Genomic DNA, 288,358 nt, shown 5'->3' with positions numbered 1-288,358 from the left:
ACACCACTTTACAAAAAAGGAAGGAGAGAAAAAATAGGTAATTATAGACCGGTCAGCCTGACATTGGTAGTGGGTAAAATGATGGAATCAATTATTAAGGATGTCATAGCTGCGCATTTGGAAAGAGGTGACATGATAGGTCTAAGTCAGCATGAATTTGTGAAAGGGAAATCATGCTTGACAAATCTTCTGGAATTTTTTGAGGATGTTTCCAGTTGAGTGTGTTAGTGTGAATGTTTTGAAGAATCACTCAACACTCAGAGTCTGTCCCAACGCCAATGCGGGCTTTATTTTTGCTAGCGGGGAGGAAGCCTCGGGACTGGATCCAGGCACTTCTCTCCGATGAACAACGAAACTCATCGATATTTATATGTTTTACAATAGTTCTTTACAGTTACTCAGCCCACTTCAGCTGGACACAAGCCAATCATAACGATTATAGATTACGTTTAGGTTTCTTTAACCCAATCGAATTCTCCTGATATCTCAGGGGCTGTATGTTAGGTTTTTGTCAGCTCGGGCTGATTAATGATCTCGTTATGTGAGGCAGGTTCCCCCCTTATCTCTGTTCCTCGGGGCTCGGCTGTGTGAAGTCACTGATTATACCAGTGTACTATAAAGGTTCGTTATAATTATCTTGTATCCAAGGCATTCCTGGTAGTGGGCCTCACTAGGTCATTGCTCGGTCAGCCTTAGTCAGTAGTTCATTACTTGACTAACTGAGTACCCATCATGCTTGGGCAGCCATTTTATATGTGGCCACTTTAAACTTATAGGAGTTTAGATACATCCAGCAAGTGTCTAATGCCGAGTGTTTTGATATATTCAGCAGGTGCCTAATGCCTACAACAAGTGGACAAGGGAGAACCAGTTCATGTGGTGTATTTGGACTTTCATAAGGCTTTCGACAAGGTCCCACACAAGAGATTAATGTACAAAGTTAAAGCACATGGGATTGTGGGTAGTGTGCTGACGTGGATTGAGAACTGTTTGGCAGACAGGACGCAAAGAGTAGGAGTAAATGGGGACTTTTCAGAATGGCAGGCAGTGACTAGTGGTGTACCGCAAGGTTCTGTGCTGGGGCCCCAGCTGTTTACATTGTACATTAATGATTTAAACGAGGGGGTTAAATGTAGTATCTCCAAATTTGCGGATGAGACTAAGTTGGGTGGCAGTGTGAGCTGCGAGGAGGATGCTATGAGGCTGCAGAGTGACTTGGATAGGTTAGGTGAGTGGGCAAATGCATGGCAGATGAAGTATAATGTGGATAAATGTGAGGTTATTCATTTTGGTGGTAAAAACAGAGAGACAGACTATTATGTGAATGGTAACAGATTAGGAAAAGGGGAAGTGCAACGAGATGGGTGTCATGCTACATCAGTCATTGAAGGTTGGCATGCAGGTGCAGCAGGCAGTTAAGAAAGCAAATGGCATGTTGGCCTTCATAGTGAGGGGATTTGAGTACAGGGGCAGGGAGGTGTTACTACAGTTGTACAGGGCCTTGGTGAGGCCACACCTGGAGTATTGTGTACAGTTTTGGTCTCCTAACTTGAGGAAGGACAATCTTGCTATTGAGCGAGTGCAGCGAAGGTTCACCAGACTGATTCCTGGGATGGTGGGACTGACATGTCAAGAAAGACTGGATCAACTGGGCTTGTATTCACTGGAGTTCAGAAGAATGAGAGGGGATCTCATAGAAACGTTTAAAATTCTGATGTGTTTAGACAGGTTAGATGCAGGAAGAATGTTCCCAATGTTGGGGAAGTCCAGAACCAGGGGTCACAGTCTAAGAATAAGAAGTAAGCCATTTCGGACCGAGATGAGGAGAGACATCTTCATCCAGAGAGTGGTGAACCTGTGGAATTCTCTACCACAGAAAGTTGTTGAGGCCAATTCACAAAATATATTCAAAAAGGAGTTAGATGAAATCCTTACTACTCGGGGGATCAAGGGGTATGGCGAGAAATCAGGAATGGGGTATGAAGTTGCATGTTCAGCCATGAACTCATTGAATGGTGGTGCAGGCTCGAAGGGCCGAATGGCCTCCTCCTGCACCTATTTTCTATGTTTTCTATGTTTCTATGTGAGATTTGAAATCCGTTACTTTCTGTATCAGTTAACCCGGTTTTGGAACCGATTGAATTTAACAAACTCATCCACACATTTTACACGTGATAGCCTGTGAAATATCGTGATATTTGTAATTGTTATTGCCACAAACTCCGTTCCCTAGTCACTGATTCCATCCCTCTTCCCAACTTCTGCCTGACGCCGAACCAGTCTGTTCACAACCTTGGTGTCATACTTAACCCTGAAATAAGTTTTTGACCACATATCCACATCATAACTAAGATTGCCTATTTCCACTTCTGTAACATCGCCCGTCTCTGCTCTTGCCTCAGCTCATCCACTGCTGAAGCCGTCATCCATGTCTTTGTTACTTCTGGTCTTGACAATTCCAATGCACTCCTCCCACATTCTACCCTACATAAACTAGAGTTGATCCAAAACAAGGCACTCAGACCAGCCCTGAGCCCCATCCACACGAAACTGAGAATGTACACCAAAGAGCTTGTCATTGTCCTGGGCTGCGCCATGGTCAAGGTCACCTACGAGGGCACGGTGCATGAATTGTCACTCTGGATTGTCCCGGGTGATGGCCCCACACTGCTTGGAAGGCATTGGAAACTTTTCTGGGGAGAAGGTGCGGATCCAATTGGCATGACCCATTCACCACAAGGCGCGAGCGGTACCTCACATGATGAGTGAGAGAGTGGAAATCGAGCTGGACAGGCTGCAATGCGAGGGCATCATCGCCCCAGTGGAATTCAGCGAGTGGGCCAGCCCGATTGTTCCAGGACTCAAAAGTGATGGCACGGTCAGGATTTGCGGCGATTATAAAGTAACTATTAATCATTTCTTGCTACAGGACCAATACCCACTACCTAAGGCAGACAACCTATTTGCGACGCTGGCAGGAGGCAAGACGTTCACCAAGCTCGACCTGACTTCGGCCGACACGACGCAGGAGCTGGAGGAGTCTTCGAGGGGCCTCACCTGCATCAACATGCACAAGTGACTGTTCATCTACAACAGATACCCGTTTGGAATTCGGTCGGCTGCAGCGATCTTCCAGAGAAACATGGAGAGCCTACTCAAGTCGATACCGCGCACGGTGGTTTTTCAGAACAACATATTGGTCATGGGTCGGGACACTGTCGAGCACCTACAAAACCTGGAGGAGGTCCTCCAGCGATTGGATCGCATAGGGCTGCAGCTGAAGAGGTCGAAGTGCGTCTCCATGGCAACAGAAGTGGAGTTTTTGGGGAGAAAGATCCCGGCGGATGGCATTCGGCCCACAGATGCCAAGATAGAGGCTATCAGGAATGCTCCCAGGCCACAGAACGTCATGGAGCCTCAATCGTTCCTGGGACTCCTCAACTATTTTGGTAACTTCCTACCAGGATTAAGCATCCTCTTAGAGCCCCTACATGTGTTATTGCATAAAGGTGAGAACTGTGTATGGGGAAAAAAATAAGTAATTGCTTATGAGAAAGCCAGAAACATTTTATGCTCCAACAAGTTGCTTTTATTGTATAACCCATGTAAAAGACTTGTGCTAGCATGTGATGCGTCGTCGTACGGAGTCGAGCATGTATTACAACAAGCTAACATTGCGGGGAAGTGCAACCTGTTGCCTATGCCTCCAGGAACTTGTCTAAGGCCGAGAGAGCCTACAGCATGATTGAGAAAGAGGCATTAGTGTGTGTGTTCGTGGTAAAGAAAATGCATCAATATCTGTTTGGCCTCAAATTTGAGCTGGAAACCGATCACAAGCCCCTCATATCCCTGTTCACTGAAAACAAGGGGATAAATACTAATGTCTCAGCCCGCATACAAAGGTGGGTACTCGCGCTATCAGCATATAACTATACCATCTGCCACAGGCCAGGTACCGAGAACTGTGCAGATGCTCTCAGTCGGCTACCATTGCCCACGACGGGGGTGGAAATGGCGCAGCCTGCAAAATTGTTGATGGTGGCGCAGCCCGCAGACTTGTTGATGGTCATAAAAGCATTAAAAATAGTAAATCACCTGTCACAGCCTGCCAGATTAGGACTTGGACCAGCCAAGATCCTCTGCTGTCCCTAGTAAAAAAACTGTGTACTGCATGGGAGCTGGGCCAGCATCCCCGTTGAAATGCAAAAGCTAATCAAGCCGTTCCAGTGGTGAAAGGACGAGCTGTCCATTCAGGCAGACTGCCTGTTGTGGGGTAACCGCATAGTGCTACCCAAAAAGGGCAGGGAGACGTTCATCTCGGATCTCCACAGCACACACCCGGGTATAGTAATGATGAAAGCAATAGCCAGATCCCACGTGTGGTGGCCCAGTATCGACTCTGACTTAGAGTCCTGTGTACGGCAATGCTGCGTGTGTGCTCAGTTGAGGCACCACTAAGTTTGTGGTCCTGGCCCTCCAGACCATGGTCAAGAATCCATGTCGACTATGTGGGCCCGTTTCTCGGTAAAATGTTCCTGGTGGTGGTGGATGCTTTTCCAAAATGGATTAAATGTGAAATAATGTTGGGAAGCACCGCCACTGCCACCATTGAAAGCCTGAGGCCCATGTTTGCCACCCACGGCCTGCCTGACATACTAGTCAGTGACAACGGGCCATGTTTCACCAGTGCCGAATTTAAAGAATTCATGACCCGCAATGGGATCAAACATGTCACCTCGGCCCCGTTTAAACCAGCCTCCAATGAGCAGGCAGAGTGGGCAGTACAAACAATCAAACAGAGCCTTAAACGAGTCTCAGAAGGCTCACTCCAAACCTGCCTGTCCAGAGTACTGCTCAGCTACCGCACGAGACCCCTCTCGCTCACAGGTGTGACCCCAGCTGAGCTACTCATGAAAAGGACACTTAAAACCACAGTCTCGCTGGTTCACTATGATCAGGTCGAGAGCAGGCGGCAGCAACAAAATGTAAACGATAGTCGTGCCACTGTGTCATGGGAAATTGATCTGAATGACCCTCTGTATGTGCTAAACTATGGACATGGTCCCAAGTGGATCGCGGGCACGGTGATAGCTAAAGAAGGGAGTAGGGTGTTTGTAGTCAAACTAGACAATGGACAAATTTGCAGAAAGCACCTGGACCAAACGAGGCTGTAGTTCACAGACTGCCCTGAACAAACCACAGCAGACACCACCTTTTTCGAGCCCACAACACACACCCAAAGGATCAATGACACCAACCCGGACCAGGAAATCGAACCCATCATGCCCAACAGCCCAGCAAGGCCAGGCTCACCCAGCAGCCCTGCAGGGCCAACAACACGCCAGCCCAGCGAGGGCACAGCCAACACACCAGTATAGCCATTTGTACCAAGACGGTCCACATTGGAAAGAAAGGCTCCCGACCGCCTCTCCTTGTAAATAGATTTTACTTTGACTTTGGGGGGGGGAGTGATGTTGTGTACCTGTAAAACATGCACTCCCATGTTCCGCCACCAGGGAGTGCATCCCCTGACATCCCAATGGATCCCAGCATCTCTTGGGAGCATTGTATATAAGCCGGCCCCTAAGGCCTGTTCCTCACTCTGGAGTGTCTTAATAAAGACTGAGGTCACTGTTACTTTAACCTCCCTGTGTGCAGTCTCATCTGTGTTGGAACACAATAGCGATGAGATAATGAAGAATCACGCGAAAATGCAGAGAACTGTTGGTATCCTGGAGAAATTCTCAGAAAGGGACAATTGGGAGGCCTTCATGGAGCGACTCGACCAATACTTCATCGTCAACAAGCTGGAAGGTGATGAGAACACTGCCAAATGAAGGCCGATCCTCCTCACTGTCTGCGGGGCAACAACCTATGGCCTCATGAAGAATCTTCTCGCTCTGGTGAAACCAACAAGCAAATCCTATGAAGAACTGTGCACGCTGTTCCGAAAGCACCTAAATCCGAAGGAAAGCGTTCTGATGGCAGGGTATCGATTCCATACATGTGAGCGGTCTGAAGGCCAGGAAGTGGAGAGCTACATCGCCGAACTAAGGTGCCTTGCAGGACATGAACTGTAAGGAGGACGCTAAAAGGCTGCGGGGTGATTTGGACAGGTTAGGTGAATGGGCAAATGCGTGGCAGATGCAGTATAATGTGGATAAATGTGAGCTTATCCACTTTGGGGCCAAAAACACGAAGGCAGAATATTATCTGAATGGCGGCAGATTAGGAAAAGGGGAGGTGCAGCGAGACCTGGGTGTCATGGTACATCAGTCATTGAAAGTTGGCATGCAGGTGCAACAGGCGGTGAAGAAGGTAAATGGTATGTTGGCCTTCATAACCAGGGGATTTGAGTATCGGAGCAGGGAGGTTTTACTGCAGTTGTACAGGGCCTTAGTGAGGCCTCACCTGGAATATTGTGTTCAGTTTTGGTTTCCTAATCTGAGGAAGGACGTTCTTGCTATTGAGGGAGTGCAGCGAAGGTTCACTAGACTGATTCTCGGGATGGCAGGACTGACATATGAGGAGAGATTGGATCGACTGGGCCTGTATTCACTGGAGTTTAGAAGGATGAGGGGGGATCTCATAGAAACATATAAAATTCTGACAGGACTGGACAGGTTAGATGCAGGAAGAATGTTCCCGATGTTGGGGAAGTCCAGAACCAGGGGACATAGTCTAAGGATAAGGGGTAAACCATTTAGGACTGAGATGAGGAGAAATTTCTTCACTCAGACACTTGTTAACCTGTCGAATTCCCTACCGCAGAAAGTTGTTGATGCCAATTCATTGGATATATTCAAGAGGGAGTTAGATATGGCCCTTACAGCTAAAGGGATCAAGAGGTTTGGAGAGACAGCAAGAAAGGGGTACTGAGGTGAATGATCAGCCATGATCTTACTGAATGGTGAAGGGCCGAATGGCCTACTCCTACACCTATTTTCTATGTTTCTATATTTCTATTGCAAATTTGATGGATTCCTTGAGCAAATGCTTGGCATTGGACATGAGGTTATCTTTCGCAAACTATTGACTGTTGAAACACCGAATCTGAGCAAAGCCATAACAATAGCCCAGGCATTTAAGTCCACCAGCGATAACACCAAACAAATTTCGCAGCATAATGAGGTTTCGGCAAGTACTGTACACAAAGTAATGTCGTTTTTAGGCAGAAATGCATATGGCAGAACGTACACGCTGGCAGCTGCAAGACCTCAGATGACCCAGAATCCATCATTAATCATTAATGCGATGCAGTTAACAGCTTGTTGGAGCTGTGGAAGTGATCATCAAGCCCATCAATGCCCTTTCAAACACTATCTGTGCAAAGGGTGGGAAACAATGAGACACCTGCAGCGAATGTGCAGACGAGCTGCAAACCCTGCAAACCACCACGTTGCAGAGGAGAACAGATCCATGGCGGAGCAGGCTGAACTAGAGACTCGAACCAAGGAGGCAGAAGTGTATGGGGTACAGGCCTTCTCCACGAAATGCCCACCGATCATGCTAAAAGTCGAACTAGATGGAATTCCAGTATCCATGGAACTGGACACGGGTGAGAGTCAGTCTATCATGAGCAAAAAGGCCTTTGGCAGGCTGTGGTGCAACAAGGCACACAGGCCCAAGCTTAGCTCCATTCATACCAAGCTAAGAACTTACACTAAAGAGCTGATCCCTGTAATTGGCAGCGCAGCAGTAAAAGTCTCCTATGATGGAGCAGTGCACGAACTCCCACTATGGATTGTACGAGGAGATAGCCCCAAACTGATTGGCAGAAGCTGGCTAAGAAAATTTCCCTGGAACTGGGTCGGCATCCGAGCACTCCCATCCATTGACGATGCCTCATGTGCCCAGGTTCTGAGCAAGTTCCTGTCATTGTTTGAACCAGGCATCGGAAGTTTCTCAGGGTAAAAGGTACAAATCCACTTGGTTCCCGGTACGACCCATCCACCACAAGGCACGGGCAGTACCATATATGATGCGAGAGAAAGTGGAAATTGAGCTGGACAGGCTGCAGCAAGAAGGCATCATCGCGTCAGTGGAGTTCAATGAGTGGACCAGTCCTATTGTTCTGGTTCTCAAAGACGACAGCATGGTCAGAATTTGTGGGGACTATAAAGTAATGATTAACCGTTTTTTTGCTACAGTTCCAGTACCCGCTACCCAAGGCAGATGACCTATTTGCGACTCTGGCTGGAGGAAAGTTATTCACTAAGTTGGACCTGACCTTGGCCTACATGACTCAGGAGCTGGCGGAATCTTCGAAAGGCCTCACCTGCATCAGCATGCACAAAGCTCTGTTCATCTACAATAGGTGCCCGTTTGGGATTCGATCAGCTGCGGCAATTTTTCAAAGGAATGTGGAGAGTCTGCTAAGTTCCGCGCACCATGGTTTTCCAGGATGACATACTGGTCACAGGTTGGGAGACCATCGAACACTTGAAGAACCTGGAAGAGGTTCTAATTCAGCTGGATCGCATGGGACTCAGGTTGAAATGCTCGAAGTGTATTTTCCTGGCACCAGAGGTCGAGATCTTAGGGAGAAGAATTGCTGCAGATGGCATCAGACCCACTGACGCCAAGACAGAGACCATCAAGAACGTGCCGAGACCACAGAACATGACGGAGCTGCGGTCGTTCCGGAGGCTCCTCAACTAGTTTGGTAATTTCCTACCTGGGTTAAGCACCTTGCTAGAACCCCTACATATGCTGCTACGCAAGGGAGATGACTGGGTATGGGGGAAATCAAAAGAGGCTGCTTTTGAGAAAGCCAGAAATCTGTTATGTTCCAACAAACTGCTTGTTCTGTATAACCCATGTAAATGTTTAGTGCTAGCTTGCGATGCGCTTTCATACGGGGTCGGGTGTGTGATACAGCAAGCTAATGAATCGGGAACATTGCAACCGGTCGCCTATGCTTCAAGGAGTTTGAATCTGCCACAGACCAGCCACAGAGAACTGCGCTGATGCTCTAAGTCGGCTACCATTGCCCGCCATCGGGCTGGAAATGGCACAGCCTGCAGACTTGCTCTTGGTGATGAATGAATTCGAAAATGAAAAGTCACCCGTTACGACCTGCCAGATCAGGACCTGGACCAGCCAGGATCCTTTACTGTCCCTTGTAAAAAAAACTGTGTCCTCCATGGGAGCTGGTCCAGCGTCCCAGCAGAGATGCATGAAGAGATCAAGTCGTTCCAGCGGTGCAAAGATGAAATGTCCATACAGGCGGACTGTCTTTTGTGAGGTAATCGCGTGGTTTTGCCTAAGAAAGGCAGGGAAATGTTCATACGTGACCTACACAATACCCACCCAGGCATAGTAATGAAGAAAGCTATAGCCAGAGCCCATGTGTGGTGGCTCGGCATCGCAGACTTAGAGTCGTGCATGCACCAATGCAACAGTTGCTCTCAACTGAGCAATGCACCCAGAGAGGCACCGCTAAGTTTGTGGTCATGGCCCTCCAAACTGTGGCCGAGCATCCACGTTGACTTTGCGGGCCCGATCCGAGGCAAAATGTTTTTGGTTGTTGTGGATGCTTATTCAAAATGGATTGAATGTGTAATAATGTCTGTAAGCACATCCATCGAAAGCCTACAAGTCATGTTTGCCATGCACGGCCTGCCCGATTTCCTTGTCAGTGACAATTGGCCATACTTCACCAGTGCTGAATTCAAGGAATTCATGACCTGCAATGGGATCAAGCATGTCACATCTGTCCCTTCAAGCCCACACCCAACGGTCAGGCAGAACGGGCAGTTCAGACCATCAAGCAAAGCTTGAAATGTGTGTCGGAAGGCTCCCTGCAGACCGGCCTGTCCCAAGTCATGCTCAGCTACCGCACCAGATCCCATTCGCTCACCGGGGTTCCCCCAGCCAAGCTGCTCATGAAAAGGGCGCTCAAAACAAGGCTCTCTCTTGTCCACCCTGATCTCCATGATCACGTCGAGGATAGGTGGCATCAACAAAACATGTACCATGATCGTGCAAATGTGTCACGTGATATTAAAGTCAATGACCCTGTATTTGTACTCAATTATGGACATAGTCCCAAATGGTTTGCTGGCACTGTCATAGCCAAAGAAAGGAGTAGGGTGTTTCAGGTCAAACTTGCCAATGGACTAATGTGCAGAAAGCATTTGGACCAAACCCAACTGCGATTCACAAACAGCCACGAGCAAACTGATGAGGACACCACCAACTTCGACCCTCCAACATACACACAAGTGGCAACCGACCTCACGGTTGACCACGAAAGTGAACGCACCATCCCCAGCAGCCCAGCAAGGCCAGCTGTCCAGCAGCCCAGCGAAGAACCAACCAATTCACCCACACCTGCATTTGTACTGAGACGATCGACAAGGGAGTGAAAAGCCCCATATCGTCTCACCCTGTAAATAAGAGTACTATTGACTTTGGGAGGGAGTGATATCATGTTTGCAACTCCAGGCAACCTGTACAATACTGCCATCAGAGGGCTTACCTGATGGATCCCAGCATCCCTTGGGAGCACTGTGTATAAGCAGGCCTCCCACGCTGGAGTCTGAATAAAGGAGCTGACGTCACACTTACTCATTGTCTACAGTACTCAGTTGTATTACTTTATTATGAGCATAACACCACCGATCTCTGAGCTCTCTTCCTGTTGGTTCCCAGGGCAATCAATCACCACTCGCCAACATTATGCTGCCAGATTAAGTTGAGGGGCTCAGAGGAAGTAGTAAATTGAGGCCATGAATCTGAGTTAAGAAATAAAATTAGAGAAGCATGAATAAATGAATGAGGAGCGGCAAGATAAACTAAAGGGTACAATCCTAAAGGGGCTGCATGAACAGTGAGAACTGTGGGTTTATGCGCACAAATCACTGAAGGTGGCAGGACAGGTTGAGAAACCAGTTAAAAAACTTACAGGATCCTGGGTATCACAGAGGCGTGGTGTACAAATGCAAGGAGGTTATGATGAACCTTTGTAAAACACTGGTTCAGCCTCAACTGGAGCATTGTGTCCAATTCTGGGCACTGCACATTAGGATGTGAAGGCCTTAGAGAGGGTGCAGAAAAGATTTACAACAATGACTCACGAGATGAGGGAATTCAGTAACATGGATAGACTGGAGAAGCTGGGGTTGTTCTCCTTTGAGCAGAGAAGGTTGAGAGCAGAATTGATAGGTGTTCAAAATCATGAAGGACCCAGAAAGATCAGAGAGAGAGATACTGTTCCAACTGGCTAAAGGGTTGAGAACCAGAGGAGACAGATTTATGGTGATTGGCAGAAGATCATCATCATAGGCAGTCCCTCGAATCGCGGATGATTTGCTTCCACGTTAAAAAGTTCACAGGTGTTTCAATGAAGGACCTAAAATTCCAGGTCCGAACTAAATCTTGAAGGGTGGAAGATGCCTGAGCGTGGAATTTTTAACGTGTGGTGACCGTTGCATGCCAGCCACCACTCGAGCTTGACAGAGGTCTTGGTCCAGTAGCAAGGATTAACCAAGATGACTGGAGACCAGCTCTGCTGCATACGGACCTAGTGCACACACATATCGCAGTGTGGGCTGGCCTGTGCTGCACCCGGGCCCTCGCCTCTTGTGGACCCTGAACTCGTGCCTCTCCTGGACCCCGATCACGTCCCTCTACAATCTCTCGCTGCTCCTTCGCTCCAACCTCGCCGCTCCTGCTGTACCTGTCCATGCTCCAATCACTGACCTGGACCATGGCGACGTCCCTTTTCACTGCAGTTGCTCTCCTGCTGCAGCACGTGCTGCTCCCTGGAGTGGTATGCCACCACACTGCTCCTTCCGCTCCCTGGCCTGTTTCAATGGGGCACGCAGGCTGGGGGCCGCTCAGACTGCTGGTCTTGGCCACCACGCTGCTGCGTCCGCTCGCTGGCCTGCTCCGATGGTGCTTGCAGGCCGGGGGCCGCTCAGTCTGCTGAGCTAGGCCGCCATGCTTCTCTTTCTGCTCCCTGGCCTGCTCCGATGGTGCTCGCAGGCCAGGGGCCGTGCAGACTGTTGCGCCAGGCCACTATGCTGCTCCCTGGCCTGCTCTGATGGTGCACTCTTTGGTGGACTGCGGGTAAGGCACACAAAGAAACTACACACAGGACAGTTGAACGGCCTCTCCCCAGTGTGAATTCGCTCGTATACCAGCAAGTGGGATGAACGAGACACACACACACGAGTGAGAGTGTTCCAGTGCACTGCCTGTGAAAAGAGCTTTAACGAGTTACACAGCCTGAAAAAACATCACACCATTCACAGTGGGGAGAAACCGTACACATGTTCTGTGTGTGGATCAGTCTTCAACTGATCGTCCAACCTGGAGAGACACAAGGATATCCACACCATGGAGAAACCGTGGAAATGTGGGGATTGTGGGAAGGGATTCAATTGCCCCTCTGCACTGGAAACTCATCGATGCCGTGACAATGGAGAGAGGCCATTCAACTGCCCTGTGTGTGGGAAGGGATTCATTCATTCATCCAACCTGCTGGTACATGAGCGAATTGGCAGAAGAACCAAAGGTGATGTAATTAAAATCTATTTTATGCAGCAAGTGGTTACGATTTGGAATGCACGGCCTGAAAAAGGTGGTGGAGGCAGACTCAATCACGGCTTTCAAAAGGGAGTTGTATAATTATCTGAAAGAAAACATTTGCAGGGCCAGAGGAAAGGGCGGGGCAGTGTGACTAGCTGGGAGCCAGCAAGGGTTCAATGGGCTGAATGGCCTTCCGTGCTGTAACCATTCTGATTGTGTGAGCAGAACAACTCTGCTCCCTGACTCAACCTAAAGCCTTCCTGATTGTGAGCACCTCTGTTAAATCTGCCCTGCACCTTCACTAATCCAAGGAGAACCACCCCAGATGCTGCAGCCATCACCTTATTGAATGGCGGCAAATGGCCGACGCATCTCCTATTTCTGATGTTCTCACGTATTCATGTCACTGGTCCCATCCTGCACCTGATGGCCTCCCTGCAGTAAGATGGCCGCCGCGCATACTCCCTGCCCTGCAGAGGGACAATGGCAACATTGTGATGTCGAGGAAGCCCCGCCCCTGTCGCTCCCTGCGGCGGGCGGTCCCGCGCTGCCCAAAATGGCAGCCGAATTCCTCTCATTCCCCGACAGTAACCAGGCCCGTCCCCGCCTGAAGGTGCCCTGCAGCCGCCACCCAAATCTCGCTGCCCGCGCGTGTCCATGAGTATGTGAGTCCGCAGGGAGGCCGGGTGCGCTGCTCGGGCCGCTGCACCATCCTCCGCGGTGGCGAAACATCGTCCGTCCGTCCGCGGCCAACAGGCTGGCCCGCGCCTGCGCACAACTCCGCCGCGCCTCACCCGGGCCCCGAGTTCAAAGGCCGCGAGCGGAGCCCGCCAACAAACCGCCAACCGCCCGCCCACGCGCAGCACTCAGCCTGCAGCCAATGGCGAGGCGGCGGGGGGCACCAGCCCACTCAGCGCGCGCTGCTCCGCGCCAATCAGCGGCGGGGGGGGGGGGGGGCGGGGCCGCGGCACCAATCAATCAATCGGCGAACAATCCAGGGCGCGCGGTGCTGAAGGGAAAGTGTCTCTGGCGACACAAACAGAAGATGCTGGAAGTGTCCGCGGCTCAGGCAGCATCTGTGGGCAGCGTCAAAGGGGGCGGGGCCGCGGCCCTCCGTCACAACTGGAGAGTGCTGGGAAAGAATAGATCCTGAAGGAGCACTGAAAGGGGGAGGGGGAGAAAGGACAACAGGGAAGGTCTGTGATGGGGGGGAAGGCAGGAGAGATTAGAGAGACAAAAGGGAGGATGGGCCGAATTTAAATGGTACTGGCAGGATTTAGAACAACATTAGTCAGGATAGGGTGTGAATGGTGGGATAATGATCAGTGGCCATTAGAGACAAGAAAAAAAAACAGGCTCGGTGGGTGGAGACCATGAGAAATAGGAACAGGAGTGGGCCACCCGGACCCCGAGCCTGCTTCCCATTCAATAAGATCATGGCTGGTCTGATCATAGAGTCAGTTCCACTTTCCTGTTTGCTCCCTAGAACACTTTACTCACTTATCACTCAAAAATCTGTCTATCTCCACCTTAAATATATTCAATGACCCAGCCTCCACAGCTCTCTGGGGCAGAAAAATCACAGATTTACAACCCTCTGAGAGAAGAAGTTCCTCCACATCTCAGTTTTATATGGGCGGCCATTTTTTTGGAGACTATGTCCACTAGATACAGAGAAAAGCTTGCTACACACGATCCCATCAAAAACTGCCAGGGCAGGTACAGCACGGGTTAGACAGGAAGGTTTAAGCTGGGCATTCCAGAACTTGGGGCCTGGGCAACAGAAGGCACAGCCAACAAAACCACCAGTGGTTGAACAATTATAATCAGGGATGCTCAGGAAGGCAGCTATCTTTTTGGCCGGGGTGTGAGGGTGGGGGGAGCAGATGTGGGGCTGGAGGAGTTTATAGAGCTAGGGAGGGGCGAGGCCATGGAGGAATTTGAAAATAAATATTAGAATTTTGAACTCAAGGCATTGCTTAACAAAAGCTAGTGTAGGTCAGCGAGCAGAGGGGTGATAGGTGAGCAGGACCTGGTGTGAGTTAGGACACGGGCAGCCGAGTTTTGGATCAACTCTAGTTTATGTAGGGTAGAATGTGGGAGGAGTGCGTTGGAATTGTCAAGACCAGAAGTAACAAAGGCATGGATAGAAACATATAAAATAGGTGCAGGAGTTGGCCCTTCGGCCCTTCTACCCTGCACCGCCATTCAATGAGTTCATGGCTGAACATGCAACTTCAGTACCCCATTCCTGCTTTCTCACCATAGCCCTTGATTCCCCGAGTAGTAAGGACTTCATGTAACTCCTTTTTGAATATATTTAGTGAATTGGCCTCAACAACTTTCTGTGGTAGAGAATTCCACAGGTTCACCACTCTCTGGGTGAAGAAATTCCTCCTCATCTCGGTCCTAAATGGCTTCCCCCTTATCCTTAGACTGTGTCTCCTGGTTCTGGACTTCCCCAACATTGGGAACATTCTTCCTGCATCTAACCTGTCTAACCCTGTCAGAATTTTCAACGTTTCTATGAGGTCCCCTCTCATTCTTCTGAACTCCAGTGAATACAAGCCCAGTTGATCCAGTCTTTCTTGATAGGTCAGTCCCGCCATCCCGGGAATCAGTCTGGTGAACCTTCGCTGCACTCCCTCAATAGCAAGAATGTCCTTCCTCAGGTTAGGAGACCAAAACTGTACACAATACTCCAGGTGTGGCCTCACCAAGGCCCTGTACAATTGTAGCAACACCTCCCTGCCCCTGTACTCAAATCCCCTCGCTATGAAGGCCAACATGCCATTTGCTTTCTTAACCGCCTGCTGTACCTGCATGCCAACCTTCAATGACTGATGTACCATGACACCCAGGTTTCTTTGCACCTCCCCTTTTCCTAATCTGTCACCATTCAGATAATAGTCTGTCTCTCTGTTTTTACCACCAAAGTGGATAACCTCACACTTCAGCAGTGGATGAGCTGAGGCAAGAGCAGAGACGGGCGATGTTACAGAAGTGGAAATAGGCAATCTTAGTTATGATGTGGATATGTGGTCAAAAACTTACTTCAGGCTTAAGTATGACACCAAGGTTGCGAACAGACTGGTTCAGCGTCAGACAGAAGTTGGGGAGAGAGATGGAATCAGTGACTAGGGAACGGAGTTTGATGGCAATAACAATTACAAATATCACGATATTTCACAGTCGATCATGTGTAAAATGTATGGATGAGTTTGTTAAATTCAATCGGTTCCAAAACCGGGTTAACTGATACAGAAAGTAACGGATTTCAAATCTTACATAGAAACATAGAAAACATAGAAAATAGGTGCAGGAGTAGGCCATTCGGCCCTTCGAGCCTGCACCACCATTCAATGAGTTCATGGCTGAACATGCAACTTCAGTACCCCATTCATGCTTTCTCGCCATACCCCTTGATCCCCCTAGTAGTAAGAACTTCATCTAACTCCTTTTTGAATATATTTAGTGAATTGGCCTCAACAACTTTCTGTGGTAGAGAATTGCACAGGTTCACCACTCTCTGAGTGAAGAAGTTTCTCCTCATCACGGTCTTAAATGGCTTACTTCTTATCCTTAGACTGTGACCCCTGGTTGTCGACTTCCCCAACATTGGGAACATTCTTCCTGCATCTAACCTGTCTCAACCCGTCAAAATTGTAAACGTTTCTCTGAGATTCCCTCTCATTCTTCTGAACTCCAGTGAATACAAGCCCACTTGATCCAGTCTTTCTTGACATGTCAGTCCCACCATCCCAGGAATCAGTCTAGTGAACCTTCGCTGCACTCGCTCAATAGCAAGATTGTCCTTCCTCAAGTTAGGAGACCAAAACTGTACACAATACTCCAGGTGTGGCCTCACCAACGCCCTGTACAACTGTAGTAACACCTCCCTGCCCCTGTACTCAAATCCCCTCACTATGAAGACCAACATGCCATTTGCTTTCTTAACCGCCTGCTGTACCTGCATGCCAACCTTCAATGACTGATGTAGCATGACACCCAGCTCTCGTTGCACCTCCCCTTTTCCTAATCTGTCACCATTCAAATAATAGTCTGTCTCTCTGTTTTTACCACCAAAATGGATAACCTCACATTTATCCACATCTGCCATGCATTTGCTCACTCACCTAACCTATCCAAGTCACTCTGCAGCCTCATAGCATCCTCCTCGCAGCTCACACTGCCACCCAACTTAGTGTCATCCGCAAATTTGGAGATACTACATTTAATCCCCTCGTCTAAATCATGAATGTACAATGTAAACAGCTGGGGCCCCAGCACAGAACCTTGCGGTACCCCTCTAGTCACTGCCTGCCATTCTGAAAAGTACCCATTTACTCCTACTCTTTGCTTCCTGTCTGCCAACCAGTTCTCAATCCACGTCAGCACACTACCCGCAATCTCATGTGCTTTGCTTTAACTTTGCACATTAATCTCTTGTGTGGGACCTTGTCGAAAGCCTTATGAAAGTCCAAATACACCACATGAACTGGTTCTCCCTTGTCCACTTGTTGTAGGCATTAGGCATCTGCTGAATATATCTAAACTCATATAAGTTTAAAGTGGCCACATATAAAATGGCTGCCCAAGCATGATGGGTACTCAGTTAGTCAAGTAATGAACTACTGACTGAGGCTGACCGAGCAATGACCTAGTGAGGCCCATTACCAGGAATGCCTTGGATACAAAATAATTATAACGAACCTTTATAGTACACTGGTATAATCAGTGACTTCACACAGCCGAGCCCCGAGGAACAGAGATAAGGGGGGAACCTGCCTCACATAACGAGGTCATTAATCAGCCCGAGCTGACAAAAACCTAACATACAACCCCTGAGATATCAGGAGAATTCTATTGGGTTAAAAAAAACCTATACGTAATCTATAATCATTATGATTGGATTGTGTCCAGCCGAAGTGGGCTGAGTAACTGGAAAGAACTCTTGTAAAACATATAAATATCGATGAGTTTCTTTGTTCATCAGAGAGAAGTGCCTGGATCCATTACTGAGGCTTCCTCTCCGCTAGAGAAAATAAAGGCCGCATTGGCTCTGAGTGTTGAGTGATTCTTCAAAACATTCACACTAACACACTCAACTGGAAACATCCTCAAAAAATTCCAGAAGATTTGTCAAGCATGATTTCCCTTTCACAAATCCATGCTGACTTGGACCCATCATGTCACCTCTTTCCAAATGCGCAGCTATGACATCCTTAATAATTGATTCCATCATTTTACCCACTACCGATGTCAGGCTGACCGGTCTATAATTACCTGTTTTTTCTCTCCCTCCTTTTTTGTAAAGTGGTGTTACATTAGCTACCCTCCACTTCATAGGAACTGATCCAGAGTCTATGGAATGTTGGAAAATGACTGTCAATGCATCCGCTATTTCCAAGGTCACCTCCTTAAGTACTCTGCAATGCAGTCCATCAGGCCCTGGGGATTTATTGGCCTTCAATCCTATCAATTTGCCCAACACAATTTCCTGACCAATAAGGATTTCCCTCAGTTCCTCCTTCTTACTAGACCCTCTGACCCCTTTTATATCTGGAAGGTTGTTGGTGTCCTCCTTAGTGAATACCGAACCAAAGTACTTGTTCAAGTGGTCTGCCATTTCTTTGTTCCCCGTTATGACATCCCCTGATTCTGACTGCAGGGGACCTACGTTTGTCTTTATTAACCCTTTTCTCTTTACATATCTATCGAAACTTTTGCAGTCTGTCTTAATGTTCCCTGCAAGCTTCATCTCGTACTTTATTTTCCCTGCCCTAATCAAACGCTTTGTCCTCCTCTGCTGAGTTCTAAATTTCTCCCAGTCCCCGGGTTCGCTGCTATTTCTGGCCAATTTGTATGCCACTTCCTTGGCTTTAATACTATCCCTGTTTCCCTTGATAGCCACAGTTGAGCCACCTTCCATTTTTTATTTTTACGCCAGACAGGGATGTACAGTTGATGTAGTTCATCCATGCGGTCTCTAAATGTCTGCCATTGCCCATCCACAGTCAACCCCGTAAATATCATTTGTCAATCTATCCTAGCCAATTCACGCCTCATATTTTCAAAGTTACCCTTCTTTAAGTTCTGGACCACGGTCTCTGAATTAACTGTTTCATTCTCCATCCTAATGTAGAATTCCACCATATTTTGGTCACTCTTCTCCAAGGGGCCTCGCACAACGAGATTGCAAATTAATCCTCTCTCATTACACAACACCCAGTCTAAGATGGCCTCCCCCCAGTTGGTTCCTCGACATATTGGTCTAGAAAACCATCCGTTATGCACTCCAGGAAATCCTCCTCCACCATCTTGCTTCCAGTTTGGTTAGCCCAATCTATATCCATATTAAAGTCACCCATGATAAATCTTATGCAAGACAGTTCAATAAAGGGGTGGTTCAAAGGATTTCAGCTGAATTTAAAGTAAGACACTGCATTTAAGTCTACTACAACCACAACTCATGTACTCAAACATAGAAACATAGCAACATAGAAAATAAGTGCAGGAGTAGGGCATTCGGCCTTTCAAGCCTGCACCACCATTCAATAAGATCATGGCTGATCATTCCCTCAGTACCTCTTTCCTGCTTTCTCTCCATACCGCTTGATCCCTTCAGCCATAAGGGCCATATCTAACTCCCTCTTGAATATATCCAATGAACTGGCATCAACAACTCACTGCGGTAGGGAATTCCACAAGTTAACAACTCTGAGTGAAGAAGTTTCTCCTTATCTCAGTTCTAAATGGCTTACCCTTTATCCTTAGATAAGGTCCCCTGGTTCCGGACTTCCCCAGCATTGCGAACATTCTTCCTCCATCTAACCTGTCCAGTCCCGTCAGAATTTTATGTTTCCATGAGATCCCCTCTCATCCTTCTAAACTCCAGTGAATAAAGGCCCAGCCTTCATGCTTTTTCCACCAAAGTGGATTCGCTCACATTTATCCACATTATACTGCATCTGGCATGAGTTTGCCCACTCACCTAACCTGTCCAAGTAGCACTGCAGCCTCTTAGCGTCCTCCTCACAGCTCACACCGCCACTTAGCTTAGTGTCATCTGCAAACTTGGAGATATGACACTCAATTCCTTCATCTAAATCATTAATTTATCTTGTAAATAGCTGGCATCCCAGCATTGAGTCCTGCGGCATCCCACTAGTGACTGCCTGCCATTCTGAAAAGGAGTCCTTTATCCCAACTCTCTCCTTCCTGTCTGCCAACCAGTTCTCTATCCATGTCAGTACATTACCCCCAATACCAGGTGCTTTGATTTTGCGCACCAATCTCTTATGTGGGACCTTGTCAAAAGACTTTTGAAAGTCCAAATACACCACATCCACTGATTCTCCCTTGCCCACTTTACTAGTTACATCCTCAAAAAATTCTAGAGGATTTGTCAAGCATGATTTCCCTTTCATAAATCCATGCTGACTTGAACTGACCCTTTCACTGCTTTCCAAATGCGCTGTTATGCCATCTTTAATAATGAATTCCAACATTTTTCCCACTACTGATGTCAGGCTAACTGGTCTATAATTACCCGTTTTCTCTCTCCCGCCTTTTTTAAAAAGTGGTGTTACATTAGCAACCCTCCAGCCCATAGGAACTGATCCAGAGTTGATAGACGGTTGGAAAATGATAACCAATACATCCACTATTTCTAGGGCCACTTCCTTAAGTACTCTGGGATGCAGACTATCAGGCCCTGGGGATTTATCTGCCTTCAATCCCATCAATTTCCCTCACACAATTGCCCGTCTAATAAGGATTTCCTTCAGCTCCTCCTTCTCACTAGACCCTCGGTCCGCTAGTATTTCCGGAAGGTTATTGGTGTCTTTCTTCATGAAGACAGAACCAAAGTATTTGTTCAACTGGTCCGCCATTTCTTTGTTCCCCATTATAATTTCACCTGAATCTGACTGCAAGGGACCTACGTTTGTCTTCACTAATCTTTTTCTCTTCACATATCTATAGAATCTTTTGCAGACAGTTTTTATGTTCCCAGCAAGCTTCCTCTCAAACTCTATTTTCCGCCTCCAAATTAAACCATTTGTCCTCCTCTGCTGAATTATAAAATTCTCTCAGTCCTCAGATTTGCTGCTTTATCTGACCAGTTGATATGCCTCCTCCTTGTATTGAACACTCTATTTAATTTCCCTTGTTAGCCACAGTTGAGCCACCTTCCCCGTTTTATTTTTAGTCCAGACAGCTATGTACAATTGTTGAAATTCATCAATGTGACCTTTAAATGTTTGCCATTGCCAAGCCACCGACAACCTTTAAGTATCATTCACCAGTCTATTCTAGCCAATTCATGTCTCATACCATCGAAGTTACCTTTCCTAAATTCAGGACCCTAGTCTCTGCATTAACAGTGTCACTCTCCATCTTAATAAAGAATTCTACCATATTATGGTCACTCTTTCCTAAGGGGCCTCGTAAACAAGAATGCTAATTAGTCCTTTCTTATTACACATCACCCAGCCTAGGATGGCCAACCCTCTAGTTGGTTCCTCGGCATATTGGTCTAGAGAACCATCCGTAAAAGACTCCAGGAAATCCGCCTCCACTGCATTGCTACCGGGTTGGTTAGCCCAATCAATATGCAGATTAAAGTCGCCCATGATAACTGCTGTACCTTTATTGCACGCATCCCTAATTTCTTATTTGATGCTGCCCCCAACCTCACTACTACTGTTTGGTGGTGTGTACATGACTCCCACTAGCGTTTTCTGCCCTTTTGTATTCTGTAGCTCCACCCATACTGATTCCACATCATCCAAGCTAATGTCCTTCCTTACTATTGCGTTAATTTCCTTTTTAACCAGCAACGCCATCCCACCTTCTTTTCCATTCTATCTATCCTTCCTGAATGTTGAATACCCCTGAATATTGAGTTCCCAGCCTTGGTCACCCTGGAGCCATATCTCCGTGATGCCAATTACATCATATCTGTTAACAGCTATCTGTGCAGTTAATTCGTCCACTTTATTATGAATACTCCTCGCATTGAGGCACAGAGCCTTCAGGCTTGTCTTTCCAACACACTTTGCCCCTTAAGAATTTTGCTGTAATGTGGCCCTTTTTGCTTTTTGTCTTGGGTTTCTCTGCCCTCCACTTTTACTTTTCTTCTTTCTGCTCTTGAATCCTACTCCATTCATCTACACTCTCTGATTCCTGATATTGTTGTTGATGTAAAAAAATTCTAAATTAATGACACTGCCCTCTGAACAGCACTTAAATACAATTGTTGACGTTTACAATGGATTTGCTTCTGCCCGCATTCTACTTCCCTCTGTCTCCCTGCATAGGTTCCCATCCCCCAACCATATTAGTCTAACCCCTCCCCAACAGAACTAGCAAACATTCCCCTGAGGACATTGGTTCTGGTCCTTCCCAGGTGTAGATCAATTGTACTGGTCCCACCTCCCCCAGAACCGGTTCCAATATTCCAGGAATTTGAATCCCTCTCTTCTCCACCACTCCTCGATAATGTATTCAACATTTATACAAGGTATCAATTTCCAGCTCAGGTATAAGGGTTATTAAGATCATCAGAAATGAACAAGAGCTGCCCGAATGAACATGTTTCAGTGTCCAATGCAATCACAGTAAATCCTGTTCTATTCACAAATGCAGCCTTTCTCCTCAGCCCGTTTAAAACTGAGATGAGGAGGAATTTCTTTTCTCAGAGGGTTGTAAATCTGTGGAATTCTCTGCCCTAGAGAGCAGTGGAGGCTGGTTCATTGAATATATTTAAGGCGGAGATGGACAAACTTTTGAGCGATAAGTGAGTAAAGAGCTCTGGGGAGCGGGCAGGGATGTGGAGTTGACTCTATGATCAGATCAGCTATGATCTTATTGAATGGGGAGCAGGCCCGGGGGTCCGGGTGGCCCATTCCGACTCCCAGTTTTCATGGTCTTATGGACCCAGCATGTCCCGCGGGGAAAAATGTGCCGCCCCCAGACTACAGGAGCTCAGTGCGCAGGCGCGGGTCCTGGGGGGGGGAGGGGCTTTAGAGCATGTGCGGTGCGGTTAATGGCGGAGGCAGTACGTTTTGGGCTTCTCCTCAGAAGTGTCCTTTTCATCGGTGCTGAGCGGAGTAATGAACCAGCGGGGAGCCGGCGAGGCTTCATAAACAACCGGTGACCGCCGCAAGCCCGAAATAATAACCGGAATATCGGCGGTTGCAGCTTCGGAGCTTTCTCCCCATCACAGGCCCAGGCTAACGACGGACATTTTGGTGTAGGAAGTCAGGTTCAACGGTCTGCCATCTATATTCAGTGAGTAGCAAAGCGCATGCGCGGCCATGTTGGTGCAGGAACAAAGTGAATGATGTCAGTGTCTGGAACTGAACCCAGCCAGAGTCAGCACCTTCAGGGGAGGGGAACCAGTGAGTGTAGAACTGAACCCAGCCAGAGTCAGCACCTTCAGGAGAGGGGAACCAGTGAGTGTGGAACTGAACCCAGACAGAGTCAGCACCTTATAAGAACATAAGAAATAGGAGCAGGAGTAGGCCATACAGCTGCTTGAGCCTGCTCCGCCATTCAATAAGATCATGGCTGATCTGATCTTGGACTCGGCTCCACTTCCCTGCCCGATTCCCATAACCTCTTATCCCCCCTTATCGTTTAAGAAACTGTCTATTTCTGGCTTAAATTTATTCAATGTCCCAGCTTCTACAGCTCTCTGAGGCAGTGAATTCCACAGATTTACAACCGTCTGATAGTAGAAATTTCTCCTCATCTCTTTTAAATTGACGGCCTCTTATTCTAAGATCATGCCTTCCAATTCTAGTCTCCCCCATCAGTGGAAACATCCTCTCTGCATCCACCTTTACAAGCCCCCTTATATCTAATACATTTTGATTAGATCTCCTCTCATTCTTTTGAATTCCAATGAGTAGAGGCCCAACCTACTCAACCTTACTCCCTCATCCATGGAATCAACCTAGTGAACCTTCTGTGAACTGTCTCCAAAGCAAGTATATCCTTTCATAAATATGGAAACCAAAACTGCACGCAGTATTCCAGGTGTGGCCTCACCAATACGTTGTACAACTGTAGCAAGACTTCCCTGCTTTTATACTCCATTCCATTGGCCTTCCTGATCACTTGCTGTACCTGCATACTATCCTTTTGTGTTTCATGCACAAGTACCCCCAGGTCCCACTGTACTGCGGCACTTTGCAATCTGTCTCCATTTAAATAATAACTTGCTCTTTGATTTTTTTTCTGCCAAAGTACATGACCTCACACTTTCTAACATTATACTCCATCTGCCAAATTTTTGCCTACTCACTGAGCCTGTCTGTGTCCTTTTGCAGATTTTACTTGTCCTCCCATCTTTGTATCGTCGGCAAACTTGGCTACATTACACTCAGTCCCTTCTTCCAAGTCGTTAATATAGAATGTAAATAGTTGGGGTCCCAGCACTGATCCCTGTGGCACCCCACTAGTTACTGGTTGCCATCCAGAGAATGAACCATTTATCCTGATTCTCTGTTCTCTGTTAGTTAGCCAATCCTCTATCCATGCTAATATATTACCCCCATCCCCGTGGACTTTTATCTTGTGCAGTAACCTTTTATGTGGCACCTTGTCAAATGTCTTGTGGAAGTCCAAATACACCACATCCACTGGTTCCCCCTTATTCACCCGGTTCATTACATCCCCAAAGAATTCCAGCAAATTTGTCAAACATGACTTCCCCTTCATAAATCCATGCTGACTCTGCATGACTGAATTTTGCTTTTGCAAATGTCCTGCTACTGCTTCCTTAATAATGGATCCAACATTTTCCCAATCACAGATGTTAGGCTAACTGGTCTATAGTTTCCTGCTTTTTGTCTGCCTCCTTTTTGAAATAGTGGCATTACATTTGCAGTTTTCCAATCTGCTGGGACCTCCCCAGAATCCAGGGAATTTTGGTAAATTACAACCAATGCATCCACAATCCCTGCTGCTACTTCTCTTAAGACCCTAGGATACAAGCCATCAAGTCCAGGGGTTTTATCTGCCTTTAATCCCATTATCTTACTGAGTACCACCTCCTTAGTGATTGTGTTAAGTTCCTCCCACCCCCGTATCCCCTTGACTATCCACTGTTGGAATATTAGTGTCCTCTACCGTAAAGACGGATACAAAATATTTGTTCAGAGTTTCTGCCATCTCCCTGTTCCCCGTTACTAATTCCCCGGTCTCATCCTCTAAAGGACCAACAATTACTTTAGCCATTCTTTTCCTTTTTATATACCTATAGAAACTCTTGCTATCTGTTTTTATATTTTGTGCTAGTTTACTTTCACAGTCTATCTTCCCTTTCTTACTCATTTTTTAGTTATTCTTTGCTGGTTTTTAAAAGCTTCCCAGTTTTCTGTTGTCCCACTAGATTTGGTCACTTTGTATGCCCTTGTTTTTAATGGATAACGGCCTTTATTTCTTTAGTTAGCCATGGATGGCTCTATTTTCTCTTGCACCTTTTCCTCCTCACTGGAATAGATTTTTCTGAGAGTTGTGAAATATCTCCTTAAATGTACACCATTGTTCATCAACCGTCCTGCACTTTAATCTATTTTCCCAGTCCAAGTTACCCAACTCTGCCCTCATACCTTCATAGTCTCCTTTATTTAAGCTTAGTACGCTGGTTAGAGATCCAACTTTCTCACCCTGCATCTGAATTTGAAATTCAGTCATGCTCTGATCACTCATTCCGAGGAGATCCTTTACTAGGAGATTGTTTATTAATCCTGTCTCATTACACAGGACCAGATCTAAGATAGCCTGCCCCCTGGTTGGTTCCATTACATACTGCTCAAGGAACCTGTCCCTTATGCACTCCATGAACTCCTCCTCAAGGCTGCCCTGACCAATTTGATTTATCCAATCAATATGGAGATTAAAATCACCCATGTTTATTGTTGTTCCCTTTTTACAAGCCCCCACTATTTCCTGGTTTACGCTCCGACCAACAGAGATGCTACTGTTCGGGGGCCTATAGACTATGCCCACCAGTGACTTTTTCCCCTTATTGTTCCTTATCTCCACCCAAACTGTTTCAACATCCTTATCATTTGAGACAATATCGTTTCTTACTATTGCAGTGATTCCATCCTTTATCAATAGAGCTACCCCACCTCCTTTTCCTTCTGTCTGTCCTTCCGGATTGTCAAGTACCCCTGAATATTTAATTCCCAGTCCTGGTCACCTTGTAACCACGTCTCTGTAAGGCTATCAGATCATACCCATTTGTCTCAATTTGTTCCGTCAACATATCTATTTTGTTACAAATGCTACGTGCATTGAGACAAAGTGCCTTTAAGTTTGTTTTTTTACCCTTTTTTCCTGCTTGTTTCCTCTCTCCTTCAAACTCACTTTCTTTATTTTTGCTTTCTAATTCCAGCTTTGCTCCCCTCCCTGCTGAATCTATTGTCAGGTTCCCATCCTCCTGCCAAGCTAGTTTAAACGCTCCCCAACAACACTAGCAAACCCCCCCCCCACCCTCCCACAAGGATATTGGTCCCGGCTCTGTTGAGGTGCAACCCATTCGGTTTGTACAGGTCCCACCTCCCCTGGAAGTGGTCCCAATGTGTCAGGAAGCTAAAGCCTTCCCTCTTGCACCATCTCTCCAGTCACGCATTCATCTGCTCTATCCTCCTATTTCTGTACTCGCTAGCTCGTGGCACTGGGAATAATGCGGAGATTACTACCTTTTGAGATCCTGCTTTTTAATCTCCCTGCTAGCTCCCTAAACTCTGCCTGCTGGAGAGGGGAGGAAGGGGAAACAGTGACTGTGGAATTGAACACAGCCAGAGTTAGCGCCTTAAGGGAAGGGGCGGATGGGAGGGAGGGGAACATGCGAGTATACAACTGAACTCAGCCAGAGTCAGCACCTTCAGGGGAGGGGAACCAGTGAGTCTCAAACTGAACCCAGCCAGAGTCAGCACCTTCAGGGAAGAGAGAGAGGGGAACCAGTGAATGTAGAACTGAACCCAGCATAATCTTAGAATAAGGGGCCGCCCATTTAAAATTGAGATGAAGAGAAATTTCTTCTCTGAGGGTTGTAAATCTGTGGAATTTGCTGCCTCAGAGAGCTGTGGAAGCTGGGACATTTGTATCAATTTAAGACAGAAATAGTCAGTTTGTTAAACGATAAGGGTTATGGGGATCGGGCGGGGAAGTGGACCTGAGTCCATGATCAGATCACGAATAATCGTATTAAATGGCGGAGCAGGCTCGAGGGGCTGTATGGCCTACTTCTGCTCCTATTTCTTATGTTAACCAGTGAGTGCAGAACTAAAACCAGCCAGAGTCAGCATCTTCAGGGGAGGGGAGGGGAACCAGTGAGTGCAGAACTGAACCCAGCCAGAGTCAGCCCCTTCAGGGGAGGGAGGGGAACCAGTGAGTGCAGAACTGAACCCAGCCAAAGTTAGCATCTTAAGGGGAGGAGAGAGGCAGCAGTTCAGAGAAGGTTCACGAGGTTGATTTCAGAGATGAGTGTGTGAACTTATGGGGAAATATTGAGGAGGTTGGGAGCAATATATTCGCATGGATAGACGATTGGTTAACTAACAGAAAACAGAGAGTCGAGATAAATGGTTCGTTCTTGGGTTGGTAACTAGTAACTAGAGGGGTGCCGCAGGGATCAGTATTGGGACCCCAACTATTTACAATCTATATTAACGACTTGGAAGAAGGGACTGATTGTAACGTAGCGAAATTTGCTGATGATACAAAGATGAGAGGAAAAGCAATGTGTGAGGAGGACACACAAAATCTGCAAAATGACATAGACAGGCTAAGTGCGTGAGCGAAAATTTGGCAGCTGGAGTATAATGTGGAAAGTGTGAGGTCATGCACTTTGACAGAAAAAAATGAAAGAGCAAGTTATTATTTAAATGGAGAAAGATTGCAAAGTGCCGCAGTACAGCAGGACCTGGGGGTACTTGTGCATGAAATGCAGATACAGCAAGTGACCAGGAAGACCAATGGTATCTTGGCCTTTATTGCAAAGGGGATGGAGTATAAAAGCTGGGAAGTCTTGCTACAGCTATATTAGGTATTGGTGAGGCCACACCTAGAATACTGCGTGCAGTTTTGATTTCCAATTTTACGAAAGGATATACTTGCTTTGGGGGCAGTTCAGAGAAGGTTCACAAGGTTGATGAGGGGGTTGACTTATGAGGAAAGGTTGAGTAGGTTGGGCCTCTACTCATTGGAATTCAGAAGAATGAGAGGTGACCTTATCGAAACATATAAGATTTATGAGGGGGCTTGACAAGGTGAATGCAGAGAGGATGTTTCGACTGATGGGGGAGACTAGAACTAGAGGGCATAATCTTAGAATAAGGGGCCGCCCATTTAAAACTGACGAGGAGAAATTTCTTCTCTCAGAGGGTTGTAAATCTGTGGAATTTGCTGTCTCAGAGAGCTATGGAAGCCAGGCCATTGAATAAATTTAAGACAGAAATAGACAGTATCTTAACCGATAAGGGGTTATGGGGAGCGGGCGGGTAAGTAGAGCTGAGTCCATGCTCGAATCAGCCATGATCTTATTGAATGGCAGAGTAGGCTCGTGGGGCCGTATGGCCTACTCCTGTTCCTATTTCTTATGTTCTTATGTTCTCTGCCCACTCCTCATAACCCCTTATCCGCTTATCGTTTAGAAACTGAGTAATTGGGAGGAGGGTCCAGTGACCCTGCTGGAAAATGCACGTGTGAGGCCTCAGGTGAGGACAGTGGAATAGCCTGTCGACACTCACTGTTGAGGTTCACACAGGGAGATTGGGCACATAGGTCACTACTGGAGAGAAACTGGTGAGTGTAGAACTGAACCCAGCCAGAGTCAGCACCTTCAGGGGAGGAGAGGGAGGGGAACCAGTGAGTGTAGAACTGAACCCAGCCAGTATTGCTGGTGAAAACTAGGAGTGGAGGAGAAACAGTCTAGAAATGTGCGATGGTTTTGGACTTCAGCACAGCAGGAGGGACAATGTGTGGGACAGGGATTTACAGCTTTGTAAGAACAAGAGAGGAAAGAATGTTCCATGGAAACTCGGGGGCCAAGTTTCGACCGACCCGTAGAATGGCGCACCTCCGAGAGGTCCGTCGACTTTCGAGAAGGAAAAGTGCACCTAATACTTACCTCGGGATTCTCCACGATGATCAGGCCTGCTTTGGACTGGGTGCAGCGCAGCAGAAGCAGTGGGGGGCGGAGCTATAGCCCTTCACCGAAAAAAGTGCCGGCAGCTGCGCCCATGCGCAGTGGAGTCTGTGCACATGCGCAGTCGTTCCTGGCCCTCCCAGCGCATCGTGGCTCCGGGTGACCCTATCCCTGGCCAAGTGGCCTGCCTGTCTCACTGCCCTTCGCCTCGCTGCTGCCTCAACCCGGGCCTCGCCTCACCGTCCCTCGCCTCACCATCCCTCTTCCCGCCGCTGCCCAACCTCGCGCCTCGCCTCACCACCCCTCGCCGCTGCCCAACCTTGGGCCTCACCTCGCCACCACTGCTCTTACCTCAAGGCCTCCTCGCCGACCTGCCTAAATACCTCCTCCACGATGGGGCCGCCCGACCACCTCCTCGACGGCGGGGCACATCCGAGCTCTTCCCCTTGAAAATGTAATCAGGCAGGCAGGCAGGGCTGAGTGTGGGCCGTGTGCTGCTGGAGGGCTCCCGGTGCTCCCCAATGCATCGGTGCTGCAGTAGGTGAGGTTGGAACTTATAATTTTTTATTTATTGATTTTTTAATTTTTTTTATTTTTTGATTGATTTATTGATCATTTATTATTGATGATGGTTCTTTATTTTTAAAAGTGAAATGTTTAATGCTTTGGAAAATCCTCTAACTTCACTTCCCTCTCCCCTTAACTCTGGCTACCTGCACCTGATTGCTAAAGTGTCCGCAAGGTTTTTCTGAGCATATCAAAGTGGACATTGACTCAGGCCTAAGTTAGTTTGGAGTAACTTTGCGCTGTCTAAACTTACTTAAATGGCCAAAACAGGCGTAAGTGGCTGGTAACGCCCTCTTTTGGAAAAAAAAACTGAACCAAAAAGAAACTGAACTAAAAAAAAACTGAACTCACCGACTGAAACTGGAACAAACTAAATGGGGAGAATTGCGATTTCTAGGATACTCAAAAAAAACGAGTTGTTCCAAAAAAATAGGAGCAACTCCTGTCGAAACTTGGTCCCTAGATTGTCTATTCTGAATTTCTGTCTTGTACTGACAGTGATGAGTTTTATTATCTCCTTTTACAGAATATTGGAAGGGGAGATTTTCAGACAGGAAGCACAAACCAAACATCACATCAAGATCTGACGGAGTCAATCGATTCTTCAGGACCTGAATATCATTGGCCTTTGAAAGTGGAAGGAGAAATGTTTGTCTGTTCTGCCTGTGGGAAAAGATTTCAAACATCAGTGTGACTGGAAAGGCACCGAGACACACACACACCCGAGTGAATGTTCCACTGCCTATGGAAAGAGCTTTAACCAGTTACACAGCCTGAAAAAACATAGCACCATTCACCGCGCGAAGAAACGGTAAATGTGTTTTGTACGTGGACGAGGCTTCAACCCATCGTCCAACCATGGAGAGTCACAAGGACACCCGCACCATGGAGAAACGGTGGAAATGTGGTGACTGTGGGAAGGTATTCAGATCACCATCAGAGCTGGAAATTCATCGACGCAATCACACTGGGGAGAGGCCGTTGACCTGCCCCGTGTGTAGGAAGGGATTCACTCAGTCATCTGACCTGCTGACACACCAGCGAGTTCACACCGGGGAGAGGCCGTTCACCTGCTCTGAGTGTGGGAAGGGATTCACTCAGTCATCCGACCTGCTGAGACACCAGCGAGTTCACACTGGGGAGAGGCCGTTCACCTGCTCTGAGTGTGGGAAGGGATTCACTCAGTCATCCGACCTTGTAGTTCACCAGCGAGTTCACACTGGGAAGAGGCCATTCACCTGCTCCATGTGTGGGCAGGGATTCACACGGTCATCCAAACTTGTAGCTCACCAGCGAGTTCACACTGGGGAGAGGCCATTCACCTGCTCTGAGTGTGGGAAGGGATTCACTCAGTCATCCAACCTGCTGATACACCAGCGAGTTCACACTGGGGAGAGGCCGTTCACCTGCTCTGAGTGTGGAAAGAGAGTCACTCAGTCATCCCACCTTGTAGCTCACCAACGAGTTCACACTGGGGAGAGGCCATTCACCTGCTCTGAATGTGGGAAGGGATTCACTACATCATCCACCCTGCTGAGACACCAGCGAGTTCACACCGGGGAGAGGCCATTCACCTGCTCTGAGTGTGGGAAGCGATTCACTCGGTCATCCCACCTGCTGAGACACCAGCGAGTTCACACTGGGGAGAGGCCGTTCACCTGCTCTGAGTGTGGGAAGGGATTCAATCAGTCATCCAACCTGCTGATACACCAGCGAGTTCACATTAGGGAGAGGCCGTTCACCTGCTCTGAGTGTGGGAAGGGATTCACTCGGTCATCCACCCTGCTGAAACACCAGCGAGTTCACACTGGGGAGAGGCCATTCACATGCTCTGAGTGTGGGAAGCGATTCACTCGGTCATCCACCCTGCTGACACACCAGCGAGTTCACAAGTGACAGCAGGAGTTGGAATCTGCTGTTATTGCTGCTGTTAATCACATCCCGACTGAACCATGTTCATTCTGACAGTTGGTGTTTATTTCTGCTGATAATAACCCTATAACTGGGCTGGACTTTAATATTCTGGATATATTGCTGATTGTGTTCTCGGGGCTGCAGTGTCCATTTAAGAAATGCTGTGTTATCTTTCCCCTTAATTCAGCGACTCTCAACAGAAATTCAGTTTGCAATAAAATTATGAACTTTTACTTTAATCCTAAACTGATCTTTGGTATAAAATCTACAATAGTGTGTGAAAGTTTCCACTGAATAAAATCTCCAATTAGAAAGAGCTTGCTGACAATTCTTACTGACTTGCACATTACACACAGTGGCCCCTCCATTATCCACCAGAAAGAAGGGGAATGGGAATTGTTGGGGAATCCGTGTCCCCAAATGTTGCCCCTCCCGTCTGGTGTAGCAATCCCCTTGGCACGGGAATGGAAACAAGTCCAGACCAAAACTGTGCGCAGTACTCCAGGTGTGGTCTTACCAACGCCCTGTACAATTGTAGCAGGACTTCCCTACTTTTATACTCCATCCCCCTTGAAATAAAGGCCAGCATTCCATTTGCCTTCTGATTACTTGCTTTACCTGCATGCTAATCTTGAGTTTCATGTACAAGAACCCCTCGATCCCTCTGCACGACAGCATTTTGTAATTGTATCCATTTAAATAATAATTTGCTTTTTTATTTTTCCTACCAAAGGGGATAACCTGACATTTTACCACATTATAGTCCATCTGCCAGATTTTTGCCCGCTCATTGAGCCTATCTATATCCCTTTGTAGATTCTTTGCGTCCTCATCACAACAACCTATCTTTGTATCATCAGAAAATTTGGCTATGTTACACTCGGTCCCTTCATCCAAGTCATTAATATAAATTGTAAGTTGTTGAAGCCCCAGCACTGATCCCTGCGGCACCCCACTAGTTACAGTTTGCCAACCGAAAAATGACCCATTTATGCTGACTCTGTTTTCTGTTAGGTAGCCAATCCTCTATCCATTCTGATATATTGCCCCCAACCCCTTGAGCTCTTACCTTGTACAGTAACCTTTTGTGTGACACCTTCTCGAATGTTTTCTGGAAATGCAAATATACAACATCAACTGGTTCTCCTTTATCCACTCTGCTTGTTACATCTTCAAACAACTCCAGCAAATTTGTCAAAACATGATTTCCCTTTCATAAATCCATGCTGACTGCCTGACTGCAGTATGATTTTCTAAATGTCCTGCTACTACTTCCTTAATGCTGGGCTCCAGTATTTTCCCACTGAGATGGTAGGCTAACTGGTCTATGGTTTCCTGCTCTGTGCCTCCCTCCTTACTTGAATAGGGGTGTTACATTTGCAGTTTTCCAGTCCGCTGGGACCTCTCCAGAATTCAGGGAATTTTGGTAGATTACAACCACTATCCACTATCTCTGCAGCCACTTCTTTTAAGACCTTAGGATGCATGCTATCAGGTCTAGGGGACTTGTTCACCTTTAGTCCCATTTGTTTGCTGAGTACTTTATCTCTAGTGATAGTGACTGTTTTAAGTCCCCCCTCCCCCCACTCCTCACCACCACAATAGCTCCTTGATTATCAACTGTTGGGATGTTTTTAGTGTCCTCTACCGTGAAGAACAATAAAAAATATTTGTTCAAAATCTCTGCCATTTCCGTGTTTCCCGTTATTAATTCTCCAGTCTCATCCTCTAAGGGACCGACATTTACTTTAGCCGCTTGTTTCCATTTTATATACCTGTAGAAGCTCTTACTGTCTTTTTATATTTCTTGCTAGTTTGCTCTCATATGCTATCTTCTCTGTCTTTATCATTTTTTTAGTCGTCCTTTGCTGGTTTCTAAAAATTTCCCAATCTTCTGGCCGCCTATTGTGCTTCGCAATATTATATCAGACAGGAGGGGATTGGTGACATGGAATCATAGCAGTTTACAACACAGAACGAGGCCATTCGGCCCATCATGTCTGTGCGGCCGAAAAAGAGCTATCCAGCCTAATCCCATTTTCCAGCTCTTGGTCCGTAGCCCTGTTGGTTAATGCACTTCCAGTGCATATCCAAGTACTTTTGTAAATGCGATGAGGGTTTCTGCCTCTGCTGCTCTTTCGGGCAGTAAGTTCCAGACTCCCACCTCCCTCTGGAGGTTATGCTAGAACTGTGTAAAACACTAGTTAGGACACAGCTGGAGTACTCACACAGTTCTGGTCATTACATCACCCTATTGGGCCAGTCCGGGCTCACCCTATTGGGCCAGCACAGAAGGCCCAGTATCCAGCAGAGAAAATGAGCAGTTCATTGATTTTATTCTCATCTGCGTACAGTGGGTGCAGAACTGAACCCAACCTTATAAACTGGAAATGCATCATCGCAGTCACACCGGGGACAGGCCATTCACCTGCTCTGTATGTGGGAAGGGATTCACTCGGTCATCCCACCTGCTGAGATACCAACGAGTTCACAAGTGACTGCAGGAGTTGGATTCTACTGTAATTGCTGTTAATCGCATCCTGACTGAATCGTGTTCATTCTGTCAGTTGGGGGTTGTTTCTGCTGATGTTAAAAACCCCTATAACTAAGCTGGAGTTTAATAGTTTGGTATTTCAAATAACAAAGTGTGTCAATATTTGATGTCTCCACTATAAGAGGAGACTGATTTATGTTCTGTTACCAACTGCACCATTTTGGGCCTTTTCTTTTTAACTCGAGGTTATTTCAGTTCTCATATCTTCGGTTACTCTCTGGGACAAGTCCCAGTTCCCCATACCTTCCAGAGTGCCTCTCCTAGCCTTGGTATCCAGGGAAGTTGTTGGTAACACGCCCAGGATCACGAAACATAAAACCCAGTCTGTTAATCACCTTCAGACACTGGACTTAGCTTATGCCTCACAGCATCTCTCTCTCCTTTGATGTGCAAATGGAGCATCACGCCTGCAAACCTGGTTTCAATTTGTATTTGAATCCACTCGGCAAATGTATTTTAAAAATATGTTCATATAAACTGATCACATCAAATAATTGGCGATGGTTTAGAGTCAACAAGATGAATAAGTAAACACATCACAGCCCAATAAACCAGCTCTATATTCACAGGAGAAAGTCTGTTATCTAATTACTCAAATGTCAGTTGGTGAGATGAGCGACTGAATCACTTTCCATGTACAACACCATCCATTCCCACTGTCCCCACATTTACAGTGTTGAGTCAGGTGGGTACACGAGTCTCACAGGCTGAACGATTGGTTGAAGGTGTATCCACACACACAACATGTGTCCTGTTTCTCCCCGCTGTGATTGGTGTTTTTACAAAGGCTGATGAGAAGGTGATCCTGATCAATCCGGGAATCTGTCAAATCTTGAGGCGATGTTTGGATTGAGTTTCCCAGCTGCAGATCCTCCCCTTCTAATACCCTGCAAATAAATGGTGGTTACAAACGTTGTTACTTTAAGTACAGGATAGAAACTCAGAACAGACAATTCTAGATTCTACAGAACATTCTGTCCCCTCCTGTCCCTCCTTATTCTAGACACTCTCCCTCCATCTTCACAGTCTAAAAATCAACATTCCTTTCATCATCTGAGATTTTTTATCTCCAGAAAGTGCTGAATCTGGCTGTGTGCAATTCCACAGACATTATTTAACCTCTAGTGCCTCACCGTCAGTCGACTCAGTGAGTGCCAGCAGGATTTCCACTGTGGTAGGCATCACAGCCTCAAATCCTGTCCTCAAATAATGCAGAAGATAGAGGTACGCGGAGTCAGAGGAAATGTATTAGCATGGATAGAGAATTGGCTGATGAACAGAAAGCAGAGAGTCGGGATAAATGGGTCCTTTTCGGGTTGAAAATCGGTGGTTAGTGGTGTGCCACAGGGATCGGTGCTGGGACCACAACTGTTTACAATATACATAGATGTCCAGGAAGAGGGGACAGAGTGTGGTGTAACAAAATTTGCAGATGACATTAAGATTAGTGGGAAAGTGGGTTGTGTAGAGGACACAGAGAGGCTGCAAAGAGATTTAGATAGGTTAAGTGAATGGGCTAAGGTTTGGCAGATGGAATACAATGTCGGAAAGTATGAGGTCATCCACCTTGGGAAAAAAAAAAACAGTAAAAGGGAATATTATTTGAATGGGGAGAAATTACAACATGCTGAGTGCAGAGGGACCTGGGGGTCCTTGTGCATGAAACTCTTTTGAGTTTGAAACTCTTTTGAGTCCTTGTGCATGAATCCCAAAAAGTTAGTTTGCAGGTGCAGCAGGTAATCAGGAAGGCGAATGGAATGTTGGCCTTCATTTCGAGAGGGATGGAGTACAAAAGCAGGGAGGTCCTGCTGCAACTGTATAGGGTATTGGTAAGGCCGCACCTGGAGTACTGCGTGCAGTTTTGGTCACCTTACTTAAGGAAGGATATACTGGCTTTGGAGGGGGTACAGAGACGATTCACTAGGCTGATTCCGGAGATGAGGGGGTTACCTTATGATGATAGATTGAGTAGACTGGGTCTTTACTCGTTGGAGTTCAAAAGGATGAGCGGTGATCCTATAGACACATTTAAAATAATGAAAGGGATAGACAAGATAGAGGCGGAGAGGTTGTTTCCACTGGTAGGGGAGACTAGAACTAGGGGGCACAGCCTCAAAATACGGGGGAGACAGTTTAAAACCGAGTTGAGAAGGAATTTCTTCTCCCAGAGGGTTGTGAATCTGTGGAATTCTCTGCCCAAGGAAGCAGTTGAGGCTCGCTCATTGAATGTATTCAAGTCACAGATAGATAGATTTTTAACCAATAAGGGAATTAAGGGTTATGGGGAGCGGGCGGGTAAGTGGAGCTGAGTCCACGGCCAGATCAGCCATGATCTTATTGAATGGCGGAGCAGGCTCAAGGGGCTAGATGGCCTACTCCTGTTCCTAATTCTTATGTTCTTAAGTCTTATGTTCTTATCCACACACTTCCCAGTTAGGTCACTGGATCGGTATGAAGAGCAGGGACACTGGCTGATTTTTACTCATATTTAGCCCAGAGGTACTGAGGACAATTATAACCCTTGAACTGCTGCCTTGGCTGAGATCAACTAACAGCCCAGATCAAGGAACGAACTTGGGAACTTCCCAGTCAGTACTGCAGAGTGTTCTAAAATTTGGGGGGTTGAGGGAGGGCAAGAACAGAATATTTTGAAACAAATTTTACTCCACCTTTAACCGAAACCTTCGTCACTGGAACATCAAAAACAGTGAGACATTTTAGAAAGGCTCAAGTCACTGAAATAGACAGCTTTACAATCACTGCACAGTACAGAAGGGAGCGACTGTTAATGGGAGCTCTGTTAGTGAAGTCCTCCGACACCCCAAGATAAACTGGACTGTCCCTTTAACTATAAATAGGCAGAGAAAGGGGAGTCGCTGCCCCTTAAAATATCTGCCCCATTCCCCCAGGCAGTGGGAGGAGGAACAGCGCGCAGTCTCTTTCGATCCTGACCCAGCAAGCACCGCCGGATAGGCTGCCGCAGGGTCCAAAAGTCCACAGAAAGTTCACCATCAGGTGCAGCAGAAAACAGAAAAGCGCACACACAGAGCCTTTGATATATATATATATATATATATATGTAGATATATGTAGATATATGTAGATATATGTTTGTGTGTGTGTGTAAACAAAACACATCATTCTTCAAGTTTGCTAGTCAATACCACAGATAAATTATTATCTTCAGCAATTATTTTCCAGCATTTTATTTCCATTTTCTTCACAATGTAATTGCAGAGTATTTAATACCTTTACCATTTACTGATAACCCATTGTCTTGTGTGCTCTTGTTTAAAAAGTAATGTCACACTGACCATTCTGTTACCAAGGTGACCATTTCTGTCCGCAGTATTCAATGGGAAAGGGGATTAAATCACACTGAGGATAATGAGCAGCTCCCCACCAGTCTCTGAGCTTTATTGTCCAGTGATCACCTCACCATCACACAGAAGCTCCTGAGATTTACCCCCAGTGTGTGATAATTGGTGCCAGTGATGGCAACAGTGAAACTGTACCTATACCTGCCGTGAGGTTAATAAATATCTAATTCTCTCACTGGTTATGTCCTTCGTTTGGAAAGGAATGAAACACTTGCAACTTTCCAGCGAAATTTGCTCTGTTTCTGTCTCCAGTCTTCTGTTTTCTGACTGTTACTTTCACTGTTTCCTCCCCAACCACTTCCAATATTTGTGGATGTTGTTTAGTGCTGCAATAACTAAGACATGGTCGAGGTTCAATAAACTGAGACAGGGTCTAGTGTAATATAAACAGAGACAGGGTCTAGTGTAATATAAACAGAGACAAGGTCTAGTGTAATATAAACACAGACAGGGTCTAGTGTAATATAAACAGAGACAAGGTCTAGTGTAATATAAACACAGACAGGGTATAGTGTAATATAAACAGAGACAGGGTATAGTGCATTAATAACTGAAACAAGGCCTTGTTTTACATTCGAAACAAGTCTTTAAGAATCTAAAGTTTTTTTGCAATAATAACTGAAAGAGGTGATAGTGTCACACTAACAGAAGCCGGGTCTACTTTAACAATATCAGAAACATACTCCACTGAATGCAACAGAGACAAGATCTATAGTTATAATAATAGAGGCGTGCACTAGAACTGGAATAACAGGGACAGGTTATTTTCCAATCATAGCAGAGGCCGGGTCTAGTGTAACAATTCCAGAGACAGGGGACCATACAATAAGAGTGGAGACAGGGTCCAGAGTAATAACAGCAAATGCATGGCTCACGGTGAGAGTAACAAAGACAGTGTTTGATCCAATAATAACAGAGGCAGACTCAAGTGTAATACTGAACACAATGCTGGATCGAGTGTGATGGTCACACAGCCAGTATCTAGTGCAACAAAACAAAGATTGGGTCTCATCTAATAGTGTGTGCAAGTCAGGAACTATTCCTATAACCTTATTCACCCATCACCCCTGTGCTCACTGACCTGCACTGGCTCCCAGTTAAGCAACGCCTCAATTTAAAAATTCTCATCCTTGGTTTCAAAATTCTCCATGGCCTCGCCCCCCCCTATCTCTGTAATCTCCTCCAGTCCCACAACCCTCTGAGTTCCCTGCGCTCCTCCAAATCTGTCCTCTTGACCATCCCCGATTTTAATTGCTCCACCATTGGCGGCCATGCCTTCAGCTGCCGAGGCTCCAAGTTTTGGAATTCCCCAAAACCTCCACCTCCTCATTCAAGGTTCTTTTTAAAATATACCTCTTCGATCAACCTTTTGGAAATCTGTCCTGATATCGTTCACTGTGGCTCTGTGTCAAAAATGTTTATTTTATTGATATCGATCTTGTTAAGCACCGTGAGAAGTTTCACTGAGTTAAAGGCGCTATATTAATGTAAGTTCTGGTTGTTTTATTGTTATAGCAAATGCTTTGCCGAATGTCTAATAACAGAGTTCGGGCCCACTGTAGTATGAATGGGTGGGGTTAGTGTAATAACACAGGCACGGTCTAGTGTAATGGGAACAGGGGACAGACCATGTCAGCCTTGACTCAGTGGTAGCACTCTTGGCCCCGAGTCAGGGGGTCGGGGTTCAATTCCCAATCCAGAGACCTGAGCACATAATCTAGGCTGAGACTCCAGGTGCAGTACAGAGGGAGTGCAGCACATCAGAGATACTGTCTTTCAGATGAGACATCAAACCGATGTCACCCGAGTCCATAAGTTGGACATAAAAGATCCCATGGCCACGATTCTGAGGAAGAACAGGTGGAGTTCTCCACGGTGTCCTGCACAATGTGTATCCCTCAACTAACATTTCTGAGAATGGATAATCTTCTCATCATTACATTGCTGTTTGTGGGATCTGGCTGTGCACAACTTGGCTGCTGCATTTCCTCCATTACAACTCCTCTCCATCCACCTTCACCCTAACTCCTCTTCCAACCCCTCCTCATCTTCCATTCACTTCAATTGAAAAGAAATAGACAGGTTGTACCAGTGAGGATTTGAAACATATTTACAACAGATTCTAGATATTCTTAGGGTTCCGATCTTTCTCTATCACTCGAGGAGTTAGATAACAGACTTTCTCCTGTGAATACAGAGCTGATTTATTGGGCCTTGGTGTGACTACATCTTCATCTTGTTGACTCTAAACCGTTGCCAATTATTTGATGTGATCTGTATACTTGTATGTATTTTTTTAAATACACGGAGTGGATTCAAATTTAAATTGAACCCAGGTTTGCAGGCGTGATGCTCCAATCACACATCGAAGGTGAGAGAGATGCTGTGGGGCACACACCAAGTCCAGTAACTGAAAGTGATTAACAGACTGGGTTTTGTGTTTAGTGATCCCGGGTGTGTTACCGATACCTTCCCTGGATACCAAGGCTAGGAGAGGCACTCTGGAAGGTATGGGGAGCTCGGATTTGTCCCTGAATAACCAAAGGTATGAGAACTGAACTAATCTAGAGTCAGAAAGGAGAAAAGGCTCAAAAATGGTGGTATAGTATTAGGCCGTCCCTCGTATCGAGGATGTCCCACTTCCACACCAAAAATGGATGAATTCACAGGTGTTTCAATGAGTGACCTGACATTCGAGGTCCCAAACTACACACTGAAGGGTGGAAGATGCCTGTGCATGGATTCTTTTAACGTGGGGTGGCCGCTGCACACCAGCCACCACACGGGCTTGACAGAGCTAGGTGTTGATCCAGTGGCAAGGGTGAACCAAGATGACTGGAGACCAAGTCCTGCTGCATGGACCTAGTGCACATGCATGCTCCTACTATCCATGGATCGCAGTGTGGGCTGGCCCATGCTGTTTCTGGGCCTTCGTCTCTCCTGGGCCCCAAAACCTCGTTCCTGGGCCCCGATCTCTCACTGCTCCTGCGCCCCGATCAGAAACAGGACATCAATTAGTCTCCTCTTATCTTGGAGACATCAAATATCAACACTGTTAATTGAAGTATCAAAATACTAAACTCCAGCCTAGTTGAAGGGTTATTAACATCAGCAGAAACAAACGCCAGCTAACAGATTGAACACAGTTCATTAGGATGTGAACAACAGCAGCGGAATCCAAACCCTGCAATCATTTGTGAACTCGCTGGTGTCTCAGCAGGTTGGATGACCGAGTGAATCCCTTCCCACACACTGAGCAGATGAACAACCTCTCCCCATTGTGAACTCGCTGGTGTGTCAGCAGGTTGGATGACTGAGTGAATCCCTTTCCACAAACTGAGCAGGTGAATGGCCTCTCCCCAGTGTGAACTTGCTGGTGTCTTAGTAGGGTGGGAGACTGAGTGAATCCCTTCCCACACACTGAGCAGGTGAATGGTCTCTCCCCAGTGTGAACTCGCTGGTGTACCAGCAGGTTGGGTGACCGAGTGAATCCATTCCCACACACAGGGCAGGTGAATGGCCTCTCCCCGGTGTGACTGCGTCGATGAGTTTCCAGCTCAGATGGGTAATTGAATCCCTTCCCACAGTCTCCACATTCCCACGGTTTCTCCATGGTGCGGGTGTCCTTGTGTCTATGGAGGTTGGACGATCAGTTGAAGCCTCGACCACACACAGAGCACATGTACAGTTTCTCCCCACTGTGAATGGTGCGATGTTTTTCAGGCTGTGTAACTGGTTAAAGCTCTTTACACAGTCATTGCACTGGAACACTGTCACTCGGGTGTGTGTGTGTGTCTCGGTGCTTTTCCAGTCACACTGATGTTGGAAATCTATTCCCACAGACAGAACAGATAAACATTTCTCCTACTTTGAAAGGCCGCAGATAGTCAGGTCCTGATGAATCGCGTGACTCTGTCAGATCTTGATGTGATGTTTGGTTCACGTTTCCCGTCTGTAAATCCTGCCCTTCTAATACCCTGTAAAAGGAGTTTACAAAGATAAGCACAGGATAGAAATTGACAGGCAATCCTAGTTTCTATGGCATATTCTTTCCTCTCTTGTTCCCCCAAAGCTGTAAATCCCTGTCCCACTCACTCTCCCTCCCTGCTCGTGCTGAAATCCAAACCCAATCATAACATCTCCATCATTTCATTCCTCCATCCCCAGTTTTCTCCCTCCCTTTGCTCTGGTTGGGTTCAGTTCTACACCCGCTGCGTGCAGAGTGAGAATAAAATCAATGAGGCAATGATTTTCTCTCCTGGTCACTGGGACCCTGAAGCCCCGCCCACCCTCCGCTCCTGTACGAAGATGGCCGCGCATGCACTGTAGCCTGGGTCTGTCTCCGGGGAGAAAGTCACTAGCAAGATGGCCACGCAGGAGCCCTGATACCTCCCTGTCCAACATGGCGGCCAGTTACCTGGAGCGATGGAGCCGATCACTACGTTGCAAACTCGGGACCATTGAGCTCTTATTCGGGGCCTGTGGGCTTTTATTCAGGAACTGAGGCCTTTACGGAGAGTTTATGAAGCTGCTCAGCCCACCCAGGGGTCCAATTACTCCCCTGCACCCACAAGCTCCTACCGCTTCGGGGAACCATCTCTTCCGCCCGAGACCATCTCCACCACTGGCACTGCACATGCTCAGAGTACAGCCGAGTGCTGCGCCTGCGCACTAGGCTCCCATTGTCATTGATAGGGCACGTTATGCCGTGCGGGGGACTCTAGGTAATCATTCCGCCATTGAAAACACTAATTGCTGAGCCAGTCTGGGGAGGGCCAATCAGCCCAAGCATTAAACCACCTCATGGGCAAGGGCCACATAGTTCTGAGCATTCATCCACCCCAGGGTCCCGTAGACCCGAGTATTAACCCACCCCTGCCATACAGATATAGAATTTACAGCATAGCAACAGGTCATTCAGCCCAACTGGTCTGTGCCAGTGTTTATACTCCATACGAACCTCTTCTCACTCTCATGATCTTATCCCATCCTGTCCCCATATCCCTATATTCCCTTCTCCCGCATGGATACATCAAGCCTCCCCTTAAATGCTATCTGCTTCAACCACTCCTTGTGGCAACAAGTTCCACATTCTCACCACCCTCTGAGTAAATAAATTGCTCCTAATTCTTTATTTGATCTGTCAGTGACTATCTTATGTTTCTATCTCCTTGTTCTGACTCAGCCATAAGTGGAAACAGTTTATCCACATCTACCCTATCAAACTCCTTCATATCTTTCTGGTCTTTTCTTAGTCTCCCCTTTTCCAGAGAAAGCCCAAGCCCCAGCCCGCTCAATCTTGCCTGAGAGTTGCATCCTCTCAATTCTGGTAACATCTTGTAAATCTTTTCAGCATTTTCTCCAGTGCATCAATATCCTTTTATAGTGTGAAGCCCAGAACTACTCGCAGTGCTTCAACTGTGTCTAACCAACGTTCAATTTAGAGTAAATGTTACCTCTCTGCTTTTGTATTTGTATTCTGTTCTAGAAATGAGCCCAGTATTTTCTTTGCACTGTTTATGGCCTGTCCAAATTGTGTTGCTAATTTTTTGTGTCTTTTTTCCCAGGTCTTTTTATACCTCTCGTTCATTTAATTTCTTCCTTTCTGAGGAATAAGTGGTCTCCTTATTCCTTCTACCAAAATGAACCAGCTCACATTTCACAATGTTGAATTGCATCCCCCATTCCTCTGCCCACTTTGCAAGCCTGTTTATGTCTTCCTGTATTTTGGTGCATCCCCCACACTATTAGTTACACCATCCAATTTGGTGTCGTCTTCAAATTCTGACACCATACTCGAAGTTCTGAGTCTAAACCATGGTAAACAGCACTGGTCCCAGCAGCACAGATCCCTGTGGGACACCACTTCTCACTTTCCACCAGTCTGAGAAACGTCCTTAAACTTCTACACTCTTATTTCTGTTTTGTAGCAATCTTTCCATCCATTCTGCTACGTGAATATGTACTATATATACTATCGGACTGCTTGACCAACATCCAGCACTGGATGGGTAGAAATTTCCTCCAATTAAATATCGGGAAGACTGAAGCCATTGTCTTTGGTTCATGCCACAACCTCCAGTCCCTTTCCACTGATTCGATTTATCTTGCTGGCAACTGTCTGAGGCTGACCAAGTCTGTTCACAACCTTGGTGTGATATTTGATCACAAATTGTGCTTCCCATCTCATATCCATTCTATCACTAATACCACCCTTCATAATATCGCCCGTCTCTGCCCTAACTCAACTTATCTGCTGCCGAAAGCCTCATCCATCAGCTCTCGTCTTGACTATTCCGATGCACTCCTGGCTGGCCTACCTAGTTCTACCCATTATAAAGTTGAGGCCATTCAAAATTCGGTTGCCCGTGGTCCTAACTCTCACCAAGTCCCGTTCTCCCATCACTTCTGTGCTTTCTGACCTACATTGGCTCTCAGTTAAGCAACACATCAATTTCAAACTTCTCATCCTTGTTTTCAAATCCCTCCATGGGCTTGCTTCTCCAAAGCTTTGGAATCTCCTCCTGCCAGATAATCCCCCAGATTTCAATACTCCACCTATTCTGGCCTTTTGACCATCACCGATTTTAATTGCTCCACCATTGACGATCGCGCCTTCAGCTGCCTCAGTCCTAAGCTCTGGAATTCCCTACTTAAATCGTTTCACCTCTCCATTTAACTTCACTTTCCACCTTTTAAGTGTTCTTTAAAACCTACCTAACATGAAGGCACAGCAAGCAATTAGAAAAGCAAATGATATGTTGGCCTTTAATACAAGAGGATTTGAGTACAAGAGTAAAGCCATCCAAATGCAATTATATAGGGCCCTGGGTAAGACCGCACCTGGTGTATTGTGTACAATTTTGGTCTCCTTACCTAAGGAAGGATACACTTGCCATAGAGGGAATATAATGAAGCATAGAAACATAGAAACTAGGAATGCACCACCATTCAATAAGATCATGGCTGATCATTCACCTCAGTACCCCTTTCCTGCTTTCTGTCCATATCCCTTGATCCCTTTAGCCATCAGGGCCATATCTAACTTCCTCTTGAATATATCTAACGAACTGGCATCAACAACTCTCTGCAGTAGAGAATTCCAGAGGTTAACACTCTGAGTGAAGAAGTTTCTCCTCATCTCGTTCCTAAATGGCTTACCCCTTATCCTTAGACTGTGTCCCCTGGTTCTGGACTTCCCAACATCGGAAACATTCTTCCTGCATCTAACCTGTCCAGTCCCGTCAGAATTTTATATGTTTCTGTGCGATCCCCTCTCATTCTTCTAAACTCCAGTGAAAGCAGGCCCAGTCGATCCAGTCTCTCCTCATATGTCAGTCCCGCCATCCCAGGAATCAAGTTGGTGAACCTTCGCTGCACTCCCTCAATAGCAAGAACGTCCTTGCTCAGATTAGGAGAACAAAAAACTGAACACAATATTCCAGGTGAGGCATCACCAAGACCCTGTACAACTGTATTAAGACATACCCTGCTCCTATACTCAAATACCCTAGCTATGAAGGCCAATATGTCATTTGCCTTCGTCTCCACCTGCTGTACCTGCATGACAACTTTCAATGACTAATGTACCATGACACCCAGGTCTCGATGTACCTCCCCTTTTCCTAATCTGCCGCCATTCAGATAATATTCTGCCTTCATGTTTTTGCCACCAAAGTGGATAACCTCATATTTATCCACATAATACTGCATCTGCCATGCATTTGCCCACTCACCTAACCTGTCCAAGTTAACCTGCAGCCTCGTACCATCCTCCTCACAGCTCACATCGCCACCCAGCTTAGTGTCGTCTGCAAACTTGGAGATATTACACTCAATTCCTTCACCTAAATCATTCATGTATATTGTAAATAGCTGGGGTCCCAGCACTGAGCCCTGTGGCACCCCACTAGTCACTGCCTGCCATTCTGAGAAGGACCCATTTATCCCTACTCTCTGCTTCCTGTCTGCCAACCAGTTCTCGATCCACGTCAATACATTACCCCCAATACCATGTGCTTTAATTTTGCACACTAATCTCTTGTGTGGGACCTTGTCAAAAGCCTTTTGAAAGTCCAAATATACCACATCCACTGGTTCTCCCTTGTCCACTCTCGTAGTTACATCCTCAAAAAATTCTAGAAGATTTGTCAAGCATGATTTCCCTTTCATAAATCCATGCTGACTTGGACCAATCCTGTCAATGCTTTCCAAATGCACTGCTATTTCATCTTTGATAATTGATTCCAACATTTTCCCCACTACTGATGTCAGGCTAACCGCTGTATAATTCCCAGTTTTCACTCTCCCTCCTTTTTTAAAAAGTAGTCTTACATTAGCTACCCTCCAGTCCATAGGAACTGATACAGAGTCGATAGACTGTTGGAAAATGATCACCAATGCATCCGCTATTTCTAGGGACACTTCCTTAAGTACTCTGGGATGCAGACTATCAGGCTCTGGGGATTTATCAGCCTTCAATCCCATCAATTTCCCTAACACAATCTCCTGACTAATAAGGATTTCCTTCAGTTCTTCCTTCTCACTAGACCCTCGGTTCCCTAGTGTTTCCGGAAGGTTATATGCTTATATGTGTCTTCTTTCGTGAAACAGGACCAAAATATTTGTTCAATTGGTCTGCCATTTCCTTGTTCCCCATTATAAATTTACCTGAAGGCTCGCCAGACTGATTCCTGGGATAGGGGGATTTACCTATGAGGAAAGATTGAGTAGACTCGGCCTATATTCTTACAGGGCTTGATAGGGTAGATGTTTCCCCTGGCTGGGGAGTCTAGAACCAGGGGTCACAGTCTCAGAATAAAGGGTCAGCCATTTAGGACTGAGATGAGGAGAAATTTCTTCACTCAGAGGGTGTTGAATCTTTGGAATTCTCTACCCCAGAGAGCTTTGGAACCTCAGTTGTTGAGTATATTGAAGACAGAGATCAATAGATTTTTGGATATTAAGTGAATCAATGGATATGGGGATAGTGGAGGAAAGTGGAGTTGAGGTAGAAGACCAGCCATGATCTTACTGAAAGGCAGAGCAGGCTCGAGGGGCCAAATGGCCTCTCCTGCTCCAATTTCTTATGTTCTCCTCACCCAATCTCATGTGCCCTGACATTTCTTGGGCTTCAGGATCCCAGTGACTAGCAGAGAAACAACAAATTAGAACCATAGAATGGTTACAGCACAAAGAAGGCCATTCAGCCCATCGAGCCTATGCCGACTCTCAATTAGTCCCTCTTCCCCACCTGTAAATTATTTTCCATCAGATATTTATCCAACTCCCTTTTGAAAAGTAAGATTGAGTCTGCCTCCACCACCCTTTCAGGCTCTGCATTCCCGATCTGAACCACTCGCTGCATAAAAAAAGTTTCTTCTTAGGTCACCTTTGGTTCTTTTGTTAATCACCTTACTCTATATGTCTTCTGGTTCACGACCCTTCTGCCAATGGGAACAGTTTCCCTCTAGCTACATGTCCAGAGCCCTCATCATTTTGAAAACCTCGATCAAATCTCCTCTCCATCGTGTCTGCTTCAATGAGAACAATCCCCGATTCACCAGTCTATCAACGTAACTGAAGGCTCTCATTCCTGGAATCATTCTCATAAATCTTTTCTGCACCTTGTCTAAGGCCTTCACAGCCTTCCAAAAGTGTGGTGCCCAGAATTGGACACAAAACTCCAGTTGGGGGCCGAACCAGTGTTTGATACAGGTTCATCATAATTTCCACACTCATGTTCAAGATCTTGTAAGCTTTTTTAATTGCTTTCTCAACCTGCCTGCCACCATCAACGATTTATGCACATATACCCGCAGGTCTCTCTTTTTGTGCACCCTTTTCAGGACTGTACCATTTAGTTTAGATGTCCTCTCCTCATTCTTTTTACCTCATCCATTACACTACTTGGTGTATTCTATAGAACACCAGATAGTGGGAAAGATATGGGCTACAGGGAAAGGGCAGGGGAGTGGGCTGAGCTGAGAGTAGACACGGGCTCGACGGGCTGAATGACCTTCTTCTGTGCTGTAACGATTCTATGATTCTAAAGGGCCATTAATGGCCTTTAAACATCGATTGAGACAGTCAAACTTGCATTTATATAGCCATTTCATGATCATTGGATGGTCCAAAGTGCTTGCACCCAATTTTCAAGTGCAGTCACTGATGTAAAGTGGGAAATGCGGCAGCCAATATCTACAATATAATAATGACCAGATAATCTGTTTTAATGATGTTGATTGAGCGATGAATATTGGCCAGTGAACCAGGGATAACTCCCCTGCTCATCTTCAAAATTGTGTCATGGAATCTTTTACGTCCACCTGAGAGAGCAGAAAGGACCTCAGTTTAACGTCTCATCCAAAAGACGGCACCTCCGACACAGCAGCACTCCCTTAGCACTGTACTGGAGTGTCAGCCTAGATTTTGTGTTCAAGTCTCTGGAGTGTGACTTCAACCCACAACCTTCTGACTCAGATGTGAGTGTGCTACCCACTGAGCCACGGCTGGCTCGAACACACACAGGAGGGGAGCAAAGAGGAAAAGACCAACACATGTTCCTATATTTGAACCAAAGTTAGCCTGTGGGACCCACCAACGGAATCATGTCGATATCCTCTCAGTTGGTGAATAGTGTGTTGGGACAAAGAGATGCCAAGAAACTAGAGAGCTTTCTTGACTGTTTCTATCCTCCCACTCAATATAATGTTGTTTTCTCAAAAGTTGCTCTATTTTTATTTTAAAAAAGAAATTTTTTTTGGGGGGCGGGGTTGGGGGGAGGGGGGTGGAAATGCCGAAACAACCCATCAGCAGAAACTTTAAAAACGTTGTCTCTTGTCGCCCTTTCCCAGCACTGGGGTCGTGAAGCTGATTTTCAGGCCCAGCTGCCACACGTTGGTTGAAATGACGAATAGTAATGGTGGCTACGGTACCCACAAATCCCCGCGCTACAGCCCCCGCGCTGAGTTATGGCTTACACCGCGCAAGCACCCCCTGCACCCCCGACAACGGCACAAACACCCGAGGGCCCGGTTCACCGGCGGAAAGTGAGTTTTATGGGGGTTTTTTAAATAAATAACTGAGTGAAGCGCGGGCGGTGAAATAAATAAAATACAAACCGCAGAGTCCGAGCGCCCCCCGGCACCGAGCGGAGCGGATTGAGCGGCCGCAGCACGGGGTCGTCTTTAGGGTGCCACGTGATCAACTCTACGGCCGTGACTGACATGAGCTCCCACCAATAGGGAGAGAGCAGGAGGGGCTTGGAGGGCTGAAGTGACAGCGGGCCCTCCAGGCAATCGGGGGGTCCGAGGGGCGGGACTTCCACTGCACAGACAAGAATAATGCAGCAGAGGGCGCTCTTATGAGTTTAGGCGTGAACGCCTGCGTGCAATGGATACATGTAAGGGAAAACTTCTGAGGAAAACACACGAGGGAAGAAAGGAATAGAAGCTTGTGAGACAAGTGGAATAGCTTTTTAAATTTTGTTTATGGGATACGGGAATCCCTGGCGTTTATTGCACTCGAGAAGGTGATGAGCATGAAATTATATTTAAATAAGCTTGTGTGGTGAAGCTCTGGCCCTTCGAAAGGTTGCTCACTGTGGCCCCTCTCCCAGATTCCAGCCCCAGCTGTGCTCACTGTGGCCGCTCTCCCAGATTCCAGACCCAGCTCTGTGCTCACTGTGGCCCCTCTCCCAGATTCCAGCCCCAGCTGTGCTCACTGTGGCCCCTCTCCCAGATTCCAGCCCCAGCTCTGTGCTCACTGTGGCCCCTCTCCCAGATTCCTGTCGCAGCTCTGTGCTCACTGTGGCCCCATTCCCAGATTCCAGTTCTGGGCTCACTGTGGCCCCTCTCCCAGATTCCAGCCCCAGCTCTGTGCTCACTGTGGCTCCTCTCCCAGATTCCAGCCCCAGCTCTGGGCTTACTGTGGCCCCTCTCCCAGATTCCAGCTCTGTGCTCACTGTGGCCCCTCTCCCAGATTCCAGCTCTGTGCTCACTTTGGCACCTCTCCCAGATTCCAGCCCCAGCTCTGGGCTCACTGTGGCCCCTCTCCCAGATTCCAGCTCTGTGCTCACTGTGGCCCCTCTCCCAGATTCCAGCCCCAGCTCTGTGCTCACTGTGGCCCCTCTCCCAGATTCCAGCCCCAGCTCTGTGCTCACTGTGGCCCCTCTCCCAGATTCCAGCCCCAGCTCTGTGCTCACTGTGGCCCCTCTCCCAGATTCCAGCTCTGTGCTCACTGTGGCCCTTCTCCCAGATTCCAGCCCCAGCTCTGTGCTCACTCTGGCCTCTCTCCCAGATTCCTGCCCCAGCTCTGTGCTCACTGTGGTCCCTCTTCCAGATTCCAGCTCTGTGCTCACTATGGCCTCTCTCCCAGATTCCAGCTCTGTGCTCACACTGTGGTCCCTCTTCCAGATTCAAGCTCTGTGCTCTCTCAGCTGCTCTCACCCGTGGCCAGCGCCACACAATCGTCCCCAGCACAGCTGAGCTGGACACCAAGCCCTGCCCCTTAGTTGCACCACCACTAATTGGAGGACCCGTCGCCAGTTCGCTCCTCCCACCTCCACCGGGCTCTTCCCATTGATCAATGCTCCCGTCAGTCAGGCCGGGCCCTGGTGTCACGTGCTCCAGTTCACTCCGCCCCCTCACAACACCAGGTGACAGGCGGCTGAATCCGCTCCATTCGGTGTCCGGGGAGCTCTCGACCGACTCTCGGGTTTGGATGTCACTATATTCCCTCTCCCCGCACCCACCTGGAGTTAAATCGGTTCAGAAAACTCATTTTCTGTCGGTGATTCGGCCTCAACGGCCGACCTTTCCCAAGACACTAATAAAGTAAATTACTGCAGATGCTGGAAATCTCAGCGTCTGTGGAGAGAGAAACAGAGTTAACGTTTCAGGTCGATGACCCTTCGTCAAATCTGGCGAATGTTTGAAATGACACCGAGCCCGGTGCGCAGGCGCAGGAGAGGCCGGTTTGTGGGACTCCTGAGCATGCGCGGTGCTGAGCAGGTGAGCTGGACATTTAAAGGGACCCTGTCTCTGTCTGTGTTGTGGTTAATTCCAGGAACACTCTTCCAGAGTAATTCTAGAATGCAAAGATAACCCTCGGCTTCTATTCTCCACTGCCAACAATCTTCTTAAACACCTCTCCCCTAGCTCTTCCACGTTTAATCCGAGATCTCAGGGAACAAGAGGGGCAGATTCTAGAAACAATGGAGAAAAACCTTCGAGAAATTCAAGAGAATTTAAATTCTATTCAGGAGGAGCTCTCAGTGTTGCAGAAACAGATGGAGCAAAAAGACGGACTGATATCTCTGAAGGTGAGGATTATATTGTGGGTCAGTTCAGTGAAACTTTCCACAGTCAGAAAATAACCGACGATAACTGAAATAAATGCAGCATTTGCTGAACATTTCTAAACTGATTTAAACCCATTGTTTTATCTATTCGTGGGTGGTTCTGCTATCGACATGGAATGATCCCACTCCCACACTGTCTGTAGAATCATGGGAATGAATTGTCGTGATCGTAGTACTTTGCTTATAATTATTTCTGTGCTGCCCCATTTAATATCTGTTGGAACTCACATTGCAATCCAGTTACAGTTCCATGTTGTGAGTGTGTGGGTGTGTCTGGTACGATGGGTGTGACAGTCACTGTGTGTGTGAGTGGCACTGATGTATAGTTCCAGTATCTGACACACGAATCGGAATGTTCAACTACTTACAATCATAGAATCCTACAGCACAAATGGCCCATCGTGTCTGTGCAGCTCTTTGAAAAAACAATCCAATTAGTCCCACTCCTCTTTCCCCATAGTCCTGCATTTATTTCCTTTTCAAGTGTATTTCCAATTCCCTTTTTAAAATTATTATGGAATCTGCTTCCTCCACGCTGTCATTCAGTGCATTCCTGATCATCACAAGTCATTGTGGATCATCATCAACATTGGCAGTCCCTCGGAATCGAGGAAGACTTGCTTCCACTCTTAGAATGAGTCCTTAGGTGGCTGAACAGTCCAATACGAGAACCACAGTCCCTGTCACAAGTGGGCCAGACAGTCGTTGAGGGTAATGGAGGGTGGGACTGGTTTGCCACATGTTCTTTCCGCTGCCTGCGCTTGTCTTCTGCATGCAATCGGCGATGAGACTCGAGGCACTCCGTGCCCTCCCAGATGCACTTCCTCCACTTAGGGCGGTCTTTGGCCAGGGACTCCCAGATGTCAGTGGGGATATTGCACTTTATCAGGGAGGCTTTGAGGGTGTCCTTGTAACGTTTCCTCTGCCCACCTTTGGCTCGTTTGCCATGAAGGAGTTCTGAGTAGAGCGCTTGCTTTCGGAGTCTTGTGTCTGGCATGCAGACAATGTGGCCTGCCAAGCGGAGCTGATCAAGTGTGGTCAGTGCTTCACTGCTGGGGATTGCCTGGACGAAGACACTGATGATGGTGGATTTGCAGGATCTTGCTGAGGCATCGTTGGTGGTATTTCTCCAGCGACTTGAGGTGTCGACTGTACATAGTCCACATTTCTGAGCCAACAGAGACCCAACAGAGCGACCTTGGAGTACATGTCCACAGATCCCCGAAGGTAGGACAGGTAGATAAGGTTGTTAAGAAGGCATACGGAATATTTGCCTTCATTCACCGAGGCATTGAATACAAGAACAGGGAGATTATGCTTGAACTGTTTAAAACACGAGTTAGGCTGCAGCTGGAGTACTGCATACAGTTCTGGTCAGCACATTACAGGAAATATGTGATTGCACTAGAGAGGGTGCAGAAGAGATTTACGAGGATGTTGCCTGGATTGGAGAATTTTAACTATGACGAAAGATTCGATAGGGTGGGGGTTGTTTACTTTGGAACAGAGGAGGCTGAGGGGAGACCATATTGAGGTGTATCTAATTATGAGGGGTCTAGATCGAGTGGATAGGAAAGGCCTATTTCCCTTAGAGGGGTCAACAATCAGGAGGCGTAGATTTAAAGCAATCCGTAGCAGGTTTAGAGGGGATTTGAGGGGGAAATGTTTCACCCAGAGGGTGATGGGGATCTGGAACTCACTGCCTGAAACGGTGGTAGAGGCAGAAACCCTCACCACATTTAAAAATACTTGAATATATACTTAGAGGCGTAACCTTTAAACCTACGTACCAAGGGCTGGAGCGTAGGATTAGGCTGGATAGCGCACTGTCGGCCGGCACGGACACAATGGGCTGAATGGCCTCCTGTCGTGCTGTACATTTCTATGATTCTATGATTCTATGATTCTATGATTCACTTAAAACCAATCCCCACAAACCTTTGAGATTTGTGTATGTGACCCCCAGGTCTCTGTTCCTGCACCCCATTTAAAATTGTACCATTTAGTTTATATTACCTCTTCTCATTCTTTCTTTCAAAATGCATCACTTCACACGTCTCTGTTTTAAATTTTATCCATCCTGTATCTGCTCATTTCACCAGCCTGTCGATGGCCTCCTGAAGTCTTTTACTAACCTCCTCACTGTTTGTGTTTTATTTATTTCAGGAGGAAGCTTGGCGGAAGAGGAGGTAGGACATGTTCTTTACTGAAACTCTGCAGTTTGGGAAAGTGTTTATGGTCAATTTATAACATCAACTGTGTAATATTTACAGGATTAGTGAGGACTATCTCAAGCTGTCAGTAGCAGATGGCCCTTTACAATACACAATGTGGAGAGACATGATAGATGACATTAACCTGGGTAAATCTCCAATATTCCTTTTTCTGATTTATATCACAGGCGGTCCATTGAACGAGGATGATGTGCTTCCACGAGTTCACAGGTATTTCAATAAAGGACCCGATGTTCCAGTCCTGAACTACAATTGAGTGGGTGCAAGATGCCTGTGCCTGGATTTTTATTAAGGTGTGGTGACCGTTGCACATCAGCCACCACACGGGCACGACAGTGGCAAGGGTTATCCAGTGGCAAGGGTTAACCAGGACGACTGGAGACCTGCTCTGCTGCACGGACCCAGTGCGCACATATCGCAATGTGGGCTGACCCGTGCTACCCCTGGCCCTCGGCTCTTCTGGGCCCTGTACCCTCATCTGTCGCATCTCCGCCACGATCTCTCGCCGCTCCTCCACCATAAACATTCACCGCATCTCGCCACAAACATTCACTACTCATCCGCCCCGACCTTCCCACTCCTCTATACCTGGGCCCTGCCGATGTTCCTGCCCTCGTGCCAAAATGGCGACCAGTGTTTTGATGACATCACCTAGTCGCCCATCTCAAAATCATTGCATACTTGGAGCAGCTCGCGCTGGAGGTTGGAGTGGTCCAGCTCTTATACTTGCCGACCTGCGGAGCTGTTCTCTCACAGGTTGGGGTGGTGGGGGGGGGGGGAAAGAGGGGGCCACGATGTCCCAGGCCCGCCATTCCAGCGCTTATACTTGCCGACCTGCGGAACTGTTCTCTCGCATTTCTCAATCCAGATGAGAAAGGCCTAAACCAGCTTCCAGACCCTGGATTAAAAGATCGCTGATGTCCGTGTCTAGTCTGGAAGTCAGGAGTCTTTGCACTGGATAAGGGAGGGCTTGGGGTCATCTTACTGAAGTATTCAAGATCCTTAGCCAGAGAGAGAAGATAAACATCCAGAGGTTTAACACAGTCAGAGTCGACAACAAAGTAGCGATAGTCTCGAACTCAGAGAATGGCGGGAAAATATAGCGGGGTAGGGGGAAGGAGATAGGATGGTGTGGGTTGTGGAGCAGAAGGGCAAAGTCGAGGAACAGCCAGCAGTGGGCAGGACAATTCCTGCACCTCCCGGCCACAGAGAAACTGTGACACACAGAATAAATAGAAAGAACCTGTTTTTATATCCGACCTTTCACGACCTCAGGATGTCGCGAAGCTCTTTACAGACAATGAAGAGTTTTTAAAGTGTAGTCACTGTTGCAATTTGTGCACAGCCAGCTCCCACAAGCAGCAAAGTGATAATGACCAGATAACCAGTTCTCATGATGTTGATTGATGGATAAATATTGTCCAGGACACCGGAGGGAACTAATTCCTTGCATCATTCCCTCTGGGGGCTTCCAGCAGTCCCTTTAAGGACCACAGGTTGGGCCATTCTACAGACTGTTCCACTGGGCAGGACTTGCACAGCTCACGCACCGACCAATGGAAGACCAAGATTGCACGGGGTCCCATGTACATCAACCAATGAGGCCTCCCCCATGTTTAGTGCGGGAACGCTGGATTCCTATTTTGCGGCTGTGGCATAATTTCCCGGCGGCCCTTAGTGGGAACCACTGCGGGTGATTTTTGTCTCGTTACTGCTCTGTTTACGGTATAAATCCGGACAATAGTGAGACGTAAATCACTCCCAACTACTTTATGCAGAGGGTATGGGAAGTAATACATTGTGGTAAGTGGTTTGAAATATTTGTCAGGAACATTGGAAATGTAAGTTTCTCCTTCAGATGTAATTGCAGTGTGTTTATTTCCATCGCATTCCTTATACTGGACGCTGTCTTACCTGTGAAATATTTTATTCACAACACTACATTCCTTGTGGCCTTTGGAAATAGCTGCCCCCACCCCTCTCCCCCCGCTCTCCCTCCCCTCCCCCTGCTCCTCAACCCCCCCCCACCTGCTCTTTCTCCCCGCTCTTCACTCTCTCCACCCCCCCCCACTTTCTCGCCCCCCCCCCGCGCTCTCTTCCCCTCCCCTCCGCTCTCTGTCCCCCACTTTTCCTCCCCCCGCTCTCTCTCCCCCTCCCCCCACGCGAAGGCAGAATATTATCTGAATGGTGACAGATTAGGAAAAGGGGAGGTGCAACGAGACCTGGGTGTCATGGTACATCAGTCATTGAAAGTTGGCATACAGGTACAGCAGGCGGTGAAGAAGGCCTTCCTAGTTAGGGGATTTGAGTATGGGAGCAGGGAGGTCTTACTGCAGTTGTACAGGACTTTAGTGAGGCCTCACCTGGAATATTGTGTTCAGTTTTGGTTTCCTAATCTGAGGAAAGACGTTCTTGCTATTGAGGGAGTGCAGCGAAGGTTCACCAGATTGATTCCCGGGATGGCAGGACTGACAAATGAGGAGAGACTGGATCAACTGGACCTCGATTCACTGGAGTTTAGAAGGATGAGAGGGGATCTCATAAAAATATATAAAATTCTGACGGGACTGGACAGGTTAGATGCAGGAAGAATGTTCCCAATGCTGTGGAAGTCCAGAACCAGGGAACACAGTCCAAGGATAAGGGATAAGCCATTTAGGACTGAGATGAGGAGAAACTTCTTCACTCAGAGTTGTTAACCTGTGAAATTCCCTGCCGCAGAGAGTTGTTGATGCCAGTTCATTGGATATATTCAAGAGGGAGTTAGTTATGGCCCTTACGGCTAAAGGGATCAAGGGGTATGGAGAGAAAGCAGGAAAGGGGTACTGAGGTGAATGATCAGCCATAATCTTATTGAATGGTGGTGCAGGCTCGAAGGGCCGAATGGCCTACTCCTGCACCCAATTTCTATGTTTCTATCCTGCTCTGTCCAGTGGTTTTCGGGTCTTTATCACCGGGCACTGATTCGGGCTCGAAATCGACGTAAATCGCCCCCCAGGGCGTAAACCCTGGAGCAGTAGCTGATTCTATGATCACAACCCAGAGCCCGAGTGGGCACTTTAAACAGGAAAGTGTTTGAATAAATCACAGCAAGAAACTGAATCACTGACTGTTGTATTTTAACTTTCCCCAAGCTCCAGCCTCAATGACTCTAGATCCGAACACAGTGAATCCCCGGCTCATCCTGTCTGAGGACCGGACCCGTGTGAGACATGGAGATAAACGGCAGCCGTTCCCTGACACCCTGGAGAGGTTTGATCCCTGGGGCTGTGTCCTGGGATCAGAGGTGGAGGTGTGGAACAAGGTGGGGTCTGGGAGTGGTCAGAGAGTCTGCCGGGAGAAAAGGGCTATTCACCCCGAGCACAGAGACCGGATACTGGATTGTGGGGCTGGATCCCGGAAGAGGCTATTTTGCCGGCACCTCCCCCTCACTAACCCACCTCACCCAGAGTGTGAAGCCCCTGATGATCAGGGTGTACCTGGACTATGAGGGTGGACAGGTGTCATTTTACAATGCAGACAACTTGTCCCATCGTGTCCCATCTCCACACTTTCACTGAGAGAACCTTTCCCTACTTCTCCCCGGGGCTGAATGATGGCGGGAAAAACTCCGCACCACTGACAATCTGTGGGGTTAAAGGTCACCAACAGGCCCATCCCAAAATTTCAACCTGCCACCTGCTGGCCGTTAGTCCCAGTCACAGGTGGTGCAGGGAGGGAGCTGGGGAGCGAGGGAGAGAAAGTGCGTGCGCAGAGGGGGGTGGGGAAGAGAGAAGAAACAAATCGATGGTGAATTGTAGACGGGGAGTTACTGGGTGGAATGAGCTGTGCAACACAAGAATCCGGTGATCTTGCTGCCTGTAATGTTGCTCCACAGGCAGAAGGTGACACTACATGGCGGTGTTTGAAATGAATTAGTGCAACACCTCTTCTGGCAAGCCTGTTATTAAACTACACAACAGAAGCAACATTGATTTTTTTTAAAGCGAATTGGGGGCTTAACTACATCCCAGAGTCATGTACTCAACTTTTTTATTTTAAATTTGCACCTTACCCATCCCTGGAATTTAGAAGTTTAAGACGTGATTTGATCGAAGTTTTCAAGATATTAAGAACCAAAAGTAAGCCTTTCCGCAGGGCATCAAACAGCAAATTAGGTCCCCTGCAGTCAGAATCAGGGGAAGTCATAACAGGGAACAAAGAAATGGCAGACCAATTGAACCAGTACTTTGGTTCAGTATTCACTAAGGAGGACACAAACAACCTTCCGGATATAAAAGGGGCCAGAGGGTCTAGTAAGAAGGAGGAACTGAGGGAAATCCTTATTAGTCGGGAAATTGTGTTGGGGAAATTGATGGGATTGAAGGCCGATAAATCCCCAGGGCCTGATGGACTGCATCCCAGAGTACTTAAGGAGGTGGCCTTGGAAATAGCGGATGCATTGACAGTCATTTTCCAACATTCCACAGACTCTGGATCAGTTCCTATGGAGTCGAGAGTAGCCAATGTAATCCCACTTTTTAAAAAAGGAGGGAGAGAGAAAACAGGAAATTATAGATCGGTCAGCCTGACATCGGTAGTGGGTAAAATGATGGAATCAATTATTAAGGATGTCATAGCAGCGCATTTGGAAAGAGGTGACATGATAGGTCCAAGTCAGCATGGATTTGTGAAAGGGAAATCATGCTTGACAAATCTTCTGGAATTTTTTGAGGATGTTTCCAGTAGAGTGGACAAGGGGGGACCAGTTGATTTGGTGTATTTGGACTTTCAGAAGGCTTTCGACAAGGTCCCACACAAGAGATTAGTGTGAAAAGTTAAAGCACATGGGATTGGGGGTAGTGTGCTGACGTGGATTGAGAACTGGTTGGCAGACAGGAAGCAAAGAGTAGGAGTAAATGGGTACTTTTCAGAATGGCAGGCAGTGACTAGTGGGGTACCGCAAGTTTCTGTGCTGGGGCCCCAGCTGTTTACACTGTACATTAATGATTTAGACGAGGGGATTAAATGTAGTATCTCCAAATTTGCGGATGACACTAAGTTGGGTGGCAGTGTGAGCTGCGAGGAGTTATGCTATGAGGCTGCAAAGTGATTTGGATAGGTTCCGTGAGTGGGCAAATGCATGGCAGATGAAGTATAATGTGGATAAATGTGAGGTTGTCCACTTTGGTTGTAAAACAGAGAGACAGACTATTATCTGAATGGTGACAGATTAGGAAAAGGGGAGGTGCAACGAGACCTGGGTGTCATGGTACATCAGTCATTGAAGGTTGGCATGCAGGTACAGCAGGTGGTTAAGAAAGCAAATGGCATGTTGGCCTTCATAGCGAGGGGATTTGAGTACAGGGGCAGGAAGGTATTACTACAGTTGTACAGGGCCTTGGTGAGGCCACACCTGGAGTATTGTGTACAGTTTTTGTCTCCTAACTTGAGGAAGGACATTCTTGCTTTTGAGGGAGTGCTGCGAAGGTTCACCAGACTGACTCCCGGGATGGCAGGACTGACATATCAAGAACGACTGGATCAACTGGGCTTATATTCACTGGAGTTCAGAAGAATGAGAGGAGATCTCATAGAAACGTTTAAAATTCTGACGGGTTTAGACAGGTTAGATGCAGGAAGAATGTTCCCAATGTTGGGGAAGTCCAGAACCAGGGTTCACAGTCTAAGGATAGGGGGTAAGCCATTTAGGACCGAGATGAGGAGAAACTTCTTCACCCAGAGAGTGGTGAACCTGTGGAATTCTCTACCACAGAAAGTTGTTGAGGCCAATTCACTAAATATATTCAAAAAGGAGTTAGATGTAGTCCTTACTACTAGGGGGATCAAGGGGTATGGCGAGAAAGCAGGAATGGGATACTGTAGTTGCATTTTCAGCCATGAACTCATTGAATGGCGGTGCAGGCTCGAAGGGCGGAATGGCCTACTCCTGCACCTTTTTTCTATGTTTCTATGTTTGGGCCTTTGAGAGGAGCAGATGGGAACTAATGGAAGGAAACGGTTGGAAAGCTAATAAGCAAAGACCAGTGGATAGTATTGGACAAATTGAGTCAGTTTAGTGAAGTGCATGGGCTGGTACTCAATATTGAGGGCGAGTCACAGGGGAGCTGGGACAGGGATTTTTGCATCAGGTACAGGGGCAGCAAGAAACAGAAATAACCGCTGGGGGAAACTGAGCACATAAGATAATAGAGGATGCACTTACGGCAGGAAAAATGTTTATAAAGACACTGAGAAAGTCACAACAATGTGTAGATATAGGAACAGAGGAACAGGAGTAGGCCATTCAGCCCTTCGAGACTGTTCCACCATGTAATTAGATCAAGCACTAACTCCGAATGCAGAAGACCAAGTAACGGAGGAACAAGTAGTTCAGAAGCCAGAGAACATAGTTAGGACAAAGATGCAGTTCACAGAATCATAGAAATTTACAGCAGGGCAGGAGGCCATTTCGGCCCATTGTGTCCGTGCCGGCCGACGAAGAGTTATCCGGCCTAATCCCACTTTCCAGCTCTCGGTCCTAGCCCTGTAAGTTATGGCACTTCAAGTGTACATTCAAGTACGTTTTAGTAGGGGTGAGGTTTTCTGCCTCTACCAACCTTTCAGTAAGTGAGTTCCATACCCCAACCACCCTCTGGGTGAAAACATTTCCCCTCAAATACCCGCTAAACCTCCTACCAATTACTTTAAATCTATGCCCCCTGCTTGTTGACCCCACTGCTAAGGTATATAGGTCCTTCCTATTCACTCAGGTCTCTCCTCAGCCTCCTCTTTGCCAAAGAATAAACAATCTCAGCCTATCCCCGTCTTTCCTCAAAGCTAAAATTCTCCAGTCCAGGCAATCCCATCTGCTACTGTAAAGCCCATGTGTGTCTCAGTGTCATCTCATGTACATGTACAATACACAGCGGGTAAAGGAATAATTCACTCCCGGCTGCTTCTGTAAAGTCCGTGTGTGTCTCAGTGTCAGCTCCTGTACACAGCGGGTAAAGAGGAATATTCACTCCACTCTGCTATTGTATAGCCCATGTGTGTCTCAGTGTCAGCTCATGTACATGTACAGTACACAGTGGGTAAAGGGGAACGATTCACTCCCGTCTGGTACTGTATGGCCCATGTGCCTCTCAGTGCCAGCTCCTGTACATGTATAGTACACAGCGGGTAAAGGGGAACGATTCACTCCCCTCTGCTACTGTACAGCCCGCGAGTGTCTCAGTGTCAGGTCCTATACACTGCACAGTGTCCCACCATTTAATGTGTATTCCCTTGCCTTGTTAGCCCTCCCCAAATGCATGACCTCACACTTCTGCGGATTGAATTCTATTTGCCACTGTTCTGCCCACGTGACCAGTTCACGGATATCTTCCTGCAGTCTGTTAATGTGCAGGGAGATTCTGGCTGTAGGGAGGTGGGTGGTGATGAGTGCGGTAATGATGATGAGTTGGTTACCTAGCGATAGGTCTGTGCACATTGAAGATACATGACAAAAGGTACTGGAGGAGCAGGGGGGGCTAAATGACAATGTATGAAATCCTGTAAGGGTACCCTCCCATGCAAGGATGGCCGAGAAAATCAAGGCAATTCCCTGTGTTATACTTCCTGTTTTTGGTGACAAAGATGTTTGCAAAGAAAATCGCAAATTATGTCAATCTGCTGTGAAAATAATACTGGGTCGTTGAAACATAAATGGTGCTGTTCCTGTGACAAAAAATGGGAGAGAGATGACCAAATAAAAACCATGGAACTGGTCAGGAATGTTGAAGTAACTGCAAGAAGCATTTACATTGGAGGAGGGAGAAGGCCAGGAGGAAAGGTGATCCACATGACATTGATTACAGAGTGGAATCTAGACAGCAGGTGGGTGATATACAAGAACCAGGTAACATTAACAAGGGTAAACTAGGGGCCAAAAGATGGAACATCTACAGTAAGCTGTATAGACGTGAACGCTGAATGCATTCGGGATCAGCAATTCCAAAACACGAGGCTACTGCAGCACTCGGGAACTCCAGTGTTGTGGGAATATTATAAACATGGCTGACTGCAGAGGATGGTGCACAGGGACAGGAGGAGCCTGTTCCACCATTCAATTAGATCTATACCTCAACTGTATTTACCCACTTCTGCTCCATATCCTTTGATGCCCTTAACCAACAACAATCTACCCATCTCAGTCTGGAAAATGTTAAATTGTTTGATCTGAGCATTCAGTCTTTTGAGGGAGAGAGTTCCAGATTTCCACAACTCTGAATGAATTTTAAAAAAAGTATTCAGGCACAGTAGAGTAGACAGCAAGGATGTGATGTGGGCCTGGATGTCAAAGACACCGAGGAGATTAAAGCTGTTGATCCTGTGAAAGAGCTGTCCAATTTATTCCCACACCCAATCCTTTCCCCATAACCCTGAAAATTAGTTCTCTCCAGCTACATGTCCCATTGCCCTTTGAACGTCCCGATGGAATCTGCTCCCACCACCCTTTCAGGTTCCAAATCTGAAAACATATCTCCACATTTCCCCTCTAGTTCTTTTGCCAATTATTTTAGATCTGTGACCTCGGGCTACCGATCCGGTTACCAGAAGAAACAGTTTCTCCCGTTTGCTCAATCAAAACCCCCAGAGAATTTTGATTACCTCCATTAGGTGTCCCCTTGACCTTTGCTGCTCCAAGGAGAACAATCCCAGCTTATGCTATCTCTCCACTTTATTGAAGTCCCTCATTCCTACTCTCATCCTAATAAACCTCCTCCTTACTCTCTCCAAGACCTTGACATCCTTCCTCAAGTGTGGTTCCCGGAATTCTACACAATACTCCAGCTGCAGCCTAACCAGTGATTTGTAAAGGTTCAGCATGACTTTCTTGTATTGAATTCAATGCCCCCGTTTACAAAGCCAAGTATCCCACAAGCTTTCTTCACTGTCTTATCAACTTGCCCTGCCACCTTCAAAGATTTGTGAACATTTACCCCAGTTCATTCTGTTCTTGCACAACTCTCAAAATAGCACCATTTAGATTGTTAGCGTTAGTGTTTTCTCTGAAGAATCACTCAACACTCAGAGTCGGTTCCAATGCCTGGCGGCCTTTAATAACGCTCAGCGGGGAGGAAACACACAGGACCGTATCCAGGTTTCTCTCCACAGAACAAAGGGTTACATGTACCTTTATATGTTTCACAACAGTTACAAAACAGTTTACTACAGTTACACAGCCCATCACGGCTGGACACAAGCCAATCACAACGATTATAGATTACATATAGGTTCTTTTAACCCAATAGAATTCTCCTAGTATCCAGGGAACCATATGTTCGGTTATTGTCAGCTTGGGCTGATCGATGACTTTATAGGTTCTCTCCCTAGTTCTTTCATCTGGGAGAAATAATTGGTTTATAGCCTTGTTTACAGCAAATGGTTTCCCTCTTATCTTTCTTCCTGGGGAATTAATTGGTTTATGACCTTGTTCACAGGAGATGGTTTCCTTCTTATCTCTGTCTTCCCAGGCATTCCTACAGTGGGCCTCACAGGGTTATTGCTCGGTCAGTGAACGTTCAACAGTTCACAGCTTGACTACCTGATTTCCCATCATGCCTGGGCAGCCATTTTATGTGTGTGTCCATTTAAGCTTATGTGAGTTTTAAATATCCAGCAGGTACCTAATGCCTAAGTCTATATATATATTTCTACTCTCTACAACAAGATTATACTACCTCTCCATATTGTTCTTCCCAAAGTGCATCACCTCACACTCGGCCACGTTAAACTGTACCTGCCATGTGTCTGCCCATTTCTCCAGTCGGTCTTTGTCCTCCTGAAGTCTGCTTCTATCCTGCTCACTATTCACTACGTTGCCAAGTTTTGACTCGTCTGCAAACTTCAAAATTGTACTTTCTATCCCGAGGTTCAGGTTATTTATCTACAGCAAGGAAAACTTATCGTGAATTGTCTCAGATTTCTCACAGATTTGTCTCCATTCTGAATAAAATATCATCCTTTTCCTCATTCAGTTCTTTGACCAAATTCTGTTCCTTTTCATCCAAAATATTGCGCAATGTAGAAAATTCAGAGTCGATGAGGTTCTGCAATTGATTCGAATGTTCCTGTGAAGACAAAGTTTGTTAAAGAAGGAAACAAAACTATCGCAGGTCACCAGCACATTGCTCACAATGCTTAATAACTGCCAAGCCACGCTGCTGAAAATGCACATGGAAAGAGTTCTGTTAGCCAGGCATGGGGTGCATAACACGCTCCCCGTACAGGCATAGCCCACATCGGCCTACTGAGAATTCACCATCATTTTGGAGATGCTCTCTTTCTGCTCAAACTCAAAATCATGAGATTTCCTTCTGCCTCAGAGAATGTAGGATTGAGTTCATTTTCACCTGCAATTTAAATTAAATGAGGTCTGAAGTTAGTTGGCAAAAAATCCAGGGAGGAAATGAGGGGAAACATTTTTACACAGCGAGTTATGGTGATCTGGAGTGCACTGCCTGAAGCAGATTCAATAGTAACTTTCAAATGGGAATTGGATGAATAGTTGACTAGGAGACATTCACAGGGCTCTGGGGAAAGAGCAGGGGAGTGAGACTAATGGGACAGCTCTTTCAAAGAGCCAACACAGGCACGATGGGCCGAATGGCCTCCAGTGCTGTGTGTTTCTATGATTCTAGGTGCTGACAGTCGAGTCAGGGCTCTGCTACAATTAGGATTAAATGTGAATTTTAAAATAAATTCTTAGCTGGACCAACTGTTTTAACTTCACTTCATAATGGTTGCAGCTGGTGCAAAGCTGAAGTGGAGTCAAACTCTCTCCTGGCCCACGGTCAATGGAAACTATTGATCTTCAGAGTTACTCTGCACATCTCCCCTCGCCATCAATCTCAAACTGCTTTGCATCAACACAGAGTATGTGGCATGACTGTCCCAATCACACTGAGCCGGGACATACTGAGTTAAGACATGCAGAATCAGCTGAACTATGCACAGAAGTACTGAGCTTTCTATACTTCAACAACATTAGATCCACAGTAAGATTCCTGCCCTCCTCCAGCTCACAAAATATCCTGAAGTTTAAATAAGATGCAAAGTCAGGCAACACCATGTTTCCTATTGGGAAGGAGAGCAGGGGAGTTCACCTCAGTGTCCTGGGTCAATATTTATCTTCAACCAACAGCACTAAAACAGATGAGCTGGTCATTGTCACATTGCTGTGCGTGGGATCTTGCTGTGCGCAAATTGGCTGCTGCGTTTCCTACTTTACAACACTGACTACGCTTCAAAAGCACTTCATTGGCTGTAACGCACTTTGGGATGTCCTGAGCTTGTGAAAAACGCGATTATAGTCTTTCTTTCTACGGGATTAACACACACCATTATTGCAGCATGACATGTCCTCTGCTAGAAACTGTCAGACACAATTCAACGACTGTGTGACTGAGATAGTCCTGATACAGCATCATTTCCTGTCGTTGCTGACTCTATCATTTCTTACCCATACTCCAGCTATGAGCAGATTCTTCACACTACAAGTCTAATTTAAGCTCACACATCTTACAATAGATGACAGCCACCCCCCCTCATAAAAACAAGATCCCATGCACAGATTGCCTTTAACCCATGACTAAGATTACCCACCATTGTATTATGGGGATTATTTGCATTCCCCCTCCTCATCCCATCCCCCTTCCTCTCCCCCTCCTCATCCCATCCCCCTTCCTCTCCCCCTTCCTCTCCCATCCCCCTTCCTCTCCCCCTCCTCATCCCATCCCCCTTCCTCTCCCCCTCCTCATCCCATCCCCCTTCCTCTCCCCCTCCTCATCCCGTCCCCCTTCCTCTCCCCCTCCTCATCCCGTCCCCCTTCCTCTCCCCCTCCTCATCCCGTCCCCCTTCCTCTCCCCCTCCTCATCCCGTCCCCCTTCCTCTCCCCCTCCTCATCCCGTCCCCCTTCCTCTCCCCCTCCTCATCCCGTCCCCTTCCTCTCCCCCTCCTCATCCCGTCCCCTTCCTCTCCCCCTCCTCATCCCGTCCCCCTTCCTCTCCCCTTCCTCTCCCCATCCCCCTTCCTCTCCCCATCCCCCTTCCTCTCCCCATCCCCCTTCCTCTCCCCATCCCCCTTCCTCTCCCCATCCTCATCCCATCCCCCCCTCCCCCTTCCTCTCCCTCTCCCTCTCCTCATCCCATCCCTCTTCCTCTCCCCCTCCCTCCCCATCCTCATCCCACTCCCTCTCCCCATCCTCATCCCATTCCCCCTCCCCCCCCTCCCCTCCCCTCCCTCCCCTCTCCCCTCCCCCCCCTCTCCCCTCCCCCCCTCCCCTCCCCTCCCCCCCTCCCCTCCCCTCGCCTCTCCCCTCCCCTCGCCTCTCTCCCCCCCCCTCCCCTCTCTCCCCTCTCCCCTCCCCTCTCCCCCCCCTCCCCTCTCCCCTCTCCCCCCCCTCCCCCTCCCCTCTCCCCCCCCTCCCCCTCCCCTCTCCCCCTCCCCTCTCCCCCCCCTCCCCTCCCCCCTCCTCCCCCCCCTCCCCTCTCCCCCCCCCCCCTCTCCCCCCCCCCCCCCTCTCCCCTCCTCCCCTCCTCCCCCCCCCCTCTCCCCTCTCTCCCCCCCCCCTCTCCCCTCTCCCCCCCCCCTCCTCTCCCCTCCCCCCTCCCCTCCCCTCCCCTCCCCTCCCCCCTCCCCCCTCTCCCCTCCCCCCCCCCCCCCCCCCTCCCCTCCTCCCCCCCCCCCCCCCCTCCCCTCCTCCCCTCCTCCCCTCCTCCCCTCCCCCCTCCCCCCTTCCCCTCCCCCCTCCCCTCCCCCCCTCCTCCCCTCCCCCCTCCCCCATGCACATTGGGCCCATAATCTCTGGAGTCAAGAAGAAAGAGAGGTGTTCTCATTGAAACACAAGATTCTGAGGGGGACTGACAGGGTGGATGCTGAGAGGTTGGTTCCCCTGTCTGGAGAGTCGAGAACTAGGGAACATAGTCTCAGGATAAGAGGTCGGCCATTTAAGACCGAGATGAGGAGGAATTTCTTCACTGAGGGATGTGAATCTTTGGAATTCTGTAACCCAAAAGGCTATGGATGCTGAGTCCCTGAATATATTTAAGGCTGAGATCGATAGATTTTTGGACTCTGGGGGAATCAAGGGATATGGGGATTGGGCGGGAAAGTAGAGTTAAGGTCAAAGATTAACCATGATCTTATTGAACGGGGGAGCAGACTCGAATGGTAAAGGTGGGGGTGGGGGTGGGGGTGGGGGTGGGGCATGGGGACGCTGATAATAAAGGATGACAAAGAATAATAAAGAACCTAGTTTCCCCTTAATTGCATCTGTGCTATTCTCCTCAACAACTCCATGCAGCAGCAAATTCCACATTCTCAACACTCTCTGGGTAAAGAAGTCATCCTCTTAAAACTGTGCCTTCATATAGTGTGACAGGAGGGAGATAATTGCACCAAGACCTGCCCCCAACTCCTCCTGTCTATTTTTCTGTATTACCAATTTGTTTTTTTTAAGACTCAGAAGGTTATGGGTTTAAGTCCTGCTCCAGAACCTTGAGCACAAAATCTAGGCTGATACACCAATGCAGTGCTGAGGGAGCGCTGCATTGTCGGAGGTGCCGTCTTTTGGATGAAATCTTAAACCGAGCCCCCGTCTACCCCCTCAGGTGGATGTAAAAGATCTCACGGCACTATTTTGAAGAGCAGGGGAAGTTATCCACAATGTCCCTGGCCAATATTTATCCCTCAACCAACATCAACAAAAACATATTATTTGGTCGCTAACACATTGCTGCTTGTGGGAGCTTGCCGTGTGCAGATTGACGGCCACGTTTCCGACATTACAACCACAAGTACACTTCAAAAGTAGTTCCAGATCACAACAACTCGCTGTGTTTATAAAAACAAAGTTTCATTTCACCCCGCTTCTTAAATCGGTGTCAACACTGAGCCACGTGAGGAGATATTAAGACAGGTGACCAAAAGCTGGTAAAAGAGGCAGGTTTTAAGGAGCGCTTTAAAGGAGAGGGGTAGAGAGGCGGAGAGGTTTAGGGAGAGAATCCAGAGCTCAGGGCCCAGGCAGCTGAAGGCACGGCTGCGGTTTGTGAATTTAAAAATGATCCGCTATATGGTGCCCACTCCAAATAACAGACTTGGCAGGTCCGGAATTAGGTGCATTACCTTCCAATAGATGAAACATTTGATCTGTGCCCTCTGCAGCACATCCTGTACCCAGCAGCCAGGCCTGTGGCTCACTCACTGGGCAGCAGACCCTGTCATTGCAAACACTATTTCAATGTGTTTCCCCTCTGTAACAATCCACAACAACATTCAACACATTATATATAGTACAGACTGGAGCAAACACATCCCCCTCCTCCTCAATCCCCCTCCCCTCATCCCAGCCCTCACCCCCCGGGTATAAAACCAGGCGGCCGCCCTCAGCCGCTCCAACTCATCGACACAAAGGCCCAGCGCCGCGTCACTGGCGCCCGGCCCAAACACACTGCCCGAGCTCCGAGTCCCACTGAGGCCCGGGCCCACCTCCCTCACTCTGAGTGACAGACGCTCCGGCCAATCCGCTTCCCCCGGGAGAGCCCCGCCCCGGAAACCCGCCTCCCTCACTCTGAGTGACAGGCGCTCCGGCCAATCGACTTCCCCCGGGAGCTCGAGGCCGCCCCTGGCCAATCAGTGCCGCCGGGAGGCGGGGTTTGCGGCCATGATTTGGGTTGAGCGAGGCTCGCGCTCGGAGCTTGGCGGTTGGGTTGAAATATTTGAATGTTTAACGGGCGGTGACCTTTGCCCCTGTGTTCCACTCCAGGACATTGTGACGTATTTACTGAGGCGGCCGAGAGCTCGGGCCTTACACTAAACATCCGTCAGACAAAGGTCCTCCAGCAGCCTGTCCCCGCCGCACAGCACTGCCCCCCAGTCAGCAAGGTCCACGGCACGGCCCTGGACACCGGGGACCATTCCCCAAACCTCGGGAGTCTCTTATCAACAAGGGCAGGCATTGACCACCAGATCCAACACCGCCTCCAGTGCAGCCTTCGGCCGCCTGAGGAAAAGAGTGTTTGAAGACCAGGCCCTCAAACCTACCACCAAGCTCATGGTCTACAGGGCTGTAGTAATAGCTGCCCTCCTGTATGGCTCAGAGACATGGACCATGTACAGCAGACAGCTCAAGTCGCTGGAGAAATACCACCATAGATGTCTCCGCAAGATCCTGCAAATCCCCTGGGAGGACAGACGCACCAACGTTAGCGTCCTCGACCAGACCAACATCTCCAGCATTGAAGCACTGACCACACTCGACCAGCTCCGCTGGGCAGGCCACATTGTCCGCATGCCAGACACGGGACTCCCAAAGCAAGCGCTCTACGCGGAGCTCCGTCACGGCAAACGAGCCAAAGGTGGGCAGAGGAAACGTTACAAGGACACCCTCAAAGCCTCCCTGATGAAGTGCAACATCCCCACTGACACCTGGGAGACCCTGGCCAAAGACCGCCCTAAGTGGAGGAAGTGCATCGGGAGGTTGTTGAGCACTTCGAATCTCAACACCGCGAGCGTGAAGTGGTCAGGCACAGGCAGCGGAAGGAACGTGTGATAATTCAGTGCCACCTACCACTTCCTCCGACGAATATCTGTTCCACATGTGACAGGGTCTGTGGCTCTCATATTGGACTGTTCAACCACCAAAGATCTCATATTTTAGGAGTGGAAGCAAGCCTTCCTCAATTCCGAGGGACTGCCTATGAAAAAAAAGAGGGATTGGCGGGACAACAACAACAACAACTTGTCTTTATATAGCGCCTTTAACGCAGTAAAACGTCCTCTGGCGCTTCACAGGAGGGTCACAGATTGTTTTGTCTATTCCGGGGCAGATCTGCGATTGTCACCGAACTAATCTGCCTCCCACAATATCTACAGAATCCCGGGAATACCCGCAACCTCCCCGAGAATAGTCTTCATCATCATCGGCGGTCCCTGGAACCAGGATGACTTGCTTCCACATGGGTTCGCAGATGTTTCAATGAAGGAGCCGATATTCCAGTCCTGAACTCCAATTGAAGGGTGGAAGATGCCTGTGCCTGGATTGTTTTAACGTGTGGTGACCGTCTCACACCAGCCACCACACAGGATTGACAGAGCTCGGCCTTTATCCAGTGGCAAGGGTTAACCAGGACGGCAGGAGATCTGCTTTGCTGCAAGGACCTAGTGTGCACACATATTGCAGTGTGGGCAGGTCCGTGCTGCCCCTGGGCTCTCGGCTCTTCTGGACCCCGTACCCTCATTCATCACACCTCCGCCACGATTTTTCACCGTTCCTCCGCCATGATCTCTCACTGTTCCTCCGCCATGATCTCTCACCGTTCCTCCACCACGATCTCTCACCGCACCTCCGCCACGATCTCTCACCGTTCCACCGCCACGATCTCTCACCGTTCCACCGCCACGATCTCTCACCGTTCCTCCACCACGATCTCTCACCGCACCTCCGCCACGGTCTCTCACCGTACCTCCGCCACGATCTCTCACCGTACCTCCGCCACGATCTCTCACCGTTCCTCCGCCACGTTCTCTCACCGTTCCTCCGCCCCGACCTTCCCGCTCCTCCGCCACAATCTCTCGCCGTTCCTCCGCCACGATCTCTCACCGTACCTCCGCCACGATCTCTCACCGTTCCTCCGCCACGATCTCTCACCGTTCCTCCGCCCCGACCTTCCCGCTCCTCCGCCACGATCTCTCACCGTTCCTCCGCCACGATCTCTCACCGTACCTCCGCCACGATCTCTCACCGTACCTCCGCCACGATCTCTCACCGTTCCTCCGCCCCGACCTTCCCGCTCCTCCGCCACGATCTCTCACCGTACCTCCGCCCCGACCTTCCCGCTCCTCCGCCACGATCTCTCACCGTACCTCCGCCACGATCTCTCACCGTTCCTCCGCCACGATCTCTCACCGTTCCTCCGCCCCGACCTTCCCGCTCCTCCGCCATGATCTCTCACCGGTCCTCCGCCCCGACCTTCCTGCTCCTCCGCCACGATCTCTCACCGTACCTCCGCCACGATCTCTCACCGTTCCTCCGCCATGATCTCTCACCGTTCCTCCGCCCCGACCTTCCCGCTCCTCCGCCATGATCTCTCACCGGTCCTCCGCCACGATCTCTCACCATTCCTCCGCCACGATCTCTCACCGTACCTCCGCCACGATCTCTCACCGTACCTTCGCCACGATCTCTCGCCGTTCCTCCGCCACGATCTCTCACCGTACCTCTGCCACGATCTCTCACCGTTCCTCCGCCCCGACCTTCCCGCTCCTCCGCCACGATCTCCCACCGTTCCTCCACCACGATCTCTCACCGTTCCTCTGCCCCGACCTTCCCGCTCCTCCGCCACGATCTCTCACCGTTCCTCCGCCACGATCTCTCACCGTTCCTCCGCCCCGACCTTCCCGCTCCTCCGCCACGATCTCTCACCGCTCCTCCGCCACGATCTCTCACCGTTCCTCCGCCCCGACCTTCCCGCTCCTCCGCCACGATCTCTCACCGTACCTCCGCCACGATCTCTCACCGTTCCTCCGCCACGATCTCTCACCATTCCTCCGCCACGATCTCTCACCATTCCTCCGCCACGATCTCTCACCATTCCTCCGCCACGATCTCTCACCGTACCTCCGCCATGATCTCTCACCGTACCTCCGCCACGATCTCTCACCGTTCCTCCGCCCCGACCTTCCCGCTCCTCCGCCACGATCTCTCACCATTCCTCCGCCACGATCTCTCACCATTCCTCCGCCACGATCTCTCACCATTCCTCCGCCACGATCTCTCACCGTACCTCCGCCACGATCTCTCACCATTCCTCCGCCACGATCTCTCACCGCTCCTCCGCCACGATCTCTCACCGTTCCTCTGCCACGATCTCTCACCGTTCCTCCGCCACGATCTCTCACCGTTCCTCCGCCACGATCTCTCACCGTACCTCCGCCACGATCTCTCACCGTTCCTCCGCCACGATCTCTCACCGCTCCTCCGCCACGATCTCTCGCCGCTCCTCCGCCACGATCCCTCGCCGCTCCTCCGTCCCGATCTCTCGCCGCTCCTCTGTCCCGATCCCGCACCGTTCCTCCGCCACGATCTCTCACCATTCCTCCGCCACGATCTCTCACCGTACCTCCGCCACGATCTCTCACCGTTCCTCCGCCACGATCTCTCACCGTTCCTCCGCCACGATCTCTCACCGCTCCTCCGCCACGATCTCTCGCCGCTCATCCGTCCCGACCTTCCCGCTCCTCCGCTGTACCTGGACCCCGCCGATGTTCCTGCCCACGCTCCAAACTGTGACCTGGGTTTTGATGATGTCATCCAGTCGCCCACCTCGAAGCCGTCGCACACTTGTAGCAGCTCACTCTGGAAGCTGCAGTGGTATGCTCTTTTATCCTCCTGACCCACGATAGTCTTTTTTTTCCTTCAAAAATATACTTTATTTATATAAAATTTTCACAGTACATTGGAAAATAGTTCAGTACCTTGCGGTCAGCAATTCCATACAATTCGTTTGGATGCTGACAGCAGTTCCATACGATGCACCAGCGTGCATTTCATTTCAAGGTACAGTTTAGTACAATCCGTAAATCACGTTACATGTACGACTGTGCAAATAAGGGTATTACATGGAGAAGATAATAACAGGTTTACATTACATTCCGGGATACATTTCAATACCGATCACGAATCACGTTACATGTAGCACTATGCAGATGAAAGCAGTAGACGGAACGGATGAGAATATGTCCTCTCGCAGGTCAGGGTGACCCACGATGTCCCAGGACCCATGCTGCTCTTTTATCCTCCCGACCTGCGTGGTGTCCTCTCGCAGGTCGGGGTGGCCCGCGATGAATGAATGCCCCGGGAATAAGTTGCCCTGATATTGACGCTCAGATTGTAATTATTTCTCTGGTGCCCAACTTTAATATTCTCCTGAAAGTCCCACTGCAATCCAGTTCCAGTTCCATTGAGGGTGTAAAAGAAAAGATAGCCATCCGTGGCTAACTAAAGAAATAAAGGACGGTATCCAATTAAAAACAAAGGCATACAAAGTGGCCAAAACTAGTGAGTGAACAGAAGATTGGGAAGCTTTTAAAAGTCAGCAAAGAATGACTAAAAAAATCATTAAGAAAGGGAAGATAGACTATGAAAGTAAACTAGCACAAAATATAAAAACAGATAGCAAGAGTTTCTATAGGTATATAAAAAGGAAAAGAGTGGCTAAAGTAAATGTTGGTCCCTCAGAGGACGAGAACGGGAATTAGTGATGGGGAACAAAGAGATAGCAGAAACTCTAAACAAATATTTTGTATCAGTCTTTAAGGTAAAGGACACAAGCAATATTCCAACAGTGGATAGTCAAGGGGTTTTCGGGGGGGTGGGGGAAAGAACTTATCACAATCACTAAAAAGTAAGATAATGGGACTAAAGGCGGATACATTCCCTGGACCTGATGACTTGCATCCTACGGTCTTAAGAGAAGTAACGGCAGGGATAGTGGATGCATTGGTTACAATTTACCAAAATTCCCTGGACTCTGGGAGGTCTCAGCAGATTGGAAAACTACAAATGTAACGCCCCTATTTAAAAAAGGAGGCAGACAAAAAGCAGGAAACTAGGCCAGTTAGCCTAACATCTGTGGTTGGGAAAATGTTGGAGTACATTATTAAAGAAACAGTCGCAGGATATTTGGAAAAGCATAATTCGGTCAGGCAGAGTCAGCGTGGATTTATGAAGGGGAAGTCATGTTTGACAAATTTGCTGGAATTCTTTGAGGATGTAACAAACATGGTGGATAAAGGGGAACCAGTGGATGTATATTTGGACCTCCAGAAGGCATTTGACAAGGTGCCACATAAAAGGTTACTGCGCAAGATAAAAGTTCACGGGGTTGGGGGTAATAGATTAGCATGGATAGAGGATTGGCTAACAGAAAACAGAGAGTCGGGATAAATGGTTCATTCTCGGATTGGCAATCAGTAACTAGTGGGGTGCCGCTGGGACCCCAACTATTTACAATCTATATTAACAACTTGGAAGAAAGGACCGAGTGTAACGTAGCCAAGTTTGCTGACGATGCAAAGATGGGATAAAAAGCAATGTGTGAGGAGGACACAAAATACCTGCAAAACGACATAGACAGGCTAATGAGTGGGCAAAAATTTGGCATAATGTTGGAAAGTGTGAGGTCATGCACTTTGGCAAAAAAAAAATCAAAGAGCAAGTTATTATTTAAATGGAGAAAAATTGCAAAGTGCTGCAGTTCAATGGGACCTGGGGATATTTGTGCATGAAACACAAAAGGTTAGTATTCAGGTACAGCAAGTGATCAGGATCTTGGCCTTTACTGCAAAGGGGATGGAGTATAAAAGCAGGGAAGTCTTCCTACAATTACAGGGTATTGGTGAGGCCACACCTGGAATACTGCCTTGGTTTCCATATTTAAGAAAGGATGTACTTGCTTTGGAGGCAGTTCAGAGAAGGTTCACTAGGTTGATTCCGGAGATGAGGGGATTGACTTACAAGGAAAGGTTGAGTAGAATGGGCCTCTACTCATTGGAATTCAGAAGAATGAGAGGTGATCTTATCGAAACGTATAAGATTATGAGGGGGCTTGACAAGGTGGATGCAGAGAGGATGTTTCCACTGATAGGGGAGACTGGAACTAGGGGGCATAACCTTAGAATAAGGGGCCGCCCATTTAAAACTGAGATGAGGAGAAATTTCTTCTTTCAGAGGGTTGTAAATCTGTGGAATTCGCTGCCTCAGAGAGCTGTGGAAGCTGAGACATTAAATAAATTTAAGACAGCGGTAGACAGTTTCTTAACCGATAAGGGATTAATTGGTTATGGGGAGCGGGCAGGAAAGTGGACCTGAGTCTATAATCAGATCAGCCATGATTGTATTAAATGGCGGAGCAGGCTCCAGGGGCCTTACGGCCTACTCCTGCTCCTATTTCTTATGTTCTTATGTAAAAGGCCGATGATAATCAGCCCTTGATGAATCGACTGACTGTGGCAGATCGGGATGTGATCTTTGGGTTTGAGCTTCCCGTGTGCTAATCTTCTCCTTCTAACACCCTGTAAAAGGAGTTTACAAAAGTCATCACTGTAAGTACAGGATAGAACTTCAGAACATTCTCTCCTTCTTGTTCCTGTCCCGTGGGTCATGCAGCGCCGATACACCTGGGTAATCTGGGCCTGTCACTGATGGTAAAACCCGCAGCTCCCGCCCCGCTGGACACACACATGACAACCAATGGGCCAATGGTTTTCCTGCTGCCCTCCACGCACTTGGTGCCAGGCTCAATACATGGCAATTCTGTGGTGTTGGTGCACTCCCCGCGTCCGCCACCCCCCACCACTGTTGCCAGGCTCAATACTCAGCCATTCTGTGGGATTTGTGCCCTTCCCTGGTGCCAGGCTAGATACACGGCCATCCTGTGGGGTCGGTGCCCTCCCCTGGTGCCAGGCTCGGTATACGCCCATCCTGTGGGGTCGGTGCCCTCCCCTTGTGCTAGGCTCGGTATATGGCCATCTTGTAGGGTTTGTGCCCTCCCCTAGTGCCAGGCTACCGCGGTATACACCCATCCTGTGGGGTCGGTGCCCTCCCTTGGTTCCAGGCTCGGTATATGCCATCCTGTGGGGTGGGTGCCCTCCCCTGGTGCCAGGCTCGGTATACACCATCCTGTGGGGTCGGTGCCCTCCCGTGGTGTCAGGCTCGGTATACGCCCATCCTGTGGGGTGGGTGCCCTCCCCGACATGACATCATAGAGACTGCGTTGCCAGGTTACTGTGTCACACAGCTCGCGTTGCTGGGGTTTGACGTCACACACCCCTTCTTGCCAAGTTGTGACGTCACGCGGCTCATGCTACCGAATTGGTGACGTCATTGGCGCTGAGTGAGTGGCGGCGCGGGTTCGAATCGCAGCCACGCAGCAAGCCACCTCCGACTGTGGGAGTGGGCGGGGTAAATGGCAGAAACAGGGTCGCGATTGGTGGGCGGCCTGTCAATCCGGTCAATCAGCCAATTGCAGGGGCGGACAACGCCTCCCTGAGCGCGCTGTGAGGCTGCACTGCGCATGTGCGGGATCCCCGCAGGCTGGCCTTTGGTGAAGGTAAACAAAATGGCTGAAAGTGAGCGGAGCTGAGCGGAACCGGGGGGGGCCGAGGGAGAGTGTCCCGGGGGGGAGGGTGAGTGTACCAGGCGGGTGGGGAGGAGGGCAAAAGAGACACGGGCGCACAGACTGACACAGGAGGCACACCCCCAGAATGACTGGGGAGGGAGGAGACAGACCGGGTGTGAGAGTGGTGGGGGTTCCTGGGAAAGCTGACAGACTCCTGTAATTGTCCCCCACTCCTCTCCCCCTCCCATCCCCTTTCCTCCCCCTCCCCTCGGCTTCTCGTCACCGGGGCCCAGTGAGATCAGACAGTGTGTAACCCGGGGGCCCAGTGAGATCAGACAGTGTGTAACCCGGGGGCCCAGTGAGATCAGACAGTGTGTAACCCGGGGGCCCAGTGAGATCAGACAGAGTGTAACCCGGGGACCCAGTGAGATCAGACGGTGTTTAACCCGGGGGCCCAGTGAGATCAGACAGCGTGTAACCCGGGGGCCCAGTGAGATCAGACGGTGTTTAACCCGGGGGCCCAGTGAGATCAGACAGTGTTTAACCCGGGGGCCCAGTGAGATCAGACAGTGTGTAACCCGGGGGCCCAGTGAGATCAGACAGTGTAACCCGGGGGCCCAGTGAGATCAGACAGTGTGTAACCCGGGGCCCAGTGAGATCAGACAGTGTGTAACCCGGGGGCCCAGTGAGATCAGACCGTGTGTAACCCGGGGTACCAGTGAGATCAGACAGTGTGTAACCCGGGGAGAATTCTGGTGATTTTCTCTAAGTCCAGACGGGCGGGACAGAGATCTGAGGAAAAGGATAAAATCAAACAGAAATACTGGACATATACTTTTCTGAAACTTTGGAAAAACACTTTACATTACATTCCACTTCACAACATTAATCTTCTAATTTTATGCCCTGTGATAATTAGATCCCGGTGAATCACGGAGTGATTGAGAAAGTTCCACAGCTGGAAGGAAACAGGGATTGTGGACTGAGGAACAACAGCAGGTGAACCAGCACAGGATTGTGAGAGCACCAACCAGTGAGCCCCTTCCGATTGAAAGCGCTTCAATAGATCGACTGGGGAGAAAGGTAAGAGAAAGTGCCATTTACTCAGATACACACCGGTCCTGTAGACAGTACACACAGGTTACAAGGTAAGACAGGAAATGAGACCGGGGGAGACTAACCACCGAGTACAATTATCCAGCATGAGGCCGTGCAATGGGATGTGCAGTGAGATCAGTTTCTGTCTCTAAACACAGTCACAGTGAATCTTGTGTGTGTTTTAGAGTAAAGGGCTTTGATCTAAGAGGTGACTCCAGTTTGAGGCAGAGCCCAGCAGATGGACCGGTCTCTGTACATTAGGTGCGGCTGAACTCTCACCGACACCATCAGATCTCAATGTTCAAATATTTCCCATCTGGTGAGAAAGCCAATGGAAAGATTGAACCGGAAGCACATCGTCAATTCACTGATCACGGTGCACAGACCCATCTGAAAGACCAGCACGGCCTATCGCCCACAGAATCAATTATTCATTCATGAACATTTAGAATGATAAGAAAATATATTGATAATGACTTTATATTGATAATTACTAATATTGAAGCATTGATCACTAGAGATACATAGTATTCTAATATACTGAAACACAGATATGGGGAGTTGCAATTTATTGATTGGCATCGTACTTGACCCCGAGATGAACTTCCGAACCCATATTCCCTCAATCACCAAGTCCGCTTACTTCCAGCTCCATAACATCGCCGGTCTCTGCCCCTTCCTCAGTTCATCTGCTCAAACCCTCATCCAAGCCTCTGATCGGTCTAATACCTCACACTCTCCGTAAACTTAAGCTTAAACTTTGGGGGCATAGTTTTAAGGTGGTTGGTGGAAGGCTTAGAGGGGATTTGAGTGGGGGTGGGCTTCTTTATGCAGAGGGTTTTGGGGATCTGGAACTCGCTGCCTGGAAGAGTGGTGGATACAGAAACCCTCACCACTTTTAAGAGATGGTTGGATGGGCACTTAAAGTGCCGTAACCTGCAGGGTTACAGACCGAGAGCTGGTAATTGGGATTAGACTAGATCACTTCTTGTTGGCTGGCACAGATATAATGGTAACTGCTGCAGGGAATCGAATATGGCCAGGGTGATCTGGACTAGTTTCGATCACCTGGATGGGTGGGAGAGAAATTTTCCCACATTTTCTTTCCCTAAATTGGCCTTGGTTTTTACCTGTTTTTTTGCCTCTCCCAGGACATCACATGGTTCTGGTTGGGGTGGAGTGTAGAATGTTTCGGTGCAAGGGGTGTCGCAGTTCTATGAGGCGGGCTGGTTGGGCTGGGTGCTATTTACCTTTCCACCATTGTTCATTCTTCATAGGTTTATCTGTAACCTTCAGGGCTGTTGACCGAGGGCCGTGCGGCTCTTTGTCGGCCGGCGCGGACACGATGGTCTGAAATGGCCTCCTTCTGTGCTGTAAATTTCTATGTTTCTTCAACACTTCTGCCCGTATCCTTACTCAAGAACACAAGAAGTAGCAGCAGGTGTTGGCCATACGGCCCCTCCCATCTACTCCGCCATTCAGTAAGATCTCTATTCGATAGAGAATTTTAAAGATTCACAACTCTGAGTGAAGAAATAGCTCCTCCACATAGTCTTAAATGACCGATCTCTTATCCTAATACATAGGAACCCTAACTCTAGACGATCAAGCCCTTGTCAATTCCTCTCAGAATTTTATATGTTTCAATGATATCACCTTCCGTTCTTCTGAACTCCAGAGAATATAGGCCTATTCTACTCAATCTGTCCTCAGCCCTCTCATCCCAACTTGTACCAATTTCCGTTCACCCATCACCCCTGTGCTCGCTGAACTACATTGGCTCCTGGTCCATCAGTGCCTCACTTTCAAAATTCTCATCCTTGTTTTGAAATCCGTCCAGGACCTTGCCCCTCCCTATTGCTGTAACCTCCTCCAGCGTGACAATCCTCAGATCTTTGCATTCCTCCAATTCTGGCCTCTTGAGCAGCCCCAGTTTCAGCAATATTGGTGGCCGTACCTTCAGCTGCTGAGGCCAAAAGCTCTGGAATTCCTCCCTAAACCTCTCCACCTTTAAAATGCTCCTTAATACCTAGCCTTTTGGACCAGCTTTCAGTCACCTGTGCTAATATTTCCTTACGTGACTGGGTGTCAAATTTTGTTTGCTAACAGTCCTGTGAAGTGCCTTGGAACATTTTACTGCATTTAAGGCACGATATAAATGCAATTTGTTGCTGATAACTGAAGATATTTCGAATTGTAATATAACGAAATTACATGCATGGGGAATTGCAATAGATTGATAACTGCAGAGGAAGAGGATTTTTATGTATTGCTAATAGCGTGCATTCTTTTAATGTGAGGTGGCCCTTGCATATTAGCTACCACACGGGCTTGGCAGAGCAAGGTCTTAGTCCAATGGCAAGGGATCGAAGATGACTGGAGACCAGGCTCTGCTGCATGTTTCCTCTGGCACTGACTCTCACTGGGATACAGTTTCCTCTGGCACTGACTCTCACTAGGATACAGTTTCCTCTGGCACAGTCTCTCACTGGGGTACAGTTTCCTCTGGCACTGACTCTCACTGGAGTACAGTTTCCTGTGTCACCGATTCTCTCTGGAATACAGTTTCCTGTAGCACTGATTCTCACTGGAATACAGTTTCCTCTGGCACTGACACTCAACTGGGGTACAGTTTCCTGTAGCACTGATTCTCACTGGGGTACAGTTTCCTCTGGCACTGACTCTCACTGGAATACAGTTTCCTCTGGCACGGACTCTCACTGGGGTACAGTTTCCTCTGGCACGGCCTCTCACTGGGGTACAGTTTCCCCTGGAACGGACTCTCACTGGGGTGCAGTTTCCTCTGGCCCTGACTCTCACTGGGGTACAGTTTCCTCTGGCACTGACTCTCTCTGGGGTACAGTTTCCTCTGACACAGATTTACTGTGTACCTAATTTGTGCTGTCCCTTCCCTGAGAGTGCATGATGGGACAGTTCAGAGGGAGCTTTAACCTGAAACTGATCAGGAGCTGCGGGTGGAAAGTTTTCAGTGCAGTGGCAGATCGTACTGCTGCTGAATTTTAATTGATAAGCTGCCAGCAGTGCGGTCGGGACGGACACCGAAGTGTGCCCTGCGGCAGGGTAGGGGGAATTTTACTCTGTATCTAACCCATACGCCCCCTAGTCTGTGGGAATTTAGTGTGAATTTGAAAGCAACTGCTAGGGTAGATAGAGAGAAATTTATTCTGCTGCTTGGGGTGTCTAGGACGAGGGGACATAAACTTAAAATCTGAGCCAGGCCATTCAGGAGAGATGTTAGGATACACTTCTTCACTCAATGGATGGTTGAAGTGTGGAACTTCCCACAATAAGCAATCGATGCTCGCCCATTGAATAATTCTGGGCCGGTTGTGATGTCTGCCCAATGACCCGTTGCTTGTTCCCTTGGATTGGATCTTTATTTATTCCCTTTGGTTTGTTTTCAGCTTCACTGCTGGACCCACCACTCAAAGCACTTTGTCTGATCTGCCCCTGGGAATGAGCAGACTCCTCCCTCCTCTCCCACACTGCACCGTCTCTCCTCCTCTTTCCCCCTTGGTTGTGTTCCACACTCTGGGCCTTGGGCCTTCCCCCGGGATTCTCAGTATGAACAGGGGGATGTGTGTTGAGACAGGCTGTCCCAGCTCTCCACCTTTGAAGGGACATGGAGAGGACCCACTGGGCTGAATGGCCCTGCTTTATGATAACACTGCAGTGCCTAGCAACCAACCTCTCTGAGCCCTGCTCATTATGGGCTAGCAGTTTCTGATGGGACAGTGAAGAGGGAGAAAGACTTGGATTTATTTGGCGCCTTTCACGACCAAAGGACCCCTCAAAGCACTTTACAGCCAATGAAGTACTTTTGGATTGTAGTCACTGTTGTAGTAAGGGAGAGTTACCCTGTATCTAACCCGTGCTGTACCTGCCCTGGGATTGTTTGCTGGGACAGTGCATAGGGAGCTTTACTCTGTATCTAACCCATGTTGTACATGTCCCGGGACTGTTTGATGGGATAGTATAGAGAGAGTTTTACTCTGAATCAAACCCTGTGCTGTACCTGCCCTGGGAGTTTTTGACAGGATAATGTAAAGGGAGCTTTGCGCTGTATCTAACCCATGTTGTACCTGATCTGGCAGAGTTTGACGGGACAGTTTAGAGGAAGCTTTTCTCTCTATCTAACCCATACTGTAACTGCCTTGGGAGTATTTGATGGGACAGTGTGGTGGGAGCTTTTCTCTGAATCTAACCCATACTGTACCTGCCCTGGGAGTGTTTGATGGGACAGTGTAGATGGAGATTTACTGTGTGCCAAACCTGTGCTAACCTAGCAAGTTGTGAAGAGGACATAACCCTTATCCCCTTATCGTTTAAGAAACTGTCTATTTCTGTCTTAAATTTATTCAATGTCACAGCTTCTACAGCTTTCTGAGGCAGCGAATTCCATAGATTTCGAACCCTGTGAGAGAAGAAATTTCTCCTCATCTCTGTTTTAAATGGGCGGCCCCTTATTCTAAGATCATGCCCTCTAGTTCTCGTCTCCCCCATCAGTGGAAACATCCTCTCTGTATCCACCTTGTCGAGCCCCCTCATAAATTTAGATGTTTCGATAAGATCGCCTCTCATTCTTCTGAACTCCAGTGAGTAGAGGCCCAACCTACTCAACCTTTCCTCATAAGTCAACCCTCTCATCCCCAGAATCAACCGAGTGAACCTTCTCTGAACTGCCTCCAAAGCAACTATATCCTTTCGCAAATATGGAAACCAAAATTGCACGCAGTATTCCAGGTGTGGCCTCACCAACACTATGTATAGCTGCAGCAAGACTTCCCTGCTTTTATACTCCAACCCCTTTGCAATAAAGGCCAAGATACCATTAGCCTTCCTGATCACTTGCTGTATCTGTATACTATCCTTTTGTGTTTCATGCACAAGTACCCCCAGGTCCCGCTGTACTGTGGCGCTTTGCAATCTTTCTCCATTTAAATAATAACTTGCTCTTTGATTTTTTTTCTGCCAAAGTGCATGACCTCACACTTTCCAACATTATACTCCAACTGCCAAATTTTTGCCCACTCACTGAGCCTGTCTATGTCCTTCTGCAGATTTGTTGTGTCCTGCTCACACATTGCTTTTCCTCCCATCTTTGTATTGTCAGCAAACTTGGCTACGTTACATTCAGTCCCTTCTTCCAAGTCGTTAATATAGATTGTAAATAGTTGGGGACCCAGCACTGATCTCTGCGGCACCCTACTAGTTACTGGTTGCCAACCAGAGAATGAACCATTTATCCCGACTCTCTGTTCTCTATTAGTTAGCCAATCCTCTATCCATGCTAAATATATTACCCCCAACTCTGTGAACTTTTATCTTGTGCAGCAACCTTTTATGTGGCACCTTGTCAAATGCATTCTGGAAGTCCAAATACACCATATCCACTGGTTCCACTTTATCCACCCTGTTCGTTACATCCTCAAAGAACTCCAGTAAGTTTGTCAAACATGACTTCCCCTTCATAAATCCATGCTGACTCTCCTGACCGAATTTTGCTTATCCAAATGTCCTGCTACTGCTTCTTTAATAATGGACTCTGGCAACATTTTCCCAACCACAGATGTTAGGCTAACTGGTCTATAGTTTCCTGTTTTTTGTCTGCCTCCTTTTTTAAATAGGGACGTTACATTTGCAGTTTTCCAATCTGCTGGGACCTCTCCAGAATCCAGGGAATTTTGGTAAATTACAACCAATGCATATACAATCCCTGCCGCTACTTCTCTTAAGACCCTAGGATGCAAGCCATCAGGTTCAGGGGATATATCTGCCTTTAGTCCCATTATCTTACTGAGTACCACCTCCTTAGTGATTGTGATTGTGTTAAGTTCCTCCCCCCCCCCCCCCCCCCCCCGCCCGCCCCATAGCCCCTTGTCTATCCACTGTTGGAATATTGTTCGTGTCCTCTAACGTAAAGACTGATACAAAATATTTGTTCAGAGTTTCTGCCATCTCCATGTTCCCCATTACTAATTCCCTGGTCTCGTTATCCAAGGGACCAACATTTTCTTTAGCCACTCTTTTCCTTTTTATATACCTATAGAAACTCTTGCTATCTGTTTTTATATTTTGTGCTAGTTTACTTTCATAGTCTATCTTCCCTTCATCATTTTTTTTAGTCATTCTTTGCTGACTTTTAAAAGCTTCCAAGTCTTCTGTCCTCCCACTAGTTTTGGTCACTTTGTATGCCCTTGTTTTTAGTTAGATACCGTCCTTTATTTCTTTAGTTAGCCATCGATGGCTATCTTTTCTCTTGCACCCTTTCCTCATCACTGGAATGTATTTTTCTTGAGAGTTGTGAAATATCTCCTTCAATGTACACCACAGTTCATCAACCGTCTTACACTTTAATCTATTTTCCCAGTCCACTTTATCCAACTCTGCCCTCATACCTTCATAGTCTCCTTTATTTAAGCTTACTACGCTGGTTTGAGATCCAACTTGCTCACCCTCCATCTGAATTTGAAATTCAATCATGTTATGATCACTCATTCCGAGGTGATCCTTTACTAGGAGACTGTTTATTAATCCTGTCTCATTACACAGGATCAGATCTAAGATAGCCTGCCTCCTGGTTGGTTCTGTTACATACTGCTCGAGGAACCCGTCCCTTATGCACTCCATGAACAACTCCTCAAGGCTGCCCTGACCAATTTGATTTGTCCAATCAATATGGAAGTTAATATCACCTATGATTATTGCTGTTCTCTTTTTACAAGCCCCCACTATTTCCTGGTTTATACTCCGGCCAACAGAGCTTCTACTGTTCGGGGGCCTATAGACTATGCACACCAGTGACTTTTTCCCCTTATTATTCCTTATCTCCACCCAAACTGTCTCCACACCCTTATCATTTGAGCCAACATCATCTCTCACTTTTGCAGTGATTCCATCCTTTATCAATAGAACTACCCCACCTCCTTTTCCTTTCTGTCTGTCCTTCCGGATTGTCAAGTACCCCTGAATATTTAATTCCCAGTCCTGGTCACCTTGCAACCACATCTCTCTAATGGCTGTCAGATCATATCCATTTGTCTCAATTTGTGCCGTCAACTTATCTATTTTGTTACAAATGTTACGTGCATTTAGACACAGTGCCTTTAAGTTTGTTTTTTTTTACCTTTTTTTCCTGCTTGTATCCTCTCTCCTTCAAATTCACTTTCTTTATTTTTGCTTTCTAATTCCAGCTTTACTCCTCTCCCTATTGAATCTTTTTCAGGTTCCCATCCCCCTGCCAAGCTAGTTTAAACCCTCCCCAACAGCACTAGCAAACCCACCCGCAAGGATATTGGTCCTTGCTATGTTGAGGTGCAACCCGTCCGGCTTGTACAGGTCCCGCCTCCCCCAGAAGCAGTCCCAATGCCTCAGGAAGCTAAAGCCCTCCCGCCTGCACCATCTCTCCAGCCATCTGTACTCACTAGCTCGTGGCACCGGGAATAATCCAGAGATTACTACCTTTTGAGGTCCTGCTTTTTAATTTCTCTCCTCACTCCCTAAACTCTGCCTGCAGGACCTGATCCCTCTTCCTACCCATGCCATTGGTACCGATGTGAACCATAACCTCTGGCTGTTCAACTCTCCCCCCAGAGTGTAGAGAGAGCTTTACTCTCCACATAACCCGTGCTGTACCTGTCTTGTGAGTGATTGATGGGACACTTCAGAGGGAGCTTTGCTCTGTATCTAACCCATGCTCTACCTGCCCTGTGAGCTTTGATGGGTTGGTGTAGGGGAAGCTTTCCTCTATATCTAACCCATACTCTACCTGCCCTCGTTGTGTCTGATAGGACAGTGTAGAGGGAGGCTTACTCTGTATCTAATCCAAGCTGTACCTGTCCTGGGAGTGTTTGATGGGACAGTGTAGAGGGAGGTTTACTCTGTATCTAATCCATGCTGTAGCTGCCCTGGGAGTGTTTGATGGGACAGTGTAGAGGGAGGTTTACTCTATCCAATCTATGCTGAAACTGCCCTGCAAGTGTTTGATGGGACAGTGTAGACGGAGCTTTATTCTGTTTCTGACCCGTGCTGTACCTGCTATAGCAGTGTTTGAGGGGACAGTTAGAGGGAGCTTTAATCGGTACCTAACCCATGCTGTACCTGCCCTGAGAGTATTTGATGGGACAATGTAGAGGGAGCTTTACTTTGTATCTAACCCGTGTTGTACCTGCTCTGCGAGTGTTTGATGGATAATGTAGATGGAGATTTACTCTGTATCTAACCTGTGCTAACTTAACAAGTTGTGAGGAGGACGCAAAGAATCTACAAAGGGATATAGAGAGGCTAAGTGAGTGGGCAAAATCTTGGTAGATGGAGTATAATGTGGGAAAATGTGTGGTTATCCACTTTGGTCGGAGAAATAAAACAGCAAATTATTATTTAAATGGGGAGAGATTACAAAATGCAATAGTACAGAGGGATCTGGGGGTGCTTGTACATTAAACACAAAAAGTTAGTGTGCAGTTACAGCAATTAATTAGGAACACAAATGGAATGTTGTCCTTTATTGCAAGGGGGATGGAGTATAAAAGTAAGAAAGTCCTTCTGCAACTGTACAGGGCATTGGTGAGACTACACCTGGAGTACTGCATACAGTTTGGTCTCCTTATTTAAGGAGGGGTATACTTGCACTGGAAGCAGTTCAGAGAAGGTTCCCGAGGTTGATGACTGAGATGAAGGAGTTGTCATAAGAAGAAAGGTAAAGCAGGTGGGGCCTGTACTCTTTGGAGTTTAGAGGACTTAGAGGTGATCTTATTGAAACATATAAGATTCTGAGGGGGCTTGACAGGGTTGATACAGAGAGGATGTTTCCCCTCGTGGAGGAATCTAGAACTAGGGAGCATAGTTTCAGAATAAGAGGTAGCTCATTTAAAACTGAAATGGAGGAATTTCTTATCTGAGGGACGTGAATCTTTGTAATTCTCTACCTCAGAGAGCTGTGGAGGCTGGGTCATTGAATGTATTTAAGGTGGAGATAGACAGATTTTTGAATGATAAGGGAGTCCAGGGTTATGGGAGCGGGTGGGGAAGTGGAGTTGAGGCCAGGATCAGATCAACCATGATCTTATTGAATGTCGGAGCAGGCTCGAGGGGCCAAATGGCTAACTCCTGCATCTATTTCTTATGTTCTATACCTACCCTTGGAGTGTTTGATGGGACAATGAAAAGGGAGCTTTCCTCTATATTTAATCCAGGCTGTACCTGTCCTGGGAGTGTTTGATGGAACAGTGTAGAAGGAGATTTACTCTGTATCTAACCAGTACTGTACCTGTCCTGGGAGTGTCTGATGGGACAGTATAGAGAGAGGTTTACGCTATCTAATCCGTGTTGTACCTGCCCTGGTGGGATAGTGTACACAGGGCTTTACTCTGTATCTGACCCATGCTGTACCTGCTCTGGGAGTGTTTGGGGTAGTGTAGGGGTAGGTTTACTCTGTATCTAACCTGTGCTGTACCTGTCCTGGGAGTGTTTGATGGGACAGTGTAGAAGGAGCCTTGCTCTTATCTAGCATATGCTATGCCTGCCCTGGCATTGTTTGATCGGGGAGTATAGAGGGAGCTTCACCCTCTGCCTAACCCATGCTATACCTGCCCTTGGAGTGTCTGTTGGCCGGTGTAGAGGAAACTTTACTCTGTATCTAACCTGTACTGTACCTCCCCTGGGAGTGTTTGATGGGACAGTATAGAGGAAACTTTACTCTGTATCTAACCTGTACTGTACCTCCCCTGGGAGTGTTTGATGGGACAGTATAGAGGAAACTTTACTCTGTATCTAACCTGTACTGTACCTCCCCTGGGAGTGTTTGATGGGACAGTATAGAGGGAGCTTTACTTTGTATCTAACCCGTGCTGTGTGGGCCCTTGGAGTATTTGATGGGACAGTGAAGTGGGACCATTACTGTGTATTAAGACCCAAGGTTGCAAGCCATCACGTCCAGGGGACTTTTCCATCTTTCGTCCCATTATTTTACTGAGCCCTTTTTTTGTGATAGTGATTGCTTTAAGTTCCTCCCTCGCTTTCGCCCCTTGATTATCTATTATTGGGATGTTTGTAGTATCTTCTACCGTGAAGCCTGACACAAATTATTTGTTCAAAGTCTCTGCCATTTCCCTGTTCTCCATTATTAATTCCCCAGTCTCATTCTCCAAGGGACCAACGTTTACTTTAGTTACCCTATCCTTTTTACATACCTGTAGAAGCTCATACTATCTTTTTTATATTGCTTGCAGGTTTACTCTCATAATCTATCTTCCCTCTCTATTATTTCTTTAGTCATCATTTGCTGTTTTTAAAATATTTGCCAATGCTCCGGCCTCCCACTGATCTTGGCCACTTTGTATGACATTGTTTTCAAATTGATACCATCCTTTACTTCCTTCGTTAGCCACGGGTGATTCTCCCTTCGCTTAAAGTCTTTCCTTCTCACTGAAATATATTTTTGTTGAGTTATGAAATATCTCCTTTATTGTCTGTCACTGCTTCTCAACTGTCTTACACTTTAATCTATTTTCCCAGTTGACTTAAGCCAACTTTTTTTTTTAATACGTTCATGGGATGTGGGCGTCGCTGGCAAGGCCAGCATTTATTGCCCATCCCTAATTGCCCTTGAGAAGATGGTGGTAAGCCACCTTCCTGAACTGCTGCAGTCCATGTGGTGATGGTAGTGCCACAGTGCTGTTAGGGAGGGAGTTCCAGGAATTTGACCTCGCGACGATGAAGGAATGGCGATATGCTTTCAAGTCAGGATGGTGTATGACTTGGTGGGGAATGTGGAGGTGGTGGTGTTCCCATGCGCTTGCTGCCCTTGTCCTTCTCGATGTTGGAGGTCGCGGGTTTGGGAGGTGATGCTGAAGAAGCCTTGGCGAGTTGCTGCAGTGCATCTTGTAGATGGTACACACTGCAGCCACGGTACGCCGGTGGTGGAGGGAGTGGATGTTTAAGGTGGTGGATGGGGTGCCAATCAAGCGGGCTGCTTTGTCCTGGATTGTGTCGAGCTTCTTGAGTGTTGTTGGAGCTGTACTCATCCAGGCAAGTGGAGAGTATCCCATCACACTCCTGGCTTGTGCCTTGTAGATGATGGAAAGGCTTTGGGGAGTCAGGAGATGACACACTCACCGCAGAATACCCAGCCTCTGACCTGCTCGTGTTGCCACAGTATTTATTTGGCAGGTCCAGTTAAGTTTCTGGTCAATGGTGACCCCAGGATGTTGATGGTAGGGGATTCGGCGATGGTAATGCCATTGAATGTTAAGGGGCGGTGGTTAGACTCTCACTTGTTGGATATAGTCATTGTCAGGCACTTGAGTGGCGCGAATGTCACTTGCCCAAGTCTGAATGTTGTCCAGGTCTTGCTGCAAGCGGGCATGGACTGCTCCATTATCTGAGGAGTTGCAAATGGAACTGAATACTGTGCAGTTATCAGCGAACATCCCCAGTTCTGCTTTCATACCTTATAGTCGCCTTTATTTAGAATCAGGTTTGAGGTCTGACTTTCTCACCCTCCAACTGAATTTGAAATTCAACCATGTTATGTTCACTTTTTCTGAGAGGATCTTTTACTATGAGATAATTTATTAATCTTGTCTCATTACACGGTACCAGATCTAAGATAGCCTGCTCCCTGATTGGTTTCTTTAACTTGCTCTTCAAGGAAACCATCCCGGATACACTCTTATAAACTCTTCCTCAAGTCGACCTTGGCCAACTTGATTTGTCTAATCAACATGAAGATTAAAGTCGCTCATGATTATTGCCGTACCTTTCTTACAAGCCTCCATTATTTCTTGATTTATACTCCGTCCAACAGTGTAGCTACTGTTAGGGGGCCTATGGACTACGCCCACCAGTGACTTCTTCCCCTTATTATTTCTTATCTCCACTCAAACTGATTCTACATCTTGATCTTCTGAGCCAATATCATTTCTCACTACTGCACTGATCTCATCCTTTATTGACAGAACTACCTCACCTTTTCCTTTCTGTCTATCCTTCTGAATTGTTAAATACCCCTGAATATTCAGTTCCCAGCCTTGGTCACCTTGCAACCACGTTTCTGTAATGGCTGTCAGATCATACCCACTTGTATCTATTTGTCTTGTCAACTCATCTATCTTGTTACAAATGTTTCGTGCATTCAGATAAAGAGCTTTTAATTTTGTCTTTTTACCATTTTCCCCTGCTTTGACCCTACTTTCTGTTACACTCTTATTTTATACATTCTGTCCCTTCCTGTCACAGTCTGGTTATCATTTCCCCCACTGCTACCCTGCTCTATTGCCTTCTCCTTGCTCTTTGACTTTTCAAATTTCTGCTAGCCTGAACCCTCTTTCCCCCCCACCCCCCCCAGTACTGGTGCCAGTGCCCCATGAACCGAAACCCATTTCTCCCACACCAGTCTTTGAGCTACGTGTCCATCTCTCTGATCTTATTTACCCTATGCAAATTTGCTTGTGGCACGGGTAGTAATCCAGAGATTATTGCCTTTGTGGTTCTGCTTTTTAATTTAGCCCCTAGCTGCTCAAAATCCCTCAGCAGAACCTCTTTCTTTGTTCTGTCTACGTCATTGGTCCCTACGTGGACCACGACAACTGGATCTCCCCCCTCCCACTCTCCAGCCCGGAGGAGATGTCCTTAACCTTGGCACCGGGCAGACAACACAACCTTCGGGACTCCCGCTCTCGGCTGCAGAGAACAGTATCTATCCCCCTAACTATACTCTTTCCTACCACTACAGCATTTATTTTTACTCCCCCCATTGAATGGCCTCCTGTACCACGGCGCTGTGGTCAGGTTTGCTCATCCTCCCTGCAGTCCCAGCCCTCGTCCAAACAGGGAACAAGAATCTCGTACCTGTTGGACAATTGCAAGGGCTGAGGCTCCTCCATCACTACCTCCTGGGTCCCCACAGCTGCCTCGCTCATAGTCACACCCTCCTGTCCCTGACCACGGACCAAATTTGAATTAATTAATCTAAGGGGTGTGACAGCCTCCTGGAACACAGTGTCCAGGTAAGTCTCCCCCTCCCTGATGTGTCGCAGTGTCTGCAACTCGGACTCCAGCTCATCAACGCGGAGCCGAAGTTCCTCGAGCAGCCAACACTTACTGCAGATGTGGTCGCCGTGGACCTCAATGGGGTCAACCAGCTCCCACATGTAGCAGCAGTAACACATCGCCTGCCCTGCCATCTCGAATGGATTTAATTAAGTTTTCACGTTTTGAAAGTTTAGATTTTTAATCCCAGCTCTTAATTTAAACCAATGCCCAAGAAAAGAGAGAAAAACTGACCAACCAATCACTTCCCTGCTTTCCTGTGATATCACACTTTGAATCTTTTTACTTCTTACCCTCCCAGGTCACTTGGTGCTGTTTCGGCTGTCTGCTCGGCTGACTCACGCCCTTTGTAGGCTTACCGCTGCTCCCACTCTGTGCCCTTTCCGAAGTCCCGCTGCTCGGCTGACTCACACCCTTTGTAGGCTTACCGCTGCTCCCACTCTCGGGCCCTTTCCGAAGTCCCGCTGCTCGGCTGACTCACGCCCTTTGTAGGCTTACCGCTGCTCCCACTCTCGGGCCCTTTCCGAAGGGATGGACGCAAGTAGGTTTTCCCCCTCGTGTTGGTTCTCTCACCACCTGCTGCAGGCCCGGTCTGGCAGCTATGTCCTTCAGGACTCGGTCAGTAATGGTGCTGCCGAGCCAGTCTTGATGGACGTTGAAGTCCCCCACCCAGAGTACATTCTGTGCACCTTGCTACTCTCAGTGCTTCTTCCAAGTGGTGTTCAACATGGAGGAGTACTGATTCATCAGCTGAGGGAGGGCGGTGGGTGGTAATCAGCAGGAGGTTTCCTTGCCCATGCTTGACCTCGAGCCACGAGACTTCATGGGGTCCGGAGTCAATGTTGAGGACTCCCAGGGCCACACCCTCCCGACTGTATACTACTGTGCTGCCACCCCTGGTGGGTCTGTCCTGACGGTGGGACAGGACATACCCAGGGATGGTGATGGAGGAGTCTGGGACATTGGCTGAAAGGTATGATTCTGTGAGTATGACGATGTCAGGCTGTTGCTTGACTAGTCTGGGACATCTCTCCCAATTTTGGCACAGGTCCCCAGATGTTGGTGGGAAAGACTGGGCTGGGTGCGCCGTTGTTGTGTCCGTAACCGGGGCGGAGGTTGATGCCGGGTGGTCCGTCCGGTTTTATCCTTATTATTGATTTTCGTAGCGGTGGATCAATTGATGAATCAGTATGGTCTTGAATGGCAGAGCAGGGTCGAGGAGACAAATGGCCTACTCCTGCTTCTAATTCTTATGTGTTTATACCTTAGCCCAGATCATTTCTCTATATTAAGAGCAATGGTCCCAACACTGACCCTGGGGACACCACTGTTTACATCCCTCCAGTCTGAAGAACATCCATTAACCACTACTCTCTGTTTTCTGGCCTTTACCCAACTTCCTCTCCACACAGCCCCACTCCCTTTAATACCGTGAGCCTTAATTTGATCAATAAGCCTCCTGTCCGGCACCTTATCAAACACCTTTTGACAATCCATCTACACAACATCCCCTGCATTTCCTTTCTCACTGCACTGTGTTATTTCCTGCAATAATCCCTGCTGTCTGTCCTGAATCAACCCATTTCACTACCAAATGTTGCAACGTTTACTTCTGTAGCCAGAATCCCCCGCGCAGGGGTAAAGTGCTCTATCAATGACAACAGGAGCCCAGACGCGGGACCGGGCTGTGCTCTGAGCAGGTGCAGTGCCAGTGGCGGAGGTGGTCAGAGGCGGAAGAGACGTTCTGCGAGTCGGTAGGAGCTTGTGGGCTCAGCGGAGGAATTGGACCCCTGGGTGGGCTGGGCAGCTTCATAAATACCTGGTGTAGGCCTCAGGCCCCGAATACGAGCCCGCAGGCCCCATGTTTGACCCGCGGTGATAGACCCGACTGCTTGGGGTAACTAGCCAAATTCTTGGACAGGATCAGGGTGCCTGCGCGGCTATCTTGCTACAGGAGCAGAGGGTGGGCGGGGCTTTAGAGTCCCAGTGACCAGGAGAGAAAATCATTCCTCATTTATTCTCAGTCTGCACACTAGGAATGTAGAACTGAACTCAACCAGAGAAGAGGGAGTGAGAAAACAGCAGATGGAAGAAAGAAATGATGGAGATGGTGCGATGACTTTGGATTTCAGCAGCAGGAGGAGGGAGAGTGTGTGGGACGGGAATTTACAGCTTTGGGGGAACAAGAGAGGAAAGAATGTTCCGTAGAAACTAGGATTGTCTGTCCTCCATTTCTATCCTGCACTTCCAGTGCTGACTTTTGTAAACTCCTTTTACAGGATATTAGAAAAGGAGGATTTGCAGACGGGAAACTCCAACCAATCATATCGAGATCTGACAGAGTCACTCGATTCACCTGTATATCATCGGCCTTTGAATGTGGAAGGAGAAACATTTGTCTGTTCTGTCTGTGGGAAAAGATTTTCAACATTAGTGTGACTGGAAAAGCACCGAGACACACACACCCGAGTGAGAGTGTTCCAGTGCACTGACTGTGGAAAGAGCTTTAACCAGTTACACAGCCTGAAAAAACATCGCACTATTCACAGCGGGGAGAAACCGTTCATGTATTGTGTGTGTGGACGAGGCTTCAACTGATCGTCCAACCTGGAGAGACACAAGGACACCTGCACCATGGAGAAACCGTGGAAATGTGGAGATTGTGGGAAGGGATTCAATTACCCATCTGAGCTGGAAACTCATCGACGCAGTCACACCGGAGAGAGGCCGTTCACCTGCCTCGTGTGTGGGAAGGGATTCACTCGGTCATCCGCTCTGTTGGTACACCAGCGAGTTCACACTGGGGAGAGGCCATTCATCTGTCCTGTGTGCGGGAAGGGATTCACTCGTTCATCCCACCTGCGAGCACACCAGCGAGTTCACACTGGGGAGAGGCCGTTCACCTGCTCGGTGTGTGAGATGAGATTCACTCGTTCATCCCACCTGCTAGCACACCAGCGTATTCACACTGGGGAGAGGCCATTTACCTGTCCCGTGTGTGGGAAGGGCTTCACTCAGTCATCCAGCCTACGGGCACACCTGTGCACTCACACTGGGGAGAGGCCATTCACCTGCTCCGAGTGTGGGAAGGGCTTTACTTGTTTATCCAACTTGCTGACACACCAACGCATTCACACTGGGGAGAGACCGTTCATCTGCTCTGAATGTGGAAAGGGTTTCGTTCGATCATCCCAGCTGCTGGCACACCAGCAAGTTCACACTGGGGAGAAGCCGTTCACCTGCTCCGAGTGTGGGAAGGGATTCACTGATTCATCCACCCTGCTGACACACCAACGCATTCACACTGGGGAGAGACCGTTCATCTGCTCTGAATGTGGGAAGGGATTCACTCGAACATGTGACCTGCTGACACACCAGCGAATTCACAGGGGACTGCAGGGGTTGGACTCTGCTGTTATTGTTGCCGTTAATCACATCCCGGACTGAACCATGTTCACTCGGACAGTTGGGGTTTGTTGCCGCTGGTGTAATTAATCCCTGCAACTGGGCTGGAGTTTAATTTTCTGGATATCATAGAATGGTTACAGCAGAGAAGGAGGCCTTTCGGACCGTCGAGCCCGTGCCGGCTCTCTGTAAGAGCACTTCAGCTAGTCCCACTCCCTGCCCTTTCCCCGTAGCCCTGCAAATGCTTTATTTCCGGTACTTATCCAATTCACTTTTTGAAAGCCAAGATTGAATCTGCCTCCACCAGCCTTTCAGGCCGTGCATTCCAGATCCTAACCACTCGCTGCGTAAAAAAAAGTTTTTTCTCGTGTTGCCTTTGGTTCTTTTGCCGATCACCTTGAATCTGTGTCCTCTGGTTCTCGACCCTTCCGCCAATGGGAATATTTTCTCTCTATTCTGTCCAGACCCCTCATGATTTTATCAAATCTCTCAACCTTCTCTGTTCTAAGACCACCCCCAGGTTCTTCAGTCTATCCATGTAACTGAAGTCCCTCATCCCGCAAATCTTGTTGTGCGAGGCCCCTTGGGAAATAATGACCATAATATGGTAGAATTCTTTATTAAGATGGAGAGTGACACAGTTAATTCATAGACTCGGGTCCTGAACTTGGGGAAAGGTAACTTCGATGGTATGAGACGTGAATTGGCTGGAATAGACTGGTGAGTGATACTTAAAGGGTTGACGGTGGATAGGCAATGGCAAACATTTAAAGATCACGTGGATGAACTTCAACAATTGTACATCCTTGTCTGGAGTAAAAATAAAACGGGGAAGGTGGCTCAACCGTGGCTAACAAGGGAAATTAAGGATAGTGTTAAATCCAAGGAAGAGGCATATAAATTGGCCAGAAAAAGCAGCAAACCTGAGGACTGGGAGAATTTTGCAATACAGCAGAGGAGGACAAAGGGTTTAGTTAGGAGGGGGAAAATAGAGTATGAGAGGAAACTTGCTCGGAACATTAAAAACTGACTGCAAAAGCTTCTATAGATGTGTGAAGAGACAAAGATTAGTGAAAACATACATAAGTCCCTTGCAGTCAGATTCGCGTGAATTTATAATGGGGAACAAAGAAATGGCAGATCAGTTAAACAAATACTTTGGTTCTGTTTTCACGAAGGAAGACACACATAACCTTCCGGAAATACAAGGGAACCGAGGGTCTAGGAAGAAGGAGGAACTGAAGGATATCCTTATAAAGCGGGAAATTGTGTTAGGGAAATTGATGGGATTGAAGGCCGATAAATCCCCAGGGCCTGATGGTCTGCATCCCAGAGTACTTAAGGAAGTGGCCATAGAAATAGTGGATGCATTGGTGGTCATTTTCCAACAGTCTATCGACTCTGGATCGGTTCCTATGGACTTGAGGGTAGCTAATGTAACACCACTGTTTAAAAAAGGAGGGAGAAAGAAAACGGGTAATTATAGACCGGTTAGCCTGACATCAGTAGTGGGGAAAATGTTTGAATCAATTATTAAAGATGAAATAGCAGCGCATTTGGAAAGCAGTGACAGGATCGTTCCAAGTCAGCATGGATTTATGAAAGGGAAATCATGCTTGACAAATCTTCTGGAAGTTTTTGAGGATGTGGACAAAATTAGTGGAGTGGACAAGGGAGAACCAGTCGATGTGGTGTATTTGGACTTTCAAAAGGCTTTTGACAAGGTCCCACACAAGAGATTGGTGTGCAAAATTAAGGCACATGGTATTGGGGGTAATGTACTGACGTGGATAGAGAACTGGTTGGCAGACAGGAAGCAAAGAGTGGAAATAAACGTGTCCTTTTCAGAATGGTAGACAATGACTAGTGGGGTGCCGCAGGGTTCAGTGCTGGGACCCCAGCTATTTACAATATACATCAATGATTTGGATGAAGGAATTGAATGTACTATCTTAAGTTTGCAGATGACACTAAACTGGGTGGCGGTGTGAGCTGTGAGGAGGATGCTTAGAGGCTGCAGGGTAACTTGGACAGGTTATGTGAGTGGGCAAATGCATGGCAGATGCAGTATAATGTGGATAAATGTAAGGTTATCCACTTGGGGGCAAAAACACAAAGGCAGAATATTATCTGAATGGCAGCAGATTAGGAAAGGGGGAGGTGCAACGAGACCTGGGTGTCATGGTTCATCAGTCATTGAAAGTTGGCATGCAAGTACAGCAGGCGGTGAAGGCAGCAAATGGTATGTTGGCCTTCATAGCTAGGGGATTTGAGTATAGGAGCAGGGAGGTCTTACTGCAGTTGTACAGGGCCTTGGTGAGGCCTCACCTGGAATATTGTGTTCAATTTTGGTCTTCTAACCTGAGGAAGGACGTTCTTGCTATTGAGGGAGTGCAGCGAAGGTTCACCAGACTGATTCCTGGGATGGTGGGACTGACATATGAGGAGAGACTGGATCAACTAGGCCTTTATACACTGAAGTTTAGAAGGATGAGAGGGAATCTCACAGAAACTTACAAGATTCTGACGGGACTGGACAGGTTAGATGCGGGAAGAATGTTCCCGATGATGGAAAAGTCCAGAACCAGGGAACACAGTCTTTGGATAAGGGGTAGGCCTTTTAGTACTGAGATGAGGAGAAACTTCTTCACTCAGAGAGTTGTTAACCTGTGGAATTCTCTACCACAGAGAGTTGATGATGCCAGTTCATTGGATATATTCAAGAGGGAGTTAGATATGGCCCTTATGGCTAAAGGGATCAAAGGGGTATGGAGAGAGAGCAGGAAAGAGGTACTGAGGGAATGATCAGCCATGATCTTATTGGATGGTGGTGCAGGCTCGAAGTGCAGAATGGCCTACTCCTACACTCATTTTCTATGTTTCTTAATCATTCTTGTAAATCTTTTCTGCTCCCTCTGTCAAACAACTGTCAAATAAATTAGCTTTGTTTCCTACATACAGTGAATCGATTCCTTGATTTCTCCATGGGGAGGCTAATTGATGTCCTGTTATCGACTGTTCCATTTTTAAGCTTTTTCTCTTTTGTTAAAGGAAGACTTGAATTTATAAAATGCTTTTCACAGCCTCTGTTTTAGTGATGTTGGTTGAGGGATAAATGTTGACCAGGACACCGGAGAGATATTTTTTCTTCAAAATAATGTCATGGAATCTTTTACACCCACTTGAGAGGTCAGATGGGTCTGATTCGTTTTTTTATTCGTTCAAGGGATGTAGGCATCGCTGGTAAGGCCAGCGTTGCTGGTTAAAGAGGAGATTAACACAATAGTAAGGAAGGACATTGGCTTGGATGATGTGGAATCTGTATGGGTAGAGCTGCAGAAAACGCTAGTGGGAGTTGTGCACTGACCACCAAACAGTAGTAGTGAGGTTGGGGTTGGCATCACACAGGAAATTAGGGGTGCGTACAATAAAGATAGAGCAGTTATCATGGGTGACTTTAATCTACATATCGATTGGGTTAACCAAACTGGTCGCAATACGGTGGAGGAGGATTGCCTGGAGTGTCTAAGGGATGGTTTTCTAGACCATTATGTCGAGGAACCAACTAGTGAATTGGCTAGAATAGACTAGCGAATGATACTTAAAGGGTTGACGGTGGATAGGCAATGGTAGATATTTAAAGATCACATGGATGAACTTCAACAATTGGACATCCCTGTCTGGCGTAAAAATAAAACGGGGAAGTTGGCTCAACCGTGGCTAACGAGGGAAATTAGGGGATAGTGTTAAATCCAAGCAAGAGGCATATAAATTGGCCAGAAAAAGCAGCAAACCTGAGGACTGGGAGAAATTTAGAATTCAGCAGAGGACAAAGCATTTAATTAGGAGGGAGAAAATAGAGTATGAGAGGAAGCTTGCCGGGAACATAAAAACTGACTGCAAAAGCTTCCACAGATATGTGAAGAGAAAAAGATTAGCGAAGACAAATGTAGTCCCTTGCAGTCAGAATCAGGTGAATTTATAATGGGGAACAAATAAATGGCAGACCAATTGAACAAATACTTTGGTTCTGTCTAAACTAAGGAAGACACAAATAACTTTCCGGAAATTCTAGGGGACCGAGGGTCTAGCGAGAAGGGGGAACTGAAGGAAATCCTTATTAGTCAGGAAATTGTGTTCAGGAAATTGATGGGATTGAAGGACGATAAATCCCCAGGGCCTGATAGTCTGCATCACAGAATACTTAAGGAAGTGGCCCTAGAAATAGTGGATGCATTGGTGGTTATTTTCCAACATTCTATAGACTCTAGATCAGTTCCTATGGATTGGAAGGTAGTGAATGTAAAACCACTTTTTCAAAAAATGAGGGAGTGAGAAAACAGGGAATGATAGACCGGTTAGCCTGACATCGGTAGTGGGGAAAATGTTGGAATCAATTATTAAAGATGTAATAGCAGCGGCTTTGGAAAGCAGTGAATGGCTCGGTCCAAGTTGGCATGGATTTATGAAAGGGAAATCATGCTTGACAAATCTTCTCAAAAATGTTGAAGATGTAACTAGAAGAGTGGACAAGGGAGAACCAGTGGATGTGGTGTATTTGGACTTTCAAAAGGCTTTTGACAAGGTCCCACATGAGATTAGTGTACAAAATTAAAGCACATGGTATTGGGGGTAATGTATTGACGTGGATAGAGAACTGGTTGGCAGACTGGAGGCAAAGATTAGAAATAAACGGTTTTTTTTCAAAATGGCAGGCCGTGACTAGTGGGGTACCGTAAGTTTCAGTGCTGGGACCCCAGCTATTAACAATATACATTAATGATTTCGACGAAGGAATTGAATGTAATATTGCCAGGTTTGCAGATGACACCAAGCTGGGTGGCAGTGTGAGCTGTGAGGACGATGCTCAGAGGCTGCAGGGTGACTTGGACAGGTGAGGTGAGTGGGCAAATGCATGGCAGATGCAGTATAATGTAGATAAATGTAAGGTTATCCACTTTGGTGGCAAAAACAGGAAGGCAGAATATTATCTGAATGGTGACAGATTAGGAAAAGGGGAGGTGCAGCGAGACCTGGGTGTCATGGTACATCAGTCATTGAAAGTTGGTCTGCAGGTACAGCAGGCGGTGAAAACGGCATGTTGGCCTTCATAGCGAGAGGATTTGAGCACAGGAGCAGGGAGGGCTTACTGCAGATGTACAGGGCCTTGGTGAGGCCACAACTTGAATATTGTGTACAGTTTTGGTCTCCTAATCTGAGGAAGGACATTCTTGCTATTGAGGGAGTGCAGCGAAGGTTCACCAGACTGATTCCGGGATGGCAGGACTGACATATGAAGAAAGACTGGATCGACTAGGCTTATATTCACTGGAATTTAGAAGAATGAGAGGGGATCTCATAGAAACATATAAAATTCTGACAGGATTGGACAGATTAGATGCAGGAAGAATTTCCCGATGTTGGGGAAGTCCAGAACCAGGGGTCACAGTCTAAGGATAAGGGGTAAGCCATTTAGGACCGAGATGAGAAGAAACTTCTTTACCCAGAGAATTGTGAACCTGTGGAATTCTCTACCAGAGAAAGTTGTTGAGGCCAGTCCGTTCGATATATTCAAAAGGGAGTTAGATGTGGCCCTTACAGCTAAAGGGATCGAGGGGTATGGAGAGAAAGCAGGAATGGGGTACTGAAGATGCATGATCAGCCATGATCATATTGAATGGTGGTGCAGGCTCGAAGGGCCGAATGACCTGCTCCTGTACCTTTTTTCTATGTATTTATTGCCCATCCATAATTGCCCTTGAGAAGATGGTGGGGAGCCACCTTCTTGAACCGCTGCAGTCCGTGTGGTGTTGGTACTCCCACAGTACTGTTAGGAAGGGAGTTCCAGGATTTTGACTCAGCGGCAATGAAGGAACGGCGATATGCTTCCAGATCGGGATGGTGTGTGACTCGGAGGGGAATATGGAGATGGTGATGTTCCCATGCGCCTGCTGCCCTTGTCCTTCAAGGTGGTAGAAGTTATGGGTTCAGGAGATGCTGCCGAAGAAGCCTTGGCGTGTTGCTGCAGTACATCTTGTACATGGTAAACACTGCAGCCACGGTACATCGATGATGGAGGGAGTGAATGTTTAAGGTGTTCGATGGGGTGCCAATAAAGTGGCCTGCTTTGTCCTGGATGGTATCGAGCTGCTTGTGTTGTCGCAGTTGCACCCATCCAGGCAAGTGGAGAGTATTCCATCACACTCCTGACTTGTGCCTTGTAGATGGTGAAAAGACTTTGGGGAGTCAGGAGGTGAGACACTGGCCGTAGAATACCCAGCCTCTGACCTGCTCTTGTTGCCACAGTATTTATGTGGCTGGTCCAGTTAAGTTTCTGGTCAATGGTAATCCCGAGGATGTTGATGGTAGGGGATTCGGCGATGGTAATGCCATTGAATGTTATGGGGTGGTGGTGTCTTGCTTGTTAGAGATAGTCATTGCCTGGCACTTTTGTGTCGTGAATGTTACTTGCCACTTATCTGCCCAAGCCTGAATGTTGTCCACGTCTTACTGTAAGCGGGCATGGACTGCTCCATTATCTGAGGAGTTGGAACTGAACACTGTGCAGTCATCAGCGAACAGCCCCATTTCTGACATTATGATGGAAGGAAGGTCATTGATAAAACAACTGAAGATGGTTGGGCTGAGGACACTGCCCTGAGGAACTCCTGGGGCTGTGATGATTGACCTCCAACCACCATAACCATCTTCCTTTGTGCTAGATATGACTCCAACCAGTGGAGAGTTTTCCCCCTGATTCCCATTGACTTCACTTTTACTCGGGCTCCTTGATGCCACACTCAGTCAAATACTGCCTTGATGTCAAGGGCAGTCATTCTCACCTCACCTCTAGAGTACAGCTGTTTTGTCCATGTTTGGACCAAGGCTGTAATGAGGTCTGGAACAGAGTGGTCCTGGGGGAACCCAAACTGGGTATCAGTGAGCAGGTTATTGGTGAGTAAGTGCCGCTTGATAGCACTGTGGACGACATCTTCCATCACTTTGCTGATGATTGAGAGTAGACTGATGGAGCGGTAATTGGCCGGATTGGATTTGTCCTTCTTTTTGTGGACAGGACATACCTGGGCAGCTTTCTATATTGTTGGGTAGATGCCAGTGTTGTAGCTGTACTGGAACAGCTTGGCTAGAGGCACAGCTAGTTCTGGAGCACAAGTCTTCAGCACAACAGCCGGGATGTTGTCGGGGCCCATAGCCTTTGCTGTATCCAGTGCATTCAGCCCTTTCTTGCTATCACGTGGAGTGAATCGAATTGGCTGAAGACTGGCTTCTGTGATGGTGGGAACCTCAGGAGGAGGCCGATATGGATCATCCACTCGACACTTCTGGCTGAAGATGGTTGTAAACACTTCAGTCTTTTCTTTTGCACTCGCGTGCTGGGCTCTGCCATCATTGAGGATGGGGATATTCATGGAGCCTCCTCCTCCCGTTAATTGTTTCATGGTCCACCACCATTCACCACTGGATGTGGCAGGACTACAGAGCTTTAATCTGATCCATTGGTTGTGGGACTGCTTAGCCCTGTCTACAGCATGCTGCTTCTGTTTTTAAGCATGCATGTATTACTGTGTTGCAACTTTCCCAGATTGGCACCTCATTTTTAGGTACGTCTGGTGCTGCTCCTGGCATGTTCTTCTACACTCTTCATTGAACCAGGGTTGGTCCCCTGGCTTGATGGTAATGGTAGAGTGAGGGATATGCCGGGCCATGAGGTTACAGATTGTGGTGGAATACAATTCTACTGCTGCTGATGGCCCACAGTGCCTCATGGATGCCTAGTTTTGAGCTGCTAGATTTGTTCTGAATATATCCCATTTAGCACGATGGTAGTGCCACACAACACAATGGAGGGTGTCCTCTGTGTGAAGATGAGAGTTCATCTCCAGAATGACTGTGAGGTGGTCGCTGCTACCAGTGCTGTCATGGAAAGATGCATCTGCAACAGGTACATTGGTGATGTTATGTCTTAGATAAGGAGTCAGACTAGATACTGCAAGCTCAAAGTAAGTGTGACCATAGTCCCTTATTGCAGGTCTCAGAGTGCTTCTCCAGCCTGTGAGGCCTCCTTCTATGCAGGTACTCCCAAGGGATTGTGGGATCCCTTGGGACATCAGGGGATAAGCCCTCTGGTGATTAGACATAGTAATTACAGATTTACATACATAACAGGTGAGGACGAGGTCAAGTAGGTTTTTCCCTCATGTTGGTTCTCTCACCACCTGCTGCAGGCCCAGTCTGGCAGCTATGTCCTTCAGGACTGGGCCAGCTCGGTCAGTAGTGGTGCTACCGAGCCACTCTTGATGATGGACATTGAAGTCCCCCACCCAGAGTACGTTCTCTGTCCTTGCTACTCTCAGTGCTTTTTGCAAGTGGTGTTCAACATGGGGGAGTACTGATTCATCAGCTGATGGGGGGCAGTAGGTGGTAATCAGCAGGTTTCCTTATCCATGCTTGACCTGAAGCCATGAGACTTTATGGTGTCTGGAGTTTTACCTATTACTGATGTCAAACTGATGGGCCTACAGCTACCTGGGTCTGCATTGGCACCTTTTTTAAAAATGGGGACTCCTTCCAATCTGTAGGAACCATTCCAGAGTGCAGTGATCAATTAAAAATACAGGCAATTAGCGATAATTAATCCCTGCCCGTGAGCTTGGTCCACTTGAACCCAGATAGCTTCAGCTGTGCCTAATGAGGCAATATCAAGTCTCTCTCTCGAGCTGTTAGATTCTCACAGATAAAAATAGCAACCCCACCTCCCCTTTGGCCTACACTAACCTTTCTGAAACCCTTGTAGCCCTTTAGATGAATGTCTGTGCCATCATTATCATCTAGTCATGTCTGAGAAATACACAATGTCTAAATTCTTCAACACATCACAGGATTGCAATTCTAACAATTTGCTTCTTACACTCCTTTGCATTTACATGAAAGCAATTTAAAAGGTCTCACATCTATTAATTCTTGTTTGCTTCCTAACTGGTTTATCTTCATGCTTTGCTGCTATGTAATTATCATGTGCAGTAAGGCTAACTTTGAACTTATCTACACTATCCCCTTGCTGAACTCGGGGATAATTCAGCACCCTCTGCCAGCCTTTTAGCTCCCAAGAGGTTAAGATGGAGGCTGTCCCTCCTAAACAACTTACCTTGTCCAGGGAACACCTCACGATTATTGATGAAGTGAAGCTGCTTCTTGCAGAGGTCCTGAAGCCGATGTTGAATCCCACGGATTTGCCTGTTCCTCTCCCTCGATCTGGACATGACTGGTAATAGCCCGGAGACTACTAACCTTGCACCCCTTTGCTGAAGGACATCTATGAGGCTTTTGTAGGAATCCTGCAAAACAAATGGACTTCTATCCATGATATCGTTAGTTCCAATATGTAAACCTACTGCAGAATCCTGACACTCACCTTTCATTAGTTCATCCACACGATCCCGGAGATCAGCTATCTTGGCTCCTGGAAAACAGAAGTCTGCTCTTGACACAGCCTCACCTCTACACAGGGTGCTGTCTGTGTGCCTGATGATGGAGTCCCCTATGAGGATTTCCGTTTGCCTCTTGCTTTTCCTTGGCTGTTCAAGCAACGTCCTTTTGGACTTTGCTGCCTTCCTCTTATCTTTTCCAAGATGCTGATATGAGCATTGAGGTTCGGTGTCATTGCTGCTAACATCACTGCCTGTTCTCCAAATCACAAAAGTGGGGCATACCCCTGTTTGAAGCAATCAGAAAATCCAAAGAAACTCCCTTTAAACGGGCACAGAGACTCTCCCTTTAAACGGGCACAGAGACTCTCCCTTTAAATGGGCACAGAGACTATGTGAAACTAAGAAAGAAGCATTATTGGCCGAATAAAAGTAAACCAGATGCTGGTGCCTGTAAGTCATCATAGGCAGTCCCTCGGAATCGAGGAAGACTTGCTTCCACTCTGAGCATGAGTTTTTAGTTGGCTGAACAGTCCAATACGAGAACCACAGTCTCTGTCACAGGTGGGACAGACAGTGGTTGAAGGAAAGGGTGAGTGGGGAGTCTGGTTTGCCGCACGCTCTTTCCGCTGCCTGCACTTGACGTCTGCATGCTCTCGGCGACGAGACTGAGGAGCTCAGCGCCTTCCCGCATGCTCTTCCTCCACTTCGGGCGGTCTTTGGCCAGGGACTCCCAGGTGCCAGTGGGGATGTCGCACATTATCAGGGAGGCTTTGAGGGTGTCCGTGTAACATTTCTCCTGCTCACCTTTGGCTCGTTTGCCGTGGGCAAGATCCGAGTAGAGTGCTTGCTTTGGGAGTCCCGTGTCTGGCATGTGAACTATGTGGCCTGCCCAGCGGAGCTGATCGAGTGTGGTCAGTGCTTCAATGCTGGGGATGTTGGCCTGGACGAGGACGCTAATGTTGGTGAGTCTGTCCTCCCAGGGGATTTGTAGGATCTTGCGAGACATCGTGGATGGTATTTCTCCAGCGACTTGAGCTGTCTACTGTAAATGGTCCACGACTCTGAGCCATACAGGAGGCGGGAATTACTACGGTGCCTGTAAGTAGCGCTCCACCAGCCGACATCCGACTGAACCCCGACTGCTGAAGCTGTGGTTGTCAGTGCCAGGCACAGGACCAGGGGGCGAGGGACAATTTTTGGTCCGGGGCGCTGTGCATGGTTATTACTTCAGCATCACGGAGTGCAGCAGAGTCACTGCAAAACTCCCGGCAACTTTAGCGGAAAGCACTGTTCTCACCGCGCCCAGTCGCAAACTCTCTTGCACCCCATTTCGTGAGCTGGGGCAGTAACGCGAGATGCAAAGTAGCAAAATTTCACTCCCTCTCCCTTTAAACAGGCACAGAGACACTGCACCTTTAAACAGGCACAGGGTCACTGCACCTTTAAACAGGCACAGAGACACTGCACCTTTAAACAGGCACAGGGACACTGCACCTTTAAACAGGCACAGGGACACTGCAAATTTAAACAGGCACAGAGACACTGCACCTTTAAACAGGCACAGGGACACTGCACCTTTAAACAGGCACAGAGACACTGCACCTTTAAACAGGCACAGAGACACTGCACCTTTAAACAGGCACAGAGACACTGCACCTTTAAACAGGCACAGAGACACTGCACCTTTAAACAGGCACAGAGACACTGCACCTTTAAACAGGCACAGGGACACTGCCCATTTAAACAGGCACAGAGACACTGCCCATTTAAACAGGCACAGAGACACTGCACCTTTAAACAGGCAGTGACACCTTCAAAGCCGCCTTGAAAAAGTGTAACATCCCCACCGACACTTGGGAATTCCTGGCCTAAGACCACCCGAAGTGAAGGAAAGCATCCGGGAAGGCGCTGAACAGCTCGAGTCTCTTCGCCGGGAGCAAGCTGAAGCCAAGCACCGACAGCGGAAGGAGCGCACGACAACCCAGGCTCCCCACCCACCCGTTCCTTCAACCACCTTCTACCTCACCTGTGACAGAGACTGTAATTCCCACATTGGACTCTTCAGTCACCTGAGAACTCATAGAAACATAGAAAATAGGTGCAGGAGCAGGCCATTTGGCCCTTCGAGCCTGCACCACCATTCAATATGATCATGGCTGACCATGCAACTTCAGTACCCCATTCCTGCTTTCTCTCCATACACCCTGATCCCTTTAACCGTAAGGGCCACATCGAACTCCCTTTTGAATATGTCCAACGAACTGGACTCGACAACTTTCTGTGGCAGAGAATTCCACAGGTTCACAACTCTCTGGGTGAAAACGTTTCTCCTCATCTTGGTCCTATACGACTTACCCCTTATCCTTAGACTGTGACCCCTGGTTCTGGACTTCCCCAACATCGGGAACATTTATCCTGCATCTAACCTGTCCAATCCCATCAGAATTTTATACGTTTCTATGAGATCCCCTCTCATTCTTCTAAATTCCATTGAGTATAAGCCTAGCCGATTCAGTCTTTCCTCATATGTCAGTCTTACCATCCCAGGAATCAGTCTGGTGAACCTTCGCTGCACTCCCTCAATAGCAAGCACGTTCTTCTTCAGATTAGGAGACCAAAACTGCACACAATACTCAAGGTGTGATCTCAGCAAGGCCCTGTATAACTGCAGCAAGACCTCCCTGCTCCTATACTCAAATCCCCTCGCTATGAAGGCCAACATGCCATTTGCTTTCTTTACTGCCTGCTGTACCTGCATGCCTACCTCAATGACTGATGTACCATGACACCCAGGTCTCGTTGCACCTCCCCTTTTACTAATCTGTCACCATTCAGATAATCTGCCTTCCTGTTTTTGCCACCAAAGTGGATAACCTCACACTTATCCACATTATACTGCATTTGCCCACTCACCTAACCTGTCCAAGTCACCCTGCAGCTTCTTAGCATCCTCCTCGCAGCTCGCACTGTCACCCAGCTTAGTGTCATCTGCAAACTTGGAGATATTACATTCAATTCCTTCGTCTAAATCATGAATGTATATTGTAAATAGTTGGGGTCCCAGCACTGAGCCCTGCAGCACTCCACTATTCACTGCCTGCCATTCTGAAAAGGACCCGTTTATCCCGACTCTCTGCTTCCTGTCTGCCAACAGTTCTCTCCACGTCAGTACATTACCCCCAATACCACGTGCTTTAATTTTGTACACCAATTTCTTTTGTGGGACCTTGTCAAAAGCCTTTTGAAAGTCCAAATACACCACATCCACTGGTTCTCCCTTGTCCACTTTACCAGTTACATCCTCAAAAAACTCTCGATTTGTCAAGCATGATTTCCCTTTCATAAATCCATGCTGACTTGGACCGATCCTGTCACTGCTTTCCAAATGCGCTGCTATTACATCTTTAATAATTGATTCCAACATCTTCGCCACGACCGATGTCAGGCTCTGAGAGAAACTGGTGAGTGTAGAACTGAACCCAGCCAGAGTCAGCACCTTCAGGGGAGGAGAGGGAGGGGAACCAGTGAGTATAGAACTGAACCCAGCCAGAGTCAGCACCTTCAGGGGAGGGAGAGGAAGGGGAACCAGTGAGTGTAGAACTGAACCCAGCCAGAGTCAGCACCTTCAGGGGAGGGAGAGGGAGGGGAACCAGTGAGTGTAGAACTGAACCCAGCCAGAGTCAGCACCTTCAGGGGAGGAGAGGGAGGGGAACCAGTGAGTGTAGAACTGAACCCAGCCAGTATTGGTGGTGAAAACTGGGAGTGGAGGAGAAACAGTCTAGAAATGTGCGATGGTTTTGGATTTCAGCACAGCAGGAGGGACAATGTGTGGGACAGGGATTTACAGCTTTGGAAGAACAAGAGAGGAAAGAATGTTCCATGGAAACTCGGGGCCAAGTTTCGACCGGCCCGTAGAATGGTGCACCTCCGAGAGGTCCGCCGACTTTCTAGAAGGAAAAGTGCACCTAATACTTACCTCGGGATTCTCCACGATGATCAGGCCTGCTTTGGACTGGGTGCAGCGCAGCAGAAGCAGTGGGGGGCGGAGCTACAGCCCTTCGTCGAAAAAAGTGCCGGCAGCTGCGCGCGTGCGCAGTGGAGTCTGTGCACATGTGCAGTAGTTCCTGGCCCTCCCAGCGCATCGTGGCTCCGGGTGACCCTATCCGTGGCCAAGTGGCCTGCCTGCCTCACCGTCCCTCGCCTCGCTGCTGCCTAAACCCGGGCCTCGCCTCACCGTCCCTCACCTCGCCGCTGCCCAACCTCGGGCCTCACCTCGCCACCACTGCTCTTACCTCAAGGCCTTCTCGCCGGCCCGCCTAAACACCACCTCCGCGATGGGGCCGCCCGACCACCTCCTCGGCAGCGGACCCCACCGGACCACCTCCTCGACGGCGGGGCACACCCGAGCTCTTCCCCTTGAAAATGTAATCAGGCAGGCAGGCAGGGCTGAGTGTGGGCCGTGTGCTGCTGGAGGGCTCCCGGTGCTCCCCAACGCATCGGTGCTGCAGTAGGTGAGGTAGGAACTTATAATTTTTTATTTATTGATTTATTGATTTTTTTAATTTATTGATTGATTTATTGATCATTTATTATTGATGATGGTTCTTTATTTTTCAAAGAGAAGTGTTTAATGCTTTGGAAAATCCTCTAACTTCGCTTCCCCCTCCCCTTAACTCTGGCTACCTGCGCCTGATTGCTAAAGTGTCCGCAAGGTTTTTCTGAGCATATCAAAGTGGACATTGACTCAGGCCTAAGTTAGTTTGGAGTAACTTATCGCTGTCTAAACTTACTTAAATAGCCAAAACAGGCGTAAGTGGCTGGAAACGCCCCCTTTTGGAAAAAAAAACTCAACTAACCGACTGAAACTGGAGCTAACTAAATGGGGAGAATTGCGATTTCTAGAATACTCAAAAAAAAACTAGTTGTTCCAAAAAAATAGGAGCAACTCCTGTCGAAACTTGGTCCCTAGATTGTCTATTCTGAATTTCTGTCTTGTACTGACAGTGATGAGTTTTATTATCTCCTTTTACAGAATATTGGAAGGGGAGATTTTCAGACAGGAAGCACAAACCAAACATCACGTCAAGATCTGAAGGAGTCAATCGATTCTTCAGGACCTGAATATCATCGGCCTTTGAAAGTGGAAGGAGAATTGTTTGCCTGTTCTGCCTGTAGGAAAAGATTTCAAACATCAGTGTGACTGGAAAGGCACCGAGACACACACACACCCGAGTGAGTGTTCCAGTGCACTGCCTGTGGAAAGAGCTTTAACCAGTTACACAACCTAAAAAAACATCGCACCATTCACCGTGCGGAGAAACTGTAAACGTGTTTTGTGCGTGGACGAGGCTTCAACTGATCATCCAACCATGGAGAGTCACAAGGATACCCGCACTATAGAGAAACCGTGGAAATGTGGTGACTGTGGAAAGGTATTCAGATCACCATCTGAGCTGGAAATTCATCGACGCAATCACACTGGGGAGAGGCCATTCACCTGCCCCGTGTGTGGGAAGGGATTCACTGGGTCATCCGACCTGCTGACACACCAGCGAGTTCACACCGGAGAGAGGCCGTTCACCTGCTCCGTGTGTGGGAAGGGATTCACTCAGTCATCCAACCTTGTAGTTCACCAGCGAGTTCACACCGGGGAGAGGCCATTCACCTGCTCCGTGTGTGGGAAGGGATTCACTCGGTCATCCAACCTTGTAGCTCACCAGCGAGATCACACTGGGGAGAGGCCGTTCACCTGCTCTGAGTGTGGGAAGGGTTTCACTGATTCATCCCACCTGCTGATACATCAGCGAGTTCACACTGGGGAGAGGCCGTTCACCTGCTCAGAGTGTGGGAATGGATTCACTACATCATCCACCCTGCTGACACACCAGCGAGTTCACACTGGGGAGAGGCCGTTCACCTGCTCTGAGTGTGGGAAGGGATTCACTCAGTTATCCCACCTACAGTCACACCAGCGAGTTCAGACTGGGGAGAGGCCGTTCACCTGCTTTGAGTGTGGGAAGGGATTCACTGATTCATCCACCTTGCGGAGACACCAGCGAGTTCACACTGGGGAGAGGCCGTTCACCTGCTCTGAGTGTGGGAAGGGATTCATTCATTCATCCCACCTGCTGAGACACCAACGAGTTCACACTGGGGAGAGGCCGTTCAACTGTTCTGAGTGTAGGAAGGGATTCACTACATCATCCACCCTGTTGAAACACCAACGAGTTCACACTGGGGAGAGGCCGTTCACCTGCTCTGAGTGTGGGAAGGGATTCAGTCAGTCATCCAACCTGCTGAGACACCAGCGAGTTCACAAGTGACTGCAGGGGTTGGAATCTGCTGTTATTGCTGTTGTTAATCACATCCTGACTGAACCATGTTCATTCTGACAGTTGGGGTTTGTTTCTGCTGCTGATAACCCTATAACTGGGCTGGACTTTAGTATTCTGGATATATTTCTGATTGTGTTTTTGGGGCTGCAGTGTCCATTTAAGAGACGCTGTGTGTTATCTTTCCCCTTAATTCAGCGACTCTCAACAGAAATTCAGTTTGGAATAAAATGATGAACTTTTACTTTAATTCTAAACTGATCTTTGGTACAAAATCTACAATAGTGTGTGAAAGTTTCTACTGAATAAAATCTCCAAATAGAAAGAGCTTGCTGACAATTCTTACTGACTTGCACATTACACACAGTGGCCCCTCCATTATCCACCAGAAAGAAGGGGAATGGGAATTAGTGGGGAATCAATGTCCCCAAATGTTGCCCCTCCCGTCTGGTGTAGCAATCCCCTTGGCACGGGAATGGAGACAAGTCCAGACCAAAACTGCGCAGTATTCCAGGTGTGGTCTTGCCAACGCCCTGTACAGTTGTAGCAGGACTTCCCTACTTTTATACTCCATCCCCCTTGCAATAAAGGGCAGCATTCCATTTGCCTTCCTGATCACTTGCTGCAACTGCATGCTAACGTTTTTAGTTTCATGTACAAGAACCCCCAGATCCTTCTGTACTACAGCATTTTGTAATTTTCACATTTAAATAATTTATTTTTTTATTTTTCCCACCAAATGGGATAACCTGACATTTTACCACATTATAGTCCATCTGCCAAATTTTTGCCAACTCATTGAGCCTATCTATATCCCTTTGTGGATTATTTGTGTCCTCCTTTCAACTTGCTTTCTCACCCATCTTTGTATCATCAGCAAATTTGGCTACGTTACACTCAGTCCCTTCATCCAAGTAATTAATATAAATTGTAAATAGTTGAGGCCCCAACACTGATACCTGCGGCACCCCACTAGTTACTGATTGCCAACCAGAGAATGACCCATTTATCCCGACTCTCTGTTCTCTGTTAGTTAGCCAATCCTCTATCCATGCTGATATATTACCCCCAACCCCATGAACTTTTATCTTGTGCAGTAACTTTTTATGTGGCAACTTGTCAAATGCCTTCTGGAAGTCGAAATGCACCTGATCCACTGGTTCCCCTTTATCCACCCTGTTCATTACATCCTCAAAGAATTGCATCAAATTTGTCAAACATGACTTCCCCTTCATAAATCGATGCTGACTCTGCTTGACCGAATTTTGCTTTTCCAAATGTCCTGCTACTGCTTCTTTAATAATGGACTCCAACACTTTCCCAACCACAGATGTTAGGCTAACTAGTTTCCCGCTTTTTGTCTGCCTCCTTTTTTAAATAGGGGCATTACATTTGCAGTTTTCCAATCTGCTGGGACCTACCCAGAATCCAGGGAATTTTGATAAATTACAACCAGTGCATCCACTATCCCTGCCGGTACTTCTCTTAAGACACTAGGATGCAAGCCACTCCGTTGCTCTTGCCTCATAACCCTGCAAATCTTTCCAACTCAAATATTTATCTCTTTTGAAAGTAACGTGAATCTGCTTCCATCACCCTTACAGGCAGTGCATTCCAGGCCATAACATCTGGCTGCTTAATTTTTCCCCCTCATGTAACATCTGGTTCATTTGCCAATCACCTTAAATGGGTGCCTTCTGGTTACCGAACCTTCTGACACTGAAAATTGTTTCTCCTTATTAAGAGAGTTGGTGGGCTGGAGGAGGTTACAGAGATAGTAAGGGGCGAGGCCTTGGTGGGATTTGGACAAGGAGTATTTTAAAGGTTGAAGCCACCAGCTGTTTCTCCCAGTGCAGAATGTGACTCACTGCTAACTGGAAAGATTTTTGTTTAACGACTAAAGATGCATAATGAGGGTAAATCAATCTATGTACCTTTAACTAACAGCAACATTGACCCCCGACACTGTAAATTGTTTCTCATTATAGAAGCATAGAAATTTACAGCGTGGGAGGAGGTCATTTAGGCCCATCGTGTCTGCACAGGCTGACAGAGAGATATCCAGCCTAATCCCACTTTCCAGCTCTTAGTCCGTAGCCATGTAGGTTATAGTACTTCAAGTACACATCCAAGTATTTTTTAAATGTGGTGAAGGTTTCTGTCTCTACCAACCTTTCAGGCAGTGAGTACCAGACCCCACACCACCCTCTAGGTGAAGAAATTTCCCCTCTAATCCTCCTACCAATTACTTTAAATCTATGCCCCCTGGTTGTTGACCCCTCTGCGAACGGAAATAGGTCCTTCCTATGCACTCTATCTAGGCCCCTCTCAATTTTATACACCTCAATAAGGTCTCCCCTCAACCTCCTCTGTTCCAAAGAAAACAAACCCAACCTATTAAGAGGGTTGCTGGGCTGGAGGAGGTTACAGAGATAGGCAGGGGTGAGGCTTTGGAGGGATTTCAACAAGTGGAGGAGTATTTTAAAGGCTGAAGCCGCCAGCTATTCCTCCAGCACAGAATGTGACTCACTACCAATAGGAAGGATGTTACTTTAACTATTACGACTGAATAATGAGGGGAAATCAATCTCTGTCTCTTTAAGTAACAGTGACATGGTAAGAGGGAAATGAATGATCTTTTCAACATCTATTCCACTTGGCACTGAAGTGTCTGGAACTCATAATAGGAACTCTAGGGAAACAAGATATTGACAAATGTTAAACTGTTATGTTGAGAAAACAAACCTTGATTTAACTGTTAAAAGATAAATTCTTTAAGAGGGCTTCACACTGACTCACCTGACAGCCCGACTCAGGCTCCAACCCTCAAGCACCTCGATTGGCTGCAGAACACGCTGCTGCCTTGGCCCACCTGTCATGGCCTACTCCTGCACCTATTTTCTATGTTTCTATAGCAGGAATGGGGTATTGAAGTTGCATGTTCAGCCATGAACTCGTTGAGTGGCGGTGCAGGCTCGAAGGGCCGAATGGCCTACTCCTGCACCTATTGTCTATGTTTCTATGTCATGTATGCAACACCAGGCAACCTGTATAATGCTGCCACCAGAGGGCTTACCTGTTGGAGTCCCAAGGGATCCCAGCATCCCTTGGGAGCACTGTATATAAGCAGGCCTCCCACGCTGTACTAGCATTCTGGATGGAGTCTGCATAAAGGAGCTAAGGTCACACTTACTCATTGTCTACAGTACTCTGTTGCATTACTTTATTATGAGCATAACAATTGGCGATGAGATAACGAACAACCACGCTTAAATGAAGAGAACTGTTGGTATCCTGGAGAAATTCTCAGAAGGGGACGATTGGGAGGCCTTCGTGGAGCGAATGGACCAATGCTTTGTAGTCAACGAGCTGGAAGGGGATAAGAACACTGCCAAACGAAGGGCGATCCTCCTCACCGTCTGCGGGGCAACAACCTATGTGGCCTCATGAAGAATCTTCTCGCACCAATGGAACCAACAACCAAATCCTATGAAGAACTGTGTACGCTGGTCCGAAAGCACCTAAATCTGAAGGATAGCGTTCTGATGGCGAGGTATCGATTCTACACGTGTCAGCAGTCTGAAGGCCAGGAAGTGACGAGCTACGTCGCTGAACTAAGGCGCTTTGCAGGACATTGCAAATTCGATGGATTCCTTGAGCAAATGCTAAGAGACTTTTTTGTGCTTGACATTGGCCATGAGGTTATCCTTCGCAAACTGTTGACTGTTGAAACACCGAATCTGAGCAAAGCCACTAACTCACCTACTCATTCCCACTCACTCACTCATCCACCCACTCACTTACTCACTCACCCACTCACTCCACACACTCACCCACCCACTCACTCACCCACTCACTCATTCCACTCACTCACCCATCCACTCACTCACTCACATTCACCAAATCACTCACTCACTCATTCTCCCACTCATTACTCACTCACTCCAATGTTGGGGAAGTCCAGAACCAGGGGACACAGTCTAAGGATAAGGGGCAGGCCATTTAGGACTGAGATATGGAGAAACTTCTTCACTTAGAGAGTTGTTAACCTGTGGAATTCCCTACCACAGAGAGTTGTTGATGCCTGTGCATTGGATATATTCAAGAGGGAGTTAGATACGTCCCGTACAGCTAAAGGGATCAAGGGGTATGGAGAGAAAGCAGGAAAGGAGTACCAAGGGAATGATCAGCCATGATCTTATTGAATGGTGGTGCAGGCTCGAAGGGCCAAATGGCCTACTCCTGCACCGATTTTCTATGTTTCTATGATAGCCCAGGCATTTATGTCCACCAGTGATAACACCAAACATATTTCACAGCATAAAGGGGTTTCAGCAAGTACTGTACACAAAGTAACATCGTTTTCAGGCAGAAATGCATATGACCGAACGTAAACGCCGGCAGCTGCATGACCTCAGATGACCCAGAGCCCACCATCAACCATTAATTCGAGGCAGTTAACACCTTGTTGGTGCTGTGGAGGTCATCATCGAGCCCATCAATGCCGCTTCAAACACTATGTGTGCAAAGGCTGTGGAACAATGGGACACCTCCAGCGAATGTGCAGATGAGCTGCAAATCCTGTAAACCACCACGTTGCAGAGGAGAACAGATCCATGGCGAATCAGGCTGAACTAGAGACTCGAACCGAGGAGGGACGAGTGTACAGGGTATACACCTTCACCACCGATCATGCTAAAAGTTTAACTGGATCGAATTCCAGTATCCATAGAACTGGACAAGGGTGCGAAGCAGTCTATCATGAGCAAAGAGGCCTTCGACAGGCTGTGGTGCAACAAGGCACACAGGCCCAAGCTTAGCTCCGTTCATACCAAGGTAAAAACTTACACTAAAGAGCTCATCCCTGTAATTGACAGCGCAGCAGTAAAAGTCTCCTATGATGGAGTAGTGAATGAACTCCCACTATGAATTGTACCAGGAGATAGCCTCACACTGTTCGGCAGAAGCTGGCTGGGAAAAATCCATTGGAATTGGGACAGTATCCAAGCATTCTCATCCATCGACAACACCTCGTGCCCAGGTTCTGAGCAAGTTCCCGTCATTGTTTCAGCCAGGCATCGGCAGTTTCTCGGGGTCACAGGTGCAGATCCACTTGGTTCCTGGTACACACAAGGCATGGGCGGTACCATATATGATGTGAGAGAAAGTGGAAATTGAGCTGGACAGGCTGCAGTGAGAAGGCATCATCGCGCCGGTGGACTTCAATGAGTGGGCCAGTCCTATTGTTCCAGTTCTAAAAGGTGACAGCACGGTCAGAATGTGTGGGTACTATAAAGTAATGATTAACTGTTTTTCGCTGCAGGACCAGTACCCACTACCTAAGGCAGACGACCTATTTGCGACTCTGGCTGGAGGAAAGACATTCACCAAGTTGAACCTGGCTTACATGATGCAGGAGCTGGTGGAATCTTCAAAAGGCCTCACCTGCATCAACACGCACAAAGGTCTGTTCATCTACAATAGGTGCCCGTTTGGGATTTGATCGGCCGTGGCAATTTTCCAAAGGAACATGGACAGTCTGCTACAGTCGGTTCTGCACACCGTTGTTTTCCAGGACAACATACTGGTCATAGGTCGGGACACCATCGAACACTTACAGAACCTGGAAGAGGTTCTAAGTCGGCTAGATTGCGAGGGACTCAGGTCGAAATGCACAAAGTGTGTTTTCCTGGCACCAGAGGTCGAGTTCTTAGGGAGAAGAATCGCGGCAGACAGCATCAGACCAACCAACACCAAGACAGAAACCATCAAGAACGCGCCGAGACCACAGAACGTGATGGAGCTGAGGTTGTTCCGGGGACTCCTCAACTATTTTGGTAATTTCCTACCCGGTTTAAGCACCTTGCTAGAACCCCTACATGTGCTACGCAAGGGAGACAACTGGATATGGGGGAAATCACAAGAGGCTGCTTTTGAGAAAGCCAGAAATCTGTGATGTTCCAACAAACTGCTTGTCTTGTATAACCCATGTAAACGTTTAGTGCTAGCTTGCGATGTGTCTTCATACGGGATTGGGTATGTGTTACAACAAGCTAACACATCGGAAACATTGCCACCAGTCGCCTATGCGTCCAGGAGCTTGACCAAGGCCAAAAGGGCCTATAGCATGATTGAAAAAGAAGCTCTGGCATGCGTTTACGGGGTGAAAAAAATGCACCAGTATCTCATGTTTGGTCTCATGTTTGAGCTGGAAACTGACCATAAGCCGCTCATATCGCTATTCTCAGAGAGCAAAGGGATTAATACCAATGCCTCTGCCTGCATCCAAACATGGGCGCTCATGCTGGCTGCATACAACTATGTAATCCACCACAGACCAGGCAGAGAAATGCGCTGATGCTCTCAGTTGGCTACCATTGCCCACCACCGGGGTAGAAATGGCACAGCCTGCAGACTTGCTCTTGGTGATGGATGCATTTGCAAACGAAAAGGCACCTGTTCCGGCCCGCCAGATCAGGACCTAAGCCAGCCAGGATCCTTTACTATCCATTGTAAAAAACTGTGTCCTCCATGGGAGCTGGTTCAGCTTCCCAGCGGAAATGCATGAAAAGATCAAGCAGTTCCAATGGCGCAAAGACGAAATGTCCATACAGGTGCACTTTCTTTTGTGGGGTAATCTCGTGGTTTTGCCCAAGAATCATAGAAACATAGAAATTAGATGCAGAGCAGGCCAAATGGCCCTTCGAGCCTGCACTGCCATTCAATAAGATCATGGCTAATCATTCAACCTCAATACCCCTTTCCTGCTTTCTCTCCATACCCCTTGATCCCTTTGGCCGTAAGGACCATATCTAACTCCTTTTTGAATATATCTAATGAACTGGACTCAACAACTTTCTGCGGTAGAGAATTCCACAGGTTCACAATTCTCTGAGTGAAGAAGTTTCTTCTCATCTTGGTCCTAAATGGCTTACCCCTTATTCTTAGACTGTGACCCCTGGTTCTGGAACTCCCCAGCAACGGGAACATTCTTCCTGCCTCGAACTTGTCCAGTCCCATCAGAATTTTATATGTTTCCATGAGACCCCCTCTCATTCTTCTAAACTCCAGTGGATACAAGCCCAGTTGATCCAGTCGCTCCACATATGTCAGTCCTGCCATCCCGGGAATCAGTCTGGTGAATCTTCGCTGCACTCCCTCAATAGCAAGAATGTCCTTCCTCAGATTTGGAGACCAAAACTAACACAATATTCCAGGTGTGGCTTCAGCAAGGCCCTGTACAACTGCAGTAAGACCTCCCTGCTCCTATACTCAAATCCTCTAGCTATGAAGGCCAACATACCATTTGCCGCCTTCACCGCCTGCTGTACCTGCATGCCAAACTTCAATGACTGATGTACCATGACACCCATTTCTCATTGCACCTCCCCTTTTCCTAATCTGTCACCATTCAGATAATATTCCGCCTTCCTGTTTTTGCCACCAAAGTGGATAACCTCACATTTATCCACATTATACTGCATCTCCCATGCATTTGCCCACTCACCTAACCTGTCCAAGTCACCCTGCAGTCTCTTAGCATCCTCCTCACAGCTCACACCGCCACCCAGCTTAGTGTCATCTGCAAACTTGGCGATATTATACTCAATGCCCTCATCTAAATCATTGATGTATATTGTAAATAGCTGGGGTTCCAGCACTGAGTCCTGCGGCACTCCACTAGACACTGCCTGCCATTCTGAAAAGGACTCGTTTATTCCGACTCTCTGCTTCCTGTCTGCCAATGAGTTCTCTATCCTCGTCAATACATTAAACCCAATACCATGTGCTTTAATTTTGCACACTAATCTCTTGTGTGGGACCTTGGCAAAAGCCTTTTGCAAGTCCACATACACCACATCCACTGTGTCCACTATACTAGTTACATCCTCTAAAAATTCTAGAAGATTTGTCAAGCATGATTTCCCTTTCATAAATCCATGCTGACTTGGACCGATCCTGTCACTGCTTTCCAAATGCGCTGCTATTTCATCTTTAATAATTGATTCCAACATTTTCCCCACCACCGATGTAAGGCTAACCAGTCTAGAATTCCCTGTTTTCTCTCTCCCTCCTTTTTTAAAAAGTGGTGTTACTTAGCTACCCTCTAGTCCATAGGAACTGATCCAGAGACAATAGAATGTTGGGAAATGATCACCAATGCATTCACTATTTCTCGGGCCTTAAGTACTCTGGGATGCAGCCTATCAGCCCCTTGAGATTTATCGGCCTTCAATCCCATCAATTTCCCAAACACAATTTCCTGACTAATAAGGATTTCCTTCAGTTCCTCCTTTTTGCTAGACCCTCGAATCCCTAGTATTTCTGGAAGGTTATTTGTGTCTTCCTTAGTGAAGGCAGAACCAAAGTATTTGTTCAATTGGTCTGCCATTTCTTTGTTTCCCATATAAATTCACCAGATTCTGTCTGCAAAGGACCTACGTTGGTCTTCACTAATCTTTTTCTCTTCACATATCTATAAAAGCTTTTGCAGTCAGTTTAAATGTTCTCTGCAAGCTTCCTCTCATACTTTATTTTCCCCTCCTAATTAGATCCTTTGACCTCCTCTGCTGCATTCTAAATTTCTCCCAGTCCTCAGATTTGCTGCTTTTTCTGGCCAATTTATATGCCTCTTCCTTGGATTTAACATTGTCCCTAATTTCCCTTGTTAGCCACGGTTGAGCTACCTTCCCCTTTTTATTTTTTACTCCAGACAGGGATGTACAATTGTTGAAATTCATCCATGTAATCTATAAATGTCTGCCATTGCCTATCCACTGTCAACCCTTTAAGTATTATTTTCCAGTCTATCCTAGCCGATTCACATCTCATACCATTGAAGTTACCTTTCCTTAAGTTCGGGACACTAGTCTCTGAATTAACCCTGTCACTCTCCATCTTAATAAAGAATTCTACCATATTATGGTCACTCTTCCCCAGGGGGCCTCGCACAACAAGATTGCTAATTAATCCTCTCTCATTACACAACACCCAGTCTAGTATGGCCAGCTCTCCAGTTGGTTCCTCGACATATTGAACTAGAAAGCCATCCCTCATACACTCCAGGAAATCCTGCTCCACCGCATTGCTACCACCTTGGTTAACCCAATCTAGATGTAGATTAAAGTCGCCCATGATAACTGCTCTATCGCTAATTTCTTGCTTGATGCCATTCCGAACCTCACTACTATTGTTTGGTGATCTGTCCACAACTCCCACTAGCGTTTTCTGCCCTTTGATATTCCGCAGCTCTACCAATACAGATTCCACATCTTCCAAGCTAATGTCCTTTCTTACTGTTGCGTTAATTTCCTCTTTAACTAACAACGCTACCCCACCTCCTTTTCCTTTCTGTCTATCCTTCCTGAATGTTGAATACCCCTGGATGTTGAGTTCCCTGCCTCGGTCACCCTGGAGCTATGTCTCCATAATCCCAATTATATCATAATCTTTAATAGCTGCCTGCGCAGTTAATTCATCCACCTTATTACGAATACTCCTCGTATTGAGGCACAGAGCCTTAAGCCTTGTCTTTTTAACACTCTTTGCCCCTTTAGAATTTTGCTGTAATATGGCCCTTTTTGATTTTTGCCTTGGGTTTCTCTGCCCACCACTTTTACTATTCTCCTTTCTATCTTTTGCTTCTGCCCCCATTTTATTTCCCTCTGTCTCTGTGCATAGGTTCCCATCCCCCTGTCAGGGAAACGTTCATACGTGACCTACACAGTACCCATCCAGGGATAATAATGATGAAAGCTATAGCCAGATCCCATGTGTGGTGGCCCGGCATCAAGGTAGACTTAGAGTTGTGCATGCGCCAATGCAACAGTTGCTCTCAACTGAGTAATGCACCCAGAGAGGCACCGCTAAGTTTGTGATCATGGCACTCCAAACCGTGGTCGAGGATCCACGTTGACTTTGCGGGCCCATTCCTGTTTTTGGTTGTTGTGGATGCTTATTCAAAATGGATTGAATGTGTAATAATGTCTGTAAGCATGTTCCCACTGCCACATCGAAAACCTACGAGCCATGTTTGCCACACATGGCCTGCCCGATGTCCTTATCAGTGACAATGGGCCATACTTCATCAGTGCTGAATTCAAGGAATTCATGACCCGCAATAGGATCAAGCACTTCACATCTGCCCCGTTCAAGCCCACATTCAATGGTCAGGCAGAATGTGCAGTCCAGACCATCAAGCAAAGCTTGAAATGCGTGTTGGAAGGTTCCCTGCAAACCCGCCTCACCCGAGTCCTGCTCAGCTACTGCACCAGACCCTACTCGCTCACCGGGGTTCCTCCAGCCGAGCTGCTCATGAAAAGGGCGCTCAAAACAAGGCTCTCTCTTGTCCACCCTGATCTCCATGATCACATCGAAGACAGGTGGCATCAATAAAACATGTACCATGATCGTGCAAACTTGTCACGTGATATTGAATCAATGACCCTGTATTTGTACTCAGTTATGGATATGGTCCCAAATGGCTTGCTGGCACTGTCATAGCCAAAGAAGAGATTAGGGTGTTTCAGGTCAAACTTGCCAATGGACTAATATTCAAAAAGGCTTTGGATCAAACCAAACTGTGATTCACAAACAGCCACGAGCAACCCGATGAGGACTCCAACTTCGACCCTCCAACATACACACAAGTGGCAACCGACATCACGGTTGACCACGAAACTGAACTCACCATCCCCAGCAGCCCAGCAAGGCCAGCTGTCCAGCTGTCCAGCAGCCCAGCGAAGAACCAACCAACTCACTCACACCCGCATTTCTACCGAGTCTATCGACAAGGGAGCGAAAAACCCCAAATCGTCTCACCCTGTAAATAAGAGTACTATTAACTTTGGGAGGGAGTGATGTCATGTATGCAACCCCAGGCAACCTGTATAATACTGCCACCAGAGGGCTTACCTGTTGGATCCCAGCATCCCTTTGGAGCACTGTATATATGCTGGCCTCCCACACTGTACCAACACTCTGGAGTCTGAATAAAGGAGCTAAGGTCACACTTACTCATTGTCTACAGTACTCAGTTGAATTACTTTATTATGAGCATAACACCACCGATCTCTGAGCTCTCTTCCTGTTGGTTCCCAGGGCAATCAATTAACACTCACCAACATTATGCTGCCAGATTAAGTTGACGGGCGCAGAGGAAGTAATAAATTAAGGCCGTGAATTTGAGTTAAGAAATAAAATTAGAGAAGCATAAATAAATAAATGAGGAGAGGCAATATAAACTAAAGGGTACAATCCTAAAGGGGGTGCATGAACAGTGAGAACTGTGGGTTTACGCGCACAAATCGCTGAAGGTGGCAGAAAAGGTTGAGAAAGCAGTTAAAAAACTTACAGGATCCTGGGCAGACAAAAGCAAGGAGGTTATGATGAACCTTTGTAAAACACTGGTTCAGCCTCAACTGGAGCAGTGTGTCCAATTCTGGTCACCGCACATTATGATGTGAAGGCCTTAGAGAGGGTACAGAAAAGATTTACAAGAATGATTCATGAGATGAGGGACTTCAGTTACGTGGATAGACTGGAGAAGCTGGGGTTGTTCTTCTTTGAGCAGAGATGGTTGAGAGCAGAATTGATAGAGGTGTTCAAAATCATGAGGGATCCAGACAGATTAGATAGAGTGGTTGCAGGGTGGCCAAGACTGAGAATTAAACATACAGGGGTATCTGACGATTCGGAAAGATAGACAAGAAGGGAAAGGAGGTGGGGTAGTTCTGTTAATAAAGGATAATATCAGGGCAGTTGTGAGAGACGATATTGGCTCTAATGAACAAAATGTTGAATCATTGTGGGTGGAGATTAGAGATAATAAGGGGGAAAAGTTTATAGGCCCCCAAATAATAACTTCACGGTGGGGCGGACAATAATCAAGGGAATAATCGAGGCATGTGAAAAAGGAATGGCAGTAATCATGGGGGATTTTAACCTACATATCGATTGGTCAAATCAAATCGCACAGGGTAGCCTTGAGGAGGAATTCATAGAATGCATACGGGATTGTTTCTTAGAACAGTATGTTACAGAACCTACAAGGGAGCAAGCTATCTTGGATGTGCTCCTGTGTAATGAGACAGGAATAATAAACGATCTCCAAGTAAAAGATCCTTTCGGAATGAGTGATCACAGTATGGTTGAATTTGTAATACAGATTGAGGGTGAGGAAGTAGTGTCTCAAACGAGCGTACATAAGAACATAAGAATTAGGGACAGGAGTAGGCCATCTAGCCCCTCGAGCCTGCTCCGCGATTCAAAAAGATCATGGCTGATCTGGCCGTGGACTCAGCTCCACTTACCCTCCCCCTCCCCATAACCCTTAATTCCCTTATTGGTTAACAATCTATCTATCTGTGATTTGAATACATTCAATGAACTAGCCTCAACTGCTTCCTTGGGCAGGGAATCCCACAGATTCACAACCTTCTGGGAGAAGAAATTCCTTCTCAACTCGGTTTTAAATTGGCTCCCTCGTATTTTGAGGCTGTGCCCCCCTAGTTCTAGTCTCCCCTACCAGTGGAAACAACCTCTCTGCCTCTATCTTGTCTATCCCTTTCATTATTTTTAAATGTTTCTATAAAATCACCCCTCATCCTTCTGAACTCCAACGAGTAAAGACCCACTCTACTCAATCTATCATCATAAGGTAACCCCCTCCTCTCCGGAATCAGCCGAGTGAATCATCTCTGTACCCCCTCAAATGCTAGTATATCCTTCCTTAAGTAAGGTGACCAAAACTGCATGCAGTACTCCAGGTGCGGCCTCACCAATACCGTGTACAGTTGCAGCAGGACCTCCCTGCTTTTGTACTCCATCCCTCTCGCAATGAAGGCCAACATTCCATTCGCCTTCCTGATTACCTGCTGCACCTGCAAACTAACTTTTTTTTGGGATTCATGCACAAGGAGCCCCTGTTTTATTATTGCCCCTGTTTTATTATTTAAAGGGGCTGCTCCTGAAATTCTGGCTGCACTTCAGTCCCACACTCCTGATCTTTGGGCACCCTGTGCGGAGGGGAGCGGGTAGGTCCGAGGGCCTCCTCGTAGGACTGCTCCTGAGCACGGCCAAGTGTGCCATCAGCCGGTCCAGGCAGCGGGCGGTCGAGGGGGTCGTTCAACCTGACTGCCTGCCTCTCTTCTGCGCGTACATCCGTGCCAGGGTGTCCTTGGAGATGGAGCACGCGGTGTCCACCGGTACGCTCGCGGCCTTCCGTGAGAGGTGGGCACTGGAGGGACTGGAGTGCATCATCACGCCCGGCAACCAAATTTTTATTTGATTTTATATTTTAAAGTTTAATTTGTTTTAATTGCCGGTGTTTTTAGTGTCCCCCTCCCCTTTTATAGGGGGCACTTGGAGAAAAAAATATGATTTTAGTGCCCAAAAAAAAACTTTAAAAAAAAACAAACAAAAAAAATACAAAAAACAAAAAAAAAGGGCCTTGTAAATGTTTGGTGCGTCCCCCAGATCGGGGGGCCACGATTTAATGTTTTTGTTTCCCCCAAAAGAGTTCATGCACAAGGACCCCCAGGTCCCTCTGCACCGCAGCATGTTGTAATTTCTACCCATTCAAATAATATTCGCTTTTACGGTTTTTTTCCCCAAGGTGGATGACCTCACATTTTCCGACATTGTATTCCATCTGCCAAACCTTAGCCCATTCGCTTAACCTATCTAAATCTCTTTGCAGCCTCTCTGTGTCCTCCACACAACCAGCTTTCCCACTAATCTTTGTGTCATCTGCAAATTTTATTACACTACATTCTGTCCCCTCTTCCATGTCAATTATGTATATTGTAAGCAGTTGTGGTCCCAGCACCGATCCCTGTGGCACACCACTAACCACTGATTTCCAACCCGAAAAGGACCCATTTATCCCGACTCTCTGTTTTCTGTTAGCCAGCCAATTCTCTATCCATGCTAATGCATTTCCTCTGATTCCACGTACCTTTATCTTCAGCAGTAACCTTTTGTGTGGCACCTTATCGAATACCTTTTGGAAATCTAAATACATCACATCCATCGGTACACCTCTATCCACCATGCTCATTATATCCTCAAAGAATTCCAGTAAATTAGTTAAACATGATTTCTCCTTCATGAATCCATGTTGCGTCTGCTTGATTGCACTATTCCTATCTAGATGTCCTGCTGTTTCTTCCTTAATGATAGCTTCAAGCATTTTCCCCACTACAAATGTTAAACTAACCAGTCTTTTGTCTGCCCCCTTTTTTAAACAGAGGCGTTACATTAGCTGCTTTCCAATCCGCTGGTACCACCCCAGACTCCAGAGAATTTTGGTAGATTATAACGAATGCATCTGCTATAACTTCTGCCATCTCATTTAATACCCTGGGATGCATTTCATCAGGACCAGGGGACTTGTCTACCTTGAGTCCCATTAGCCTGTCCAGCACTACCTCCCTAGCGACAGTGATTGTCTCAAGGTCCTCCCTTCCCACATTCCTGTGACCAGCAATTTTTGGCATGGTTTTTGTGTCTTCCACTGTGATGACCGAAGCAAAATAATTGTTTAAGTTCTCAGCCATCTCCACATTTCCCATTATTAAATCCCCCTTCTCATCTTCTAAGGGACCAACATTTACTTTAGTCACTCTCTTCCGTTTTATATATCGGTAAAAGCTTTTACTATCTGTTTTTATGTTTTGCGCAAGTTTACTTTCGTAATCTATCTTTCCTTTCTTTATTGCTTTCTTAGTCATTCTTTGCTGTTGTTTAAAAATTTCCCAATCTTCTAGTTTCCCACTAACCTTGGCCACCTTATACGCATTGGTTTTTAATTTCTTCTAAACTCCAGTGAATAAAGGCCCAGTCGATCCAGTCTCTCCTCATATGTCAGTCCTGCCATCCCGGGAATCAGTCTGGTGAACCTTCGCTGCACTCCCTCAATAGCAAGAACGTCCTTCCTCAGATTAGGAACCAAAACTGAACACAATATTCCAGGTGAGGCCTCACTAAGGCCCTGTACAACTGCAGTAAGACCTCCCTGCTCCTGTACTCAAATCCGCTAGATATGAACGCCCACATACCATTTGCCGCCTTCACCATCTGCTGTACCGCACGCCAACTTTCAATGGCTGATGTACCATGATACCCAGGTCTCGTTGTACCTCCCCTTTCCTAATTTGCTGCCATTTAGATAATATTCTGCCTTCATATTTTTTCCACCAAAGTGGATAAGCTCACATTTATCCACATTATAATGCATCTGCAATGAGTTTGCCCACTCACCTAACCTGTCCAAGTCACCCTGCAGCCTCTTAATGTCCTCCTCACAGCTCACACCGCCACCCAGCTTAGTGTCATCTGCAAACTTGGAGATAGTACACTCAATTCCTTCACATAAATCATTAATGTATATTGTAAATAGCTGGGGTCCCAGCACTGAACCATTCCACTAGTCACTGCCTGCCATTCTGAAAAGGACCCGTTTATCCCGACTCTCTCCTTCCTGTCTGCCAACCAGTTCTCTATCCACGTCAGTACATTACCCCCAATACCATGTGCTTTGATTTTGCAAACCAATCTCTTGTGTGGGACCTTGTCAAAAGCCTTTTGAAAGTCCAAATACACCGCATCCACTATCCTGAAAAAATTCTAGAAGATTTGTCAAGCATGATTTCCCTTTCATAAATCCATGCTGACTTGAACTGATCCTGTCACTGCTTTCCAAATGCGCTGTTATTTCATCTTTAATAATTGATTCCAACATTTTTCCCACTACTGATGTCAGGCTAACTGATCTATAATTACCCGTTTTCTCTCTCCCTCCTTTTTAAAAAAGTGCCGTTACATTAGCAACCCTCCAGCCAATATGAACTGATCTAGAGTCGATAGACGGTTGGAAAATGATCACCAATGCATCCACTATTTCTAGGGCCATTTCCTTAAGTACTCTGGGATGCAGACGATCAGGCCCCGGGAATTTATCGGCCTTCAATCCCATCAATTTCCCTAACACAATTTCCCGCCTAATAAGGATTTCCTTCAGCTCCTCCTTCTCACTAGAACCTCGGTCCACTCATATTTCCGGAAGGTTATTGGTGTCTTTCTTCGTGAAGACAGAACCAAAGTATTTGTTCAACTGGTCTGCCATTTCTTTGTTCCCCATTATAAATTCACCTGAATCTGACTGCAAGGGACCTACGTTTGTCTTCACTAATCTTTTTCTCTTCACATATCTATAGAAGCTTTTGCAGCCGGTTTTTATGTTCCCAGCAAGCTTCCTCTCAAACTCTATTTTCCGCCTCCTAATTAAACCCTTTGTTCTCCTCTGCTGAATTATAAAATTCTCCCAGTCCTCAGATTTGCTGTTTTATCTGACCAGTTGATATGCCTCTTCCTTGGATTGAACACTATACTTAATTTACCTTGTTAGCCACGGTTGAGCCACTTTCCCCGTTTTATTTTTACTCCAGACAGGGATGTACAATTGTTGAAGTTCATCCATGTGATCTTTAAATGTTTGCCATTGCCAAGCCACCGTCAACCCTTTAAGTCTCATTCACCAGTCTATTCTAGCCAATTCATGTCTCATACCATCGAAGTTACCTTTCCTAAGTTCAGGACCCTAGTCTCTGAATTAACAGTGTCACTCTCCATCTTAATGAAGAATTCTACCATATTATGGTCACTCTTCCTCAAAGGGCCTCGCAAATAAGAGTGCTAATTAGTCCTTTGTTATTACACATCATCCAGTCTAGGATGGACAGCCCTCTAATTGGTTCCTCGACATATTGGTCTCGAAAACCATCCGTAAAAGACTCCAGGAAATCCTCTTCCACCGCATTGTTACCAGTTTGGTTAGCCCAATCAATATGCAGATTAAAGTCGCCCATGATAACTGCTGTATCTTTGTTGCACGCATCCCTAATTTCTTATTTGATGCTGTCCCCAACCTCAATACTATTGTTTGGTGGTTTGTACATAATTCCCACTAGGGTTTTCTGCCCTTTGGTATTCCATAGCTCCACCCATACTGATTCCACATCATCCAAGCTAATGTCCTTCCTTACTATTGCACGAATTTCCTCTTTAACCAGCAACGCCACCCCACCTCCTTTTCCATTCTGTCTATCCTTCCTGAATGTTGAATACCCCTGGATGTTGAGTTCCCAGCCTTGGTCACCCTGGAGCCATGTCTCTGTGATGCTAATTACATCATATCCGTTAACAGCTATCTGTGCAGTTAATTCCTCCAGCTTATTACGAATACTCCTCGCATTGAGGCACAGAGCCTTCAGGTTTATCTATTTAACACACTTTGCCCCTTTAGAATTTTGCTGTAATGTGGCCCTTTTTGCTTTTTGTCTTGGGTTTCTCTGCCCTCACTTTTACTTTTTTTCTTTCTACTTCTGCATTCTACTCTGGTTCATCTACACTCACTAATTCCTGGTATTGTTGTTGATGTACAAAATTCTAAATAAATGACACTGCACTGTGAACAGCACTTAATTACAATTGTTGACATTTACAATGGGTTTGCTTCTGCCCCCATTCTACTTCCCTCTGTCTCCCTGCATAGGTTCCCATCCCCCTGCCATATTAGTCTAACCCCTCCCCAACAGCACGAGCAAACACTCCCCCGAGGACATTGGTTCCGGTCCCTCCCATGTGCAGATCAATTGTACTGGTCCCACCTCCCCCAGAACTGGTTCCAATATCCCAGGAATTTGAATCCCTCCCTTCTGCACCACTGCTCAAGCCATGTATTCATCTGAGCTATCCTGTGCTTCCTACTCTGACTAGCACGTGGCATTGATAGCAATCCTGAGATTAATACCTTTGAGGTCCTACTTTTTAATTTAGCTCCTAGCTCCACAAATTCGTCTTGTAGGACCTTAAACAGAACAAGTCTGGGGGTTGATATGATAGAAGGCAAACTAGGTGAGAAGTGATATAAGTTAGATTAAGAAAAAGCACTAAAATGGAACATCACTTGGTCTCCTGTGATCACGGAGCAATCAAATATTCGAAACACTGTGTTTGAAACACAGATAATTTATTCAATATTTAGACAGGGTTTTAAATTCCAGCTCAGGTATAGGGGTTATTAAGTTCATCAGAAACGAACAAGAGCTGCCAGAATGAACATGGTACAGTGCCCAGTGAAATCACAGTAAATCCTGTTCTATTCACAAATGTAGCCTTTCTCCTCAACCCATTTAAAACTGAGATGACGAGGAATTTCTTTTCTCAGAGGGTTGTAAATCTGTGGAATTCTCTGCCCCAGAGAGCCATGGGGGCTGGTTCATTGAATATATTTAAGGCGGAGATGGACAAATTTTTGAGCGATAAGGGAGTAAAGGGCTCTGGGGAGCGGGCAGGGAAGTGGAGCTGACTCTATGATCAGATCAGCCATGATCTTATTGAATGGGGAGCAGGCCCAGGGGTCCGGGTGGCCCACTCCTGCTCCTATTTCTCATGGTCTTATGTACTCAGCATGCCCCGCGGGGAAGAATGTGCTGCACCCAGACTACAGGAGCTCAGTGCGCAGGCGCGGGTCCTGGGGGGGCGGGGGAGGGGCTTTGGAGCATTTGTGGTGCGGGTAATGGCGGAGGCAGTATGTTTTGGGTTGGTTCCTCAGAAGTGTCCTTTTCATCGGTACAGAGCGGAGTAATGAACCAGCGGGGAGCCGGGGAGGCTTCATAAACAACGGGTGCCCACCGCAAGCCCGAAATAATAACCGGAATATCGGCGGTTGCAGCTTCGGGGCTTTCTCCCGGCCACAGGCCCAGGCTAACGGTGGACATTTTGGTGTAGTTAGTCAGTTTCAACGGTCTGCCCTCTATAGTCAGTGAGTAGCAAAGCGCATGCGCGGCCATGTTGGTGCAGGAACAATGTGAATGATGTCAGTGTCTGGAACTGAACCCAGCCAGAGTCAGCACCTTCAGGGGAGGGGAACCAGTGAGTGTAGAACTGAACCCAGCCAGAGTCAGCACCTTCAGGGGAGGGGAACCAGTGAGTGTAGAACTGAACCCAGCCAGAGTCAGCACCTTCAGGGGAGGGGAACCTGTGAGTGTAGAACTGAACTGAGCCAGAGTCAGCACCTTCAGGGGAGGGGAACCAGTGAGTGTAGAACTGAACCCAGCCAGAGTCAGCACCTTCAGGGGAGGGAAACCAGTGAGTGTAGAACTGAACCCAGACAGAGTCAGCACCTTCAGGGGAGGGGAACCTGTGAGTGTAGAACTGAACTGAGCCAGAATCGATGGTGAAAACTGGGAGTGGAGGGGAAACTGTCGAGAACATAAGAAATAGGAGCAGGTGTAGGCCATTTGGCCCCTTGAGCCTGCTCCCCATTCAATAAGATAATTGCTGATCCGATCATGGATTAGGTTCCAATTCCCCGTCCGCTCCCCATAACCTTTTACTCCCTTATCGCTCAAAAATGTGCCTATCTTCACCTTAATTATGTGTAACTCTCCATCTTAATAAAGAATTCTACCATATCATGGTCACTCATCCCTAAGGGGCCTCGCATAACAAGATTGCTAATTAGTCCTCTCTCATTACACATCACCCAGTCTAGGATGGCCAGCCCTCTAGTTGGTTCCTCGACATATTGGTCTAGAAAACGATCTCTAATACACACCAGGACATCCTCCTCCACCGCATTGCTACCAGTTTGGTTAGCCCAATCAATATGTAGATTAAAATCGCCCATGATAACTGTTGTACCTTTATTGCACGCATCCCTAATTTCTTAATTGATGCTGTCCCCAACCTCACTACTACTGTTTGGTGGTCTGTACATAATTCCCACTCGCGTTTTCTGCCCTTTGATATTCCGTAGCTCCATCCATACTGATTCCACATCATCCAAGCTAATGTCCTTCCTTACTATTGCATTAATTTCCTCTTTAACCAGCAATGCCACCCCACCTCCTTTTCCATTCTGTCTATCCTTCCTGAATGTTGAATACCCCTGGATGGTGAATTCCAAGCCTTGGTCCCCCTGGAGCCATGTCTCCGTGATGCCAATTACATCATATCCGTTAACAGCTATCTGTGCAGTTAATTCGTCCACCTTATTCCGAATACTCCTCGCATTGAGGCACAGAGCCTTCAGGCTTGTGTTTTTAACACACTTTGCCCCTTTAGAATTTTGCTGTAATTTGGCCCTACACTTTAACCATCCTACACTTTAATCTATTTTCCCAGTCCACTTTTGCCCAATCTGCCCTCATACCTATGTAGTCTCCATCATTTAAGCTTAGAACTCTGGTTTGAGATCCAAATTTCTCGCTCTCCATCTGAATTTAAAATTCAACCACGCTATGATCACTCATTCCAAGGGGCTCCTTTATTCGGAGATTGTTTATTAATCCTATCTCATTACACAGGACCAGATCTAAGATAGCCAGCATTTCAGAGGAGGAGAGAGAGAGGAAACCAGTTATTGTAGAACTGAACCCAGTCAGAGTCAGCACCATCAGGGGAGGAGAGAGAGGGGAACCAGTGAGTGTAGAACTGAACCCAGCCAGAGTCAGCATCTTCAGGAGAGGTGAGGAACCAGTGAGTGTGGAACTGAACCCAGCCAGAGTCAGAACCTTCAGGGGCGGAGAGAGAAAGGAACGTGTGATTGAAGAACTGAACCCAGCCAGAGTCAGCACCATCAGGGGAGCAGAGAGTGGGAAACGTGTGATTGAAGAACTGGTCCCAGCCAGAGTCAGCACCATCAAGGGAGCAGAGAGTGGTGAACATTTCATTGAAGAACTGAACTGAGCCAGAGTCAGCACCTTCAGGGGAGGGGAACCAGTGAGTGTAGAACTGAACCCAGCCAGAGTCAGCACCTTCAGGGGAGGGAAACCAGTGAGTGTAGAACTGAACCCAGCCAGAGTCAGCACCTTCAGGGGAGGGGAACCTGTGAGTGTAGAACTGAACTGAGCCAGAATCGATGGTGAAAACTGGGAGTGGAGGGGAAACTGTCGAGAACATAAGAAATAGGAGCAGGTGTAGGCCATTTGGCCCCTTGAGCCTGCTCCCCATTCAATAAGATAATTGCTGATCCGATCATGGATTAGGTTCCAATTCCCCGTCCGCTCCCCATAACCTTTTACTCCCTTATCGCTCAAAAATGTGCCTATCTTCACCTTAATTATGTGTAACTCTCCATCTTAATAAAGAATTCTACCATATCATGGTCACTCATCCCTAAGGGGCCTCGCATAACAAGATTGCTAATTAGTCCTCTCTCATTACACATCACCCAGTCTAGGATGGCCAGCCCTCTAGTTGGTTCCTTGACATATTGGTCTAGAAAACGATCTCTAATACACACCAGGACATCCTCCTCCACCGCATTGCTACCAGTTTGGTTAGCCCAATCAATATGCAGATTAAAATCGCCCATGATAACTGTTGTACCTTTATTGCACGCATCCCTAATTTCTTAATTGATGCTGTCCCCAACCTCACTACTACTGTTTGGTGGTCTGTACATAATTCCCACTCGCGTTTTCTGCCCTTTGATATTCCGTAGCTCCATCCATACTGATTCCACATCATCCAAGCTAATGTCCTTCCTTACTATTGCATTAATTTCCTCTTTAACCAGCAATGCCACCCCACCTCCTTTTCCATTCTGTCTATCCTTCCTGAATGTTGAATACCCCTGGATGGTGAGTTCCAAGCCTTGGTCCCCCTGGAGCCATGTCTCCGTGATGCCAATTACATCATATCCGTTAACAGCTATCTGTGCAGTTAATTCGTCCACCTTATTCCGAATACTCCTCGCATTGAGGCACAGAGCCTTCAGGCTTGTGTTTTTAACACACTTTGCCCCTTTAGAATTTTGCTGTAATTTGGCCCTACACTTTAACCATCCTACACTTTAATCTATTTTCCCAGTCCACTTTTGCCCAATCTGCCCTCATACCTATGTAGTCTCCATCATTTAAGCTTAGAACTCTGGTTTGAGATCCAAATTTCTCGCTCTCCATCTGAATTTAAAATTCAACCACGCTATGATCACTCATTCCAAGGGGCTCCTTTATTCGGAGATTGTTTATTAATCCTATCTCATTACACAGGACCAGATCTAAGATAGCCAGCACTTCAGAGGAGGAGAGAGAGAGGAAACTAGTTATTGTAGAACTGAACCCAGTCAGAGTTAGCACCATCAGGGGAGGAGAGAGAGGGGAACCAGTGAGTGTAGAACTGAACCCAGCCAGAGTCAGCATCTTCAGGAGAGGTGAGGAACCAGTGAGTGTGGAACTGAACCCAGCCAGAGTCAGAACCTTCAGGGGCGGAGAGAGAAAGGAACGTATGATTGAAGAACTGAACCCAGCCAGAGTCAGCACCATCAGGGGAGCAGAGAGTGGGAAACGTGTGATTGAAGAACTGGTCCCAGCCAGAGTCAGCACCATCAAGGGAGCAGAGAGTGGTGAACATTTCATTGAAGAACTGAACCCAGCCAGAGTCAGCACCATCAGGGGAGCAGAGAGTGGGAAACGTGTGATTGCAGAACTGAACCCAGCCAGAATCACCACCATCAGGAGAGGGAGGGGAACCAGTGAGTGTAGAACTGAACCCAGCCAGAGTCAGCACCATCAGGGGAGGGGAGGAAGGGGAACCAGTGAGTGTACAACTGAACCCAGCCAGAGTCTGCATAAGAACATAAGAAGAAGTAGGTCATACGGCCCCTCGAGTCTGCTCCACCATTTAATACGATCATGGTTGAGCCGATCATGGACTCAGGTCCACTTCTCTCTCTGCTCCCCATAACCCCTTATTCCCTTATCGATTAAGAAATTGTCTATCTCTGTCTTAAATTTATTCAATGAGCCAGCTTCCACAGCTCTCTGAGGCAGCAAATTGCACAGATTTACAACCCTTTGAGGGACGACATTCCTCCTCATCTCAGTTTTAAATGGGCGGCCCCTTATTCTAAGATTATGCCCTCTAGTTCTAGTCTCCCCTATCAGTGGAAACACCCTCTCTGCATCCACCTTGTCAAGCTCCCTCATAATCTTATACGTTTCGATAAAATCACCTCTCATTCGTCTGAATTCCAGTGAGTAGAGGCCCAACCTTCTCAACCTTTCCTCATAAGTCAACCCCCTCATCTCCGGAATCAACCTTGTGAACCTTCTCTGAACTGCCTCCAAAGCAAGTATATCCTTTCTTAGATATGGAAACCAAAACTGTATGCAGTATTCTAGGTGTGGCCTCACCAATACCCCGTATAACTGTAGCAAGACATCCCTGCTTTTATACAACATCTCCTTTGCAATAAAGGCCAAGATTCCATTGGCCTTCCTGTTCACTTGCTGTACCTGCATACTTACCTTTTGTGTTTCATGCAGCAGGACTCCCCAGGTCCCGCTGTACTGCAAATTTTTCTCCATTTAAATAATAACATGCTCTTCGAATTTTTTTCTGCCAAAGTGCATAACCTCACACTTTCCAACATTATACTCCATCTGCCAAATTTTTGCCCACTCACTTAGCCTGTCTATGTCATTTTGCAGGTTTTTTGTGTCCTCCTCGCACATTACATTTCCTCCCATCTTGGCTACATTACACTCGATCCCTTCATCCAATTCATTAATCTAGATTGTAAACAGTTGGGGGCCCAACACTGATTCTTGCAGCACCCCACTAGTTACTGATTGCCAAACCGAGAATTTATCCCGAATCTCTGTTTTCTGTTAGTTAACCAATCCTATCCATGCGAATATATTACCCCCAACCCCGTGAACTATTATCTTGTGCGGTAACCTTTTATGTGGCACCTTGTCAAATACCTTCTGGAAGTCCAAATACACCACATCCACTGGTTCCTCTTCATTCACCTTGTTCCTCAAAGCCAGAGTCAGCACTTTTAGGGGAAGAGAGGGAGGGAAACCAGTGAATGTGGAACTGGGCCCAGCCATAGTCAGCACCTTCAGGGGTGGAGAGGGAGAGGAACCAGTGAGTGTAGAACTGAACCCAGCCAGAGTCAGCACCTTCAGGGGTGGAGAGGGAGGGGAACCAGTGAGTGTAGAACTGAACCCAGCCAGAATTGGTGGTGAAAACTGGGAGGGGAGGAGAAACAGTCTAGAAATGTGCGATGGGTTTGGATTTCAGCACAGCAGGAGGGACAATGTGTGGTATAGGGATTTACAGCTTTGGAAGAACAAGAGAGGAAAGAATGTTCCATGGAAACTAGTTGTGTCTATCCTGAATTTCTGTCTTGTACTGACAGTGATGAATTTTATTATCTCCTTTTACAGAATATTAGAAGGGGAGATTTTCACACAGGAAACACAAACCAAACATCACGTCAAGATCTGACGGAGTCAATCGATTCATCAGGACCTGAATATCATCGGCCTTTGAAAGTGGAAGGAGAAATGTTTGTCTGTTCTGTCTGTGGGAAAAGATTTCAAACATCAGTGTGTCTGGAAAAGCACTGAGACACACACACCCGAGTGAGTGTTCCAGTGCACTGCCTGTGGAAAGAGCTTTAACCAATTAAACAGCCTGAAAAATCATCGCACCATTCACAGCGCGAAGAAACTGTAAACGTGTTTTGTGCGTGGGCGAGGCTTCAACCCATCGTCCAACCATGGAGAGTCACAAGGATACCCGCACCATGGAGAAACCGTGGAAATGTGGTGACTGTGGGAAGGTATTCAGATCACCGTCTAAGCTGGAAATTCATCGACGCAGTCACACTGGGGAGAGGCCGTTCACCTGCTCCAAGTGTGGGAAGGGATACACTGGGTCATCCCAACTTATAGCTCATCAGCGAGTTCACACTGGGGAGAGACCGTTCACCTGCTCTGAGTGTGGGAAGGGATTCATTTATTCATCCATCCTGCAGATACACCAGCGAGTTCACACTGAGGAGAGGCCATTCACCTGCTCTGAGTGTGGGAAGGGATTTACTCAGTCATCCTACCTGCTGAAACACCAGCGAGTTCACACTGGGGAGAGGCCATTCACCTGCTCAGAGTGTGGGAAGGGATTCATTCGGTCATCCACCCTGCTGACACACCAGCGAGTTCACACTGGGAAGAGGCCGTTCATCTGCTCAGAGTGTGGGAAGGGATTCATTCAGTCATCCACCCTGCTGGCACACCAGCGAGTTCACACTGGGGAGAGGCCATTCACCTGCTCAGAGTGTGGGAAGGGATTCACTCGGTCATACTCCCTGCTGATACACATGCGACTTCACACCGGGGAGAGGCCATTCACCTGCTCTGAATGTGGGAAGGGATTCACATGTTCAGCCGACCTGCTGAGACACCAGCGAGTTCACACTGGGGAGAGGCCATTCACCTGCTCTGAGTGTGGGAAGGGATTCACTCGATCATCCGACCTGCTGATACACCAGCAAGTTCACACTGGGGAGAGGCCATTCACCTGCTCTGAGTGTGGGAAGGGATTCATTCGGTCATCCACCCTGCTGATACACCAGCGAGTTCACACTGGGGAGAGGCCATTCACCTGCTCAGAGTGTGGGAAAGGATTCACTCGGTCATCCCACCTGCTGACACACCAACGAGTTCACAAGTGACTGCAGGGGTTGGTATCTGCTGTTATTACTGCTGTTAATCACATCCTGACTGAACCATGTTCATTCTGACAGTTGGGGTTTGTTTCTGCTGATGTTAATAACCCTATAACTGGGCTGGACTTTAATATTCTGGATATATTGCTGATTGTGTTCTCGGGGCTGCAGTGTCCATTTAAGAAACATGGTGTGTTATCTTTCCCCTTAATTCAGCAACTCTCAACAAAAAGTTAGTTTGCAATAAAATTGTGAACTTTTACTTTAATCCTAAATTGATCTTTGGCACAAAATCTGCAATAGTGTGTGAAAGTTTCTACTGAATAAAATGTCCAATTAGAAAGAGCTTACTGACAATTTTTACTGACTTGCACATTACACACAGTGGCCCCTCCATTATCCACCAGAAAGAAGGGGAATGGGAATTGGTGGGGAATCCGTGTCCCCAAATGTTGCCTCTCCCATCTGGTGCAGCAATCCCCTCGGCATGGGAATAGAGACAAGTCCAGACTAAAACTGTGCGCAGTACTCCAGGTGTGGTTTTACCAATGCCCTGTACAGGTGTAGCAGGACTTCCCTACTTTCATACTCCATCCCCCTTGCAATAAAGGCCAGCATTGCATTTGCCTTCCTGATTACTTGCTGTATTTGCATGCTAACTTTTTGAGTTTCATGTCGAAGAACCTCCAGATTCCTCTGTACTACAGCATTTTGCAATAGTCCCCATTTCAATAATTTTGTTTTTTCTTTTTCCTACCAAAGGGGATAACCTGACATTTTACCACATGGTCCATCTGCCAGATTTTTGCCCGTTATAGAAACATAGAAAATAGATGCAGGAGTAGGCCATTCGGCCCTTCGAGCCTGCACCACCATTCAATTCTTTCTCCCCATACCCCTTGATCCCTTTAGCTGTAAGAGCCACATCTAACTCCCTTTTGAATATATCTAACGAACTGGCCTGAACAACTTTCTGTGGTAGAGAATTCCACAGGTTCACAATTCTCTGAGTGAAGAAGTTTCTCCTCAGCTCAGTCTTAATTGGCTTACCCCTTATCCTTAGACTGTGAGACCTGGTTCTGGACTTCCCCAACATCCGGAACATTCTTCCTGCATCTAACCCGTCCAATCCTGTCAGAATTTTATGTTTCTATGAGATCCACTCTTATTCTTCTAAATTCCAGTGAATATAAGCCGAGTTGATCCAGTCTTTCTTCATATGTTAGTCCTGCCATCCCAGGAATCAGTCTGGTGAACCTTCGCTGCACTCCCTCAATAGCAAGAATGTCCATCCTCAGATTAGGAGACCAAAACTGTACACAATATTCAAGTTGTGGCCTCACCAAGGCCCTGTTCAACTGCAGTAAGACTTCCCTGCTATACTCAAATCCTCTCGCTATGAAGGTCAACATGCCACTTGCCGCCTTAACTGCCTGCTGTACCTGCATGCCAACGTTTAATGACTGATGTACCATGACACCCAGATCTCGATGTACCTCCCCTTTTCCTAATCTGTCACCATTCAGATAATATTCTGCCTTCATGTTTTTGCCACCAAAGTGGATAACCTCACATTTATCTACATCATACTGCATCTGCCATGCATTTGCCCACTCATGCAACCTGTCCAAGCCACCCTGCAGCCTCTTAGCATCCTCCTCACAGCTCACGCTGCCACCCAGGTTAGTGTCATCTGCAAACTTGGAGAGATTACATTCAATTCCTTCGTCTAAATCATTAATGTATATTGTAAATAGCTGAGGTCCCAGCACTGAACCTTGCGGTAACCCACTAGTCACTACCTGCCATTCTGAAAAGGACCCATTTATGCCTACTCTTTGCTTCCTGTCTGCCAACCAGTTCTCTATTCACGTCAATACATTACCCCCAATACCATGTGCTTTAATTTTGCACACTAATCTCTTTTGTGGGATCTTGTCAAAAGCCTTTTGAAAGTCCAAATACACCACATCCACTGGCTCTCTCTTGTCCACTCTACTAGTTACATCGTCAAAAAATTCTAGAAGATTTGTCAAGCATGATTTCCCTTTCATAAATCCATGCTGACTTGGACCGATCCTGTCACTGCTTTCCAAATGCACTGCTGTTACATCTTTAATCATTGATTCCAACATTTTCCCCACGACTGATGTCAGGCTAACCGGTCTATAATTCTGTTTTCTTGCTCACTTTTTCAAAAAGTGGTATTACACTCGCTACCCTTAAATCCATAGAAACTGATCCAGAGTCGATAGAATGAAGGAAAATGACCACCAATGCATCCACTATTTCTAGGGCCATTTCCTTAAGTACTCTGGGATGCAGTCTATCAGGCCCTGGGGATTTATCGGCCTTCAATCCCATAAATTTCCGTAACACAATTTCCTGACTAATCAGGATTTCCTTCAGTTCCCCCTTCTCGCTAGACCCTTGGTCCCCTAATATTTCTGAAAGGTTATTTGTGTCTTCCTTAGTGAAGACAGAACCAAAGTATTTGTTCAATTGGCCTGCCATTTCTTTGTTCCACATTATAAATTTACCTGATTCTGTTCAAGCGACCTATATTTGTTTTCACTTATCTAGTTTTCTTCACATATCTATAGAAGCTTTTGCAGTCAGTTTTTATGTTTCCTGCAAGCTTCCTCTCACACTCTATTTTTGCTCTCAGATGTTGCCTGACCTGCTGAGATTTCCAACAGTTTGTTATTATTTCAGATTTCAGCATTTGCAGTATTTTGCTTTTGTATTAAGAAAGACTTGCATTGATATAGCGCCTTTCATGTCCACCAAACGTCTCAAATGCTTTACAGCCAATGAAGTACTTTTGGAGTGTAGTCACTGTTGTAATGTGGGAAACGCGGCAGCCAATTTGAACACAGCAATCTCCCACAAACAGCAATGTGATAAATGACCGGATACCCTGTCCATGTTATATTGGAAGATCGGGATACGTTATGGCAGATCGGGGCCATAAAATGAGCAGCGTGCGGCCCAGGGAGCAGCGTGGAGGCATGCAGCTGCAGGGAGCAGCGCGAGCTGTGAAGGCAACAAAGAGTGATGTCATCAAGGTCCAGGTTGATGATTGGAAGGTGGGTCGGTGCAGCAGGAGCAGCGAGGTCAGGGCGAAGAAGCAGCGAGAGACTGTGGAGGGACGTGATTGGGGCCCAGGAGAGGTGTGAGTTCTGGGCCAGGGGCCCAGAGGCAGCACGGGCCAGCCCACACTGCGATATGTGTGTGCACTAGGTCCATGCAGCAGAGCTGGTCTTCAGTCGTCCTGGTTAATCCTTGCCACTGGACCAAGACCTAGCTCTGTCAAGCCCATGAGGTGGCTGGTGTGCAACGGCCACCACACATTAAAAAAATCCATGCAGAGGCATCTTCCACCCTTCAGGATGTAGTTCGGGACCTGGAATATTAGGTGCTTTATTGTAACACCTGTTTACTCATCCTATTTTGTCATGGAAGCAAGTCATCCTCGTTTTGAGGGACTGCCTATGATGATGATTTCCCCCCTCCTAATTAAACCCTTTGTCCTCCTCTACTGGATTCTAAATTTCTCCCAGTCCTCAGGTTTGCTACTTTTTCTGTCCAATTTATATGCCTCTTCTTTGGATTTAACACTATCCCTAATTTCCCTTGTTAGCATGGTTGAGCCATCTTCCCGATTTTTTTACGCCAGAGAGGGATGTACAATTGTTGAAGTTCATCCATGTGATCTTTAAATGTCTGCCATTGCCTATCCACCATCAACACTTTAAGTATCATTCGCCAGTCTATCCTCGCCAATTCACGTCTCATACCATCGAAGGTACCTTTCTTTAAGTTCAGGACCCTAGTCTCTGATTTAACTGTGTCACTCTCCATCTTAAGGAATAATTTTATCATATTATGGTCACTCTTCCCCAATGGGCCTCGCACAACAAGATTGCTAATTAATCCTCTCTCATTACACAACATCCAGTCTAGGATGGCCAGCTCTCTTGTTGGCTCCTTTGCATATTGGTCGAGAAAACCATCCCTTTTACACTCCAGGCAATGCTCCTCCACCGTATTGCTACCAGTTTGGTTAGCCCAATCTATATGTAGATTAAAGTCACCCATGATAACTGCCGTACCTTTATTGCACGCATCCCTAATTTCCTGTTTGATGCCATCCCCAAACTCACTACTATTGTTTGGTGATCTGTACACAACTCCCACTCGCATTTTCTGCCCTTTGGTGTTCCGCAGCTGTACCCGTACAGATTACACATCATCCAAGCTAATGTCCTTCCTTACTATTGCATTTATCTCCTCCTTAACCAGTAACACTACACCATCTCCTTTTCCTTTCTGTCTATCCTTCCTGAATACTGAATACCCCTGGATGTTGAGTTCCCAGCTTTGGTCACCCTGCAGCCATGTCTCCGTAATCCCAATTACATTATATCCGTTAACAGCTATCTGCGCCTTATTATGAATGCTCCTCACATTGAGACACAGATCCTTCAGGCTTGTGTTTTTAACACTCTTGATTCTTTTAGAATTATGTTGTAATGTGGCCTTTTTTGATTTTTGCCTTTGATGTCTCTGCCCTTCACTTTTCCTTATCTCCTTTTGCTTCTGCCCCCATTTTACTCTATCTCCCTGCATAGATTCCCATCCCCCTGCCGTATTAGTTTAAACCCTCCCCAACAGCACTTGCAAACATTGGTTCTGGTCCTGCCAGGTGAAGACCGTTTGTACTGAGCGAGCTCACAAGTGACTGCAGGGGTTGGAATCTACTGTTGTTGATGCTGTTAACAAAATGGAGACAGAAGCGAAAGACAGAAAGGAGATGAGTAAAAGTGGAGGGCTGAGAGACTCAAGGCAAAAAAAAAAGGGCCACTTTGCAGCAGAATTCTAAAGAGTCTAAGTGTGTTAAAAAGGCAAGCCTGAAGGCTCCATGCCTCAATGCAAGGAGTATTCGGAATAAGGTGGACGAATTAACTGTGCAGATAGCAGTTACCGGATACGATGTGGTTGGCATCACGGAGACAAGGCTCCAGGGTGACCAAGGCTGGGAACTCAACATCCAAGGGTATTCAACATTTAGGAAGGATAGACAGAAAGGAAAAGGAGGCGGGGTGGCGTTGCTGGTTAAATAGGAAATTAATGCAATTGTAAGGAAAGACATTAGCTTGGATGATGTGGAATCGGTATGGGTGGAGTTACGGAATACCAAAGGGCAGAAAACGTTAGTGGGAGTTGTGTACAGACCTCCAAACAGTAGTAGTGATGTTGGGGAGGGCATCAAACAGGAAATTAGGGGTGCATGCAATAAAGGTGCAACAGTTATCATGGGTGACTTTAATATGCATATAGATTGGGATCACCAAACTGGAAGCAATACGGTGGAGGAGCATTTCGTGGAGTGTATAAGGGATGGTTTTCTAGACCAATATGTCGAGGAACCAACAAGGGGCGAGGCCATCTTAGACTGGGTATTGTGTAATGAGAGAGGATTAATTAGCAATCTTGTTGTGCGAGGCCCCTTGGGGAAGAGTCACCATAATATGGTGGAATTCTACATTAGGATGGAGAATGAAACAGTTAATTCAGAGACCATGGTCCAGAACTTAAAGAAGGGTAACTTTGAAGGTATGAGGCGTGAATTGGCTCGGATAGATTGGCGAATGATACTTCAGGGGTTGACAGTGGATGGGCAATGGCAGACATTTAGAGACCGCATGGATGAACTACAACAATTGTACATCCCTGTCTAGCGTAAAAATAAAAAAGGGAAGGTGGCTCAACCGTGGCTATCAAAGGGAAATCAGGGATAGTATTAAAGCCAAGGAAGTGGCATACAAATTGTCCAGAAAAAGCAGCGAACCCGGGGACTGGGAGAAATTTAGAACTCAGCAGAGGAGGACAAAGGGTTTGATTAGAGCAGGGAAAATAGAGTACGAGAGGAAGCTTGCAGGAACATTAAGACGGACTGCAAAAGCTTCTATAGATATGTAAAGAGAAAAAGGTTAGTAAAGACAAACGTAGGTCCACTGCACTAGAATCAGGGGAAGTCATAACTGGGAACAAAGAAATGGCAGACCAATTGAACAAGTACTTTGGTTCGGTATTCACTAAGGAGGACACAAACAACCTTCCGGATATAAAAGGGATCAGAGGGTCTAGTTAGAAGGAGGAACTGAGGGAAATCCTTATTAGTCGGGAAATTGTGTTGGGGAAATTGATGGGATTGAAGGTCGATAAATCCCCAGGGCCTGATGGTCTGCATCCCAGAGTACTTAAGGAGGTGGCCTTGGAAATAGCGGATGCATTGACAAGTCATTTTCCAACATTCCATACACTCTGGATCAGTTCCTATGGAGTGGAGGGTAGCTAATGTAACCCCACTTTATAAAAAAGGAGGGAGAGAGAAAACAGGGAATTATAGACCTGTCAGCCTGACATCGGTAGTGGGTAAAATGATGGAATCAATTATTAAGGATGTTACAGCAGCGCATTTGGAAAGAGGTGACATAATAGGTCCAAGTCAGCATGGATTTGTGAAAGGGAAATCATGCTTGACAAATCTTCTGGAATTTTTGGAGGATGGTTCCAGTAGAGTGGACAAGGGAAAACCAGTTGATGTGGTGTATTTGGACTTTCAGAAGGCTTTCGACAAGGTCCCACACAAGAGATTAATGTGCAAAGTTAAAGCACATGGGATTGGGGGTAGTGTGCTGACGTGGATTGAGAACTGGTTGTCAGACAGGAAGCAAAGAGTAGGAGTAAATGGGTACTTTTCAGAATGGCAGGCAGTGACTCATGGGGTACCGCAAGGTTCTGTGCTGGGGCCCCAGCTGTTTACATTGTACATTAATGATTTAGACGAGGGGATTAAATGTAGTATCTCCAAATTTGCGGATGACACTAAGTTGGGTGGCAGTGTGAGCTGCGAGGAGGATGCTATGAGGCTGCAGTGACTTGGATAGGCTAGGTGAGTGGGCAAATGTATGGCAGATGAAGTATAATGAAGATAAATGTGAGGTTATCCACTTTGGTGGTAAAAACAGAGAGACAGATTATTATCTAAAATTTGGGGGAGTTGGGGAGGATTAGAACAGAATATTTTGAAACAAATTTGACTCCACCTTTAACCAACACTTTCGTCAGTGTGCACTTCTGAAATCTTTCCAATTTATACACTTGGATCAGCAAAAACAGTGAGACATTTTAGAAAGGCTCAAGTCAATGAAATAGACAGCTTTACAATCACTGCACAGTACAGAAAGGAGCGACTGTTGATGGGAGCTCTGTTAGTGAAGTCCTCCAACACCGCAAGATAAATTGGACTGTCCCTTTAACTATAATGAGGCAGAGAAAGGGGAGTCCCTGTCCCTGTAAATAGCTGCCCCATTCCCCAGGCAGTGGGAGGAGGAACAGCGCGCGGTCTCTTTATATCCTGACCCAGCAAGCAGCACCGGATGAGCTAAAGATCATAGAATGTTGATCGCATTATATAGTGTGTGTGTATCCAGCGCACATCATTTTTAATGTTTGCTATTCAATTCCAGAGATAAATTATCTTCACCAATTATTTTCCAGCATTTTATTTCCATTTTGTTTGCAATTCAATTGCAGAGTGTTTAATACCTTTCCCATTTATTGATAACCCATTTTCTTGTTTAGAAAGTGATGTCACACTGAGCATTCTGTTACCAAGGTGACCATGTCTGTCCGCAGTATTCAGTGGGAAAGGGGATTAAATCACACCGAGGATAATGAGCAGCCCCCCACCAGTCTCTGAGCTTTATTGTCCAGTGATCACCTCACCATCACACAGAAGCTCCTGAGATTTACCTCCAATGTGGATCATTGGTATAAGTGATGGTCAAAATGAAATTGTATGTGTGAAATAGGAGTTGGGTGAAGGAGGGGTTGGTGTGAGGGGGTTAGAGTAGGGATGAAGGAGGAGTTGGGGTGAGGGGGGGGGGTTGAGAGTTGGGGTGAAGGAGGGGTTCAGGTGAGGGGGTTGGAGAGTTGGGGTGAAGGATGGGTTGTGGTGAGGGGGGTTTGAGAGTTGGGGTGAAGGAGAGGTTGGAGAGTTGGGGTGAAGGATGGGTTGGGGTGGGGGGGTTTGAGAGTAGGGGTTAGGAGTTGGAGAGTAGGGGTGAGGAGTTGGAGAGTAGGGGTGACTGCTGTGCAACCACACATTAAAAAAATACAAGCACAGGCATCTTCCACCCTTCAGGGTGTAGTTCGGGTTCCGGAATATTAGGTCCTTCATTGGTGGCACAGGGGAGCCCTGGAACTGGCAGGGAGACTTTCTAAACACCCGGGGTAGGCCTCAGGCCCTGAACAAAATCCTACGTCTCCGGCGTTAGCCCCGAGCGGGGTCCCCGGGGGGCAGCAGCGGGGCTTTCTCCCGGTGACAGGCCCCCGGCACCGGCCGCCATCTTGAAGCAGAATCTGCTGAGGGGTAATGACGTCACGGTGCTGCAGGCCGCTGATTGGTTGGTGAGTCGGACAGGCTTTGTCCCTCCGCGGGCTGACAAACTGTCCATTGCTGGAATCACATCTTGTATTTATATAGCGCCCTTTAACAGAGCAACACGTCCCAAGGGTTTCACGGCAGCGTTACAGACACAACACATACATTTAACACCCAGACACAAAAGGAGAAATTAAGGCAGATGTCCAACAACTTGTTTAAAGGGGCAGGTTTTAAGGAGCGTGTTAAAGGAGGAAAGAGAGGGAGAGGTTTAGGGAGGGAGTTCCCGAGCTTGGGGCCCAGGCAGCTGAGGGCACGGCCACCGCTGGTTGACCGATTATAATGAGGGATGTTCAAGAGGGCAGGATTTGGGGAGCGCAGACGTCTCGTGGGGTTGTGAGGCTGAAAAAGAGTGATTTGTAAACAGGGATGAGAATTTTGAAATCGAGGCGTTGTTTAACCGGGAGCCAACATAGGTCAGCAAGTGTAAATTCCTGGATTCTTTTACCTCAATCTGGTTCAGTAAAATTACTGAGTCGAATACCTATTGTGCTTTAAACAAAGCAGTCTTTATTTTACCGGCCGGCAAGACTTATCAGACAGAAGATATACTTTCTCGATCGAGCGTACACACTCCCTACGGATAAGTGATGTTACATTGTCAAGGCACGATGGTTATACATTTTCGGCAAAAGATAACAAGATAGGGCTAGAGTGACATCCCAGCTCAGCCTATCTCTTTTGATCCCTCCTTCCCTTCGTCCACTCATAAGCTGACCCAAGCATGGTCCGATTTTAAACAAAGACCTTCTGTCAATGTTTCAGGTTAATAACATGATTTAATAAGACCTTGAGGTTTTTCTGCGAGCTGTGGGTTTTGTTTCAATATGTGTTAGTGTTGTAACATTTCACAGTCTCGAGTCTGAGATGTCATGGCTATTCCTCCATGAATTGTTTGTTAGCTTATACTGTCCCTATACAATTCCCACGTTCTCAACTTCAATGTCTCTATACATTTTTAAACATTCACATTCCCCCCTTTTATCATTCCATGATAACACTTAGGATCATTCCAAGAGTAAAATGTATAGGGAATGTGAACACACCCAATATCTAGAAAAGTTCCCATTTTGCGCATAAACATAAGACATGTAGCTCTCGTCTCTGTCTCCCCTCCCATGCGCCGAAACTGTCATATATCAACACTATTATACAGACTGTGGCATACAGACAGTTTCATCTTATGGCTCAGGATTCAGATAAATAGTCCAATTATTTTGCTGATTAAAAGAGTTCAGTTTTCCCGTCTCTCTTCTCAGGTCACCGTCGGTGTAGCTGGCTGTCTATCACTACGGGTAAGAGTTCAAACTGGTCCACGTTCCAATTAGGATGCCAACGGCCTTGTTCAGCTATGGAGAAGAGGAAGTCTGGAACAGAAACAGGAGTTAGAATAACCAGTAAAATAGGTTCGTTAGAGGGTGGTGAGCTTGCAGTGGTGCAGGTGAACCCAGGCACTTTTCCCCTCAACCTTGGCTGCAGTGGGGGGTAGTGAGTAACACCTGAAAAGGCCCCTCCCATTGTGACTCTAATCCCTTCCGAATCCATACTTCCCTGGTGCCACGAGGGACAATTCGGGTAAAACTGGGAGGTCGAGGTGAGCATCTTGAACCTGGTTGTGAGCTAGTCGCAAAGCCTGAGTCAGAGAAAGAACATAGGTGGTCATCAGTCGAGCTGAGATCTAGGAACAATTTCCCTCATTAACACCTTAACAACAGTTTGAGCCTTATTGTCCAGGGTAGGGTAGGCTTCAATCCATCTGCTAAACACATCTACTATTACTAACACATGTTTGTAACACTGAACTTTTTGCAACTCAATGTAGTCCAACTGAAATGTCTCAAAGGGACCTTCGGGTAGGGGTGTTTTACCCCAATCACAGGGGACTCCCTTCCCTGGATTATGTTGCTGGCAAACCAGGCAACGACTACTGATGTTCTGGGTGAGCGCCTGGAGTCTAGGGTGCCACCAAGTATCCAAAAGTGTGTCACTCGTGGTCCTTGCTCCACAATGAGTAGCAAATTGCATACATTCAATAACCCATAGAGCCAACTCATCAGACATGCAAGTCTTTTCCGCGGGAGTGGTCCAGAGTTTAGAAACATTGTCATAAGTACATGCATAATATTTCCACAACAGTTTATCTTTTTCAGGAGTGTCCTCCTGTGCTTTTATAACATCTTGGATGGTTGGCATTGGTTTTTCCGAGGCTAACTTATCCTTCGCAGGATTTTTAGTCTGACTCATAATTTTGGGCACTACCATCTGTTGATCACGAGAGGCCTGTTTGGCCTCTTGGTCAGCACAACGATTCCCTATATCAACCAGAAATTTTCTGGTAGTGTGGGCGGTACATTTGACAATGGCAATGCGTTTGGGGAACATGAGGGCTTGCAACAAATCAGATACTAGCTGTTTATGAGATATCTCATTCCCCTGTGAGGTTAGGAATCCCCTATTTTTCCATAATTGTCCGAAATCATGGGCCACCCCAAAGGCATACCTAGAGTCGGTATAGATATTGACTTTGAGATCTTTGGCCAAGGTACAGGCTCGGGTGAGGGCGAATAGTTCAGCTTGTTGAGCAGAGTAGGCAGTTTCAAAAACGACAGATTCCAAGACCTGATTCTCCTGGTTTACTATGGCGTATCCTGAGATTTGTGTACCTTCTGGATTAATTCTGTCAACATACATAATACAGTCTGGATCTTCGATTGGTACATCAACAAAATCTTCCCTGACTGATGTGGCCTCTTAAATTAAAGATAAACAATCATGACTGGGTTCTTCCTCATCTTGGGGTGGTTCAGTAAGAAAACAGGCCGGATTAATTGCAGTACAGTGCCGAAAGGTCAGCTTAGGATTGTTTAGTAAGTAGATCTCATATCTGCTTTGCCTGGCCATGGTAAGGTGTTGAGTCTGCAGTTAGCCCAGGAGGGCAGCTACAGAGTGAGATGTGTTAAGACAACGGTAGCACAGTCTTTCAGAATTGTACAATACAGTTGAAAGGGCCGGTCATAGAGGGGCCGGCCCAAAGCCGGAGCTTGCAGCAGGGCTGTCTTTAGTTCCTTAAAGGCTTGGACGTCTACGGTTTCTATTTGTATACGGGGTGAGGTGCTTAGTCATCAGGGCAACATTAGGGATCCAGGATCTGCAGTAATTGATCATCCCCAAACACTGTCGCATTTGTTTAGCCGTGCTAGGGACTGGAAACTGGCAAATTGGTTCGACTCGGCTAGCCTCCAAAGCTCGGTGGATACTCGGTATTGCCTGTGATAACCCACTTGGGAGGGATCCTCTGCCCACACATGAGGATCCACATAGTCAGGTATGTCAGAGTCAGTATGATGCTGCAGAGTCGTTAAGACCTTCTCGGGGTCCCCGTGGAATAGCCTGGCGCACCATAACTCCCAAATCTTTAGCGTGGTGGGGAGGTAATACTTCACGAGTAATATGTAGTGCCACCGTTGGGGGCTGTCCATTTCCACAAAATCTGCCTTCCCTTCCGGTCCAGTCACTCTAGCCCTTAATAGAATTTCCTTCACTTCCCCTTCGTGATCCTGATAAAAGTTCTGCAGATCCTGATTCTTTCCACTGGGATCGTATGCTAGGGTCACGTGACAGGGTGCCTGCGGCAGGTCCAGAGACCACCACTGAGGGGTTCTAGTGGTATAATACTGCCGCTTAAGGGTTTCCTGTTTTACAATAATCCCATCATCTCCACACTCCAAATGCAACTGGAATTTGCAGAGGAGGTCTCTAGCCATCAAGTTACAGTCCAGATTGGTTGTGATAGCAACTCGATGTTCCACCGATTCTTCCTGGTAACCCATTTTAACCGGTTCTGACACTGGGAATGTTGAGATTTGTCCCAGGAATCCTGAAAGTTCCTGTGTTTCAGTAGAGGCAGGGAGTTTAAGCTTTGATTGTACAGAAGACATGAAGGCTCTCGTATCTATCAAAAAGGGTTGCCACTCATTCAGAATGGGTTTGTCGTCCGGGGAGGATCCCTGCACAATCAAGCTGCGTAGTCAATCGGGGGACAATTGACCAAAGGGGTTGTTCTGGGAGAAGTTAGTGTAAGATCCTCCTCTCCCCCCTTGCCCCCCTCCTCTTCCTTTTCCATGCTGACGGTAAGGGCAATTTTTATTCCAATGTCCTTCCTGCCCACAATTAAAACAGTCAATTCCTCTTACCCAGTCCCGGCCTCTTCCCATACCAGGCTGGGGACAATAGGGAGGTTTATTAGCAGGGCTCGGGCCGTTTGGTTGTTTAGTATAACCGTATCCTTGCTTATCCATCCAATCCTGTATGCAACACTGCGGTTCTATTGATCCTTCCTCCCGAGATGGCTCTTCCTTTCTAGTCATGTATTCAGTCTTGACCCGGGTTGGGGGCGCACCTCCCCCCTCCCCTTTCTTTTCCTGCCAATAATATCTAACTGCCCTTTCCATTTGTCCGGATAGCGTGAGCAATCAAATAGTTGTTCGAAGATCACATAGACATCTATAGTGGGGTGGTCTGCAGCTTGTTGTGCATCAGGGTTTGGCATTGGTCCGACAGGGAATTGGTGTCGGGACTTTGGGATCTTGGAAATCATTTCTAGGTCGGAGGATGTTTCGGAGCTGTCTGACTGCTTGACAGTTCTGCGTCTCGATCGGCGGGGGTGTTTGCTATGTCTTTCACAACTTGGACTGGTAAATTGACTAGAAGATTTACGGGACTGTCTGTGATATCGAGATATAGTTCTGCCCTTTCGAGTGTGAGATCTGGTCCTTTCGGCTATATTGCTTGTGAACTGGGGATCCGAATCGCTATCAGAGGATGAGGAGTCAGTTTGGGTTTGTTGCTTTGGTGGTATGGGGTTATTTTTAACTCCTTTCGCCGGAGTGTAAGGTGGAGGGTGTTGGGAAGAGGACTGGAGCAAGGGGCCAGGGGGTGTGGGAGGCGCCGTTGGGCGCTGAGTCAGTGACCACTCATCAATTTCATCATCAGCCTCGGTTAACACAAAGCCAGCCATTTTACTACGTAGTCGGTCAATACCTTTCTCAGAGGTCCCAGAGGATCTCTTAGCAAGTTTCTCGTGCGCACATTCTTTTTTTAAGACGTCTACAGTTTTAACATGTGTTCCCTCTGTCAATGAAAGTCCCAATTTAATAGCATTTATTTGCCAACTTGACAGAAGTGATGAATCTTTTAATTTTTTTTTGACAATCCCTGTGCTTTTTTTTTACTACCTCTACACTTCTAGTGCCACCTCGAGGCCACTGGTCATCTCCTAATAATTTGTTCAGGGCTCCTGATAATTTTCTAAAGTCTTCAGCTCTTTCAGGGATTCTTCACATAACTTTTGTAGCGGACTATCCGCATCCGTTGTTTTATCACTGATTACCCATTTTCACGCTGCCCCTCGTATTACCGTGTCGTTACGCGTTCGCGTAGTCGTGCAATTTAAACAAACTTAAAACAAACAGACTTTACTAAAACTAACACAAAGCCACGTCGCCCCGCGGCTCGCATTGCCGCGCGATTCCAACTTGAAGTAAACAGACTTAACAAACTTACAATAAACGGACTTACAAAAATCAGCACTGACTTGATATTTCGTGGTTCGCGTCGGCCTACGTTCACTCGGGCGCACGCTCGCGCCACCGCACGTCTCGCGTCACCACGTGTTAGCGCCACTGCGTGTCTGCGTCACCACGCGGTAGCGTCGCTGCGCATCTGCGTCAGCCCTCCACTCGGCCGCACGCTCGCGCCGCTGCGCGTCTGTGTCACCACGCGTTAGCGTCGCTGTGCGTCTGCGTCAGCCCTCCACTCGGCCGCACGCTCGCGCCGCTGCACGTCTCGCGTCGCTGTGCGTTCGCATCGCTGCGCGTCTGCGTCACCACGCGTTAGTGTCGCTGCGCGTCTGCGTCAGCCCTCCACTCGGCCGCACGCTCGCGCCGCTGCACGTCTCGCGTCGCTGCGCGTCTGCGTCACCACGCGTTAGCGTCGCTGCGCGTCTGCGTCAGCCCTCCGCTCGGCCGCACGCTCGCGCTGCTGCACGTCTCGCATCGCTGCGCGTTCGCGTCGGCCCTACCTTCCGAGTTGCAGCGTGATTTAAATTCAATCAGTGCCTCGACGGGCCAAGTGATATACAAGGTCGACGTCATACCTGATTTGAACACCTATCCTCTATTTAATTCCCTGTGAGCCTAATTTTCTAAATTTGATTTCTTACGAGCCTTATTTAATTTCTTTTAGTCTCCAAATTTCCCTATCCTTTCGCGTCACTGCGCAGTTTAAATCCAATCAGTCAATGAAAGCCCTCATTTAATGGAGTTTTTCTGCCAACTGGACAGGAGTGATTTTTTTCTTTTAGACTGCAGTGGAATTTTTCTCATAATTTAAAATCTCAGAACATTTTGTTTTCAGCACCTATTTAGTACGTTACTTTTTTTTGTCCTTTCCATAACTAGAGAGAAGTCTGGCACGTAGGCTGTGGACTGCTTTTCGTTATCTCAATTGTTCCAGCCTCAAGGTCGTGTTATTTAATATATTTTTTTTTTAATCCTTTTGAATCCATCTCAGTTGTTTTGCTGTGCCTTCTCTGAATATTTTCTTTCAACAAGTTTTTCTTTTTTTCAACAAACCTATCCTTTGTGCATTTCCTGGCTCTGTAACTTATCATCCGAATATACGTAATTCAATAAGGTTCACACTCTTAAACTTCCCACATACAGGACAACACTACGAAGGGTTAAAGAAACTTTCATTCTGTTTGAAAAAGTAAGTGGAGCTAAAACAAACCACAACTCCCTGGCTTTTTTTTTTACAGTAAAAATCACAGAAGCATTTCTCATTTAAACAGACGTTCACAAGAGTCTCTTTTCTTTCCTATTAATTTTTGGATCCATGATTGATCATCTATCCCTATCTAGCTCTAACTATAACCTATCTTTCCAAGTCGCCGCTTGGTTTGCGTCATCGTGCAATTTCCCTATCTCTATCCCTATTCTAAGTTTGAAAGGTATTCACCAGATTGTCCTGGATCTCGTTCAGACACTACCTGAGAACCAGCGAGTGGCTAAACTTTCCTCAGACTTTTGAAACCGGGGGAAACTGGAGCAGTATTGAAATCATACTCACTCCAGTGGCCACTTTCCCCTCGTCTCGTCCAAGGCTAGTCTGGCTCTTAATTCGCAAGTTTTCAGCAGTCGTCCGTTGAGATCCCACTTCTGACACCAAATGTAAATTCCTGGATTCTTTTACCTCAATCTGGTTCAGTAAAATTACTGAGTCGAATACCTATTGTGCTTTGAACAAAGCAGTCTTTATTTTACCGGCCGGCAAGACTTATCAGACAGAAGATATACTTTCTTGATCGAGCGTACACACTCCCTACGGATAAGTGACTTTACATTGTCAAGGCACGATGGTTATACATTTTCGGCAAAAGATAACAAGATAGGGCTAGAGTGACATCCCAGCTCAGCCCATCTCTTTTGATCCCTCCTTCCCTTCGTCCACTCATAAGCCGACCCAAGCATGGTCCGATTTTAAACAAAGACCTTCTGTCAATGTTTCAGGTTAATAACATGATTTAATAAGACCTTGAGGTTTTTCTGCAAGCTGTGGGTTTTGTTTCAATATGTGTTAGTGTTGTAACATTTCGCAGTCTCGAGTCTGAGATGTCATGGCTATTCCTCCATGAATTGTTTGTTAGCTTATACTGTCCCTATACAATTCCCACGTTCTCAACTTCAATGTCTCTATACATTTTTAAACATTCACATGAGCACAGTGGTGGTGGGTGATCGTGACTTGGTGCGAGTTAGGACGGGCTGCTGAGTTTTGGATGACCTCAAGTTTACGAAATGTAGAATGTGGGAGGCCAGGAGTGAGTTGGAATAGTCAAGTCTTGAGGTAACAAAGGTATGGATGAGGGTTTCAGCAGCAGAAGAGCAGAAGCAGGGCCTGAATGGGCAATGTTACGGAGGTGAAAAAAGGCAATTTTAGTTATACTGCAGATATGTGGCTCAACTCATTTCAGGGTGAAATATGACATTGAGGTTGTGAACAGTCTTGTTCACTCTCAGATTCATGCTCGGGAGAGGGATGGAGTCAGTGGTTAGGGAACACAGTTTGTGACGGGGGCCAAACATAATGGCTTCGGTCTTTCCAATATTTGGAGAAAATTTCTGCTCATCCGGTTCTGGATGACGGACAAACAATCTAATTTATAACTACTTTCTTTAATTAGTGACTAAATGAGATAAAACCGATAAATAATAAAACTAAAATCATAAAAAAGAATGAATTAACGAATCAATTTAAAACAGAAAAAGCTGGAAATCTCAGCGGGTCAGGCAGCATCAGTGGAGAGAAGCAGAGTCAACATTTCGGGTCTGTGACCTTTCATCAGAACTGGCAAAAGTTTCAAATGTAACAGATTGTTAAGGAAGTGCTGGGGCCCTGAAAGGGGGAAGGGAGGAAAGAACAAAAGGGAATATCTGTGATTGGGTGGGAGGTAGAAGTGGTTTAAGAGACAAAGGTGATGATGGGCCAAACTGATAAAGTAATGGCACAAGTTAGGAAACAAAAGGTGAGTCTAGATAGGATGTGAATGCCTGAATAATTACCAGCTGTCATGGGAAACTGGGAGAAGTTTGTAAAAAAAAAGGGAGGAAAGGGAACAAAATATGGGCAGAGATTATGGTCTGAAATTGTTCAACTTGATGTTGAGTCCGGAAGGCTGTAAAGTGCCTAATCTAAAGATGGGGTACTGTTCCTTGGGCTTGCGTTGAGCTGCACTGGAACAGTGTAGGACACCAAGGACAGAGAGGTCAGAGTGGGAGTGGAGAATTAAAGTGACAGGACACCGGAAGCTCAGGGTCATACTCGCAGACTGAACGGAGGTGTTCCACAAAGTGCTCACCCAAACTGCATTTGGTCTCCCCAATATACAGGAGACCACATCGTGAACAGCGAATACAGTTTTTGAGGTTGTAACTAGTAGGTTAGATAAGGGAGAATCAGTGGATGGGGTGTATTTGGATTTACTGAAGGCATTTGATAAGGTGCCACACAAGAGGTTATTGAACAAAATGAGGGCCCATGCGATTGTGGGTAAAATACTAGCATGGATTGAGGATTGGTTAACGGAGAGAAAACAGAGAATAGGAATAAACGGGTCATTTTCATATTGGCAGGCTGTAACTGGTGGGGTACTGCAAGGATCGGTGCTTGGGCCTCAGCTATTCACAGTCTATATCAATGATTTGGATGAAGGGACCCAATGTAACTGTCACAGGAGAGAGAGTGGAGAGCACCAGTTCAAACTGTCACAGGAGAATCCAGTCATAGCCCGGTAACTGCCCCCAAAGGAAGTGGAGTGTGGGAAATTGCACTCCGCTTCCATTGAGGGGTGGTAAGGCCAATTCTGCGGCGGGAGCAGGACTTCCACACTGGGGGCTAAAACTCCTGGCCCCAGAAGGTTACCGACCCCAAGATGGAAGCCTGTGCGGGGAAGCAGAGGGAAGATGAGGGGAGACGGGAGCGGGGGATGGAGGGGAGAGTGGTGGAGGTGGGGGCGGAGAAACCCAGGGTGGGGGACAGGAGGGGCCACATTGCAGCGAAGGTCTGGGGGGGGGGCGAAGTGTGTTGGAGGGGCGGGCCTGGGGGCTCTGTGCCTCGGTGCGGGGAGTGTTCAGAGTAGGGTGGACGGGTTGACTGTGCAGATGGCGGTTGGTGGATGTGGTGTGGTTGGCGTCGCGGGGGCGTGGCTCCGGGGTGGCCGGGGCTGGGGGCTCGACATCCGGGGGTGTTCGGCATTTGGGAAGGATTCTGACGGGACGGGGCGGGTTGGGTGCGGGGGGCGTGTTCCCGGTGTTGGGTGGGTCCGGAGCCGGGGGGGGGGGTGGGCTGTTTGGGGCTGGGATGGGGAGAGACTTCTTCACTCGGGGAGTTGTCGGCCTGTGGGGTTCCCTGCCGCGGAGAGGTGTTGATGCCAATTCATTGGATGTGTTCGGGAGGGAGTTGGATGTGGTCCTTGCGTCTGGGGGGGACGGGGGGTGTGCAGGGGGCGTGGGGGGGGGGGGGAGGTGCTGGGGTGGGTGATCAGCCATGATCTTGTTGAATGGCGGTGCAGGCTCGAAGGGCCGAATGGCCTACTCCTGCACCTATTTTCTATGTTTCTATGTAACACAGGTTGAACCTCTCCAGTGCGGCACCCTCGCAATCTGACCGGTGCCGGACCAGAGAATTTTCCAGACCACGGGAGATTACACAGACCCCCAGATTTTAAAATCCCATTGGCAGCAATGTTTCCGGACAGGTTTCTGCTCCATTCACTGGAATCCACATCAGAGTCCAGTTAACACGAGGTGCCGTGCAGCTGTTGCACACGCTGTGTCCCTGGGGGAGGGCACTTTGTTTCCTGTGTCCCGGGGGGGGGATGATATGCCCTGTGTCCCAGGAATGGGGGGGGGGGGGCACGCTGTGACCTGGGGCCAGCCGCTGCCCCCTCCCCAGTCAGATCAGCGTGGAGAGGGAGCCAGGAGTGTGACGGCCGACCAAGGTGCCGAAGCTGGGCCCGAAATGCTGCACAAAGATCCGGCTGTGTTCTGCGCATGCGCTGTGCAGTAGCTCACTGCACAGCATTTCAGGCCTAGCTTCGGCGCCTCGGTCGGCTACCGCACTTCTCATTCCCCCTCTGACCCGACCGGGAGGTGGGGGGAAAGAGGAGAAGCGACCAGCCCCGGGATCCAGCGTGGGTCGCGTCCCCTCGCCGGGAATGTTGCCGGACCAGGGAGGTTGCCGGACCAGGGAGGTTCAACCTGAATATCTAAGTTTGCTGATGACACAAAGCGAGGTGGGAATATAAGTTGTGAGGATGATGCAAAAAGGCTTCAAGGGGTTTTTGACAGTCTCAGTGAATGGGTAAGAACATGGAAAATAGAATATAATGTGGAGAAATGTGAAGTTATCCACTTTGGTCAGAAAGATAGAGAAGCAGAGTACTTTTTAAAATAGTGAGAGATTAGGAAATGTTGGTGTTCAGAGGGACCCGGGTGGCCTTGTACACAAATCACTGAAAGTTAACATGCAGGTACAGCAAGAAATTAAGAAAGCAAATGGTATGGGGCCTTTATTACAAGAGGATTTGAGGATAAGAGTAAAGATGTCTTACTGCAGTTATTTAGGGTTTTGGTGAGACCACACCTGGAGTATTGTGTACAGTTTTGGTCCCCTTACCTAGGAAAGGATATACTTGTCATAGCGGGAGTGCAATGAAGGTTCACCAGACTGCTTCCCGGGATTGTGGGGGTGGCGGGTGGGGGGATTGGTTGCCCTATGAGGAGAGATTGAGGAGACTTGGCCTATATTCTCTGGGATCTTATCGAAACGTATAAGATTATGAGGGGGCTTGACAAGGTGGATGCAGAGAGGATGTTTCCACTGATGGGGTAGACTAGAACTGGAGGGCATGATCTTAGAATAAGGATTTGCCATTTAAAACTGAGATGAGGAGAAATTTCTTCTCTCAGAGTTATAAATCTGTGGAATTTGCTGCCTCAGAGAGCTCTGGAAGCTGGTACATTGAATAAATTTAAGACAGTTTCTTAAACGATAAGGGGTTATGGTGAGCGGGTGGGGAAGTGGAGCTGAGTCCATGATCAGATCAGCCATGATCATATTAAATGGTAGAGCAGGCTCGAGGGGCCGTATGGCCTACTCCTGTTCCTATTTTTTATGTTCTTATGAATGTAGAAGAATGAGAGGTGATCTCATTGCAACATATAAAATTCTTACAGGGCTTGACAGGGTGGATGTTTCCCCTGGCTGTGCAGTCTAGAACCAGGTGTTACATTTTCAGAATAGGGAGTCGGCCATTTGGGACTGAGATGAGGAGAAACTTCTTCACTCAGAGGGCGGTGAATCTTTGGAATTCTCTACCCCAGAGAGGTGTGGAAGCTCAGTCGTTGAGTATATTCAAGGTAGAGACGGATAGATTTTTGTATATTTGGGGAATCAAGGGCTATGGGGATAGTGCAGGAAAGTGGAGTTGAGATAAAAGATTAACCATGATCTTATTGAATGGCGGAGCAGGCTCAAGGGGTGATATGGCCTACTCCTGCTGCTATTTCTTATGTTCTTTATTTCTGTAAGACATAGGAGACTAATTGATGTCCTGTTACCCACTGCTTCATTTTGGGGCCTTTTCTTCTTTCTCACTCTAGATTATCTCAGTTTTTATACATAAGGTTACTATCATTGACAAGTCCCAGCTTCCCATACCTTCCAGCGTGCCTTTCCTAGCCTTGGGATGCAGGGAAGGTATTGGGAAAATACTAATGAGCGAAGCGATACTAAAAATAATTCAATGGGAGAAATAATTCGCTATTAGTTTGGTGTAATTTTATTGATATGGATTTCCAGATGGCATTTGATAAAGCCCCACATAGAGACTGTTATTCAAGGTAGAAGTCACAGAATTGGGGGCAAATTATTGACCTGGTTAGGAAATTGGCTAAATGGCAGGAGACAGAGAGTAGGGATAATGGATACGTACAACAAGGGAAAGATATAAAGCAAAGCTCCCTCTACTCTGTTCCCTCAAACACTCCAGGACAGGTACAGCAAGGGATAGATACAGAGCAAAGCTCCCTCTACTCTGTCCCATCAGACACTTCCAGGGCAGGTACAGCATGGGTTAGATACAGAGTGAAGCTCCCTCTACACTATCCATCAGACACTTCCAGGGCAGGTACAGCATGGGATAGATACATAGAAATATACAAATGTAGAAATAGGTGCAGGAGTAGGCCATTCGGTTCTTCAAGCCTGCACCACCATTCAATAAGATCATGGCTGATCATTCACCTCAGTATCCCTTTCCTGCTTTCTCTCCATACCCCTTGATCCCTTTAGCCGTAAGGGCCATATCTAACTCCCTCTTGAATATATCCAATGAACTGGCATCAACAACTCTCTGCGGCAGGTTAACAACTCTCAGTAAAGAAGTTTCTCCTCATCTCAGTCCTAAATAGCTTATCCCTTATCCTCAGACTATGTCCCCTGGTTCTGGACTTCCCCAACATTGGGAACATTCTTCCTGCATCTAACCTGTCCAGTCCTGTCAGAATTTTATATGATTCTATGAGATCCCCTCTCATCCTTCTAAACTCCAGTGAATAAAGGCCCAGTCGATCCAGTCTCTCCTCATAAGTCAGTCCAGCCATCCCGGGAATCAGTCTGGTGAACCTTCGCTGCACTCCCTCAATAGCAAGAACATCCTTCCTCAGATTAGCAGACCAAAACTGAAAACAATATTCCAGATGAGGCCTCACCAAGGCCCTGTACAACTGCAGTAAGACCTCCCTGCTCATATTTTCAAAATCCCGAGCTATGAAGACCAACATACCATTTGCCTTCTTCACCACCTGCTGCACCTGTATGCCAACTTTCAATGACTGATGTACCATAACACCCAGGTCTCGTTGCACCTCCCCTTTTCCTAATCTACCACCATTCAGATAATATTCTGCCTTCATATTTTTGCCCCCAAAGTGGATAACCTCACATTTATCCACATTATACTGCATCTGCCATGCATTTGGCCATTCACCTAACCTGTCCAAGTCACCCTCAAGCCTCTTAGTGTCCTCGTCACAGCTCACACCGCCACCCAGTTTAGTGCCATCTGCAAATTTGGAGATATTACACTCAATTCCTTCATCCAAATCATTAATGTATATTGTAAATAGCTGGGGTATTTGTCTGCTGTATGGCTCAGAGACATGGACCATCTACAGTAGACACCTCAAATCACTGGAGAAATACCACCAACGATGCCTCTGCAAGATCCTACAAATCCCCTGGGAGAACAGGCGCACCAACATTAGTGTCCTCGACCAGGCCAACATCCCCAGCATTGAAGCATTGACCACACTTGATCAGCTCCGCTGGGCAGGCCACACTGTCCGCATGCCAGACATGACACCCCCAAAGCAAGCGCTCTACGCGGAACTCCTTCATGGCAAACGAGCCAAAGGTGGGCAGAGGAAACGTTACAGGGACACCCTCAAAGCCTCCCTGATAAAGTCCAACATTCCCACCGACACCTGGGAGTCCCTGGCCAAAGACCACCCTAAGTTGAGGAAGTGCATCCGGGAGGGCGCTGAACGCCTCGAGTCTCATCGCCGAGAGGATACAGAAATCAAGCGCAGGCAGCGGAAAGAATGTGCAACAAACCTGTCCCACCCTCCCTTACCCTCAACGACTATCTGTCCCACCTGTGGCAGGGACTGTGGCTCTCGTATTGTACTGTTCAGCCACCTAAGGACTCATTCTAAGACCAGAAGCCAGTCGTCCTCGATTCCGAGGGACTGCCTATGATGATGATTAGCATGGATAGAGAATTGGCTAACTAACAGAAAACAGAGAGTCGGGATAAATGGTTCATTCTCGGGTTGGCAATCAGTAACTAGTGGGGTGCTGCAGGGATCAGTGCTGGGACCTCAACTATTTACAATCTATATTAATGACTTGGAAGAAGGGACCGAGTGTAACGTAGCCAAGTTTGCTGAAAATACAAAGATGGGAGGAAAAGCAATGTGTGAGGAGGACACAAAAAACCTGCAAAAGGACATAGACAGGCTAAGTGAGTGGGCAAAAATTTGGCAGATGGAGTATAATGTTAGAAAGTGTGAGGTTATGCACTTTGGCAGAAAAAAAAATCAAAGAGCAAGTTATTATTTAAATGGAGAAAAATTGCACAGTGCTGCAGTACAATGGTACCTGGAGGTACTTGTGCATGAAACATAAAAGTTTAGTGTGCAGGTACAGCAAGTGATCAGGAAGGCAAATGGAATCTTGGCCTTTATTGCAAAGGGGATGGAGAATAAAAGCAGGGAAGTCTTGCTACAGTTGTACAGGGCATTGGTGAGGCCACACCAAGAATCCTGCGTACAGTTTTGGTTTCCATGTTTACGAAAGGATATATTTGGTTTGGAGGCAGTTCAGAGAAGGTTCACTCGGTTGATTCCAGAGATGAAGGGGTTGACTTATGAGGAAAGGTTGAGTAGGTTGGGCCTCTTCTCATTGGAATTCAGAAGAATGAGAGGTGATCTTATCGAAACGTATAAGTTTATGAGGGTGCTTGACAAGGTGGATGCAGAGAGAATGTTTCCACCGATAGGGGAGACTAGAACTAGGGGGCATAATCTTAGAATAAGGGGCCGCCCATTTAAAACTGAGATGAGGAGGAATTTCTTCTCGGTGGGTTGTAAATCTGTGGAATTCGCTGCCTCAGAGAGCTGTGGAAGACGGGACATTGAATAAATTTAAGACAGAAATAGACAGTTTATTAACTGATAAGGGAATAAAGGGTTATATGAAGCTCAGGGAATTGGACCTGAGTCCATGATCGGATCAGCCATGATCGTGTTGGGTGGCGGAGCAGGCTCGAGGGGCAGTATGGCCTGCTGCTGCTCCTATTTCTTATATTTGTTTGTGCTTATGTTCTACACTCACTAATTAGACACTTCCAGGGCAGGTACAGCACGGGTTAGATAGAGAAAATCTCACTCTATACCTTCCCATTAATCACTCCCAGGGCAGGTACAGCACAGGTTAGATAGAGAAAATCTCCCTCTATACCTTCCCATCAATCACTCCCAGGGCAGGTGCAGCACAGTTTAGATAGAGAAAATCTCACTCTATACCTTCCCATCAATCACTCCCAGGGCAGGTACAGCACGGGTTAGATAGAGAAAATCTCACTCTATACCTTCCCATTAATCACTCCCAGGGCAGGTGCAGCACGGGTTAGATAGAGAAAATCTCACTCTATACCTTCCCATCAATCACTCCCAGGGCAGGTACAGCACGGGTTAGATAGAGAAAATCTCCCTCTATACCTTCCCATTAATCACTCCCAGGGCAGGTGCAGCACAGTTTAGATAGAGAAAATCTCACTCTATACCTTCCCATTAATCACTCCCAGGGCAGGTGCAGCACGGGTTAGATAGAGAAAATCTCCCTCTATACCTTCCCATTAATCACTCCCAGGGCAGGTACAGCACGGGTTAGATAGAGCAAAGCTTGCTCTGCAATTACCATCAAAAACTCACAGGGCAAGTACAGCATCATTCAGATACAGAGTAAAGCTCCTAGATACATCATAAAGCTCCCTCTACCCTGGTCTGTCAAACACGCCCACGGCTGGTACAGCACGGGTTAGAGAGTAAAGCTCCCTCTACACTGTACCATCCAAAAACTCCCAGGGATGGGACAGCTCGTGTTAAATACAAAGCAAAGATCCCTCTACATTGTCCTAGCAAGCATCCCCAGGGCAGGTACAGCAAGGGTTAGATATCGAGGAAAGCTCTCTCTACACTGTCCCATCAAACATTCCCATGTTAATACAGCAAGAGCCAGATACATAGTAAAGCTCCCTCTACACTGTACCATCATACACTCCCAGGACAGGTACAGCAAGGGTAAGATACAGAGTAAAGCTCCATCTGCACTGTTCCTTCAGGGGAGGAGGGGGAGGGGAACCAGTGAGTGTAGACCTGAACCCAGACAGAATTGGTGGTGAAAACTGGGAGTGGAGGAGAAACAGTCTAGAAACGTGTGTTGATTTGGATTTCAGCACAGCAGGAGGGACAATGTGTGGGACAGGGATTTACAGGTTTGGAAGAGCAAGAGAGGAAAGAATGTTCCATGGAAACTAGATGTGACTATTCTGAATTTCTGTCTTGTACTGACAGCGATGAGTTTTATTATCTCCTTTTACAGAATATTAGAAGGGGAGATTTTCAGACAGGAAACACAAACCAAACATCACGTCAAAATCTGACGGAGTCAATTGATTCATCAGGACCTGAATATCATCGACCTTTGATATCCCAGTCCACGTGGTGTCAGTGACGCTGGTGTGCCGACAGGGTGGATGAGCGAGTGAATCCCTTCCCACACTCTGAGCAGAACGACCTCTCCCCGGTGTGACTGTAGTGATGAGTTTCCAACAGGGATGGGTAATTGAATCCCTTCCCACAGTCCCCACATTTCCACGGTTTCTCCATGGTGCGGGGTGTCCGTGTGTCTCTCCAGGTTGGACGATCAGTTGAAGCCTGGTCCCCACAGAACATGTGTACGGTTTCTCCCCAGGGTGAATGTTGCGATGTTTTTTCAGGCTGTGTAACTGGTTACAGCTCTTTCCACAGTCAGTGCACTGGAACAATCTCACTCGGGTATGTGTGTCTCGGTGCTTTTCCAGTCACACTGATATTTGAAATCTTTTCCCACAGGCAGAACAGGCAAACATTTCTCCTTCCACTTTCAAAGGCCGATGATATTCAGGTCCTGATGAATCGAGTGACGACGTCAGATCTTGATGTGATGTTTTCTTTGAGTTTCCCGTCTGTAAATCCTCCCCTTCTAATACCCTGTAAAAGAGTTCACAAAAGTCATCACTGTCAGTCCAGGGCAGAAAATCAAAACAGACAATTCCAGCTTCCATGGAATATTCTTTCCTCTCTTGTTCCTACAAACATGTGATCCAATCGAATTAAAAGGCGGCAAAATAAGCAACAAAAGCAAAGGGAACCTTCCCAACTGAACCAGAATGTTGTTCCCAGTGTGTATGAGACACTCCGTACCCTGAGGTGCCACCAGTCACGGAAGGCATCAAGGAACCAGTGCACACCGCATGTTCCCTCTCCAGGGCCATCCGGCCCCTCGGGCCTGCTCCACCATTCAATAAGATCATGGCTGAACTTCCTCAGCTCCACTTTCCTGCCTGATCTCCATATCCCTTGATTCCCCCAGAGTCCAACAATCTATCTATCTCAGTCTTGAATATACTCAACACCTCAGCACCTACAGCCCTTTGGGGTGGAGAATTCCAAAGATTTACAAACCTCAGTGAAGAAATTCCTCCTCATCTCAGTCTTATATGGCCGACCTCCTTATTCTGAGACTGTGGGCCCTATTCCTAGACTCTCCAGTCGGGGGAAACAACCTCTCAGCATCTACCCTGTCAGTCCCCCTCAGAATTTTACATGTTTCAATGAGATCCCCTCTTATTCTTCTAAACTCCGGAGCGTATAGGCCCATACTGCTCAATCCCTCCTCATAGGACAATCCCCCTATCCCGGGAATCAATCTGGTGAACCTTCATTGCACTCTCTCTAAGGCAAGTATATCCTTCCTCAGATAAGGAGACCAAAACTGTGCACAGTATTGCAGGTGTGGTCTCACCAAGGCCTTGTACAATTGTAGCAAGACTTCCTTGCTCTTGTACTCCAACCACCTGGCAATAAAGGCCAACATGCCTTCCTGATTGCTTGCCGTACCTGCATGTCAGCGCTCTGTGTTTCCTGTACGAGGACACCTGAATCTCTCTGAACACTAACATTTATTAGTTTTTCACCATTTAAAAAATATTCCGTTTTACTATTCTTCCTACCAAAGTGAATAACCTCACATTTCCCCACATTATACTCCATCTGCCACCTTATTGCCCACTCACTTAACCTGTCCGTAATCACTTTGCAGGCACTTTGCGTCCTCCTCACAGCGTACTTTCCCACCTAGCTTTGTATCGTCAGCAAACTTGGATACATTGTACTTGATCCCTTCATCCAAGTCTTTAATATAGATTGTAAATAGCTGAGGCCAAAGCTAAGACCAAAGCTGACCGATCCTTGCAGTACCCCACTAGTTACAGCCCGCCAACCGGAACATGTCCCATGTATCCCGACTCTCTGTCCATTAACCAATCCTCTATCCGTGCTAATATATTAACCCCAACTCCGTGAGCTCTCAATTAGCATTTTATGTGGCACATCAAATGCGTTTTGGAAATCCTGCAACATTACAGCCACTGGTTCCCCTTCATCCACCCTGCTGCTGACATCCTCAAAAAGCTTAATAAATGTATTAAAGACGATTTCCCTCCCACAAGACCATGTTGAGTGCAGACTGAGAGCCTGATTTTCTCAGTGCCCTGTTACACTTGTGTAGTAATGGATTGCAGCATTTCCCCCAAGGACTGATGTCAGACTAACTGGGGAACAAAGAAATGGCGGACCAATTGAACAAGTACTTTGGTTCGATATTCACTGAGGAGGACACAAACAACCTTCCGGATATAAAAGGGGTCGGAGGGTCTAGTAAGGAGGAGGAACTGAGGGAAATCCTTATTAGTCGGGAAATTGTGTTGGGGAAATTGATGGGATTGAAGGCCGATAAATCCCCAGGGCCTGATGGACTGCATCCCAGAGTACTTAAGGAGGTGGCCTTGGAAATAGTGGATGCATTGACAGTCATTTTCCAACATTCCATAGACTCTGGATCAGTTCCTATGGAGTGGAGGGTAGCCAATGTAACCCCACTTTTTAAAAAAGGAGGGAGAGAGAAAACAGGGAATTACAGACCGGTCAGCCTGACATCGGTAGTGGGTAAAATGATGGAATCAATTATTAAGGATGTCATAGCAGTGCATTTGGAAAGAGGTAATATGATAGGTCCAAGTCAGCATGGATTTGTGAAAGGGAAATCATGCTTGACAAATCTTCTGGAATTTTTTGAGGATGTTTCCAGTAGAGTGGACAAGGGAGAACCAGTTGATGTGGTATATTTGGACTTTCAGAAGGCTTTCGACAAGGTCCCACACAAGAGATTAATGTGCAAAGTTAAAGCACATGGGATTGGGGGTAGTGTGCTGACATGGATTGAGAACTGGTTGTCAGACAGGAAGCAAAGAGTAGGAGTAAATGGGGACTTTTCAGAATGGCAGGCAGTGAATAGTGGGGTACCGCAAGGTTCTGTGCTGGGGCCCCAGCTGTTTACACTGTACATTAATGATTTAGACGAGGGGATTAAATGTAGTATCTCCAAATTTGCGGATGACACTAAGTTGGGTGGCAGTGTGAGCTGCAAGGAGGATTCTATGAGGCTGCAGAGCGACTTGGATAGGTTAGGTGAGTGGGCAAATGCATGGCAGATGAAGTATAGTGTGGATAAATGTGAGGTTATCCACTTTGGTGGTAAAAACAGAGAGACAGACTATTATCTGAATGGTGACAGATTAGGAAAAGGCAGGTGCAAAGAGACCTGGGTGTCATGGTACATCAGTCATTGAAGGTTGGCATGCAGGTACAGCAGGCGGTTAAGAAAGCAAATGGCATGTTGGCCTTCATAGCGAGGGGATTTGAGTACAAGGGCAGGGAGGTGTTGCTACAATTGTACAGGGCCTTGGTGAGGCCACACCTGGAGTATTGTGTACAGTTTTGGTCTCCTAACCTGAGGAAGGACATTCTTGCTATTGAGGGAGTGCAGCGAAGGTTCACCAGACTGATTCCCGGGATGGCGGGACTGACCTATCAAGAAAGACTTGATCAACTGGGCTTGTATTCACTGGAGTTCAGAAGAATGAGAGGGGACCTCATAGAAACGTTTAAAATTCTGACAGGGTTAGACAGGTTAGATGCAGGAAGAATGTTCCCAATGTTGGGGAAGTCCAGAACCAGGGGACACAGTTTAAGGATAAGGGGTAAGCCATTTAGGACCGAGATGAGGAGAAACTTCTTCACCCAGAGAGTGGTGAACCTGTGGAATTCTCTACCACAGAAAGTAGTTGAGGCCAATTCACTAAATATATTCAAAAAGGAGTTAGATGAAGTCCTTACTACTAGGGGGATCAAGGGGTATGGCGAGAAAGCAGGAATGGGATACTGAAGTTGCATGTTCAGCCATGAACTCATTGAATGGCGGTGCAGGCTAGAAGGGCCGAATGGCCTACTCCTGCACCTATTTTCTATGTTTCTAACTGGCCCCGAGTTGCCCGTTTTCTCTCTCCCCCCTTCCCTGACCGTGGAGGAGAGGCGGGCTGCCCCTGGGCCTGTCACCGCAGGGGGGGGGGGAACAAACCCGGGCTCAGCCTGTGGGCTGTGATTGGGGCCTGAGGCCTACAGCGGGTGTGGGTGAAGCTCCCCGGCCCACCCGCGGGTCCACACCCTCCGCCACCCCCACAATCTCCTCCCGCCTCCCCGAAGGGTCTGACCCACTCGAGCTCGGGGCAAACGCCGGAGGCGCTGTTGTTCGGGGCCTGAGACCTACCCCGGGTGTTTAGAAAGCCTCCCCGCCGGTTCCGGGGCTCCCCTGCGCCGCCGCCGCTTCCTCCTCCTCCCCGCTCCGGAACCTTCTCTCCGCCTCCGGCCGTTGGGCGGCGCGCGCACTCGAGCGGCACGTGACCCGGGCCCACGGCCTGATTGACGGGAGCTCCCGACCAATGGAGAGAGAGATCGCGGGAACAGTGGGCGGGCGGCCGAGGGTGACGCGCGCTGGAACGTGTTGACGTCAGAGTACAGACAATGCAACTTGGTTCTCCTGAGTGAGGGAGGCTGGGGGGTCAAGGTTGAATTGATTCTGTGCTGACCCTTGACCTCCCTTGCTCCCCAGTGCAGACCAGGAGAGGTTGCACATTCCAGCTGCTCACTGTGGGGGTTATCAGCGGATCCCAGCCTGGGCTGCAGTTGGGGAGACTGCAGTTAACCTCAGTGCCCGGGGCTCCTGCTACTTATCACTGTCCACTCACCCCAGCAGCAAAGGCCAAGTCTGCAAAGGGGGCGTTGTTTTGGACTGTGATGCCCCCAAGGTTGAATAGGCAGCCAACAATCACTGCATACCCTCACACATTGGCCCTTTGGACGGACACCAGAAGGCAACCAGTGACTGTGGAACTCCTCACTGTAGAGGAATAGGAGGATATGTTGATCGGGTGGGAGGAGGGTCGTGTGGAGTTTAAACCCTGACATGGACCAGTTGGGCCGAATGGCCTGTTTCTGTGCTGTGTTCTATATAATACCATGAAAGGTCACATCAAGGGAATCAGCAACAACAAAAACTTGTATTGATATAATGCCTTTAATGTGTAAAATGTCCCAAGGATTTTCACAGAGTATTATTAGACAAAAACTTGACACCAAGCCACATAAGCAGACATCAGGACAGGTGACCAAAAGCTTGGTCAAAGACATAGGTTTTCAGGAGCAGATTAAAGGAGGAATGAGAGGCGGAGAGGTTTTAGAGATTGGGGTCAAGGCAACAGAAGGTTGAGCGATTACCATCAGGGATGCTCAAAAAGGAAGAATTAGAGGAGAGCAGATATCTCAGCGGTTGTGGGGCTGGGGGAGATTACAGAGATAGGGAGGGGCGAGGCCATGGAGGGATCTGAAAACAAGCATGAACATTTTAAAATCGAGGCGTTGCTTAACCAGGAAGAATGAAGGTCAACGATGATTCCCCAGCATTCTAGGCACACTCGCCTTCCCTCATTCACCTGGACCTTGCTGGCTGCGATATTTCATCCTGCGACCTCGCTTCCACTTGCTTCTGCAAAAAAAAACAAAAGGAAAAATAGCACCGCTCTGTGAGAGTTCTTCCCTCCACAGCTCAAACTTAGGTTATATGGATTACATTTCCCTTCCCGAATGCTTGAGCAGCAACTCCTATCTATTTAGATAGTCAATTTTATTTTCACACAAACCTGTGTCCAGCCTTTGTGATTGAACAATACAAAAGGTATCTGCAATGTGTTTGCTGCAAGTTCTTTATCTTCCCTCTCGAGCAATCTGTCGTGGAAGATAACACATGATTCCAAATTATTCATTCCAGGCATTTTTTTCAAAAAGTCTTACATTCAATTTTGTCACCATGCTGTGGTATTCAAGATCCATTACTGCAGATAAGAAGTTGAACATAACTGGAGTTCTTCTTTTTGTTCCAGCAAAGATCAAAGTCGTTTACACCTTGAAGTTATTTCCATATTAAAGGACCCTCTCAGTAACTTTGCACCATCATCATCATCATCGACAGTCCCTCGAAATGAGGATGACTTACTTCCATGCCGAAAAGGGATGAGTTCACGGCTGTTTCAATGAAGGACCTAATATTCCGGATCCCGAACGACATCCTGAAGGGTGGAAGATGTCTGTGCATGGATTTTTTAACGTGTGGTTGCACATCAGCCACCCCTACTCCCCAACTCCTAACCCCAACCTCTCCTTCACCCCTCACCCCAAACCCCTCACCCCAACCCCTCCTTCACCCCCTCACCCCAACCCCCCTCACCCCAACCCCTCCTTCACCTCCTCACCCCAACCCCCCTCACCCCAACCCCCCTCAGCCCAACCCCACTCACCCCAACCCCTCCTTCACCCCCTCACCCCAACCCCTCCTTCACTTCCTCACCCCAACCCCCCTCACCCCAACCCCTCCTTCACCCCCTCACCCAAACCCCCCTCACCCCAACCCCTCCTTCACTCCCTCACCCCAACCCCCCTCACCCCAACCCCTCCTTCACTCCTTCACCCCAACCCCCCTTACTCCTACTCTGCAACCCCCCTCACACCTACTCTCCAACCTCCCCCTCACCCCAACCCCTCCTTCACCCCAACTCCTATTTCACACATACAATTTCATTTTGACCATCACTTACACCAATGATCCACACTGGGGGTAAATCTCAGGAGCTTCTGTGTGATGGTGAGGTGATCACTGGACAATAAAGCTCCGAGACTGGTGGAGGGCTGCTCATTATCCTCAGTGTGATTTAATCCCCTTTCCCACTGAATACTGCGGACAGACATGGTCACCTTGGTAACAGAATGGTCAGTGTGACATCATTTTCTAAACAAGAGCACACAAGACAATGGGTTATCAATAAATGGTAAAGGTATTAAACACTCTGCAATTACATTGTAAACAAAATGGAAATAAAATGCTGGAAAATAATTGGTGAAGATAATTTATCTCTGGAATTGACTAGCAAACATTAAAAATGATGTGCTTTGTATACACAAACACTATATATAAGAAAAAATATATATATGCTATACATATATATATATGCTGTGATATATATATATAGACTTTGTGTGCTCGTTTCAGTTCTGCGTAACCTGATGCGATCCACATTCTATGTTCTTCAGCCCATCCAGTGCTTGCTGGGTCAGGATATAAAGAGACTGCGCGCTGTTCCTCCTCCCACTGCCTGGGGGAATGGGGCAGATATTTAAAGGGGCAGGGACTCCCCTTTCTCTGCCTCATTATAGTTAAAGAGACAGTCCAGTTTATCTTGGGGTGTCGGAGGACTTCACTAACAGAGCTCCCATCAACAGTCGCTCCTTTCTGTACTATGCAGTGATTGTCAAGCTGTCTATTTCAGTGACTTGAGCCTTTCTAAAATGTCTCACTGTTTTTGATGATCCACTTGTATAATTTGGAAAGATTTTAGAATTGTGCAGTGTGATGAAGGTGTTGGTTAAAGGTGGAGTCAAATTTGTTTCAAAATATTCTGTTCTAACCCTCCCCCAACACCCCAAATTTTAGAACACTGCAATACTGACTGGGGAAGTTCTCAAGTTCGATCCATGATCAAGGTTGGGTTCAGTTCTGCACCCGCTGTGCGCAGAGTGAGAATAAACTCAATGAGCTGCTGATTTTCTCCGCTGGGTCTTCTGTGCTGGCCTAATAGGGTGAGCCCGGGCTGGCCCAATAGAGTGAGCCCATGCTGGCCCAATAGGATGAGCCCAGGATTGACCAATAGGGTGAGTTGATCTCAGCCAAGGCAGCAGTTCAGGGATTATAATTGTCCTCAGTACCACTGGGCTAAATATGAGTAAAAATCAGCCAGTGTCCCTACGATTCGTACCGATCCAGTGACCTCAACTGTGAAGTGTGTGGATGTCATTTGAGGACAGGATTTGAAGCTGTGATGCCTACCATAGTAGAGCTGGCACTCACTGAGTCGAGTGACGGTGAGGCACTAGAGGTTAACTAATGTCTGTGGAATTGCACCCAGCCAGATTCAGCACTTTCTGGAGATAATAAATCTCAGACGATGAAAGGAATGTTGAATTTAGACAGTGAGGATGGAGGGAGAGTGTCTAGAATAAGGAATTTACAGCTTAGGGGGGACAGGAGGGGACAGAATGTTCTGTAGAATCTAGAATTGTCTGTTCTGAATTTCTATCCTGTATTTAAAGTAACAATGTTTGTAAGCACCATTTATTTGCAGGGTATTAGAAGGGGAGGATCTGCAGCTGGGAAACTCAATCCAAACATCGCCTCAAGATTTGACAGATTCCCAGATTGATCAGGATCACCTTATCATCAGCCTTTGTTAAAACACCAATCACAGCGGGGAGAAACAGGACACATGTTGTGTGTGTGGATACACCTTCAACCAATCGTTCAGTCTGTGAGACTCGTGTACCCACCTGACTCAACACTGTAAATGTGGGGACAGTGGGAATGGATGGTGTTGTACATGGAAAGTGATTCAGTCGCTCATCTCACCAACTGACATTCGAGGAGTTAGATAACAGACTTTCTCCTGTGAATATAGAGCTGGTTTATTGGGCCGTAATTTGTTTACTTATTCATCTTGTTGACTCTAAATCTTTGCCAATTATTTGATGTGATCGGTTTACATGTACGTATTTTTAAAAATATGTTTGCTGAGTGGATTCAAATACAAATTGAAACCAGGTTTGGAGGCGTAATGCTCCATTCACACATCGAGTTCCACTATTTGAAGGGGCTGCTCCTGAAATTCTGGCTGCACTTCAGGCCCACTCTCCTGATCTTTGGGCACCCTGTGCGGAGGGGAGCGGGTAGGTCCGAAGGCCTCCTCGTAGGACTGCTCCTGGGCACGGCCAAGGGTGCCATCAGCCGGTCCAGGCAGCGGGCGGTCGAGGGGGTCGTTCAACCTGACTGCCTGCCTCTCTTCCGCTCTTACATCCGGTCCAGGGTGTCCTTGGAGATGGAGCACGCGGTGTCCACCGGTACGCTCGCGGCCTTCCGCGAGAGGTGGGCACCGGAGGGACTGGAGTGCATCATCACGCCCGGCAACCAAATTTTAATTTGATTTTACGTTTTAAAGTTAATTTGTTTTAATTGCCGGTGCTTTTAGTGTCCCCTCTCCTTTTATAGGGGGCACTGGAAAAAGGAAAAATTTGATTTTAGTGCCCCAAAAAAAAAAACACAAAAAAATAAATAAAAAAGGGGCCTTGTAAATGTCTTGTGTGTGTCATCCAGGTCGGGTGGCACGGATACATGTTTTATGTTTTTGCAGGTGAACTCCAAAAAGAGTTTCACACATCGAGTTCCACTATTTGAAGGGGCTGCTCCTGAAATTCTGGCTGCACTTCAGGCCCACTCTCCTGATCTTTGGGCACCCTGTGCGGAGGGGAGCGGGTAGGTCCGAAGGCCTCCTCGTAGGACTGCTCCTGGGCACGGCCAAGGGTGCCATCAGCCGGTCCAGGCAGCGGGCGGTCGAGGGGGTCGTTCAACCTGACTGCCTGCCTCTCTTCCGCTCTTACATCCGGTCCAGGGTGTCCTTGGAGATGGAGCACGCGGTGTCCACCGGTACGCTCGCGGCCTTCCGCGAGAGGTGGGCACCGGAGGGACTGGAGTGCATCATCACGCCCGGCAACCAAATTTTAATTTGATTTTACATTTTAAAGTTTAATTTGTTTTAATTGCCGGTGCTTTTAGTGTCCCCTTCCCTTTTATAGGGGGCACCGGAGAAATTGTGATTTTAGTGCCCAAAAAAAACCCCCAAAAAAACCCAAAAAAACACAAAAAAAAAAACCAAAAAAAGGGAAAAAAGGCCTTGTAAATGTCTGGTGTGTCACCCAGGTCGGGTGGCACAGTTTAATATTTATGTTTTGCAGGTAGACTCTAAAAGAGTTTCACACATCGAAGGTGAGAGAGATACTGTGGGGCACATGCTAAGTCCAGTATCTGAAGGTGATTAACAGACTGGGTTTTATGTTTAGTGATCCTGGGCGTGTTATCAACACCTCGCTGAATACCAGGGCGAGATCATCAACTCTGGAAGGTATGGGAAACTGGGACTTGCCCCTGAGAGTAACTGAAGGTATAAGAACTAAAATAATCCAGAGTTAGAGAGGAGAAAAGGCCCAAAATGGAGCAGTCAGTAACAGGATGTCAATTAGTCTCTTCTTATTTTGGAGTCATCAAATATCGACACACTCTATTATTTGAAATAACAAAATATTAAACTCCAGCCCAATTATAGGGGTTATTAACATCAGCAGAAACAATCCCTAAATGATAGAATGAACACGATTCAGTTAAGAAGTGATTAACAGCAGCAATAACAGTAGAAACAAACCCCTGCAGTCACTTGTGAACTCGCTGCTGTCTCAGCAGGTCGGATGAATGAGTGAATCCCTTCCCACACTCAGAGCAGGTGAGCAGTCTCTCCCCAGTGTGACTGTGACGATGCATTGCCAGCTTACAAGGTTGGGTTCAGTTCTGCACCCGCTGTGCGCAGAGTGAGAATAAACTCAATGAGCTGCTGATTTTCTCCGCTGGGTCTTCTGTGCTGGCCCAATAGGGTGAGCCCGGGCTGGCCCAATAAAGTGAGCCCATGCTGGCCCAATAGGATGAGCCCGGGATTGCCCAATAGGGTGAGCCTGAGCTGGCACAATAGGGTGATGTAATGAGCAGAACTGTGTGAGTACTCCAGCTATGTCCTAACTAGTGTTTTACACAGTTCTAGCATAACCTCCAGAGGGAGGTGGGAGCCTGGAACTTACTGCCTGAAAGAATAGTAGGGGCAGAAACCCTCATCGCATTTACAAAAGTGCTTGGATATGCACTGGAAGTGCGTTAACCTACAGGGCTACGGACCAAGAGCTGGAAAGTGTGATTAGGCTGGATAGCTCTTTTTCGGCCACACAGACATGATGAGTCTAATGGCCTCGTTCTGTGTTGTAAACTGCTATGATTACATGTCACCAATCCTCTCCTGTCTGATATAAACCAACCCCACAGTCACTGGCACCAATCCTCTCCTGTCTGATATAATGTTGTGAAAGACAGTGGAAGGCCAGAAGATTGGGAATTTTTTAGAAACCAGCAAAGGACGACAAAAAAATGATAAAGACAGAAAAGATAGCATGAGAACAAACTAGCAAGAAATATAAAAACAGCCAGTAAGAGCTTCTACGGGTATAGAAAAAGGAAATGAGTAGCTAAAGTAAACGTTATCCCTTAGAGGATGAGACTGAAGAATTAATAACGGGAAACATGGAAATGGCATAGATTTTGAACACATATTTTGTCTTGTTCTTCACGGTAGAGGACACTAAAAACATCCCAACAGTTGATAATCAAGGAGCTATTGCGGTGGTGAGGGTGGGGTGATGGGGCGACTTAAAACAGTCACTATCACTAGAGATAAAGTACTCAGCAAACAAATGGGACTAAAGGTGGACAAATCCCCCGGACCTGATAGCATGCATCCTAAGGTCTTAAAAGAAGTGGCTGCAGAAATAGTGGATGCACTGGTTGTAATCTGCCAAAATTCCCTGAATTCTGGAGAGGTCCCAGCAGACTGGAAAACTGCAAATGTAACACCCCTATTCAAGTGAGGAGGGAGGCAGAGAGCAGGAAACCATAGACCAGTTAGCCTACCATCTCAGTGGGAAAATACTGGAATGCATCATTAACGAATTAGTAGCAGGACATTTAGAAAATCATGTTGCAGTCCAGCAGAGTCAGCATGGTTTTATGAAAGGGAAATCATGGTTGATACATTTTCTGGAGTTGCTTGGCGATGTAATGAGCAGAGTGCATAAAGGAATACCAGTTGAATTGTATATTTGCATTTCCAGAAAACATTCGATAAGGTGCCACACAAAAGGTTATTACACAAGGTAAGAGCTCACGGGGTTGGGGGTAATATATCAGAATGGATAGAGGATTGGCTAAGTAACAGAAAACAGAGAGTCGGTATAAATGGGTCATTTTCCGGTTGGCAAACTGTAACTAGTGAGGTGCTGCAGGGATCAGTGCTGGGACCGCAACTATTTACAATTTATATTAATGACTTGGATGAAGGGACCAAGTGCAACACAGTCAAATTTGTTGATGATACAAAGATAGGTGAGAAACCAAGTTGTGAGGAAGATGCAAATAATCTAGAAAGGGATATGGATAGGATAATGAGGTACCAACGATATAGGTACAAAATGGGATGAGGTCCAACAAGCTAAATTTAGGGAGCTAGGAGTTAAATTAAAAAGTAGGACCTCAAAGATAGTAATCTCAGGATTGCTACCAGTACCACGTGCTAGTCAGAGTAGAAATACCGGGATAGTTAAGATGAATAAGTTTCTTGAGGAATGGTGCAAGAGGAAGGGATTCAAATTCCTGGGACATTGGAACCGGTTCTGGGGGAGGTGGGACCATGACAACCGGTCTGCACCTGGGCAGGACCGGAACTGATATCCTAGGGGGAGTGTTTGCTAGTGCTGTTGGGGTGGGTTTAAACTAATACAGCAGGGGGATGGGAATCTATGCAGGGAGACAGAGTAAAATGGGGGCAGAAGCAAAAGGTAGAAAGGAGATAAGGAAAAGTGGAGGGCAGAGAAATCAAAGGCAAAAATCAAAAAGGGCCACATTACAACATAATTCTAAAAGAACAAAGAGTGTTAAAAAAACAAGTCTGAAGGCTGTGTCTCAATGTGAGGAGCATTCATAATAAGGCACAGATAGCTGTTAATGGATAGGATGTAATTGGGATTACGGAGACATGACTCCAGGGTGACCAAGGCTGGTAACTCAACATCCAGGGGTATTCAATATTCAGGAAGGATAGACAGAAAGGAAAAGGAAGTGGGGTAGTGTTACTGGTTAAAGAGGAGATTAACAAAATAGTAAGAAGGACATTAGCTTGGATGATGTGGAATCATCGGTCATTGGCAAAATACTGGATGTCCCGAACTACATCCCGAAGGGTGGAAGATGCCTGTGCATGGATTTTTTTAACGTGTGGTGGCCGTTGCACAGAAGCCACCACATGGGCTTGACAGAGCAAGGTCTTGGTCCAGTGGCGAGGATTAACCAGGACGACTGGAGACCAGCTCTGCTGCATGGACCTAGTGCGCACACATATCGCAGTGTGGGCTGGCCCGTGCCGCACGCTGCTCCTTTTCTGCTCCGACCTGCCATAACATATCCCGATCTTCCAATATAACATGGACAGGGTATCCGGTCATTTATCACATTGCTGTTTGTGGGAGCTTGCTGTGTTCAAATTGGCTGCTATGTTTCCAACATTACAACAATGACTACACTCAAAAGTACTTCATTGGCTGTAAAGCATTTGAGACGTTTGGTGGACATGAAAGGCGCTATATCAATGCAAGTCTTTCTTTCTTAATACAAAAGGAAAATACTGCAGATGCTGAAATCTGAAATAATAACAAACTGCTGGAAATCTCAGCAGGTCAGGCAACATCTGAGAGAAAGAATAGAGTATGAGAGGAAGCTTGCAGGAAACATAAAAACTGACTGCAAAAACTTCTATAGATATGTGAAGAGAAAAAGATTAGTGAAAAAAACGTAGGTCGCTTGCAGTCAGAATCAGGTACATTTATAATGGGGAACAAAGAAATGGCAGGCCAATTGAACAAATACTTTGGTTCTGTCTTCACTAAGGAAGACACAAATAACCTTTCAGAAATATTAGGGGACCAAGGGTCTAGCAAGAAGGGGGAACTGAAGGAAATCCTGATTAGTCAGGAAATTGTGTTACGGAAATTTATGGGATTGAAAGCCAATAAATCCCCAGGGCCTGATAGACTGCATCCCAGAGTACTTAAGGAAATGGCCCTAGAAATAGTGGATGCATTGATGGTCATTTTCCATCATTCTATCAACTCTGGATCAGTTCCTATGGATTTAAGGGTAACGAGTGTAATACCACTTTTTAAAAAAGTGAGCGAGAAAACCAAATTAGAGACCGGTTAGCCTGACATCAGTTGTGGGGAAAATGTTGGAATCAATTATTAAAGATGTAATAGCAGCACATTTTGAAAGCAGTGACAGGATCGGTCCAAGTCAGCATGGATTTATGAAAGGGAAATCATGCTTGACAAATCTTCTAGAATTTTTTGAGGATGTAACAAGTAGAGTGGACAAGGGAGAGCCAGTGGATGTGGTGTATTTGGACTTTCAAAAGGCTTTTGACAAGATCCCACAAAAGAGATTAGTGTGCAAAATTAAAGCACATGGTATTGGGGGTAATGTATTGATGTGGATGGAGAACTGGTTGGCAGACAGGAAGCAAAGAGTAGGCATAAATGGGTCCTCTTCAGAATGGCAGGTGGTGACTAATGGGGTACCGCAAGGTTCAGTGCTGGGACCTCAGCTATTTACAATATACATTAATGATTTAGACGAAGGAATTGAATGTAATCTCTCCATGTTTGCGGATGACACTAAGCTGGGTGGCAGTGTGAGCTGTGAGGAGGATTCTAAGAGGCTGCAGGGTGGCTTGGACAGGTTGCATGAGTGGGCAAATGCATGGCAGATGCAGTATGATGTAGATAAATGTGAGGTTATCCACTTTGGTGGCAAAAACATGAAGGCAGAATATTATCTGAATGGTGACAGATTAGGAAAAGGGAAGGTACATCGAGATCTGGGTGTCATGGTACATCAGTCATTAAAAGTTGGCATGCAGGTACAGCAGGCAGTGAAGAAGGCAAATGGCATGTTGGCCTTCATAGCGAGAGGATTTGCGTATAGCAGGGAAGTCTTACTGCAGTTGTACAGGGCCTTGGTGAGGCCACACCTTGAATATTGTGTACAGTTTTGGTCTCCTAATCTGAGGATGGACATTCTTGCTATTGAGGGAGTGCAGCGAAGGTTCACCAGACTGATTCCTGGGATAGCAGGACTGACATATGAAGACTGGATCAACGAGGCTTATATTCACTGGAATTTAGAAGAATAAGAGTGGATCTCATAAACATAAAATTCTGACGGGATTGGACGGGTTAGATGCAGGAAGAATGTTCCGGAAGTTGGGGAAGTCCAGAAACAGGGGTCACAGTCTAAGGACAAGGGGTAAGCCAATTAAGACTGAGATGAGGAGAAACTTCTTCACTCAGAGAATTGTGAACCTGTGGAATTCTCTACCACAGAAAGTTGTTGAGGCCAGTTCGTTATATTCAAAAGGAGTTAGATGTGGCTCTTACAGCTAAAGGGATCAAGGGGTATTGGGAGAAAGCATTGAATGGTGGTGCAGGCTCGAAGGGCTGAATGGCCTACTCCTGCACCTATTTTCTATGTTTCTATAACGAGAAAAAATCTGGCAGATGGACCATAATGTGGTAAAATGTCAGGTTATCCCCTTTGGTAGGAAAAAGAAAAAACAAAATTATTTAAATGGGGACTATTGCAAAATGCTGTAGTACAGAGGGATCTGGAAGTTCTTCTACATGAAACTCAAAAAGTTAGCATTCAAATACAGCAAGTAATCAGGAAGGCAAATGGAATGCTGGCCTTTATTGCAAGGAGGATGGAGTATGAAAGTAGGGAAGTCCTGCTACACCTGTACAGGGCATTGGCAATACCACACCTGGAGTACTGCACACAGTTTTGCTCTGGACTTGTCTCTATTCCCGTGCCTTGGGGATTGCTGCACCAGATGGGAGGGGCAGCATTTGGGGACACGGATTCCCCACCAATTCCGATTCCCCTTCTTTCTGGTGGATAATGGAGGGGCCACTGTGTGTAATGTGCAAGTCAGTAAGCATTGTCAGTAAGCTCTTTCTAATTGGACATTTTATTCAGTCGAAACTTTCACACGCTATTGCAGATTTTGTACCAAAGATCAATTTAGGATTAAAGTAAAAGTTCATAATTTTATTGCAAACTAACTTTCTGTTGAGAGTCGCTGAATTAAGGGGAAAAACAACACACCGTGTTTCTTAAATGGACACTGCAGCCCCGAGAACACAATCAGCAATATATCCAGAATATTAAAGTCCAGCCCAGTTATAGGGTTATTAACATCAGCAGAAACAAATCCCAACTGTCAGAATGAACATGGTTCAGTCAGGATGTGATTAACAGCAGTAATAACAGCAGATTCCAACCCCTGCAGTCACTTGTGAACTCGCTGGTGTGTCAGCAGGTGGGATGACTGAGTGAATCCCTTCCCACACTCTGAGCAGGTGAATGGCCTCTCCCCAGTGTGAACTCGCTGGTGTGTCAGCAGGGTGGATGACCGAGTGAATCCCTTCCCACACTCTGAGCAGGTGAACGGCCTCTCCCCAGTGTGAACTCGCTGGTGTCTCAGCAGGTCGACTGAACATGTGAATCCCTTCCCACACTCAGAGCAGGTGAATGGCCTCTCCCCGGTGTGAATTCGCATGTGTATCAGCAGGTTGAATGACCGAGTGAATCCCTTCCCACACTCTGAGCAGGTGAATAGCCTCTCCCCAGTGTGAACTCGCTGGTGTGCCAGCAGGGTGGATGACCGAGTGAATCCCTTCCCACACTCAGAGCAGGTGAATGGCCTCTCCCCAGTGTGAACTCGCTGGTGTTTCAGCAGGTTGGATGACTGAGTAAATCCCTTCCCACACTCAGAGCAAGTGAATGGCCTCTCCTCAGTGTGAACTCGCTGGTGTATCCGCAGGATGGATGAATAAGTGAATCCCTTCCCACATTCAGAGCAGGTGAACGGTCTCTCCCCGGTGTGAACTCGCCGGTGAGCTACAAGTTGGGATGACCCAGTGAATCCCTTCCCACTCTCTGAGCAGGTGAACGGCCTCTCCCCAGTGTGAACTCGCTGGTGTCTCAGCAGGTCGGCTGAAAATGTGAATCCCTTCCCACACTCTGAGCAGGGGAATGGCCTCTCCCCAGTGTGAACTCGCTGGTGTGTCAGCAGGGTGGATGACCGAGTGAATCCCTTCCCACACTCTGAGCAGGTGAATGGCCTCTCCCCAGTGTGAACTCGCTGGTGTATCAGCAGGTCGGATGATCGAGTGAATCCCTTCCCACACTCTGAGCAGGTGAACGGGCTCTCCCCAGTGTGAACTCGCTGGTGTCTCAGCAGGTCGGCTGAACATGTGAATCCCTTCCCACACTCTGAGCAGGGGAATGGCCTCTCCCCAGTGTGAACTCGCATGTGTATCAGCAGGTTGGATGACTGAGTAAATCCCTTCCCACACTCAGCGCAGGTGAATGGCCTCGCCCCTGTGTGAGTGCGTTCGTGTGACTGCAGGTGGGATGATCGAGTGAATCCCTTCCCACACTCTGAGCAGGTGAACGGCCACTCCCCAGTGTGACTGCGTCGATGAATTTCCAGCTCAGATGGTGATCTGAATACCTTCCCACAGTCACCACATTTCCACGGTTTCTCCATGGTGCGGGTATCCTTGTGACTCTCCATGGTTGGACGATGGGTTGAAGCCTCGCCCACGCACACAACACGTTTACAGTTTCTTCGCGCTGTGAATGGTGCGATGATTTTTCAGGCTGTTTAATTGGTTAAAGCTCTTTCCACAGGCAGTGCACTGGAACACTCACTCGGGTGTGTGTGTCTCGGTGCTTTTCCAGTCACACTGATGTTTGAAATCTTTTCCAACAGACAGAACAGACAAACATTTCTCCTTCCACTTTCATAGGCCGATGATATTCAGGTCCTGATAAATCGATTGACTTTGTCAGATCTTGACGTGATGTTTGGTTTGTGTTTCCTGTCTGAAAATCTTCCCTTCTAATATTCTGTAAAAGGAGATAATAAAAGGTTACCGCACAAGATAATAGTTCACGGGGTTGGGAGTAATATATTCGCATGGATAGGATTGGTTAACTGACAGAAAACAGAGATTCGGGATAAATTCTCAGTTTGGCAATCAGTAACTAGTGGGGTGCTGCAGGAATCAGTGTTGGGCCCCCAACTATTTACAATCTAGATTAATGAATTGGATGAAGGGACCGAGTGTAATGTTGCCAAGATGGGAGGAAATGTACTGTGCGAGGAGGACACAAAAAACCTGCAAAACGACACAGACAGGCTAAGTGAGTGGGCAGAAATTTGGCAGATGGAGTAAAATGTTGGAAAGTGTGAGGTTATGCGCTTTGGCAGAAAAAAATTCGAAGAGCATGTTATTATTTAAATGGAGAAATATTTGCAGTACAGCGGGACCTGGGGAGTCCTGCTGCATGAAACACAAAAGGTAAGTATGCAGGTACAGCAAGTGAACAGGAAGGCCAATGGAATCATGGTCTTTATTGCAAAGGGGATGTTGTATAAAAGCAGGGAAGTCTTGCTACAGTTATACGGGGTATTGGTGAGGCCACACCTTGAATACTGCGTACAGTTTTGGTTTCCATATCTAAGAAAGGAGATACTTGCTTTGGAGGCAGTTCAGCGAAGGTTCACAAGGTTGATTCCGGAGATGAGGGGGTTGACTTATGAGGAAAGGTTGAGAAGGTTTGGCCTCTACTCATTGGAATTCAGACGAATGAGAGGTGATTTTATCGAAACGTATAAGATTGTGAGGGAGCTTGACAAGGTGGATGCAGAGAGGGTGTTTCCACTGAGAGGGGAGACTAGAACTAGAGGACATAAACTTAGAATAAGGGGCCACCCATTTAAAACTGAGATGAGGAGGAATATCTTCCCTCAAAGGGTTGTAAATCTGTGCAATTCGCTGCCTCAGAGAGCTGTGGAAGCTGGCTCATTGAATAAATTTAAGACAGAGAAAGACAATTTCTTAATCGATAAGGGAATAAGGGGTTATGGGGAGCAGACAGAGAAGTGGACCCGAGTCCATGATCAGCTCAACCATGATCGTATTAAATGGTGGAGCAGACTCGAGGGGCCGTATGGCCTACTTCTTCTTATGTTCTTATGCTGACTCTGGCTGGGTTCAGTTCTACACTCACTGGTTCCCCTTCCTCCCCTCCCCTGATGGTGCTGACTCTGGCTGGGTTCAGTTCTACAATCACTGGTTCCCCTCCCTCTCCCTCCCCTGATAGTGGTGACTCTGGCTGGGTTCAGTTCTTCAATCACATGTTTCCCACTCTCTGCTCCCCTGATGGTGCTGACTCTGGCTGGGTCCAGTTCTTCAATCACATGTTTCCCACTCTCTGCTCCCCTGATGGTGCTGACTCTGGCTGGGTCCAGTTCTTCAATCACACGTTTCCCACTCTCTGCTCCCCTGATGGTGCTGACTCTGGCTGGGTTCAGTTCTTCAATCACACGTTCCTTTCTCTCTCCGCCCCTGAAGGTTCTGACTCTGGCTGGGTTCAGTTCCATACTCACTGGTTCCTCACCTTCCCTGAGGATGCTGACTCTGGCTGGGTTCAGTTCTACATTCACTGGTTCCCCTCTCTCTCCTCCCCTGATGCTGCTGACTCTGACTGGGTTCAGTTCTACAATAACTGGTTTCCTCTCTCGCTCCTCCTCTGAAGTGCTGGCTATCTTAGATCTGGTCCTGTGTAATGAGATAGGATTAATAAACAATCTCCGAATAAAGGAGCCCCTTGGAATGAGTGATCGTAGCGTGGTTGAATTTCAAATTCAGATGGAGAGCGAGAAATTTGGATCTCAAACCAGCGTTCTAAGCTTAAATGATGGAGACTACAAAGGTATGAGGGCAGATTGGGCAAAAGTGGACTGGGAAAATAGATTGAAGTGTAGGACGGTTAAAGTGTAGGGCCAAATTACAGCAAAATTCTTAAGGGGCAAAGTGTGTTAAAAACACAAGCCTGAAGGCTCTGTGCCTCAATGCAAGGAGTATTCGGAATAAGGTGGATGAATTAACTACACAGATAGCTGTTAACCGATATGATGTAATTGGCATCACGGAGACATGGCTCCAGGGTGACCAAAGCTGGGAACTCACCATCCAGGGGTATTCAACATTCAGGAAGGATAGACAGAATGGAAAAGGAGGTGGGGTGGCGTTGCTGGTTAAAGAGGAAATTAACGCAATAGTAAGGAAGGACATTAGCTTGGATGATGTGGAATCAGTATGGATGGAGCTACGGAATACCAAAGAGCAGAAAACGCTAGTGGGAGACCACCAAACAGTAGTAGTGAGGTTGGGGGCAGCACCAAATAAGAAATTAGGGATTCGTTCAATAAAGGTACAGCAGTTATCATGGGCGATTTTAATCTACATATTGATTGGGCTAACCAAACTGGTAGCAATGCGTTGGAGGAGGATTTCCTGGTGTGTATTAGGGATGGTTTTCGAGACCAATATGTCGAGGAACCAACTAGAGAGCTGGCCATCCTAGACTGGGTGATGTGTAATGAGAGAGGACCAATTAGCAATCTTGTTGTGCAAGGCCCCTTGGGGAAGAGTGACCAAAAGTATGGTAGAATTCTTTATTAAGATGGAGAGTTACACATAATTAAGGTGAAGATAGGCACATTTTTGAGCGATAAGGGAGTAAAGGGTTATGGGGAGCGGACGGGGAATTGGAACCTAATCCATGATCGGATCAGCAATTATTTTATTGAATGGGGAGCAGGCTCAAGGGGCCAAATGGCCTACACCTGCTCCAATTTCTTATGTTCTAGACAGTTTCCCCTCCACTTCCAGTTTTCACCACCGATTCTGGCTGGGTTCAGTTCTACACTCACTGGTTCCCCTCCCCTGAAGGTGCTGACTCTGGCTTGGTTCAGTTCCAGACACTGCTTGGTTCAGTTCCAGACACTGACATCATTCACATTTTTCCTGCACCAACATGGCCGCACATGCGCTTTGCTACTCACTGGATATAGATAGCAGACCGTTGAACCTGACTTCCTACACACAAATGTCCGCCGTTAGTCTGGGCCTGTGACCGGGAGAAAGCCCCGAAGCTGCAACCGCCGATATTCCGCTTATTATTTCGGGCTTGCGGCGGGCACCGGTTGTTTATGAAGCCTCTCCGGCTCCCCGCTCGTTCATTACTCCGCTCTGTACCGATGAAAAGGACACTTCTGAGGAGCCTTCCCAAAACGTGTGGCCTCCGCCATTACCCGCACCGGACATGCTCCAAAGCCCCGCCCCCCAGGATCCGCGCCTGCGCATTGAGCTCCTGTAGTCTGGGTGCGGCACATTCTTCCCCGCGGGGCATGCTGTGTGCATAAGACCATGAGAAATTGGAGCAGGAGTGGGCCACCCGGACCCCCGGGCCTGCTCCCCATTCAATAAGATCATGGCTGACCTGATCAGAGAGTCAGCTCCACTTCCCTGCCCGCTCCCCAGAGCCCTTTACTCCCTTATCGCTCAAAAATCTGTCCATCTCCGCCTTAAATATATTCAATGAACCAGCCCCCATGGCTCCCTGGGGCAGAGAATTCCACAGATTTACAACCCTCTGAGAAAAGAAATTCCTCCTCATCTCAGTTTTAAATGGGCTGAGGAGAAAGGCTGCATTTGTGAATAGAACAGGATTTACTGTGATTGCATTGGACACTGAAACATGTTCATTCTGGCAGCTCTTGTTTATTTCTGATGATCTTAATAACCCTTATACCTGAGCTGGAAATTGATACCCTGTATAAATGTTGAATAAATTATCTGTGTTTCAAACACAGTGTTTCGAATATTTTATTGCTCCGTGATCGCAGGAGACCAATTGATGTTTCATTTTAGTGCTTTTTCTTAATCTAACTTATATCACTTCTTACCGAGTTTGTATTCTATCATATAAACCCCAAACTTGTTCTGTTTGAGGTCCTACAAGATGAATTTATGGAGCTAGGAGCTAAATTAAAAAGTAGGACCTCAAAGGTCATAATCTCAGGATTGCTACCAATGCCACGTGCTGGTCAGAGTAGGAATCGCAGGATAGCTCAGAGGAATACGTGACTTAAGGAGTGGTGCAGAAGAGAGGGATTCAAATTCCTGGAATATTGGAACCGGTTCTGGGGAAGGTGGGACCAGTACAATTGATCTACACCTGGGAAGGACCAGAACCAATGTCCTAGGGGGAGTGTTTGCTAGTTCTGTTGGGGAGGGGTTAGACTAATATGGTTGTGGGATGGGAACCTATGCAGGGAGACAGAGGGAAATAGAATGCGGGCAGAAGCAAACCCATTGTAAATGTCAACAATTGTATTTAAGTGCTGTTCAGAGGGCAGTGTCATTAATTTAGAATTTTTTTACATCAACAACAATACCAGGAATCAGAGAGTGTAGATGAATGGAGTAGGATTCAAGAGTAGAAAGAAGAAAAGTAAAAGTGGAGGGCAGAGAAACCTAAGACAAAAAGCAAAAAGGGCCACATTACAGCAAAATTGTTAAGGGGCAAAGTGTGTTGGAAAGACAAGCCTGAAGGCTCTGTGCCTCAATGTGAGGAGTATTCATAATAAGGTGGACGAATTAACTGCACAGATAGCTGTTAACAGATATGATGTAATTGGCATCACGGAGACATGGCTCCAGGGTGACCAAGGCTGGGAACTCAACATTCATGGGTATTCAACATTCAGGAAGGATAGACAGAATGGAAAAGGAGCTGGGGTGGCGTTGCTGATTAAAGAGGAAATTAACGCAATAGTAAGGAAGGACATTAGCTTGGATGATGTGGAATCAGTATGGGTGGAGCTACGGAATACAAAAGGGCAGAAAACGCTAGTGGGAGTTATGTACACACCACCAAACTGTAGTAGTGAGGTTGGGGGCAGCATCAAATAAGAAATTAGGGATGCGTGCAATAAAGGTACAGCAGTTATCATGGGCGACTTTAATCTGCATATTGATTGGGCTAACCAACCCGGTAGCAATGCAGTGGAGGCGGATTTCCTGGAGTCTTTTATGGATGGTTCTCTAGACCAATATGCCGAGGAACCAACTAGGGGGAGGCCAACTTAGACTGCGCGTTGTGTAATGAGAGAGGATTAATTAGCAATCTCATTGTGCGAGGCCCCTTGGAGAAGAGTGACCATAATATGGTGGAATTCTACATTAGGATGGAGAATGAAACAGTTAATTCAGAGACCGTGGTCCAGAACTTAAAGAAAGATAACTTTGAATATATGAGGCGTGAATTGGCTAGGATAGATTGGCGAATGATATTTACGGGGTTGACTGTGGATGGGCAATGGCAGACATTTAGAGACCGCATGGATGAACTACAACAACTGTACATCCCTGTCTGGCGTAAAAATAAAAAAGGGAAGGTGGCTCAACTGTGGCTATCAAGGGAAACAGGGATAGTATTAAAGCCAAGGAAGTGGCATACAAATTGGCCAGAAATAGCAGCGAACCCGGGGACTGGGAGAAATTTAGAACTCAGCAGAGGAGGACAAAGGGTTTGATTAGGGCAGGGAAAATAGAGTCCGAGATGAAGCTTGCAGGGAACATTAAGACAGACTGCAAAAGTTTCGATAGATATGTAAAGAGAAAAAGGTTAGTAAAGACAAACGTAGGTCCCCTGCAGTCAGAATCAGGGGATGTCATAACGGGGAACAAAGAAATGGCAGACCACTTGAACAAGTACTTTGGTTCGGTATTCACTAAGGAGGACACAAACAACCTTCCAGATATAAAAGAGGTCAGAGGTCTAGCAAGAAGGAGGAACTGAGGGAAATCCTTATTGGTCGGGAAATTGTGTTGGGCAAATTGATGGGATTGAAGGCCAATAAATCCCCAGGGCCTGATGGACTGCATCCCAGAGTACTTAAGGAGGTGCCCTTGGAAATAGTGGATGCATTGACAGTCATTTTCCAACATTCCATAGACTCTGGATCAGTTCCTATGAAGTGGAGGGTAGCTAATGTAACACCACTTTACAAAAAAGGAGGGAGAGAAAAAACAGGTAATTATAGACCGGTCAGCCTGACATCGGTAGTGGGTAAAATGATGGAATCAACTATTAAGGATGTCATAGCTGCGCATTTGGAAAGAGGTGACATGATAGGTCCAAGTCAGCATGGATTTGTGAAAGGGAAATCATGCTTGACAAATCTTCTGGAATTTTTTGAGGATGTTTCCAGTTGAGTGTGTTAGTGTGAATGTTTTGAAGAATCACTCAACACTCAGAGTCGGTTCCAATGCCAATGCGGCCTTTATTTTCACTAGCGGGGAGGAAGCCTCAGGACTGGATCCAGGCACTTCTCTCCGATGAACAAAGAAACTCATCGATATTTATATGTTTTACAATAGTTCTTTACAGTTACTCAGCCCACTTCGGCTGGACACAATCCAATCACAACGATTATAGATTACGTATAGGTTTCTTTAACCCAATAGAATTCTCCTGATATCTCAGGGGCTGTATGTTAGGTTTTTGTCAGCTCGGGCTGATTAATGACCTCGTTATGTGAGGCAGGTTCCCCCCTTATCTCTGTTCCTCGGGGCTCGGCTGTGTGAAGTCACAGATTATACCGGTGTACTATAAAGGTTCGTTATAATTATCTTGTATCCAAGGCATTCCTGGTAGTGGGCCTCACTAGGTCATTGCTCGGTCAGCCTCAGTCAGTAGTTCATTACTTGACTAACTGAGTACCCATCATGCTTGGGCAGCCATTTTATATGTGGCCACTTTAAACTGAAATGAGTTTAGATATATTCAGCAGGTGCCTAATGCCGAGTGTTTTGATATATTCAGCAGGTGCCTAATGCCTACAACAAGTGGACAAGGGAGAACCAGTTCATGTGGTGTATTTGGAATTTCATAAGGCTTTCGACAAGGTCCCACACAAGAGATTAATGTGCAAAGTTAAATTACATGGGATTGTGGGTAGTGTGCTGACGTGGATTGAGAACTGGTTGGCAGACAGGAAGCAAAGAGTAGGAGTAAATGGGGACTTTTCAGAATGGCAGGCAGTGACTAGTGGGGTACCGCAAGGTTCTGTGCTGGGGCCCCAGCTGTTTACATTGTACATTTATGATTTAGACGAGGGGATTAAATGTAGTATCTCCAAATTTGCGGATGACACTAAGTTGGGTGGCAGTGTGAGCTGCGAGGAGGATGCTATGAGGCTGCAGAGTGACATGGATAGGTTAGGTGAGTGGGCAAATGCATGGCAGATGAAGTATAATGTGGATAAATGTGAGGTTATCCATTTTGGTGGTAAAAACAGAGAGACAGACTATTATTTGAATGGTGACAGATTAGGAAAAGGGGAAGTGCAACGAGACCTGGGTGTCATGCTACATCAGTCATTGAAGGTTGGCATACAGGTACAGCAGGTGGTTAAGAAAGCAAATGGCATGTTGGCCTTCATAGTGAGGCGATTTGAGTACAGGGGCAGGGAGGTGTTACTACAGTTGTACAGGGCCTTGGTGAGGCCACACCTGGAGTATTGTGTACAGTTTTGGTCTCCTAACTTGAGGAAGGACATTCTTGCTATTGAGCGAGTGCAGCGAAGGCTCACCAGACTGATTCCTGGGATGGTGGGACTGACATGTCAAGAAAGACTGGATCAACTGGGCTTGTATTCACTGGAGTTCAGAAGAATGAGAGGGGATCTCAGAGAAACGTTTACAATTCTGACGGGTTTAGACAGGTTAGATGCAGGAAGAATGTTCCCAATGTTGGGGAAGTCCAGAACCAGGGATCACAGTCTAAGGATAAGAAGTAAGCCATTTAGGACCGAGATAAGGAGAAACTTCTTCATCCAGAGAGTGGTGAACCTGTGGAATTCTCTACCACAGAAAGTTGTTGAGGCCAATTCACTAAATATATTCAAAAAGGATTTCGATGAAGTCCTTACTACTAGGGGGATCAAGGGGTATGGCGAGAAAGCAGGAATGGGGTACTGAAGTTGCATGTTCAGCCATGAACTCATTGAATGGTGGTGCAGGCTCGAAGGGCCGAATGGCCTACTCCTGCACCTATTTTCTATGTTTTCTATGTTTCTATGTAAGATTTGAAATCCGTTACTTTCTGTATCAGTTAACCCGGTTTTGGAACCGATTGAATTTAACAAACTCATCCACACATTTTACGCGTGATAGCCTGTGAAATTTCGTGATATTTGTAATTGTTATTGCCACAAACTCCATTCCCTCGTCACTGATTCCATCCCTCTCCCCAACTTCTGCCTGACGCCGAACCAGTCTGTTCGCAACCTTGGTGTCATACTTAACCCTGAAATAAGTTTTTGACCACATATCCACATCATAACTAAGATTGCCTATTTCCACTTCTGTAACATCACCCGTCTCTGCTCTTGCCTCAGCTCATCCACTGCTGAAGCCCTCATCCATGCCTTTGTTACTTCTGGTCTTGACAATTCCAACACACTCCTCCCACATTCTACCCTACATAAACTGTAGTTGATCCAAAACTCGGCTGCTCGTGTCCTAACTCATACCAAGTCCTGCTCACCTATCACCCCTCTGCTCGCTGACCTACACTGACTTTTGTTAAGCAATGCCTTGAGTTCAAAATTCTAATACTTATTTTCAAATCCCTCCATGGCCTCGCCCCTCCCTAGCTCTATAAACTCCTCCAGCCCCACATCTGCTCCCCCCACCCCCACACCCCGGCCAAAAAGATAGCTGCCTTCCTGAGCATCCCTGATTATAATTGTTCAAACACTGGTGGCTTTGTTGGCTGTGCCTTCTGTTGCCCAGGCCCCAAGTTCTGGAATGCCCAGCTTAAACCTTCCTGTCTAATCCGTGCTGTACCTGCCCTGGCAGTTTTTGATGGGATCGTGTGTAGCAAGCTTTTCTCTGTATCTAGTGGACATAGTCTCAGAAAAAGTGGCCGCCCATATAAAACTGAGATGTGGAGGAATTTCTTCTCTCAGAGGGTTGTAAATCTGTGAATCTTCTGCCCCAGAAAGCTGTGGAGGCTGGGTCATTGAATATATTTAAGGCGGAGATAGACAGATTTTTGAGCGATAAGTGAGTAAAGTGTTCTGGGGAGCAAACAGGAAAGTGGAACTGACTCTATGATCAGACCAACCATGATCTTATTGAATGGGAAGCAGGCTCGGGGTCCGGGTGGCCCACTCCTGTTCCTATTTCTCATGGTCTCCACACATCGAGCCTGTTTTTTTTCTTGTCTCTAATGGCCACTGATCATTATCCCACTATTCACATCCTATCCTGACTAATGTTGTTCTAACTACTGCCAGTACCATTTGAATTCGGCCCATCGTCCCTTTTATCTCTCTAATCTCTCCTGCCTTTCCCCCTATCACAGACCTTCCCTGTTGTCCTTTCTCCCCTCCCCCTTTCAGTGCTCCTTCAGGATTTATTCTTTCCCAGCACTCTCCAGTTGTGACGGACGGCCGCGGCCCCGCCCCCTCTGACGCTGCCCACAGATGCTGCCTGAGCCGCGGACACTTCCAGCATCTTCTGTTTGTGTCGCCAGAGACACTTTCCCTTCAGCACCACGCGCCCTGGATTGTTCGCCGATTGATTGATTGGTGCCTCGGCCCCGCCGCTGATTGGCGCGGAGCATCGCGCGCTGTGTGGGCTGGTGCCCCGCGCCGCCTCGCCATTGGCTGCAGGCTGAGTGCTGCGCGCGCGCGGGCGGTTGGCGGTTTGTTGGCGGGCTCTGCTCGCGGCCTTTGAGCTCGGGGGCCAGGGTGAGTGCTTAGTGTGTTGTGGGCTCGAAAAAGGTGGCGTCTGCTGTGGTTTGTTCAGGGCAGTCTGTGAACTACAGCCTCGTTTGGTCCAGGTGCTTTCTGCAAATTTGTCCATTGTCTAGTTTGACTACAAACACTATACTCACTTCTTTAGCTATCACCGTGCCCGCAATCCACTTGGGACCATGTCCATAGTTTAGCACATACACAGAGTCATTCAGATCAATTTCCCGTGACACAGTGCCGCCACTATCGTTTACATTTTGTTGCTGCCGCCTGCTCTCTACCTGATCATAAAGGTTGGGGTGAACCGGCGAGAGTCTGGTTTTAAGTGTCCTTTTCATGAGTAGCTCAGCTGGGGTCACCCGTGAGCAAGTGGGGTCTCGTGCGGTAGCTGAGCAGTACTCGGGACAGGCGGGTTTGGAGTGAGCCTTCTGTGACTCGTTTAAGGCTCTGTTTGATTGTTTGTACTGCCCCTCTGCCTGCCCATTGGAGGCTGGTTTAAACGGGGCCGAGGTGACATGTTTGATCCCATTGCGGGTCATGAATTCTTTAAATTCGGCACTGGTGAAACATGGCCCGTTGTCACTGACCAGTATGTCAGGCAGGCCGTGGGTGGCAAACATGGCCCTCAGGCTTTCAATGGTGGTGGTGACGGTGCTTCCCAACATTATTTCACATTCAATCCATTTTGAAAAAGCATCCACCACCACCAGGAACATTTTACCGTGAAACGGGCCCACATAGTCGACATGGATTCTTGACCATGGTCTGGAGGGCCAGGACCACAAACATAGTGGTGCCTCAACTGAGCACACACGCGGCATTGCCGTACACAGGACTCTAAGTCAGAGTCAATACTGGGCCACCACACGTGGAATCTGGCTATTGCTTTCATCATTACTATACCCAGGTGTGTGCTGTGGAGATCCGAGATGAACGTCTCCCTGCCCTTTTTGGGTAGCACTATGCGGTTACCCCACAACAGGCAGTCTGCCTGAATGGACAACTCGTCCTTTTGCCACTGGAATGGCTTGATTAGCTCTTGCATTTCAACGGGGATGCTAGCCCAGCTCCCATGCAGTACACAGTTTTTTTTACTAGGGACAGCAGAGGATCTTGGCTGGTCCAAGTCCTAACTGGCAGGCTGTGACAGGTGATTTATTATTTTCAAATGCTGTCATGACTATCAACAAGTCTACGGGCTGTGCCACCATCAACAAGTTTGCAGGCTGCGCAATTTCCAGCCCCGTGGTCGGCAATGGTAGCTGGCTGAGAGCATCTGCACAGTTCTCGGTGCCTGGCCTGTGGCGGATGGTATAGTTATACACTGATAGTGCGAGTACCCACCTTTGTATGCGGGCTGAGGCATTAGTATTTATCCCCTTGTTTTCAGCGAATAGGGATATGAGGGGCTTGTGATCGGTTTCCAGCTCAAATTTGAGGCCAAACAGATATTGATGCATTTTCTTTACCACGAACACACACGCTAATGCCTCTTTCTCAATCATACTGTAGGACCTCTCGGCCTTAGAAAAGCTCCTGGAGGCATAGGCGACATTTTGCACTTCCCTGCAATGTTAGCTTGTTGTAATACACAGGCGACTCCGTACGCTGACGCAGCACAAGCACAATTCTTTTACACGGGTTATACAATACAAGCAGCTTGTTGGAGCATAAAATGTTTCTGGCTTTCTCAAAAGCAATTACTTATTTTTTTCCCCATACCCAGTTCTCACCTTTATGCAATAACACATGTAGGGGCTCTAAGAGGATGCTTAATCCTGGTAGGAAGTTACGAAAATAGTTGAGGAGTCCCAGGAACGATTGCAGCTCCATGACGTTCTGTGGCCTGGGAGCGTTCCTGATAGGCCTCTGTCTTGGCGTCTGTGGGCCGAATGCCGTCTGCTGCGATCTTTCTCCTCAAAAACTCCACTTCTGTTGCCATGAAGACGCATTTCGACCTCTTCAACTGCAGCCCTATGCGATCCAATCCAGGTTTTGTAGGAGCTCGATGGTGTCCCAACCCATGACCTATATGTCGTTCTGAAAAACCACCATGCATGGTATCGACTTGAGTAGGCTCTCCATGTTTCTCTGGAAGATCGCTGCAGCTGACCGAATTCCAAACGGGTATCTGTTGTAGATGAACAGTCCCTTGTGCGTGTTGATGCAGGTGAGGCCCTTCGAAGACTTCTCCAGCTCCTGCATCATGTGAGCCGAAGTCAGGTCGAGCTTGGTGAACATCTTGCCTCCTGCCAGCATCGCAAATAGGTTGTCTGCCTTAGGTAGCGGGTATTAGTCCTGTAGCGGGAAACAATTAATAGTTACTTTATAATCGCCGCAAATCCTGACCGTGCCATCACTTTTGAGTACTGGAACAATTGGGCTGGCCCACTCGCTGAATTCCACTGGGGCGATGATGCCCTCGCATTGCCTCATCATGTGAGGCACCGCTCGCGCCTTGTGGTGAATGGGTCATGCCAATTGGATCTGCACCTTCGCCCCGGAAAAGTTTCCAATGCCTGGCTCAAAAAGGGAAGGAAATTTGTTAAGAACCTGGGTACATGAGGCCTCATCGACATGTGATAGTGCTCAGATGTCATCCCAGTTCCAGTGGATTTTGCCCAGCCAGCTCCTTCCAAGCAGTGTGGAGCCATCGCCCGGGACAATGCTGACTGGCAATTCGTGCATCATGCCCACGTAGGTGACCTTGACCAAGGCACTGCCCAGGACAGTGACAAGCTCTTTGGTGTACATACTCAGTTTCGTGTGGATGGGGCTCAGGGCTGGTCTGAGTGCCTTGTTGCACCACAGTCTCTCAAACATCTTTTTACTCATGATGGATTGGCTAGTGCCAGTGTCCAGTTCCATGGCTATGGGTAAGCCATTCAATTTTACATTTAGAATTATAGGTGGACATTTCGTCGAAAATGTGTGCACCCCGTGTACTTCAGCATCTGCCTCCTCTCTCAGGCTCAAAATTACTTTGATCCACCATGAACCGATCTTCCTCTGCCACGTGGTGGTTAGCAGGTTTCACAGAGCTTGCAGCTCGTCTGCAAACTCATTGGAAATGCCCCATTGTTCCACAGCTCTTGCAAACATAACCTTTGAAGCGGCATGAATAGGTTGAATGGAAGCCTCCACAACGCCAACAAGGTGTGAATTGCCTTGCATTCATCCTTTGTTGTGGACTCCGAGTCATCTGGGTCACCTGAGGCCTGCTGGCATTTGCAGACTCTTGGTTTCTGCCCTGTACATTTCTGCTTGCAAACACAGTTCCAGTTAATTTATGAACATTGCTCGCACTTGTGTGCTGAGCGATTTGTTTGGAGTTATTACTGGTGGACATAAACGCCTGTGCTATCGCAATGGCCTTACTGAGGGTCGGTGTCTCTACAGTCAAAAGTTTTCATAGGATGGTCTCGTGGCCAATGCCCAGTACAAAAAAGTCTCTGAGCATTTGCTCCAGGTAGCCATCAAACTCACATTGTCCTGCAAGTCACCTTAGCTCGGCGACATAGCTCGCCACTTCCTGACCTTCAGATTGCTGGCACATGTAGAACCGATACCTCGCCACCAGCATGCTCTCCCTCGGGTTAAGATGCTCCCAAACCAGTGTACACAGCTCCTCATACGACTTATCTGTGGGTTTCACTGGAGCCAGAAGATTCTTCATGAGGCTGTCGGCCGGTGCCCCGCAGACCGTGAGGAGGACCGCTCTCCTTTTTGCAGTGCTTTCTTCTCTGTCCAGCTCGTTGGCTACAAAGTACTGGTCTAGCCATTCGACATAGGCTTCCCAGTCCTCACCCTCTGAGAACTTCTCCTGGATGCCCATGTTAGCGTGAATGTTTTCTCAGAAGAATCACTCAACATAGAAACATAGAAACATAGAAACATAGAAAATAGGTGCAGGAGTAGGCCATTCGGCCCTTCTAGCCTGCACCGCCATTCAATGAGTTCATGGCTGAACATTCAACTTCAGTACCCCATTCCTGCTTTCTCGCCATACCCCTTGGTCCCCCTAGCAGTAAGGACCTCATCTAACTCCTTTTTGAATATATTTAGTGAATTGGCCTCAACAACTTTCTGTGGTAGAGAATTCCACAGGTTCACCACTCTCTGGGTGAAGAAGTTCCTCCGCATCTCGGTCCTAAATGGCTTACCCCTTATCCTTAGACTGTGACCCCTGGTTCTGGACTTCCCCAACATTGGGAACATTCTTCCTGCATCTAACCTGTCTAACCCCGTCAGAATTTTATATGTTTCTATGAGGTCCCCTCTCATTCTTCTGAACTCCAGTGAATACAAGCCCAGTTGATCCAGTCTTTCTTGATAGGTCAGTCCCGCCATCCGGGGAATCAGTCTGGTGAACCTTCGCTGCACTCGCTCAATAGCAAGAATGTCCTTCCTCAGGTTAGGAGACCAAAACTGTACACAATACTCCAGGTATGGCCTCACCAATGCCCTGTACAACTGTAGCAACACCTCCCTGCCCCTGTACTCAAATCCCCTTGCTATGAAGGCCAACATGCCATTTGCTTTCTTAACCGCCTGCTGCACCTGCATGCCAACCTTCAATGACTGATGTACCATGACACCCAGGTCTCTTTGCACCTCCCCTTTTCCTAATCTGTCACCATTCAGATAATAGTCTGTCTCTCTGTTTTTACCACCAAAGTGGATAACCTCACATTTATCCACATTATACTTCATCTGCCATGCATTTGCCCACTCACCTAACCTATGCAAGTCGCTCTGCAGCCTCACAGCATCCTCCTCGCAGCTCACACTGCCACCCAACTTAGTGTCATCCGCAAATTTGGAGATACTACATTTAATCCCCTCATCTAAATCATTAATGTACAGTGTAAACAGCTGGGGCCCCAGCACAGAACCTTGCGGTACCCCACTAGTCACTGCCTGCCATTCTGAAAAGTACCCATTTACTCCTACTCTTTGCTTCCTGTCTGACAACCAGTTCTCAATCCATGTCAGTACACTACCCCCAATCCCATGTGCTCTAACTTTGCACATCAATCTCTTGTGTGGGACCTTGTCGAACGCCTTCTGAAAGTCCAAATATACCACATCAACTGGTTCTCCCTTATCCACTCTACTGGAAACATCCTCAAAAAATTCCAGAAGATTTGTCAAGCATGATTTCCCTTTCACAAATCCATGCTGACTTGGACCTATCATGTCACCTCTTTCCAAATGCACTGCTATGACATCCTTAATAATTGATTCCATCATTTTACCCACTACCGATGTCAGGCTGACCGGTCTATAATTCCCTGTTTTCTCTCTCCCTCCTTTTTTAAAAAGTGGGGTTACATTGGCTACCCTCCACTCCATAGGAACTGATCCAGAGTCAATGGAATGTTGGAAAATGACTGTCAACGCATCCACTATTTCCAAGGCCACCTCCTTAAGTACTCTGGGATGCAGTCCATCAGGCCCTGGGGATTTATCGGCCTTCAATCCCATCAATTTCCCCAACACAATTTCCCGGCTAATAAGGATTTCCCTCAGTTCCTCCTCCTTACTAGACCCCCCGACCCCTTTTATAACCGGAAGGTTGTTCGTGTCCTCCTTCGTGAATACCGAACCAAAGTACTTGTTCAATTGGTCCGCCATTTCTTTGTTACCTCAATAACTTCAGACTTCCGGCGCCTAACCTGAGTGATATGCGCTTGCCCAATCGTGACAGGTCATAGTGGCGTAAAGCAAAAGTTTGGCTGTGGTATAGTGCACTGCAGGTCATTATACTGGTATGAACGCTCTGTGGTAGAGACGCAGTATCTTCCCTTCCCTCCGTAGCCTGCCCTCGCGAAGTGCCTGTGTGCGGGCACTATTTCTAGTACACACCCGTCGGTTCGGTTAAACCCGCACTCGTCTAGCTCACCTCGGCCTACCGGGTGAGGGCATACTGTGATCTCCCCCCTTTGCTTGCAATCTTATAGGGAAATCCCGGTAAGTATGTTGTTTTGACGAACGGCGGAGGTGGTGGTCAGATAGTAATGCATGGAGACATTTTCCCGTATTACTCCGATATTCTCTAGTTGGTACAGGGGGAACGGCTCTGAGTCCGGCGTGGCTATAGGGATCATCAGGACTATCCCTATCCCAGTATTCCTACCCATCTGGCAATCTGGAATTGCTGGGTATACTCGGGTCAGTCCCTTCAGAGTACAATTATCCAGTGTCCCCCTCTGGTTAGCCAACTGAGCCAAATGTGAACTGTCTATCCAATCGGGTACTTCCCCGCGTTGGATCTGGTCGAGATTGTGGCGGATCTGTCCCACCATCCACAGACCATAAGCGTGACAGAGTTGCCCCTGTCTTTGCTTTCCTGTATCTTCTTTTTCTCTGTCAATGAGGTGATTGATGGTTTTGGCGTGAGCTTCCAGGACTGAGATGCCATACAACTGGATTTCGGCACCCTCCTTTCCTAGGTTGGCTTGGTCTTCCTGGTTTTGCTCCACCCTCTCTAATAACCCCTTCATCACCCTTCTAAGCTGTTCCACCCTCTCATTTAACCCTTGTATATCTATCGAGTTTACTACAGAGGTCCCTGTATTGAAAACGGTGGTAATATCATTAACTATTCCCCTCTTTATCCTGGGGGCTGACCCCTGTCCCCGGAATCTACTGGCACCCATTGCATCGGCAGCCTGCTGCATTACAACTTTACTTAATACATTGTACATCTTCCATGACTGTTCTGTACAGTATTCTGGCATCTGGATGCCTGAAATATTGATCAGGACAGGCACAATTTCATGTTTAACATTATCGTACAATAATTCCCCTTCGTTGTACATTACAATCCCATTCTCTGGTCCCTTAGTAGTTATGGGACAAGGCAGTTCCTTGGGCAATGTAGTGGTTCTTATGGGGCGCGGTGTCGGAGGGGGTGAGAAACATACATACAATGATATTGCAGCCACCCCCACCCCCTCGTAGTACCCACACAGCCCCATTCCCTTTTTGCAGATGACTGATTGCTGGGACTGTCCCGGAGGTGCGCAAATTATGCCGAAAGTACATTCGTCGGGCCCTTTGACATCCCTCTGTTTAATGCAGCTGCTCCTTATACCCGTGGAGCACTGTACACATACCCGGTTCTTATTAGGGTTTACTTGTAACCATGCATTAAAATAAGTCATGTCCTTGCTCCAATCTTTAGTCGCTGGGACACACACTCCGTCCGTCAAATTGAATAAAACTCCATAGTTCATGTGATTGTTTATTTCCAGCGTGCTGTGCTGTCCGTCGTTGTCCAGGGTACGTGCATGTCGCAGGGCTATCCATATTATGAGTAGCGCCGTTCGTATTCCCATTCTGGTAAGTATTATCTGTAATTTTAAACAGACGGCCTGGTCGTCACCAGGGGTTAGGTTTTGCTCTACGAGTATCCTTGTAACCCTGCAAAATCAGAAGCACAAGGTTATAATCGAACCATTTCGAGCTGAATCTGTGGGGCGTGCGCCCGTGTCTTTACCCACTTAAATATTACCCAAACTCCTATTATCACCAAGATCAAAGCTATTCCTCCGAACACCCCTTCCAAAAGGGTGTCTAACCACTCCTGGTATTTTGCAGCATACCATTCCGTCTCGTCTAGGCGTATCACCCTTGGTTCGGCCATTACCCTTCTGAGTTATACCTTTTTAATTGCGACCAGTGCTTCCACCGGCCTCTCCCTCTCATGTCGACACATGCACACGTGTCACTAGTCAAAATGATGTTATACGGCCCGGTCCACCTTGGGGCAAACCCCGTCCTGTCGGGGGTGACTTGTACCAACACTTTGTCGCCTACCTGTGGGAGCTGTGCGTCGACCTTTCCTTTGTTTTGGGTCTCCAAGTCCTGTATGGTCTGTTGCTCTACCACCTCTTTCCTTAGTTCCTTTAGCTGTGAATCTAATTGTTTTACATATTGTTTAATCCGATCTCGTAATGGCCCCATGTCCTCTCCCCCCGTTATGAAGCCTTCGGGGAGTCTCATGGCCCTCCCCGTCATTAATTCAAAGGGGGTCAGGCCTGTGGTCCGGTTAGGGGTGGCCCTAAGTCTCATTAGTATACAGGGTAAAACATCCACCCATCCCTTCCCGGTTTCAGTTATGGCTTTGGCAATTGCTGTCTTGAGGGTGCGGTTCATTCGCTCAACCATTCCTGAGCTCTGGGGGTGGTACGGGATGTGGAACCGGTGTCGGATTCCGAGCAGACCACATGCCCGCTTCATGACCTGTCCCGTGAAGTGTGTCCCCTGGTCTGAGTCAATTTGAAGGGGCACTCCCCACCGTGGGATTATGTCGAATGCGAGAATCTGCGCTACCGTGGATGCTCCACAATCCCGGGTGGGAAAAGCCTCAACCCACCTGGTAAACTGATCGATAATGACCAGGCAGTATTTCTTTCCCCGACTGTTGGGTAGGGGCCCTGTGAAATCAATCTGTAGATTCTCCCACGGGCCCCTGGGATGTGTCTGATGTGCCATTTTGACCTTTATGTGTCTGCCTGGATTATGCTGTGTGCATACTATGTAGCGCTGGCAATGCTTGGCTACGTCTCGCCCTACCCCAGCCCACCACCAGTCTTTGAGTAGACGGCTCAGCATTCCGTCTCGCCCAGTGTGGTCCGGCTCGTGGTGTAGCCGGAGTAGTTCGGTCTGGATTGAGGACGGGGTGACTACTTGTAATCCCTTCCTCCAAACCCCGTCCTCCCCAATGCTGGCCCCTTGCTTTCCCATAGCGACCGTTCCTCCGAGCTACTTTCTTCCTGTACCTTACGGATATTCAGCTCTCCTGGTCCTATCACGGCTACTTTGATTATCTGGGGCTCATCTTCTTCCGCCGCGCTTCTGGCTGCTTGATCTGCCAGTATATTTCCCCACTGTTCCCTGGTCTCTACCCTTTGATGGCTGCTTGATCTGCCAGCATGTTTCCCCGCTGTTCCCTGGTCTCTACCCTTTGATTGCTGCTTGATCTGCCAGCATGTTTCCCCGCTGTTCCCTGGTCTCTACCCTTTGATGGCTGCTTGATCTGCCAGCATGTTTCCCCGCTGTTCCCTGGTCTCTACCCTTTGATTGCTGCTTGATCTGCCAACATGTTTTCCCGCTGTTCCCTGGTCTCTACCCTTTGATGGCAGCTTGATCTGCCAGCATGTTTCCCCGCTGTTCCCTGGTCTCTACCCTTTGATGGCTGCTTGATCTGCCAGCATGTTTCCCAGCTGTTCCCTGGTCTCTACCCTTTGATGCACCTTGATCTTTATTACTGCTGCCATCACGGGTCTTTTAACGGCTTTTAACAATTCCCGAACTATATTCTCGTGTTTAATGTGTCCCCCCTCTGAAGTTATGTATCCACGTCTGCTCCATGCTATCATGTAGTCGTGTACTACCCCGAATGCGTACCGGCTGTCAGTATAAACATTTACACGCTTCCCCTCTGCCCATTTGAGGGCTTTGGTCAACGCTACAAGCTCCGCCACTTGGGTGGACACTGTTCCTTCCAGTGCCCCTCGCAGGAGGGTGGCACCGTCCTGGTCTACCACGCCCCATCCGGTGCGGAATTGCCCGTCAAAAATCGTCGGGACCCATCAACGTAAAAGGTTAAATCAGGGTCGCTCAGAGGTTCATCGGCTATTCCCCCTTCCGTTCCTTGGTCTATCTCAGTTTTGCAACTATGGGGTTCACCTTCGGTCACTATTCCCTCCGCGGGATTAAAACCTATATCCCTGATTACTTGTATGGACTGGTCTTTGGGTAATAGTACTGCCTCCCAGGTAGCTCGTCGCGCATCTGACACTGTTTTTAACCTCCCGGTGTTTAGCAATTCCACTATGGTGTGCTTCGTGTGTAGGATTAGCTGCACCGACATTGTGACTGGTTCGCATATTCTTGCAGCCCAAGCTGCGCAATCGAGGGCAGCCACACACCGATGAAGTCCCTTCACTACCGGGGACTCTTGTGTTGAGTAATACACTACTGGTCTCATTACCCCTCCCTTTTCCTGGGTTATGACGGCGCTATAGAAACCTCCCTCGATAACGGCTTCTCATGTCAGGTAGCTTCAGCGCCGGGGCTGCCAATAATTCAGCTTTTAATTTCCCATAGGATTCCTCTTGCTCCAATCCCCACTCTACCTGTTCTGTTCCTGGTTTTCCTCCCCTCACTAGTCGCTGAATGGGTTCGGCCATATTCGCAAATTGAGGAATGAAATTCCTGCAATAGTTGAACAAGTCTATCACCCGTCGCACTGCCCGCACCGTGGTTGGTCGGGGCATATCAGCGATGGCTGGCTTTCGGTCTGTCGGAAGGGTCTTTTTCCCCTGACTGATATCGTGTCCCAGATATCGAACCATGGCTTGCCCGATCTGTGCCTTTTTTGGATTTATTTTAAAACCTGCCTTGTCTAGAGTCCTTAAAACCGTGGCTACGGCCCCTAAGTGCTCTTGGTCGCTTGACGAGGCTAACAAAATGTCATCCACGTAGTGAAGGATTGTGCTATTGTAAGGGGTTAAGTTACACTGTTCCAAGGCATTACTCATGACTCAGTGGAAAATGTTCGGACTATTATGGAATCCCTGAGGGAGTCGGGTCCACGTGTATTGTCTGCCTCTGGAGGTAAATGCGAATCTTTCCTGAGATGCAGGGTCCAGTGGGATTGACCAAAATCCGTTAGCAATATCTAAAAGGGTGAAAATCCTGTGTTCCGGATTCAGACCGTTGAAGATAGTCGCTGGGCTGGTCACAATCGGGTGTTCCCTGGGCGTTACTTTATTTAGGGCTGTATAATCTATCGTTAGTCGGTAACTCTCATCCGGCTTTTTAACTGGCCACATCGGGGAGTTCGTGACTGACACTGTCTGTCGTAATATGCCTTGGTCTACCAGGGCTTCTATTATTTCCTCAGTGGCCCACATGGCCTCTGGTTTAATAGGGTATTGTTTGTGGGGAGGATGTACTGGTCCCGTGACCTTCTCCGGTGTTATATCAATGAGTCCACAGTCCTGTTTGCTTTTTGCCCAAACTCCCAGGATGGCCTGACACAGTAATCCCAACATCCCGTCCTTAGACCAGTCTCTCGTCAAGGTGCCTGTTTTACCTAATGTGGCTATATTTTTTTACTGGGGCCCATCTCCTGGCAACTTTATCCTTATATCCTTTCTTAGTCTTCCAGGTTACCCGCCTTCGCTGTGCGTCCACTATGGTGCCTAGTTCGCGGAGTAGGTCCATCCCTAATATAGTGCCCTCTGAATTTTGACATACCCAGAACTGGACCGGTACCATTATACCGTCCACCTCGAGCACTTGTGTTTCACTTTGATATGCCGTGGTCCTGTCTCCCCCTACCCCTTGGATTATGATGGATCGCCGGGTAGAGGGTAGGTCGAGATTGGTTCGGGATACCGATGCCCCGGTGTCTATCAACATACCGCATCGCCGGCCCCCTAATGATGCATTGATCCACATACGGGGATCGGGTTCTTGGCTGGGGGCCGATACGATTCATTGAGGATTTGTCTGCTTCTGGGTCAGCTGCTGTATAATGTCCAGCAGCTGCTGATTTCCGAGGGTACTAACGTCTGGGGCTCTTTCATTGGGGTTTTGTCCTGTTTTAGGTCCCCGTTGCGGTCCCTTCCCTTCCTTGCCGCCTCCCTTTGCCCAGCAGTCCTTTGACTCGTGACCTAATCGGTAACAGTTCCTACACTTTTTGCGTCCGTCGCGTTTTGGGGCTCTACACTCGGCGCGGCAATGTCCCGTTTTGTTGGAGTTATAGCATGTCTCAGCCGCCTTTTTGTCGGTGACCGCTCAGACCTCCGCTGTACTGGTGGCTATTTTGGACCTTTGTTGATTGTCTACCGAGGTCGCCCAACTTTCCAGATCATCAAAATTATTATATACCACTAAGCCTGTTTTTAGGATGGCTTGGTGTGCGGAGCTTAGTCTGTCCTTATACAGCTGTATGAAGGCCGGGTTCTGCCGGTCTGCGTCCAGTACTCTGCTATGTGCCAAGAACGCCTCAAATTTTCTAACCCCGTACTCTTGTGCCCGTTCGTCCTTCTTTTGCACTACTCCCACTATAGAGTTCCAGTTTACGGGAACCTGGCCTAAGACGAGTGTCACGTTCGCTTTGAATGCTGTCATGCTCGTCTCCTGCTGCTGCCTAGTAACAGATAGGTCGGTACACCAGGTACCGCTTCGGTACTCATTATGTAGTCTGTCCCAGTAGTTTTCTGGCATTTTAATCCTAACTATACCAGCGATGTCTTGCTCGTGGAGCTGGTGGCAAATTTTCATTTCCTTGAGCTTCTGCCAGAAGGTTGCATTGCTATGGCGGGGTATTAGGGGTGGCAATTTGTCGAACAACTACATCGTGTCCCCGGGGGACAACGATGTATATGTTATTCGTGTTTGTGCGGGTGGGGCGGGACTGCCATGACGTCTTGCTCCTGCTGGGACCGCGGGTATGCGTTCCACCTTTAGCGGCGCGATCTTGGCCGGGTTTATTGTGGCATATGGGGGTGGCAAGACATCCCCTTTAACCGAGTCGCAACTATCCGTTTCATTCCCTAGGCATTCCCAATCTTCCTCACTAGGTGGCGCACTTGGGCTATTTATGGTCAGGACTGGCAAAACTGTCTGTCCGTTTTCACCAGTTATTTGCTTTCTTTTTGTTTGCACATACTGGTTTACTTTCTCTGTTAACTTTACATGGGCTCGCAGTATCAAAACTACTGCCTTTCCCTCTTTGTCTTTCTTTTCCTTCTCCCACCATTCCCTTTGCTTCGCTGGCAGGTCCTGAGGATCCCACTCTGCTCGAATCATTTTCTCGATTAGTTTCTTTTGTTTTTCCGCCAGGTGGCGGGTAAGGGGCCCTTCTGGTCCCCACTCGAGGTTACTTGCTTTCATGGCCATTCCTGGGTAGGACTAGAACCATTAGGAATCTACTCTCAGAGGTCCGCTTTCTACCTAGCGTAACTTGTAGTAGACCGTCTCCTGGCTACTGTCAGGTCACAAGTTCTGCTTTACACAAACTTATACAATTCTTAAAATGCATTTAAACAATTCCCGCAGTGCTCTACGTATCCTTAATGACTACCTACCACCGCTCTGCCCGTTGGTCCGACCCTGTTCACAGGTTTGGATTCCATTAGCCGCTGTACACTGCTTGGTTCTACCCCGGGGTATATTTCAAATTACACTACTGGGTCCGGAAGATGTCTTTCGGTATCACGATCCCACGGTCCAAGTGTATTCCCGGCACCTACTTAGTTCCTGGCCGTCACATGAGACTAAAGTCCTCTTAATTCAGGCTCATGCTAGGTTTTTGAGATATTGGACCGTCTCCTCGTGTCGATCAACCAGCATCCACCTTCCGCACCCGTTATAAAATTTTGTTTAAGGTATACTCACCCGGTTTCTCCAAGAGCATCAGCGACCCCGAAATCCTGTTTGTGACGCCACTGTTAGCGTGAATGTTTTCTCAGAAGAATCACTCAACACTCAGAGTCGGTTCCAACGCCAATGCGGCCTTTATTTTCACATGCGGGGAGGAAGCCTCAGGACTGGATCCAGGCACTTCCCTCCAACGAACAAAGAAGCTCATCGATATTTATATGTTTTACAATAGTTCTTTACAGTTACTCAGCCCACTTCGGCTGGACACAATCCAATCATAACGATTATAGATTACATATAGATTTCTTTAACCCAATAGAATTCCCCTGATACCTCAGGAGCTGTGTGTTCGGTTTTTGTCAGCTCAGGCTGATTAATGACCTCGTTATGTGAGGCAGGTTCTCCCCTTCGCTCTGTTCCTTGGGGTTCGGCTGTGTGAAGTCACTGATTATACCAGTGTACTATAATGGTTCATTATAATTATCTTGTATCCAAGGCATTCCTGGTAGTGGGCCTCACAGGATCATTGCTCGGTCATTGCTCGGTCATTACTTGACTAACGGGGTTCCCATCATGCTTGGGCAGCCATTTTATATGTGTCCACATTAAACTTATATGAGTTTTGATATATTCAGCAGGTGCCTAATGCCTACAACATATATTGTAAACAGTTGTGGTCCCAGCACCGATCCCTGTGGCACACCACTAACCACCGATTTCCAACCCGAAAAGGACCCATTTATCCCGACTCTCTGCTTTCTGTTATCCAGCCAATTCTCTATCCATGCTAATACATTTCCTCTGACTCCGCGTACCTTTATCTTCTGCAGTAACCTTTTGTGTGGCACCTTATCGAATGCCTTTTGGAAATCTAAATACACCACATCCATCGGTACACCTCTATCCACCATGCTCGTTATATCCTCAAAGAATTCGAGTAAATTAGTTAAACATGATTTCCCCTTCATGAATCCATGTTGCGTCTGCTTGATTGCACTTTTCCTATCTATATGTCCCGCTATTTCTTCCGTTGATGAACAGTGGCATACATTGAAGGAAATATTTCACAACTCTCAAGGAAAATATATTCCAGTGAGGAGGAAAGGGTGTAAAAGAAAAGATAGCCATCCAGGGCTAACTAACGAAATAAAGGATGGTATCCAATTAAAAACAAGGGCATACAAAGTGGCCAAAAGTACTGGGAGGACAGAAGATTGGGAAGCTTTTAAAAGCCAGCAAAGAATGACTAAAAAAATTAAGAAAGGGAAGATAGACTATGAAAGTAAACTAGCACGAAATATAAAAACAGATAGCAAGAGTTTCTACAGGTATATAAAAAGGAAAAGAGTGGCTAAAGTAAATGTTGGTCCCTTCGAGGATGAAACCGGGGAATCAGTGATGGGGAATATGGAGATGGCAGAAAATCTGAACACATATTTTGTATCAGTCTTTATGGTTGAGGACATTAAAAATATCCCAACAGTGGATAGCCAAGGGGCTATAGGCGGGGAAGGATCTTACCACAATCACAAAGGAGGTGGTACTCAGTAAGATAATGGGACTAAAGGCCCCTGGACCTGATGCCTTACATCCTAGGATCATAAGAGAAGTGGCTGCAGAGATAGTGGATGCATTGGTTGTAATCTATCAAAGTTCCCTGGATTCTGGGGCGGTCCCAGCAGATTGGAATACTGCAAATGTAACGCTCCTGTTTAAAAAAGGAGGCAGACAAAAAGCAGGAAACTATAGACCAGTAAGCCTAACATATGTGGTTGCGAAAATGCTGGAGCCCATTATTAAGGAAGCAGTAGCGGATCATTTGGAAAAGCATGATTCGATCAAGCAGAGTCAGCATGGTTTTATGAAAGGAAAATCATGTTTGACAAATTTTCTGGAGTTCTTTGAGGATGTAATGAGCAGGGTAGATAAGGGGGAACCAGTGAATGTGGTATATTTGGATTTCTAGAAGGCATTCGATAAGGGGCGACTTAAGAGGTTACTGCACAAGATAAAAGCTCACAGGGTTGGGGGTAATATATTAGCATGGATAGAAGATTGGCTAACTAACAGAAAATAGAGTCGGGATAAATGGGTCATTTTCCGGTTGGCAAACAGTGACTAGTGGGATGCTGCAGGGATTGGTGCTGGGTTCCCAACTATTTACAATCTATACTAATGACTTGGATGAAGGGACTGAGTGTAATGTAGCCAAGTTTGCTGACTACACAAAGATGGGTGGGAAAGGAAATTGTGAGGAGGATACAAAAAATCTGCAAAGAGATAGACAGGCTAAGTGAGTGGGCAAAAATTGGCAGATGGAGTATAATGTGGGAAAATGTGAGGTTATTCACTTTGGCAGAAATAATAGAAAAGCAAATTATAATTTAAATGGAGAAAAATTGCAAAGTGCTGCAGTACAGAGGGACCTGGGGGTCTGGTGCATGAAACACAAAAAGTTATTGTGCAGGTACAGCAAGTAATCAGGAAGGCAAATGGAATGTTGGCCTTTATTGCAAAAGGGGATAGAGTATAAAAGCAGAGAATTCCTGCTACAACTGTAAAGGGTATTGGTGAGGCCACATCAGGAGTACTGCACACAGTTTTGGTCTCCGTATTTAAGGAAGGATATACTTGTATTGGAGGCTGTTCAGAGAAGGTTCACTAGGCTGATTCCAGAGATGAGGGGGTTGACTTATGAGGATAGGTTGGGCCTATACACATTGGAGTCTAGAAGAATGATGGGTGATCTTATTGAACCTTATAAGATAATGAGGGGGTTCGACAAGGTGGATGTAGAAAGGATATTTCCACTCATCAGGGAAACTAAAACTCGGGGACACAGTCTCAAATAAGGGGCCACCCATTTAAAACTGAGATGAGGTTGTAAATCCATGGAATTCTCTGCCCCAAAGAGCTGTGGAATCTGGGTGCCATTGAATATATTTAAGGTGGATTTAGATACATTTTTGAGTGATAAGGAAGTAAAGGGTTATGGGGAGCGGATAGGGAAGTGGAGCCTAGTCCATAGAAACAGAGAAAATAGGTGCAGGAGTAGGCCATGCGGCCCTTCGAGCCTGCACCGCCATTCAATAAGATCATGGCTGATCATTCCTTCAGTACCCCTTTCCTGCTTTCTCTCCATACCCCTTGATTCCCTTAACCGTAAGAGCCATATCTAACTCCCTCTTGAATATATCCAGTGAACTGGCATCAACAACTCTCTGAGTGAAGAAGTTTCTCCTCATCTCAGTCCTAAATGGCATACCCCTTATCCTAAGACAATGTCACCTGGTTCTGGACTTCCCCAACATCGAGAACATTCCTCCTGCATTTAACCTGTCCAGTCCCGTCAGAATCTTATAATCTTATATGTTTCTATGAGATCCCCTCTCATCCTTCTAAACTCCAGTGAATAAAGGCCCAGTTGATTCAGTCTCTCCTCATATGAAAGCCCAGCCATCCTTGGAATCAGTCTGGTGAACCTTCGCTGCATTCCCTCAATAGCAAGAATGTCCTTCCTCAGACTAGGAGACCAAAACTGAACACAATATTCCAGGTGAGGCCTCACTAAGGCCCTGTACAACTGCAGTAAGACCTCCCTGCTCCTATACTCAAATCTCTTTGCTATGAAGGGCAACATACCATTTGCCTTCTTTACCACCTGCTGTACCTGCTTGCCCACTTTCAGTGACTGATGAACCATGACACCCAGGTCTCGTTGCACCTCCCCTTTTCCTAGTCTGCCGCCATTCAGATAATATTCTGCCTTCGTGTTTTTGCCCCCAAAATGGATAACCTCACATTTATCCACATTATACTGCATCTGCCATACATTTGCCCACTCATCTAATCTGTCCAAATCACCCTGCAGCCTCTTAGCGTCCTCCTCACAGCTCACACCGCCACCCAGTTTAGTGTCATCTGCAAACTTGGAGATATTACACTCTATTCCTTCATCCAAATCGTTAATGTATATTGCAAAGAACTGGGGTCCCAGCACTGAGCCCTGCAGCACTCCACTGGTCACTGCCTGCCATTCTGAAAATGACCCGTTTATCCCGACTGTCTACTTCCTGTCTGCCAACCAGTTCTCTCTCCACATCAATACATTACCCCCAATACCATGTGCTTTAATTTTGCACACAATCTCTTGTGCGGGACCTTGTCAAAAGCCTTTTGAAAGTCCAAATACACCACATCCACTGGTTCTCCCTTATCCACTCTACTAGTTACATCTGAAAAATTCTAGAAGATTTGTCAAGCATGATTTCCCTTTCATAAATCCATGCTTACTTGGACTGATCCTGTCACTGCTTTCCAAATGCGCTGCTATTTCATCTTTAATAATTGATTACAACATTTTCCCCACCTCCGATGTCAGGCTAACCAGTCTATAATTCCCGTTTTCTCTCCCTCCTTTTTAAAAAAGTGGTGTTACATTAGCTACCCTCCGGTCCATAGGAACTGATTCAGAGTCGATAGACTGTTGAAAAATCATCAATGAATCCACTATTTCTAGGGCCACTTCTTTAAGTACCCTAGGATGCAGACTATCAGGCCTTGGCGATTTATCGGCCTTCAATTCCATCAATTCCCTAACACAATTTCCTGACTAATAAGGATTTCTTTCAGTTCCTCCTTCTCGATAGACCCTCAGTGCCCTAGTATTTCCGGAAGGTTATTTGTCTCTTCCTTAGTGAAGACAGAACCAAAGTCTTTGTTCAATTGGTCTGCCATTTCTTTCACCTGATTCTGACTGCAAGGGACCTACGTTTGTCTTCACTAATCTTCACATCTCTATGGAAGCTTTTCCAGTCAGTTTTTTATGTTCCCAGCAAGCTTCCTCTCATACTCTATTTCCCCCCTCCTAATTAAACCCTTTGTCCTCCTCTGCTGAATTCTAAATTTCTCCCAGTCCTCAGGTTTGCTGCTTTTTCTGGCAAATTTATATGTCTCTTCCTTGGATTTAACACTATCCCTAATTTCCTTTGTCAGCCACGGTTGAGCCACCTTCCCCATTTTATTTTTATTCCAGACAGGGATGTACAATTGTTGAAGTTCATCCACGTGCTCTTTAAATGTTTGCCATTGCCTATCCACCGTCAACCCTTTAAGTATCATTTGCCAGTCTGTTCTTGCCAATTCACATCTCATACCATCGAATTAACTGTGTCACTCTCCATTTTCATAAAGAGTTCTACCATATTATGGTTACTCTTGGTCTCGCACAACAAGATTGCTAATTAGTCCTTTCTCATTACACATCACCCAGTCTAGGATGGCCAGCCTCTAGTTGGTTCCTCGACATATTGGTCTAGAACATCATCCCTAATACACTCCAGGAAATCCTCCTCCACCGTATTGCTACCAATTTGTTAGCCCAATCTATATGTAGATTAATGTCGCCCATGATAACTGCTGTACCTTTAATGCACGCATCCCTAATTTCTTGTTTGCTGCTATCCCCAACCTCACTACTACTGTTTGGTGGTCTGTACACAACTCCCACGAGCGTTTTCTGCCCTTTGGTATTCCGTAGCTCTAACCGTACAGATTCCAAATCATCCAAGCTAATGTCCTTCCTTACTATTGCGTTAATTTCCTCTTTAACCAGCAATGCTACTCCAACTCCTTTTCCTTTCTGTCTATTCCTTCCTGAATGTTGAATATCCCTGGATGTTGAGTTCCCAGCCTTGGTCACCCTGGAGCCATGTCTCCATAATCCCAATCATATCATATTCGTTAATAGCTGCCTGCACAGTTAATTCGTCCACCTGATTATGAATACTCACATTGAGGCACAGAACCTTTAGGCTTGTCTTTTTAACATACTTTGTTCCTTTAGAAATTTGCTGTAATACGGCCCGTTTTGATTTTTGCCTTGGGTTTCTCTGCCCTCCAGTTTTACTTTGCTTCTTCCATCTTTTGCTTCTGCCCCCATTTTACTTCCCTCTGTCTCCCTGCATAGGTTCCCATCCCCCTGCCATATTAGTTTATCCCCCCTCCCCCCCAACAGCACTAGCAAACACTCCCCTTGGACATAGGTTCCAGTCCTGCCAGGTGCAGACCATCCGGTTTGTACTGGTCCCACCTCCCCGAGTCCCAGGAATTTGAATCCCTCCCTCCTGCACCACTCCTCAAGCCACATATTCATCTGAGCTATCCTGCTATTTCTACTCTGACTAGCACGTGGCACTGGTAGCAATCCTGAGATTACTACCTTTGAGGTCCTGCTTTTTAATTTAACTTCTCACTCCCTAAATTCAGCTTGTCAGACCTCATCCTGTTTTTTTACCTATATTGTTGGTATCTATATGCACCACGACAACTTGCTGTTCACCCGCCCCTTCCAAAATGTGCTGCAGCTGCTCCGAGATATCCTTGACCCTTGCACCAGGGAAGGAATATGCCATCCTGAAGTCTCGATTGCGGTTGCATAAATACCTATCTATTCCCCTTACAATAGAATCCCCTACCACTATACCTCTCCCCTCTTTTCCCTGCCCTCCTGTGCAGCAGATCCACCGTTGGTGTCATGAACTTGGCTGCTGCTACCCGCCCGCCCCCACCCCCCGCGATGAGTCATCTCCCCAACAGCACCCAAGGTGGTGTATCTGTTTTGGAGGCGGATGACGCAGGGGACCCCTGCACTACCTTCCTTCCGCTGCTCGGCCTGATGGTCACCCATTCCCTATCTGCCTGAATAACCTTTACCTGCGGTGTGACCAACTCACTAAACGTGCTATTCATGACAGCTTCAGCATCGCGGATGCTCCAGAGCGAATCCATGCGCAGCTCCAGTGCTGCAATACGATCCATCAGGAGGTGCAGCTGGATACACTTTCTGCACATGTAGTCATCCGGGACATTGGAAGCGTCCCTGACTTCCCACATAGCACAGGAGGAGCATGACATGGATCTCGGCTATCCTGCCATGACTTAACCATTAGATTAACTTAATTTGGCAACAATGTCAAAGGTTACCTGCTGATAAAGAAATAAAAAGAAGAAAAAAAAGATTAAATAGTCACCAATCCACCAGCCAATCACTTACCCACTTGGCTGGGACGTCACCTTTTGATTTCTTTCTACTTCTTTGTTTTACCTTCGGCCTCTGCACCAGCTCGCTCCTCGGACTGCTGCCGCTCTCAGTCACTGCCACTACCCTTCATCCTCCCGCGCTGCTCCTCTCGCGATGCTAGCCCCTCGGACTGCTGCCACTCTCAATCACTGCCACTACCCTTCATCCTCCCGCGCTGCTCCTCTCGCGATGCTAGCACCTCGGACTGCAGCCGCTCTCAGTCACTGCCACTGCCCTTCATCCTCCCGCGCTGCTCCGCTCGCGATGCTAGCCCCTCGGACTGCCACCGCTCTCAGTCTCTGCCACCACCCTTCATCCTCCCAAGCTGCTCCTCTCGCGATGCTGGCCCCTCGGACTGCCGCTGCTCTCAGTCGCTGCTGCCGCCCTTCATCCTCCCCCGCTGCTCCTCTCATGATGCTAGCCCCTCGGACGGCCGCCACTCTCAGTCGCTGTTGCCGCCGCCCTTCATCCTCCCACGCCGCTCCTATTGCCTGCCTTTGGAATGTCTGGTGAGACAGTGTTGAGGAAGCTTTGAGAATGTCTGGTGAGGAAGTGTTGAGGAAGTAAGGCAAGTACATTCTTCCTTAGATAAGGAGACCAAAACTGTGCACGGTACTCCAGGTTTGGTAAGGCAGTAAAGGGTTCTGTGGAGCGGGCAGGGAAGTCGAGCTGAGTCAATAATCAGACCAGCCATGATCTTATTGAATGGGGAGCAGGCTCGGGGTCCGGGTGGCCCACTCCTGCTCCTATTTCACATGGTCTTATATTCCCAGCATGCCCCGCGGGGGAGACTGTGCCACACCCAGACTACAGGAGCTCAGTGCGCAGGCGCGGGCCCTGGCTGGGTTTGGAGCATGCACGGTGCGTATAATGGCGGAGGAGACACATGTTGGACAGGCTCCTCAGAAGTGCCCTTTTCAGCGGGATGGAGTGGAGTAATGAACCAGCGGGGAGGCGGGGAGGCTTCATAAACAACCGATGCTCGCCGGAAGCCAGGAATAATAACCGGAATATCGGCGGTTGTAGGTTCGGGGCTTTCTCCCGGTCACAGGCCCTTCTTCCGGTCACAGGCCCAGGCTAACGGCGGCCATCTTGGTGCAGGAAGTCAGGTTCAGCGCTCCGCCATCTTGATTCAGTGAGTAGCACAACGCATGCGCGGCCATCTTGGTGCAGGAACAAAGTGAAAGATGTCAGTTTCTGGAACTGAACTCAGTCAGAGTCAGCACCTTCAGGGGAGGGGAACCAGTGATTATAGAACTCAACCCAGACAGAGTCAGCACCTTCAGGGGAGGGGAACCAGTGAGTGTAGAACTGAACCCAGCCAGAGTCAGCCCCTTCAGGGGAGGGGAACCGGTGAAACATAGAAACTAGGTGCAGGAGTAGGCCATTCGGCCCTTCGAGCCTGCACCACCATTCAACAAGATCATGGCTGATCACCCAACCCATCACCTCACCCCCCACGCCCCCTCCATAACCCCCGACCCTCCTAGCTGCAAGGACCACATCCAACTCCCTCCCGAACACATCCAATGAACTGGCATCAACAACTCTCCGCAGCAGGGAACCCCACAGGCCAATAACTCCCCGAGTGAAGAAGTCTCTCCCAATCCCAGCCCCAAACAGCCCACCCCCCATCCCAAGAGCATGCCACCCCCCGGCTCCGGACCCACCCAACACCGGGAACACTCCCCCCGCACCCAACCCGCCCCATCCTGTCAGAATCCTTCCCAAATGCCGAACACCCCTGGATGTCGAGCCCCCAGCCCCGGCCACCCCAGAGCCATGTCCCCACGACGCCAACCACACCACATCCACCAACCGCCATCTGCACAGTCAACTCATCCACCCCACTCTGAACACTCCCCGCAGAGAGGAGAGGGAGTAAACCAGTGATTGCAAAACTGAACACAGCCAGAGCTAGCACCATCAGGGGAAGCAGAGGGAGGGGAACCAGTGAATGTAGAACTGACCACAGCCAGAGTCAGCACCTCCAGGGGAGGAGAGGGAGGGAACCATTGAGTGTAGAACTGAACCCAGCCAGAATCAGCACCTTCAGAGGTGGAGAGGGAGGGGAACCAGTGAGTGTATTTCTGAACCCAGCCAGAATTGGTGGTGAAAACTGGGAGTGGAGGAGAAACAGTCTAGAAAAGTGCGATGGGTTTGGATTTCAGCAGGAGGGACAATGTGTGGGACAGGGACTTACAGCTTTGGAAGAACAAGAGAGGAAAGAATGTTCCATGGAAACTAGATGTGTCTATCCTGAATTTCTGTCTTGTACTGACAGTGATGAGTTTTGTTATCTCCTTTTACAGCGTATTAGAAGGTTAGATTTTCAGACAGGAAACACAAATCAAACGTCGCGTCAAGATCTGACGGAGTCAATCGATTCTTCAGGACCTGAATATTCAGGCCTTTGAAAGTGGAAGGAGGAATGATTGTCTGTTCTGTCTGTGGGTAAAGATTTCAAACATCAGTGTGACTGGAAAAGCATCGAGACACACACACCCGAGTGAGTGTTCCCGTGCATTGACTGTGGAAAGAGCTTTAGCCAGCTGCACAGCCTAAATGAACATTGCACCATTCAAATTGCAGAGAAACTGTAAACATGTTGTGTGCGTGGGTGAGGCTTCAACTGATCGTCCAAACATGGAGAGTCACAAGGATACCCGCACCACGGAGAAACCGTGGAAATGTGGTGACTGTGGGAAAGGATTCAGAAAACCATCTGAGCTGGAAATACATAGACGCAATCACACTGGGGAGAGGCCGTTCACCTGCTCTGAGTGTGGGAAGGGATTCACTGGGTCATCCACCCTGCTGAAACACCAGCGAGTTCACACTGGGGAGAGGCCGTTCACCTGCTCTGAGTGTGGGAAGGGATTCACTTATTCATCCAACCTGCTGACACACCAACGAGTTCACACTGGGGAGGGGCCGTTCACCTGCTCTGAGTGTGGGAAGGGATTCAATCGGTCATCCACCCTGCTGACACACCAGCGAGTTCACAAGTGATTGTAGGAGTTGGAATCTGCTGTTATTGCTGCTGTTAATCACATCCCACTGAACCATGTTCATTGTGACAGTTGAGGTTTGTTTCTGCTGATGTTAATAACCCTATAACTGGGCTGAGCTTTAATATTCTGGATATATTGCTGATTGTGTTCTCGAGGCTGCAGTGTCCATTTAAGAAACACTGTGTGTTATTTTTTTCCCTTAATTCAGCGACTCACAACAGAAATTCAGTTTGGAATAAAATTATGAACTTTTACTTTAATTTTAAATTGATCTTTGGTACAAAATCTACAATAGTGTCAAAGTTTCCACTTAATAAAATCTCCAATTAGAAAAAGCTTGCTGACAATTCTTACTGACTTGCACATTACACACAGTGGCCCCTCCATTATCCACCAGGAAGAAGAGGAATGGGAATTGGTGGGGAATCAGTGTCCCCAATTGTTGCCCCTCCCGTCTTGTGTAGCAATCCCCACGGCACGGGAATGGAGACAATCCAGACCTAAACTGTGTGCAGTACTCCAGGTGTAGTCTTACCAACACCCTGTACAGTTGTAGCAGGACTTCCCTACTTTTATACCATCCCCCAGCATTACATTTGCCTACTTGCTGTACCTGCATACTAACTTTTTGAGTTTCATGCACAAGAACCCCCAGATTCTTCTGTACTACAGCATTTTATAATTGTCACATTTGAATAATAATTTACTTTTTTATTTTTCAAACCAAAGGGGATAACCTGACATTTTACTACATTATAGTCCATCTGCCAGATTCTTGCCATCTCATTGAGCCTATCTATATCCCTTTGTAGATTATTTGTGTCCTCCTTACAACTTGCTTTCTCACCCATCTTTGTATCATCAGCAAATTTGGCTACGTTACACTCGGTCCCTTCATCCAAGTAATTAATATAAATTGTAAATAGTTGAGGCCCCAGCACTGATCCCTGCAGCACCCCACTAGTTACTGATGGTCAACCAGACAATGAACCAGTTATCCCACCTCTCTGTTTTCTGTTAGTTAGCCAATCCTCTATCCATGCTGATATGTTACCCCCAACCCCATGAACATTTACCTTGTGCAGTAACCTTTTATGTGGCACCTTGTCAAATGCCTTCTGGAAGTCCAAATACACTGGTTCCCCTTTATCCACCCTGTTCGTTACATCCTCAAAGAATTCCATCAAATTTGTCAAACATGACTTCCCCTTCATAAATCGATGGTGACTCTGCTTGACCGAACTTTGTTTTTCCAAATGTCCTGCTACTGCTTCTTTAATAATGGACTCCAACACTTTCCCAACCACAGATATTAGGCTAACTAGTTTCCCGCTTTTTGTCTGCCTCCTTTTTTAAATAGGGGCGTTACATTTGCAGTTTTCCAATCTGCTGGGACCTACCCAGAATCCAAGGAATTTTGGTAAATTACAACCAGTGCATCCATTATCCCTGCCGCTACTTCTCTTCAGACACTAGGATGCAAACCACTCCTCTTGCCTCATAACCCTGCAAATCTTTCCAACTCAAATATTTATCTCTTTTGAAAGTAACATGTGAATCTGCTTCCATCACCCTTACAGGCAGTGTGTTCCAGGCCATAACATCTAGCTGCTTAATTTTTCCCCCTCGTGTAGCATCTGGTTCATTTGCCAATCACTTTAAATTGGTGACCTCTGGTTACCGAGCCTTCTGACACTGAAAATTGTTTCTCCTTATTAAGAGAGTTGATGGGCTGGAGGAGATTACAGAGATAGTGAGGGGCGAGGCCTTGATGGGACTTAGACATGGAGTATTTTAAAGGTTGAGGCCACCAGCTGTCTCTCCCAGTGCAGAATGTGACTCACTGCTAACAGGAAAGGTTTTTGTTTAATGACTAAACATGCATAATGAGGGTAAATCAATCTCTGTACCTTTTAACTAACAGCAACACAGACCCCTGACACTGTAAATTGTTTCTCATTATAGAAGCATAGAAATTTACAGCATGGAAGGAGGCCATTTAGGCCCATCATGTCTGCGCAGGCCGACAGAGAGCTATCCAGCCTAATCCCACTTTCCAGCTCTTTGTCCGTAGCCTTGTAGGTTACAGTACTTCAAGTATACATCCAAGTACTTTTTAAATGTGATGAGGGTTTCTGCCTCTACCAACCTTTCAGGCAGTGAGTACCAGACCCTACACCACTCTCTAGGTGAAGAAATTTCCCCTCTAAACCTCCTACCAATTACTTTAAATCTATGCCCCCTGGTTGTTGACCCCCCTCTGCGAACGGAAATAGGTCCTTCCTATGCACTCTATTTAGACCCCTCATAATTTTATACACCTCAATAACGTCTCCCTTCAGTCTCCTCTGTTCCAAAGAAAACAAACCCAAACTATTAAGAGGATTGCTGGGCTGGAGGAGGCTACAGAGATAGACAGGGGTGATACTTTGGAGGAATTTCAACAAGTGGAGGAGTATTTTAAAGACTGAAACCACCAGCCATCTCCTCCAGCACAGAATGTGACTCACTACCAATAGGAAGGCTGTTACTTTACTACGAATGCATAATGAGGGGAAATCAATCTCTGTTCCTTTAACTAACACTGACATGCTAAGAGGGAAATGAATGATCATTTCAATTTTTATTCGACTTGGCACTGAAGTGCCTGGAACTCATAATAGGAACTCCAGGGAAACAAAATACTGAAAAATGTTCACCTCTTATGTTGTCAAAACAAACCTCGATTTAACTGTGAAAAGATAAATTCTTTAAGAGGGGTTCACACTGACTCACCTGACAGTCTGACTCAGGATCCAACCCTCAATCAGCGCGATTGGTCGCAGAACACGCTGCTGCCTTGGCCCACCTGTCATGTATTATACAGGTTGCCTGGGGTTGCATACTACCAGCAGACGGCTTACCTGTTGGAGTCCTAAGGGTTCCCAGCATCCCTTAGGAGCACTGTATATAAGCAGGTCTCCCACACTGTACCAGCACTCTGGAGTCTGAATAAAGGAGCTTAGGTCACAGTTACTCATTGTCATATAAATTAGCCAGAAAAAGCAGCAAACTGGAGGACTGGGAGAAATTTAGATTTCAGCAGAGGAGGATAAAGGGTTTAATTAAGAGGGGGAAGCTTGCTGGAAACATAAAAACTGACTGCAAAAGCGTCCATAGATATGTGAAGAGAAAAAGATTAGTGAAGACAAACGTAGATCCCTTGCAGTCGAATTCGGGTGAATTTATAATAGGGAACAAAGAAATGGCTGACCAATTGAACAAATACTTTGGTTCTGTCTTCACAAAGGAAGACACAAATAACCTTCCGGATGTACCAAGGGACTGAGGGGCTACAGAAGGAGGAACTGAAGGATATCCTTATTAGGCGGGAAATTGTGTTTGGGAAATTGACGGGATTGAAGGCCGGTAAATCCCCAAGGCCTGATAGTCTACATCCCAGAGTAATTAAGGAAGTGTCCCAAGAAATAGCGGATCATTGGTAATTTTCCAACAATCTATCGACTCTGTATCAGTTCCTATGGACTGGAGGGTTGCTAATGTAACACCACTTTTTAAAAAAAAGGAGGGAGAGAGAAAACGGGTAATTATAGACCGGTTAGCCTGACATCAGTAGTGGGGAAAATGTTGGAATCAATCATTAAGGATGAAATAGCAGCGCATTTGGAAAGCAGTGATAGATTGGTCCAAGTCAGCATGGATTTATGAAAGGGAAATCATGCTTGACAAATCTTCTGGAATTTTTTGAGGGTGTATCTAGTAGAGTGGACAAGGGAGAACCAGTGGATGTGTATTTGGACTTTCAAAAGGCTTTGATAAGGTCCCACACAAGAGATTGGTGTGCAAAATTAAAGCACATGGTATTGGGGGTAATGTACTGATGAGGATAGAGAACTGATTGGCAGACAGGAAGCAGAGAGTCGGGATAAATGGGTCCTTTTCAGAATAGCAGACAGTGATTAGTGGAGTGCTGCAGGGCTCAGTGCTGGGACCCCAGCTCTTTACAATATATATTAATGATTTAGATGATGGAATTGAGTGCAAAATCTCCAAGTTTGCAGATGACACTAAACTGGGTGGCGGTGTGAGCTGTGAGGAGGACGCTAAGAGGCGGCAGGGTGATTTGGACAGGTTAGGCGAGTGGGCAAATACATGGTAGATGCAGTATAATGTGGGTAAATGTGAGGTTATCCACTTTGGGGGCAAAAACACGAAGGCAGAATATTATCTGAATGGTGGCAGATTAGGAAAAGGGGCGATGCAGCGAGATCTGGGTCTCGCTGCATCAGTCAGTGAAAGTTGGCATGCAGCTACATCAGGCGGTGAAGAAGGCAAATGGTATGTTGGCCGTCATAGCAAGGGGATTTTAGTATAGGAGCAGGGAAGTCTTACTGCAGTTGTACAGCGCCTTGGTGAGGCTCCACCTGGAATATTGTGTTCAGTCCTAATCTGAGGAAGGACGTTCTTGCTATTGAGGGAGTGCAGCGAAGGTTCACCAGACTGGTTCCAGGGATGGTTGGACTGACATATGAGGAGAGACTGGATCAACTGGGCCTTTATACACTGGAGTTTAGAAGGATGAGGGGATCTCATAGAAACATGTAAGATTCTGATGGGACTGGACAGCTTAGATGCGGGAAGAATGTTCCCAATGTTGGGGAAGTCCAGAACCAGGGGACACAGACTTAGGATAAGGGGCAGGCCATTTAGGACTGATATGAGGAGAAACTTCTTCGCCCAGAGAGTTGTTAACTTGTGGAATTCCCGACCGCAGAGAGTTGTTGATGCCAGTTCACTGGATATATTCAAGAGGGAGTTAGATATGGCCCTTATGGCTAAAGGGATCAAGGGGTATGGAGAGAAAGCAGGAAAGGGGTACTGAAGGAATGATCAGCCATGAACTTATTGAATGGTTGTGCAGGTTCAAAGGGCCGAATGGCCGACTCCTGCACCTATTTTCTATGTTTCTATGTCTACAGTACTCAGTTGCATTACTTTATTATGAACATAACAATTGGCGACGAGATAATGAACAACCACGTGAACAACCACGGAACACTGTTGGTCTCGTGGAGAAATTCTCAGAAGGGGATGATTGAGAGGCCTTCATGGAGTGACTCGACAAATACTCTGTAGTCAACGAGCTAGAAGCAGATGAGAACACTGCCAAACGAGGGGCGATCCTCCTCACCGTCTGCGGGGCAACAACCTATGGCCTCATGAAGAATCTTCTCGCTCCGGTGAAACCAACAACCAAATCCTATGAAGAACTGTGTACGCTGGTCCGAACACACCTAAATCCGAAGGAAAGCGTTCTGATGGCAAGGTATCAATTCTACATGTGTCAGTGGTCTGAAGGCCAGGAAGTGGCAAGCTACATCGCTGAACTAAGGCACCTTGCAGGACATTGGAATTCGATGGATTCCTTGAGCAAATGCTTGGAGACTTTTTTGTGCTTGGCATTGGCCATAAGGTTATCCTTCGCAAACTGTTGACTGTTAAAACACCGAATCTGAGCAAAGCCATAACGATAGCCCAGGCATTTATGGCCACCAATGATAACACTAAACAAATGTCGCAGCATAAAGAGGTTTTGGCAAGTACTGTACACAAAGTAATGTCCTTTTCAGGCAGAAATGGATATGGCAGAATGTACATGCCTGCAGCTGCACGACCTCAGATGACCCAGAGTCTGCCATCAATCATTAATGCAAGGCAGTTAACACCTTGATGTTGCTGTGAAGGTGATCATCGAGCCCATCAATGCCGCTTCAAACACTATGTGTGCAAAGGCTGTGGAACAATGGGACACCTCCAGCGAATGTGCAGATGAGCTGCAAACCCTGCAAACCACCATGTTGCGGAGGAGAACAGATCCATGGCGGATCAGGCTGAACTAGAGACTAGAACTGAGGAGGCAGAAGTGTACTCGGTACACACCTTCACCACGAAATGGCCATCGATCATGCTAAAAGTCAAACTGGATGGAATTCCAGTATCCATGGAACTGGACACGGGTGCGAGTCAGTCTATCATGAGCAAAAAGGCCTTTGACAGGCTGTGGTGCAACAAGGCACACAGGCCCAAGATTAGTTACATTCATACCAAGGTAAGAACTTACACTAAAGAGCTGATCCCTGTAATTGGCAGCGCAGCAGTAAAAGTCTCCTATGATGGAGCAGTGCACGAACTCTCACTATGGATTGCACCAGGAGATAGCCCCACGCTGTTCGGCAGAAGCTGGCTGGGAAAAATCCACTGGAACTGGGACAGCATCCGAGCACTCTCGTCCGTTGATGACGCCTCATGTGCCCAGGTTCTGAGCAAGTTCCCGTCATTGTTTGAGCCAGGCATCGGAAGTTTCTCGGGGTCAAAGGGACAGATCCACTTGGTTCCCAGTACACAACCCATCCACCAAAAGGCACGGGCGGTACCATATATGATGCGAGAGAAAGTGGAAATTGAGCTGGACAGGCTGCAGTGAGAAGACATCATCGTGCCGGTAGAGTTCAATGAGTGGGCCAGCCCTATTGTTCTGGTTCTCAAAGGCGACGGCACGGTCAGAATTTGTGGGGACTAGAAAGTAACGATGAACTGTTTTTTGCTACAGGACCAGTACCCGCTACCCAAGGCAGATGACCTATTTGTGACTCTGGCTGGAGGAAAGAAGTTCACCAGGTTGGACCTGATCTCGGCCTACATGACGCAGGAGCTGGTGGAATCTTCGAAAGGCCTCACCTGCATCAACACGCACAAAGATCTGTTCATCTACAATAGGTGCCCATTTGAGATTCGATCGGCCGCAGCAATTTTCCAAAGGAACATGGAAAGTGTGCTACAGTTGGTTCCACACATCGTGGTTTTCCAGGACGACGTACTGGTCACAGGTCGGGACACCATCGAATACTTGCAGAACATGGAAGAGGTTCTAAGTCGGCTAGATCACGTGGGACTCAGGTTGAAATGCGCAAAGTGTGTTTACCTGGCACCAGAGGTCGAGTTCTTAGGGAGAAGAATTACGGCAGATGGCATCAGACCCACCGACGCCAAGACGGAGGCCATCAAGAATGCGACGAGACCACAGAACGTGACAGAGCTACCATCATACCAAACCAAACTGCGATTCACAAACAGCCACGAGCAACCTGATGACACCACCAACTTCGACCCTCCAACATATACACAAGCGACAACCGACATCACGGTTGACCACGAAACTGAACTCACCATCCCCAGTAGCCCGGCAAGGGCAGCTGTCCAGCAGCCCAGCGAAGAAGCAACCAACTCACCCACAACTGCATTTGTACCGAGACGATCGACAAGGGAGTGAAAAGCCCCAAATCGTCTCACCCTGTAAATAAGAATACTATTGACTTTGGGAGGGAGTGATGTCATGTATGCAACCCCAGGCAACCTGTATAATACTGCCACCAGAGGGCTTACCTGTTGGATCCCAGCATCCCTTGGGAGCACTGCATATAAGCAGGCCTCCCACACTGTACCAACACTTTGGAGTCTGAATAAAGGAGCTAAGGTCACACTTACTCATTACCTACAGTACTCAGTTGCATTACTTTATTGTGAGCATAACACCACCGATCTCTGAGCTCTGTTCCTGTTGATTCCCAGGGCAATCAATCACCACTCGCCAACATTATGCTGCCAGATTAAGTTGAGGGGCTCAGAGGAGGTAATAAATTGAGGCCGTGAATCTGAGTTAAGAAATAAAATTAGAGAAGCATGAATAAATGAACGAATAGAGGCAACATAAACTAAAGGGTACAATCCTAAAGGGGATGCATGAACAGTGAGCGGGTTTACGCACACAAATCGCTGAAGGTGGCAGGACAGGTTGAGAAAGCAGTTAAAAAATTTACAGGATCCTGTGCATCACAGAGGCATGGCGTACAAAAGCAAGGAGGTTATTATGAACCTTTATAAAACATTAGTTCAGCCTCAACTGGAGCATTGTGTCTAATTCTGGGCACCGCACATTAGGATGTGAAGGTCTTAGAGAGGGTGCAGAAAAGATTGACAAAAATGATTCATGAGATGAGGGACTTCAGTTACGTGGATAGACTGGAGAAGCTGGGGTTGTTCTTCTTTGAGCAGAGACGGTTGAGAGCAGAGTTGATAGAGGTGTTCCAAATCATGAGTGGTCCAGACAGATTAGATAGAGAGATACTGTTCCCGCTGGCAGAAGGGTTGAGAACCAGAGGAGACAGATTTATGGTGATTGGCAGAAGATCATCATCATCATAGGCAGTCCCTCGAATCGAGGATGACTTGCTTCCATGTTAAAAAGTTCACACGTGTTTCAATGAAGGACCTAAAATTCCAGGTCCAAACTAAATCTTGAAGGCTGGAAGATGCCTGTGCATGGAATTTTTAACGTGTGGTGACCGTTGCATGCCAGCCACCACATGGCCTTGACAGAGCTAGGTCTTGGTCCAGTGGCAAGGATTAATCAAGACGATTGGAGACCAGTTCTGCTGCACGGACCTAGTGTGCACACAAATCGCAGTGTGGACTGGTCCATGCTGCACCTGGGTCCTCGTCTCTTCTAGGCCCTGAACTTGCGCCTCTCCTGGGCCCCGATTACGTCCCTCTACAATCTCTCGCCGCTCCTTCACCCCGACCTCGCCGCTCCTGCTGTACCTGCCCACGCTCCAATCACTGACCTGGACCTTGATGACGGCCCTTTTCACTGCCATTGCTCACCTGCTGCAGGACATTCTGCTCCCTGGAGTGGTACGCCGCCACGCTGCTCCTTCCGCTCCCTGGCCTGCTTCAATGGTGGTCGCAGGCTGGGGGCCGCTCAGACTGCTGGTCTAGGCCACCACGCTGCTGCGTCCGCTCGCTGGCCTGCTCCGCTGGTGCTCGCAGGCCGGGGGCCGCTCAGTCTGCTGGGCTAGGTTGCCATGCTTCTCTTTCTGCTCCCCGGCGTGCTCCAATGGTGGTCGCAGGCTAGGGTCCACACAGACTGCTGGGCCAGGCCGCCATGCTGCTCCTTCTGCTCCCCGGCCTGCTCCGATGGTGCACTCTTTGGTAGACTGCGGGTAAGGCACACAAAGAAACTACACACAGGACAGTTGAACAGCTTCTCCCCAGTGTGAATTCACTCGTGTACCAGTAGGTGGGGTGAACGAGACACACACACACCCGAGTGAGAGTGTTCCAGTGCACTGCCTGTGAAAATAGCTTTAACCAGTTACACAGCCTGAAAAAACATCGCACCATTCACAGTGGGGAGAAACCGTACACATGTTCTGTGTGTGGATCAGGCTTCAACTGATCGTCCAACCTGGAGAGACACAAGGACACCCGCACCACGGAGAAACCGTGGAAATGTGGGGATTGTGGGAAAGGATTCAATTGCCCCTCTGCACTGGAAACTCATCGACGCCGTGACAATGGAGAGAGGCCGTTCAACTGCCCTGAGTATGTGAAGGGATTCACTCGTTCATCCAACCTGCTGGTACATGAGCGAATTGGCAGAAGAACCAAAGGTGATGTAAGAAAAATCTTATTTATGCAGCAAGTGGTTACGATTTGGAATGCACGGCCTGAAAAAGGTGGTGGAGGCAGACTCAATCACTGGTTTCAAAAGGGAGTTGTGTAATTATCTGAAAGAAAACATTTGCAGGGCCGGAGGAAAGGGCGGGGCAGAGGGACTAGCTGGGAGCCAGCAAGGGCTGGATGGGCTGAATGGCCTTCCGTGCAGTAACCATTCTGATTGTGTGAGCAGAACACATAAGTCTGGTCCCTGACTCAATCTAAAGCGTTCCTGATTGTGAGCACCTCTGTTAAACCTGCCCTGCACCTTCACAGCTCCAAGGAGAACCACTTTAGATGTTGCAGCCATCATCTTATTGAATGGCGGGACCAAAAGCCGATTCATCTCCTATATCGGATGTTCTCATGTCTTCATGTCACTGGTACCCATCCTGCACCTGATGGCCTCCCTGCAGTAAGATGGCCGCCACGCATGCTCCCTGCCCTGCAGTGGGACAATGGCAAGCATTGTGACGTCGAGGAAGCCCCGCTGCTGTCGCTCCCTGCGGTGGGCAGTCCCGCGCTACCCAAAGATGGCGGCCGAACTCCCCGCAACCCCCGACAGTAACCAAGGCCCGTCCCCACCCGAAGGTGCCCCGCAGCCGCCACCCGCCGACTCGGCGGCCAAATCTCGCTGCCCGCGTGTGTCCGTGAGTCCACAGGGAGACCGGGCGCGCTGCTCGGGCCGCTCCTCCATCGTCCACAGCAGCGGCGAAACGTCCGTTCATCCGCGGCCAATAGGCTGGCCCGCGCCTGCGCACAACTCCGCCCCGCCTCACCCGGGCCCCCGAGCTCAAAGGCCGCGAGCGGAGCCCACCAACAAACGACCAACCGCCCGCGCGCGCGCAGCACTCAGCCCGCAGCCAATGGCGAGGCGGCGCGGGGCACCAGCCCACCCAGCGCGCGCTGCTCCGCGCCAATCAGTGCGGGCGGGGCCGCGGCACCAATCAATCAATCGGCGAACAATCCAGGGCGCGCGGTGCTGAAGGGAAAGTGTCTCTGGCGACACAAACAGAAGATGCTGGAAGTGTCCGTGGCTCAGGCAGCATCTGTGGGCAGCGTCAGAGGGGGCGGGGCCGCGGCCCTCCATCACAACTGGAGAGTGCTGGGAAAGAACAGATCCTGAGGGAGCACTGAAAGGGGGAGGGTGAGAAAGGACAACAGGGAAGGTCTGTGATAGGGGGAAGGGAGAGATTAGAGAGACAACAGGGAGGATGGGCCGAATTCAAATGGTACTGGCAGGAGTTAGAACAACATTAGTCAGGATAGGGTGTGAATGGTGGGATAATGATCAGTGGGCACTGGAGACAAGGAAAAAAAACAGGCTCGGTGGGTGGAGACCATGAGAAATAGGAGCGGGAGTGGGCCACCCGGACCCCGAGCCTGCTCCCCATTCAATAAGATCATGGCTGGTCTGATCATAGACTCAGCTCCACTTTCCTGCCCGCTCCCCAGAACCCTTTACTCACTTATCGCTCAAAAATCTGTCTATCACGGCCTTAAATATATTCAATGACCCAGCCTCCACAGCTCTTTGGGGTAGAAAATTCACAGATTTACAACCCTCTGAGAAAATTAATTCCTTCTCATCTCAGTTTTAAATTGGCGGCCCCTTTTTCTGAGACTATGTCCACTAGATACAGAGAAAAACTTGCTCTACACTATCCCATCAAAAACTGCCTGGGCACGTACAGCACGGGTTGGACAGGAAGGTTTAAGCTAGGCATTCCAGAACTTGGGGCCTGGGCAACAGAAGGTACAGCAAACAAAACCACCAATGGTTGAACAATTAGAATTAGGGATGCTCAGGAAGACAGATATCTCATGGGCGGGATGGGGGGGAGCAGATGTGGGGCTGGAGGAGTTTACAGAGCTAGGGAGGGGCGAGGCCATGGAGGGAGTTGAAAATAAGTATTCGAATTTTTAAATCAAGGCATTGCTTAACCAGTAGCCAATGTCAGTCAGCGAGCACAGGGGTGATGGGTGAGCTGGACTTGTTAGGACATGGGCAGCCGAGTTTTGGATCAACTCTAGTTTATGTAGGGTAGAATGTGGGAGAAGTGCATTGGAATAGTCAAGACCAGAAGTAACAAAGGCATGGATCAGGGCTTCAGCAATGGATGAGCTGAGGCAAGAGCAGAGACGGGCGATGCTACAGAGGTGGAAATAGGCAATCTTAGTTATGTTGTGGATATGTGGTCAAAAACTTATTTCAGGGTTAAGTATGACACCAAGGCTGTGAACAGTCTGATTCAGCCTCAGAAAGAAGTTGGGGTGAGGGATGGAGTCAGTGGCTTGGGAAAGGAGTTTGTGGAAAAGACAATTACAAATATTAGAATATTTCACAGGCTATCACGTGTAAAATGTGTGGATGAGTTTTTTTAATTCAATCGGTTCCAAAACTGGGTTAATTGACACAGAAAGTAACGGATTTCAAATCTTATGCAAGACAGTTCAATAACGGGGTGATTCAAAGGATTTCAGCTGTGTTTAAAGTGAGAAACTGCAGTTAAGTCTACTACAACCACAACTCATGTACTCAAACGGAACAAGTTTGGGGTTTGTTATGATAGAAGGTGAACTAGGTGAGAAGTGCTAAAAGTTAGATTCAGAAAAAGCACTAAAATGGAACACCGATTGGTCTCCTCTGATCATGGAGGAATCAAATATTCGACACGCTGTGTTTGAAATTTATTCAACTTTTATACAGGGTATTAATTTCCAGCTCAGGTATAGGGGTTATTAAGATTATCAGAAACAAACAAAAGCTGCCAGAATGAATATGGTTCAGTGCCCAATGCAATCACAATAAATCCTGTTCTATTTACAAATGCAGCCTTTCTCCTCAGGCCATTTAAAACTGAGCTGAGGAGGAATTTCTTCTCTCAGAGGGTTGTAAATCTGTGGAATTCTCTGCCCCAGAGAGCCATGGAGGCTGGGTCACTGAATATATTTAAGGCGGAGATAAACAGATTTTTGAGCGATAAGGGAGTAAAGGGTTATGGGGAGCAGGCAGGAAAATGGAGCTGAGTCTTTGATCAGATCAGCCATGATCTTATTGAATGGGGAGCAGGCTCGGGGGGCCGGGTGGCTCACTCCTGCTCCAATGTCTCATGGTCATATCTACCCAGCATGCCCCGCGGGGGAGAATGTGTCGCACCCAGACTACAGGAGCTCAATGCGCAGGCGCGGGCCCTGCCTGGCTTTGGAGGAGGTGATACGTTTTGGACAGGCTCCTCAGAAGTGTCTCTTTCAGCGGTACGGAGCGGAGTAATTGACCAGCGGGGAGCAGGGGAGGCTTCATAAACAACCCGTGCCCGCCGCAAGCCCGGAATGTTTACCGGAATATCGGTGGTTGCAGCTTCTGGGATTTCTACCGGTCATAGGCCCAGGCTAACGGCGGCCATCTTGGTGGAGGAAGGCAGAATCAGTGCTCCGCTATCTTGATTCCGTGAGTAGCACAGCGCATGCGCGGCCATCTTTGTGCAGGGACGAAGTGAATAAAGAGAACTGAGTCAACACCTTCAGGGGAGGGGAAACCAGTGAGTGTGGAACTGAACCCACACAGAATCAGCGTCTTCAGGCGAGGAGAGGGGAACCAGCGAGTGTGGAACTGATCCCAGCCACAGTCAGCATATTGATGGGAGAGAGGGGAACCAGTGAGTGTCGAACTGATCCAAGCCAGAGTCAGCACCTTCAGGGGAGGAGAGGGAGGGGAACCAGTGAGTGTCGAACTGAACGCAGCCAGAGTCAGCACCTTCAGGGGAGGAGAGGGAGGGGAACCACTGAGTGTGGAACTGAACGCAGCCAGAATCGGTGGTGAAAACTGGGAGTGGAGGGGAAACAGGTTAGACCATAAAAAATAGCAGGAGTAGGCCATTTGGCCCCTCGAGCCTGCTCCCCATTCAATAAGGTCATGGCTGATCCGATCATGGACTCGTCTTCACTTCCCTGTCCGCTCCCCATAACCCTTTACCCCCTTATCGCTCAAAAATGTGTCTATCTTCAACTTAAATATATTCAATAACCCTTTGGGGCAGGGAATTCCATGGATTTCCAACCCTCTAAGAGAAGAAATTTCTCCTCATCTCAGTTTTAAACGGGTGGCCCCTTATTCTGAGACTATGTCCCCTAGTTTTAGGTTCCCTGATGAGTGGAAATATCCTTTCTCCATCCACCTTGTCGAGCCCCCTCATAATCTTAAGTTTCAATAAGATCACCCCTCGTTCTTCTGAACGCTAATGTGTATAGGCCCAACCAACTCAACCTATCCTCATAAGTCAACCCCCTCATCTCCGGAATCAACCCAGACCTTCTCTGAACCGCCTCCAATGCAAGTATATCCTTTCTTAAATGCGGAGACCAAAACTGTACGCAGTACTCCAGGTGTGGCCTCACCAATACCCTGTACAGTTGTAGCAGGACTTATCTGCTTTTATACTGTGAGGTTATCCACTTTGGTGGTAAAAACAGAGAGACAGACTATTATCTGAATGTGGACAGATTAGGAAAAGGGGAGGTGCAACGAGACCTGGGTGTCATGGTACATCAGTCATTGAAGGTTGACATGCAGGTACAGCAGGCAGTTAAGAAAGCAAATGGCATGTTGGCCTTCATAGCGAGGGGATTTGAGTACAGGGGCAGAGAGGTGTTGCTACAGTTGTACAGGGCCTTGGTGAAGCCACACCTGAAGTATTGTGTACAGTTTTGGTCTCCTAACTTGAGGAAGGACATTCTTGCTATTGAGGGAGTGCAGCGAAGGTTCACCAGACTGATTCCCAGGATGGCGGGACTGACGTATCAGGAAAGGCTGGATCAACTGGGCTTGTATTCACGGAGTTCAGAAGAATGAGAGGGGACCTCATAGAAACGTTTAAAATTCTGATGGGTTTAGACAGGTTAGATGCAGGAAGAATGTTCCCAATGTTGGGGAAGTCCAGAACCAGGGGTCACAGTCTAAGGATAAGGGTTAGCCATTTAGGACCGAGATGAGGAGAAACTTCTTCACCCAGAGAGTGGTAAACCTGTGGAATTCTCTTCCACAGAAATTTGTTGAGACCAATTCACTAAATATATTCAAAAAGGAGTTACATGTAGTCCTTACTACTAGGGGAATCAAGGAGTATGGTGAGAAAGCAGGAATGGGGTACTGAAGTTGCATGTTCAGCCATGAACTCATTGAATGGCGGTGCAGGCTCGAAGGGCCAAATGGCCTACTCCTGCACCTATTTTCTATGTTTCTACTCTATCCCCTTTGCAATAAAGGCCAACATTCTATTTGCCTTCCTGATTACTTGCTGTACCTGCACACTAACTTTTTGTGTTTCATGCAAAAGGACCCCCAGGTCCCTCTGTACTGCAGGCACTTTACAATATTTCTCGATTTAAATTATAATTTGCTTTTCTATTATTTCTGCCAAAGTGAATAACCTCACATTTTCCCACATTATACTCCATCTGCCAGTTTTTTCCCACTCACTTAGCCTGTCTATATCCCTTTGCAGATTTGCTTTGCCACCCATCTTTGTGTAGTCAGCAAACTTGGCTACATTACACTCAGTCCCTTCATCCAAGTCATTAATATAGATTGTAAATAGTTGGGCACCCAGCACCGATCCCTGCGGCATCCCACTAGTCACTGTTTGCCAACCGGAAAATGACCCATTTATCCCGACTCTGTTTTCTGTTAGTTAGCCAATCTTCTATCCATGCTAATATATTACCCTCAACCCTGTGAGCTTTTATCTTGTGCAGTAACCTCTCATGTGGCCCCTTATCGAATGCCTTTTAGAAATCCAAATACACCACATTCACTGGTTCCCCCTTATCCACCCTGCTCGTTACATCTTCAAAGAACTCCAGCAAATTTGTCAAACATGATTTCCCTTTCATAAAACCATGCTGACTCTGCTTGATCAAATCATGCTTTTCCAAATGATCCGCTACTGCTTCCTTAATATTGGACTCCAGGATTTTCCCAACCACAGATGTTAGACGAATGGTCTATAGTTTCCTGCTTTTTGTCTGCCTCCTTTTTTAAATAGGGGCATTGCATTTGCAGTTTTCCAATCTGCTGGGACCGCCCCAGAATCCAGGGAACGTTGGTAGATTACAAACAATGCATCCACTATCTCTGCAGCCACTTCTCTTAAGATTCTAGGATGTAAGGCATCAGGTCCAGGGGACTTGTCCGCCTTTAGTCCGAATACTACCTCCTTTATGATTGTGGTAAGTTCCTTCCCCCGCTATAGCCCCTTGATTATCCACTGTTGGGATATTTTTGGTGTCCTCAACCATAAAGACTGATACAAAATATATGTTCAGATTTTCTGCCATCTGCATGTTCCCCATCACTGATTCCCTGGTTTCATCCTCAAAGGGACCGACATTTACTTTAGCCACTCTTTTCCTTTTTATATACCTGTAGAAACTCTTGCTATTTGTTTTTATATTTCGTGCTAGTTTACTTTCATAGTCTATCTTCCCTTTCTTAATCATTTTTTTAGTCATTCTTTGCTGGCTTTTAAAAGCGTCCCAATCTTCTGTCCTCCCAATAGTTTTGGCCACTTTGTATGCCCTTTATTTCTTTGGTTAGCCACGGATGGATATCTTTTCTTTTACACCTTTTCCTCCTCACTGCAATATATTTTTCTTGAGAGTTGCGAAATATTTCCTTAAATGGACGCCACTGTTCATCAACTGTCCTACATTTTAATCTATTTTCCCAGTTGACTTTAGCCCAATCTTCCCTCATATCTTTGTAATCTCCATCATTTAAGCTTAGAACGCTGGTTTGAGATCCAATTTTCTCGCCCTCCATTTGAATTTGAAATTCAACCATGCTATGATCATTCCAAGGGGGTCCTTTATTCGGAGATTGATTATTAATCCTATCTCATTACACAGGACCAGATCTAAGATAGTCAGCACTTCAGAGGAGGCGAGGGAGAGGAAACCAGTGATTATAGAATTAAACCCAGCCACAGTCAGCACCATCAGGGGAGGGAGAGGGAGGGGAACAAATGAGTATAGAACTGAACTCGGCCAGATCTAGCACATTCAGGAGAAGAGAGGGAGAGGAACCAGTGAGTGCAGAACTGAACCCAGCCAGAGTCAGCACCATCAGGGGAGGGAGGGGAACCAGTGAGTATGGAACTGAACCCAGCCACAGTCAGCACTATGAGGGGAGGAGAGGGAAGGGAACCAGTGAGTGTAGAACTGTACCCAGACAGAGTCAGCACCTTCAGTGGAGGAGAGGGAGGGGAACCAGTAAGTGTAGAACTGAACCCAGCCAGAGTCAGCACCATCAGGAGAGGAGAGGAGAGGAGAGGGAGGGGAACCAGTGTCTTAAATTTATTCAATGAGCCAGCTTCCACAGCTCTCTGAGGCAGCAAATGGCACAGATTTACAACCCTTTGAGGGAAGATATTCCTCCTTATCTCAGTTTTAAATGGGCGGCCTCTTATTCTAAGATTATGCCCCTATTCTAGTCTCCCCTATATCAGTGGAAACATCCTCTCTGCATCAACCTTGTCAAGCTCCCTCATAATCTTATACGTTTCGATAAGATCACCTCTCATTCTTCTGAATTCCAATGAGCAGAGGCCCAAACTTCTCAACCTTTCCTCATAGGTCAACCCCCTCATCTCTGGAATCAACCTCGTGAACCTTCTCTGAACTTCCTCCAAAGCAAGTATTTCCTTTCTTAGATATGAAAACCAAAACTGTATGCAGTATTCTTGGTGTGGCCTCACCAATACCCTGTATAACTGTAGTAAGACTTCCCTGCTTTTATACTCCATCCCCTTTTGCAATAAAGGCCAAGATTCTATTGGCCTTCCTGTTCACTTGCTGCACCTGCATACTAACCTTTTGTGTTTCATGCAGCAGGACCCCCCAGGTACCACTGGACTGCAAATTTTTCTCCATTTAAATAATAACTTGCTCTTCACATTTTGTTTCTGCCGAAGTGCATAACCTCACACTTTCCAACATTATACTCCATCTGCCAAATTTTTGCCCACTCACTTAGCCTGTCTATGTCGTTTTGCAAGTTTTTTGTGTCCTCGCACATTGCATTTCCTCCTACCTTGGCTACATTACACTCGGTCCCTTCACCCAAGTCGTTAATATAAATTGTAAATAGTTGGGGTCCCGACACTGATTCCTGCGGCATCCCACTAGTTACTGATTGCCAACCCGAGAATTTATCCCGACTCTCTGTTTTCTGTTAGTTAGCCAATCCTCTATCCATGCGAAAATATTACCCGCAACCCCATGAACTTTTATCTTGTGCAGTAACCTTTTATGTGGCACCTTGTCAAATACCTTCTGGAAGTCCAAATACACCACATCCACTGGTCCCCTTCATCAAAGCCAGAGTCAGCACTTTTAGGGGAAGAGAGGGAGGGAAACTAGTGAATGTGGAACTTAATGCAGCCAGACTCAGCACCTTCAGGGGTGGGGAGGGAGGGGAACCAGAGAGTGTAGAACTGAACCCAGCCAGAATTGGTGGTGAAAACTGGGAGTGGAGGAGAAACAGTGTAGAAATGTGTGATGGTTTGGATTTCAGCACAGCAGGAGGGACAATGTGTGGGACAGGGATTTACAGCTTTGGAAGAACAAGAAAGGAAAGAATGTTCCATGGAAACTAGATGTGTCTATCCTGAATTTCTGTCTTGTACTGACGGCGATGAGTTTTATTATCTCCTTTTACAGAATATTAGAAGGGGAGATTTTCAGACAGGAAACGCAAATCAAACATCACGTCAAGATCTGACGGAGTCAATTGATTCATCAGGACCTGAACATCATCGGTCTTTGAAAGTGGAAGGAGAAATGTTTGTCTGTTCTATTTGTGGGAAAAGATTTCAAACATCAGTGTGACTGGAAAAGCACCGCGACACACACACCCGAGTGAGTGTTCCAGTGCACTGCCTGTGGAAAGAGCTTTAACCAATTACACAGCCTGAAAAAACATCGCACCATTCACAGCACGAAGAAACTGTAAACGTATTGTGTGCGTGGGCGAGGCTTCAACCCATCATCCAACGTGGAGAGTCACAAGGACACCCGCACCATGGAGAAACCGTGGAAATGTGGTGACTGTGGGAAGCTATTCAGATCACCGTCTAAGCTGAAAATTCATCGACGCAGTCACACTGGGGAGAGGCCATTCACCTGCTCCGAGTGTGGGAAGGGATTCACTCAGTCATCTGACCTGATGACACACCAGCGAGTTCACACTGGGGAGAGGCCGTTCACCTGCTCCGAGTGTGGGAAAGGATTCACTACGTCATCCAGCCTGCTGATACACCAGCGCGTCCACACTGGGGAGAGGCCATTCACCTGCCCTGAGTGTGGGAAAGGATTCAATGTGTCATACGACCTTGTCAATCACCAGCGAGTTCACACTGGGGAGAGGCCGTTCACTTGCTCTGAGTGTGGGAAGGGATTCACTTGTTCATCCAACCTGCTGAAACACCAGCGAGTTCACACTGGGGAGAGGCCATTCATCTGCACTGAGTGTGGAAATGGATTCACTCAGTCATCTGACCTGCTGAAACACCAGCGAGTTCACACTGGGGAGAGGCCATTCACGTGCTCTGAATGTGGGAAGGGATTTACTCAGTCATCCACCTTGCTGAAACACCAGCGAGTTCACACTGGGGAGAGGCCATTCACCTGCTCCGTGTGTGGGAAGGGATTCACTTGTTCATCCGACCTGCTGACACACCAGCGAGTTCATACTGGGGAGAGGCAATTCACCTGTCCTGAGTGTGGGAAAGGATTCAATGTGTCACACGACCTTGTAAATCACCAGCGAGTTCACACTGGGGAGAGACCGTTCACCTGCTCCGTGTGTGGGAAGCGATTCACTTGTTCATCCAACCTGCTGAAACATCAGCGAGTTCACACTGGGGAGAGGCCGTTCACCTGCTCCATGTGTGGGAAGGGATTCACTTGTTCATCCGACCTGCTGAGACACCAGCGAGTTCACACTGGGGAGAGGCCATTCACGTGCCCTGAGTGTGGGAAGAGATTTACTCAGTCATTCACCCTGCTGAAACATCAGCGAGTTCACACTGGGGAGAGGCCATTCACCTGCTCCGTGTGTGGGAAGGGATTCACTTGTTCGTCCGACCTGCTCAGGCACCAGCGGGTTCACACTGGGGAGAGGCCATTCACCTGCTCTGAGTGTGGAAAGCGATTCACTTGGTCATCCAACCTGCTGACACACCAGCGAGTTCACACTGGGGAGAGGCCATTCACCTGCTCTGAGTGTGGAAAGCGATTCACTCGGTCATCCAACCTGCTGACACACCAGCGAGTTCACAAGTGACTGCAGGGATTGGAATCTGCTGTTATTACTGCTGTTAATCACATCCCGACTGAACCATGTTCATTCTGACAGTTGGGGTTTGTTTCTGCTGATAACCCTATAACTGGGCTGGACTTTAATATTCTGGATATATTGCTGATTGTGTTCTCGGGGCTGCAGTGTCCATTTAAGAAACGCTGTGTGTTATCTTTCCCCTTAATTCAGCAACTCTCAACAGAAAGTTAGTTTGCAATAAAATTATGAACTTTTACTTTAATCCTAAATTGATCTTTCGTACAAAATCTGCAATAGTGTGTGAAAGTTTCTACCGAATAAAATGTCCAATTAGAAAGAGCTGGCTGACAATTCTTACTGACTTGCACATTACACACAGTGGCCCCTTCATTATCCACCAGACAGAAGGGAAATGTGTCCCTAAATGTTGCCCCTCCCATCTGGTGCAGCAATCCACTCGGCATGGGAATAGAGACAAGTCCAGACCAAAACTGAGCGCAGTACTCCAGGTGTGGTCTTACCAACGCCCTGTACAGTTGCAGCAGGACTTCTCTACTTTTATACTCCACCCCCCTTGCAATAAAGGCCAATATTCCATTTGCCTTCCTGATTACTTGCTGTACTTGCGTGCTAACTTTGAGTTTCATGTACAAGAACCCCCAGATCCTTCTGTACATAGAAACATAAAAAATAGGTGCAGGAGTAGGCCATTCGGCCCTTCGAACCTGCACCACCATAAGATCATGGCTGATCATTCACCTCAATACTCCTTTCCTGCTTTCTCTCCATACCCCTTGATGCCTTTAGCTATAAGGGCCGTCTCTAACTCCCCCTTGAATATATCCAATGAACTGGCATCAACAACTCTCTGCGGTCGGGAATTCCACAGGTTAACAATTCTGAATGAAGAAGTTTCTCCTCATCTCAGTCCTAAATGGCTTACTCCTTATCCTTAGACTGTGTCCCCTGGTTCTGGACTTCCCCAACATCGGGAACATTCTTCCTGCATCTAACCTGTCCAGTCCCATCAGAATCTTATACGTTTCTATGAGATCCCCTTTCATCCTTCTAAACTTCAGTGCATAAAGGCCCAGTTGATCCAGTCTCTCATGTGTCAATCCTGCCATCCCAGGAATCAGTCTGGTGAACCTTCGCTGCACTCCCTCAATAGCAAGAACGTCCTTCCTCAGGTTAGGAGACCAAAACTGAACACAATATTCTAGGTGAGGCCACACCAAGGCCCTGTACAACTGCAGTAAGAGCTCCCTGCTCCTATACTCAAAAGCCCTAGCTATGAAGGCCAACATACCATTTTCCTTCTTCAACGCCTGCTGTACCTGCATACCAACTTTCAATGAGTGATGTACCATGACACCCAGGTCTCATTGCACCTCCCTTTTTCCTAATCTGCCGCCATTCAGATAATATTCTAACCTCAAATTTATCCACATTATACTGCATCTGCCATGCATTTGCCCACTCACCTAATTTGTCCAAGTCACGCTGCAGCCTCTTAGCGTCCTCCTCACAACTCAAACCACAATCCAGTTTAATGTCATCTGAAAACTTGGAGATATTATACTCAATTGAGATAATCACGAGCACGAGTGGGGTAGTGCTGGACAGGCTAATGGGACTCAAGGTAGACAAGTCCCCTGTTCCTGATGAAATGCATCCCAGGATATTAAAAGAGATGGCGGAAGTTATAGCAGATGCATTCGTTATAATCTACAAAAATTCTCTGGACTCTGGGGAGGGACCAGCGAATTGGAAAGCAGTTAATGTAACTCCTCCGTTTAAAAAAGGGGGCAGACAAAAGGCAGGTAACTATTGGCTGGTTAGTTTAACATCTGTAGTGGGGAAAATGCTTGAAGCTATCATTAAGGAAGAAATAGCGGGACATCTAGATAGGAATAGTGCAATCAAACAGACGCAGCATGGATTCATGAAGGGGAAATCATGTTTAACTAATCTACTGGAATTCTTTGAGGATATCACGAGCATGGTGGATAGAGGCGTACTGATGGATGTGGTGTATTTAGATTTCCAAAAGGCATTCGATAAGGTGCCACACAAAAGGTTACTGCAGAAGATAAAGGTACGCGGAGTCAGAGGAAATGTATTAGCATGGATAGAGAATTGGCTGGCGAAGAGAATTGGCTGGCGAACAGAAAGCAGAGTCGGGATAAATGGGTCCTTTTTGGGTTGGAAATCAGTGGTTAGTGATGTGCCACAGGGATCGGTACTGGGACCACAACTGTTTACAATATACATAGATGACCTGGAAGAGGGGACAGAGTGTAGTGTAACAAAATTTGCAGATGACACTAAGATTAGTGGGAAAGCGGGTTGTGTAGAGGACACAGAAAGGCTGCAAAGAGATTTAGATAGGTTAAGCGAATGGGCTAAGGTTTGGCAGATGGAATACAATGTTGTAAAATGTGAGGTCATCCACCTTGGAAAAAAAAACAGTAAAAGGGAATATTATTTGAATGGGGAGAAATTACAACATGCTGCGATGCAGAGGGACCTGGGGGGTCCTTGTGCATGAAAAACTCTTTTTGGATCCCAAAAAGTTAATTTGCAGGTGCAGCAGGTAATCAGGAAGGCAAATGGAATGTTGGCCTTCATTGCGAGAGGGATGGAGTACAAAAGCAGGGAGGTCCTGCTGCAACTGTACAGGGTATTGGTGAGGCCGCACCTGAAGTACTGCGTGCAGTTTTGGTCACCTTACTTAAGGAACGATATACTAATTTTGGAGGGGGTACAGAGACGATTCACTCGGCTGATTCCGGAGATGAGGGGGTTACCTTATGATGATAGATTGAGTAGACTGGGTCTTTACTCGTTGGAGTTCAGAAGGATGAGGGGTGATCTTATGGAAACATTTAAAATAATGAAAGGGATAGACACGATAGAGGCAGAGAGGTTGTTTCTGCTGGTCGGGAAGACTAGAACTTGGGGGCACAGCCTCAAAATACAGAGGAGCCAATTTAAAATCGAGTTGAGAAGGAATTTCTTCTCCCAGAGGGTTGAGAATCTGTGGAATTCTCTGCCCAAGGAAGCAGTTGAGGCTAGCTCATTGAATGTATTCAAGTCACAGATAGATAGATTTTTAACCAATAATGGAATTAAGGGTTATGGGGAGCGGGCGGGTAAGTGGAGCTGAGTCCACGGCCAGATCAGCCATCATATTGTTAAGTGGCGGAGCAGGCTCGAGGGGCTAGATGGCCTTCTCCTGTTCCTAATTCTTATGTTCTTATGTTCTTATTCCTTCATCCAAATCATTAATGTATATTGTAAATAGCTGGGATCCCAGCATTGAGCCCTGCGGCACACTACTAGTCACTGCCTGGCATTCTGAAAAGGACCCGTTTATCCCGACTCTCGGCTTTCTGTCTGCCAACCAGTTCTCTATCCACGTAAGTGCATAACCACCAATACCATGTGCTTTAATTTTGCACACCAATCTCTTGTGTGGGACCTTGTCAAAAGCCTTTTGAAAGTCCAAATACACCACATCCACTGGTTCTCCCTTGTCCACTCTACTAGTTGCATCCTTAATAAATTCCAAAAGATTTGTCAAGCATGATTTCTCTTTCATAAATCCATGTTGATTTGGACCGATCCTGTCACTGCTTTCCAAATGCGCTGTTATTTCATCTTTAATAATTGATTCCAACATTTTCCCCACTACTGATGTCAGCATAACTGGTCTATAATTACCTGTTTTCTCTCTCCCTCCTTTTTTAAAAAGTGGTGTTACATTAGCTACCCTCCAGCACATAGGAAATGATCCAGAGTCGATAGACTGTTGGAAAATGATCCCCAATGCATCCACTATTTCTAGGGCCACTTCCTTAATTACTCTGGGATGCAGACTATCAGGCCCCGGGGATTTATCGGCCTTCAATCCCATCAACTTCCTGAACGCAATTTCCTGCCTAATAAGGATATCCTTCAGTTCCTCCTTTTCACTAGACCCTCGGTCCCCTTGTACTTCCTGAAGGTTATTTATGTCTTCCTTCGTGAAGCCAGAACCAAAGTATTTGTTCAACTGGTCTGCCATTTCTTTGTTCCCCATTATAAATTCACCTGAATGTGACTGCAAGGGACCTACGTTTGTCTTCACTAATCTTTTCCTTTTCACATATCTATAGAAGTTTTTGCAGTCAGTTTTTATGTTCCCGGCCAGCTTCCTCTCATTTTCCCTCTCCTAATTAAACCCTTTATCCTCTCTGCTGAATTCTAAATATCTCCCAGCCCTCAGAATTGCTGCTTTTTCTGGCTAATTTATATGCCTCTTCTTTGGATTTAACACTATCCTTAATTTCCCTTGTTAGCCATGGTTGAACCACTTTCCCCGTTTTATTTTTACTCCAGACAGGGATGTACAATTGTTGAAGTTCAGCCATGTGATCTTTAAATGTTTGCCATTGCCTATCCACCGTCAACCCTTTAAGTATCATCTGCCAGTCTAAATTCCTTAAGTTCAGGACCCTGGTCTCTGAATTAATTGTATCACTCTCCATCTTAATGAAGAATTCTACCATATTATGGTCACTCTTCCCCAAGGGGCCTCGCACAACAAGATTGCTAATTAGTCCTTTCTCATTACACATCATCCAGTCTAGGATGACCTCTACTTGGTTCCTCGACATATTGGTCTAGAAAACCATCCCTAATACATTCCAGGAAATCCTCCTCCACCGTATTGCTACTAGTTTGGTTAGCCCAATCTATATGTAGATTAAAGTCACTTATGATAACTGCTGTATGTTTATTGCATGCATCCATAATCTCTTGTTTGATGCTGTCCCCAACCTCACTGCTACTGTTTGGTGGTTTGTACACAACTCCCACTAATATTTTCTGCCCTTTGGTATTCCGCAGCTCCACCCATACAGATTCCACATCATCCAAGCTAATGTCCTTCCTTACTATTGCGTTAATTTCCTCTTTAACCAGCAATGCTACCCCACCTTCTTTTCCTTTCTGTCTATCCTTCTTGTCCTTTCTGTCTATCCTTCTTGAATGTTGAAGACCCCTGGATGTTGAGTTCCCAGCCTTGGTCACCCTAGAGCCATGTCTCTGTGATGCCAATGATACCATATTCATTCATTGCTGCCTGTGCAGTTAATTCGTCCACCTTATTCCAAATACTCCTCGCATTGAGGCACAGAGCCTTCAGGCTTGTCTTTTTAAGACACTTTGCCCCTTTAGAATTTTGTTGTAATATGGCCCTTTTTGATTTTTGCCTTGGGTTTCTCTGCCCTCCACTTTTACTATTCTTCTTCTATCTTTTGCTTCTGCCCCCATTCTACTTCCCTCTGTCTCCCTGCATAGGTTCTCATCCCCCTGCCATATTAGTTTAACACCTCCCAACAGCACTTGCAAACACACCCCCGAGGACGTTGGTTCCAATCCTGCCCTGGTGCAGACCGTCCTGTTTGTACTGGTCCCACCTCCCCCAGAACCAGTTCCAATGTCCCAGGAATTTGAATCCCTCCCTTCTGCACCACTCTTCAAGCCACGTATTCATCTGAGCTATCCTGCTCTGACTAACACGTGGCACTGGCAGCCATCCTGAGATTACTACCTTTGAGGTCCTACTTTTTAAATTTAACTCCTAGCTCCATAAATTCAGCTTGTAGGACCTCATCCCATTTTTTTCCTATATCGTTGGTACCTATATGCACCACGACAACTGGCTGTTCACCCCCCACCCCCTCCAAAATGTCCTGCAGCCGCTCTGAGACATCTTTGACCTTTGCACCAGGGAGGCAACATACCATCCTGGAGTCTTGAGTGCGGCCGCAGAAACGTCTATCTATTCCCCTTACAATTGAACCCCCTACCACTATAGCTCTCCCACTCTCGAGAGTAAAAAGTGTTTCATTCTTTTTAAATGAGGGAACTATTCGGGCAGAGAATTACACGTTTATTAACTTCATGCCACGTACAGGTAGTTTTATTTTTACCATCACTTACACCAACCATCACACATTCCAGGTGTATATCAGGAGATTCTGTGTGATGGTGAGGCGATCAGTGCAGAGACCAGTGTGTGCTGCTCATTATCCTCAGTGTGATTGAATCCCCTTTCCCACTGAATACTGTGGACAGACATGGTCACCTTGGTAACGGAATGGTCAGTGTGACATCACTTTCTAAACAAGACAATGGGTTATCAATAAATGGGAATGATATTAAACTATCTGCAATTACATTCTGAATAAAAGGATATAAAATGGTGAAAAATAACTGGTGAAGATAATCATTTATTTTTGCAGAATGCACTTGCAAACATTATGATGTACTTTGTACACCCACACACCCCACATATATAGAGTGAGGTGTGTGCTTTTTTTCCCAGTTGTTTCTCTTAACCAAATGAGAGTTTTGAACCCAGCGGACATTAGGACCCTGCGGCTGCCCATCCGGCGGTGCTGTAAGGTCCCGGTTCCAGGCTCTGTCTGACACAATCAGTGGGCCAGGCAAAGCTCAATGGAAAACACTGCAGGAAAAACAATCCTTAGCATTAAAATCTGTGAACAGTTGGCACAGGACACAGTGTGAATTAGTAACCTTTAACACACAGAGTGCCACTAAGTAGGGCAAAGTGAATTGCTCCCCTTCAGTCCTGTCCCTCAATCCCAGTCCATCTCTGGGAGATTGTTACAAGATTCACCCCATCCTCTCAACACAAATATTACCCACACAATACCAGATCAATAGGACATTGCCCACAGCTGCTGATAGCTATTAACAAGAATAAACCTGCTTCTAAGTAAAAAAACAAAATGATTGCATCCTTTCACACATGCAAATACATATCTTTATGATTATCAATATTTATAAATTCCTCTATCTATCATCTGTCTCTATATCTTACAGATGCAAGACCGGGTTCAGTATTAGCTGAGAGAGGTTGTATTGTAATATAAAGTGAGAAAGGGAATCGTGTCAAGTAAATGAGTTAGGGCCTCATGTAATATAAACAGAGACAGGGTCTAGTGCAGTAATAACTGCTACAGGGCCCAGAGTGATGTAAACAGATACAGGATCTAGTGGAATACAGAGACAGAGTGTGGTGCAATATTCACAGAGACAGGGTCCAGTGTAATATAAACAGAGACAGGGTCTAGTATATTATAAACTGGGACAGGGCCTAGTGTAATATAAACAGAGACAGAGTCTTGTGTAATATAAACAAAGACAGGGTCGAGAGAAATATAAACAGAGACAGGGTCTAGTGTAATATAAACAGAGACAGGGTCTAGTATATTATAAACAGGGACAGGGCCTAGTGTAATATAAACAGAGACAGAGTCTTGTGTAATATAAACAAAGACAGGGTCGAGAGAAATATAAACAGAGACAGGGTCGAGAGAAATATAAACAGAGACAGGGTCGAGTGGAATATAAACAGAGACAGGGTCTAGTTTAATACAAACAGAGTCAGGGCCTAGTGTAATACAAACAGAGACAGGGCCTAGTGTAATATAAACACAGACAGGGTCTAGTGTAATATAAACAGAGATAGGGTCTAGTGTAATATAAACAGAGACAGGGTCTAGTGTAATATAAACAGAGACAGGGTCCAGTGTAATATAAACAGAGACAGGGTCTAGTGTAATATAAACAGAGACAGGGTCTAGTGTAATATAAACAGAGACAGGGTCTAGTGTAATATAAACAGAGACAGGGTCCAGTGTAATATAAACAGAGACAGGGTCCAGTGTAATATAAACAGAGACAGGGTCTAGTGTAATATAAACAGAGATAGGGCCTAGTGTAATATAAACAGAGACAGGGTCTAGTGTAATATAAACAGAGACAGGGTCTAGTGTAATATAAACAGAGACAGGGTCCAGTGTAATATAAACAGAGACAGGGTCTAGTGTAATATAAACAGAGACAGGGTCGAGAGAAATATAAACAGGTATAGGGTCGAGTGTAATATAAACAGAGACAGGGTCGAGTGTAATATAAACAGACACAGGGTCTAGTGTAATAGAAACAGAGACAGGGTCCAGTGTAATATAAACAGAGACAGGGTATAGTGTAATATAAACAGAGACAGGGTCGAGTGTAATATAAACAGAGACAGGGTCTAGTGTAATATAAACAGAGACAGGGTCTAGTGTAATATAAACAGACACAGGGTCTAGTGTAATATAAACAGAGACAGGGTCTAGTGTAATATAAACAGAGACAGGGTATAGTGTAATATAAACAGAGACAGGATCGAATTTAATATAAACAGAGACAGGGTCTAGTGTAATACAAACAGAGACAGGGCCTAGTGTAATATAAACAGAGACAGGGTCAGGAGAAATATAAACAGAGATAGGGTCTAGTGTAATATAAACAGAGACAGGGTCTAGTGTAATATAAACAGAGTCAGGGTCGAGTGTAATATAAACAAAGACAGGATCTAATTTAATATAAACAGAGACAGGGTATAGTGTAATATAAACAGAGACAGGGTCGAGTGTAATATAAACAGAGACAGGGTCTAGTGTAATATAAACAGAGTCAGGGTCTAGTGTAATACAAACAGAGACAGGGCCTAGTGTAATATAAACAGAGACAGGGCCTAGTGTGATATAAACAAAGACAGGATCTAATTTAAAATAAACTGAGATAGGGTCTAGTGTAATATAAACAGAGACAGGGTCTAGTTTAATATAAACAGAGACAGGTTCTAGTGTAATACAAACAGAGACAGGGTCTAGTGTAATATAAACAGACACAGGGTCGAGAGAAATATAAACAGGGATAGGGTCGAGTGTAATATAAACAGACACAGGGTCGAGTGTAATATAAACAGACACAGGGTCTAGTGTAATATAAACAGTGACAGGGTCTAGTGTAATATAAACAGAGACAGGGTCTAGTGTAATATAAATAGAGACAGGGTGTCGTGTAATATAAACAGAGACAGGGCCTAGTGTAATATAAACACAGACAGGGTCTTGTGTAATATAAACACAGACAGGGTCTTGTGTAATATAAACAGAGACAGGGTCTAGTGTAATATAAACAGAGACAGGGTATAGTGTAATATAAACAGAGACAGGATCTAATTTAATATAAACAGAGACAGGGTCGGGAGAAATATAAACAGAGACAGGGTCTAGTGTAATATAAACAGAGACAGGGTCTAGTGTAATATAAACAGAGACAGGGTCTAGTGTAATATAAACAGAGACAGGGTGTAGTGTGATATAAACAGAGACAGGGTGTAGTGTGATATAAACAGAGACAGGGTGTAGTGTAATATAAACAGAGACAGGGTCTAGTGTAATATAAACACAGACAGGATCTAGTGTAATATAAACAGAGGCAGGGTCTAGTGTAATATAAACAGAGACAGGGCCTAGTGTAATATAAACAGAGACAGGGTCTAGTGTAATATAAACAGAGACAGGATTTAGTGTAATATAAACAGAGACAGGGTCTAGTGTAAAAGAAACAAAGACAGGGTCTGGTGTAATATAAACAGAGTCAGGGCCAAGTGTAATATAAACAGAGACAGGGTCGAGAGAAATATAAACAGAGACAGGGTCGAGTGTAATATAAACAGAGGCAGGGCCTAGTGTAATATAAACAGAGACAGGGCCTAGTGTAATATAAACAGAGACAGGGCCTAGTGTAATATAAACAGAGACAGGGCCTAGTGTAATATAAACAGAGACAGGGTCTCGTGTAATATAAACAGAGACAGGGTCTAGTGTAATATAAACAGACACAGGGTCTAGTGTAATATAAACAGAGACAGGGTCTAGTGTAATATAAACAGAGACAGGGTGTAGTGTGATATAAACAGAGACAGGGTGTAGTGTGATATAAACAGAGACAGGGTGTAGTGTAATATAAACAGAGACAGGGTCTAGTGTAATATAAACACAGACAGGATCTAGTGTAATATAAACAGAGGCAGGGTCTAGTGTAATATAAACAGAGACAGGGCCTAGTGTAATATAAACAGAGACAGGGTCTAGTGTAATATAAACAGAGACAGGATTTAGTGTAATATAAACAGAGACAGGGTCTAGTGTAAAAGAAACAAAGACAGGGTCTGGTGTAATATAAACAGAGTCAGGGCCAAGTGTAATATAAACAGAGACAGGGTCGAGAGAAATATAAACAGAGACAGGGTCGAGTGTAATATAAACAGAGGCAGGGCCTAGTGTAATATAAACAGAGACAGGGCCTAGTGTAATATAAACAGAGACAGGGCCTAGTGTAATATAAACAGAGACAGGGCCTAGTGTAATATAAACAGAGACAGGGTCTCGTGTAATATAAACAGAGACAGAGTCTAGTGTAAAAGAAACAAAGACAGGGTCTAGTGTAATATAAACAGAGACAGGGTCTAGTGTAATATAAACAGAGACAGGATCTAGTGTAATATAAACAGAGACATGGTCTAGTGTAATATAAACAGAGACAGGGTCTAGTGTAATATAAACAGAGACAGGGCCTAGTGTAATATAAACAGAGACAGGGCCTAGTGTAATATAAACAGAGACAGGATCTAGTGTAATATAAACAGAGACAGGGTCTAGTGTAAAAGAAACAAAGACAGGGTCTGGTGTAATATAAACAGAGTCAGGGCCAAGTGTAATATAAACAGAGACAGGGTCGAGAGAAATATAAACAGAGACAGGGTCGAGTGTAATATAAACAGAGGCAGGGCCTTGTGTAATATAAACAGAGACAGGGTCTAGTGTAATATAAACAGAGACAGGGCCTAGTGTAATATAAACAGAGACAGGGTCTAGTGTAATATAAACAGAGACAGGGCCTAGTGTAAAAGAAACAAAGACAGGGTCTGGTGTAATATAAACAGAGTCAGGGCCAAGTGTAATATAAACAGAGACAGGTTCGAGAGAAATATAAACAAAGACAGGGTCTCGTGTAATATAAACACAGACAGGGTGTAGTGTAATATAAACACAGACAGGGTCTAGTGTAATATAAACAGAGACAGGATCTAATTTAATATAAACAGAGACAGGTTCGAGAGAAATATAAACAGAGACATGGCCTAGTGTAATCTAAACAGAGACAGGGCCTAGTGTAATATGAACAGAGACAGGGCCTAGTGTAATATAAACAGAGACAGGGTCTAGTGTAATATAAACAGAGACAGGGCCTAGTGTAATATAAACAGAGACAGGGCCTAGTGTAATATAAACAGAGACAGGATCTAGTGTAATATAAACAGAGACAGGGTCTAGTGTAAAAGAAACAAAGACAGGGTCTGGTGTAATATAAACAGAGTCAGGGCCAAGTGTAATATAAACAGAGACAGGGTCGAGAGAAATATAAACAGAGACAGGGTCGAGTGTAATATAAACAGAGGCAGGGCCTTGTGTAATATAAACAGAGACAGGGTCTAGTGTAATATAAACAGAGACAGGGCCTAGTGTAATATAAACAGAGACAGGGTCTAGTGTAATATAAACAGAGACAGGGCCTAGTGTAAAAGAAACAAAGACAGGGTCTGGTGTAATATAAACAGAGTCAGGGCCAAGTGTAATATAAACAGAGACAGGTTCGAGAGAAATATAAACAAAGACAGGGTCTCGTGTAATATAAACACAGACAGGGTGTAGTGTAATATAAACACAGACAGGGTCTAGTGTAATATAAACAGAGACAGGATCTAATTTAATATAAACAGAGACAGGTTCGAGAGAAATATAAACAGAGACATGGCCTAGTGTAATCTAAACAGAGACAGGGCCTAGTGTAATATGAACAGAGACAGGGCCTAGTGTAATATAAACAGAGACAGGGTCTCGTGTAATATAAACAGAGACAGGGTCTAGTGTAATATAAACAGAGACAGGGTCGAGTATAATATGAACAGAGACAGGGTGTAGTGTAATATAAACAGAGACATGATTTTGTAGTTACTGAATCACAGAGTCGAAGAATGATACATTTCAGATCGTGTACATCCAGCCCACTGGTGCCTGTGCTGGAACTCATGTGAAAGATCTAACCAATTATCCCACTCCACCTGCTCCTTCCCAATAGCCCTGCATTTTTTCCAATTCAAGTATTTACTCAATTCCCTTTAGAAACTTATTACTGAATCTGCTCCTGGCACCATTTCAGGCCATGTATTCCAGATCATAACAGCTCACTGCGTACTTTCTTTCCTCATTTCGCCTCTGATTCTTTCGCTAGTTAAAACTGTGTCCTCTGGTTACACACCCTTCAGTCTCTGGAAACTAGTTAAGAACAGAAGAGCATAAGAATTGGAAGCACTTGGAGCCTGCTCTGTCACTCGATAAGATCATGGATTATCATCGACCTCAATTCTACTTTCAGGCCTGTTCCCCATAGTCCCGTGATTCCCCTAGAGTCCATAAATCTATCTATCTTAGCCTTGGATATACTCAATGACTCGGCATCCACAGTCCTTTTAGGTAGAGAATTCCCAAGATTCACAACCCTCTGAGTGAAGACATTCCTCCTCAACTTGGTCTGAAAAGGCATACCCCTTATCCTGACACTATGCCCCCTATTTCTGGATTCTCCAGCCAGGGGAAGCAACCTCTCAGCATCTACCCTGTCAATCCCCCTCAGAATATAATATTTTTCAATGAGATCCTCTCTCATTCTTCTAAACTCCAGAGAGTATAATCTACTCAATCTCTCCTCATAGAACAACCCTCTCATCCCAGGGATCAATCTGGTGAACCTTCGTTGGACCGCCTCTGTGGCCTCACCAAAGCCCTGTACAATTGTAGTAAGACTTTTTCACTCTTGTACTCCAAACCCCTTGCAATAAAGGCCAACATGCCATTCACCTTCCTAATTGCTTGCTGTACCTGCATGCCAACTGTGTGTTTCCTGTACGAGGACACCCAAGCCTCTCGGAACACCCAACATTTAACATTTTCTCACAACTTAAAACATTCAGTTTTTCTGTCCTTCCTACTAAAGTGAATAACCTCACAGTCCCACCCATCCCAGATACTGCTCCTGATACCCAGCACCTCTCGATACTGCTCCAGATACCTGTCATCTCTTGAACCACTGCATCAAGATTTCGAACAAATGACTGGGCTGAGGCCCATCTTGGATTAAAAACATGAGGACCACTGTGTCACCATCAACAGCAGCAAGTCAACAAGGCTTCTGCGACTGCACCTTCTAAACCCATAATCTCCACCATGTAGAAGGACAAGGACAGCAGGTCCATGGAAAGACCAGCACCTCCAAGTTCCCCTCCAAGTCACACACCAGCCTGACCTCAGCACATAGACTGCAGCATGGTTCAAGAAGACAGCGGCTCACCACCATCTTCTAAAGGGGCAATTAAGGATGGGCAATAAATGCCGACCTGGCTCGCCCACATCCCGAGAATGAATGAAGAAATAAAGAATGAACTCACAGTGAGAAAGGAGCTGCAGAACTGCCGACACCATCAGCTTTAAGAAGACGTTTCCCTTTGGAGATCAGATTGCCCATTGAGTTTGATTAAACTGATGTTAAAGTAACAATGCTGCTTTGCCCCGTGACAGTAACAGATTATCAGAATATTTCCCATAATTTGAAATCGAATGTCAGACTTGGATGTCTTGTAGATTCATCTTTTAAAAAGTTGTGGGAACTCTGTTCTAAGCTGGATTCCACCCAGTTCGTAACAAGTCCTCAATCAGCTTGTCTTGTCATTGAGGTATCAAGGACTAGGCACACGGTGTTTAAAAGAAAGCTGATTGATTTATTTGACATTTATACAGATTATCAAACTATAGCCCAGTTACAGGCAGAGACAAATCCCAACTTCCAGAATTAACATAGTTCTGTCTTGGGTGTAATTAACAGCAGAATCCAACCCCTGCAGTCAGTTGTGAACTTGTTGGTGTTTCAGGCGGTCGGATGATACAGTGAATCCCTTCACACACACGGAGCAAGGAAACGGTCTTTCCTTCGTGTGAACTCGCTTGTTGTGTACCAGCAAGTGGGATGACTGAGTGAATCTCTTCCCACATTTGGTGCAAGTGAACAGCCTCTCCCCAGTGTGAACTCGCTGGTGTATCTGGAGACAGACAAATAGAGTGAATCTCTTCCCACAGACAGAGCAGCTGAACGGCCTCTCCCCGGTGTGAACTCGCTGGTGATTCAGCAGGTTGGATAACTGAGCAAATCCCTTCTCACACACAGCAGGTGAATGGCCTCTCCGCAGTGTAAAATTGTTGATGAGTTTCCAGCTGGGACGGGTAATTGAATCTCTTCCCACAGCCCTCACATTTCCACGGTTTCTCCATGGTGCGGATGTCCATGTGTCTCTCCAGGTTGGATGATCAGTTGAAGCCTCATCCACACAAAGAACTAGTGTACAGTTTCTCCCCACTGTGAATGGTGCGATGTTTTTTCAGGATTTGTAACTGATTAAAGCTCTTTCCACAGTCAGTGCACTGAAACACTCTCACTCGGGTGTGTGTGTCTCGGTGCTTATCCAGTCACACTGATGTTTGAAATCCTCTCCCACAGACAGAACAAACAAACATTTCTCCTTCCACATTCAAAAGCCGATGATATTCTGGTCCTGATGACTTGAGTGACTCTGTCAGATCTTGATGTGATGTTTGGTTTGAGTTTCTCATCTGTAAATCCTCCCCTTCTAATACCCTGTAAAATGAGTTTACAAAAGTCATCACTGTAAGTACAAGATAGAAATTCACAACAGACAATTCTAGTTTCTATGCAACGTTTCTTCACATGCCCGGAATCATTTAACCCAGTCTGTTAATTGCTTTCAGCTACTGGACTTAACGTGTGCCCCACAGCATTCCCTCACCTTCGATGTGTGAATAGAGCATCACGCCTGCAAATCTGGTTTTCAATTTACTCAGCAAATGTATTGAACAGAAGATGAACAAGTAAACAGATCATGGCCTAATATTACAGCTCTATATTCACAGGAGAAAGTCTATTATCTAACTCCTCGAGTGGACAAAATAAAGATCCAAAATGCAAGAGTCCCTCGAATCCTTTATTAAAACATTTCAAATCTTGCCCAGTTCCTTCCTTATTGCAGAATTATCCCTCCCTATGGGAGTCGATATTGGTCAAAAACTACCAATTGTAAATTTGTAACCAGCCAAAGTGGATAACCTCACATTTTCCCACATTATACTCAATCTGCCAAATTTTTGCCCACTCACTTCGCTTGTCTATATCCCTTTGCAGATTTTGTGTGTCCTCCTCACAATTTGCTTTCCCACCCATATTTGTATCAACAACAAACTTGGCTGCATTACACTCAGTCCCTTCATCCAAGTCATTAATATAGATTTAAATAGTTGAATGTGGGGTTAATCATGCTTTAGTTGTTATTTGCCACTTAATGTATGTGTTGAATTTGTTCAATGTCTGTCAGCTTCTGGTATAGTTTATTAACATGGGCTCATTCTGTATCTCTCAGTCTCTGGTATGGTGTGTGAGTATGGGATTCATTCTGTAGCTCTGAGTCTCTGGTACTTTGTGAGAGTATAGGATTCATTCTGTAGCTCTCAATCTCTGGTACGGTGTGAGAGTATGGGATTCATTCTGTAGCTCTCAGTCTCTGGTACTGTGTGAGAGTATGGGATTCATTCTGTAGCTCAGTCTCTGGTATGGTGTGAGAGTCTGGGATTCATTGAGTATCGTTCAGTCTCAAGTATTGTGTGAGTGTCGGATTGATTTTGTCTCTATCCATCTGTGGTACTGTGTGAGTGTGGAATACATTCTGCATTTTTCAGTCTCTGGTACTGTTAGTGATTGTGGGATTCATTCTGTATCTCTCAGTCTGAATCTTCCTGAGACTTTTGGATGGGTATGTAATGTGTAGATAAGTCTCCAATCTGGGGTATATGATGTGGTTTTATTCTCTATCTTTCAGATACTATTTGTCTATTCTCTCTGATATTTGATTTGTCACTAAGGCTGCACAATTGTGAGATTAGCATAGTGGCTTTCCACCTGATAATGGGTGTGTTTTTGGACTGGGATTGATGGATCCACCTGTGAATGGTATTGAGTTGTGGTGAAATGTTAACAACTTCTGTCTCTCCTGCTCTGTTTGATTGCTGGATTGAAAATGTATATCTGCAAATTGGGATCATTGCAGGACTGACTACTTCTGCCGTCTGTGAGTGTGGAATTGATAATCAGCAAAGAATTACTAAAAAAATGATTAAGAAAGGGAGACTAGACTATGAAAGTAAACTAGCACAAAATATAAAAACAGATAGCAAAACTTTTTATAGGTATATAAAAAGGTAAAGAGTGGCTAAAGTAACCATTGGTCCCTTAGAGGACGGAACCGGGGAATTAGTAATGGGGAACATGGAGATGACAGAAACTCTAAACAAATATTTTGTATTAGTCTTTACAGTAGAGGACACTAACAATATCCCAAAGGTGAATTGTCAAGGGGCTATGGGGGGGTAGGAACTTTACATAATCACTAAGAAGGTGGTACTCAGTAAGATAATGGGACTAAAGGCAGATAAATCCCCTGATCCTGATGGCTTGCATCCTTGGGCCTTAAGAGGAGTAGTGGATGCACTGGTTGTAATTTACCAAAAATCCCTGGATTCTGGGGAGGTCCCAACAGATTAGAAAACTGAAACTGTAACACCCCTATTTAAAAAAAAAAGAGGCAGACAAAAAGCAGGAAACTATAGACCAGTTAGCCTAACATCTGTGGTTGGGAAAATGTTGGAGTCCATTATTAAAGAAGCAGTAGCATAACATTTTGAAATGCATAATTCAGTCAGGTAGAGACAGCATGGATTTATGAAGGGGAAGTCATGTTTGATAAATTTGTTGGAATTCTTTGAGGATGTAATGAAGAAGGAGGATGTAATGAAGAAGGTGGATAAAATCCAGTGGATGTGGTGTATTTGGACTTTCAGAAGTCATTTGGCAAGGTGCCACATAAAAGGTTACTGCACAAGATAAAAATTCATGGGGTTGGGGGTATTATATCAGCATGGCTGATATAAAGGATTGGCTAATGAACAGAAAACAGAAAGTCAGGATAAATGGTTCATTCTCGGGTTGGCAATCAGTAACTAGTGGGGTGCCGCAGGTTTCAGTGCTGGGAACCCAACTATTGTCTTGCTACAGTTGCACAGGTATTGGTGAGTCCACACCTGGAATACTGCATGCAGTTTTAGTTTCCATATTTACAAAAGGATATACTTGCTTTGGAGGCAGTTCATAGAAGGTTCACTTGGTTATTTCCGGAGATGAGGGGGTTGACTTCGGAGGAAAGGTTGAGTTGGTTGGGCCTCTACTCATTGGAATTCAGAAGATTGAGAGGTGATCTTGAGAGGGAAGAAACAAGACACATGTTGTGTGTGTGTGGATACACCTTGAAACAATCGTTCAGTCTGTGAGACTCGTGTATCCACCTGACTCAACACTGTAAATGTGGGGACAGTGGGAATGGATGCTGTTGTACATGGAAAGTGATTCAGTCGCTCATCTCACCAACTGACATTCGAGGAGTTAGATAACAGACTTTCTCCTGTGAATATATAGCTGGTTTATTGGGCTGTGATGTGTTTACTTATTCACCTTGCTAACTCTAAATCTTTGCCAATTATTTGATGTGATTGGTTTACATGTACGTATTTTTAAAAATATGTTTGCTGAGTGGATTAAAATTTAAAATTGAAACCGGGTTTGCAGGCGTGATGCTCCATTCACACATCGAAGGTGAGAGAGATACTGTGGGGCACATGCTAAGCCCAGTATCTGAAGGTGATTAACAGACTGGGTTTTGTGTTTAGTGATCCTGGGCATGTTACCAACACCTTCCCTGGATACCAAGGCTAGGAGAGGCACTCTGGAAGGTATGGGGAACTGGGACTTGTCCCAGAGAGTAACCGAAGATATAAGAACTAAAATAATCCAGAGTTAGAAAGGAGAAAAGGCCCAAAATGGAAGTCAGTAACAGGACATCAATTTGTCCCCACTTATTTTGGAGGCATCAAATATCGACACACTGTTATTTGAAATATCAAAATATTAAACTTCAGCCCAGTTATAGGGGTTATTAACATCAGCAGAAACAAACCCCAACTGACAGAATGAACACGATTCAGTCAGGATGCGATTAATAGCAGTAATAAGAATAGAGTCCAACCCTTGCAGTCACATGTGAACTTGCTGGTGTCTCAGCAGGTCGGATGATCAAGTGAATCCCTTTTCACACTCAGAGCAGGTGAACAGCCTCTCCCCAGTGTGACTGTGACTGTGACAATGCATTTCCAGTTTGCAAAGTTGGGTTCAGTTCTGCACCCGCTGTGCGCAGAGTGACAATAAAATCAATGAGCTGCTAATTTTCTCTGCTGGATAATGGGCCTTTTGCGCTGGCCCAATAGGGTGAGCCTGGGCTGGCCCAATAGGGAGAGCCTGAACTGGCCCAATAAGGTGAGCCCGGACTGGCCCAATAGGGTGAGCCCGGGCTGGCCCAATAGGGTGAGCCCGGGCTGGCCCAATAGGGTGAGCCCGGGCTGGCCCAATAGGGTGAGCCAGGTTGGCCCAATAGGATGAGCCTGTGCTGGCCCAATAGGGTGAGCTGGGCTGGCCCAGAGTCACAAGACAACAATTAGCACAACAAGGCTCCCTTTCAGGGGCCACTGACCTGGGCACCAATATGTGTCCAATCAAACTGACAGACATCCTGAAGCCCCGCCCACCCATTGTCCCTGCCTAGTCGAAGCTCCGAGTGGAGCGCTTACTTTGGGAGTCTCCTATTGGGCATATGGACAGCTGAATTTATAGAGTACACTCCATAATCCCTCACATTTAACAGTGTCAAAGGCCTTGGTCAGGTCAAAGAAGGTTGAACCAACACCACAGTCACTGACACCAATCTCCTCCCATGTGATATAAATCGACATTTGTCACTGACACCAAGTGGATTGGGAAAATATGTTCAAGGGTAAGACTGCAGAAACACAATGGCAAACATTTAAGGAGATATTACATAACTCTCAGCAAAGATTTATTCAAGTGAGAAATAAAGATGCGAAGAGAAGGATGAACCATCCCTGGCTAACGAAGGAAGTAAAGGATGGTGTCAAATTGAAAAAAGGCATGTAATGTTGCGAAGGACAGTGGAAGGCCAGAGGATTGGGAAATTTTTAGAAACCAGCAAAGGACGACTAAAAAATGATAAAGACAGAGAAGATAGCAAATGAGAGCAAACTAACAAGAAATATAAAAACAGACAATAAGAGCTTCCACAGGAATATAAAATGGAAACGAGTTGCTAAAATAAACATTGGTCCCTTAGAAGATGAGACTGGAGAATTAATAACGGGAAACACGGAAAGGACAGAGACTTTGAACAAATATTTTGTATCGGTCTTCACGGTAGAGGATACTAAAAACATCCCAACAGTTGATAATCAAGAGCTAATGCGGGGGGGGGGGGGTAACTTAAAACAGTCACTGTCACTAGAGATTAAGTACTAATCAAACTAATGGGACTAAAGGTGGACAAGTCCCCTGGACATGATGACATGCATCCTCGGGTCTTTAAAGAAGTGGCTGCAGAGATAGTGGATGCATCGGTTGTAATCTACCAAAATTCCCTGAATTCTGGAGAGAACCCAGCGGACTGGAAAACCGCAAATGTACATCCCGAATTAAGAAACGAGGGAGACAGAAAGCAGGAAACTATAGACCAGTTAGCCTACCATCTGTCATTGGGAAAATACTGGAGTCCATCATTAAGGAAGTAGTAGCAGGACATTTAGCAAATTATATTGCAGTCAAGCAGAGTCAGCATGGTTTCATGAAAGGGAAATCATGTTTGACAAATTTCCTGGAATTATTTGAGGATGTAACAAGCAAAGTGGATAAAGGAGAACCAGTTGATGTCATATATTTGGATTTCCAGAAAGCATTCCATATGGTGCCACACAAAAGGTTACTTCACAAACTAAGAGTTCACGGGGTTGGGGGTAATATATCAGCATGGATAGAGGATTGGCAAACTAACAGAAAACTAACAGAGAGTCAGGATAAATGGATCATTTTCAGCTTGGCAAACTGTAACTAGTGGGGTGCCGCAGGGATCAGTGCTGGGTACTCAACTATTTACAACTAATATAAATAACTTGGCTGAAGCAGCCGATTGTAACATAGTCAAATTTGCTGATACAAAGATAGGTTGTGAGAGAACACAAAGAATCTACAAGGTGACATAGATAGGCTCTGTGAGTGGGCAAAAATTTGGGAGATGGACTATAATGTGGTAAAATGTCAGGTTATCCATTTTGGTAGGAAAAATAAAAAAGCAAATAATTATTTAAATGGGGACAATTACAAAATTCTGTAGTAGAGGGATCTGGAGGTTCTTGTACATGAAACTCAAAAAGTTAGCATGCAGGTACAGCAAGTAATCAGGAAGGCAAATGGAATGCTGGCCTTTATTGCAAGGGGGATAGAGTATAAAAGTAGGGAAGTCTTGCTACAACTGTATAGGGCATTGGTAAGACCACACCTGGAATACTGTGCACAGTTTTGGTCTGGACTTGTCTATATTCCCGCGCCAAGGGGATTGTTACACCAGACGGGAGGGGCAACATTTGGGGACACTGATTCCCCACCAATTCCCATTCCCCTTCTTTCTGGTGGATAATGGAGGGGCCACTGTGTGTAATGTGCAAGTCAGTAAGAATTGTCAGCAAGCTCTTTGTAATTGGAGATTTTATTCAGTGGAAAGTTTGACACAATTGGAGATTTTGTACCAAAGGTCAATTTAGAATTAAAGTAAAAGTTCATAATTTTATTGCAAAGTGAATTTCTGTTGAGAGTTTCTGAATTAAGGGGAAAGATAACACACAGCGTTTCTTAAGTGGACACTGCAGCCCCAAGAATACAATCAGCAATCTATCTCGAATATTAAAGTCCAGCAAGTTATAGGGTTATTAACATCAGCAGAAATAAACCCAAATGTCAGAATGAACATGGTTCAGTCGGGATGTGATTAAAAGCAGCAACAACAGCAGAATCCCACCCCTGCAGTCACTTGTGAACTCGCTGGTGTGTCAACAGGGTGGATGACTGAGTGAATCCCTTCCCACATTCAGAGCAGGTGAACGGCCTCTCCCCAGTGCGAACTCGCTGTTGTGTCAGCAAGTCGGATGATTGAGTGAATCCCTTCCCACATTCAGAGCAGGTGAACGGCCTCTCCCCAGTGTGAAATTGCTGGTGTCTCAGCAGAGTGGATGACTGAGTGAATCCTTTCCCACACTCAGAGCAGGTGAATGGCCTCTCCCCAGTGTGAACTCGTTGGTGTGTTAGCAGGATGGATGACTGAGTGAATCGTTTTCCACACACGGAGCAGGTGAACGGCCTCTCCCCAGTGTGAACTTGCTGGTGTTTCAGCAGGTTGGATTGCTTAGTGAATAGTTTCCCACATTGAGAGCAGGTGAATGGTCTCTCCCCAGTGTGAACTCGCTGGTGTTTCAGCAGGTTGGATGATGCAGTGAATCCCTTCCCACACTCAGAGCAGATGAACAGCCTCTCCCCAGTGTGACTGTGACAATGCATTTCCAGTTTACAATGTTGGGTTCAGTTCTGCACCCGCTGTGCGCAGAGTGACAATAAAATCAATGAGCTGCTAATTTTCTCTGCTGGATAATGGGCCTTTTGTGCTGGCCCAATAGGGTGAGCCTGGGCTGGCCCAATAGGGAGAGCCTGGACTGGCCCAATAGGGTGAGCCCGGACTGGCCCAATAGGGTGAGCCCGGACTGGCCCAATAGGGTGAGCCCGGGCTGGCCCAATAGGGTGAGCCCGGGCTGGCCCAATAGGGTGAGCCAGGTTGGCCCAATAGGATGAGCCTGTGCTGGCCCAATAGGGTGAGCTGGGCTGGCCCAGAGTCACAAGACAACAATTAGCACAACAAGGCTCCCTTTCAGGGGCCACTGACCTGGGCACCAATATGTGTCCAATCAAACTGACAGACATCCTGAAGCCCCGCCCACCCATTGTCCCTGCCTAGTCGAAGCTCCGAGTGGAGCGCTTACTTTGGGAGTCTCCTATTGGGCATATGGACAGCTGAATTTATAGAGTACACTCCATAATCCCTCACATTTAACAGTGTCAAAGGCCTTGGTCAGGTCAAAGAAGGTTGAACCAACACCACAGTCACTGACACCAATCTCCTCCCATGTGATATAAATCGACATTTGTCACTGACACCAAGTGGATTGGGAAAATATGTTCAAGGGTAAGACTGTAGAAACACAATGGCAAACATTTAAGGAGATATTACATAACTCTCAGCAAAGATTTATTCAAGTGAGAAATAAAGATGCGAAGAGAAGGATGAACCATTTCTGGCTAACTAAGGAAGTAAATGATGGTGTCAAATTGAAAAAAGGCATGTAATGTTGCGAAGGACAGTGGAAGGCCAGAGGATTGGGAAATTTTTAGAAACCAGCAAAGGACGACTAAAAAATGATAAAGACAGAGAAGATAGCAAATGAGAGCAAACTAACAAGAAATATAAAAACAGACAATAAGAGCTTCCACAGGAATATAAAATGGAAACGAGTTGCTAAAATAAACATTGGTCCCTTAGAAGATGAGACTGGAGAATTAATAACGGGAAACACGGAAAGGACAGAGACTTTGAACAAATATTTTGTATCGGTCTTCACGGTAGAGGATACTAAAAACATCCCAACAGTTGATAATCAAGAGCTAATGCGGGGGGGGGGGGGGTAACTTAAAACAGTCACTGTCACTAGAGATTAAGTACTAATCAAACTAATGGGACTAAAGGTGGACAAGTCCCCTGGACATGATGACATGCATCCTCGGGTCTTTAAAGAAGTGGCTGCAGAGATAGTGGATGCATCGGTTGTAATCTACCAAAATTCCCTGAATTCTGGAGAGATCCCAGCGGACTGGAAAACCGCAAATGTACATCCCGAATTAAGAAACGAGGGAGACAGAAAGCAGGAAACTATAGACCAGTTAGCCTACCATCTGTCATTGGGAAAATACTGGAGTCCATCATTAAGGAAGTAGTAGCAGGACATTTAGCAAATTATATTGCAGTCAAGCAGAGTCAGCATGGTTTCATGAAAGGGAAATCATGTTTGACAAATTTCCTGGAATTATTTGAGGATGTAACAAGCAAAGTGGATAAAGGAGAACCAGTTGATGTCATATATTTGGATTTCCAGAAAGCATTCCATATGGTGCCACACAAAAGGTTACTTCACAAACTAAGAGTTCACGGGGTTGGGGGTAATATATCAGCATGGATAGAGGATTGGCAAACTAACAGAGAGTCAGGATAAATGGATCATTTTCAGCTTGGCAAACTGTAACTAGTGGGGTGCTGCAGTTATCAGTGCTGGGGACTCAACTATTTACAACTAATATAAATAACTTGGCTGAAGCAGCCGATTGTAACAAAGTCAAATTTGCTGATACAAAGATAGGTTGTGAGAGGACACAAAGAATCTACAAGGTGACATAGATAGGCTCTGTGAGTGGGCAAAAATTTGGGAGATGGACTATAATGTGGTAAAATGTCAGGTTAACCATTTTGGTAAGAAAAATAAAAAAGCAAATAATTATTTAAATGGGGACAATTACAAAATTCTGTAGTAGAGGGATCTGGAGGTTCTTGTACATGAAACTCAAAAAGTTAGCATGCAGGTACAGCAAGTAATCAGGAAGGCAAATGGAATGCTGGCCTTTATTGCAAGGGGGATGGAGTATAAAAGTAGGGAAGTCTTGCTACAACTGTATAGGGCATTGGTAAGACCACACCAGGAGTACTGTGCACAGTTTTGGTCTGGACTTGTCTATATTCCCGTGCTGATGGGATTGTTACACCAGACGGGAGGGGCAACATTTGGGGACACTGATTCCCCACCAATTCCCATTCCCCTTCTTTCTGGTGGATAATGCAGGGGCCACTGTGTGTAATGTGCAAGTCAGTAAGAATTGTCAGCAAGCTCTTTGTAATTGGAGATTTTATTCAGTGGAAAGTTTGACACAATTGGAGATTTTGTACCAAAGTTCAATTTAGAATTAAAGTAAAAGTTCATAATTTTATTGCAAAGTGAATTTCTGTTGAGAGTTTCTGAATTAAGGGGAAAGATAACACACAGCATTTCTTAAGTGCAGCCCCAAGAACACAATCAGCAATCTATCTCGAATATTAAAGTCCAGCAAGTTATAGGGTTATTAACATCAGCAGAAATAAACCCAAATGTCAGAATGAACATGGTTCAGTCGGGATGTGATTAAAAGCAGCAACACCAGCAGAATCCCACCCCTGCAGTCACTTGTGAACTCGCTGGTGTGTCAACAGGGTGGATGACTGAGTGAATCCCTTCCCACATTCAGAGCAGGTGAACGGCCTCTCCCCAGTGCGAATTCGCTGTTGTGTCAGCAAGTCGGATGATTGAGTGAATCCCTTCCCACGTTCAGAGCAGGTGAACAGCCTCTCCCCAGTGTGAAATTGCTGTTGTCTCAGCAGAGTGGATGACTGAGTGAATCGTTTTCCACACACGGAGCAGGTGAACGGCCTCTCCCCAGTGTGAACTTGCTGGTGTTTCAGCAGGTTGGATTGCTTAGTGAATAGTTTCCCACACTGAGAGCAGGTGAATGGTCTCTCCCCAGTGTGAACTCGCTGGTGTTTCAGCAGGTCGGATGATGCAGTGAATCCCTTCCCACACTCAGAGCAGGTGAATGGCCTCACCCCGGTGTGAACTCGCTGGTGCGTCAGCAGGCTGGACGAACCAGTGAATGCCTTCCCACACTCAGAGCAGGTGAAAGGTCTCTCCCCCAGTGTGAACACGCCAGTGGGTGACAAGTTGGGATGACTGAGTGAATCCCTTCCCACACTCGGAGCAGGTGAATGGCCTCTCCCCAGTGTGACAGCGTCGATGCATTTCCAGCTCAGATGGTGATCTGAATACCTTCCCACAGTCATCACATTTCCACGGTTTCTCCGTGGTGCGGGTATCCTTGTGACTATCCATGGTTGGACAATCAGTTGAAGCCTCGCCCACTCACACAACACGTTTACAGTTTCTCTGCGCTTTGAATGGTGCGATGTTTTTTCAGGCTGTGTAACTGGTTAGAGCTCTTTCCACAGTCAGTGCACTGGAACACTCACTTGGATGTGTGTGTCTCGGTACCTTTCCAGTCAGGATGATAATTGAAATCTTTTCCCACAGACAGAACAGACAAACATTTCTCCTTCCACTTTCAAAGACCGATAATATTCAGGTTCTGATGAATCGACTGCCTCCGTCAGATCTTGACCCGATGTTTGGTTTGTGTTCCCTGTCTGAAAATTTCCCCTTCTAATAAGCTGTAAAAGGAGATAACAAAACTCATCACAGTAAGTACAAGACAGAAATTCAGGATAGACACATCCAGTTTCCATGGAACATTCTTTACTCTCTCGTTCTTCCAAAGCTGTCCCACACATTGTCCCTCCTGCTGTGCTGAAATCCAAACCCATCGCACATTTCTAGACTGTTTCTCCTCCACATCCAGTTTTCACCACCAATTCAGGCTGGGTTCAGGTCTACACTCACTGGTTCCCCATCCCCCTCCTCCCCAGAATGTACTGACACTGGCTGGGTTCAGGTCTACACTCACTGGTACACTTCCTTCTCCAAAAGAAGTGGACTCTGGCTGAGTTCAGTTCTACACTCACTGGTTCCCCTCCTGTGAGTGTGGTGATTCTGGCTGGGTTCAGTTCCACACTCACTGGCTCCCCTGTGTTCGGTTCTGCACTCACTCGTTCTTGGATCTCTCCTCTCCTGAAGGTGCTGATTCTGATTAGGTTCAGTTCTGCACTCACTGGTTCCCCTCCCTCCCCTAATGGTGCTGACTCTGGCTGGGTTCAGTTCTACAGTCACTGGTTCCCCTCCCTCCCCTAATGGTGCTGACTCTGGCTGGGTTCAGTTCTACACTCACTGGTTCCCCTCTCCCTCCCCTGAAGGTGCTGACTCTGGCTGGGTTCTCTTCCAGACATTGACACCACTCACTTTGTTCCTGCACCAAGATGGTCGCGCATGCGCCTTGCTACTCACTAAACCAAGATGACGGAGCGCTGAATCTGCCTTCCTGCATCAAGTTGGCCGCAGTTAGCCTGGGTCTGTGACCGGGAGAAAGCCCCGAAACTGCAACCGGCGATATTCCGGTTATTATTCCGGGTTTTCGGCGAGCACCGGTTGTTTATGAAGTCTCCCCGGCTCCCCGCTGGTCCATTACTCCGCTCCGTCCCGCTGAAAAACGCAACTCTGAGGCGCCTGTCCAAAACGTGTCGCCTCCGCCATTACAGGCAACGCGCATGCTCCAAATCCAGCCAGGACCCGCGCCTGCGCACTGAGCTCCTGTAGTCTGATGAGGCACATTCTCCCCGCGGGGAATGCTGGGTGAAAATACCGCCATTAGAAGCACGTGTTATTGAATGGAACATGATTTACTGAGATTGCATTGGTCACTGAACCATGTTCATTCTGGCAGTAAGACTTTGTTTCTGATGATGGTGGATTCACTCTGGAGCATCCACGATGCTGAGAATGACATAAGTGGCACGTTTACTGAGTTGGTCTTACCGCATGAGAAGGATCCACAGCCAGCTAGGGAATGGAAGACCAGCAGGAAGAGTAGTACAAAGAAAGTAGTGCAAGGGTCCCACCTGGTCATCCCCCTGCAAAACAGATACACTGCTTTGAGTGCTGTTGAGGGAGATGACTCATCAGGGGAGAGCAGCATCAGCCAAGTTCATGGCACCGTGGCTGGCTCTGTTGTACAGGAGGGCATAAAAAAGAGTGGGAGAGCGATAGTGATAGGGGATTCAATCATAAGGGGAATAGATCGGCGTTTCTGCGGCTGCAATCGAGACTCCAGAATGGTATGTTGCCTCCCTGGTGCAAGGGTCAAGGATGTCTCCGAGCGAGTGCAGGACATTCTAAAAAGGGAGGGAGAACAGCCAGTTGTCGTGGTGCACATTGGTACCAACGACATAGGTAAAAAAAGGGATGAGATCCTACGAGACGAATTTAAGGAGCTAGGAGTTAAATTAAAAAGTAGGACCTCAAAAGTAATAATCTCGGGATTGCTACCAGTGCCACGTGCTAGTCAGAGTAGGAATCGCAGGATAGCACAGATGAATATGTGGCTTAAGCAGTGGTGCAGCAGGGAGGGATTCAAATTCGTGGGGCATTGGAACAGGTTCTAGGGGAGGTGGGACCAGTACAAACTGGACGGTCTGCACTTGGGCAGGAACGGAACCAATGTCCTAGGGAGAGTGTTTGCTAGTGCTGTTGGTGAGGAGTTAAACTAATATGGCAGGGGGATGGGAACCAATACAGGGAGACAGAGGGAAACAAAAAGGAGACAAAAACAAAAAACAGAAAAGAGATGAGTAAAAATGGAGGGCAGAGAAACCAAAGGCAAGAAACAAAAAGGGCCACTGAATATAAAAGGGCTGCAGGAGAGGTAAAAACTAAAAATCATGGTTTAAAAACGAGGATGAAAACACTCTACCTAAATGCATGCAGCATTCGAAATAAAGTAAATGAGTTGACAGCACAAATCATTACAAATGGATATGATTTGGTGGCCATTACAGAAACATGGTTGCAAGGTGGCCAAGACTGGGAATTAAACATACAGGGGTATCTGACGATTCAGAAAGATAGGCAAGAAGGGAAAGGAGGTGGGGTAGCTCTGTTAATAAAGGATGATATCAGGGCAGTTGTGAGGGATGATATTGGCTCCAATGAACAAAATGTTGAATCATTGTGGGTGGAGATTAGAGATAGTAAGGGGAAAAAGTCACTGGTCGGCGTAGTTTATAGGCCCCCAAATAATAACTTCATGGTGGGGCGGCCAATAATCAAGGGAATAATGGAGGCATGTGAAAAAGGAACGACAGTAGTCATGGGGGATTTTAACCTACATATCGATTGGTCAAATCAAATCACAGGGGGTAGCCTGGAGGAGGAATTCATAGAATGCATACGGGACTGTTTCTTAGAACAGTATGTAACAGAGCCGACAAGGGAGCAAGCCATCTTGGATCTGGTCCTGTGTAATGAGACAGGAAAAATAAACGATCTCCTCGTAAAAGATCCTCTCGGAATGAGTGATCACAATATGGTTGAATTTGTAATACAGATTGAGGATGAGGAAGTTGTATCAGAAACGAGGGTACTATGCTTAAACAAAGGGGACTACAGTGGGATGAGGGCAGAGTTGGCGAAAGTAGACTGGAAACAAGGACTAAACGGTGGCACAATTGAGGAACAGTGGAGGACTTTTAAGGAGCTCTTTCATAGTGCGCAAAAAAAATATATTCCAGTGAAAAACAAGGGCGGCAAGAGAAGTGATAACCAGCCGTGGATAACCAAGGAAATAAAGGAGAGTATCAAATTAAACACCAATGCGTATAAGGTGGCCAAGATTAGTGGGAAACTAGAAGATTGGGAAAATTTTAAACGACAGCAAAGAATGACTAAGAAAGCAATAAAGAAAGGAAAGATAGATTACGAAAGTAAACTGGCGCAAAACATAAAAACAGATCGTAAAAGCTTTTACCGATATATAAAACGGAAGAGAGTGACTAAAGTAAATGTTGGTCCCTTAGAAGATGAGAAGGGAGATTTAATAATGGGAAATGTGGAAATGGCTGAGACCTTAAACAATTATTTTGCTTCCGTCTTCACAGTGGAAGACACAAAAACAATGCCAAAATTTGCAGGCCACAGGAATGTGGGAAGGGAGGACCTTGAGACAATCACTATCACTAGGGGAGTAGTGCTGGACAGGCTAATGGGACTGAAGGTAGACAAGTCCCCTGGTCCTGATGAAATACATCCCAGGGTATTAAAAGAGATGGCTGAAGTTATAGCAGATGCATTCGTTATAATCTACCAAAATTCTCTGGACTCTGGGAAGGTACCAGCGGAATGGAGAGCAGCTAATGTAACGCCTCTGTTTAAGAAAGGGGGCAGGCAAAAGGCAGGTAACTATAGGCCGGTTAGTTTAACATCTGTAGTGGGGAAAATGCTTGAAACTATCATTAAGGAAGAAATAGTGGGACATCTGGATAGGAATAGTGCAATCAAGCAAACGCAGCATGGATTCATGAAAGGGAAATCATGTTTAACTAACTTACTGGAATTCTTTGAGGATATAACGAGCATGGTGGATAGAGGTGTACCGATGGATGTGATGTATTTAGATTTCCAACAGGCATTCGATAAGGTGCCACACAAAAGGTTACTACAGAAGATAAAGGTACGCGGAGTCAGAGGAAATGTATTAGCATGGATAGAGAATTGGCTGGCGAACAGAAAGCAGAGAGTCGGGATAAATGGGTCTTTTTCCGGTTGAAAATCAGTGGTTAGTGGTGTGCCACAGGGATCAGTGCTGGGACCACAACTGTTTACAATATACATAGATGACCTAGAAGAGGGGACAAAGTGTAGTGCAACAAAATTTGCAGACGACACTAAGATTAGTGGGAAAGCGGGTTGTGTAGAGGACTCAGAGAGACTGCAAGGAGATTTGGATAGGTTAAGCGAATGGGCTAAGGTTTGGCAGATGGAATACAATGTCGGAAAGTGTGAGGTCATCCACCTTGGGGAAAAAAACAGTAAAAGGGAATATTATTTGAATGGGGAGAAATTACAACATGCTGTGGTGCAAAGAGACCTGGGGGTCCTTGTGCATGAATCCCAAAAGGTTAGTTTGCAGGTGCAGCAGGTAATCAGGAAGGCAAATGGAATATTGGCCTTCATTGCGAAAGGGATGGAGTATAAAAGCAGGGAGTTCTTGCTGCAACTGTATAAGGTATTGGTAAGGCCACACCTGGAGTACTGCGTGCAGTTTTGGTCATCTTACTTAAGGAAGGATATACTAGCTTTGGAAGGGGTGCAGAGACGATTCACTAGGCTGATTCCAGAAATGAGGGGGTTACCTTATGATGATAGATTGAGTAGACTGGGTCTTTACTCCTTGGAGTTCAGAAGTATGAGGGGTGATCTTATAGAAACATTTAAAATCATGAAAGGGATAGACAAGATAGAGGCAGAGAGGTTGTTTCCATTGGTGGGGGAGACTAGAACTAGGGGGCACAGCCTCAAAATACGGAGGAGCCAATTTAAAACCGAGTTGATAAAAAATTTATTCTCCCAGAGGGTTGTGAATCTGTGGAATTCTCTGCCCAAGGAAGCAGTTGAGGCTAGCTCATTGAATGTTTTCAAGTCAAAGATAGATAGATTTTTAACCAATAAGGGAATTAAGGGTTACGGGGAGAGGGCGGGTAAGTGGAGCTGAGTCCACGACCAGATCAGCCATGATCTTATTGAATGGCGGGGCAGGCTCGAGGGGCGAGATGGCCTACTCCTGTTCCGAATTCTTATGTTCTTATGATCTCAATAACCCGTGTATGTGGGCTGGAGATAAATATCCGGTATAAATATTGAATAAATCAGCTTTGTTTCAAACACAGTGTGTCGAATATTTGATTTCTCCATAATCAGAGGAGACTAGTTGATGTTCTGTTACCCACTGTTCCATTTTAGGGCTTTTTCTTACTCTAACTTATATCACTTCTCAACTAGTTCGCCTTCTGTCATATCAAACCTCAAAGTTGTTCCGTTTGAGTACATGACTTGTGGTTGTAGTAGGCTTAACTGCAGTGTCTCACTTTAAACTCAGCTACAATCCTTTGAACAACCCCGTTATTGAACTGTCTTGCATAACATTTGAAATCCGTTATTTCTGTATCAGTTTACCCGTTTTTGGAACCGATTTAATTTAAAGAACTCATCCGCACATTTTGCATGTGATAGCCTGTGAAATATTCTAATATTTGTAATTGCCATTGTCACAATCTCCGTTCCCTAGCCACTGACTCCCCAACTCTCCCCAACTTCTGTCTGATGCTGAACCAGACTGTTCGCAACCTTGGTGTTATACTTGACCTTGAAATAAGTTTGTGACCATATATCTGTAGCATAACTAAGATTGCTTATTTCCACCTCTGGAACATCGCCCGTCCACACTATTGCCTCAGCTCATCCACTGCTGAAGCCCTCATCCATGCCTTTGTTACCTCTGGACATGACTATTCCAACGCACTCCTCCCACATTCTACCCTACATAAACGAGAGTTGATCCAAAACTCGGCTGCCCATGCCTTAACTCGCAACAAGTCAAGCTCACCCGTCACCCCTGTTCTTGCTGACCTGCATTGCCTTCTGGTTAAGCAGTCAGTGGGTGGGGATTACTCTGTATCTGACCCGTGCTGTACGTGCCCTGGGAGTATTTGAGGCAGGGTAGACGGAGCTTTACTCTGTATCTAACCCATGCTGTACATGCCCTGGGATACTGTAGACTGTGGTTTACTCTGCATCAACCCTGGTATTGTTTGGGACAGGATGGAGTGAGATTTACTCTGTATCGAAGCCGTGCAGTACTGGTAGTCATGAAATCAGTGGTAGAGAAAATGTTAGAATTGATTATTAAGCACGTGGTAACAGGGCACTTCGAAAGTAATAACAGGATTGGGCAGAATCAACACGGATTTATGAAGGGGAAATTGTACTTGACAAAACTGTTAGTGTTTTTTGAGCTTGTTGTTAGTGTTTCAGGCAGCGGGGTAACACCCATTTGGAATTTTGCATTCCTTACTGCGACTTTTGATCAGCTCACGCTTTCTGGAGTTTACTACTCAGCCTTTCTTGCCCTTGTTCCTTCATTTATCCTCTTTAGTTATTTTCATTATTTTGAATTATTTTGTTTAAGAGTATGATCCTTTAGGTTCTAGTTTCTTCTTTTTTGGTAAATTGGATTCTCTGATGCCCTCTGTTTATTGTGTCTGGACCACTGGGCTGTGTGTGTCGTTTTGGACACTGATGCAATGCTCTGTATATAGATTAAATCTGGGGTGGGGTTAATATGGGTAATACACGTTCTGTTCGAGCTTTCTCTTTTTAGTTGTTTGGGTATTCTCCTGTCCATTATTTGCTGTATCAGAGCTGCTGTGGCTTTGTGTGTCATTCTGGACACTGACACCTTGTTCTAATTTTATTCTGGATACTGGTGTATCATTCTATTTCTAGGGTTAGGGCCTTTGTTGTTTGGCACAGTGGGGTAATGTTCCTTTGGAACTTTCATGGAAGTGTTTTATTAATAATTAAATTGATGGTAAATTGAGATTAACCAAGAGATTACATTGATGAAACATAGAAACATAGAAACATAGAAAATAGGTGCAGGAGTAGGCCATTCGGCCCTTCTAGCCTGCACCACCATTCAATGAGTTCATGGCTGAACATTCAACTTCAGTACCCCATTCCTGCTTTCTCGCCATAGCGATAAGATTGGATTGTATATATATACAGTCCCTCTTTAGGGGTTGTTGGTTTAGGAAGGGTTATTTTTTAGGGGGGGTGGTTGGGTTTTCAGTTAAAATTGGTTATTCGGTGGGATGTTAGTTCCTTACTCTGTATTCAATTGATATTTGTGGAGTTAGGGAACGTAAGTAAGCCAATTGTATTTTTTGGATTTATTAATAATATTATTACCGGTGTTTTAAGTTAGGGATATTGTTAGCGTGAATGTTTTCTCAGAAGAATCACTCAACACTCAGAGTTGGTTGCAATGCCAATGCGGCCTTTATTTACACTAGCGGGGAGGAAGCCTCAGGACTGGATCCAGGCACTTCTCTCCGCCGAACAAAGAAACTCATCGATATTTATATGTTTTACAATAGTTCTTTACAGTTACTCAGCCCACTTCGGCTGGACACAATCCAATCATAACGATTATAGATTACATATAGGTTTCTTTAACCCAATAGAATTCCCCTGATACCTCAGGAACTGCATGTTCGGTTTTTGTCAGCTCGGGCTGATTAATGACCTCGTTATGTGAGGCAGTTCTCCCCTTATCTCTGTTACTCGGGCTTCGGCTGTGTGAAATCACTGGTTCATTTTAATTATCTTGTATCCAAGGCATTCCTGGTAGTGGGCCTCACAGGGTCATTGCTCGGTCATTGCTCGGTCAGCCCCAGTTCATTACTTGACTAACGGGGTTCCCATCATGCTTGGGCAGCCATTTTATATGTGGTCGCTTTAAACTTATATGAGTTTAGATATATTCAGCAGGTGCCTAATGCCTAGTGTTTTGATATATTCAGCAGGTGCCTAATGCCTACAACAATTCCCTCCTTTCGGCAAAGGGACTAGTCCTAGTCCCCCTTTAACCGACCGCCCTACTTTTATTAGATTTTGTGCACGGCCCGATACTCCCTGCCTCAACGTGCTGGCCAGTCACGCGGTTTCAGGAGTCCCGGTTGCTTAAATCAAATTGACAAAGGCCAAATCCTCCTGCCCCTTTATTAGACAGGCTTGTTTAGTATTTGGGGACCGGTCATGGGTCCCTTTTCGTGGTGCATGGTGCCTGCATGCCTGGCAGGCCATTATGCCCCATGTTATTACTAAGATCAATTGTATCCCGACCAGTATGTGTGAAATTATTCGAATCCAAGGATGGATGTTCACATTTATTCCCCAGTCCCAGACCTTTCTCCACCAACTCTGACTTTGTAAGTCTACATCGATATCTTCTTCCAGTACTTTGATTTTAGTTTTCAGTTGGTGGTAGAGCTTTACGGATTGACCCACCCTGAGCCTCAATTCTCGTAATACTTCGGTTAGATGTGGGTTAGGGACCTGATCTGGCTCGTCATAATCCTGCAAATGATCATGGAGCTGATCGGTTACCTCAATAACTTCAGACTTCCGGCGCCTAACCTGGGTGATATGTGCTTGCCCGATCGTGACAGGTCGTAGTGGTGTAAAGCAAAAGTTTGGCTGTGGTATAGGGCACTGCAGGTCATTATACTGGTATGAACGCTCAGTAGTAGAGACGCAGTATCTTCCTTTCCCTCCGTAGCCTGCCCTCGCAAAGTACATTTGTGCGGGCACTATTTCTAGTACACACCCGTCGGTTTGGTTAAACCCGCACTCGTCTAGCTCACCTCGGCCTACCGGGTGAGGGCATACTGTGATCTCCCCCCTTTGCTTGCATTCTGTTAGGGAAATTCCGGTAAGTATGTTGTTTCGACGAACGGCGGAGGTGGTGGTCAGATAGTAACGTATGGAGACATTTTCCCGTATTACTCTGATATTCTCTAGTTGGTACAGGGGGAACAGCCCTGAGTCCGACGTGGCTATAGGGATCATCAGGACTATCCCTATCCCAGTATTCCTACCCATCTGGCAATCTGGAATTGCTGGGTATACTCGGGTCAGTCCCTTCAGAGTACAATTATCCAGTGTCCCCCTCTGGTTAGCCAACTGAGCCAAATGTGAACTGTCTATCCAATCGGGTACTTCCCCGCGTTAGATCTGGTCGAGATTGTGGCGGATCTGTCCCACCATGCACAGACCATAAGCGTGACAGAGTTGCCCCTGTCTTTGCTTTCCTCTATCTTCTTTTTCTCTATCAATGAGGTGATTGATGGTTTTGGCATGAGCTTCCAGGACTGAGATGCCATCCAACTGGATTTCGGCACCCTCTTTTCCTAGGTTGGCTTGGTCTTCCTGGTTTTGCTCCACCCTCTCTAATAACCCCTTCATCACACCTCTAAGCTGTTCCACCCTCTCATTTAACCCTTGTATATCTATCGAGTTTACTACGGAGGTCCCTGTATTGAAACCGGTAGCAACATCATTAACTATTCCCCTCTTTATCCTGGAGGCTGACCCCTGTCCTCGGAATCTACTGGCACCCATTGCATCGGCAGCCTGCTGCATTACAACTTTACTTAATACATTGTACATCTTCCTAGACTGTTCTGTACAGTATTCCAGCATCTGGATGCCTGAAATATTGATCAGGACAGGCACAATTTCATGTTTAACATTATCATACAATAATTCCCCTTCGTTGTACATTACAATCCCATTCTCTGGTTCCTTAGTAGTTATGGGACAAGGTAGTTCCTCGGGCAATGTAGTGGTTCTTATGGGGCGCGGTGTCGGAGGGGGTGAGAAGCATACATACAATGATATTGCAGCCGCCCCCACCTCCTCGTAGTACCCACACAGCCCCACTCCCTTTTTGTGGATGACTGATTGCTGGGACTGTCCCGGAGGCGCACAAATTATGCCGAAAGTACATTCATCGGGCCCTTTGACATCCCTCCGTTTAATGCAGCTGCTCCTTATACCCGTGGAGCACTGTACACATACCCGGTTCTTATTAGGATTTACTTGTAACCATGCATTAAAATAAGTCCTGTCCTTGCTCCAATCCTTGGCTGCTGGGATGCACATTCCATCCGTTAAATTAAACAAGACTCCATAGTTCATGTAGTTGTTTATTTCCTGAATGCGCTGCAATCCATTGGTATCATCCAGTGTTTGCATGGGTCTTGAGGTTCCCAGTATCATGAGTCCCCAGTGTCGAAGTCACCACTGCGGTCCCATCTTGGTGAGTGTTTTATCTGAAAATTTTAAACAGATAGCCTGGTCATCACCAGGTGTTAGGTTCTGGTCTACTTGTGACACTGTCACTCTGTGGAATCGAAGGTAAGGATTAGGTTAACCATATTCTTTATAGTCGTACCATCTCTATCACTTCATGTCCCTGTCTGGGCTGCCGTCGGTTTTGCGTTTGAGCCTGCTGTGCTCGAGCCTGCACAATGACCCATCTAAATATTATCCAAACTCCAATCAACACTAATGCCACCATTATTCCTCCAAACATCGCTGTCTGCTTTACCGTTAGGTTGGGTTTGTGGACTACACCTACCCACCGTGGGGTACATTGGCTCTATTGCCATAGGTGATGGTGCTATGGCTGCGCACTGCACTATCCGTCTAGTCCCGTTTTTTTTAAAAACATCTCTTCCAGCCTGTTTATCTTAGCTTTTAACTCTTGACCAGCTAGTTCCATTTTATTTTTATTCTGAATATCCCACCATTTCCTCTGTCTGTCAGGTGAGTCTTCTTTATTTTATTAAGAAATCCAAATTAATAATGTCCAGTATAAAACAGCTGTCAATGGAAAGGGTTAACTCCTTTACAGGTTTGTAAGAAAGCCTGATGTCATTACGTGACTTCACGTAATCATCCGAAAAATTCTTTATTTTTAAGTCTTTGTGTCTTCAAAACTTGCTTAGAAATTAGGAATCCTTTAAACAGCATAAATTAGTAAAGTGGTCATAATAAAAATCTTCTCATCAGGGAAGACGGCATTTTAGAGTAAACTCCAATGTTTTCTTAACTTCTAATTCAAGTACTTGCCAAAGAATTTAAAAAAAAATTGATTTAAAACGAGACCACACATTTTGAATAGCAATTTTGTTTACTGAAATTCAATTTTTAAAAATTTTTTAAATTTCTCTCTCAGCACAAAATCTAAACTTCTGTGCCAGTTCCATTTTGGAAATCTTTTCAAACTGCATTGAAACTTTCTCATAATTTAAAATTCGAATCCATGTAGAGTGTTTTTTACCTCTTCCAATTTTTTTTCCTTCTAATTAAACCAATATCTTTTTCACAGCAAACATCAACTAGTATTTAGTAAGTTATGTCTTTTTTCATCACAAACACATTTGTTAATTTAAAATCATTTGTTTACTTTCAAAGTGGCGTCTTTATCTTTTTCTTTTCTCCATAGCTTTAAGGGTTTGAGGGCTGCTTTTCGTTATCTCAAAATGCTCCAGTTTCAAAGTCGTTAAAATATCTCTTCTAAACTGCTAAAGCTTGCTGTTTTTAACATTTTTCAAAAGTTCCTTTTACACCTTCGCAGATAGCTCACCACTCGCCCAGGAGTTTGACCTGATCAGATTTAATTTAATAATTTTTTTTTTGAATCCACCTCAGTATTTTCTGTGCCTTCTCTGAATATCTCAAAATCCCAATTCAAACTTTGTAATTTAAAACCCTTGTTTTTTTGAGCTAGAAGCTTTCTTAAAAGGCATTCTTTATCTCAATCCGAGACTAAATTTATGTCTTTCAACCCAATGTAATCAATTTTTTATCTTTTGCTCAACAAACCTATCATTTGTACATTTCCTAGCTCCGTAACTTATCATCCGAATAAATCCACACCTGCGTTTCTAACTTAAAATGTCTTAAAACTTCCCACATACAGGACAACAATACAAAGGGTTAGCTAAAATAAACAGACACTTGCATTCCTCTTCCAACCAGGCTTTCAGAAACATGACAACATAAAAATTCATTCCACAGTCACAAAATCACACAGGGACTCTCACTCAACGACCAGACATTTACAACAGTCTCTCTTCTTTCCTATTAATTGTTTTGGCCGGCTCTATTTTTGGATCCATGACCTTTCAGGGAATTCGTAGTTTTATCTAAATAATTCCTCACATAACTTTTGTAGTGGACTACCGGTATTGGTTTTTCCGTTCCTTCACCCACCATTCCCATTGGGCTGCTGGCAGGTCCTGAGGATCCCATCCTGCTCTAATCATTTTCTCGATTAGTTTCTTTTGCTTTTCCGCCAGTTGGCGGGTAAGGGACCCTTCTGATTCCCACTCGAGTTTATCTGCTTTATCTGGCCATTCCTGGGTAGGACTAGAACCGTTAGGAATCTACTCTCAGAGGTTTGCCTTTTACCTCGCACAACTTGTAGTAGACCGTCTCTGGGCTGCTGCCAGGTCACAAGTCTGCTGTTACACAAACTTATACAATTCTTAAAACGCATTTAAGCAATTCCCGCAGTGCTCTACGTATCCTTAACGACTACCTACCACCGCTCTGCCCGTTGGTCCGACCCTGTTCACAGGTTTGGATTCCGTTAGCCAATGTACACCGCTTGGTTCTACCCCGGGGTATATTTCAAATCACACTACTGGGTCCGGAAGATGTCTCTCGGTATCACGATCCCACGGTCCAAGTGTGTTCCCTTGGTTCCTGGTCATCACGTGGGACAAAAGTCCTCTTAATTCAGACTCAGGCTAGGCGTTTGAGATATTAGACCGTCTCCTCGTGTCAATCAACTGGCTTCCACCTTCCGCACCCTTTATAATTAAAAATCATTTTTTTTATACTCACCCGGGTTTTTCCAAGGGCGTCCAGCGACTCTGGGAAATCCTGCCAACTATGCCACTGTTAGTGTTAGTGTTTTATCAGAAGAATCACTCAACACTCAGAGTCGGTTCCAACGCCAATGCGGCCTTTATTAATGCCAGCGGGGAGGAAGCCTCAGGACTGGATCCAGGCACTTCACTCCGCAGAACAAAGGGTTTCATGGATCTTTATATGTTTTACAACAGTTTACTACAGTTACATCATATAGATTATAAATTCAAATAGACCAATAGATAGAGTTAGTTTTTAAACATAAAGTGGCTCATGTGTTGCTAAGAGATGTGTTGCTAAGAGATGTGTTGCTAAGAGATGTATTGCTAAGAGATGTGTTGCTAAGGGATGTGTTGCTAGGAACGACTCATGTTCCAGGCCCCCCTTATCTTACTGTCCTTGGGTGCTGTCTTTGGTAGCCTCCTTATCTTAATCCTGTTACAGAGCCATATTGTCCTTACTTCCACCAGAACATTTAGTCCTGAGGCCTGGCTGATTAAAGACACCTGCAGAATTTGCTTGTTATTCCTGTGTGTGGGAAACAACAATTATCAGTTTCCAGGAATGCGGTCTAATTCAGCGAACAGAAATCCATTGAGGCTTCACTGGTAGCCATTTTATGATACAAGTTCCATATAGTTCTAACCTTATACTACAGGTGCCGTTGCCCTAGGGTGCCTAATGCCTACAACAGGGAGGGTTTAAACTAATACAGCAGGGGGATGGGAATCTATGCAGGGAGACAGAGTAAAATGGGGGCAGAAGCAAAAGGTAGAAAGGAGATAAGGAAAAGTGGAGGGCAGAGAAATCAAAGGCAAAAATCAAAAAGGGCCACGTTACAACATAATTCTAAAAGAACAAAGAGTATCAAAAAAACATGCCTGAAGACTGTGTCTCAATGTGAGGAGCATTCATAATAAGGGGCAGATAGCTGTTAATGGATATGATGTAATTACAGAGACATGGCTCTAGGGTGACCAAGGCTGGTAACTCATCATCCAGGGGTATTTAATATTCAGGAAGGATAGACAGAAAGGAAAAGGAGGTGGGGTAGTGTTGCTGGTTAAAGAGGAGATTAACACAATAGTAAGAAGGACATTAGCTTGGATGATGTGAAATCTGTATGGGTAGAGCTGCAGAACATCAAAGGGCAGAAAACGCTAGTGGGACTTGTGTACAGACCACCAAACAATAGTGGGGAGGTTGGGTATGGCATCAAACAGGAAATTAGGGATGCGTGCAATAAAGGTACAGCAGTTATCATGGGTGACTTTAATCTACATATAGATTGGACTAACCAAACTGGTAGCAATACAGTAGAGGAGGATTGCCTGGAGAGTATAAGGGATGGTTTTCTCGACCAATATGCCAAGGAACCAACTAGAGAGCTGGCCATCCTAGACTGGGTGTTGTGTAATGAGAGAGGATTAATTAGCAATCTTGTTGTGCGAGACCCCTTGGGGAAGAGTGACATTAATATGGCAGAATTCTTCATTAAAATGGAGAGTGACACAGTTAATTCAAAGACTAGGGTCCTGAACTTAAAGAAAGGTACCTTCGATGGTATGAGACATGAATTGTCCAGAATAGACTGGCGAATGATAATTAAAGGGTTGATGGTGGATAGGCAATGGCAGACATTTAAAGATCACATGGATGAACTTCAACAATTGTACATCCTTGTCTGGCGTAAAAATATAATGGGAAAGGTGGCTCAACACTGGCTAACAAGGGAAATTAGGGATTGTGTTAAATCCAAAGAAGAGCCATATAAATTAGCCAGAAAAAGCAGCACACCTGAGGACTGGGAGAAATTTAGAATTCAGCAGATGAGGACAAAGGTTTTAATTAGGAGGGGGAAAATCATCACCATAGGCAGTCCCTCAAAACGAGGATGACTTGCTTCCACGCCAAAAAAGGATGAGTTCACAGGTGTTTCAATAAAAGACCTAATATTCCAGGTCCTGAACTACATCCTGAAGGGAGGAAGATGCCTGTGCATGGATTTTTTTAACGTGTGGTGGCCGTTGCACAGAAGCCACCACATGGGCTTGACAGAGCTAGGTCTTGGTCCAGTGGCGAGGATTAACCAGGATGACTGGAGACCAGTTCTGCTGCATGGACCTATTGCGCACACATATCGCAGTGTGGGCTGGCCCTTGCTGCCCTTGGGCCCCTGGTCCCGAACTCACACCTCTCCTGGGCCCCAATCACGTCCCTCATCGCTCCTTCGCACCGACCTCGCTGCTCCTGCTGCACTGACCCACCCTCCAATCATCAACCTGGACCTTGATGACGTCACTCTTTGCTGCCTTTGCAGCTCGCGCTGCTCCCTGAAGCTGCATGCCTCCACGCTGCTCCCTGGGCCGAACGCTGCTCCTTTTTTGGCCCTGACCTGCCATAACATACCTCGATCTTCCAATATAACATGGACAGGGTATCCGGTCATTTATTACATTGCTGTTTGTGGGAGATTGCTGTGTTCAAATTGGCTGCCGCGTTTCCCACATTACAACAATGACTACACGCAAAAGTACTTCATTGGCTGTAAAGCATTTGAGACGTTTGGTGGACATGAAAAGCGCTATATCAATGCAAGTCTTTCTTTCTGAAGACAAAAGCAAAATACTGCAGATGCTGAAATCTGAAATAATAACAAACTGCTGGAAATCTCAGCAGGTGAGGCAACATCTGAGAGAAAAAATAGAGTATGAGAGGAAGCTTGCAGGAAACATAAAAACTGACTGCAAAAGCTTCTATAGATATGCGAAGAGAAAAAGATAAGTGAAAACAAACGTAGGTCGCTTGCAGTCAGAATCAGGTACATTTATAATGGGGAACAAAGAAATGGCAGGCCAATTGAACAAATACTTTGGTTCTGTCTTCACTAAGGAAGACACAAATAACCTTTCAGAAATATTAGGGGACCAAGGGTCTAGCAAGAAGGGGGAACTGAAGGAAATCCTGATTAGTGAGGAAATTGTGTTACGGAAATTTATGGGATTGAAGGGCGATAAATCCCCAGGGCCTGATAGACTGCATCGCAGAGTACTTAAGGAAATGGTCTTAGTAATAGTGGATGCATTGGTGGTCATTTTCCATCATTCTATCGACTCTGGATCAGTTCCTATGGATTTAAAGGTAGTGATTGTAATATCACTTTTTAAAAAGTGAGCGAGAAAACCGAATTAGTTAGCCTGACATCAGTAGTGGGGAAAATGTTGGAATCAATTATTAAAGATGTAACAGCAGCGCATTTGGAAAGCAGTGACAGGATCGGTCCAAGTCAGCATGGATTTATGAAAGGGAAATCATGCTTGACAAATCTTCGAGAATTTTTTGAGGATGTAACTAGTAGAGTGGACAAGGGAGAACCAGTGGATGTGGTGTATTTGGACTTTCAAAAGGCTTTTGACAAGGTCCCATAAAAGAGTTTAGTGTGCAAAATTAAAGCACATGGTATTGGGGGTAATGTATTGACGTGGATAGAGAACTGGTTGGCAGACAGGAAGCAAAGAGTAGGCATAAATGGGTCCTTTTCAGAATGGCAGGTAGTGACTAGTCGGGTACCGCAAGGTTCAGTGCTGGAACCTCAGCTATTTACAATATACATTAATGATTTAGACGAAGGAATTGAATGTAATCTCTCCAATTTTGCAGATGACACTAAGCTGGGTGGCAGTGTGAGCTGTGAGGAGGATTCTAAGAGGCTGCAGGGTGGCTTGGACGGGTTGCATGAATGGGCAAATGCATGGCAGATGCAGTATGATGTAGATAAATGTGAGGTTATCCACTTTGGTGGCAAAAACATGAAGGCAGAATATTATCTGAATGGTGACAGATTAAGAAAAGGGGAGGTGCATTGAGATCTGGGTGTCATGGTACATCAGTCATTGAAAGTTGGCATGCAGGTACAGCAGGCGGTGAAGAAGGCAAATGACATGTTGGCCTTCATAGCAAGAAGATTTGAGAATAGCAGGGAAGTCTTACTGCAGTTGTACAGGGCCTTGGTGAGGTTACACCTTGAATATTGTATACAGTTTTGGTCTCCTAATCTGAGGATTGACATTCTTGCTATTTAGGGAGTGCAGCAAAGGTTCACCAGACTTATTCCTGGGATGGCAGGCCTGACATATGAAGAAAGACTGGATCGACTAGGCTTATATTCACAGGAATTTAGAAGAATGAGAGGGGATCTCATAGAAACATAAAATGCTGACGGGATTGGACAGGTTAGATGCAGGAAGAAAGTTCCGGATGTTCGGGAAGTCCAGAACCAGGGGTCACAGTCTAAGGATAAGGGGTAAGCCAGTTAAGACTGAGATGAGGAGAAACTTCTTCACTCAGAGAATTGTGATCCTGTGGAATTCTCTACCACAGAAAGTTGTTCAGGCCAGTTCGTTAGATATATTCAACAGGGAGTTAGATGTGACCCTTACAGCTAAAGGGATCAAGGGGTATGGGGAGAAAGCATTGAATGGTGGTGCAGGCTCGAAGGGCCGAATGGCCTACTCCTGCACCTATTTTCTATGTTTCTATAACGGGCAAAAATCTGGCAGATGGACCATAATGTGGTAAAATGTCAGGTTATCCCCTTTGGTAGGAAAAAGAAAAAACAAAATTATTTAAATGGGGACTATTGCAAAATGCTGTAGTACAGAGGGATCTGGAGGTTCTTCTACATGAAACTCAAAAAGTTAGCATGCAAGTACAGCAAGTAATCAGGAAGGCAAATGGAATGCTGGCCTTTATTGCAAGGGGGATGGAGCATGAAAGTAGGGAAGTCCTGCTACACCTGTACAGGGTGTTGGTAAAACCACACCTGGAGTACTGCGCACAGTTTTGGTCTGGACTTGTCTCTATGCCCCTGCCGAGGGGATTGCTGCACCAGACGGGAGGGGCAACATTTGGGGACACGGATTACCCACCAATTCCCATTCCCTTTCCCTTTCTTTCTGGTGGATAATGGAGGGGCCACTGTGTGTAATGTGCAAGACAGTAAGAATTGTCAGCCAGCTCTTTCTAATTGGATATTTTATTCAGTAGAAACTTTCACACACGATTGCAGATTTTGTACCAAAGATCAATTTAGGATTAAAGTAAAAGTTCATAATTTTATTGCAAACTAACTTTCTGTTGAGAGTTGCTGAATTAAGGGGAAAGATAACAGACAGCATTTCTTAAATGGACACTGCAGCCCCGAGAACACAATCAGCAATATATCCAGAATATTAAAGTCCAGCCCAGTTATAGGGTTATTAACATCAGGAACAAACCCCAACTGTCACAATGAACATGGATCTGTCGGGATGTGATTAACAGCAGCAATAACAGCAGATTCTAACCCCTGCAGTCACTTGTGAACTCGCTGGTGTCTCAGCAGGTTGGATGACTGAGTGAATCGCTTCCCACACACGGAGCAGGTGAATGGCCTCTCCCCAGCGTGAATTCGCTGGTGTGTCAGCAGGTTGGATAACCGAGTAAATCCCTTCCTACACTCAGAGCAGGTGAACGGCCTCTCCCCAGTGTGAACTCGCTGGTGTTTCAGCAGGCCAGATGACTGAGTGAATCCCTTACCACACACAGAGCAGGTGAACGGCCTCTCCCCAGTGTGAACTCGCTGGTGTGTCAGCAGTTGGGATGAACAAGTGAATCCCTTCCCACACTCAGAGCAGGTGAACGGCCTCTCCCCAGTGTGAACTTGCTGGTGTTTCAGCAGTTGGGATGAACAAGTGAATCCCTTCCCACACTCAGAGCAGGTGAACGGCCTCTCCCCAGTGTGAACTCGCTGGTGATTTACAAGGCTGTGTGACACATTGAATCCTTTCCCACACTCAGGGCAGGTGAACGGTCTCTCCCCAGTGTGAAGTCGCTGGTGTGTCAGTAGATTGGATGACGTAGTGAATCCCTTCCCACACTCTGAGCAGGTGAATGGCCTTTCCCCAGTGTGAACTCGCTGGTGTTTCAGCAGGTTGGATGATAAAGTGAATCCCTTCCCACACTCTGAGCAGATGAATGGCCTCTCCCCAGTGTGAACTCGCTGGTGTGTCAGCAGGTGGGATGAACAAGTGAATGCCGTCCCACACTCGGAGCAGGTGAACGGCCTCTCCCCAGTGTGACTGCGTCGATGAATTTCCAGCTCAGACGGTGATCTGAATACCTTCCCACAGTCACATTTCCACGGTTTCTCCATGGTGCGGGTATCCTTGAGACCCTCTATGGTTGGACGATGGGTTGAAGCCTCGCCCATGCACACAACACGTTTACAGTTTCTTCGTGTTTTAAATGGTGCGATGTTTATTCAGGCTGTGTAACTGGCTAAAGCTCTATCCACAGGCAGTGCACTGGAACACTCACTCAGGTGTGTGTGTCTCGGTGCTTTTCCAGTCACACTGATGTTTGAAATCTTTTCCCACAGGCAGAACAGACAAACATTTCTCCTTCCACTTTCAAAGGCCGATGATATTCAGGTCCTGATGAATCGATTGACTCCGTCAGATCTTGATGTGATGTTTGGTTTATGTTTCCTGTCTGAAAATCTCCCCTTCTAATATTCTGTGAAAGGAGATAACAAAACTCATCACTGTCAGTACAAGACAGAAATTCAGAATAGACACATCCAGTTTCCATAGAACATACTTTCCTCTCTTGTTCTTCCAAAGCTGTAAATCCCTGTCCCACACATTGTCCCTCCTGCTGTGCTGAAATCCAAACCATCGCACATTTCTACACTGTTTCTCCTCCACTCCCAGTTTTCACCACCAATTCTGGCTGGGTTCAGGTCTACACTCACTGGTTCTCCTCCCTCTCCACCCCTGAAGGTGCTGACTCTGGCTGGGCCCAGATCCACATTCACTGGTTTCCCTCCCTCTCTTCCCCCAAAAGTGCTGACTCTGGCTTTGAGGAACAGGGTGAATGAAGGGGAACCAGTGGATGTGGTGTATTTGGACTTCCAGAAGGTATTTGACAAGGTGCCACATAAAAGGTTACCGCACAAGATAAAATTTCATGGGATTGGGGGTAATATATTCGCATGGATAGAGGATTGGTTAACTAACAGAAAAGAGAGAGTCGAGATAAATTCTCGGGTTGGCAATCAGTAACTAGTGGGGTGCTGCAGGAATCAGTGTTGGAACCCCAACTATTTACAATCTAGATTAATGAATTGGATGAAGGGACCGAATGTAATGTAGCCCAGATGGGAGGAAATGCAATGTGCGAGGAGGACACAAAAAACCTGCAAAACGACATAGACAGGCTCAGTGAATGGGCAAAAATTTGGCAGATGGAGTATAATGTTGGAAAGTGTGAGGTTATGCAGTTTGGCAGAAAAAAATTCGAAGAGCATATTATTATTAAATGGAGAAAAATTTGCAGTACAGCGGGACCTGGGGAGTCCTGCTGCATGAAACACAAAAGGTAAGTATGCAGGTACAGCAAGTGAACAGGAAGGCCAATGGAATCTTGGCCTTTATTGCAAAGGGGATGTTGTATAAAAGCAGGGATGTCTTGCTACAGTTATACGGGGTATTGGTGAGGCCACACCTAGAATACTGCATACAGTTTTGGTTTCTAAGAAAGGATATCCTTGCTTTGGAGGCAGTTCAGAGAAGGTTCACTAGGTTGATTCCGGAGATGAGTGGATTGACTTATGAGGAAAGGTTCAGAAGGTTGGGCCTCTACTCATTCGAATTCAGAAGAATGAGAGGAGATCTTATCGAAACATGTAAGATTATGAGGGAGCTTGACAAGGTGGATGCAGAGAGGATGTTTCCACTGATAGGGGAGACTAGAACTAGAGGGCATAATCTTAGAATAAGGGGCCGCCCATTTAAAACTGAGATGAGGAGGAATGTCTTCACTCAAATGGTTGTAAATCTGTGCAATTTGCTGCCTAAGAGAGCTGTGGAAGCTGGCTCATTGAATAAATTTAAGACAGAGATAGACAATTTCTTAACCGATAAGGGAATAAGGGGTTAGGGGGAGCAGGCAGAGAAGTGGACCTGAGTCCATGATCGGCTCAACCATGATCGTATTAAATGGTGGAGCAGACTCGAGGGGCCGTATGGCCTATTCCTGCTATTTTTTCTTATGTTCTTATGCTGACTCTGGCTGGGTTCAGTTCTACGCTCACTGGTTCCCCTCCCTGATGGTGCAGACTCTGGCTGGGTTCAGTTCTACGCTCACTGTTTCTCCAGCCTCTGCTTCCTTGATGGTGCAGACACTGGCTAGGTTCAGTTCTTCAATCACACTTTTCCCATCCTCTGCTCCACTAAAGGTGCTGACTGTGGCTGGATTCAGTTCTCCACTCACTGGTTCTCCTCCCTATCCTGTCCTGAATGAGCTGGATTTGGCCAAGTTCAGTTCTACACTCACTGGTTCGCCTCCCTCTCCTCCCCTGAAGGTGCTGACTCTGGCTGGGTTCAGTTCTACACTCACTGGTTCCTTTCTCTCTCCTCCCCTGATGGTGCTGACTCTGGCCAAGTTCAGTTCTACACTCACTTGTTCTCCTCCCTCTCCCTCCCCTGATTGTGCTGACTCTGGCTGGGTTTAATTCTACAATAACTGGTTTCATCTCTCTCTCCTCCTCTGAAGTGCTGGCTATCTTAGACCTTGTCCTGTGTAATGAGATAGGATTAATAAACAATCTCCGAATAAAGGACCCTCTTGGAATGAGTGATCATAGCATGGTTGAATTTCAAATTCAGATGGAAGGCGAGAAATTTGGATCTCAAACCAGCGTTCTAAGCTTAAATGATGGAGACTACAAAGGTATGAGGGCAGATTGGGCAAAAGTGGACTGGGAAAATAGATTAAAGTGTAGGACGGTTAAAGTGTAGGGCCAAATTACAGCAAAATTCTAAAGGGGCAAAGTGTGTTAAAAACACAAGCCTGAAGGCTCTGTGCCTCAATGCGAGGAGTATTCGGAATAAGGTGGATGAATTAACTGCGCAGATAGCAGTTAGCGGATATGATGTAATTGGTATCACGGAGACATGGCTCCAGGGTGACCAAGGCTGAGAACTCAACATCCAGGGGTATTCAACATTCAGGAAGGATAGACAGAATGGAAAAGGAGGTGGGGTGACGTTGCTGGTTAAAGAGGAAATTAACGCAATAGTAAGGAAGGACATTAGCTTGGATGATGTGGAATCAGTATGGGTGGAGCTACGGAATACCAAAGGGCACAAAACGTTAGTGGGAGTTATGTACAGACCACCAAACAGTAGTAGTGAGGTTGGGGACAGCATCAAACAAGAAATTAGGGATGCGTGCAACAAAGGTACAGCAGTTATCATGGGCGATTTTAATCTACATATTGATTGGGCTAACCAAACTGGTAGCACTGCGGTGGAGGAGGATTTCCTGGAGTCTTTTACGGATGGTTTTCGAGACCAATATGTCGAGGAACCAATTAGAGGGCTGGCCATCCTAGACTGGGTGATGTGTAATGAGAAAGGATTAATTAGCAATCTTGTTGTGCGAGGCCCCTTCGGGAAGAGTGACCATAATAGAATTCTTTATTAAGATGGAGAGTGACACAGTTAATTCAGGGACTAGGGTCCTGAACTTAAGGAAAGGTAACTTCAATGGTATGAGACGTGAATTGGCGAGAATAGACTGGCGAATGATACTTAAAGGGTTGACGGTGGATTGGCAATGGCAAACATTTAAAGATCACATGGATCAACTTCAACAATTGTACATTGCTGTCTGGAGTAAAAATAAAACAGGGAAGGTGGCTCAACCATGGTTATCAAGGGAAATTACAGATAGTGTTAAACCAAGGAAGAAGCATATAAACTGGCCAGAAAAAGCAGCAAATCTGAGGACTGGGAGAATTTTATAATTCAGCGGAGGAGGACAAAGGGTTTAATTAGGAGGCGGAAAATAGAGTTTGAGAGGAAGCTTGCTGGGAACATAAAAACCGTCTGCAAAAGCTTTTATAGATATGTGAAGAGAAAAAGATTAGTGAAGACAAACGTACGTCTCTTGCAGTCAGATTCAGGTGAATTTATAATGGGGAACAAAGAAATGGCGGACCAGTTGAACAAATACTTTTGTTGTCTTCACGAAGGAAGACACAAATAACCTTCCGGAAATACTAGTGGACCGAGGGTCTAGTGAGAAGGAGGAACTGAAGGAAATCCTTATTAGGCGGGAAATTGTGTTGGGAAATTAATGGGATTGAAGTCCGATAAATCCCCGGGGCCTGATAGTCTGCATCCCAGAGTACTTAAGACAGTGGCCAGAGAAATAGTGGATGCATTGGTGATCATTTTCCAACAGTCTATCGACTCTGAATCATTTCCTGTGGACTCGAGGGTAGCTAATGTATCACCTTTTTTTTTTAAAAAGGAGGGAGAGCGAAAATGGGTAATTATAGACCAGTTAGCCTGACATCAGTAGTGGGTAAAATGTTGGAATCAATTATTAAAGATGAAATAGCAGCACATTTGGAAAGCAGTGACGGGATCGGCCCAAGTCAGCATGGATTTATGAAAGGGAAATCCTGCTTGACAAATCTAGAATTTTTTGAGGGTGTAACTGGTAGAGTGGACAAGGAAGAATCAGTGGATGTGGTGTATTTGGACTTTCAAAAAGCTTTTGACAAGGTCCCACACAAGAGATTGGTGCGCAAAATTAAAGCACATGGTATTGGGGGTAATGTACTGACGTGGATAGAGAACTGGTTGGCAGACAGGAAGCAGAGTGTCGGGATAAACGGGTCCTTTTCAGAATGGCAGGCAGTGACTAGTGGGGTACCACAAGGCTCAGTGCCTGGACCCCAGCTATTTACAATATACATCAATGATTTGGATGAGGAAATTGAGTGTAATATCTCCAAGTTTGCAGATAACACTAAGCTGGGTGGCAGTGTGAGCTGTGAGGAGGACGCTAAAAGGCTGCAGGGTGATTTGGATAGGTTAGATGAGTGGGCTAACGCGTGGCAGATGCAGTATAATGTGGATAAATGTGAGGTTATCCACTTTGATGGCAAACACACGAAGGCAGAATATTATTTGAATGGCGGCAGATTAGGAAAAGGGGAGGTGCAGCGAGACCTGGGTGTCTAGGTACATCAGTCATTGAAAGTTGGCATGCAGGTTCAGCAGGTGGTGAAGAAGGCAAATGGTATGTTGGCCTTCATAGCTAGGGGACTTGAGTATAGGAGCAGGGAGGTCTTACAGCAGTTGTACAGGGCCTTGGTGAGGCCACACCTGGAATATTGTGTTCAGTTTTGGTCTCCTAATCTGAGGAAGGACATTCTTGCTATTGAGGGAGTGCAGCGAAGGTTCACCAGACTGATTCCAGGGATGGCTGGACTGACATATGAGGAGAGACTGGATCAACTGGGCCTTTATTCACTGGAGTTTAGAAAGATGAAAGGGAATCTCATAGAAACATATAAAATTCTGATGGGACTGGACAGGTTAGATGCAGGAAGAATGTTCCCGATGTTGGGGAAGTCAGAACCAGGGGACATTATCTAAGGATAAGGGGTAAGCCATTTAGGACTGAGATGAGGAGAAACTTCTTCACTCAGAGAGTTGTTAACTTGTGGAATTCCCTACTGCAGAGAGTTGTTGATGCCAGTTCATTGGATATATTTAAGGGGGAGTTAGATATGGCCCTTATGGCTAAAGGGATCAAGGGGTATGGACAGAAAGCAGGAAAGGGGTACTGAGGTGAATGATCAGCCATGATCTTATTGAATGGTGGTGCAGGCTCGAAGGGCCGAATGGCCTACTCCTGCACCTATTTTCTATGTTTCTACGAACAGTGGCGTACATTTAAGGAACTATTTCACAACTCGCAAGAAAAATATATTCCAGTGAGAAGGAAAGGGTGTAAAAGAAAAGACAGCCATCCGTGGCTAACTAAAGAAATAAAGGATGGTATCCAATTAAAAACAATGGCATACAAAGTGGCCATAACTACTGGGAGGAGAGAAGATTGGGAAGCTTTTAAAAGCTAGCGAAGAATGACTAAAAAAATTATTAAGAAAGGGAAGATAGATTATGGAAGTAAACTAACACGAAATATAAAAACAAATAGCAAGAGTTTCTACAGGTATATAAAAAAGAATGGCTAAAGTAAATGTTGGTCCCTTAGAGGATAAAACCGGGGAATCAGTGATGGGGAACATGCAGATGGGAGAAAATCTGAACATATATTTTGTATCTGTCCTTATGGTTGAGGACACTAAAAATATCCCAACAGTGGATAGTCAAGGGGCTACAGCGGGAGAAGGAACTTACCACAATCACAAAGGAGGTGGTACTCGGTAAGATAATGGGACTAAAGGCCCCTGGACCTGATGCCTTACATCCTAGGGTCTTAAGAGAAGTGGCTGCAGAGATAGTGGATGCATTGGTTGTAATCTATGAAAGTTCCCTGGATTCTGGGGCAGTCCCAGCAGATTGGAAAACTGCAAATATAATGGCCCTATTTAAAAAAGGAGGCAGAGAAAAAGCAGGAAACTATGGACAATTTAGCCTAACATCTGTGGTTGGGAAAATGCTGGAGTCCATTATCAAGGAAGCAGTAGCGGGACATTTGGAAAAGCATAATTCAATCAAGCAGAGTCAGCATGGTTTTATGAAAGGGAGATCATGTTTGACAAATTTGCTGGAGTTCTTTGAGGATGTAACGAGCAGGGTGGATAAGGGGGAACCAGTGAATGTGGTGTATTTGGATATGTAGAAGGCATTCAATAAGGGGCCACCTGAGAGGTTACTGCACAAGATAAAAGCTCACAGGGTTGGGGGTAATATATTCGCATGGATAGAAGATTGGCTAACTAACAGATAACAGTGTCTGGATAAATGGGTCATTTTCCGGTTGGCAAAAAGTGACTAGTGGTATGCCGCACGGATTAGTGCTGGGTACCAACCATTTACAATCTATACTAATGACTTGGATGAAGGGACCGAGTGTAATGTAGCCAAGTTTGCTGACTACACAAAGATTGGTGGGAAAGGAAATTATGAGGAGGATACAAAAAATCTGCAAAGGGATAGACAGGCTAAGTGAGTGGGCAAAAACTGGCAGATGGAGTATAATGTGGGAAAATGTGAGGTTATTCACTTTGGCAGAAATAATAGAAAAGCAAATTATAATTTAAATGGAGAAAAATTGCAAAGTGCTGCAGTAGAGAGGGACCTGGGGGTCCTTTTTCATGAAACACAAAAAGTTAGTGTGCAGGTACAGCAAGTAATCAGGAAGGCAAATGGAATGTTGGCCTTTATTGCAAAGAGGATAGAGTATAAAAGCAGAGAATTCCTGCTACAACTGTACAGGGTATTGGTGAGGTCACACCTGAAGTACTGCGTAGTTTTGGTCTCTGTATTTAAGGAAGGATATACTTGCATTGGAGGCGGTTCAGAGAAGGTCACTAGGTTGATTCCGGAGATGAGGGGGTTGACTTATGAGGATAGGTTGAGTAGGTTGGGCCTATACACATTGGCGTTCAGATGAATGAGGGGTGATCTTATTGAAACTTATAAGATTATGAGGGGGCTCAACAAGGTGGATGTAGAGAGGATATTTCCACACATCAGGGAAACTAAAACTAGGGGACATAGTCTCAGAATAAGGGGCCGCCCATTTAAAACTGAGATGAGGAGGAATTTCTTCTCTCTCGGGGTTGGAAATCCATAGAATTCTCTGCCCCTGAGAGCTGTGGAAGCTGGGTCATTGAATATATTTAAGGTGAAGATAGACACATTTTTGAGCGATAAGGGAGTAAAGGGTTATGGGGAGCGGACAGGGAAGTGGAGTCGAGTCCATGGTCAGATCAGCCATGATCTTATTGAATGGGGAGCAGGCTCGAGGGGCCAAATGGTCGACACCTGCTCCTATTTCTTATGTTCCAGACAGTTGCCCCTCCACTCCCAGTTTTCACCACCGATTCTGGCTGCGTTCAGTTCGACACTCACTGGTTCCCCTCCCTCTCCTCCCCTGAAGCTGCTGACTCTGGCTGGGTTCATTTCTACAATCACTGTTTCCCCTCCCTCCCCTGAAGGTGCTGACTCTGGCTGGGTTCAGTGCCAGACACTGACATCATTCACTTTGTTCCTGCACCAAGATGGCCGCGCATGCGCTGTGCTACTCACTGAATATCGATGGCAGATCACTGAACCTGACCTCCTATACCAAAATGTCCGCCGTTAGACTAGGCCTGTGACCGGGAGAAAGCCCCGAAGCTGCAACTGCCGATAGTCCGGTTATTATTCCGGGCTTACGGCGGGCACCGGTTGTTTATGAAGCCTCCCCGGCTCCCCGCTGGTCCATTACTCCGCTCTGTACCGATGAAAAGGACACTTCTCTACAGCCTGCCCACAACGTGTCTCCTCCGCCATTACACGCACCGCGCATGCTCCAAGCACAGCCAGAACTCGCTCCTGCGCACTGAGCTCCTGTAGTCTGGGTTCGACACATTCCTCCCCCGCGGGGCATGCTGGGTACATAAGACCATGAGAAATAGGAGCAGGAGTGGGCCACCCGGCCCCCCCGAGCCTGTTCCCCATTCAACAAGATAATGGCTGGTCTGATCATAGAGTCAGCTCCACATAACCCTTTACTCCCTTATCGCTCAAAAATCTGTCTATCTCCGCCTTAAATAAATTCAATGAACCAGCCTCCACTGCTCTCTGGGGCAGAGAATTCCACAGATTTGCAACCCTCCAAGAAGAGAAATTCCTCCTCATCTCAGTATTAAATGGGCTGAGGAGAAAGGCTGCACTTGTGAATAGAACAGGATTTACTGTGGTTGCATTGGGTACTGAACCATGCTCATTCTAGCAGCTCTTGTTCGTTTCTGATGATCTTAATAACCCCTATACCTGAGCTGGAAATTAATACCCTGTATAAATGTTGAATACATTATCTGTGTTTCAAACACAGTGTTTCGAATATTTGATTGCTCCGTGATCACAGGAGACCAATTGATTATCCATTTTAGTGCTTTTTCTTAATCTAACTTATATCACTTCTCACCTCGTTTGCCTTCTATCATATCAAACCCCAAACTTGTTCTGTTTGAGGTCCTACAAGACGAATTTAGGGAGCTAGGAGCTAAATTAAAAAGTAGGACCTCAAAGGCAGTAATCTCAGGATTGCTACCAGTGCCACATTCTAGTCAGAGTAGGAAGTGCAGGATAGCTCAGAAGAATACGTGGCTTGTGGAGTGGTGCAGAAGAGAGGGATTCAAATTCCTGGGTTACTGGAACCAGTTCTGGGGGAGGTGAGACCAGTACAATTGGTGTGCACCTGGGAAGGATCGGTCCTAGGGAGAGTGTTTCCTAGTGCTGTTGGGGAGGGGTTAGACTAGTATGGCAGGGGGATGGGAACCTATGCAGGGAGACAGAGGGAAGCAGAATGCAGGCAGAAGCAAAATATAGAAAGAAGAAAAGAAAAGTAAAAGTGGAGGGCAGAGAAACGCAAGACAAAAAGCATAAAGGGCCACATTACAGCAAAATTCTAAAGGGGCAAAGTGTGTTAAAAAATCAAGCCCGAAGGCTCTGTGCCTCAATGCGAGGAATATTCATAATAAGGTGGACGAATTAACTGCACAGATAGCTGTTAACGGATATGATGTAATTGGCATCACGGAGACATGGCTCCAGGGTGACCAAGGCTGGGAACTCAACATCCAGGGGTATTCAACATTCAGGAAGGATAGACAGAATGGGAAAGGAGGTGGGATGGCGTTGCTGGTTAAAGAGGAAATTAACGCAATAGTAAGGAAGGATATTAGCTTGGATGTTGTGGAATCAGTATGGGTGGAGCTACGGAATACCAAAGGGCAGAAAACGCTAGTGAGAGTTATGTACAGACCACCAAACAGTAGTAGTGAGGTTGGGGACTGCATCAAACAAGAAATTAGGGATGCGTGCAATAAAATTACTGCAGTTATCATGATTGACTTTAATCTACATATTGATTGGGCTAACCAAACTGGTAGCAATGCGGTGGAGGAGGATTTCCTGGAGTGTATTAGGGATAATTTTCTGGACCAATATGTCGAGGAACCAACTGGAGGGCTGGCCATCCTAGACTGGGTGATGTGTAATGAGAAAGGACTAGTTAGCAATCTTGTTGTGCGAAGCCCCTTGGGAAAGAGTGACCATAATATGGTAGAATTTTTTATGAAGATGGAGAGTGACACAGTTAATTCAGAGACTCGGGTCCTGAACTTAAGGAAAGGTAACTTCGATGGTTTGAGACATGAATTGGCTAGAATAGACTGGCGAATGATCCTTAAAGGGTTGATGGTTGCTTGGCAATGGCAAACATTTAAAGATCACATTGATGAACTTCAACAATTGTACATCCCTGTCTGGAGTCAAAATAAAACGGGGAAGGTGGCTCAACCGTGGCTATCAAAGGAAATTAAGGATAGTGTTCAATCCAAGGAAGAGGCATATAAACTGCCCAGAAAAAGTAGCAAAGCTGAGGACTGGGAGAATTTCATAATTCAGCAGAGGAGGAGAAAGGGTTTCATTAGGAGGCGGAAAATAGAGTTTGAGAGGAAGCTTGCTGGGAACATAAAAACCGTCTGTAAAAGCTTCTATAGATATGTGAAGAGAAAAAGATTAGTGAAGGTCCCTTGCAGTCAGATTTAGGTGAATTTATAATGAGGAACAAAGAAATGGCGAACCGGTTGAACAAATACTTTGGTTCTGTCTTCACGAAGGAAGACACCAATAACCTTCTGGAAATACTAGCGGACTGAGGGGCTAGTGAGAAGGAGGAACTGAAGGAAATCCTTATTAGGTGGGAAATTGTGTGAGGGAAATTGATGGGATTGAAGGCCGATAAATCCTCATGGCCTGATAGTCTGCATCCCAGAGTACTTAAGGAAGTGGCCCAAGAAATAGTGGATACATTAGTGATCATTTTCCAACAGTCTATCAACTCTGGATCAGTTCCTATGGACTGGAAGGTAGCTAATGTAACACCACTTTTTTAAAAAACAGGGAGAGAGAAAACGGGTAATTATAGACCAGTTAGCCTGACATCAGTAGCGGGGTAAATGTTGGAATCAATTATTCAAGATGAAATAACAGCGCATTTGGAAAGCAGTGACAGATCGGTTCAAGTTGGCATGGATTTATGAAAAGGAAATCATGCTTGACAAATCTTCTAGAATTTTTTGAGGATGTAACTGGTAAAATGGACAAGAGAGAACCAGTGGATGTGATGTATTTGGACTTTCAAAAGGCTTTTGACAAGGTCCCACACAAGAGATTGGTGTGCAAAATTAAAGCATATGGTATTGGGGTTAATGTACTGACGTGGATAAAGAACTAGTTGGCAGACTGGAAGGAGACAGTCGGGATAAAGGAGTCCTTTTCAGAATGGCAGGCAGTGACAAGTGGGGTGCCGCAGGACTCAATGCTGGGACGCCAGCTATTTACAAGATACATTAATGATTTAGATGAAGGAATTGAGTGTAATATCTCCAAGTTTGCAGATGACACTAAGCTGGGTGGTGGTGTGAGCTGTGAGGAGGACGCTAAAAGGCTGCAGGGTGATTTGGACAGGTTAGGTGAGTGGGCAAACTCATGGCAGATGCAGTATAATGTGGATAAATGTGAGGTTATCCACTTTGGTAGCAAAAACATGAAGGCAGAATATTACCTAAATGGTGGCAGATTAGGAAAAGGGAGGTGCAACGAGACTTGGGTGTCATGGTACATCAGTCATTGAAAGTTGGCATGCGGGTACAGCTGGTGGTGAAGAAGGCAAATGGTATGTGGGCGTTCATAAATAGTGGATTTGAGCATATTTCTCAATAGAGGTCTTACTGCAGTTGTACAGGGCCTTAGTGAGGGCTCACCCAGAATATTGTGTTCAGTTTTGGTCTCCTAATCTGAGGAAGGACGTTCTTGCTATTGAGGGAGTGCAGCGAAGGTTCACCAGACTGATTCCCGGGATGGCAGGACTGACACATGAGGAGAGACTGGATCAACTGGGCCTTTATTCACTGGAGTTTAGAAGGATGAGAGAGGATCTCATAGAAACATATAAAATTCTGATGGGACTGAACAGGTTAGATGCAGGAAGAATGTTCCCGATATTAGGGAAGTCCGGAACCAGGGGACCTTATCTAAGGATAAGGGGTAAGCCATTTAGGACTGAGATGAGGAGAAACTTCTTCACTTAACCTGATGAATTCCCTACCGCAGAAAGTTGTTGATACCAGCTCATTGGATATATTCAAGAGGGAGTTAGATATGGCCCTTATGGCTAAAGGGATCAAGGGGTATGGAGACAAAGCAGGAAATGGGTACTGAGGTGAATGATCAGCCATGATCTTATTGAATGGTGGTGTAGGCTCGAAAGGCCGAATGGCCTACTCCTGCACCTATTTTCTGTGTTTCTATGTTTGACTACATGAGTTGTGGTTGTAGTAGACTTAACTGCAGTATCTCACTTTAAACTCAGCTGAAATCCTTTGAACCACCCCTTTATTGAACTGTCTTGCATAAGATTTGAAATCCGTTACTTTCTGTATCAGTTAACACGGTTTTAGAACCGATTGAATTTAATAAACTCATCCACACATTTTGCGCGTGATAGCCTGTGAAATATCCTGATATTTGTAATTGTCATTGCCACAAACTCCGTTCCCTAGCCACTGATTCCATCCCCCTCCCCAACTTCTGTCTGAGGCTGAACCAGACTGTTCGCAACCATGGTGTCATACTTAACCCTGAAATAAGTTTTTGACCACATATCCACAGCATAACTAAGACTGCCTATTTCCACCTCTGTAACATCACCCGTCTCTGCTCTTGCCTCAGCTCATCCATTGCTGAAGCCATCATCCATGCCTTTGTTACTTCTGGTCTTGATTATTCCAACGCACTCCTCCCACATTCGACCCTACATAAGCTAGAGTTGATCCAAAACTAGGCTGCCTATGTTCTAACTCGCACCAAGTCCTGCTCACCCATCACCCCTCTGCTCGCTGACCTACACTGGCTTCTGTTAAGCAACGCCTTGATTTCAAAATTCTAATACTTATTTTCAAATCCCTCCATGGCCTCGCCCCTCCCTAGCTCTGTAAACTCCTCCAGCCCCACATCTGCTCCCCCAACCCCGGCCCAAAACATATCTGTCTTCCTGAGCATCCCTGATTATAATTGTTCAACCACTGGTGGCTTTGTTGGCTGTGCCTTCTGTTGCCCAGGCCCCAAGTTCTGGAATGCCCAGCTTAAACCTTCCTGTCTACCCCGTGCTGTATGTGCCCTGGCAGTTTTTGATGGGATCGTGTGTAGCAAGCTTTTCTCTGTATCTAGTGGACATAGTCTCAGAAAAAGTGGCCGCCCATTTAAAACTGAGATGTGGAGGAATTTCTTCTCTCAGAGGGTTGTAAATCTGTGAATTTTCTGCCCCAGAGAGCTGTGGAGGCTGGGTCATTGAATATATTTAAGGCGGAGCTAGACAGATTTTTGAGCGATAAGTGAGTAAAGGGTTCTGGGGAGTAAGCAGGAAAGTGGAGCTGAGTCTATGATCAGACCAGCCATGATCTTATTGAATGGGAAGCAGGCTCGGGGTCCGGGTGGCCCACTCCTGTTCCTATTTCTCATGGTCTCCACCCACCGAGCCTGTTTTTTTTCCTTGTCTCTAATGGCCACTGATCATTATCCCACCATTCACACCCTGTCCTGACTAATGTTGTTCTAACTCCTGCCAGTACTATCTGAATTCGGCCCATCCTCCCTTTTGTCTCTTTAATTTCTCCTGCCTTCCCCCCCTATCACAGACCTTCCCTGTTGCACTTTCTCCCCCTCCCCCTTTCAATGCTCCTTCAGGATCTGTTCTTTCCCAGCACTCTCCAGTTGTGACGGAGGGCCGCGGCCCCGCCCCGCCCCGCCCCCTCTGACGCTGCCCACAGATGCTGCCTGAGCCGCGGACACTTCCGGCATCTTCTGTTTGTGTCGCCAGAGACACTTTCCCTTCAGCACCGCGCGCTCTGGATTGTTCGCCGATTGATTGATTGGTGCCGCGGCTCCGCCCCCCACGCCGCTGATTGGCGCGCGCCGCCTCGCCATTGGCTGTGGGCTGAGTGCTGCGCGCGGGCGGTTTGTTGGCAGGCTCCGCTCGCGGCCTTTGAGCTCGGGGGCCCGGGTGAGG

At 46.6% G+C, this 288,358-nt stretch overlaps 5 protein-coding genes, 3 long non-coding RNA genes and 1 pseudogene across 9 annotated transcripts; 4 read left to right on the top strand and 5 right to left on the bottom strand.

Moving 5' to 3' along the window:
- The first annotated feature begins 22,595 nt into the window (after window positions 1-22,595).
- On the top strand, window positions 22,596-31,439 carry LOC139254486 (zinc finger protein 436-like). The gene is made up of 2 exons (XM_070873699.1): window positions 22,596-22,833; window positions 29,802-31,439. Exon 2 carries the CDS (start codon window positions 30,134-30,136, stop codon window positions 31,169-31,171), a length of 1,038 nt encoding a protein of 345 aa, XP_070729800.1. The 5' UTR covers window positions 22,596-22,833; window positions 29,802-30,133; the 3' UTR covers window positions 31,172-31,439.
- A 2,851-nt stretch (window positions 31,440-34,290) lies between these two features.
- On the bottom strand, window positions 34,291-48,316 carry LOC139254488 (uncharacterized). Its single transcript, XR_011592018.1, has 3 exons — window positions 48,247-48,316; window positions 40,992-41,100; window positions 34,291-34,630 (listed from the first exon to the last, which is right to left on the bottom strand). It is a non-coding gene; the product is annotated as an uncharacterized lncRNA (long non-coding RNA).
- Window positions 48,317-61,777: 13,461 nt separating this feature from the next.
- LOC139254496 (uncharacterized) lies at window positions 61,778-67,052 on the bottom strand. The gene is made up of 2 exons (XR_011592020.1): window positions 66,869-67,052; window positions 61,778-62,814 (listed from the first exon to the last, which is right to left on the bottom strand). It is a non-coding gene; the product is annotated as an uncharacterized lncRNA (long non-coding RNA).
- An 8,804-nt stretch (window positions 67,053-75,856) lies between these two features.
- On the top strand, window positions 75,857-108,530 carry LOC139254492 (zinc finger protein ZFP2-like). 2 transcript variants are annotated; one of them, XM_070873707.1, is made up of 2 exons: window positions 75,857-75,945; window positions 106,918-108,530. In XM_070873707.1, exon 2 carries the CDS (start codon window positions 107,255-107,257, stop codon window positions 108,206-108,208), a length of 954 nt encoding a protein of 317 aa, XP_070729808.1. In that variant the 5' UTR covers window positions 75,857-75,945; window positions 106,918-107,254; the 3' UTR covers window positions 108,209-108,530. The 2 variants fall into 2 exon arrangements, with proteins under 2 accessions (XP_070729808.1, XP_070729809.1); XM_070873708.1 differs by lacking the exon at window positions 75,857-75,945 and adding an exon at window positions 106,262-106,401.
- LOC139254494 (zinc finger protein 850-like) lies at window positions 75,874-230,376 on the top strand. Its single transcript, XM_070873709.1, has 5 exons — window positions 75,874-75,945; window positions 126,857-127,043; window positions 132,463-133,747; window positions 209,789-210,142; window positions 228,860-230,376. The coding sequence occupies exons 3-5, from the start codon at window positions 132,798-132,800 to the stop codon at window positions 230,043-230,045; spliced, it is 2,490 nt and encodes an 829-aa protein (XP_070729810.1). The 5' UTR covers window positions 75,874-75,945; window positions 126,857-127,043; window positions 132,463-132,797; the 3' UTR covers window positions 230,046-230,376.
- Window positions 89,563-95,497, top strand: LOC139254490 (zinc finger protein 239-like). Its single transcript, XM_070873705.1, has 3 exons — window positions 89,563-89,572; window positions 91,898-92,279; window positions 95,488-95,497. The coding sequence occupies exons 1-3, from the start codon at window positions 89,563-89,565 to the stop codon at window positions 95,495-95,497; spliced, it is 402 nt and encodes a 133-aa protein (XP_070729806.1).
- LOC139254495 (uncharacterized) lies at window positions 158,985-163,507 on the bottom strand. The gene is made up of 2 exons (XR_011592019.1): window positions 163,372-163,507; window positions 158,985-159,695 (listed from the first exon to the last, which is right to left on the bottom strand). It is a non-coding gene; the product is annotated as an uncharacterized lncRNA (long non-coding RNA).
- LOC139254491 (zinc finger protein 229-like) lies at window positions 174,939-180,123 on the bottom strand. Its single transcript, XM_070873706.1, has 2 exons — window positions 179,879-180,123; window positions 174,939-176,871 (listed from the first exon to the last, which is right to left on the bottom strand). The coding sequence occupies exon 2, from the start codon at window positions 176,534-176,536 to the stop codon at window positions 175,247-175,249; it is 1,290 nt and encodes a 429-aa protein (XP_070729807.1). The 5' UTR covers window positions 176,537-176,871; window positions 179,879-180,123; the 3' UTR covers window positions 174,939-175,246.
- Window positions 230,377-243,771: 13,395 nt separating the features above from the next.
- On the bottom strand, window positions 243,772-282,565 carry LOC139254489 (zinc finger protein 850-like; annotated as a pseudogene).
- Window positions 282,566-288,358: the final 5,793 nt, after the last annotated feature.

This window comes from Pristiophorus japonicus, unplaced genomic scaffold, assembly GCF_044704955.1.
Source record: "Pristiophorus japonicus isolate sPriJap1 unplaced genomic scaffold, sPriJap1.hap1 HAP1_SCAFFOLD_553, whole genome shotgun sequence".
Classification (NCBI taxonomy): Eukaryota; Metazoa; Chordata; class Chondrichthyes; family Pristiophoridae; genus Pristiophorus; species Pristiophorus japonicus.
Note: the sequence above shows the minus strand (reverse complement) of the source record. Positions and strands in the feature narration are given on the sequence as shown.

Excerpts from the sequence above, each read along its gene's own strand:
- LOC139254486 (XM_070873699.1), top strand. The coding sequence starts at position 30,134 with ATGGAGAGTCACAAGGACACCCGCACCATGGAGAAACGGTGGAAATGT.
- LOC139254492 (XM_070873707.1), top strand. The coding sequence starts at position 107,255 with ATGGAGAGTCACAAGGATACCCGCACTATAGAGAAACCGTGGAAATGT.
- LOC139254494 (XM_070873709.1), top strand. The coding sequence starts at position 132,798 with ATGGAGAGTCACAAGGATACCCGCACCATGGAGAAACCGTGGAAATGT. Across the intron at positions 133,748-209,788 it reads ACACACCAACGAGTTCACAA|TCACAAGGATACCCGCACCA; the intron begins GTGACTGCAGGG and ends AAACATGGAGAG. Across the intron at positions 210,143-228,859 it reads ACACACCAGCGAGTTCACAA|TCACACTGGGGAGAGGCCAT; the intron begins GTGATTGTAGGA and ends TCATCGACGCAG.
- LOC139254491 (XM_070873706.1), bottom strand. The coding sequence starts at position 176,536 with ATGGAGAGTCACAAGGATACCCGCACCATGGAGAAACCGTGGAAATGT.